Source organism: Pagrus major, chromosome 11 (genome assembly GCF_040436345.1).
Source record: "Pagrus major chromosome 11, Pma_NU_1.0".
Lineage (NCBI taxonomy): Eukaryota > Metazoa > Chordata > Actinopteri > Spariformes > Sparidae > Pagrus > Pagrus major.
In genome coordinates, this window is record NC_133225.1 from 16,054,325 (window position 1) to 16,303,368 (window position 249,044).

Below are 249,044 nucleotides of genomic sequence, written 5' to 3' on the forward strand. Positions count from 1 at the left end.
AAAGAGAGAACTCCTTTCCATTTCGTTCACCTTTCAAAGGAAAAATAAAAATGTGGCAGCAGATACGACCACGTCCGCCGTACTACCCCCCTGCCAGTACAGAAAGAGGGAGGGAGAGAGGGAGAGGGGGGAGGGAGGGAGAGAGGGAGAGGGGGGGGATAGAGAGGGGGAGGCAGAGAGAGAGGGAGGGAGAGAGAGAGAGAAAAAGAGAGAGAGGGAGAGAGAGAGAGAGAGAGAGAGAGAGAGAGAGAGAGAGAGGAAGGGAGAGGGGAAAGAGGGAGGGAGAGGGAGAGAGAGGGAGGGAGAGGGGAAGGTGAGAGAGAGAGTGAGAGAGAGAGGGAGAGAGAGGGGAAGGGAGAGTGAGTGAGAGAGAGGGGAGAGAGAGAAGTAGGGGAGAGAGAGGGAAGGAGAGAGAGAGGAGAGAGAGAGAGAGAGGGAGGGGGAGTGAGAGAGAGAGAGAGAGAGAGAGAGAATCAGGTGGATTGGAGCAGTTTCCAGATGCAACGCCTTTTATTGACCGGAGCCAAAAAACAATTAACACTCCTTAATTTACGAAATCTTAATGAAATGTTCGTGTGGCCCTGAGTTCTGTTCCACGTGAGCATGAAGCTAGAGAGAGCTCGCATACAGCTCAGTGCAGCTAACCTACTTGTTGCCTGCTGCGTGGTCAAACAAGCAGCCATAACCTGGAAACCTGGATCTCCGGCTCCAGGCTGCCGCAGTTTATGAATTTATGGCTCACCTGTTAACAGAGAGCACACTCACATCCTCTCATCAAACTATTCCCCCCCGTTTTTACAATGTGCACACTCCATTTGTTGCTATAGGGACCGATAAATGGGAAGTCGACCCACAATAAAAAGAAAATGAAGCAATAGCTTGAGATGAAGAGTGACTCGCATGACCTGGACTCGGGGTTAGTGGGCAAAATTTTATTTAATTTGTTTATTTATTTATTTTCATGATTGACTGAAGCGTTCAAAGTGGCCCGCTGCAGCAGTTTGTTTGTTTATGAGTCTGAATGTGTCTCTGTGTGTGATACACAATCAAACCGCTGGATGGCAGTAAACGCATATAAATTATATTGATAAAGTAATATCTGCTGTATGTCTGGCCAGACTCTTCTAACTAATCAATGATTTTTAGTCAAATAATCTCTGCTTGAATGTAGGCCCATTAAAAAAGAAATTCAATAATATATGCAAACAGCTCTGACCTCAATGCAAGAACAGTTCAACTTTCAAATGTGTGTAGTACAATCAAATTTTATTTTATGTAGCCAAATGAAATTATCTTAATTCTATCATTTATTATAGTTTGTTTGTTTTTTTACTGTTTTTCCTAAGTATTATCTAATCACATTTTACTATCTGTAACAGTTTACTCTTTTTATTACACATACATGTTTTTACATGTCTATTCTTTGATATACGTCTGGGTTGCCAAGAAGAACAATATTTTGCTCACATGTATAAATAGAGTGAAAACTTCATTAAAAGTTTTAAAAGACAACTTGAAGAGTTCATTCATTGTGTATTTTCCCTGTTTGTAACCCCCTGGTGTCTTCATTCCTGAATAAATACAGTTACTGAGAAAAATCATTACCTTCCACCCCCCTTAACATCCACCTTATGGAAAAATGATTTAGACCTAAAAAAGCAGATGCCAATAAGTAATGTGTATAATAATAATGTATGACAGTAGCCCACTTTTCACAGCAAAAGAAAATCTAGTAACTTTGAAATAAAAAAAAGTCCCACAACAACTAGGTTAATTTAATTTCAAAGACGATTCTTGTATTTAAATTATTTAAAAAAAAAATTTTAATTATAGATTACCACAATCAGATGTTTAATACAGGAGCCTTTAATTCATCTAGGTCTAATAACAAAACTAATGGAAGTGCTTTTTTATAAGGATAGAATATAATCAGTATTATTATTATTGTTATTATTATTATTATTATTATTATTATTATTATTATTATTGTTATTATATGTTCATTTATGGTGATTTTTGTGTGTGTCATAGATTGTGTCCGGTGGGGTGGGGCTTCCCGGTTTCTGACGTGATCCAACTCTCGCGATATTTCAGTCTATCAGTTTCCTACCCGTCTTGGATACCCCAGTTTCACCGTAGAGAAACATCAACATAGTAACCCGGGAAAGGCAGCCTCAGAGGCGGGTAGCGACATTTGTTTCAAGGTATCTCACCGCCGGACTGGATATTTGGTTGCCCGGACAAACGCTGAGACAACAAACATGGGTGCATGCTGTTAGAAAAAGTTGCTAGCTTAGTTGGCACAACTGTTAGCTAACATTGGTTCGCTAACGTTAGCCGGCTAACGTTAGCAAACAGACAGCTGAACGAAACTGAAGAAGTCCGGAGAAGTTTGGATTTTCTTATTACAAGGACGTCGGTATGAATGTGGACATATAGACACATCGGATCGTTTCCCTAAAGGTACGTGTTCTGTCTCTCCAAAGAGGAGTTTAGCTAAGTTTATTCATGACTTTCCTGTCAGCTAGCGGTAACATCAACTCTCTTGAGTTGGCGGCTCCGACTATTCTCTGGACCGAAGACATTTCGAAATAAGTCGCCTCGAAGTTAGATATTTTTATGAGTTGCAGACATATTTTTTTTTACGTGCAACAATTGTACGAGAAAACGGAACATGGCTGTTTAAAAGTTGAGGTTGTTTTAACAATAAGCAGGTCATTATAAGTCACTTATACTGTGGTTGATAGTTCACACCCCAAAGTAGATTAACGATGGCTTGTGATGTCCGATTGCGGGGAGAGTAATTCCTGGACAGGGTGTTTCAGTCATAGCCTTGTCACAGGTCATTTCTCGACTGTAACGTGGGAAGTCATAGGGCCATTATATACTGTTTAATTTAATGTTATAGTTCATTATACTAAATACAACAGCACTGTCCTTAACATCAACGCCAGCCAGCTGTTGAGTAGCCCTCGGTCAGGTCCCGATGTACTGTATCGGTGTGAAGCCACTTATTTCAGACTCTCGATGTTATACACACTGATGTTAAAAACATAAAGTCACTGAACTGAAGGTACACTTCCCAGCGACCCATCCGGCGACAGAAAGGCGATGCCCGGTGGATGTAAAATGATGAAAACACGACTTACAACGGTGGAGTGAGGGTGATTAAAGTTAAAATCAATACAACCCCATGTAAAGTCAAAGATGGCACATTATTTCTTCCTCAACTAACGGCTGGGGTGGTAAAGCAGCCCTTCACGCAGTGGTGACATTAGTGGTCGGAAGCTATATTACAACAGTCTCATGTCCTTCAATGAGTGTATTTGTACTGTGACGTCCAGCCATAAGCGGCAGCAACGAGCGACTCCTGTCGAGCATCGCTGCAGTCAGTGAGCGAAGAAGAAATTATGCGCCATCTTGGATTTTATATGGCTGGATTTACTTTCATGGGGAAATTACCCGAACCATCGGAGAAAGTTTATTTTTGTCACTTAACGCTACCCAGACATCTTCTTTACCTGACCTGATATGTCGCTAACGAGTACATCTTTCATCCGACGAGTATACAATTTCAATATACTATCATTAACGAACTTTATTAGCTCTTAATGCATAGATTGGATGTATTGGCTATGGCAGCAATACAGGACTAAAGTACTATACTACAGTACTAAAATCTTGGATCAAGCTCGCCGTTTGTTGACTCCTTTGTTGTCGACTTGTCTAAATCACCTGACATATTTGGTAGTAAGACTGTCTTCCAATCAAACGTTAATGACTAACGCTAAGTTAGCTTCAAACAGAGAAGTGTTTCATGTAATGCTGGCGTGTGCACTTTTCAGTTCAAGTCATGACTTTGCCTCCAGTAGCCGACGTCAGCTTATCTTGAAAGTCAAGATGACAACCTGAACACGTTAGTTTCTTGTATGAATTTACTAACATCACATACAGTTTACCGGTATACGTATTTAGCCACTTTCAGCTCTCTTACCATACGTTTTAGATTCAGTCCCATTTGGAGTCAGATGTCAGGTAAGAGACAGGCTACTGTCTGGTTTAATAAACGTCATTAAATACACACACTCTGAACGATTTTGTAATCATGGTCACCAGTGTATGACTATTTGTTAATGGGCAGGATTGTTCCTAAGAAATTCTGTTGATGTGGAAGCAGAGATGAATGTAGTTTTCTCTCTGTTTGCTCTCTCAGACCCGCCGCAGGGCTGTGTCACGTGATTGTTATGAGTAAAAGGCATGACTCCTTATGACTGGAGGAGTGTTAAATATGAGTGAAAAACACCCACAATGACTGTACCAACTAGGCCAGACTTGCTTTTAGATCCATGGTACAATTAACTTATCAAAGTGGTTGGGTTTGTCTCAGGAAGATGGTTCCCTATCCAGAACATAACTGTAAAACATAATTTAGTTCTTGATAAGAGTCGCACTTGGGTGGGACCAGACACCTGTGCTCTAGTATTATAGGTGTTTTAAGTAAACATCACATGGCTAACATATGACTAACATCAGGTCTGCTTCCCTTCCCTCATGGAAACCTTTTGAGGAATGTGTTGTTGTAGAACCTGTTTTAAATGGCATTCTGACATTAGTCTAGCTGTCATACTAGTACCATATGCTATACTAGGAACCAATTATGCCTATACACATAGTATTTAATTGTTTACATGTTGGGCGTGGATTGCAGCTCACAGTCTAGACTCTAGACTCTTTAAGGTGTGTTTCTGTTTGAGGACATTTCTTGTTTGAGGATGCTTGATGCATTTTGTTTCTGTATATTATGTCTTGTTTTGGTTTCAGTTAACATCCTTGGTTTTAGCTGCCAGTTTGCTTCCTTTGTGTCAGATTGTGTATATCTTGTACAGCATTAGAGTACAAGAGTATATACTTTCATGACATTTTGTGGTGATCTCATTTATGTCACTTTCACCCTTGCTCAGGCTATTGGTTTTTATTATTTACCTGCTGCAGGTGACTGGGAGAGATGAGGAGCAGCAGGAGGACTGACGTGTCTGTTAAAAGCACCACTCAGCAGCTCACAGATCACAATATTGGCACAGGTTTGTTTAAATTTTAAAATGTTTTGCTATTATATTAAATTATTTGAATCCTGAAATTTGTAATGCACAGTAAATGTTTCACAGGAATTGTTAGCACCTGCTCAGTATCACCCGTGGTAATGAAATGTATTCTTTTTCTCCTTCTCAGAGCTGACAACTGCATGGAAAAGTTTGGCTCAGTCCAAAGCTGCTGTAAGTAAACCTCTAACAGTTTTCTGCTGAATGACTTGTTTGTTTGTAGAGCCTCTCAGATACTATTACCATTTCTTAACAGTTATGAAATACAGTCCGTATGTGAGAATGATGAAGTCTGACATGTGTATTCTCCCTCTGTAGTTGCGGCATATAGAAAACCGTCTAGAGGCAGCTCCAGGGACAGGGGTTCTCCTGGACTCTGTCATGGACCCCCCCAGGAAAAAGTCCTCCAGGACAGTCCGCTGCAGGGGTGAGTTATGACGTGTAAAGCTACTTTTAATATGATTATCAATGTGATCAGTTAATTTCTACATTTTAACTATAACTGTGTTTACTTTACTCTATCACAGATGGACAACAAGCTGATGACAATGGAGGGTCTTCAAAGCGAAGGGGGCGTAGTCAGCAGAGTCCAGAAAAGAGCAGCTCGCGCAGCCCACTGCGAAATACAACCCAGGACAGCAATGTCCGCAGGAACAACAGTGTGGAGTTCAGGGAACCACTTGCCTCCTACAGGTATAAATACTGCACTCAATGCATTAATGAAAAAACATCCATCTCCGCCTTTTTCTGGGTACATTGCTATATTTAGATGGGAGGATATGCTGTCACACTCAGGACTGGAAATCTGTTGTTGGCGGTTTTGAATACTGACCATATGACTTTGACAATTTTTTCTCTTTACAAATCTTCTGCAAAAGACAAAATTAAAACTTGCCTAAAACTATCCAGCTTTGATTAAACATGCATACCAAAACAATGTAATTATTATTACTATTTTGACTGACATGACAATGATACCAATCTAATCATACTATAGTGTGTGTGTTCTATAGCGTGACAACAGAATAAGACAGTGTTTATCCCCCACATGGGCTGTGATATTTTCATTGTAATTATTGCATCACTTCATTGTTTTAACCTGATACATCAGGAGAGATCTTTACCTCAATAACAGTCAGCCCCAAACGCTCTTTACTCTCCCAAGACTTCCATTCAGAGACCATATGTTCCTGACATCTCCTCTGAATAGCTTGTGGCTGAATAGCTCTCTATACTTCAGCAGCTCAAGGCTCCAGTGTTTGCAGTCACACTGAGCAAAATTTGAATATGCTGCACATTTACAGTAAATGATAAAAGTTGCAAATGTTTTATTGATAGCAATATCAGTATTTGAATTTTATCCGTTACAACAGCTGTGTATATTTCTTTTTCAATATTTTTATGGCAATGTATGAAATGACAATGTGAAAACATTTTTGAAAGGAGTCGCTTTTATGAACTTTAAGAGAATTATCACCCGAAATTGGCTGCCCTACGTAGTTTTACGGTGCTTAATAGCAAGTTCCAGCTCATTGTTTAGTTGTGTGGCCAGCAACTTTACTATTTTGATTCACTCCGGCTGTTCTCAAACTGTAATTTTCAGAGCTAAAAGAGAATTAACATACGACTTGGATTCATCAGGTGGCCAGAACACGACTTCAAATTAATGATCATTTTTACTCCATCACTCTATCATGCTGAATGTGTAAATAAGCAAATGTTTACTTACAAGTTTGCCATGTCAGTGTAAAACATGATATGTCAACATTCACAACTTTTTCTGCCAGTGGCCAATATATATCAGTTATTGCAAATTTAAAAGTCGTTATGTATGTGTTTTGCTATTACCTGCAAATGTATACAATATTACATGATATTAAGATCACTTTCACCAGTAATCTTATTCTGTACCCATGTCAGTCAGTTAGGGCAGTGCAAGTTTTGAGTTACCAATTATTATTTATTTTATTTTTTTACAAAATTAAATTTTTTATTTCCAGTATTGTAATATTTTTTTAAACAGTTTTCATTATTGAATAAAAGTCTGTACCCTTTGGTCACCCATAAATGTGCATTGCTGAACACTCAGTTAGTGATAAATTAAGAGTAAATCATCTTAAATCTCCTTCCTGATCCCATGTAATCGGGTTTGTCTCCAGAGAGGCCACCCCCCCACCACATCCCTCCACTCAGCTGGAGGCCTACGGTCTGCAGTCAGTGCCAGGGTCTTCGTACGCATCCACTCCACCTCCCTCAGATCCTCTGCTCAGCCAGCTGGTTTACCAGAGAGACACCAGGGACAAACAGACGGACAGGGACCTGGATAGCACACGATCCTCGGCTCAGGAGAGCACAGAGGTCCGCTACCTCAATGACCAGCCAGCCCTGGTCACCCTGGGGGCTATTGGACACCAGTCACATCTCACAGGTGTAAGACTCCCTGAGGAGGAAAGCACTCCCAAAGCACAGCCTGGCATGGATAGCCAAGAGTCAAGCCCGTGTCTAGCTCCAGCCCCAGGCTCCATATGCCGAGGGGAAAGCACTCCCTCCACCAGCCCTGGCTCAGCCTCCCAGCGGTTGGAGAACCTGAGGCGACATCAGCCTGATGATAAACTAGAGAAGCTCAAAGACCGCATTCGCAGGCAGAGAAAACATCTGGAGGAGGCTGCAGAGAGAGAGAAGCTGCTGGGTTTTCTGGAACAGCCCATCGTGGCAGCTGTGGGGAGTAACAATGCCAGTACTAGCAACATGCCCACAGCCAAAATACGGAAAGTAGCAGCTGCACCGCCTGCTCCCATATACAAAGGTACCATTAGTGAAGGCTGTATCCCAAACTGTATCATTGTTGTTTCTTTGACCTTTTGTTAGATAAAGAGATAAACATTTGTGAAGTGATAGCTTGCTGTTTTGGGAATATATTTTTAGCTATTTATCAGGAAACGTGATGCTCTAGCTCACATCTTCAATCCTTTTACTCTCAGGTTTCAACAGTACTGAGACAAAGATCCGGACTCCTGATGGGAAAGTTTGGAAGGAGGAGGAGTTTCATAACCTCAGCAGAGAAATATACAGCGACCTGTCACGACAGTTTGCTGGTAAGACCAGGACACAAACATGCTCTTCTCATTGATAGCATTTCTTATTTATAACATTCCTTCTACAATCAGGATGTCGCAGAATTTTGTCATTTATGTTTTGTCTTGGGCTTATACTTGAACTTTGTTTTGTTTGGTAAATGGCAGTGACTCATGTGCTCAGTTCACAGTTAGATGAGGGAAAATCTATTTGGATGGGCTGCTCAAAAAAAAACTTATATATGGGGCACACTGAGTTGTATTGATCCGTCAGACTCATAAACCAATATTGCATTGGCTGTTTTACATAGAGGAGTTTAGTATACCAAGTGTTACATAAACAAAAATAATTTTTGCTCATAGTCTTTGGTTTCTAACATCAGAGAGGTCTTGTTTGTATTCAGCCAACTCACTTCTTTTACTTTAATTAATAAATGCTTGTCATTTATGTTGCTTTGGGGCTTATTTTCTGAATGTGTTGTCTGTATACAGAGACCACCAGATCCAGGCATCAGCAGCAGAGAGAACAGAGAGCAGACAGGTCCAAAGAGAGGAGACCTCCCAAACCAGTCAGGAAGGTCCACAGAGCTGCCCCTTCCTCTGACTTAAATGCAAAACCAGGTATAATAATCCTCTTTTTATGTGAGAGGGCCAACCCACCCTCTCATCTATTTTTAATTAGTGACAGTTGGCGAGCTAAGCATGTGGAACAGTCTGGCAGGATTTTATCAAGGGTCAGTGCACATGGTCCAAGAGCCTCAAATATTGAGCTATCGGTGTGCTTAGAAGGTTTTTCCCGACTGCCTTTTTTACTCGGCTGCAGTTTTTATTTACCTTTACCATTTGTTTATTTCTGCACACATTTTGTTATTGTTATTTTACCCTGCACACATGCTCTCACTTATGTCCGTTCAGTAGTGATTTGGCTGATGTCATTACACAATCAGTGTAATACAATCTTTTTAACTTTGTTTACATGCATCATAACAAAACAGAATAATCCAAATATGAATTATTTACTTTGAATCCAAATGAGTTAAAGTCATAAATGCCTCAAACAGACTGCAGCAACTAGTGTTCAGACTACTGTGTTGGTGTGTTCTTTCCATCTACTCAGTTACACATACAGACCTGTGTGTGTTCCAGTACATGAACCAGATACATTGCTGGCCTTTGAGGCTGTGTTAAGACTTTAATGCCTGAAGAAATGTCCAGTATGTGTGACATGCAGTTTGTATCCAGCAAGCAGCATTCAGACACCTACATGAAAAACTCATAACCACATACTACTGTAACCTGGCTATAGCAGACCCCTGACAGCTGAGAAATGTCCCCCCTCCCCACAAAGATGCTTCCAAAGACACACATGCAAACATGATCTCTAGCCATCTTCCCCCCATGTGTCTGTGTAGACTTGGACACAAGGGAAGGCATTTGTTCAATATATTCTGATGTCACTGTGACATTTCATCTAAAAGAATAATGTCGCTGTGACATATCATCCCAATGAATGACTGAGTGTCATTGCAGAAACAGCTGAAAATGTGTCTCTCCTGTGCTCTAGCTTTCATTCACTCTGTGCGTGTATGTCTGCTTGTGCTTCTTCCAACTTTCGTGTTGTCTCTCAAGTCTGGCTGGTCTCTGTTTCCCACTGGCACAGCACTATAAATAGCCCTCTGAAATCTGTGTCCAGGTTCAGTTGGCTCATCCACTCAGTACAAACAGCTGCTCGGATAGTAGATGTACAGCTTCATTACCAGGAACTGTTCTTCGGTAGAAACCATTCATAGGGAAAAGTGATGTAGAGATTATTCCAAATAAAGAGGCAGTGCTGTTTTTGAAATGTTAGTTCCCCATTTTCTGAACACCACAAATACTCACACTCATTGTATTGGGCTTGTTGCAGCAAATTGAGCAACAGAGTTTGGCAATACTCTGCCACATGTATATAATATCTTATATATTATATACAGTGTGGGGAATTAAGGCAAGTTCTTTTGTTGCATTGCATCTTAAGTAACTTAATAAAAGTACAAACAATTAGGCTCTACTTTACTTTTTTGTATATTACTAGCTTTGAGTAAAAAGACCAGTTAAAATTGGTCGCACTAAAGCAATGCTTATCATGCATCTGTTCCATTTTCTAAGCTGTGTGTGTATTTATGTTCAAGTAAGTCTTCTCTGGTGGTTGCACGTCTGCATACGTGCTAACACATTTGGTTACGTTTCATGATACAATATGAGCTATATTGAATGGCAATGCTCTCAACTGGCAGGTGTTAATTTTCTGTTTTTCTGCAGTGATAAGTCCTGCGTCATGGCGAGAGGGCCAGAAACTGGTAAAGATGGTCCTGGGTCCAGTTCCCAAGCTTCCCAGGGAGGACAGGCCCCAGCCAGCCGATGGACTGAGCCAAACAGGTGGGAATGAGAGACCTACTCTGAACTCTTCAATACATGCCACTGCAGCCCTTTCTTATATTATTATGTATGTATTATGTTTAGCAATTTTCATGATACCAAGAGCCATCATAGCTACCTATAATGCTGTAGTAACCATTTCTCCAATAGTCTCCCTGCACCACCTGACACACAGTCATTAACCAGTGTGTCAGGAGGTAGAAAGACAGAAAAGATGATTAGCAGCCTACTAGACTTAATAGAGCTCCTCAAAATGTGTCACCTTGACGCCAAATGTTTTCTCTGCATTATTTACATAAAGTGGCATGTACGACAATACTTAATCACCAATGTGTAAATTAGGTTTTGCACCTCCTCCCCCTTCTTTCACACATCTTTTGTCCTGATTGTACTTTTATCTGTTTTCTCACATTGCCATTCAACCTTTGCCACTAAAATTAAATATACATTTCTGCACTAGCTGCCGTTACTTGTGACAGAGTTTATCCATGTGAATGAAAGATGTTAGATAGACAGTTCTGATAGCAGTGGGATTCACAGTTAGACAGCAAGACTGACTGCAAAACCCACCAAAGAATATCAATAAATAAAGAGTCTTTGGCTGCTGCCGTGCCAACAGAGATGTAGACATACTTACACACGATTTACATCCACCTCTGTCTTTGCTAGCTGCACTCAGTACCACTGACCGTAAGAAATAGAGATTGACTGGCTGTTCTGGTTGGGTGCACAATTAAACATGGCCTGATTTCCAGAGGTTGCCTCCAGTACATTTACACTGGGGAAAGGCAGAGTAGGGTAGTGAAAATGCAGCGAGACTCACTGCAGCCATGTTTTGAAAAAACACTGTCTGGATTAGATTCTGTAAAATCTAGATGGGAATTTTCAATTTGGCCCAGATTAGAGTTGCCATGGTAAGCCTGCCCTCCAAACCTCATTTAGTATTCTGTCTGGATCTTGCACTTAAGCCTGAGAGTTTTTTTTTTTAATCTGCTGCAGTCACTTGTTGGAGCAGCCAGTGTTTTTCAAGCTGTGATAAACCTGTTTATTAGATAAACAGAAAAACGGTGTATAGGATTTTATTGCCTCCGACTAATTAAGAATTTAAAGACCAGTCACAGACTCATACCTAGATTAAGTATGAACCGTGAAAGCCAATTTTCAATGTTTCATCAATATAGCTTCAACTTAAAAGTCTTAGTCTAGCATTGCAGCTATGTAGTATCATGCCCTATGTTAGTGTGTGTATGTGTGTTTCTATGAATAATGTATTAACCGTTGCTAACTGTAATATTTTTCCTTTCTGTGAATTTCCATCAGCTTCCCATTATCGTTCCAGTTTGGACCCTCGCTCAGAATCAAAACCACGGTCTCGTCCTAACAGCACAGAAAGGTCTCGTAGTGGATCTCAAGGGCAGTCCAAAATGCACTCCACAAGCACATCTACCCCTTCATCTGCAGATCGGGACAAGGCCCATGTGGGTGTAAGCGCAGACCTGTTGTCAGCAGACATCCAGGGGATACTTGATGACCTTCAGCTGGAGTGCAAAGCAGCTGAGAGGGAGGAGAGGGCACGTCAAAGGTCCCACGGTGGGAGCAGCAGTAGGAGAGGGAGAGGTGGATCAGGGTCACGAACAAGGACTCCAGTCTCTGCTTGGGGAACTACTGTGGCAACGGCTAGCTCCTCAAGAGGCTGCCGCAGCGCCAGCCCCACTACACGCAGACCAGAGACTGCCAATTCGGCTGACGCAGGGCACAAAAGGCGACACTACGACGCTGATACTGTTCGCCAGTACATTTCCAGGCAACAAGAGGAGAGAAAAAGGCGTCAAGCAGAAGAGAAGAGGGCACTGAGGGAGGATGCAGAGAGGAGAAACCAGAGATTGAAGGAGCTCTACAGAAAGCAAAGAGAAGTGGCTAAAACAGCAGCCCTTCCCAGCGAGGCACCTGTGTCCCCTGTACAACGGCGACTACAGGAGACCTACAACAAACTGCTGCTGGAGGAGGCTGAGCTGAGCGTGGAGGCCACACAGACACAACCTGCTGCTCCTTCTAGTTACATGGTATTGTACATACGTATGATACATCGTCCCCTTATTTACATGTGAAACCTGTATTGTGAAGACTGGAGTGGTGCACTGATTCATTGACAGAAAATTAATCGGCAATTATTTTGATAATCAGTTAATCATTTTAGTCATTTTTCAAGCAAAAATGTCAAACATTTGCTGGTTCCAGCCTTTGTGCTTTTTTTGTTGTATAAAGAGTGATTATGATTTTTCTCAAAACAATGTGTTTTTCATGTCTTCTGCCACAGAGGCCCATGTACCAGCCATCAGGAGAATCGGACAAGGAAAACAAAAGACTAGAGGCACCACAGAGCCCCTCGAGCAGTGATAGGTCGTTGAATGATCAGCCACCTCCTCCGTTATCCAGGTACACACATGGACACATAAACTCCGAGAATAACAATCCTCCTACACTGAGATTTACTGACACAGATAAACAACTAACAACTCTCGGCACAGTACACATAATCTGGAATCTCCTTGATTTAATGTTTAAGCGATAAATTCTAGGGAATCACCTGACTGTACCAAACAGTGAACTGTTTGTTCCCAGATGGTTGGTTTTTATGAACACCCCTTGTAAGTGCCCCAGAAGCCTTGCTGCTCTGCATTTTAGTGAAGATTAAAAAAAATACTTTTACAGTCACTGATCCTCTTTTAGCTAATATAATTATAATAATCTTTCTCTGTGTGTACTGAGTGATTATAGTTATTCTAATTTATTCATTATGTTGTATACTATTAACAGTTCTGTTTCAGGCTGGTGAATACATTTATCCAAAATTTATAGCTGTAAAAAAACATGCTGTAATACATAAAGGTGTTTTTGCTGAGAAGTATAGACAGAAAATGTCAAAGAATTTTTTTTTACTGTACTCTAAATGCCCAGAATGGCTGTGAATATCTCATCACTACACATTCTGGGTATTCACAATGAAAGTTCTCTTTTTTGTTTTTTCCAATAGCATGTACGATGAAAACACTTACATATGGTTAGTTTGATCATTGCTTAAAAGCAAGCTGCTCTGTTTTTCTAGCTCCTTATAATTCTCTGTTGATTCTCCCTTTTGCAGGAATGATTTGGATGTTAGAGTTGCTCCTTTTCTTCAGCCTGACCGTCTGAGCCCAGCTGTTCGACCTATGACTGGTCCCAGCAGCAGTACGCTAGCCCCTTATGGCGACCACCTCCTCTCTCACCTTCTCAGGATGGAGACTGCAGTGGCAGCTGGTGATGTCCAGCACACCCAACGGCCAGCCACAGCACCATCCAGCAGGTCGCAGACCAAGATGTCTCGCATTGAGGCCCTTAAGGCCACAGCCGCATCCCTCTCCAACCGTATAGAGAGTGAGGCGAGAAAGCTTGCCGGGGAGGGGATCAACTACGGTACAACAACTTCAGTGGACATGGATACTATTTTGGCTCAGAGGCCGTCTCAAGCTAATCTTGATGATGGAGGCTGGGCAGAAATGGCTGCCACAGAAAATAATGATGTGGCGTTGAGGATCCAGAGGATTTTGACAAGCACAGGTCATAGTCCTTACAATGGCACAGCTCTTCCAGGAGAAAGCAATCTGCACACTTTCAGGGGACAGAAAGAAACTAAAGGTACACACACCAATTTCACCAATCCCCAAACTGATGTAACAAGTTCCATTCTCAACAGTTACATACGTGAAAGAGGGAAGCTAGTCAATGACTTGGAAAAGGTAGAGAGATTGGATCAAACCGCACAAATGAGAGGATATGGATTGATGGAGGACAAGAATCGGACAGATCTTCATGACTCAAGCGCGGGTTCCATCAGTGAGGGTCCTCTTCTGAGTGAAGGGAGTTTTTCTGAAGATGAGGTAAGCCCTCCTTACCGGGCCAGCAATCATGTACCCAGAGCAGCAGACCGCTTGGAGGCAGTGGACTACTGTGCTGGTCAAAGAAGAGATTACCAGCGGCTGTCAGAGTTCCAGAGGGAGGCAGCAAGGTGCCCGGCCCTCAGCTCACCCTTTGCGCAGCATGATGGCAGCAAAGCAGCCTGGGAGGAGCTGAACAAAGGAAGCCCTCACAGCGTTATCAACATCTTCACTAAGAACCTTCAAGGCCATGTTAGAGGTTAGTTCACATGAGTACTTTCCCACACAATAAGGAAAAAAGATCATGTTTTTTCATGTTATATGTGGGTCAGACAGCAATATGTGTCTTGTTTGACAAATTTATCAGTGTCAGTGGATTTATCATCAGTCACAGGTTCATTTTCCATTAAATGTTAGTTTTAGTGTTAGTAGCCAACACAGCAAAAAATATTTCTGTTACTTCTTATAAAAATTTAACTATAAGAGCTACACAGAATGTTTGTCATGTTAAACCTGTAGTTGTCTTACTGCCAACACATACAACATACTGACAGTCAGTCTAAGTAAGATAATAAATATTTCTCCTGTCTGTTTTATCTTCACCTTTTCCTTTAGTGAGTGAGAGGAACTCTCCCTCTGCCCATTCTATGCACTCTGGAAATGGCCCAGTAGACGCAGCTATCTATGAGGACGACTTTGTGTCATCACATAGCAGTGGAGCCAGTGGACAGTCAAAGGGAGGCTCCAATTCCCGCAGGTAAGAGAAATAAAGTGGACGTTAGTTTTCAAAGTGTCCACTGGATGGCACCCATGTCACACAAATAGGAAGCTCATGCACTCCTTTCAGACAGCTGTCCCCCTCTGTAATCTTTAGTTCTTTCAGACATATTAACCCTGCTGTTGATCCCATGTTTCATAGACATAATGTTTTCTTTTTTATTGTGTTGTATTGCTGATTCTGAATTTTATTTAAAAGTGATTTGATGTTACATCTTTCTCCTTTCTCTGTTAGCGTGAACAATCATTTTGAGGAGCTGATGCGAAGGTCTCCTTATGAGAAAAGTATAGGCGGCATCAGTTCACACCACTCGTCCTTTCACTCGTCTGTTCACTCGCCACATCTTTCCTCCGGTTCACCATCTGGCTCCTCACCCTTCTCCAGCAAGCACTCCACTAGAAAGAGAGGTGAGAATTAACATTTTTGCATAATTTCCATTTTTTATTATATTTCCACAACATTTTTCATTTAAAAGGATTCAAGGAAATGATCTGTATATTACAAATTAGTTACAAATCCATCTGCTACACAATAGAACTCCTCCGTTCCTCTGCAGGTACAGCATCAGACCAGAGCGATGCCACTCTGGTGGAAGAGAAGAGAAGCTCCTGCTCACCTCCCTCAGAGGCTTTATCCTCTGACTCCAGGAAAAGGGGCTCAGACAACAGCCAGGCCAAGAGTGTCCACTCTAATGACACTTTAGGGGAAACCTCTCACCAAAGGTAATGATCTAAAAAAAACTTTCCACCTGATAGGTTCCATTGAGTGTTTCTCAGTTAAGAACTTCTCTGAGATATCAAATCAAAGAGAACGTCCAGTGGTATCAGAGAGGTGGATGCATGGTGAATTGTGTTCCCAACAGTTTAAAGTTCCCGTACATCCAGTTGTCTGTGGTATTTCCTTCCTTCCTGGTTTTCAGTAATCTCAGTGCAGCACTGTTTTGTGGGGGGAGGTAGGGCTATTGGGTTACACGCAGATATTTTCTATGCTGTCCTGGATATGGTAGGTTATAGATGTCTCATTTACAGTCACAGCATGATTGTATGTCTTTATTTCCTGGTGCTTATTTGGTTCAAAAAATGAAACTTGTTTTCACTGAATACAGATTAAGCAATTGACAATAAAGTAGTATTGAATTAGCCTGTGAAGCCACACTGTTTCCCTCACTATGTATATCCATACTAAGCTGAAATGGAATTTTGATATCTATGTGCCGTCAGGGATGAATGGGATCTATTCAGTGCTGCGTCATCTCAACTGTTCCTACCACTCAAAAACCTCCAATTGGTATATACTCTAATTACCCAAGGGTTAATTTATCTGGGCATGTCTAATTACTAAACTATGCTGAGAGAGCCCTAGTTGAGGCTGCCAGTCCAAACAGTCTTGTGGCTTGCTGTTCTTTTGAAGGCCTGAGGGTTTAAGCAGCTGTGTAGTGCCCAGAAAAAGGAGGAGGCTGCAGTTCGACCCAGTACGGAAAACACTGGTTGTTTTGTTTTAGGGGCCTGCAGGGTGGTTGGTGGGGTCAGCCAGCTTCACCACAGCTTGGGCCTGCAGCCAAAGGAGAGGAGAGAGTTCTTTTTCTTTTTAATCTCAGAGCCCAGTAGTGACATTTGAGACCTCTACTGGTACTCTAAAGCCCAGGTAGCAGGTTCCTGCCACTCTGGAGCCTGTGTGTCCTACACAAGATAGGCAAAACATTCAGACAGAGTGTGTCCGTCTTAGCACTGTTAACAAGGCAGGTTATTTCACTTTAGTGGTGACTTCCGTACTGTGATTCAAACGATCTCTACAGACAGCACATGTAGGTCTTAGTTACTTTTGTAGGCTGTGGCCGGCTGCATTCAAATCTGTTTCTGTTCATATGACAGTTAACTGTTTAAGCATCGAGATCATGACAATGTTGTTGTACTCTAGATATTTTAATTAGGTCTGATTGTGGAGAAAAAGGGTGCCACTGTCTACTATCCGAAATGGGAAAGTAGAGTGTATCCTGATCTCTTTAGACATCACCCTTGGCCTCTGATCATCTGTGAGCAGCACAATATATCCATTCATAGTGCAGGCCTCTCTCAGCAGGCTGCCTCAGTCAGTTCCAGGGTTTGCAGGACCAGGGCCCCTTATTTCTTTTACATTTAATCAACCTGCTTCTCTGTTCAAAATAGTCAACCCACTCTGCAAAGCTTGTAATATCCCACTTTTTCTGTGTATGATTTAAAAATCTATTTTAGAATTGGTTTTACTAGAATGTGTTGTACTAAATGTCTCAATATATTGTTTTAAAACCTCTTGAATAGTAATACCTGTGCACCAAAGCCCGTCAGCATGAATGCCATAAACACATTACAGTGTTTCCCCGAGGATGAAGTTGTAGCAGCGGGGGTGTCACATGCTCAATTTTATTTTTGTACGTTTGCAAAGCACAACATCTGGGAGGTTTCTATGTGTCTGCTGGCAGCAGAAGGACTCTAAGTACAAAAAGTACATATGAGGTGTGATGAGCTAGTCCAAATGTAGTGGTGTAACTCAAACCTTCCAACATCCTGCCAGACAAGAAAAGCTACATTAGTACTGCAAACACTGGTAGTTTTGTTTACAGTGATATAATGGGGAGGCGAATCATATTCCATTTCATTGATAAAATAACTTAAATTCATGGTGATCTTTACCAATCCTGTTAAATAATCGTTAATATCTGGGAGAGAATCTGTAGACTGTCTTTGATTGACAACGGTTGCGTCACGGTGACCCTCGTGCACAGTAAGGCCTGGAGCCAGGATGAAGAAAACAGTCGGATCATGTGGAATACATACTGTCTTTATATCAACATGGATCAACCAAATGTTGTTTATTTTACAGATTAGTGTTTACTTGCATTTTCCTGACAAATGACTGCACTTGCTCTAACGTTATTGTGCGATGCTCGCGTGAGGCAACATTATTCTGTGAGAATGATCCTGACTCCGTGTTCCGCATTGCTTGCTTCAAGTGTTGACATTTACCCGATGTTGTTGAGTTGACATGATCAGGTACACGTTAAGTTCATCGTTTATTCACTGAATGCTTTACTCGTGTGTGTTAATTGGTCTGGATATGAAGCGTCAGTAGCAAGAAAGAAATTAAACTTTAGTCCTGAGTCCTCTTGAGTCCTCTCCTCTCCGTTCCTTTGTTTTACTCGCTATTACTCGCAGGTGTGTTAATTGAGCAAGATATAAAGCATCCATAGCTCAAAATGATATAACGTCAGAGATGAAACGCAGCCCTCTACACCGTCCTCTCTCCCCCTCCTCTACTGCTCCTCAGGAGTGGTGGTCAGATTTTAACAGGGGCGCACCGCCACTGCTATTTGTATGTAGGGCAAACACTGCATTCACTTCAGAGGAGATGGTTATCAACTATTTACCTGGAGTTTTTTTTCTTTCTTTTTCTAACTTTTTTCTTTGGACAGTAATAAGTCTTCAGCAGCAAGGCCCAAACAGACTTCTCCTTCAGGCTGGTCAAACCCTGGTTCTCCTCCAGCAGCAGACTCTCCTAGTGAGCCTGTGCGAAGTGGCTCCCTTAGGGTGAATAACCCAAACACAGGCACCACAGCGCACAGTGGTAGAGCAGAGACCAAGACCACAGGTAAATGCAACTCATATTAATATATCAAACACCAGATGTTATGTGAAGCAGGACTTAATTGGAAAAGTTTGGATAGTATACACATTCAGCTGTTTGGTTTTGGACTCCTTAGACTTAATTGTGAATCACATTAATCTCAGTGCCACACTCCTTTATTAATCTCTCTCTCACCCTCTCCACCCTTCCTTTCTCCCAGGTGAACTACAATATTCACCTGCTGCCTTGCAGCAGCGTATGGCAGCAGAGCTCCAGTACCTGGAGTCCATTGAGGAGTCAGTTCGGCAGCTGGGGGACGTGGAGAGGCTGATGGGTGTATCCATGGCTCAGCAGGAGAGCGTGTCATTGGCACAGATGCTTAAGGTGACGAAGAAGTTTGTAGTCTTTATCTACGTATCTTTGTTACTCTGAGTAACAAGCAGGCTCGGCTATGTATTTATCTGTGTTTAAAATGTAGATAGCTTCATGTTTGATTGTTATGACAGCACAAAAACTCATAAATATGGTATAAGTTACAACATCTGCACTTGTTCCATACACATGTGAATTCTACATGGTTAAGTATTCCCCAATAATTGCATTTATCTGGAATTTAAATTAATTATTGATGCTGCATAACATCTACATGATAAATACTTTAAGAGCTTTTTTGACTTCCATAAATTGCAGTGACTTACTACCTCACTAACGTCTGTATTGATACACTGTATTGACCTGATCTCTGAACTTTGACCCTGCAGGCCAAGCAGCAGCGCCATGAGCGTGACCTCTATGAACTGAAGATCAAGGCTGAAAGAGAAGCCCTGGAGACACAGCTACAGCTGGAGGAAAACAGGCAGAGAGTGGCCAGGGTACAACTACACACATAAACAGTTCATCGATTAGTTTACTCTCACTAACAATATACAGTAAATGTGTATTTGGAGATGATAGATTTAGTGTTTACTTCCCTGCCTTTCAAATTGTAAGTATTGGTGCTTTTATTTTTCTGTCTTTCTGATGTCAATGCTCGATTCTGTCCAGGCTCATATAGAACTGCAGGAGAGCTTGGCAGGAACTCAAAAAGAGACTTTGGAGGGCCTCCAGGAGGCAACTATGAAGATGATGAGTCAACAGACTGAGGCAGCACGGTACACAGCCGACGCTGCCCGACACATCAAGGAGGTTAGTAATCACTGCTTTCCTCTGTGCCTGGAAAACAGCCTGTGTCTTCATTTCGTAACAAAAGCTGATTGACTGTTGAGTTTCAGTAAAGACGTTACAATAAATACAGAGGAGGAAAGCTTAATATCCAGTCTCAGACTCACTAAATCAGACATTTGAAATGTATGTTGTGTTCTTGTCTGTCAGATGACAGAATCGGCACGATCGCAGATAGCAGGGGCTTTAGTCGTCCCCACTGTTGCAACTGCGTCCTCCATGTTGGACAAGCGAGAAGAAGAGCAGAGTTCCTATTCAAAGCAGCGACGGGACAAAATTGACTCTGACAGGTAAACTTAATACACCTGCATACTTTCATCATTAATTGATGTTAACATCTCTATAACCCATTTGTGTTGTTATTTCAATTTATTTATTTTTTCATTCAGAAGTTTGTAAATCACATTACTAGTTGTAGATGATAAAAGAGGCCTTCTGTTATCATTCTGAGCATTATAAGCATTTACCACTTCCGGATACATGTAGTATCAGTACTAAATGTTTGTTAAATCTCCTGCATGTTCTCTTACAGCTTCCAGAGTGATGTGTCAAGCAAAGGGAATAGACCAGATGAACCCCTGTCATCACTGAATAGCCTCAGTCACTCTGACTCTCTATCCTTCAGAAGACCCAAACTCAGGTACCATTTAGCAGTAGTACTGTACAGTACATTAGATTTGGAGAAGGGAAATCTAATAGACATTATACATGTCCTTTTCCCCTCTCCCCAGTGGAGCAGACTCAAGTAGCCACAACAGCCCATCGCAGGTATCCTTGGACCACAGAGATCGGATGAAAAAAGATGCTGTAGACGGGAAATGGAGGAAGGGGGGAACCGAAGTGGGGCTGGAGAGGGAAGCAGGCACTAGCTCCATAGAGGAGGAACATCTTACAGCAGCAAATGACTCCCTCTGCAGTGACAACATCACCTCTATAGTGGATGATAAAGGTATCCAATGGCATGCACAGCTCTTTGTTTAATGCTTAACGTGCTGTTATGCATGCAAATGTCACCACCACACTATTGCCTTAATTTTGTCTGTACTAGGTTCAAAACTGTGTGTATGTACAGTGCCACATATATGGCACCTGAAAATTGCCAAGAAAGTAGACACAGTTAGACTTAAAGTGTACATTGAGCGTATTTCTTTTTCGTCCCTTTAGCAGACAGTACATCAGTGGCAACAGAGTACTCTCTCAAGTTTGATGAGTCCATGACAGAGGATGAGATAGAAGAGCGCTCCTTCCGCTCTCTGCTGCCGTCTGAAGCACACCGCCGTGGAACGAAGGAGAAGAAGTCCCATCACCATGAGGAATCAGAGGATGATGGAGCCAATCACACCATGACATCGGTTTCAGCAGCACACAGTATCTTAAAGGTGAGAGGGCTGTGTAGTCATGCAAAAATTTGCCAACGCATATCCTTATGAGTCTGTGGCTGACGATGGAAGGCGGGTGTAACCACTGACAGTTCTAAAAAGTGATTATTTGATTGCGCGGGAGGTCTGTGCTCTCTCTGAGTTGTTTTTACTCCTCTTATACATATTTACTTCTCAATACCTCACTTTACTTCTCCTGTTTTTTTTGCCCCCTGTAAATCTCCTGTCCTTTTAACTCATCTCTTAATGTTTATTGTTACTGTCATCCCAATCTAACCTCAACCTTTTCACCTTTGTCCTCCTGTAGTCTCAGGATGCAAACATGGCCTTTTCTGGTGGGCAGGACAGCTTTTCACAGTTCACCATGGACATGGTGCGCCAGTACATGAAGGACGAGGAGGTGAGACTTCAGCACCAGAGCTCTCTGCTTCGTCTTCGCCAGAAAGCTCTCAAAGAGAAGACCAAAACTGAGCTGGCCTGGCTTGAGCACCAGAAAAAGAGGCTGAGGGACAAGGGAGAGGATGACAAAATGCCACCCATCAGGAAGAAGCAGAGGGGCCTTCTGATGAAACTACAGCAGGAGCAGGTACATGTGACATAGTGACATTAAGTGACAGTTGAGCTTTGCAGTACACTGTGATCTTAACCATAAAATTCTCCCCCACTATACTCGTTTCCAGGCTGAGATCAAGCGACTTCAGGAGGCCAACAAAGCAGCCAGGAAGGAGAGGCAGCTGTTGCTGAAGCAGCAGGAGGAGATTGAGCGCATGAGAAACTCTACACTCAGACTGAAGGAGCGTCTCAAGTGTGCTGGGGGTGAAGAACCACCTGTAAGTAGTGCAACGGTCACTTATCAACTTCACAGGAGAAACAGATTTAAGGGCTTTCATTTCAGTATACAGTATATTCTACAGAAGTAGAATCGTAATGGAATCAAGAAAGAAGACATAACAGTAAAACATGCTGCCCTCATTTTATTATTATTATTTATTTTATTTTTTTGCTTTTGCTAATACTTGCCCTCTTTGTGTGTCCATTTATCCATCCATCCAGGAGACTCCTGTGTCAGAAACCCCTGTGTCTGAGGCAGCCTCCCCCAACATGAGACATGCTGAGGATGTCCGCAGCCCTTCTCCCTCACTGTCAATCTCTGGAAGTGAGACAAGCAGCATCATGCAGAAGCTCAAGAAGATGCGCTCCCACATGGATGAGAAGTAAAGACTTTGATTTCATTTTTTATATATTAATTAGGTTCTCTCTGCATGCTGACTGTTTGATGAGTGAATTATAAGAGATCATGCTCCCCCATCAGTGTTTTAAACAGTGCTTACAGTAGGTGTGTCCAGGTGCCTTTTCTTTTAAGGTTTGCTTTTTGTGCTTTTAAAGATATATTCTCAATACAGAAGAAATGATGATTTGTTTTTCTTTTACTTTTTGTCAGCTGTTTGTTTTGTGTGTGAGTCCTGTAACACTGCACAGTTTACACTTAGTGGGGATTTTATTAAAATTGGTAAAGCAGTTTAGATATGGTTTCTGCAGCCAAGAATCTCTTCACTAGGTAGCACGCTGTGCTGGGTTTTGTTGTTGTTGTTTTTCTGTCATTCCAACTTGACAAGCCATATAAGTCAGAAGTTATTTTTCTGTACATAAGGCCTTTACCGTATCTAGAAACTAAGCTAATGAAAACTAAGCAGTGCTTGCCATCTTTCTTTTGCTGTGAATGTGTGAATGTGTGGATGTGAAGATAAGCATGCTCCATGTTGTTCTGAATCTAAACTAGGCAAAAACCCACACCCTCTGCTACAACAGCCCCCCTAACGTTAGATTTGTAGAACCTATGATAGTACTTTGTAGGAGGATCTGTACTAATAATATTTTTAAATGACCGCAACACTGATTTTAAAACTTTCAATTTCAGAGGTATAAAACAAACGTAGGTTGTAGATTCCATCAATTATATTACAACCACTTGGTCTTGTTTCGACAAGTAACTACATGTGCTTGGAGTTCCTGTAGGTCCTCCAAGGTTTTAGACTTGGCGTGCAGCTTTGGTCAGGTGATCGTAGAGCCTCTCATGACCGGGTGGCTCCAACAAGTGGGTTAATTGTTCTGGGGTTTAGGATTTATGAATTATAAATATAAATCACAGGCCAGTCTTCCCTGGTAGGACTTCAAGCTCCTAATTTGTTTCACTTTATACTAGCAACACCTCTTTTTTTTTCATCTTTGTGTTCCCATTAGTTTTAATACATTATGGAGTCAGAATCACTATAGTTAGGTTTCGATCGATGCAAAATAAAATGCTTTAGAGGATCTAACAAAAGCAGACACATTTGTGTCTGATCATACATTTATTGGCTTGCCTGCTTGCTATGATCCATTTTAGTAAACTATCAATTGTCTCTTCCTTTCCCTCTATCACTCTCTGTTACTGTTGTCCTCCTGTTGAGCATAGCCAAAGCAAATTTATACAATATGTTCAGCTTTACATAACACACTAACAAAGTGGTTTTTCACTTCATTTAAGACTGTTACCTCGCAGTGTAGGTTGTTAAGAATCAGAATTCCTGACGAGTCTATCATTCAACCCCCAATCATCCAACTCCCAAAACATTTTTTAAAAGGAAATGTCAGAAACCTAACAGACCAACACTTTGGGTGCAATGAAACCACATTTGCTCATATCACTCTTCTCTCTCCCTTTCTCTCTACTTGTCTTTTCCCTCTATGTGTTTTTAACCCCCCCCCCCCCCCCCAACATTGTGTGTGTGTTGTTTGTTTCCATACCCATGTTTGTGTGACTCTTGACGTTGTCTGTCACGTGTTTGTGTGTTGTAGACACTGTTCTCCTGTCCACTACTTCTTCTCTGTGTTCACGGCCCACCACTGGGCCTCCCTCAGTGTCTGTCTTCCCTACCTCCACCCTAAATTCCAGCTCTTTATCTACAACCAGTTGGTCAGGTACTGTACCTCTTTCCCAGCACCTCCACCTAAACCTGCCCTGCCTCAACCCCACCCCCACCCCATGGAACATGCTTGTGTTCATCCACTGGCACTGGGACCTTGTAGGGGTGGGACTGTGAATGATGAGTGGTTGGATGTTGGGGTTTTTTTTTCCAGGATGGGAATTGTGGGAGGAGGAGGTTTGAGTGAAAGCTTAGAGGGTGCCCAAGGAAAGCTGCCTCGCTGAAATAATCTAACCTTTTGAGAATTTCACTTTTAATATATATAAATTTTCATGCCAGTTTTCAATATTTGTGTTTTCTGTCAGTCAGGCACTGACGTTATTACCACTAGTGTGTCCATTAAAAATAACACTGGTTGTATAGCAATTTCAACATAAAATGTGATAAATTCTGCTACGTGAAGGTTAAAGGTTATGTTTATTTTAAGGAGGCTTCCTTGTTGAATGGGAAATCTCTGACTTTGTGCTGAGATTTATGTGGTGTTTAATTTGTGACTCTCCCCTTCTTTCTTCCTTGCCTCTTGGAATGAATGATACAGTGCATCTCTTTCCATTGTTGTTTATATTGTGGCTGCTGGCTGGTCAGCTCCAGCCCAGTCATTGATACAAAATGTTTTGAGATTAAACCACGCTATGACAAAAGGACTTTTGCAGAGAACAGATCAGAGACAGAGTGGTCTATCTCTTTAATGAGCCCTGTAAATCTTTACTAGCTCTCTTTATTCGGTAACTGTTGCATAGGATGGGATAATAAGTACAGATGGCCATTGGCTATAATAGAGTTTGGGACGGCACTAAAAGAACCCCCCAGTCTGGTTCTTCAGTATAAGGCCTGTCATCAGTATACATTAGGCCAAGGGAAAGGCCTCTAAATTAGATCAAGGCTAAATAATACTGCACTGTAATGGCACCCATAGCTGTGGGAGACCACATTACACAACAGTTATACCTGACATCTGCAGATATATGTATGTATAAGAAACCCAGTGGAAGCTGGACTTTCAAATTACACATTCTGCTGGTTTTGCAAGACAACAGAACCCTTGTGTTGAACTCTTGTTATCCTCATTGGTCAGGCGAGTTCAGGTATTTGAGGTGTGTGTGACTGCACCCAAGCAGCATTCAGTCCCTGGGTTTCAGTCTGATGCATGAATCTGTCATCCTCACTGTTATTTCCCTGCTCCTCTTTTATCCTGACTAACATGTCATCACTTTATGCTCGTTTATTTGTTGGGTGCTTGTACACTTCCTTATTTGGATGATTATTGCAGGGAAAGCAATAAGTAAAGCATGTACTGGGTGTGTATGTATGTATATTTGCTTTTCTGAGTGTTGGACAGAGGTTTGAGGTGAATTTGCAGTGATGGCTGATGTCCAGATGATTTGGGTGTGCTTGCCTTTGTGATGCCATGATTAATAGTTCTTATGCTAAATGTCTTTGTCCTACTTCTCTTCTCTTCCTCATACTTAACTGTATCCTTCACCACCCATCTATCTCTTCTTTCTCCTTGACATCATCCACAATCTCCCTTTTCACTCCTTTCCTCCACTCCTTCCTTATCTCTCCATTCTCTTCTCCCTTCATACTTACCACCACCCTTCTTCAGGTTCTTGACAAAGCGAGAGCAGCAGCTGATGCAGAGGCGTCACCATGCTGAGGAGCTGCTGCAGTGGAAACAGCGACTGGACCAGGAGGAGGCAGAGGTCCGTAGGATGGAAAAGGAGGCCCTGGCTGTGTGGGACAGACAAACCCCTCGAGACAAGGACATGGCAGAGAGTGAGAAGAAGGAGATCTCCAACATCAGCCTCAGCCCCAGTCACCATCAAAGCTCAGAGCCCAGAACTGACAGTGAGAAAGGTGAAGCAACAGGATCGTAGCTAGGTTTATGCCAGATTTAAACCTAAAGGCAATATGGACGCATAGTTAAATATAGGACATTTGTTAAGATCAAAATCAATCAGGACAAATAGAAATGACTTAATGTTAATCTGTTTTACATATTTGCAGACTATGTGAGTGACTGTTCCTCAGCGACACCTGAGTCCAGTATACACACAGAGGCACTGGGGTCCCAGCAGCCAGGAAGCCCATCTTCAGTACAACCTGAAACACCTTTGGCCTCCGTCCAGAGCAGCCCTGCAAATTACACCCAGGACTTCACTTCAGCTTCCCAGTCACCTAGCAGACAAGTATGCATGAATTTGGCTTTCTTTCCTTGTTGTATTTTAGTGTTTAGTCCCAGCTCATTCTGTTTCTGTTGGGGCTGTTTGTAGTCTTTCATTGTGTGAGAGACATGCAACAGGGTAAACATACATTTGTGAGTTTACTGTACATGTAAAATATTAATCCATGCATACCCTTATCAGTCCATCTGACTCCAAAGTAATTTTCCTTTATCTTCCCCTCCTCCTCCTGTTTAGTCTCTCCGGTCTCCACTTAAAGGCAGCCACAGCCCTGCTGCCTCTCCTTCAGATAGTAGCAGCAAAACCAAGATGCAGCTTCGCTCCTCCTCCCGGACTGCCAACCAGGCCCGGATTCAGCCAACTGAGTCTCCAATGGCCACACAGACTGGTGAGTTACCCAATGACTCAACACACACACACACCGCCGAACATTTTTGAGGTGTATAATAGTTCGTGAGAGTTCACAGAGAAGATAGAAGGAGGGAACAGAGAGAGTGGACATAATGCAGCTATATGCTGGCACTGTAGTCAGGCATAATGTGATGCTGCCAAGAATACATTATGCAAGCACTTCCCTGATACCTAACCTGCTTAGCTGTGTGATAGGAGGAGAGAACCCTTTGCATTGCACTTAGTTATCGCACAAGAAAAGACAGTTTGCTGGACTAGTATTGTAGCTGAATGTGTTTAATTCATTCTCATGCCACTGTTTAGACCTTTAATCTTTGTAATACTGTTTGTTCATCGCGTACAAGCGAAACAACATGCACAAAAATGAACTTAACACATTCTTGGTAAATAAAATGTACACTAATCTCCAAAGAATTGGGTATGAGTTCGAATGGGCACAAAGGTGGATTACCTCTTGGCTAATCAGAGATCTGGCACTGGTTTCACATTCTAACTGTGATTTATCATCTAAATTTGCCTTCAGAACCCATTTCAGACCAGAGTGACATAGAGAGCCGTATCAAGGCCCTGAAGGAAGAGCTCAGAAAGCGAAAGTTTATGGCCTACCAGCTGAAGAAAGAGCAGAAGAAGAGGGACAAGGAGCGCCTGAAGGCACAGGAGGCCAGCCTACTGAAGCAGCTGGAGGTAAATGTGTGCTTGTACATTCATCTGCATACTATATAAGCAGATTTGTTCATATCTTAACTGTTATTCTCCTGTTTTCCTTTCAGAGTTATGACAACTTCATCGAGAAAACGAAGGCAGAACTGAACAAGAAGCCAGACTTGACACCTGACACAAAGTCCCAGATCAAAGACTCAACCTCAATCGCAGAGCAGTCCAATATTAAAACACCTGCTCACAGGTACCACAAACAGCTGTAAACATGTCACTCTGGTGACAACATATCTTGGACCGTGATATGAGTTAGAAAAGACTGGTGTTCAATTAAAAGCAAATCCCTCTTTTTCAGGTCTGAAACCAGCAAAATCTCTCAAAGGACAATTGATGCTTCATTCGATCACAGTGAGTGATGTTCTTATTTTAACTAATTTATACATTATGTACGGTATTTAGTTTGATGCTCTTATAATAATGACCCTTTCCTATCATGACAGAAGCCCTTCCTCAGCTTGATCATAGTAGATCCACCTCAATGCCTGAAGAATTGTCTGATGAAGACCCACCAACAGTCACTCCAACTCCAGTGTATGGCAGCCCAGAGTGTCTGACCTCAGGACTGAGGAGCCGCTTTTCCACAGAGGATCTTTTGAAACCTTCTTCAAAGGAAGCCCAGACACAAATGATTGAGTCAGGGGATGAGAACATTGAGTCCCATCAAAGATCTGATGTTCAGGAAGAGCTGGAGGTGGAAGTAAGCTCCAGGTTTGAGGATCAACATTCTGAATGTCTTCTCAAACTAGAAAAGGAAAACAGGCTTGACTCTCAGGAAAAGCTGTCTACATCTAAACATGTTTCCTCATCCACGAGTGAAAATAATCGATATTCTCCATCTGCTGGCCTTGAACAAGATAAACAAATTGAGACAAGAGAAACATCTGAAGCTGAGGAAGCTGTAAAATCTAATATCTCCTCTAGTAAGTCGCATTCAGCTGCAATGGACCTCAATATCTCACCACATCCAAGCTACAGCTCCTCATCCAGTGACCATTCCTGCTCCCCTGATGCCTTCTCTTCAAAGAAGGAGGCACCCATAAAGGATGTTGAGGCATCTTCTCCCGTAGCAGATGGGTACCATGATGACTTTGACTCTTCAGTGAATTCTTCACCCAGGGAGGAGCATCATAGTTCCAGGCCTGCCTCTTCTGAGATCAAGGGCTCGAGAAAGGACTCCCCAAGCGGAGCCACACCGTATGACAGCCAGGATGAGGAGGTGGAGGAGGAAATAGCTGAAGAACTGAGTCACCATTCAGGCACTAGTGGGACTAGCTATCAGTCTGGACGACTGTTAGATCTTCAAAACCAAACAGAGGACTCCAAACATGAAAGCAACATTGTTAATTCCACCCACTCACCTCCCATCTCTCCATTGCAGACCCCTCTCTCTCCTGTCAAAGATGAAATGTCAGGTTTTAATATTGGTGATCGGGTTCTCGTCGGTGGTGTTCAGCCCGGCACTCTGAGATTCAAAGGTCCGACCAGCTTTGCTAATGGTTTCTGGGCTGGCGTGGAGTTAGATAAGTCTGAGGGGAGCAACAACGGCACTTATGACGGGGTGGTATACTTCGAGTGTGATGAGAGCCATGGTATCTTCGCTCCTCCAGACAAGATCACACACCTACCAGACAAGTATGAGATGTACACAGATACCACAGAGGACGAGGACTCATTCTTTGATGATCTGTCGGATAAAGCTGGGAATAAGCGTATAATGGACAATGACAAATCCAAAAATGAAGGAAATCTGAAGAGTAAAAATGAACAAACATCTCATAAGGTTTATGGATCTGGAGATAAAAAGATCACAGATGAGTCTGCTAACGAGGACGGATCCCACCTCAATTCACAGCATCCCATTTCTAATGGCAACACTAGGGACATCATTTTGGAATTTGAGGATGCACCAACCACCCTCCTCATCTCTGACATGGACAGGATTGGCGTGGGGAAGCAGAGTCAGAAAGAGATTACTACCCTTGATGAGAGAGAAGACGTAGACTCCAAACACAAGTTCACTCCTGCAGATCTTTCCACAGATATCAGGAATGATAAAGGAGAACAGAAGGATAGAGACTCATTGGACACATTTGCAGACAAGTTCCTCAACAACTTTATGAAAGACACTGTGAAGCAGTTTGCTGAGATTAAAAAGGTTAAAGAACAGAAGATTGAAGCTGCCAATCAGATGAATGGAGACCTATTTGGTGAAAATGTTGAAGAGGAAGTCTGGTTCTCTTCAGTGGAACAAAAAGATGGTCTACCCTTCTTCCTACCTACAGAAAAAGAGGAGCTGTCTTCACCGGAGCTGTGTAACCGACCGGTGAGTGAATAGTTCTGATTCTTTAGTAAGCTGTTAGTAAAACTGAAAGATAAAAATGTATGTTATTTTTATCTTTTGTCTGCATTCATTTTGTAATGTCAGAGATGTGAATTAAAATGTCATTATCAATGAGCAAACAGCTTTAAAACGTGATAGTGCTGTATGTGATTGAACTGTGGAATTTCCATTGTGGGGAAACACCAGCAATGACAATATGTTACTGACCCACAGTGCTTGTTGATTTGACCGGCAGAACCCTTGTTTTTGGTATGTGTCCAGCCAAAGTCCAGCTTTATGTTGACATACTTTATTGAATTTGGTGCTCTGTGCTGAAAACCTTTTCTGTCTGAAACATCAGACAGAAAGAATATTCTTCTAGACTAGTTCAAACCTGTGAAACCATAATCTATCGTGCAGTTATATATGCATATTTACAGTAGACTCTAATCTGAAACTGGAAGTAAGCATGGAATTCACTTTATCCTGCATTTGTTTCCCAACAGGAGAGTCCAGTGTTGGGGGCCAGTGGTCAAGAGGAGCTCGCCAAGCGACTAGCGGAGCTGGAACTGAGTCGTGAACTGCTAGATGAGCTTGGTGACGATCAGGACTGGTTTGATGAGGACTTTGGCCTCAGCTCCCGTAGAGAACAGCAAAGACTCAAACAAAAACAGAGGGAGGAAGAGGAAGAAGCGAGGCTGGGGAAGTCTGGCTTATCATCTGGAGTAGGCCTGGGGGGGCTTGTGTCATCACCAGGTGGGGAACAGCAGGTCAAGACTCCACCTAGACCGGAGCTGCCTCTCCCCCTGCCCCCCAAACTCCCTGAGCAGCCTGCCATGGTGGTGCCCCACTCTGCCACAGAGGTGGAGAAGATGGTCCATGCTGCCACTCAGGAGATCTGGGAGAGCTGTGGCCTGGGGAAGGAGGGAGCACTGAGCCTTGCACAACTGCCAATCCCCAAACCTACACAAGAGTATCTGGGTAAAGAGGGCAGCAGCCAGGACCAGGAGGCCCTCAGCATCTGCAGCTACAGGAAGGTGAAAAGAAGAACTTTCATGACATGACATCAAAAAATAAAGAATACCACACAGATAGTCTAGTGAAAAATGTAATGCATGTGCCTATTAAAAGCACAATCTGTACAACTGAAGAGGAAGAAGACATCTTTGACTTCCTTCTCATCCCTGCTGCAAGCTGCACAACAGTAGAACTAATTCAACAGCAGCGTTACTTGCAGTTTAGTCTGACGACAGCACTTACTCTGAGTGAGTTCACTGAGGTTAAATGGCGGCCTAGTTCCCATTATTCAGTGGATTTCTCTCTGATTAGCATCTCAACATTTCAAGACTACATAGCTATTTTAGATGCCTTTGATTTCAGACTGTTGCTACAGATATTTCCTCTGCTTTTCTTTGAATGCAAAAGCTTGAGCTGTTGAGCAGTAAATAATGCTGACATTTTGACACGTTCTCTCACTTATTTATGGTCATCTAACGCAGGATTATTCAGCCTGATAGACCTATCCACTGAAGCATTAAGCTCATCCTTAGTATCTCACTACTCTTCCCATTCCCTAGGCTGTGTACGACCTGACATGGGAGATGCTTCAGGAGATCTACACTGAGGAACCCAACACTGATCAGCCTCAGTGGGTCAAACCACATCGGGTCAAGTCCTCCTTCTTCCATAGAGTAAAGACACCAGGAGACATCACCAAAATCCAGGTACAGTGCTGCAGGACAGTCCCCATCAACATGAAAAGACACTGCATTTATGTTTTTGAAATTCCCAAACTTAGTTACCCTCACTGCATTCCTACTATTTTCTAATATTTTTAATTACCAAATAGGTAGGAAGGAATAGGAAGGTTGGACCTTCAGCAGTTTGTCTTTTATCTTCCAAAGTGACAATAAGAATAAACAAACTTCACAATGTAGCTTTTTTTAATTTACCATGGTTATCAGCAAAATGGAGTCAAGCTTTTAAGTTGTTTAAAGATACACAAATTCACACTTTTTACACAAATGATGACACGGTGTGTTTTGATTTTTTTTTTTTTTAACTTTGTGTACCAGGAATTTATTGCAGCCGAAGTACTGAAACTGTACGGTCTGACAAAAGATCAGAGCCAGAAGACTGACTGGCAGAAGATGCTCAAATTTGGCAGAAAGAAGCGGGACAGAGTTGATCACATACTGGTAGGTCACTAAATTAAATGTTTTGTTTGTTTGTTTGTTTTTCTTTTCTGGATAGAATCGGAACCAAGTTGTTTATTTTGAAGTTTAAAGGTTTGACACATTTGTAATCAGGATTACAATACTCAATGCTTTATCAGTTAACTTGAAGTAGAATTGACTGGCTAAAACTTATTCTCCCTGCAATATGAACAATCGATGTCACTGTGCTACAGTAGTTGACCCTGTTTGTCTCTCAGGTTCAAGAACTCCATGAGGAGGAGGCCCAGTGGGTAAACTATGATGTGGACGAGCTCTTTGTCAAGATGCAGCTGGCAGACAGCATTTTTGAAGCTTTGCTGAAGGACACTGCAAACGTGCTGACGCTAATTTATGACAAGAGGGCCAAAAGAGATACCCTCTCCTGACGGCTTTCCTGCTTTGATTTTAAACTACAACCTCTAGCTCAACCCCAGTCTTTCCTCACCCCAGTGAACTCCAACCAACCTACCGCCGCTCGGTCTTCCACCAGCTGATGTGCCAACAGCAAACCCTCAGATGCCTTCGGTCCCAGCATTACCTCTCACTAAACAACTCCTACTTATTTCTGTGACATTAATTTGCTGAATTTGCGTCAGCTAACTATAGCGGTTTCAAAATTTGTTCTACACACAAAATGCCTCTCAAGCAATCCAGCCTTGTTAAACCTTAACACCATCTAGTCTCACTTCCTGAACTGGTCCTTTTTGTAAACACCAGTTAGAGAATGAGTAGATGTTTTGATAGGATGGACTGTGCCATTTGTTAGCGTTTAAAGTCCATTGATGCTGCTAAGATGATTGTTCCAGATGGGACTGTGATATAAGATCCACCTGGAACACAAGTAGGTTGTTATATTTTGTATTGAAGCTTAAAGTAAATGTATATATGGATTCCAAAATTGTAATAGTATAGCAGATAAAGAAAATACAGTGCAGTTTACAGGTGATTTGACAGTGACATGATCGTGTGTTGACTCTGTAATCCAGCGCATTGAAATTAAACAATGGTTAAACTTTTACTTGAGGGTGGACAGCAATGGACAGCTCCTCATGTGTAGGTCTGTAAGCCTGCCTTAAATTTGAAAAACTAGTTGACATCATCATACATGGCAGCCTTCTTGCTTGTTTCAGTGAATATTTGTCTAAAAATCTGGTCTTCAGCAAGTATAACATATACTCAGTTGGACTAAGGTCAGGTGACTGACCAAAATATCTGTGTTAGCTGTGGCTGTATGTTTAGCATCATTGTCCTGCTGCATTGTCTTAAAATAAAAAAAGACAAAATCCAGCACTCTTCACCCAATATGGATATGACACCCTGAAACACCCTTAAAGCTGAGATTGAGCACTTTCACTTTAGAGTGATAGTTAAATTTTAAATCCATTGTGCTGGACGAGAGTGACAACACATGAAATTTGTCACCAATCAAACACTGTGACATTGAGCTGTATTGAAACGTCACTGAGATCGGATATTGTATGAAACATTTTGTCTCCATAATTATATTATTTATTGTGCGAAGATGTTTGATTAGAGGAGTAAGGAACATTTTGAATTGTAAATGACCTTGTCAACATATAGAGAGAAGATTTTAACATCTAATGAAATTGTAAAAAAGCACAAACAAATGTGAATGTGAACATGGCAATATATTATGTAGGAGGTTTGAAGAACTGAAACAAGAAAAAGAAAAAGGGGGAAAACTTTTAGTATTTAAACGTTGTAGTGTTAATTAAAACTGTTCTGTATGACTTTTATTACAACTGTCCAGTTGGTCAACGTGATCGCTGTGTCCCACTTTCATATGATATGTTAACATTTTGAAGCAGTTGAAAAACAGTATGAAAACATAGAATGAGTGTTGCTGTGCTGTAACTGTAATTTATCGTATGTCAGTGGGACACACAGGACTGGCAGTAGTGACTTGATATTTTTAGAACCACATCACAGGATAGTACTGAAATGCTGGATTTGAGCCTTACTTATCCTACAGTCAGTTTACGTTCTCTGACCTGAGAAAACACCTTTGGTTGTCTCGTCTCTATCAGTTTTCCTGGTAAAGGTCACAAGCTGAAGATTTGCCCAAAACACATCTAGTCGTGTAGCATAACATGGTTATATGCTCCACTTGCTGCTGTGAAACATTTCAGCAAGCAGCAAGTCCAAACCAGCCATCAGAATGTAGCCTGGCAATGCAGTCAGACAACAGAGGTCTTTCTCAACATTCAGTTTCAAGTGCCTCTTTGAGTTGAGTTGTAGATTTATAACAAACTTTGTTGATGTTTCAACATCCTTGGACCTATTTTCTTTGAATGTCTCTTTCAACTGCTGTATGCTACAATTTTGTAAATGATCTTTAAATAACTGCTAACCCTTCTAACCGGTTTGCCAATACTTCAGTTTCTGCCTTATCCACCTTTCTGTATCGATGCATAGTTGAGAAAGTTTTTTAAACCTTCTAATTTTCCTTTGCTTAAGCCCGAGGAAATGTATTTATGCTAACAGAATCAATGAGTCAGTCTAAAATGTCACCTGATTTTTGTCACATCTCCCCTGCGTCTGCATATAGACACAGTTGAGTCATTTTATTGATAAACTCTATCAGGAACTACTGTGTGTACACAGGCTGCATAGTGTGAGTCATAGAGCTGATGAAGCTGAGCACGTAGGACTGTTTCCAAGGGCTTACTTTAGTCCTTACAGTCAGCACTGCTTAGATCAAACAAACTGTGTACAAACTCATTGTGGCACGTGTGACAGCTCCTTAATCTTCACTGACTGTTCGGAGCTAAAGTGACCTTAAACTGAGTACTTCATCTTTTTCTACTGTCGATGTTTTAAGAGTTGCTAAGGGGTTTAAACTGTAAATTATATAATGTAGAAAAAGACCAAAAACATTTGACACCGACCTCTCCGTGCTGTATGGCTTGTATGTCTGGTCTTTAGGCGTATGTAACTGTAACCTTAGAAACAATTTCTGTAAGGCTTTATTGCAAACCCTCTAGGATTGTCCTCTTTAATTGATTGTATGTGGGAGGAGGTTATGTTCTCCTCTGAAACTATGCAGTACTTGGTCTTATGCATTGCTTTACATGTGTGGACCAAACAGCTCTGTAGATTTAATAAACCTTCAAGAAGCTTGAAGCTGTTTGGTGTAGGGTGGAGTAGATCTGAATTGGCACAGAAAGATTTGATTATCAAATTAATCCAGTCAGACTAGAGTTCCCTGTTCGTCTTTTGAAATGTTTATGAATATTTATAATAATGTGCTGTGAGTGTGCGCTGAGTGCACTTGAAGACTTGTACAATTCTTTTATGTGTGTAAATATACTGTCTATCCTATCTGACCCACTGTTACTGTAACCTGAGCGATTGTTGTAAAATAAACACTGTTTACTTTGCAAATATGTGCATAGTATATATTTGTTAACTAAATGACCTTTGAAATTGTAAATAAAGCTTTCATTGTTTCTAAAGGACTGCTGACTTGAACTGTATTTAGTGCAGCAGTTACATCAGTGTTGTTGCAGCACTGACAGCCGGCCAAAGATCTCCCGACCAAAAGCAGATGTTAAGATTTGTTGTTGCTGCAAATCTGGGATGATGTGTTTGGATGTGGTTGGGTGAGAGTTTATCATTGTGTCAGGTCACATTAAAAGCACTATACTTTATGTATCCAAGCGGAAAAAGCTAAATCTCATTACTCCCAGACTGATGACGAGTGTAGCAACTTTTAGGACACCACTTTCATTCCAGTTCACATGTATTATTTCATGCATTTGGATATTTATGGGTGGTATTTGTCAGTCAACATGAACATTTGCCTGTTTTAGGGAAAAAAAAACTACTGGAACATAATGTGTGGAGACGAAAGTTACAGAAAATATCAAAAAGTTTTGTTTTTTGGTGGTTAGTCAAAAAATGTCTTGATGGGTGGGCTTGCGCTGGGGACTTATCACCTCTCAGTATTTCAAAAGTCCTGGCTAAGGCCCCTGTTGTCACATTTTTTATTACAAGACACTAAGGATATTAACTATGACTAAGATAATGGTTTGTTTATATCAAAACTATGCTATAAGACAGCCGTTTATTTTGCCAGAAATTGCTTCTTCATCTGCAAGTCACAGTATTCAATGATATACTACAATGAGAATATACCTGTAGTCTATAAGGCCAGAATAAGTGTTTGGGATTTTAGGGTATTTTTAAGGTCCACGTACCAGCTTTTTCCTGACATTTCAACATCATCTACAGACCTTCCTCATGGAGTTTGCCGATATTGTATAAAGTACATAAAAGTCATAATTGAGTAAAAGTAAAAATATTGTCCACCATGTCCACCACACATATTCTAGAATAGACTACTTAGTCTAACCTTCCTTCTGGGCAGTGGCCCTCCCCAACAGTGCAGACATTACTGGTATCTCCATTGGAGGCATGGTACACAAAGTATCTCTGTACGCGGACGACCTTTTACTATACATCACTGACCCAATAACCTCTCTCCCTGCAGCACTATCCCTGCTGGAACAGTTCGGAGCCATATCTGGCTACAAATTAAATCTGTTCAAAAGTGAACTATTCCCAGTCAATAACAAAGCATTTGATCTAGACATCCCACCTAAAATTGAGGAAAGACAGTTCACTTACCTAGGAGTAACAGTCACACAGAGATTTAAAAATCTGTTTAAAGAAAACTCTCTGACTCTCCTACACCAGGTAAAAATCTCACTATAGCAGTGGTCCCCTCTCACAATGCCCCTTGCTGTACGTAGAAACTCCATTAAAATGAATATCCTTCCAAAATGTACTTATTTATTCCAGTGTGTGCCAGTTTTCATCCCAAAATAATTTTTTGCTTCCTTAGATTCAATTACCTCCTCGTACATATGGCAGAATAAGAAACCACGAGTAAGTAAGATACTACTCCAGCAATTAAAAAAAGATGGGGGCATGGGCCTCCCTAAAACCCGTCATTATTACTGGGCTGCTAACATTCGCTGTCTCGCCTTCTGGAACCGCTTCTACCTCCAGCCCGACTGTCCAACATGGACATCCCTGGAGCTAAATTCCTGCCAAGGTGTTTCACTTCCAGCTGTCCTTGGTTCATCACTCAGCCAATCTCCGATTAAATCAATAACCAACCCGGTTGTGAGTCACACCCTAAAAATGTGGACCCAGTTCAGTAGGTCGTTTGGCTACAGTGACTTCTCCCTCCTGAGCCCTATGGCCTCTATCCACCTTTTTACCCCACCTAGACTTGACTCAACTTTTCAGGACTGGCACAAGAAAGGCATCAGATGGTTTAAGGACATGTACCAGGACAAGAGCTTTGTCTCTTTCAGCCGATTATCAGAGAAATACGACCTACCCGTTACACATTCCTGTCGCTACTTGCAGATCAGACACTATGTTTGTTCTATCTTACCTGGTTTCCCTAAAGAACCCGACATAACCCTTTGGACGTGTTCCTCTCTTTTGATCCACTGTCTGAAGGTGCACTATCAAAATTATACAGAAACATATCCATGCTGAAACACGCACCTATAGACAACATCAGAGCAGCTTGGGAACATGACCTGGGGCATACACTTGATGATGACCGATGGGACTCCATCCTCACATCAATTCATAAATGCTCACTCTGTACAAGACACTGCTTAATACAGTTTAAGATAGTTCATAGAGCCCATAAATCAAAGGTCATGTTGTCGAAGTTCTACCAAGATTTAACCCCTACCTGTGATAAATGCAAAAATAATGACGCAACACTGATGCATATGGACTGGCTGTGCCCCCACTTGCAAAAATTCTGGAGAGATGTTTTTCTTACTCTGTCCAACATCCTAAATTGGAAATTAGACCTAGACCCTATGATAGCTATGTTTGGAATTACACATGGAGTTAATCCCCAATTTACGGAAGCCCTAAAGGGCCATGCATTCATACATTTTATTTCCTTTTTTTGAGATCTCGAGTTATTATCTCGAAATAACAGCTGCCGTTTTCCCGAGATAACAGGATAATTTTCTCGAGATCTCGAGATAACGATATAATTAATTTGAGATCTTGAGAAAACAAAACGATAGTGTAGTACATTAAATCATTGCAGGAAACATCATTCAGTGTAGCAATGTCAGAGGAGCAGGAGCATATCGATCACCGCGTCACATATCTTTTCAATCAAGGCCTGACACAGGCTAAAATAGCATTATGCCTTGCTATTACAGATAATGTACACATTAGTGTGTATAATCTAAAAAGACGGTTAATAAGGCTTCAGCTATATCGGCGGCGCAATCTAAGTGAGCCTGATGTTGTACTTAACTACATGTAATAAAATGTATGAATGCATGGCCCTTTAGGGCTTCCGTACCAATTCACATCTGCAGAAGGCCGCATGATTTCCTTTACCTAGCTCTTGGCCAGACATGCGATCTTGCTAAAATGGAGAGGCACTGCCACACTCAGTCAGTGGCTCCAATGTCCTGTCTTGACCTTGAGAAATTGCGTTCTTCAGTCAGAGGCTCTGAGGCGAAATTTTATAAAACTTGGGGTCCCTTTAAGGAACACTTCAGTGTGGTGTGCCCGCAACCTTGACATGAAAAATATCTGACTGCATGGAAATGACCACACATGATATTCCTATATAATAGAGTATAGATATACAATATAATGATAATATAGATTATACCTTTTTAAGATAATCAGAGTGGGGTGGGATGGGTGGTTGCTGTTATATGTTGACTATGTATAATATGCCATCGCTTTCTCTGTCTTTATTTCCTACAGCACTGTAATTGTACGCATATGTTGCCCAACCCTCGGTTTGTGTTGTAAAAAGAAAATCAATGAAAATATTTTGGAATCGAAAGTACAAGTACCTCAAAATTGTACAGTACTTGAGTAGATGTACTTAGTTACATTCCATCATTGACTATTGGTCAGCCGATTGTCGGTCTGGTCGATTATCAGAACAGATTATTTGAATCGTTTTTTGTTTGTTTGTTTGTTTTCAATCCTTGATTTGAAAATCTGCTGTTTTGGCTCTGATGCAGCATGTCATCTGCAAAATCAGCTAGTAACTAAAGTTAGCAGAACATGGAATTACTCAAGTAACTCAAAATTGTACTAAAGTAGACTCCAGTACTTGAGTAAACTGACTTTATTTATTTATTTATTTATTTGTCAAACTCATGGTCCATTGTTTTTGTGTTGAATTATTAAATAATAATAAATATTAATATGCATTAACGGTTATTTCCTGTATGAGAGCCGTGTAGGGGCAAAATTGTGTCCGTGTCACTCAAAGCGCTTACATCATTTCATCACATATTGTGAGCGAGTCAGGGAGAAACAAGAGTGTTTGTGCGGAGGGTGTGTAACTTTGATACGAGCGGTGTTTTCGCGAGGCACCGGGAGCTCGACGGGGGGAGGACCCATGCAGCCTGCTGGCCGGAAAAAAAAGAGGGAGAGAAAGTTGTGAGAAGTTTGGTGACTCGGAGGTTCAGACAGACCGTTAGCGGCAGCAGCAGCAGCTCAGACGGGGAAGATGGCGCGGCGCTGCGGCCGTGCCACGTCTCGGCTTACTGGACAAATACAGATACATCCCAGGAAGATAGCAACGTGTGCGGTTTGGTTGTGTTTTTGTCTTGTTTTTCCTCCTGCCGCGGAGGCTGGACTGTACTCCAGCTCAGACCAAGTCATCTTGTTAACTCCGGAGAACGTGCAGTCGGTTTTGATCAACTCCACAGCTGCTATAGTTGCGGAGTTTTACGCTTCGTGGTGCGGACACTGTGTCGCCTTCTCCCCCGTTTACAAAAGTCTGGCGAGAGACATTAAAGGTGGGTACGGACCTGCTGCAGGTCACGTAGCTAGCTCCAGCTGTTCACAGTGGCACTTTGTTTGAATATTAGTCTTGTATAAACATTCATACTTAACTATGCTTTATTAACTTGACAAGCCAGCTAAATGGGACTAAATAGTGTATAATTAATTTCTCTGTTGCCAGGGTAACATCTCCCTGTGTTTTTTATCATTTACATGGAGACAGTGAGAGCACCATGCTGTCCTTTCTGTTAATTAGAGCATGTGATCTAATGAAAATCTGCTGTCTCTCCATCACATCCTCCAACTGTTTCTGTAGCTCATGAGCCAAAAGAAAATATCCCACAGCCATGAGATTAAATATAATTAGAGTGATAGTGAAGGGCAAAGTTTGTGATGATGGCAGGAGGCCTGACACAGTCATGGGGTATTTCAATCCTGTGTTTCAGTCAACAGAGGCAACAGATGTCTTGGTGTGCTGTCAAGTGCCTTTAGGGGTGAAAATGGTCATCTGCTTGATATTTAAAGGATAAGTTCACCTCAGAATGACACCATTAGCCATTATCTACTCACCTCCATGTTGATGAAAAGTCCAATGAAGTGTCTTGGTTAATTAAATAGGGGTCGACCGATATGGCTTTAACAGGGCCGATACCGATTATTAGAAATCAAGGAGATTGAACAATTTAACACTTTAATTTTGGTAAAGTACAATTTACTCAAGTACTGTTCTTAAGTACAATTTTAAGGTACTTTACTTGAGTATTTCCATTTTCTGCTACTTTAGACTTCCTCTCCGCTACATCTATTTGATAAATTTAGTTACTAGTTACTTTGCAGATTCAGATTATTCTGTGTTTATTGGCTATTAATTGTGACGTGTTACCAATCAGATGTTTGAGGCGGGACATTGTGTGAGATGATCCTGCATCAGAGCCAAAGTAGCACATTTTTAGATTACTAATTTAATTTGTATTTGTTATGGGGAATCTGACAGAAAAATCGCAAATATTGATTATCAGAAAATGTCGAGTATCGGCCCTGAGCTTCACAGCAAATCAGAGATGCAGCATTCTCCTAAACAACTGAAGTTGATGGGGACTTGTTTTAAAGCATTAAAAACAAAACATGACTCCATACAGCTTTTCCAATGTAATCCAAACTCTGGAAGCTCTGAGATCCCAAATTGATTTAAAAAGTCGTGCTCATGCACCAACTTCAGACAAAGTGTGTGTTAATACTTTTAGCTTAGCAGCTGCAGTGAAGATTTAGGCTCTTAAAAGGGTGGTTTTTCACATTTAACACAAGTTCCCACCTACTTCAGTTGTTTAGGAAAATGCTGCAACTCCGTTTGGTTGTCAAGCTCTAGAAATGTTTTGCGGACTACGGAAACTTCCCCTGAGTTTCCATCAGCATGGGGGTATTGAAATTCAATTCAAGGGCAGTTTGGAGTAAGTAAAGTTAATGACAGTATTATCTACATATGAAGCTGAACAAAAGAATTAGAAAAAATTTAAAGGAAGATCATTAACAAAAAAAGTGAGGATGTCTATTCGATATGCAGATTTTATTTCTTGACAATACTGGTGCACATACTTCCTTCTGTGTACATATACTGAAGTACACATTGGCACACATGGCACAAGTACAACACAGGAGACTGTGTGGGGTGCAGTAGACAGTACTCTATATTTACTGTGGTTCCTCTCTCCCTCTGTTTGATGTCTGTTCTTCAGAGTGGAAGCCAGCTGTGGACCTGGCAGCTATAGACTGTGCTGCAGAGGTGAACAGGAAGGTCTGCACTGACTTCGGCATCACAGGGTATCCCACCATAAAGGTATTATACAGTAAAAAGTGTTTACACAGGGCCACATACTGTGTTCTCCCAACTTTCATGATGGCTGCAGATGACCATGGACAGATGTCATTAGGAAATGATAATGATGTGTTTTCCACTGTGTCTACTGCTACTAGACTTTAGAGACTTTAAAAGCAAGAAAGTCTTGGAGTTTTAAGCTAATTTTAGCTTACTGTTAATTATTTAAATAATGCTCTAATTATAGTCTTTACTCTGTGAAAGACACATCTGAATTAAATATGTAATTAAGAAATAAAGAACAGACAGAGCACCCTTTGTTCTGTTTCTGGTGAATAGTGGTATTTGCTAGAATTAATAGTTGATTAGCAGATACACAGAAAGGTTAATTAGTTCAAACTTCTCAAATGTGAATGTTTGCTGGTTTTCGAAGTCTGATATGATATCAGGTTGATTTGAAATTGAGTAAGAAATCATCTTAAATCACCAGCAAGCTAATTGATAAGGGAAATAATCACTTCTTGCTGCCCTAGTGGGATGTGATATTGTTTGGATTTTCCTTAATTAAAAAACTAAAGAGAAAAGCAACCCTGTTGAAGCAAAATATCACGATATCGGCCTGAGACAGATATATTGGTATCGGTGAATGTGCTGTCCAATATGGCCCAATATGAAAACTTTTTTTAAAATCATAATACAGGAAAAGATGCATGGGGTGGTTTATAATCATTAAATTCCCAGTGAAGTTTATTGTTGTAGTGCACTGATGTTGTTTTAGACAATAAAGTTTATTGGTATTCTGCCTCCATTACCTATATTTGTCAAGTGGTTTATGACCACATTTTAGGGATTATTGCAACAAATTTGTGGATTTTTGGCTGATATATCTGTCCAAAGTTCTTTAATCCCTAATATTGGTGTCAAAATTGGCCACAAAAATCGAGTAACGGTCAGACTGTACCCATTTATGATTCCTTCACTTCCATGCTGCATTTTCTGAACTGACCGTAAAATCAGGAATGTTCACAGTTTTGCTTGAACATGCTCGTTAGCTCCCTTACTGTATGTTTAATTTTGAGCAGCATGTTGTGTAGAATGTGCTTAAGCGTGTGTAGAAACAAAAAACCTATTTGATGGTACAAAGGTATTTAATAAACCAGGGTCAATTCAAGAATTTAACTTTTTATCCTTTAGTGACCAGGCTCTATCTTTCCTCTCTTCTAGTGTTTTTCAGTTGTTTTATAGTCATCATTTCTTCAGTGGATTTAGATATTTTTTTATATTTCTGGAGCCATTTTAAATAAACACTGAAATGATATCAGCAGATGAATAGGTTATGTTTTTTTCACTTTAATAAATACCTTTTTTGGGGATAATTTGTCATAACATACACTTTGGATAGTTATTATTCAGTCAACAAGGGACTTTTCTCCTCGTCTCAGTTGTTGTATTAAAATTCAGTGTAATTTGCATGTAAGAAAATGCTATCATACATCATTTTCTGGATGAGAAAGTGACAGATTGTGTTAGATACTTAGATGCAGAAATCTTTTCACAATCGAGTTAACTTTTGCCTGATCAGCAGCCACACTGCAGAACCGCTTCAGCTCCAAACATCTGCATTTGTGTTTGTAGCATATCTGATTAGTCAGCAGTAGTGTGTGTTTGAGACTCTGCTCTCAGTCCTCGCCTCTCCTCTATGTCATTCAGCGAAAGCCAATGAAACAAAGAGCTCCTTCTGTTTGAACACACAGCGGAGCTTCAACATCTGCGACTCATTTTAACCAGGAAGGATTTAAGGGTCAAGATGGGCCGGGGGGAAAAGCTGCCCCCCCACCAAACATTACACAACATCGCTTCGCTCCTCTCATGGTCGTGTGAGGGCTGTCTTATCTGATCTCACTTCTCTCTTTTGCTCAACTTCCTTAGTAACCCAAACCTTCTCTCTTTCACTTTGCAGTTCTTTCATGCTTATTCCAAGGCTGGTTCTACAGGACAGGCTATGAAAGGTACTACTGCACACAGAAGATACTCAGGCCAATAAAAAGAAATGGTCTTTCATACCAATCGAATGGTGTCAAATTAACAATGTGCATACTGATCATAGTTTTATCAGCCCTTTGTTTCATATTTTATTTTTGGCTTGTGTAATATTGCAGTTATGAATTGTTTGTATACATGCTCAGGTAGTCATTAGTTTATTCTGGTGAATGAACATTTTGCATGAGAATGAACAGCAGTGCGTAATGTTCTCTTGATACTCTTTGACCTTCCAGGTTTCCCTCGAGAAGTTCGGGGCCTCCGTCACAGGATCATAGACAAACTTGAAACCCATGCAGAGCCCTGGCCCCCTGCCTGCCCTCCACTGGAGCCCACCAGGTAAACATACACACACATAAGCCCATTTTCATTGTAGGCATTTAGGGATTAAAGAACTGCGGACACTATCTATAAAAAGAGATTTGAATTGATAAAAATGGAGCAGCTCGTCTAATTTTAAGAGGTTTTCCAAGTTGTCCATTTGTACAACGTATAGTATTTTAGTGCCATTTACACAATTTCAGAATTGATATGGTGATCCTCAAGGACCTAATAGTCTTGAGATCCAGAAAGGGCTGTATGTACAGTGAGGACTAAAATGTAAACAAGTCCATATTCTATCCCACACCTACATATCTCATAGTTTCATTGAAAATGTGCTGAACTTAAGCTCACTTATAACCAAAGAATACCACAGTGTTGTGAATTATAGTTCCTTGTTTAGCTTCAGTATTTCTTCTATCATTTGTTGCAGGCTTGTGCTTTTGCTGCTGCAGCAACGTATCTTTCCAGCACGTTGCGTCATTTCCTCTGATTTCATTTGCACTAGTGCATTAGTGACAGAAACCACTAGACTAACTACCAGGCAACATTGACTCGGTCAACACTTCTAGCCCTTCCTGCTCTGCCCACACACTGCCTTGCATGTATTCGGGCACTGCATAGCCAGTTTTTCACAATAGTTGTGCAGGAACAGGAAGCATGGGTTCATGTTTATTTCTAATCTAAGCTTGAAAGGACTCCTGTCAGAATGATCAGGTGTTTTTCTTCTTTTTCCTCTTCTTTCATACTGAAAATAATAAGTAGATTTGAACTATCATGCTCTCTTGCTTCATGACAAAAAGTCACGATTACACAAGAACATTTTCAAGTGGAAGTAATGTACTTTAAAGCAGATGTCAAACTTGAGTACAAGGATCCAAGACAAAGCCCGAATGAAATAAAGCCTTCTCAATTTAATTTTAGGATGTCCAGAAAATTCAGCCCTTGTTTAATTTTTCTTTTTGATCTCTACGAAATCAATAACTGATCCCTGTAAGAATTATTGGTGATGTTTGGAGTTTCTTCGAGGCCTAGTGCAACACGTACATGGGGATTCCAGTCTTACATGTTTTCATCTGCTGCTCTCTCTTCAGCCAAGCAGAGATTGACAGCTTCTTTGAGACAAACAACGTGGAACACCTGGCACTGATCTTTGAGGAGACTAAATCCTACATTGGCCAAGAGGTAACAAGTTTCCATTGACCTGAGCTGTGTGTTTCTCTGTTCCCTAGAGTATATATTTTTTTTTTTAAGAGAAGCGCCTTCAAATGAACTTGTTGTTTATACATGTTGCATGTTTCTAACTATGTACAACCACATAACTAAAACACTCTTGCTATGGCTGACTTTACAACTTGAACCAGAAAGGAGAAAATACGATGGTGTAATGTTTAGCTGTAGAGAGATCCTTTATCCACATGGTCTTTGGTTGGAAATGATTAGACATCACAGACATACATGGCATATACTTTGTTGAAAATATACCATTTATCTGTATGTGCATTGTGTGTATTCCCCAGGTAACCCTGGACCTGTTACAGTTTGAGAACATTGCAGTACGGAGAGTCCTGAGCACTGAGGAAGACCTGGTAACCAAACTCCGAGTGACAGAGTTTCCATCCTGCTACCTTTACTATCCTGGAGGCAACTTCACCAGACTCAAAGTGTGAGTATCTGTCCAGTCTTTAACTTCCACCCGTTCTACCAGTTCATGAAAGCTTTGACATTTGCATATACCAACAGTACGTCTCTTTTCTTGTTAAGGGATGTACTGTGTTTACATTTGCATCAGCTGTAACAGTTGATACAACTAACAGTTGTTTTTTTAGACAACTTACAAGGAGTGGATAGTTGGCATTCAGGTTGTTGTTAAACAGATCCCTATTTAGTAGCAGTCTGTTATAGGGTGTAAAGTCGCACAGGTGCTTTCTTTCTTAAAGGAGAGGGTATAGAAATAGCAGGTAAACTGTGGGACACATTCGCTTCACTCCCCCGTAACCTAAACTTCTAAACATCTTTCACCATAGATATGCCTTACTTGTTAACCTCTTAAGTTATGTTGGATACTTAAAACAGTTACGTTTTATTTAATTAAAATGAGTCTGGGACGAAGTGATGATTCCTTTTGTTTTAAAGGCCCTACACACTCCACCTACTCCGGCGTTTTCCCTCATTTGACCTCATCTTAGGACGGTGAGAGCTTTGTACAGACTGTGCTCGCTTAACATCTGTTTGACCCTAGTGTTACATTTTGTTGTTGAGCACAGTCGGACTAATATTTGCTCTTCACTCATTTCTATGTGGAGCTTAGTCCAACTTCCAACCTGAGCAGAGGTGTAAATAGCCAGAATAAGTAGTAACATCTGTGTGGGTGTGCAGGACTTGATTGCATTCTGTGAGGCAGTTTAAGGACAATGTAGCAAAGTGTTAGTCTAAGGACATGTCCAAAATAATGCAGTGTTTCTACTGTTATTTAGCATTGAACTACTAACAAGGGGCACAGAAAGAATGACATCAGCACTGGTGCAGACTCCTTTCCACACTAGCCGGATTCGGACGGCCCTTAAAATGACAAACCTACTTTGTAAACCTTTAAATGGTTCCCGCAAGATTGTTGTTGAGCCAAAATGTAACCATGACTAAACAGTAGCAAGCGCCACCTCCCACAGGATGTAACAATGAATTGAACTTTGCTTGAGATCATCCAGAATTGCTGACTGTTATCTGTGATGTACAGGACAGTACACTGGTACAAAGTGGTGAAACAGTATTGTTACTGTTCCGCTTGTGTTTTTCCATCCAGCTTGTTCTGCAAGCACCAGTCGACAAACAATTGTTAATTGTATGATTAGCTGAAGTCATCAGAAGTGCAACAGGCTGCGTTTAGAAATTACACACAGGCTTTAACTACTAGATTTTCAACATTATCATTAACCTAAAGAAAGGAGAACATTTGTAAGTTAAGAAATTATATTTTCTCCTCTTTATTAGGAACATTTAGAATCGAGACAGAGAGGCAGGTTGCACCAATGAGCCACAGAGATGTTAACAGTTTTAATTTATAATAAGTGAGTGTATGTGGTTGGAAGGTGTGAAGCTCTCAATGAGATCTCAAACTTTCTACAGTAATTTCCATTAAGCTTGATTTAAAAAACACAAGTTTACTTTCCTTTGACTCCTATTGTTCCACACGCGACAACTTTGCTTTCTGCCGAAAACCTTCATCGTGTGCTCATTATCTCAACCCTATTCATGAGAATACTTTTAAACATCTGGCCCCTTAATGGGATCAGAGCATCAAAATCGCTCCCATTATTCACTATCATAAAGCGGCGCTGATCATTCCTCACCCTGCAAATTCATCTGCTGTTTCTGCCTCTTTGTTTGGCTGTTTCAATAACTTGGCATGCAAAGAGGACTCTTTTTAGTTGACAAATGCAAAAAGGAAATGATTTATTGCTGATTTATTTATTCACCCTCCATCTCTCCCCTTCCAACCCCCCTCATCTCCATCACTGTACAGAGGGGAGGTTTTTTAATTTCTTGCATGAAAACAATGTCATTGCTTTTCTGGCTTCACCTGCCAAACAAGCCCCAGCCGCACACGGCGACAGATGGCCTCCCATCATCACTGAATGTCTGATTGATCCTGGGAGAGCAGAGTGTGTGTGTGTGTGTGTGAGCTTGTGTGTGTGTGAGAGAGAGAGCGTGTGTGGGCGTCTCACATCCGTCATGCATGTAATGTGTGCCGGTCCCAGGTGAATGCATTCCCCCCCAGCCCACCCTGATGCCTGCCTGCCCGTCGGCCCTGGGGATCGCTGGATGAATGGCTCTCCCTTCACATCTGTACACTCCCACCAGACACGCAGGTGTAATTGAGTCCCGGGCTGGTGTGAGTGAGCGCAGGCCCAGAGTATCCATCCTCCTTATTACCATCCTGTTCCACTTTTACGATGCTCTCTCTCTCTCTCTCTCTCTCTCTCTCTCTCTCTCTCTCTCCCTGCTCTCTCTTACAAGGGGAGAAAGCAAATGAGAGGAGGATGTGAGGGGTGGAGGAGAGAGAGAAAGGGAGAGAGAGAGAGCATTAACGGTTGTGGTTCCAGTCGCAGCGTTATCACATGGCTTAATGATCAGCGATCTCTCTCAGTTCCACGCTACTCTGGCACCATCTGCTCAGTATTTGAAATGCATTCCCGTAAGTGTGTAAAATATATGGCCGCGAAAAATACAGGTCATAAAACATTTTTTATAGCAGCGGACTGCTGAAACAAAAGGCCAGAATTGCATTTGTTTGAGAGCCATACACTTTAGTCAATACTGCACAACCTGGGTTACATGTACAGTCAGTTGTAACAGCCTACACTCTTCTATGAATGTTTGGAGCAAGATTTTGGAAACAAACTGCAGAGATCTGCTCCTCATTTAGCTACGAGAGCGTTAATGTGGGGTGAGAATGTCTAACGTGCAGGCAGTGTTTCAGTTCATCCCAAAGGTGTTGGAGTGGTGAGGTCAAACTCTTTCACCCCAAACTCGGAAAAACGTTCTTTGTAAACCTCTCTTTATGTGTGTGAGGTCATGTTGAAACAGGAGAGGGCCTTCCCTAACTGTTGCCGTAAGGTTTGAAGCACACTGTTCCATAATGGCACATCAAAAGGGGCCTAGATTAGGCTAGTACAGAGCCAACAATGTGAAAATATTTTGCAAAAAATGCACAAAAACAGCCATCAATATGCATCACATTCACTATTCAACACCTTCCCAATCGAACAATGTCAATATTACATCTACAGTAGAAAGCACCAGTGCATCCCAGTTTCATTTGTTAGTGAACATTTCCTGGAGAAAACTACAGTATTTTTAAGAACATATTTAACAAATCATGCTTTCAAAAAGTGATGTGGACAAAGTCGGCCATTCAATAAAGAGGTGGGGACATGTCCCCAGCGTCCCCAGTGTAAATTACACCTATGGCACTAAGGATCCTTTAATCAGAACTAAGGGTCAGGCCCAATTCATGTAAAATTGCCACAAACGATAAGGGAGAGGGTGTGCACACATCATACTTTGTGCATATAGTTATGTTGAGCGACCTGAGAGTCTGTCTCACCAGTTCTGTCTCTCTTTCAGCAACATTGAGGCCCGTGCTTTCTACTCGTACGCCCTCCAGAGGCTGCCGGGGGTTGTGCGATCAGGGAAGCCTCCACCAGTCACCGTAGACGTCCAAACCAACAACACAGAGGAGACCTGGAGACCTTTCAACAGGTATGATCGACTCACGCTACACAAGCTTTCTCTGCTCATTCTTATTATTTGTTGACGTCACGTTTGATTGCGTGCCCAGGTCCAGGGTGTACATGGCAGACCTGGAGTCAACGCTGCACTACTCTCTGCGTGTGGAGCTGGCTGCTCACACTGTCATCAAAGGAGAGGCTCTGGTTTCTCTCAAGAAGTACGCATCTGTACTTACAAAGGTAAAGTTACCAGAGAGAGCACTGCACACACACAAACAGTCGTTGATATACATTGATTAACGTTCATTTTTATTATTTTAGAGATATTAGATATATTTAAAACAGATGGAAAGTAGATACTAATCCAGGTAATCCAGGTTTGATTCACTTGTCATGCAAACATGCTTTATTCGATAAATTCATTGTTTTCTCATTTAAAAGGACTTTGTTGTATCTATAGAATTTTTTTCCTCATTTCACTTTTCACTTTCTGTTATCAGAAACATTTTCCTAGCTGCCCCTTTCATCAGGGGACAGAGGACTGTTTACTGTCAACTATAGTGAACAGGAAAGGCAACACCATTTTGATGAGACAAAATCTGAGATAAAAACTGTTGAAACGGATTTGTTTCTATTAAAAGAAATCTGTATTGGTCAGAAAACAAAAGTGATGAGTTATTTCAAGCTCCAAGAAAACAGCCAACAGAAATGTGTAGTTACAGCAGGTCACCACTAGATGGAGAATGAGACAGCAGAATGTTTGTTCACACTTTGTGTCACAATTTGAGCTGCTGTTTTTCGCCATTCAGCCTTCATAACATGTTATTTTTATGACTTTAGAATCCATCAGCTTATTTAGCAAATTCTTCTCATTAACTGTTTTGTCAAATGCACTTTTGTTTTTTTACCACCCACACACTTGCACACATTATTTAAAGAAGTGGATGTCATTGACCAGAACAGAAGCACAAGTACTCTCTAGGGTATTGTTGACCCTCTTGATGTTGACTCTCAGGGGGATTGAAGCGTGGCTGCCAACCACTGGTCGCCCACAGGGTTTACACAGACACAGCCTGATTACTATCAAACTCTCCCTGGGATACCCCAACCACTACTCCTCCTCCTACTCCTCTTCCTCCACCTCCTCTTCCTCCTCATGCAGTATTCCTACTTTTGGTTTCACACTGGCGTCTCTTTAAATACTTGTGCATGTGCCAGTCGTCTGTGGTTCACCAAAACAAAACAAAAACAACAGCCTCTCCCCCCCTTTTGTATTTTCCACATATATATATATATATATATATATATATATATATATATATATATATATATCTTGCCTCTCTCCATCCTCTTTTACTTTTTTTCTGCTCTTGTGAATACAATTTATTTTTATATTTTCCATGTTTGTTTGATTAATCCACTTTTTTTTACATCCAATACATAATTTCCTGTTGTTTTTTTTCCAGCTTTTTCCGTCACTCACTCATTACATGCTCCCTCGTTCCCTTTTTCCCTCCTTCCTCGCTGAAGTGTGCCAGCCAGGCAAACATGTTGTGATGATGAGGCCTGACCTGCTATTCCTGTCCCTATTGGCTGTGCACCAGGCTGTCTCACTGCCCTAGTCGGCTACCAATCTCTCTGATTATATCTCACTCTCTAGGGAGGCGTTGTAGCAAGCTACTGTGTATCAGCGTATGTGTGTGTGTGTGTGTTTTGGGGGGGTGGCAGAGCACTGTGGCCTCCCATTAGCTCCAGTTTGTTTAGTCAATAGCAGCAGGTCCCAGTGGTATTTTTAGCCTGTCCCCCTACCAGAACGGACCAGCCGCTCAGCGGGGCTTTGTGTAGCTGAGGAGGCCTTCATTGTTGCCACTGACTTGTGACAGTCCTTATTGTCATTTGACTGAGCGATCTCACTACAAAGAGACCGATTCCTTTCAGTCATTCAGCTTGTTAGTAACAGTTAATGTATGACAAGCAAGTAGATTGTGAAACTAGAATTGAAAGACTTTTGAAATGAGAGTGGATGATACTTAAAGCGGAAGGAAATGCTTATGAGCCAATTGGTGCACTTTAGAAAATAAACGCTAAATAAAGTTTCATATTTTAGAGTTCATATGCTTAATATCAGACAAATAGTTGATTTTTTAGGTCAGAAGACTTCTTATCCTCTTTTCCACTATTGTTTTTTTGTGTGTCTATATTCAAATGACCTGTCCTCACTGTTAAACCATTCTTTCTTCCTGATAACAGACACAATATGTAAAGATCTGACACCTGAACTCCCTGCATGCATGAGTCATGTGATTAGATTAGAGTGAAAGTGACTCACGTTGATCTGACCACAGTGTCACCGCTTCACACTGGTGACACATTTCCTCAATCATGACGCACTTTTTAATTTTACCTCACGAAATGATAAGTGGGAAGACATTTGCATACATGAGGGTGTGTATTTGCATGGGTGACATTGTATGCAATTAATGTATTACTTTTTTTCTGTGTCGATTTTCTTCATTGATTGATTAATCATGTTGCCTATAAAATGTCAGAAAACTGTGAAAAATGCCCATCACAATTTCCTGCAGTCCAATAGGACTTCTTCAGATTTCTTATTTGGGAGATTAACAGTCTGAAACCAAAATATATTCCATTTACTGTGATAAAGGCAAGAAAAAACACCCCTTTTAGAAGCTGGAACTATCAAATGTTTGGCATTTTTGCTTGAATATTACCTAAATATCACAATAGTTATTGCTGTTCTGTACATCCTGAGGACACTGGGAATTAATACATGCATTCATCTGCTCTATGTATTAATGTCTTATAAAACTCTGTTCTGTCCAAGAATTATAATTCCACAAATTGTTTATTTCTTGTCCATCCACAATCATCCCCTCATTGTATCTCCTCATCCAAACATGTAAACGTGGCGGCTGTTTTATCGTTTTTGTTTTTTTTTATCATGCACCCGGTCATAATATTACTAGATTTACTGTCTTGTCAGGCTGAAGCCGGATTTATGAATCCTCTACATGTATATGAGGATTAAAAAAGTGGATCTTGGGAAGCATGAGAGCATTACAGCGAGGTTTTTAAGGATTACACCTCTATCCTGCTTTTCTTGAAAGAAGCCCTTCAGCCCAGAGGGGCAGGGGAATAAAACAAAGAATTAAGAGGGGGGCTTTGGCCTAAAGGGACACAGGCTTCACCCTTCTCACGCCAGGGCTCAGAACATAATGTTGACATACACTTATATTTCCAAAGAGGCTCTCTGTTTTTACTTAAGATCATCCGTCCATGTCATAAGGATCATATTACTGTTATGTACGCAATTCTTGAAAAGATTGTCAATTAATTTGGCTGATTTCAGTTGTAGTTTCACCTCAGTAAATGTGTGACTTTAAAGATGAAGCTGCTGGTTTCCACTCCGTGGCATGTGTCTGTAGTTTACGCCCCAATTCTTCCTCGTGTGGATTGAAGTTAGATCATTACCAAGCAGCTTCACCCCTGTTTTTACCCCAGGCCTGGCCATGTCTGCCCTGTTGCAGCCAACAGATGCCTCCCTCTCGAGACCCTCAACACAAGGAGCTTGCGGTTTCTCAAGTGCTGCTGATACTAATCGGATCAGGGATGACATATTGCCGGGGTGAAGGGGATTGTCATGGTCCAACTGGGATGGGGGCAGGAGGGATACAGGGTCAGAGGAGGGGAAGTGTGTGTGTGTATGTGTGCGTGTGTGTGTATTTGCATGTGATTGTGTGTGTGTGTGTGTGTGTGTGTGTGTGTGTGTGTGTGTGTGTGTGTGTGTGTGTGTGTGTGTGTGTGTTTTCTCAAAACAGAGAGCACAAATGTGGAATGAGATATCTAGTAGAGATGATAAAATATAGACAGTTTGAACACAATATGAACCCATTCCAGTTGATGATCCCAACTGTAAAAATGGCTAGTACTTATTTTCATCTTATAATCGATTAAATGGCTTTGACAGCTGATACTTTTAATGTTTTTGGATATTATCCGGTAGGGGTTCATTTATTTTGCTTTGTTGTAGCTGCATCCTGTAAGATGCTACTTAACAGTCACTGATGTAGAAAACAGGTGATATTGTTTTTGGTATAACAAACAATAAACCTCTCTGGTGTTGCATTTTTTGCAAAATTAGATTCAAACTGTCTGAGAACAAAAGAACTCAATGTAGGCTGCGTCTTCACCTGTCTTTCCTTCAATGCCTTTCACTGTTTTTTAACAAAATTCATCATCATGTCTGTGAAATGCATTTGGCATATTGATTGACATTGTGCACCATCAGTGATCAAGGCCAGGGAGTCTGACAGGGAGTAAAAAGAGTATGTTATGTTATGTCTCTTATTTGTTATGTAAAATAAGAGAATTAGTGATAAAAGCATAGCAGGATGACACTGACTATTACACATTTTTTGTACAAAAGTTTAACATGGTGAACATTTGTGTTTTAAGGCGATCAACAGGCCCAGAGAGCTCATGAATAGTGTTGCTTTGGTGATGCTGACTTAAGCCCATTAGTCTGGAAACACCTGCGTTTTCTCCTATGGTTAAATTCATATGGCTGTTTAATGAGCTTTTCTGACTGGTTGGCATGCAGACCCCAGATCCAGACCTAAACCTATTATAACACTTCCCCAGCAGTGAGCAGCACACATTAGAGGCCTTTGTCCGCGCTTTACATCCCACCTTTAGTATTGTGTGTGTGTGTGTGTGTGTGTGTATGTATAGATATAGAGCTACATACACCTGTGATAGGGTTAGATCTAGTGCAGTGAAAACGGAAAATGTTACTAACCAATATGTTGAAATTCTGTGATTTATGCACAGAGTTCTCTGTAGGCCAAGTTGCTGAGAGGGGAAAGGTGCTCTGTTGCAAAGGGAAGGACACAGGACAGAGCAGGACTCTGTTAGCCTTGGACAAGGAGGTTTAAGCAAATCACTTGAGGTCTGGTGAAGTGGTCAGGGTGAACACACAGATCCTGTTAGAGTGTGATGAATAGACGGCTGAGCCATGGACTGAAAGGCGTGCGAGTGTTCAAGATTGGCAGTGTGTGCAGGTGTATTTAGCTGAACAAATGGTGTAGTTACTGAATTAAAAAGACGCAGCGATGCAGATGAAAAAAGGTCCATATGTTGGATGACGTCAGCTCTTTTTGTTGTTTTTGTTCCCTCTCAAATTGCCACATGCACTTTGACAATAACGATAATTTAAAAGATAGTTGATTTATGCATTTACCTTGTTCTGTCCTCACAAAAAGACCCAAAAATGTGTTCAAGAAAATGAGTAAAGATGGAACAATTAGATAATCAATCATAAAGTTGATCAAGAAAAATAAATAGGCACTTATTAATGTAGCAGAAATGCCAAACCTTTGCAGGATCCAGCTTCTCAGATGTGAAGATATTGCTGTGTTTTGTTGTTGTGCATAATAGTAAACTGAACATCTCTGTGTTTTGGAATGTATGTCCAAAAAAGAGGACACTTTAAGATGTCACCTTGATCTTAATGAAATTATATATTTTTATTATTTTTATATATTTTCTCAATTTTATGACATTTTATACACAAAATGATCAGTAATCAATTATTCAAAGAAAAAAAACCTGCAGATCAATTGATAACTATACTGTAGTTGCAAGCCCACACACAAGTTACCATGGAAATAGTCTATTTGTCTGTTGTTTGAGTCTTGGAAAAAGCTTGATCCTTTTGTTGTGTCCATTTCTGGTAAAAAGGACCATTACCATAAATTGTTCCACAGAGAGGCTTACAGTAAGAATAGGAGGCACATTTAGCTGAAATTAATTAAAGGGCTGTCCTCTCTTTTACAGTCTAAACACTCCAGGCATCAGCTGTTTCTATTGTCAGTATCGAATGTGTGAAGACATAATTGTCTGTGCCTGTCTGCATTCTGTCATCACTGGTCTCAGATACCCATCAGCTGGATTTCCTCTTTCTCTTCACAGACTAACTTCTGCTAGTTACAGAGTCATGTTTCCTGCCAGTTGTGGTTGTTACCATGGTTGTTTGAAAAGATGTAAATACACAGCAAGAGAAAGCGCTGAGTAGCCAGTGGATAAGTGGTTGTTAGTGGCTTAGGAAATGGATCTTAATGAAGGGAGAGGCTTAAGCTCAGCTGCTGTGACATTTTGTGGTTTTTCTTTAAAGGTGCTGAGAAGGAAAAACACTTAAACCACAACTTTTGTGCAGCATGTAAACCATGTTGAGGATGAGATGGCAACTAATAATCTTGGAATTGCACGTCAGCTCGGTACATTGTGCGTATTTGTAGAACGAAAATAATGTTCATCTGAGGTGAGGATGTTGATTTGAAAGATTTATTTTAGGCAAAGGAGTGTGCATGTTAAGCAACACGTTCAGCCTGTACAAATAGAAGATACATAATTAAAAACATTTGCAGTCTGTATTTTAAAGCTGTTATGTGGTGGAAACTGTTCATATACATTTCCATGTGCTGACTAAAATATACAACTAATACTAGAGCATGAAAGACTTAGACTAACTTTTTGCTAGATTATAAATGTAATATAAACTGTACATTATAAGGGCACAGGAGTTTTGTTTGCTTTTCAGTAAACTACACTTTGAGTTGCACTAACGCTAAAAAAATTAGTTGATGAATCGATCATTCAGTTGACACATTCTTCTCTAATGTAAATATATGCTGTCTTTTCTTGTTTTCTATAATAGTAAATTCAATGGTCAGACAAAATAAGCAGTCTCAGATGTCACTTTGGTTCTCGGGAAGATGTGATGGGCAATTCTCATTATTTCTCAGGCATTTCATTGACTAAATCACAAATGGTTTAATAAAATGAAAAATGAAAATAACGGTTGATTGCATTGCATTGATTGATTGAAAGTTGACATTGATTTCCTTTGTGCTCTATTGTTTTGTGTCTGCAGTATTTCCCAGGCCGTCCAGTGGTGATGAACCTTCTGAGGTCTATGAACGGTTGGCTACAGAACCAGACTGGTGATGAGATTTCATATGACTCACTCAAAAAAATACTGGATAATTCGGCACTGGTGAGTCGAGACAGAGCTGTACAGACAAATATCCAATTAATCATTGCAATGAAGTTGGGGCTTCGTGTTCGTTCTTGTTGGTCAAGCCAACATTCAAATTATTCTTTGTTAACTTTTTTGTCTGTCTTTCATCTTTGGTATTCATTGTATTCAGAATTGGTCTGCCCATTACATACTGCCTTGAGGAAGTACACAAATGCAAAGAAGAGGCTTTTGTGAGCCTGAGCACGCAGGCTTCCACGGAGAAAAGAAGGGAGAGGAGGGGAGACCAGACAGATAAGCAGCTGCAGGGAGAACAGAGAGCAGGGCATCAAAAAATGCACCCAGACTGATGTGAGGACGTCTGTCTGGGAGTAGCCTTGTTGTTCCACTGAGGTACCAAGGTCACTTGTCAGTCTGGCCACTTAATCAGTTCAAAACCACCTCAGAGGCACCAAAGTGATGCCTAATTTGTCAAAGAAAATGTCAAAATGTGATCTTGAACATTTCAATAAAAACACACAGTATGACCAGATGAAAAGATATTTTATAAATATCCAGATATTTCAATATGTACTTTGTCCTTGTCTCAGTGCCAGCACATACAGCTGAGGATCTATGTGCTGTTGTCTTTGGAATGAAGCCTGCATGCCTCCAGTATGCCGCCCCTCGCAAATTGAAAGAGTCACTTACTTACATCATTAGCTTTTAGCAGGCAAATCAATGGATCAATGAATCAATTGGAATGTATGAATAGACTTCGCCTCAGAGGAAATGGACTCTGTACACACATGCATACACACACCAAATCTTTACTATTGACATGTGAGTAACCCTGTCAATCACGCCAGCGATGGCAATGCAGTGCTGCAAGAGAAACGACTTTATGTCAGAGAAAATATGTTATTGGATTCAACTGTGGCTTGTGGCTGGAGATCTGGATAGCTTCTGTTCATTAGTGGAGGGCTGAGCCATTAACCTGAGATTGACTTCTTATTGATCCAGAAAACTACCAGGAACAGCTTTCATTAAGTTGAACAGGTTGGGAGGTGCTGGAGAGGCTCTACTTTTGAGAGAATCTTTAAAATGTAGTCTCATTAAAGGATGAGGTTGAGTTGTACTATTTTCCTTATCAACAAATGCCAAAAAGGCAAAAAAACATCAATGTGTCTGTGGCACTTAGACCCAATCACATTCAGTCTTACTGAACAGTAACAGTAAGCTACCAAACAGGATTAAATAATCTTTCTTTATCTATTAATTGTTTGCAGCCCCAGGGGGCAGGCTACCTCTGTAATTGCTAAGGGATAGTCTACAAGGAAAGATTGTGGATAGCTCAACTAATTTTAATAAAATGGAAATTGTTATTTGATATGTAACTATATCCACACATTGAGTCAGTCATAACAGCTGAACACCATTGTGCTGCAATTTGAGAGCATGTGGAAATTAGTTAGGTAGCAGAAAAGTTTAAACAGTAAGCTTTAAGTGATAAATGGTTGCAAAAGATTGCAACTATTTTAAATAGTTTGCTAAAAGTAGTGGATAGATAGTGAAAATAGTTATCTAGCTAAAAGCAATTGATAAACAGTTGAAAGAGGATATGTATAAATGCTTGAAACATCCAGGTTTTTGTATGAATTTTATGAAAAACTGATCAAACCAGCATAAAAGTTTACAACTCAACTGGATGAAAAAAGTGGTGATGATGAAGGGGAACTTTAATTCATGGAGAAAAAAAACAGCTTGGGAATGACTATACTAAGTTATTTATGGCAGGGAGATGGTGCAGAATTCAATAAAAAATGTTACTATTGTTTTCATGTTTGTCACAATTAAATAACATGTCAGTACATAGTTGTTTGCCATGGAGACCTGTAGCACAGGAATGAGCTATGTCAGGCTGTGGTCATGTAGACACTACTTGTTAGTAGGATCAGTTCATTGTTGGTTTTGGTCTTTTCTTGGGATTTGTTGACAATGAGAAAATGTAGAATATCACCTGGTTTATCCTTTAAGCTTATGTCTTTGTTTTCCTCTTCCCATTTGTCTGTAACTGGTGTTTGTCTGTTTGTTTTTCTTCCTCTCTCTCAGTCTCCAAACACCGCTTTGCCCGAAGGACAGAGGTGGGTGGGCTGTCAGGGTTCACAACCTCACCTGAGACGTTACCCTTGTGGGGTGTGGACTCTCTTCCATGTTCTCACTGTCCAGGCCAAGAACGTGGGAGGCACCGGTACGCACACCCACACACACACAGAGTTTGTATTGCTGTGAATGAAAAGGGGCATTGAAAGTTCACAATGACGGTTGGACTGAGGATGAGGGCTTTGTGGGGCTTTGTAAACAAATTAGCCCAGGAATGTTTAGTGGACTGCTTTTTTTCACTCTGACATGATTTAACATCTCACAGAGAACAGACTGAAGACACGCACACACACACACACATACACTGTATATGCAGAATTTCATGATGAAGTTCTGACCAGAATTCTTTGAGGTTTTGTAATTTTATCACAGCTAAGATTGAGCCTAATTGTGGCTGTGTGAAGAGGGATTATGTTAGATTAGTGGAATGTGAGTGGTTAATAAAACAGGCAGATGACCAGAGGCTCCACTCCTGGCAGGGACGTTAATCTCCCTTCAACACATACACGCACACGCACACACACACACACACACACACAGAGGTTAATCCCGAGGTTTACGGACCATCATGTGACCTGCAGATGGACTGGCCAAAAGGGGTGTCCATCTGGCCCCCCACAGACCACCATCTTAATGGGTGGATACACACACACACACACACACACACACACACACACACACACACACACACACACACACATACTGTATAGTGTTGGCCATCACATAAATGTCCACTCATTCATGTACACATGCTGCATGGATTATTAAAGGTGTGAACACGTTAGTAAAGGATTAAATGCCGGCCTATAGTTATTTTCATAAAGAGCACATAGACACATACTGCCGGACACACTCCCACTGTCAGTACGTTTCCTCTGTAGGTCCTGCTAAGCCAAGAACAAAAGCAAACAGCTCCAGGAAAATATGTTTGTGGACTGTTGAATTCCTGAGACAACAGCCTGGCCACCATTCACACAGAGGGTTAGCTGTATTTAATCTCCAGATTGGGTTATCCCATTCGCATAGATTATTCATCTCAATATGGGGTTAACCCAGCTCTCTGTGACTCCTGGCCCACATAACCGTGGGAATCCCGGAAGCTGTGGACACACACTGCCATTAGCAAGCTTTCAGGCTACAGCACAGGTTAACAGTACATTTAATGTATAGAAACAATAAGCTTTTCAAGGGGATGAGATTTGGCTTTACATTATGACTGATTTCTACTTATTGAGAGGAGGTAATTGCATTTACACTTCACTGACCTCATGTCATTCCCCTCCAGATCCCCAGGAGGTGCTGAGAGCGATGAGAAGCTATGTCCGCAACTTCTTCGGCTGCAGGCCGTGTGCCGGGCACTTTGAGACAATGGCAAGGGAGAGTATGAACGAGGTGAACACGTTGTCTTCGGCTGTTCTGTGGCTTTGGTCCAGACACAATCGAGTTAACAACAGACTGGCAGGTAGGAGTCTGCACACTCATCTGTAGCTGATTTGCATATCTGTAATATGCAAACCTGTAATCTGTCATTTCAGTTACAGATTGTATGATCTTTTTTTGTCATGGTTTTCTTAAAATTACAGTAAAACAGCTGTTATTAGCATCTTTACTTCCATCATGTGACATTTTCCTGAATTAACTCTGGATGGGATGAATCAAATCCTTTAGGTCTGGTTGGATCATTACAAGTCGGTGTGGCTTAGCAAATATGGAGCGATATGACTCCGTATTGAGATATGAAGATGTTTTTTTTTGTTTTACACCTCTGACGCATAATATCACTCTGGTAGCTACTATGACCCACAGAGTGTCTAGCACATTTATATGATGGGCAGGTTTATCTAGACGCCTGAAATCACATTAGCTTGGATATATTTCAACCCAATTGCCAGAGTAAATGGTAGCCAAGTACATTTCTGCAAAACCACAGATATGTTCGAGCTGTACGTTTCTTTATGTTGCAAATTGTCGTGGAGAATAGTCTTGTTTGGGTTAAATTTTCTATTTCTCTCTCGTTCACACTGCTGTGCTTATGGTCTAGTTAGGATTAGGCACAAAACTACTTGGTTTGGAAAACATCATGGTCTCTTTTGGTTGCCACAAACACGGCTGAAAATGTCCTGAGGTCTCCTTCAAAACACTAGCTTCTGTCACCAAAAGCATGGCTGGAGATCAAAAATATTTGGTTTTGAAAGATCCCCAGTTCTCCTTAAAAATACCTGTGGTGTCACAGATGCTGCAACGCAGACTTGAACTGCAGTCACCCATTTGGCAGCCTTGTCATTTGTTACTCTTCTTCCCACTGTGTGTAACACTCAAAAATGACTTTTGGTGGCATGTACCAGAGATAACTAAATCTGCTTTTTCTTTTATTTCACTGTGTCTGCGAAGGGAAGTGACTAGTTGTGCTTTTGTTTTGAAGACCAAAATGAAGATAAAAACCTTTACAACAACAAGCATGCTATCAAATGAGGTTAACTTGTATATTTTTTTGTGAAACCCTTATACACCATAAAGCAATTCAGCCATGTGGTAGAATTTTCAGTATATTTTGAAGTAAGTGTGATAATGTCTTGATTATTTTTGTACACTGCAAATGAAAAGTACAGCTGAAACAATAAGTCAATGAATTGATAAGGTGATCACCAGAAAATTAAGCTGCAGCTTTTTTGATAGTCACTTAAGCATTTCAATTTTTTAAGCAAAATAATAGTTTCACTGGTTTCAGCTTCAATTCTTCTTTTGTATATTATATCATTGACAAACTTGATATCTGTTGGCCAGATAAAACAGTCGCATTTGAACTATACTCTGACCTTTTTATAGACAAAATTACAAAATCAATTAACTGACTTCTACATTAGACACGATACAAGAGATACAGTATATGATGAAGATCAAGGTTATGAAGCTGATTGAAGTCCATGTCCTTGTGATTCCATGTTAAGCCATCCCTGTCCCTCCTGCTTTTCCCCTCACATCCTTTCCACATTTCTCTTTTCCTTGCCCACCATAGCAAGCCTTGTGATCTTAAGCACAACCTTCCTCAATTTGGGGGTAGATTTTCAATTCCAGTTTCCTTTAATGGTCAGTTAGTCTTTGTAATACAACTAAGAGGGTGAGGGGAGGAGGAAGGATGGATCCTCAGATCAGACACCAGCTGTCACCCCGTCTTAGTCCTCCAAGTATCATCTGCTTCGGCCTCACCCATTTTCTCCTCCTGACCCCCCTCTGCCATCTTCCATCCTTCTCACACCCTTACTTTGAGTCTCACCCACACCCCACTGACCATCAACTATCACCTCACCAGTCATCAACCCTTTTCTATTTATCCCTCTAGACTAATTACCCCAAATCCTGCTCTTGGACCTCTTACTTATAGGTCTGTACCCCAAACTACATGAAATTTCTATCTTTGTAAACTTTGCATATTTACCCAATTATTAACTATTAGTAAGCCATACACAGAAATGAGAATCTTCAGAAAGTACCTTTACTGCATTTTTAGTTTCTCCTCTAATCTTCAGTCCATCCTTCTGTTTTCTTGCTCTGTAAATTAATTTTTCTGTCTTTTTTGACCATGCTGTATCAGCATATTACACTGCATATCAGTCTCAAGAGTATTAAACAGCTCCCAAGCATCCCTCCTCCCTTGTCTGTATTCATATGATTTTATTAGGCGCAGGGCTGTCATTAACAGCCCACTTTGTTAAATCACTATCTTTTGTTTGTGTTGACTGCCCCCTCTTATATCTCAGGGACAGCTTGCGTCCTGAACAGCAGGGGCCAGAAGGACACCCGTCCCTGCGTGTGTCTGCTCCCCAGACACTTAAACACTATTCAACCCGCCACCATCATCCATCCGTCTTCCCTCTCTTCCTCTATTCCTGTGGCAGTCTTTCTCTCTTTCCACTCACCGTCCCCTGGGACTCATATCCTCCGCTTGACAAGTAATAGCACAGCATCCTCGCTGGATGGGTCCCCCAGGAACCAGCCCTCTTTGCCCACACACACACACACACACACACACACACACACACACACACACAATTCCCAAGGTATTGTGTGACAGCAGGTGGCAAACACCACGACACAAGCCACACACGCTTCCTCCATCCTCTCCTCCCCCTCCCTAACACACACACACACACACATACACACACAGCCCCTCCAAGCATGGGTCAAGTTATGGCGTGTGGCAGGGGGAGTTAGTCATGGTGGAGGGTGAGTCGGGGTCCACAGAGGATAAGTTGGGTGAATCAGAAGGAGAGAGAGGGAGGAGTGGAGGGTTTGGCTGTGTTTGTAGCAATGAGTGGCAGCGTCTCCCTGAGGAGAGAACACACCGTCCCTCCATCCACTCAACCCCTCCTCTCCTCTTTGCCTAAAGTGGAGCTCTTTAGCAGGCCTGCCCGCCCCTCCTTTCAGGAGCAGCCATGCATGAAAGAGCAGCTATTTGTAAAGCGGCCGAACAATTAATTTAGCTGGCAACAAAGAGGCCCCAGGGCCCTCGGCCTCCTCGCAGCAGCAGAATTAAGACCGGTGGCAGCTCATTCCTGTTGCTGCTTGTCAACAGGCTGAGACTGATTCACATTTCTACAGACAAAAACAGCTGCTGCAGCAGCCCGGCTGCCTTCAGGACTTCAGGACAGCACTGCTCACAGGGTGTTTGTGTTTTTTATTAACAGTACTAGAGTTTTTAGTATTGATACAGGGGTGGATGACAGTTCCTTCAACTATGACCATGATATCGCATTTTTGTGATAATGATGCTCTTGAAGAAAAAACAAAATGAGAAATGCCTCTTTTGTAATTTTTGAAAATACGTTTGTTTTTTTTGTTTTTTTTATTTTTTATGTAAACGGTTGACTTCCACCGTGCTACACTGGGTATGTCTACCTGAGATGATAAAATTGGTTGGGTGTGACGTCTCCTTCTTGATGTTAGTGTATTCTTGCAATACTGCAATACTACCAGTTTCACTGTAAATCTTTGCTTTCGTAAATGCACTACTTCAATACAAAATTCACTGCCATATAAGGAACTAACCAGCAGCAGTGTTACTTTTGCTGTCAGCCATGCATGTTGCTTCCTGTAAATAGTTATGAAATACTTAGGCCAACATGTCACAATACATTGATATAATGATGTAACATGTTGGTATTACATAAAAATAAACCAGTATCTTTATGAACAATAGGATATGGCACAAAGCATCTTGTGAAATATATTTTTTACAATACAAACCAAAGTTCTCAAATAATACATGTTGTCCAAAAGACATTTGATTTAGTAAATGTGCATTCAAACGGAAATTCCGAGCTTGTGGTTAAAACATGAGTAAGTCATGTACACAATATGCATGGTGTTCAAGTGGTTAAGTTGTGAGAACACTGCTTTTAGGCTAACAATTTAGCAAGCTAGCTAGCTGGCAACATAATGCAGGAAATGCAATGCCATAAGAAAAACTCTACACAACTATAATTACATTATATCAACTGACCATCTACTGAAAAATGAACTTCCATGGCCTCCCCATTTCTGAAAATGTCAACAAACACATAACAACAACAAGGTCATTAATACCACAAGACAGGGCCGTGCTCGTGAACACGGTAAAACAGGTACACATGAATCCAGCAAAAGTAGACCAAAATAAGCAAACCTTTGACTTAAGCCAGAGTATCACAGTATCGTGATTAGAATCAAATGGCTCTTTTTTTAAGTTCGTGGCACATGTTATTTTTGATGTTTGACTTCTGTGATTTTACGGATGACTATTTAGGTGTTTATTGTATTGTGTCGGAAATCTGCCTCGGACTTTTCAGAATTGGAATCTCGTCAACCTTGAAATTTCTGTAATCTTGTATGATGTAATGTGCTCTAATTAACTAATGAGGTAAACTTAACATTCACTACCAGTGTTGGGTACGTGGCAGTTCTAGATTATTTGGAAATGTGTGCACCAGACACATTTGAGTCAGCATCAATAAAAAAAACTAAGGTGCTAGATCTGTCATGCAATAAACAGAATTCCTGGTTTAGGTTTTGTCACGATTATTTAAATGAGCATAAAATGTCTGACATCATCTGCACTCCCCAGCAGCCATGATGTCTCAGTATGCCGTGCAGTGTAGGTGATCCTCACTTACAGAATTAGTGCTGAGGAAGCTAGTTTGACGTGCTGAACAATACATATTTATACCTGATGAATATGTATGCGCGACGGTGATGACATCTCCGTGACAGGCCATTGTGGCAATCTCAATATGGCTGGTATGGCTAAAGTCACCCTGGCCGCAAACGTGGCAAGCTGATTAGAATAAGGGAAGAGATCTGAGGCATCTGGGGTGTGTGTGTGTGCACATGTGTGTGTGTGCACTCACCTGCTGAAATGTATAAAAGCCCCCCCACACACCCGCAGGCTGCAGCCCATCAGGACACAGTAAAATTGATGTATCCTTTATGTAAAGTACTGTATGCAGAGTACATACACACATGCATATGACTGAGATTAATCTTGAGCAGGGGAGAGAAGGAGGAGGGACTGGGGACGGAGGTGGTGGAGGATGTAAATTGACAGTGCTGTAAAGTGACAGACCTGCTGCTGCTCCGCTTTTTCATTTTTTTCTTCACACAGACACACGTACACACACGTACACACACACACACACACACAATGGCCTGTTGGTGACAACAAGCAATCTATTATAGGATGCTGACCTGTGTGTATATGCAGTGTGCAGAGTAAGCCAAGGCAATATATTGATATTATATCATTATATTTTGTATATTGTTATAGCGTGATATGGCTCAAGTGTTGTCTTGTCCTGGTTTTAAGGGCTGGATTACAGTAAAGTGACCTAATTTTCTGAACTCAGCAGAATGTTTTACTTGTTTTAATACTTGCCTTTACCCATTTAGTCTTTGTACCCACATTACTGATGATTATTTATTAAAAATATGAATGTGTTAATATTTTGTTAAAACGTCCTTAAAGTATTGAAGCAATATCGATATTGAGGTATTTGGTCAAAAATACTTTGATATTTGATTTTGTTCATATCACCCAGACCTGTAATAGCCCGCTGGTAATCATGCAATGTAAAAGGGTACCTCATGCTCACCTTGATTAATAAATGGTACATTTATAGTTAAAAAATCACTTTTAACAAACAGTTAACATTATAAACTATTTAATAAGCAGTTATGAAGGTTTATTAACATCAGTTGCATAATGTCATAAGTCATCAGTTGGAACTTTAAACATCTGCTTACAGGGCTCCAGGGTACGACTGTTTTGATCAAACATGCACCCAAAAATCTGTCAAGTGCGACTAAACATTTTCACACCAGTGCGCCTGAGACTTAGAGGTTTACTTTTTAAACAGTTGACATTATCACAATTTCTTGTTGCATTTGATTTGAGTGAAGAAACAAAATGTATTTCCATCGTTTATAATCATTTACATAACGTGTTAAGAAATTAAGTTTAAATGTATTATTGGGTGCACCTAAATGGAAAACTTAGGTGCACTAGTGCAACCACTGTAAAAAAAAAAAAAAAAAAATTAGTCTGGAGCCCTGACTTAATAAATGGTTCATAAAGCATTTCTTTTTTTGTAACAAATTAAATAAATATTAACTTAAGTCTAATAAACTATAAATGTACCATGTATTAATGATGTTTATTATAAAGAGTTACCTTTAGACTCGTGCATGTGTATTATGAATTTTAAAAAATATAAACATACTTGTGGAATGGATTTCAAATCTGACTGACATCTGTAGGACATATTCAGAAAATAATTAAATTGTGTTGGTTTGATCAAGCATTGATGAAGTGCTTGAGAGTAGAGAGAGAGAAGATATTTCTCAATTTCCCCTTGGGGATCAATAAAGTATTTCTGATATATTATCATGTATTGCAATATAGAGTAGTACAAAATATATTGTTTAAAGGCCATATCGCCCAGCCGGAGTGCAGAGTGTGTTGTGTACGAGCCTGTGTTATTGTGGGTTTCCCCATTCCTCAGCCAGTCTGTTTGCGTGGGTGCAGTGTGTGAGTGACGAGGGGCGTTAGTGAGCAGACATGTTAAAGGAGAAAGTTTCTAATTCATTAGCAGGGCAGCTCCCCTCGGAGGGTTCTGCTGCTCTCATGTTCAATTTGGAAATTGGACTCTGCTTTCAAAGGGGTGTGAAGGGACAAGACAGGTGCCCCACAGCACCGAGGTCTGCTGCCTGAAAACAGAAGGTGTGTGTGTGTGTGTCTGTGTGTGTCTGTGTGTCTATGTGTGTGTGGGTAAGCTGTCCACTTTGGCCACATCTATTATCTCACCACCCCTCCCACTGGGACATCCCAGAAGCCCATTGATCATTGTTAGACCCTGTCATACACTCTCTCTCACACACACATATATAAATACACATACACTAACACACAGACACACACACAAATATCAATCCCTAGATTACATGCACACAAACACAGACAGATGATTTACATATACACACTTAAACACATACATACACATATGCATATAGGCACTTAGTTTTTACGAGCACTGTGACAAGATCAAATGGGTTCAACACAGATTGCATCCAGTCCTCAAAGCACTTTACATCCTCGAGTCAGTGCACCAACAAGGAGAATAAAAGAAACAACAATGGGTGAAATAGCTGACTGGGCGCTTTGTGTTGTGTGTGATTCCTGTATGTGGCAATGACTCTGGATCCAGGCAGCATTTTCTGACCTTGTATATCATCTCCTATAAGTTAGGTTACATACTTTACAAAGACTTTGACAAAGCTGTAGTAGTTACGAGGTCTGTTTAGTGAAAAAATGAACTTAAAAAGTAATAATGTACATAAGTATCACAAGTAAAAGTACTTAATGTGCAGAACAACCTCCGATATATAAGACTATTATAAATTGCTCACAGCTAAACTTGTATTATTACCTGTAAGAAGCATTTTAATGCTGTTGTGAGTCCACGTGGTGCTTTGTGGACTTGTAATACTATACAGTGCATTTAGGCAGTTTAATGTGTAGCAGTGCATCATATTATCTGATATAATAATATGTTTTATATACTGCAAAGTAATTATATCTGCCAAATAAATATAGTTGAGTAAAAAGTGCAATATTTCCCTCAGTGTAGTGGAATAGAGGTATAAAATGTCATAAATGGAAATAATCAAGTAATGACACTGTTTGTCAGGGCTCAACACTAACTTTCAAAAGTAGTTGCCAGGAAACCAGATGTCAGTTTTTGGTAGCCAAAACTGAAAATATGGTTGTCATTTTCAGTCATCATATACTGTATTTTGATTAATCAAGACACTATGCAGTTAGTAGCTTGGCTACAACCATTGCCTGTTGGCCTCATGGATCTAATTAAGGAAAAGGTTGGCCCAGAAGACGAAACTAAGTGGGTTTCGTTGGCAAATCAATGCTGCAGAACATGATTGCGTAGTCACATTCACTATGGAGTCACTGAATGCCCAAACAAGACCAGAGTCCACTTTACACAGGTTTTTAAAGCATATGGATGCTAGGATTATGAGTTTAAAAGTTATTGTAATTTTAGAACAATTGCTATTTTTAGCTGCCTGCAGCTGTCTTGGTCTTTGAGGGTTAAATATCACAAATGCAACAACTATTAAACATTTTTTTCTTTTGGGGTGCTTCTCGTTTGCTGTCCCAATTTTTCATTTAATGCTCAAATGGCCAAGAATTGGTTACTATTTTCACGAAATGGTTGCCAAAGCCAACTTGGCAACCGGACCAGGTTGTGTAATTATACTTAGCACTACACCTTTATAAACAAAAAGCAGATTTGTAGAAACAATGCCTAAAGCAATATCACATATCAGTCTGATTGTTTTTAATTCTGCAGCTCTGACAATATGTCATTTTTACAATACAGTGACCCTTCTTCTGTGTTTCTATCTCCGCAGGTGCTTTGAGTGAGGACCCCAACTTCCCGAAGATACAGTGGCCTTCACCAGAGATGTGTCCAGCCTGCCACACAGTGAAGGAAAACGGGGATCACAGGTGGCACAATGAGCAGGTCCTCCCCTTCCTCCTGTCCTATTTCTCATCTGCCAGTATCCTCACAGGTACACACTTTATTTTATGAAGAGATTTCAGAGTTTCTGAGTTGAATTAAGGTTCACCATCGATTCAGATGTACAGATGGGTGACAAATCAAAGGAAAAATCTAAATACATGAGTAGAGAAACAATGAACACTGATGCTTCTATATACTATGAAAATGATGTGAATGACCATAGAAATCATGTACATGTGTCTTTCTTCTCCTCGGCCTGTCAGAGTATCTCGAAGATGAAAGCCAGGTTCTGGCAAAGCAGAGGGAGAAACATGAGAGTGAGCAGCAAGCTATAGAAGCTCAGAAACATGGAGAGAGGAAAGCCAGGGAGGCTTTGGACTCCATGAGACTCCTTCCACCATCGCAAACCACCGAGCAAGAAGAGGAGGAGGAGGAGGAGGAGGAGGAAGAGGAAGCAATGGCAGATGAAGAGGAGGAAGGGGGGGAAGGAGTAGCAGCAGCAGAAGAAGAGATCGGGGGTAAGACGTCCGAGCCGACCCCCTGGGCCAAACCTGAAATGGAGGTGGGTCGAGGCCGGCGGCGGGCCCATGGGAGGCCGAGCATCGTGGGGATGAGGATGCGAGAGCTGCAGGAGGACATCGTGGATCTCGACTCGTTCGTCAACCAGCACTACAAGGCCAAGGCGCTGCAGCTGGCCGCCTCCAGCCGGGTCAAACAACGAACCCTGCAGAGGAAGGAGGAGCAAGAGCCCGCGCCCGTGTTTGGCCTTGGCATGGAGCTGGACGCAGGGCTCGGGATGGTGGGCCTGCAGCCTATAGAAGCAGACTTTGAGCTGGATGCGGGGCAGCAGAGGAAGTGGCTGCAGAGGCGAGAGCTGGCAGGCCGGTACTTTAATGAGGAGGCCGAGTTGAGCCACAGAGGACGCTGGATGTCTGTGCTGAGCATCGGATTCTCCAAGGTGGACATCAGCCTGTGTGTCATTCTTTACCTCATGTCCTCCATGTGTCTTCTCGCCATGTTCCTTTTCTTCAAAAACCGCCACAAGCTACGGCGACCTAAATTAGCCCTGCCCTGAACCAAACTGCATCCAAATTATACCTGAGTCAGCTATGATTAACTTTCATTAGGTTCACATAGGCTAAGGTTGGGGTTAGTGTAAGGGGATGGGTGAAGATTAGAGCCATCTTAGGTGGTCCACTTAACTGCTACCTACAGCCAGAGCAGGCAGCAGCACTCGTGGATGTGTTGTGTCTAACTGGAGAGGAGGAGAAGGGAAAATTACCCTCAAAATCTTTGAAAATTAATCTGGCCTCCAGAGTTTATCAGGCAGCAACTGTGGAAAATCTGTTCATATAGATATATTTATGTATATTTCCGTTTCTGTTTAGGGTTTGTGCCTGAGTTAAAGACATTCAATTGAGCTTTTGATTCCGTATGACCACTTATGAAGGATGAAATTAAACCCAATATTTTTTTTAAAAGCGACTAATTTTGCGAGTGATTTTGTCACTTTCTTACATTTGTAACAGCCAATTGTGATTTCTTTTATTTTTTTAATATCTCACAGTCAGACGAAGACCTCCCACTGTACGTCCCTGTGTACTATGACCAAAAACATTTAATTTTGTCCCAATTTTTATATATTTATACGTTTGAATATTTTAATCATTTGAACAAAATACTCAAATAGATGATTCTTAAGTGATTTTCTTTTTTTTTTCTTTGTTTAATATCTTACATTTCCCTCCAGTCAGGTAGGAGAGTTTTGTGTTTATTTTGAACTCTGAATTTCATTTAATGATCAGAAGGTTAAAAAAGTTCCCGGAATACTTTTTGGTTTTCTACAGTTTGTTGACTGTTGCATCATTTTGTTTAATACTGTGACTAACTTTCACCAGATTAGCCCTTTGTTGATCAGCTCCTTAGAGGTGACGTACTGTACGTTACACCGAGCGTTATGTCACGTCTTTGAAAATTACACCACACTGCTGAGTCCACAGAAAAACCATTCAGGTTGTTTATGAAGTGTTGTGGAGCGACGCATATGTTCACACTGGACGAGGTTTTAGAATAAGCAGGATTTGTTTTTGGCTTGTGTCCACGATGTAAAGCTGCGGCTGGTCATCTCAAAAACACTGTGTTTTTTCTGTTTTCTTCTTTGCTTCGGAATCAATAAAATTATTTTTGATAAGGACTCTTTGCCTTTTCATTACTTGATCTGTCACTTGTTGAGGTAAAGACCTACCAATCACACTTTCTTTTTACCGTATAACATGAATTTACAGAGAAGGGGTGACGCTCAATGCCATCTCTTATTGTCTCAGATGTCAAAATATGTTTACAGGAGAGTCTGTAGTCAGATGTTTTGAAAAACACTTCCTGTGTTTTTTCTGTTTTGTTTTGACCAAGACTACCAGAACACAAGGCAAGGAGGAGCAGGGGTGTTACATGTAGAAACGGGGGGTTACAACATCCAAGGTTGAAGGAAAAAGCCTGTTGCCATCTGCTGTGCAGCGCAAGCTAAATCCTAACAATTTCATTGGGATTATAGCAAGTGAGTAATCCAGCTTTCCTTTAGGACTAGAGGGGAGAGATTACCCTTGAGGATTAGCTCCCCGCAGATAATAAACTTTATTAAAACGCAATCGGCTTTCATGGGGCTTCTTCCCTCACACACTTGGAGGTGTGCTCTGCGGGGGGGGGGGGGGGGGGGGGGGCGGGCAGCAGCCAACCCTTGGGGAGGGTAACACGGGTGAGGTGGTCCAGTAAGGTGGATGAAAGACAGAGCAGTGTGTGTGAGGGATAAACAGACTGACGGAGGACGAGGGTTTGATGTCGTCCGGATTACAACAAGCCCATCTGAAGGACAGCCGACGCTTGATCTTGAGCTTTGTGTTTCCTGAAACGCTGAATTCCCCTGACTCCTGCCCCTTACCTTCACCCCAAACTTGACACACAAACACACACACACACACACACACTGATCTCAGTGGAAACCCCTCTCCTCTTTATCCAAACCACGTTTCCAGCATCAGCAGTATGACAGGTTTTGATGGTGAATTAGTTGAGTTAAGGCAGTCGATTCCTCTCTCACAACACACACACACACGCACACACACACACACACACACACACACACAATAGGCTGATTAATAGCCCTACATTAAAGCGGAGGAGCATCAAGGCTGAGCAGCTGTGGTTCTGTGACTTAATCAAACTCTCACATACTTTGAATTAGACCCTGAATGACACATTATGATTGCCAGAATGGATTGAGAAAAGCACAGTTTGTCACCGGGAAGCTTCTGCATGTTATTTATTCCTTTTTCAAACATTATCCAATATATCATCTGACATACTCTAATATCAGGGTGGGCTGTGTTTTTTTAAAACTTGGGGAAACTGTCAAACTAAAGGAGAAATTATGTCCCCAAACTTTTTTGTTTATTAACAGTAACATTTGTTTTGTTGTATCTGGCAAGACTTGAAGTATATTGTATCTGACATCTTGAAGATAATGTGAAATATGTATAAAGACATGTATTTATGTCTTTCGTTTAAATACTTTTCTCCCACACACCTGATCTGTTAATCTGTTTAAATGGTTACCTGTGTTTGTTATAGGATTGGAGTCAGCGATGCTTCGTGCTGCTCATCCTACAGAAACCTTTATCTGCTTCCTCGAGCCTCAGCGAGCTGCGAGTGTGATGCCGGATCCGACTAATGATGGTTAATGAGGAAGTTGGCAGCAATGTAATATCTGTCTGCAGCTCTGCCAAGGCTGAGGTGAGCAGTTCATACTGAGGACAGAGCCTTCACATTTAAAACAAGACACATTCAGAGATGCTTGTGCTCTCTATCTAAATTCAGAAGCAAAATCTGGCCATCCCTACGCATGAATTGTAATTTTTGATCAAATTCAAAATGTATTGAATTCAATAATGATTGATGATGAATCCATGCATCCTGCTACATCTATTTTAGACAATGGAGTGTTGAGGATAAGGTCAGGAGTCTCACAGCCTGAGGAGAGAAGCTGCTCCGTAGTCTGGTGGTACGGCAGTGGATACTGTGGCTGGGTGTGTGTCGTCTTTTAGTATCCTTTTGAAATTAGCCCCACTTCTACAAGCGTCAGTATTAAAGTGATACATACATGAATGTATCATTATTTATAATCAGCAAATAGATTATAATATATTATTATAGATTAAACTGCATTACACAGTAGAAATGATTACTTATAATTTTAAAGTGATTTGTCCATTAATGTATCAATAATTATAATCCAACTGTATAATACTATTGTGAAATATATGTTGCATAATGAGGAATTTTACTTTTAGTGCTTTAAATATAATTTGATGCTGATACTTTTGTACTTTCACTCAAGTAAAATTTTGAATTCAATACTTTTACTTGTAACAGAGTATTTGTACACTGAAGTAAAGGTGAGTATTTCTTCCGACACTGCTGCCAAGAAAGTTAAACGACCTTATCGTCCGAATGGAAGCATCTTCATTTGTTCAGTTTCTACACTCATTTATGGAGATTTTCTCTTTAATGCCTCACTGTCTGTGTATAAAAAAAGAGTTTAAAGGTTTCTGTCTTTGTCATATTTCTCTACAAAGTAATGATTTTATCACAACTTTTCTCATCTGCTGTTTCAGAGATCAAGAAAAGACTTTGAAGCTCAACACAGGAACTTTAAAAGTGTTGAATAAATAAAAAAGACACGTAAACATCTACATCTAGCCAGTTTGCAGGAATTGTCGAGTGTGTCATCTCAACTACAGGTGCATGATGAGCCACAGGCCAGATTACTTTCTTCCAAACTTTTTTTTGGTGTTTAAGCAAACGTTGAGTACTGTTGTGTTATGAAAGCACAGACTGAAGGGTAAAAACCTCACCTTGCTGCCCTGTTGTTGTCTTCCATAAATTAGACAATGTGGGGTTTTATAGTCGCTCCTCTCCTGTACGCTCTCTGCCTCGATGTTTATTACCCCTCCGGTATTGATATTAAAATGCAGGAGGGGCTTGATGCATTTTTCTGTCATCTCTCTTTCTGACTTTAATAATACTATAAAGCTTCCTGCTGTGGAGCGAGGGAGAAGGAGGGAGGCTGAGGAGGGGGGGTGAATAAATTATGAAAAAGAGGTTAATATATGGTATCGGTATATATCACATCCAAACTAAGCCAGATCCCCTTTAGGTTTTAAACATTCAGCCTTTTAAAGGACGGAGTCAAGCAGGGTCAGATCCATCTCATTTTACTGCCGAGGTCCCTCCCCCATCATGTGGACGGACACTCATCTGCTGATCTCCCAAACATCACATCTCATCATCACTGAGTTGGGATGATGTTTGCAACAAAAGGAACTGGGAGTGTGTGTTTATTTTAGTTTCTGTCTAAAGAAACTAACTGCCTCTTGCCCTTGTGTGGTTCCTGAAGTCCTTCCTGTAGTTCCTGTGAGAACTTTTGCGTATCCAAATCTTTGTTTGAGAGGGATGAGGAAGATGAGATGCTCTTTACACAAGACTCTCCAGGAAATCTGGTGATCAAACACTGAAAGCAGCAGTAGGAGTCTTGTTACTATAGTCTGGATTTGGATAATTATGCTGGTGCCATCTCTACTTTTTAAACAACTCTCATGCTGCCAGAGTTTGAAATCAGTTGTTGTCAGTGAAATCTTGTTTTGTTTGTTTACATATTGACCCAACTGATGTACTTTCAGCTTCTTTCAAACTGAAAATATTGATATTTTTCTGTGAGTGTCTTCCCAGCCTTTTCAGGAACAGAAATAAGGAAGTCCTCGCAGTTCATCTGTGTTCAGCAGAGAGTGCAGAAGAAGCGTGGACAGGAGGGAGGGGAAGCCCCGAGAATCAATAACCTCCAACTATCAGCTGCATTTAGGCCTTGATAATATGCTCGACTGCACTATTTTAATTTCAACACAAAGCTGACCTTTACTTCCTCTGTTCTGCCTCTGATATTTTTTATGTTCTGGTCACAGAATTAGCACGTATAGCTTACAGGAAGTGTAGATAATGAAGCTGGAGAAGATCCAACACTTGTCAGTCACATTGTTTTAATACACTCAGCTGACACTGCTGCTGTCTCCGCCGTGTGAACGTTCACTCCTCGCCTTCACTGGAAAAATTTCATTCAGTGATGGAATGTAACTGAGTACATTTACTCAAGTACTGTACTTAAGCACAACTTTATGTTACTTTCACTCCACTACAATCTGGAGGCAGATATTGAAGTTTTTACTTCACTACATTTATTTGATAACTTACTAGTACTAGTTACTTTACAGATTGCATGCTGCATCAGAGCCAAAGTACAGCATTTTTACATTTATTTTACTGACAATCAGATAAAAAAAATAAAAACAGAGATTCCAATATTTACAAAATATCAGATCCAATAATCAGCCTCCCATATACAGTACATACATACATGTAAACATATGTATACTATGTATTACTTTTACTTGTACTTTTGATACTTAAGTAAATTCAATATCAGATACTAAATATTTTAAGAAAATATCTTTACTTTTACTCAAGTATGACTTTTAGGTACCTTTTATAACACTGATTTAATTTCATTTCATAAATGTATTAATTATCGGGCATTTAAAATTAGATGATAAGCAACTTTTTTCATTTTAACTCTATCAATGCACTGAGATGTACAGTATGTTGTATTGTGGTTTATCCTCTGAGAACAGTAATGCAAACTGAATTAGTAACGTGCTAAATAAATGTAGGTTTCATTTGGGAGACAGTCAGACTTTTAACCTGAGGCCCCTGAAGGAGATCTTGATCAGCTCAAACTGAGAGAGAAACGCACAAACAATTGTTGATTTGAGAGTTGCTTGGAAAAACACACTACTCACGTCTGGACTGTAATATTGTAATGTCTATTTTTTTAAATGCTTGTTTTTATACAGTGCGTATGTGTTTTCTTTTTTAAAGGGTGACCCCTGGAAGAGTAGCTGTGCTTTAGGGCAAATCTAATGTGAATTATAACAAATAAACTAGCTTTTTGTGCTTATTTAGAGACTGATTCCATCATCTTCTTTTTTAAGTTGCATCATTTTGTTCTGTGGTTTATGGAAATTGTTGTTTACTGGGTTTCAGATCAAAAGGCAAAATAACGGAATAATTTGAACTGATGGTTTCTCACAAAGGAACCACTCATTGTCAAAACTTTCCATGCAAAGCTTTGAATCATTAATTCATTCATTTATTCATTCATTCGTTTGTTTCCAAGGCTCATCTGATGAAGGTCATGAGGGCCTGGAGTATATCCCAGCATGCATTGGGGTAGCATGCATCCAAGCAGGACCAGAGAATCACCACAGGAATTATGTTCCTGCTGAGAATCCACCTTCTCAGAGCAACATAAAGAGCCCTCTGGGTTCTGCAGGTTGATGTATTGATGTAAAATCAGCAGATTTCTTGCAGCTGTAAATGATTGTTTTGTTTTCTCTTATCTAACTTAATGATAAGGATTTAATAAAACATTTCTACACCTTAATCTTTGTGTGCAGCCCTGTGTTTTGAGAAGAATAAAACACCTCTCTCTGGTAATTTTTAAAATCTCAGTCATTGTTTCCTCTGACAGGCTCGTCTGGACTGCAGCACTTGTTATTTGAGTCAAATGAGCCTATTACCGCCTCGTCTTAGCGCGACAGGGTCAGGTTCAATCAGGGAATTGGAAAATATCATTTCTGACGGGAATAGATTTGGTTTGTTCAACCAATCTCTTCTACTAATTACCCAAATGGACAGGAGCTGTCAGGAGACAATAACTATTCCCTAATAGAATTTGCCCCCCAAGTGCAATTTAATTTTCTCCTCGGTGCTCTCTCCGAAGGTTTCCCCCTCGCTGTCTGCCTCCTCTCTCCTCTCTCTCTGACTCTTCCCCTGCTGCTTTCGGACCGAATGGTGAGGGGACGCGGTGCAGGTGCTTTACCTCGTGTTGATGCTGTCGGAGAAAGTGTGGACCGACCGCTGCTGCTGCTTCTCTGCGAGCTGAAATACAAGACAGCCCTCAGCTGCATGGAGGAGAAGAGGAGGAGGAGGAGGAGGAAGAGTCTGAGCTAGGTAGGTCTGCACTCTGGCGTTTCATGTTCATCTTGTGAGCAGAAAAGGACATTTGCAGCAGTTTTAAAACGTGCATTTGATCTCAAATACGCACTGCGATATAATGCATAAAGCATTTGTTTTGTTTTTTTATTTATTTTTGCACACATTTATTGTTTTGTTTTGTGCTCGTCTCATATTTAATCATGACTTTTCGGACGTGATTAGCCTCTGCAAAATTGTAAATAATGTGTCGAAACATAAACGCATAAATCCTGTATTTACACACATCAAATGATGAATTAAATCCATGAAAGATGTGATGTTTCGGCTCATGGTGAAGCAGGCCCGCTGCAGTGAGTTATATATGACAGCACAGGCTGCTGCTGCTGCTGCTGCTGCTGCTGGTGACACACACCTGTATTATTATTCTCCGTGTATAGGCTCTATACACACACGCCTGCTCCCTCCTGCAGAGATGGATGTGTTTCTGTATTTTCTGCTCGCTAAGATGGATCTGTGAATCGCAGATGTCAATGAACTCGTCCACTGAAATATTAGATCTAATTAGAGGTGGCTGGGTCAACGGCGGTGGCAAAGGAGTCGCCCTCTGCTTGAATTATTGCCCGAGAGAGAGAGAGAGAGAGAGCTGCTTCCTCCACAGCTTTTTTTTTTTCTTCTTTTCTTACAGCAACACCTTCATGTAGACAAAGATCAGCTATAATTGTCATTATTTGATAATTGTTTTTGAGCGCCTTGTTTCAGATTTTAACATTTGTATTTATCAGCTGGGGACATGTGGACGTCTTTTGTCCCACTTAGAAAAATACTGTATTTTTATTTTCTGTCAAGTGCAGAAGGAACATTTCTTGAAGGACTGCGGCTTGTTTCGCAATTCATGTGTTCATTTTCTTATTTTCTTTTTTGCACCGCATCATAAACCAGATGTGCCGCTCGCATCTGTTCTCTTTCTGCGTTTTGCATCCGTCAATTATTCTAATTGTGTTGCCCTTTGCTGACAGGTTAAGAGCATTTTTTTTTTTATCTGCTTTATTGTTTTCCAGGGGGCAGCTAAAGAGGGTCTCGATACCAACAATCAGAGTAATTGAATAGTTGGATACAATTGAATGATCTTGAGGGGAAAAGTGTATAATGAAAATAAAGTAAGACCAGATGACTCCCTTGCCACACATGTATGTATGGGTGGATGGATGGATGGATGGATGGATGGGTGGAGGGGACACCTGGCCCGCAAACTGCAGCTTTGAATCGGCTTGGATACAATTCCTGTAATATCCCAGCCTCCTCTTTTTTTTTAATCAGCTTGATGTGCGTTTTCATTTTACTAAATTACTTTTGAAACATTACCCAGCACATGCAGGCGAGCGGCTTATGGGATTGTGGCTCCCTACAGTATATAAACGGGGCGACAATAGAAGAAACAGTCGGAAAATAGGCGCACATAAACGTGGAAAGAAACGAGGAGATCAGAAGAGAAAACGTCGACGGCGTTGGGTTGCTTATTAGAAATGGGACTCACGGAAAATCTCATTTATTTTAACAGAAAAAAGCTTTAATTTTTGTAATTCGTACACACACTTTCTGCACGCTGTATTTTGTTCAGTGCTCATTAAATCACCAATTTTTTCAATGTAATTTGGTGGAAAGATTTTTGACACACGAGATCTACTGCTATTATCATTATTATTATTATTATTATTATTATTATTATTATTATTAGTAGTAGTAGTAGTAGTAGTAGTAGTAGTAGTATATAATTGTGTTAGATTGCTAAAATCATAATTATAATTTAAGGTGCTGAAAAAACACAATAATTAAATTATATTGGGATTCATTTGAATAAAATCAAACAACATGAAACCTAATTTATTGTTCAAATGTCATCCAGATGTGTGCGTGCAGATGTGTTGTGAGCCCGCAGGCGGACTCGCTGTTGACGGAAACAACCTGCGCTGGGCTGAAGCCACTGTGAGCTTTTTTCTTTTTGCGCGCTTGAAGTAAATTGGAAGCGAAGATTGAGTTCATCTAGCTTGAACTAGCAGCCCTCCGGGGGGAATATCTTATCCGGGAGAGCAGTCTCAGACGATGGGGTTTGAAATGAGCAGTGTCAGGAGGACTGCGCCCAGACTCCTAATCCCACCTGTCACTGAGAGAGATCCGGCTGCCACGGGGAGAGAAGCAGAGCTCGCACAGGTGAAGGTGCTGTGGATGTGACCCAGACATGAGTCCAATGATATCACCGCTGGGTGCAGTGACAACTCAGTGTGGCATCTTGTCACCCTGAAAAACACATTTAAACTGTTATGAGAAGGTTGGTTTTAAAGAAAACGTTGAATTTACATTTTTTGGGGACTGTTTCTGGATTGAGTTCATGTTGGAAGCTCGTCACAGCAACATGCTTAACTCAGCCACAGGCAACACGTTTTTAAAAAATCATGTGATTCTGTGAAATAGCTCAGTGTATAACCAACAGACTTAGATTTTGTGTTGCTTTTTGTCCAAATAATCAGATATGTTGTTTAAAAACTGAGCACAAACACTCTGAAATCCGCTCAGACACCTCGCATCCTTTCTTTTTAAATCACTAAAGCCTAAAAATACTTCAACTTCATCTCCCTGGGACCCTCCTCCTCCTCTCCAGGAGCAGCCCTGCTGGCCCGGGGCCCCTCCGGGAGCCACTGCAGTGAGCTATTTATGGTCTCGACAGGAACAAGGTCCCGCCTCTCCGGAGACAGTTTCATATACCATGTCCGACGCCTCTCCTCCTCTCTCCTCTCTCCTCCTCGCTCGTACACCTATGGAGAATGCTTTCCGCTCTCGAGGGGCCTCCTCTTCCTGCGCTCCCATTGGCCCCCGGTGAGCCTCTGCCGCGGTGACGTCAGGCCCCGCCGCCCCTGCAGCGCTGAATGGACCGAGCAGCCTGTCTGATTCACTCCAAAACAGCTCGGCACGGCACGGCACGGACATCATCCCCGGGAATAGAGACCTAACAGGGATAGAGGCTTGACGGGACGGCGAGGGAGCTGCAGCAGAGAGCAGACAGGCCTCAGCATCAGCACCAGCGTACTTTGTTTTCTCCACCAGACAGGACGGGGGAGTGCGGTGCGCCCACCGTGTTGCGGGTGTATGTGCGTGCGTTTGTCTCCGGGTTTGGATCACGATGATGCAAAGTGCGGCGGTCCTGCCGACAGAGAGTCCTGTAAAGAGTTTACCGGAGATCCTCGGAGTGCCACTGCAACGTAAGACATTTTTTTTTTGTTTTACCTCGTTTTTCTGAGTGCAGCGCGTGCTGCAGGGTTTAGGTACAGTAAGAGAGGAGGATGAGGAGAGGAGGCTGAAGCTCTCAGTCTTCCGCTGTCACGTACAGGCCAGTGATGTGTCATACTGCTTATATTTCAACGCCTTAAATAATACTGATTATTGGCCTCGTGTCCAGTTCATCTCTGCAGACTCACGGGGCTGCAGGCTCGTGCAGAGGACGGCACTTTGGTTATTCATCCCATAATTAGAAGAAAGAAAAATGATTATTTCTGTTGTTTTTTTAAAAAAGCAACAGGATTTCATTTTACAGTCTGGCCTCAACTTTGCTCCGTCAGGTTGTTGTTGTTGGAGTCTTCAGGCAGCTGTTCATTTGTAAACGAGTCTGCATGGTCAAGAGATCAGACGCAGTTGTCATCACCCATCAGACAAACACACTCTGACTGTGATTGACACTCATTGCTGAGTCAAATAAACGCCTCACACACTTTATTTAGTCCTTATCGTCTCTGAATCAAGGCCTGGGCATCAGTTTGTGTTTTGTTTTACATTTTAGTCTCATTATTCATTAAGGATGAGATACAATATCTATTTTTTTAGCTATTTTGTAGCATCTTCTTGCATTTTTTTTATCCACCTTGCAGCATCAAAGGCGAGAATTGCCTTGCATCTGCTCGTGTTAATCTGTGCCAGGCCCCCTTCATAATCTGATCGTGCGATCAAGACAGAAATGCAACGGGATACATCTCTGCTCTGACCTAATTATTTATAGGCGAGTTGGTAAAATGTACAGATGGACCTGAAGTCTAATAGGCAACAAAGTAATCCACAACAAAATGAGATAATTCAGTTCGATAATTACCAGACTGCGCTTTGGTTTCAAAACACTGATAATAAAACGTTTTGCTCCAATTTAGGGTACAAATCCAACATAAAATTGCAAAAATAATATTAGGATTTATTTTCTTTGCACCTCATTACTGTCGCCTGTTTAGTGTAACTGCAAACACAACTACAGGACAAACATATGAGCGCCTGCCTTCAGCAGAGTATTTAAAGGAGAAAAAAGAGACTATATGTGGTCGGCTTATGCTCTTTAATTTTATAAATCGAGGCAGATTAAAAGATTGGATAAAGATCCTGCCACTCAACCCCCTGCAGCCCCAGCAGCATTCATCCTGGATTTAAATCTGGATTATTCCAGGAATAAAAGCAGCAGAGAATTTATTTGAACAATGTTTTATATCAGGGACACACACACACACACACACACACAGAGAGAGAGAGAGAGAGAGAGAGAGAGAGAGAGAGAGAGAGAGAGAGAGAGAGAGCTCTGATGACTCAGGGCAATTACACCCCAACACCTCAACCTGCAGGCTATTAGTCTGAGGTATAAAGTGTTTACTTCACGTTTAATTACCACAAATCATTAGACAACTGAGAGTTGGAAAGGCTGCCAGACTGCACTTCTTCTTCTTCTTCTTCTTCTTCTTTTTCTTCTTCTTCTTCTTATATTAAAAAACTGTTAAAGGAGGTGATGGGACTGAAACCAAGATATGGGCCCTCCTGAAAACACGAGGTTAACTCTCTCTCTCTCTCTCTCTCTCTCTCTCTCTCTCACACACACACACACACACACACACACACACACACACACACACACACACACTGAAGCTGGATGCTGGACGCTCTGTCGTTGCCAAGATCGTGCTGCTTTCCTTTCAGCACCACTTCTCCTCCTCGCCCAGCTTCATCCACCCACCACTTATCTCCACATATTTAAAACGCTTCTGATTTCTCCACGTTTACACGAGATGCCGATGTGCACATTCAGGGAGCATATCCTCCTTAAAGTAATTCCCCCTGTGGTCTCTGCACGAAGTCACTCACACGTCGAGGTGAAGCAAATTCAGTCCAGCCGACGATCCTGTCTTCTGTCTGTGCAGGAATGCTGCTCTGTTTTTCCTTTGGTGTCTTATCATAACAAATCTGCTATTTTGGTCCATTTAAACGCATTCATTAACAAAATAAATATAATATACAATGCAAAAATATAGCACAAAATGATCACACATCGCCTCCATTTTTAAGATTTGAACGTGCATTTAAAAAAAGAGGTAAAGCGTGTGTGTGCACGCTGCGTGCACGCTGCCTTGACCTCCATGCTGCACAGCCCGGGAGCTTTGTTTTGTGCAGACAGTATGCTGAGATTAAACACGAGGCTCCTCGAGCTTTAGACGATTATTTGTAAGATGTTTTTATCTGGACTGTGAGCAGCCGCAGCTCCTCTGTGTGCGTGTGTGTGTGTGTGTGTGTGTGGGTGTGGGTGCGTGTGTTTAAACAGCCTACTAGTGTTTTTTCTCTGCCCATTTCTCCTCGATATTGATTTTTCATTATCGGATGTCATGTGGATGTTGACTAAGAGAAGCCGCGAAAGAAAAAAAATATGAAACTGCATTATTATTTACAGAATCATTTAGATTAAACACGATTTAAGGCAAGAGTGATCGTCAGTGTTGTTTTTTAAGGATTAATGTTTTTTTTAAAATAACATTAAACACGCATTAGTTCTCACGCATATGCTGGAAATTACACATTTAATAATGATAAAAGACTACAATAAACCATTTTCTGTACTGTCACGTGCCAGCGTATAAATAAACAGAATTATGGAATATTGTTGTTTGTTAATTAAAGGTCCAGTTTTAAGAGGAAATATGCTTTATGTGATGGTGAACATTTTGTTTTCTTGAATGTATTCATTTAATTTCGCTTTTTGAAATCAGCTTGTAGTAGTAGATTATCAATGTCGCTGCAGAATTTGGTGATATTAATGCTAATGTAGCCTATAATAATAATAACAATAATAATAATAATAATAACAACAATAATAATAATAATAATGTTAATATATAAATGGGAGGGTTAGATACCGTGTGATACCTGCTTTCTGTTTGTGCACACGTGGTCTGCTTCCCACAAAAACGAAATGTAATCTCCGTCTTGACATCTTGACTGCTAACGCTGACGCCCCCGTGTAAAGAGATTCAGAGGAACACATCTGGTTAATAAAATTAAGAAAAATCAATGTTGTTGTCAAAAAGGGTTGAGTGCAGCACCTTGGACAGAGACGGACAGATTCACGAAGCAGAAGTAGACTAAAAATGATGGTTTTCCACATGGTATCATCTGTTATTTATTGTTTACAAAGCTACATTAAACAATTGTTATGTGTTTTTAAAGGTTAAAAACAAGAAGCACCGAGACAATGTGGGTCAAAAATACAAAACAAACAAATGCGAAATAAAAAACGAATAAATCGGGGTTAGCCTCTTCAATTGAAAGACAACAAAGCATTTCCCTTCCATCTTTAAATACCATAATAAAAATATAATGTAATAATATTCGGAATTAAATCCACTTACCAGTAAAGATTTAATGACAGAAAAGATATGCAGCCATTTTGTCTGATATGAGAAATTGTGCTTTTCAGGGCTAAACATGGCGACGGTAAAACAAAACAAAAACCCACCTGTTTTTAAGTACAAAGTTGAGTTAAATGAATCCTCTTGATATGGGCGCGTATAAAATTGCTCTTGTTTTACCGTTTAACAAACACGAAGGCTTGCCTGAGTTTTCCGTGTGTGACCCTGTGCTCCTGTGTCCCCGCAGAGATCCCTCAGTGTGCCGGCTGCAGTCAGCACATCCTGGACAAGTTCATCCTGAAGGTGCTGGACAGACACTGGCACTCCAAGTGCCTCAAGTGCGCCGACTGCCAGACTCCGCTGGCGGACAAATGTTTCTCCCGGGCAGGAAGCGTCTACTGCAAGGAGGATTTCTTCAAGTCAGTGGGCTTTTTTTCTGCTTCGCCTCCTTACCGCTTTATTTTCGCAGGTGCTCGGGATTTCTTTTAAAAGACCCGAGTAGGTTTCTTTGATTGAACTGGTGTTGATAAAATCCAGACAAGCGGATTGCACCCAGAAAAAGTAATATTTTGCTCAGTTTCACCTCTAATTAGGTTGGCGTGAGACGAAAAGTGACTGATTCTGACGGAAATATGTTTTGGAATAATTCGGCTATATTTGATAATTACAAAGCAGCTTATAGGTTTATATTAGACTATGTCTGGTTAAACATTTGCTAGCAACATTAGCCAAACTGGCTACATAGTTAGCTTACTCGTGTCGAAGTTGCTGTTAATATATTAGCATAAATCCAGTGTTTCTCGTTTAGCCATATCTTAATGTTTAGGATTTTTTTTACAGTCGCCTTTTTTTATTTATTGGAAAGTTAAGCTGTATTATAATAAAATAAAATAATAAATTCAATTGACATCTTTTATTTGTACAGAAAGGTTTTTATCAACTTCCTTTTATTTTTTAAACCAAACATCCGTTAAATGTTTCATCTTTGGGTGAACTATTATTAATTGTCCGGTTTAAATGTATTATTCTTTTTATCTGATTGTTAATCTGATTTGGATTAATCAAAGATTAATCAAGATTTATTTATAAATTGATGTCATTATTCACATTTAACTGGCAGTTTTGTTCAGGTGCCATCATTAGAGAAAACTTACAAAATAAGAGCTCACTTTTCTGTTCTTTCTTTCTTTCTTTCTTTCTTTCTTTCTTTCTTTCATTAAAACGATTTGATTTCTGAGGCATTACAGAAGAAAATTGAGTTTGACTTTTATCCAAAACAGGATCAGCAGATCCAGGCTTTTTACTAAATCATGTTTGAAAGGTCTTAATGCTCAAAGCTTGAATGAGACCTAAAGAGCTCCAGAGTCTCACTGAGAGCTAACTGTGTTAGCCGACCCAGGGGACAGCAGGGGGGCGTTTGCATGTTCAAACTGTGGTCGAGGGACGCATGTGACTGGAAAACACACACATGCAGAAACACAGAAATACATACACGTTCGTAGACACACAGATTCAGTGGTGTATGCGTCCCAGTAGTGATTTGGAGGCTTCACCTTGCTCTTTTTATTTCTGTGGGTTGGTTGTGTGATTTAAAGCCTCTCCTGAGTCAGTGTTTTATTGGTTCTCCTTAGGGTGTGTTTACTGTGAGCACCCCTCCTCCTCCTCCTCTTCCTCTTTTCCCTTTTCTTCCTCTTCCTTTACCTCCTCTTCCTCCTTAGCTCTCAGTACTTCATCTGCAAACACATAAACATGCAAACACGTACACACATACACTCACACAGACGTACTCACACACACACATCACACACACAGTGCATTGATCCTCTCCATCCATCAGCCTGTGGACAGGTCTATCGTTAACAGAAATGCATTCCAGTGCTGATTTTTCCTTCTACAACAGCTGGAGCGTCTATTAATACAGACACTGTGCCATAATTCTTGGCTGCAGTTGAAGAAATAGCTGTCTAGCATGTGAAATTTTAATCAGGATTGGTCTCACAGTCTCCTGTATAGTGGGTATAAATAGGAGAAGGTTGCCAGCTGGTGTTTTGTGTAAAATTTTCTAACCGCAGCTCTCTTCTTCATGCTTTCCTGCAGACGTTTTGGAACAAAATGTGCATCATGCCAACAGGGGATCCCTCCGACGCAGGTTGTGCGAAAGGCGCAGGACTTTGTGTATCACCTGCACTGCTTTGCCTGCATTATGTGCAGCCGACAACTGGCCACAGGGGACGAGTTTTACCTCATGGAGGACGGGAGGCTGGTGTGCAAGGTGGATTATGAGACAGCAAAACAAAACGGTAGGTCTGCATAACTCCAAAATATTAAGCATTTGCTGATACTCGATAAAATCAAGTCAATTTAGAAGAAAATATCCATTGAAAAGATTTGTTTCAACAATAATGACTCATTCTTGTCAAACACTGCTCGTGTGATTCAGTGTTGAACAGCTCCTGCTTCACTTAACTCCATCAGGATCACAGTGCAATGCAGTGAAATGACTTCTGACTGTGGATCTATGTTGTTTGTTGTCTGGGTGTGGATGCTGTCTCTCTCCCTCCATCCCTTCTGAGATTTCCATGCATCTCTGATTGATTATGTAAAGTGAAGCAATGCTCTTATACGGTGCGGCCCCAATAACTCCGTTCCTGTGGCACTCCGGCTGGGTAGATTTATGTCCTCTGCTGTGGGAGTGGGACAGATGCACAAGGACAATAATACACTTCCATACATGACCATTCACTTCATTTAACACACGTGTACTCCACACAGAGGCCGAAGGGGCACAGCCTGTTAAGGCAACATGACAAATGTAAGAAGGAGTCGCTCACACTTGTAATGATGTTTTCAGATGATTCAGAGGCGGGGACCAAGCGACCGAGGACCACCATCACGGCCAAGCAGCTAGAGACCCTCAAAAGTGCCTATAAAAACTCGCCGAAGCCGGCACGCCACGTCAGAGAGCAGCTGTCCTCGGAGACGGGGCTGGACATGAGAGTAGTGCAGGTAGAGGGTTTGGTCTTTTCTTATATTCCTGCAAAAGGCTCCCTGTTGTCTCCAACTTGTGCAAAATGCTGGTTTTCCATTACAGCAAAAAGATCATCATCATGATTTGAGCATCTATAAACTAGCTACTGTTTTTAATAATCAAGCTCATAAATGTAAAGTAAGCACTTAGGCCTTTATTATCAGGGTTTCGAAGAGCTATTAAGATCGTGTTTAATCAACAAGACGATACAAAGTCATGATACAAACAACTCGCAACTTAAGACTTAACAATATACTGATTTTGATGTAAGGAAATTTTATGTTTGTTTTTGAGCCTCTTTTTAGTATTTCTTACAGCAGTTTTCTTGGTTTTTCTGTGGATTTATTATTGACTTATGAATCTTTCTGCAACACCATTTTGAACATTGTTTTTTTCTTGTTTATTATGATGGGCTAATTTAGACCAAATTAGTTATGATCTACATCTACCATGTTTTCCAATGTGAAAGACATTTTAAACTGCACATACATCTGTTTTTGTAAAAATGCATAATGTTTTGATTAAAACAAGATGGTTTGAAGCGTTTAAGATTTGAAATGTCATGAAAACATTGAATAAGTCAAATTACATTTTTTTAAATTATTATTATTGTTATTATTTGCTGGAGTATTTAAGGTACAATAAATTATTCTGGAGAAGGATTGTTGACATTAAATCTAATCCCAAGGTCATCTTTGGATTGGTGTATACTTTGCACCTTTAATTATTTTGAATAATTACGATCTAAAATTTTATTTTCACTTAATAATAATTACGATTTTCTCTGTCAGGTGTGGTTCCAGAACCGGCGAGCAAAGGAAAAGCGTCTGAAGAAAGATGCAGGTCGACATCGCTGGACTCAGTTTTATAAAAGTGTCAAACGCAGCCGAGGGGGAACTAAAGTGGAGAAGGAAAGCTCTGCCGATGACGCCGGACTCAGTGACAGTGAACTGAGCTTCAGAGGTACGTATTGTATGGAGGACTTCAACCGAGCACATATCTATTATTGCTTAAGAGAGATTTTCCTGAAAGGGAATTGTCAGACATGCTGTCGTGCTAATGGGATTAAGGGACCCTACAAGCTGCTAAATGACACGGTTCTGAGTGCAGCGGCGATTGAATGCGTCTTTGTGGCATTTCATTTGTTTTCCTGCGTTGCTGTTGTTGGCAAATCCAAAACGGCCTTCTCATTTAACATTCCCCTCACACCCCCCCGCCGCCGCTGACGCATCCTCCTGCCTCCGTTTGTCGCCATGATGGAACTTATTGGAAAAGAGAGAGGGTCCTTAGTGGGATGCAAACGACATTTTAGACATCCCTATGTTATTTAATGTTCGCAAACCCCATTTTGGGTAGTCATAAAAGTCCTCAAGCCACTTTTAAAAAGAAGGCCATTTTTATGAGAAATGAAAACATGGTGACAGAAACTCTATAAAGCATGTGAGGCTTTTAGTCAATTAGAGAGAAAGCGCTTTGGGGCTTTGTTGTTATTGAAGCCACCCGAGGGAGGGATTGAGATGGAAACAAATATTTTGTGCCGCAGTAATTGCACACATACAGACTTCCTTTGTTACAGATGAACATAATGCGCATCATTTCTCACCAACAAAACTCAAATGCTTATTAAATACTTCAGCATCCACTTACTGTACCTTCGTGAAATCCACATAATGTTGCCACAATAAATCTCACTCATAAAAGCACTTAACTGTATTGAAATATAACAACTATATAATGCTCTTGCAGCTGACAGCGTTGTTGATGTGTCAAAGTTTTTACACCCCTCGTGCTAAGTGCTGTTATCTCCTCCACAGATGACCAGGTCCTTTCAGATCTCGGCCACGGCAATGGGCTTTATGGGAGTGTCGGTGACGTGTCCAACAGTGCAGTGCTGAACGGCGGCTTCTCTGTCGATGCAGCGGGACAACCCTACCACGATATCCGAGCAGGCAGCCCCTATGGTCTCCCTCAGTCGCCCTCCTCCATCACTTCTCTGCCCGGCCACACCCCTCTCCTCAACAACCTGGGCTTCAGCATGGACAGTCTCGTGGTGCAGGGCGGGCCGGGCGGCGTGGGACAGGCCCTGAGGGCCATGGCAGGCGGCCCGACTTCAGACCTCTCCACAGGCAGCAGTACAGGATACCCTGACTTCCCCACCAGCCCCGCCTCATGGCTGGACGAGATGGACCATTCCCAGTTTTGAGTCTCGTAGAAGATTGCTGTGGGGATACAACAAAACAGACTCAAAAGGCTTTTTACATTTCTTTCTATCGCCCTCCAAGACTGGTATGTTTTGTGACTTTGGGTGAAGAGGAGAAGGAAGAGAAAAAGTGTGACTCTTAGTCCCTCAGCAGTCGTATCGATGAGATAACTCAAGATGTGCAGTCCGGATAAAAGCAGTGAAGAACAACCTCCACACCGCTGAATGTTCAATCTCAACATTGTATCATACAATTTTTTGTCATCACCTGACTTTATTTTGTTCTTTCACTCTGAAAATGAGACTGGATTTCCAGCAAGTCAGTGGATTTTGCTCACAGGGGAGGTGATATTGTCTCACCCCCTCCAAAATAAACCATCCCTGTCTCATAACAGCTACAACAATAGGGCTACAATCTAGATCAAAGTCCCTATGAGACCCAGGAGGCACCTGCATGCTTCTTGACTGATATCGAGTAGGACTGCTGTCTGGCCATATCAAAGCCTTTTACATTGGCGATGCACTTTACTCTCCTCTTCTTTTTCTACACATGTGGACAGGAATGCAGACAGAGGAAGAGAGAAAAAGAGGAGGGACATATGCACAAGGCAAAAACACAGTGTTTCATTGGGGAGAGAAATTTACAAGAACAGTGGCACAAGTGCGAATTTTGAACCATGCTGACGTTTTTTAATGTATTGCTGAAGCTTACAAGTTATTAGGAAGTAGATGGCCGTTGGTCTGTCTGTCCGTCTGTCCGTCCCTCTGTCCGTAGAAACCGATGTCTCCTCTGTTTGAGTGAGGGCGAACACTGTTTGCTACACAGCAGGTCTCTCTTCTATATTTATAGGTGCTTGACTTGTTCTTGTCTGTGTAAAAGCTGTCTGAGAGCGGACGTCCGTCAGTATTAAATTATCTGTTTCCAGACAACGAAGCTTATGTGTTGGAGGACAGTCAAGAAGTTTGGAGAAATTCAACTCGAACCATTCAAGTAATTTATCACACATCTAAATTATTAATTTATTTTTTTGAATGCACAGATGTAAGACAAGGATAAAACAAATTTATAAAAACATGCAGATTCCTTTGCAGATGTTATTGAGCAAATTAAAAAGTAAACATTTATTTGGCATTTAAACCATCAAGTATTATCAGGGGCGCTGATAAAAAATTTGCTTTGTGTTGGCTCTTGTGTTTCCTCAGTCTGATCCATGCTTCTCCTGGTAATCTACTCAGACCAGCAGAGCTCTGGCTTTGCCTGCTATCAACCTACTTACTGACCCCCAGATGTGTTGTCAGTCTGTTCTCCCCCTGCCTGGCCTCCGTGTCGGAGGGATTACCGCAGAGCCCCCCACAATCAGGGCTGATACTCTGCTGCAGCTTCAGTGCTAGCATGACTGCTGGGCTGATACATTTCTTACACTTCAGGCTACATCTTAACGCCCCCACCACAATGCAGATAGAAGACTGATTGACTTAAAGTTCAACCCCTGGGTCTGATTCTCTTTAAATGCAGACTTTCTTTAAGCTGTTATAGTTTGATTTGACCTGTTGAACATGTCAAAAGCAATGTTTTTGAACTGAGAGACAGTTTGCTTGAGAACACATCCTTACTCCTCTTCTTGTTTTGCCAATCGAAGAAAATAGCTTTTAATTTTTTGGGTCACCTTTAATGTGAAAAATTGCCAAGTCCTTTTAAACCAGAGCATCCTATTCAAGAGCCAGAAAGCAAATCAACAAACAGAAAGCGACACTATTAAGAAAAATCTGGTAACACTTTAGATTTCAGCCCGCAAATTACAGCATACTTATCTAGTAAATAGTTGGTTTTAATGAAATACATACTGTCTAACTACACTGGGATTAATATGTAAGTACAGTAGAAGAAGACAAGACTTTAGGGAATGAGTGGGTTTGTGTTTAAGAGGAACTTACATCACTTAAATTTGACTTTTTTTAATTTTAAAGTTCAAATATACTTTGGGAAAAAATGTAAAAGATTTTAAAATATGAAGTGTAGTTTACATCGTTGTTGTTGCCGGGTAAAAAACATTTGTTTACGTGACCAGGCTGTAGTAAAAGATCCCTGGAGGGTATCCTGTAATTATTTAATATGTGACAGGTTAATTTAAAAAGTACTTACGGTAACTGCAAATCTTTTCCCCACTTATTCTTTCTTCTCTTGTACACATACAAAGTGTTTCATTGGTACCACTTATGTACAAAATATTAGAGTAATTTGCGGGCTATGATTTAAAGTGTTTAGTGAGAATCATACAGAAACATGTTACCACAACAGTTTTGTTAAGTCTGTGTTGCCTCAGAAGTTTGCATCTAAATTGTTGTAAATTTTGTACAGTTTGAAAACGTGTTGATCGTCTTGTTTCATGAGCGCTATTTATTATTATTGCCATGTGTCTTTGAAAAAGATGTAAAAGAGAGCACTGAATTTATTCATTTATGCCTTCTGTGTAATGGTATGAACCGTGTACAGTCAAATCTATATGAGGAAAATAAAGCTGAATTGTCTTTGGGTTACCCCTCGACTGCTTTTCTCTTTAACAGAGCGGGCCTGCAGTGATGAATGTGAGAGTTAAGATTTTCAGCTGAACTTTGTTTTCAATATATCAAAAGAAAAATATCTGCTGTAGGTGTTTTTATTATTTTTGCCTTATCGAAACCCTCTTAGAGCGAGTTAACCCGCAAATTCATTTACCCATTGAGAGCATTTACCACACACTTAGGCCTCTATTCAATTGTGGAGATCCATTTAGTACCACCAACAGACAGTGGTCAGTCAGTTAACAGTGATTGATGCTGCTTTCCTCTCTCGCTCTCGGGGTGGGGGTGACAAGAAAGATACATGAAGAGAGAGAAGAAAGAGAGAAAAAAATAAAACAAGTGGGGAAACAGATGCCCGGCTGTACTCACTGATCCTCTCAGTGCTAAAGAGACGCAGCGGCAGATTGCAGCGCTGCGCTGTCAAATCTATCCTTAATCCCTGTGCTGTTAACTAATTGTAGAGTGCTTTGTGAAATATAGGCAAATATGCTTTGTGGTCAGGCAAAGAGGGAATATGGCCCATATGCAGGCAGTTAGCTTGTATGACAATAAGTCAAGCTGGTAAAAAGGCTATATGCAGGGCTGTAGCCGGGATTTTTAACCACCGGGGTCATGAGTCCTATTTCCCACACGCAACCACACAATAACAACCAAATGTCTTCTATAAATTTTATCTCCATTATCGACGGTCTAAATCCTCCTCTGACACTAAGTTTCTGGTGGAGAAATACTAAATACTTTTATGCTAATATTTCTTTTTAATTTAAAAGCATGCTAGCAGCTCTGGTGAGGCTGTACTAGCACTATATGCTGACACCAGCCTGCTAACATGCTCATGATCACAATGCTAGCGTGTTAATGTAAGCATGACTAGTTACCATGTTCATCAACCTAGTTTACAGTGTTAGCATGCTAACATTAGCTGTTAGCATTCAACACAAAGCACAAATGAGGCTGATGGGATTTTGAATAGTTTTTGATTAAAAAAAAGTATTGAACAAAAAAACATGACTCGATGACAGCTGACGGAGATGAAAAGTTGAGGGGTCACCAATGTTAGTAACCAGTTAGTCTCACTCAGCGGATGTAGACTACCATCAGGCAGTTATATTAGGCCACGTTCTCCTCTCTCCTACAATCTGTGTGTTACTGTAGAAACACACGGAAGCCCTAAAGGGCCATGCATTCATACATTTTATTTCCTCCGTTTTCCCGTGATAACGAGTTAATTTCATTTGTTTTCTCGAGATCTCGAGTTATTATCTCGAAATAACAACTGCCGTTTTCCCGAGATAACGGGATAATTTTCTCGAGATCTCGAGATAACTAAACTTTGTTTTCCCGAGATAACAATATAATTAATTCGAGATCTCGAGATAATGACTGTGATATGATAGGCCTGAGATTATGGAGACGCCCGGGACCTCGTAGCTGGTCAACTATGTAGTTAACAACGACATCAGGCTCACTTAGATTGCGCCGCTGATATAGCTGAAGCCTTGCTAACCGTCTTTTTAGATTACGCACACTAATGTGTATATTATCTGTAATAGCAAGGCATAATGCTATTTCAGCCTGTGTCAGGCCTTGATTGAAAAGATATGTGACGTGGTGATCGATATGCTCCTGCTCCTCTGACATTGCTACACTGAATGATGTTTCCTGCAATGATTTAATATACTACACTATCATATTGTTTTCTCGAGATCTCAAATTAAATATTTTGTATATCGGGAAAACAAAGTTTCGTTATCTCGAGAAAATTATCCTGTTATCTCAGGAAAACGGCAGTTGTTATCTCGAGATAATAACTCGAGATCTCGGGAAAACAAATGAAATTAATTCGTTATCACGGGAAAACGGAGAAAATAAAATGTATGAATGCATGGCCCTTTAGGGCTTCCGTAGAACCTACACACTGATAATGAAAAGTTATTTTAACACTAACCCGTTGCTAATGATGTGAACCTAAACAAGCTAGCAGCTCTTACCTTTTCTTTTACAGGTATTTAGTCATTTTAATGCCAGGGCTCGCCTCCCCACATGCAAAACAAGTTCCCTAACACTGTCTTGCAGGGGCACCCTAGCTGAATCCTGGGTGAAGACCTGCCCAAGGTGACTGGGTTTGGTTTAAAGAAATACAAACAAGCCAGAGCGATTTTTCCCCTATACCAGAAAAAATAACTGGTGCAGACAGAGGTCTGGTTTGTCATTATAGAAACACAGGGTTACATCACTAAGTGAAAGTTTGTTTACACAAACAATTCCTCCTGAGGGGGGCATGAATATGTGTAACTCATGAAACAGCTATTGAGATGTTTCATTCTGAACCAAAGTGGTGGACTGACCCACCAGTCACACACCAAAAACCACCACTGGTAAACCTGCAGTAGGAGTTAAGATGCTAACTATTAACCACAATATCACAGGTTCACATCCAGCTGAGGGATTTTTTTCATTAAGTTCCTTAAATCTTCCTACTATGGGCTGTCTAAATTTAAAATACCCCCAAAAGAATTTTAAAAACCAACCATGTATATTTTGTAGTATGAGAAATCCTATGCTCACGTCACCAAAACCTCCATATTTCTATAAAGAATATGGAGGACATGACCTCCGCTATGGTCCTGACCCTGTGTGTGTGGCTGCTCAGTCTGCCACTGTTCTTAGCTGCAGTTGCTGCACTGCTAAAACCTCTCAGGTCACAGTGGATTTATTCCCCGTAACTATGGTGTTGGCTAACTATGCATAGAATTATAATGAAATTACACCACAGTGTACATCTGTATGAAACTCATTTGTATGCAGCATCGTGCAGCACTTGTCTGAGAGCAGGCCAACCTAACCCAAACTTAAGTGTTATCGATTCCTTTGTGTTTTAGCTATTCCTGTTACATTATAAAAACAAAAAGCAAAGAGTCAGCCTGGTGGGAGTTTGCACGTTTGCATAAAACGCTACAAATTGAGCTGATTTTTATTTAAGCATTGATTGGCTGGGCTATGGGCAATAATGGATAGGCTCTAATAGTACTGCCTTACAAAGATAAAAAGCCACACAGACAGTTAGGATAATTTACACGCCACTTACAGCACTAGTATACAAATAAATCTGCGGAAACTCCACCACTGTTGCTTTTGCGAAGATGACAAACACAAGCACAAATGCCATTATCATTGATCGCAAGGCTTTTATTACAAACTTCCTGCAGGAAACAGTTTTTTTTCTGTCAGAAGCAAAAGGGAATAAATTAACATGCAAATTAGACAGGATTTGTTGTGGACCCAAAGTCAATCTCGCAGCATCAAGACAGGGCATTTTTCTCCCCAAATGACTCCACCCGGCCTGCAGTGAACAATGATCCGCAGGATGACTGAGTGATCCTTAAAGAGGGGCTGGAGTCAAACAGAGGCCTCTCAATGACACCCTCAAGGTTGTGAGCTCAATGCTGTTTTAATATGAAACTGGGCCTTTTCCACTCAATAATTACCCTGCTGCACATATCGCATAGATGACAGGTAAGCAAAGGAGGAGGGTTCATGACCCCGAGGAAACCAAGACAAATACTGTAGTGATGATGATACGTTTGTTGTATTGGGAGCCTGGGTCTCTGGTGGATTTCATGTATGTATGTGAGCTCAAACCAGACTCTTCGGGTCCTCTGCGTTGGTGGAGAAAGGAGAAGAAATGCTTGTTCATCACCATAAACTACATATAAAGCTTTGGAGCTGAGCCTTGAGTCACACACAGACACACACACACACACACACACACACACACACACACACACACACACACACACACACACACGGTCCTGGACACCAGTGAATGAGCCTCTGATATTAGAGTTTCAGCAGCAGAGGGATTTCTGCTTACTGTTCGGTTCCCAGCCACGCTGCTCAGGGTGGGTGTGGGGGTGCTGCAGCGTAAAGACAGGATGGGGGGAAAGGGTGGAGGTGTGTGTGTGTGTGTGTGTTGGGGGGGCGTTGCATTAAGAGCTGGCCAAAGCAACGACATGGTATTGCTTTTACAGGAGAGAGAAAGGAGCAGAGAGGTAAACGAAGAGAGAGGCAGTGTGCAGGAGGACAGTGAGAGAAAGATAAAAAGGGGGAGTGATGAGAGCGAGAAGGAGGAGAGATGGGGGAGTCCTCTGGAGGAATGTTGAAGTGGCGCGCACACACACACACACACATTGATGTTGGCCTGCTGTTGAAGCTACCAAATGCAGTTAAGACTTTTAATGCCAAAAATCCTAAATGGCATCCTGACTAATTTTGTTGTGATGTTAAACTATTTAGTTGTGTTCATTTGTTGTGTAAAATGTGGTGTACTGACGCTTATTTGCATCTTAAAATGTTCACTATAAAGAATAATAAGGAATAAAAAGCTCCACATGAATGTCCTCCTAAATATTGCGCAATAACAGTATAAAGTTGCACAAAATGGAAGCACTCAAACAAAGTACTAGTACCTCAAAACTCTACTTAACTTGACTACTTGAGTACATGTAGTTTATTACTTTTCACCTCTGAAAAATGCATAAATATTCAGACCGGCTTAACAATATTGGGTCTGTGGGGGGGAGGTGAGTGTGTGAGTCTGCGGTTTGGAGAGGGAAGGAGCTGCAGTGTCAAAAGTGAAAAGCTCAGAGGAAAATTGAAGCCCCATAATGGAAGCATAATGGGCTTAGTGTCAGAGTCTCGCAGACGAGCCGGGGGGGAAGCTCTACTGCCGTCACCCTCTCTTACCTCAAGCCAGCGTAACGGGGTTTCGGAAGCAACGAGGAGACAACAGCGGGCCCCAAACAGGCTTTAGAGATACACCAACAGCCTAATGGCCGGATGTGGATGGAATTCATAACAATAAGATGGTCACTGGTTGTCTCTTTGTGGGATTGTAGCGCACCATGTCTCAGACTCAGGTTGAATACTCAAAAGGTTTCCTCTCAACTCGTGTAGGGGTTCCTCCTCAAAATTCATGAGGGCAGACTCAGAAAATGTCATTGAGGAAGGCTGTATGGCTGGAGTCTACGAAAGTGAATGATGATACTTTTTGGACAAAAAAAAAAAAAGCTCTTCTCTCATGCGATTTGTGCAGGAGGGAAGGACAGGACATGGATGCAGATATAGCCATTATGTGGGGAGTTTTTAATTCACCTCATGTGTAGCACAGCTCACTTGCATCTCAATTCACCACAGCAACTGTACAACAGCTGTCAGGACAAGAATTGAATTTGAAGTGGTGTCCCTGGTGATGACTACCAATGCCGCATAGACCATCTTCTGCTGTCATTGATCTGTGAGTGACTGACAGGCTGCAACCGGACATGTTCAGACGGTTATCTAACGCCTTGTGTCAAGGCAGATTTAAGTAAAACACTGAGGAATGAGGGCAGGCGTGGAGCAAGGGAGTGTGTTAGAGAGTAAAGGATTAAGCTTTGTCCACACTGCTGTGTACAAAATGTGCATTTGCATCTTCATAAAGCTGTAGTTAAGATCCAGGATCCAGATTTAGTGTATTCTCATCTGGTGCAGTGTGTGTGTGAGCTGAGGCAGAGAGAATGTGCTGATCAGGGGAGCTTGAGGAGGAGTAAAGCAGATTTGGACTCAGACCATGTGTTGGCTATTTTTGGAGAACATCCAGATCTCTCCTATATGACATAATACTACACAGGCAGGTTGTAGTGTCCAGTGTTGTGTGTACAGTGAAGATGGGCCAGTTAATAAGTGGAGTGTGGAGAGAGCAGTGTGTCAGGACTCCAAAACAAGTTGTTTCATTTATAAACACCAATATATCAAAGTTTTGCAACAAATACATGTAAATATTTTTAATGGACAGTATGTGTGTGTGTGTGTATATATATATATATATATATATATATATATATATATATATATATATATATATATGCACATACTGTACATACAAACATACACGTGTTTTTACTAGGGATGTGTGTGACTAGTTGATTAATGTTGCTACCCTCGCTAAACAGTTAAATCTATTATTATATTTTATTAATGTAGACATTTAAATTACATATTGACAAAACTTGCACTTAACGTCACATCTTCCTAGTCAAATGTTTCTTTATGAAAAATGAGCAACTGTTACTAATGTTGTCAATGCTAGTTAACTGTTTCGTCAGGTATTTTTTCGGACAATGTTTGACCTTACATGGATGGAAATGGATACCTTTTTTTAAAAAAATGATTATTTCCTGGAACACAATGACATACAAAACAATGTACTGAATGATGAACTGACCTGGCTGCTAATAGGGCTGTGTTTGTTTGTTTTTCTTTTTGTCTTATTTACTTTTTCTTTTCTTTCTATATCTCTTTTTTCTATTCCTCCCTCTTTTCCTTTTTTATTATGTACATATGAATATATTTTGTTGGTGCTGTTGCTTCTGTATATTGCAATGCTGGGCATTGCTCTTGTTCAGATTATGTACTTTTATTGTTCTCTTTCTTGAAAAAGGCAAAGAGTTGAAAGATGTTTGACCTTACAGATTAAATTGGGCTCAATTTTGACTGTTTTCTGAGTGTTTTCTCACTTTAAGACTATAGGAATAGTCAAACATCAGGGAAATCTTCTTATCGTGTTTTAATATGTTGCATAGTTACTATTTCCATGCATGCGTTATTTTGACTGCACTCTTTTACATACAGGCCAAAGAAAAAGAGTCTCAGTGGATTTGTATTAGTTCTCATTTGTATTGTAGCATACCACTTTGTTGGACTTTCAGCAAGATCGTGTTGTTTGCTACCTTCTAGGCAGGCAGGTACCAGACCTGGTCGGGGGTACCGTTTGTGTGTTCCTCCCAGATTTTCTTCAGTTTTCTTGCTTTCATTTTTTTCCATCTTCTCAGCTGCTTTGTGGGTAATGCTTTGCCTTATTTGGTTGTGTTTTTGTAAAGCAAACACAGAAGTTTAGTCTGATTTTGTCATAAAATGTCCGTGTTCAATACCACATTGATCACTAAGGTGGGGTGTGAGTTTAGAATGGTTTTGCTAGTACAAGTACTACCACTGCAAACATTAGTTGTGTGTGTTTGTGCAATGGATGATAAAGTAGTCTGTAATCTGATGTTGACTGTAAATTATCTTTTTGTTTTGGATTATTTTTTTGGGCTTTAATCCTTTATTTTTTATTTTATTTTTTATAGGACAGCTAGGAGAAGGCAGGAAGGCGGGGAGAGAGAGAGGAGATGACACCAAGGATGTTAAATTCAAATCTGGACAGTGTTGGAGACGGAGCCCCATTCATTCCTATAAAAGTGTCACACCGCGGTGAGGGGTGTCTCGTCTGGGGATTTTTGTCTTGTGAATTTCATGTTTTATTTTGAAAAGTAACTCTCCTCTCGTTTCAGGTCACTTGCCCTTCCTCTTGTGTCACCGGTCTGACGTCTCCCCTGATCCCTGATTGTTTTCACCTGGTCCCCAATTACCCTCTTGTGCTTAAAGTCTGCGTCTGCATGTTGTCCTGTGCCAGAGTATCATGTTCGTTCGTGTGTCTCCAGCTCCCATGGTCCATGTCTACGTCAAGTGTTCTTCTACAGAGTCTAAGTTGGTATTCTTGTTTTTCTTTCCTCCTCTTAAGAAGAGTGATTTTGAGTTGTAGTTTTTTTTCAAGCAGTATTAAGATAGCCTTGATTTATAGCCTTTTTCTTTTCCCTCTGTTGGAGTGGTTTTTTGTTCATAGTATTTATTTTTTGTTTCCTAGATATAGAGTAGAATAAAGTTTTGTAAATCCCTGAACCTCCCTTGTGTGGAGCGCTTTATGTTGTTTGAGATTTCATAGCTAAGAATCCTCGATAGAGTAGATTAGTTTATTCAGTTTTTTGTTTCCTCTTCGGAGTGATTTTCTGTTTTTTATTGTTTTGTTCTCCCTGTAAATTACCTAGATAAGTTGAAGTTGATAGCCGGTTTGTTTCTCACTCGTTTCTTAAGAGCCGTGAAGCAATTCAAAGAAATAAAACCTGCTTGATCTGCATAACCCTCTGCATCTGAGTCCTTCTTTAAGTCCAGGCCTGACAAAAAGCTGCTCAGTGGCGCATAAAGCTAAAATGGCTCGACTTCCTGGCTATAAAATAACCTGGATCTTCCGTGTTGCGGGGCCCACAGAGCATAGGGCATAGAGGCTCACTCAGCCTCCGTACATGTTCCAACATGAGCTATCAGAGCCCGCACTGTAAGTCATCTAACAAACAGAAAACAAGTCAAAGGGAACAGATTTGTTGAAGCCTTTAATGAGATAAATGACAAATGATCAAAGCATTCCTTGAAAGTAACACAATTGAGTCATGATCAAATGGTCAGAGAGGGCTGACCCAGACTAAAAGTCCTGGCTGGTTGTCAGACTTGGGCAGTAGAGGGGGTGATATGTATAAAATCATCTATTACAGAATGTAATTTTATATCATGATAACAATATATCATATACTGTGATTTGACTTTTCAGAAATGTTATACCGTTTCTAGATAAAATATGTGGACTGGAATGTCTGTTATTGGTTCCTCGAGTGATTTAAATACCTGACAAATCCACATATTTCATCTCACAAATCCTGTCATTCCAATAATACCAATAAGCAGTCCTGCTCAGATGAGATATTTAAGGTACAGCTACCTCAGTAAATTCTCAACCAGTTACAGTAACTGTCATATCACCCAACCCTACTGGGCATATAAAGTCAATATACAGTATTTAGAATAAATGAAAATACATGTGGTGTGCTTCATTTCATGAGTCTTATCAAATGGAAGGGCTCATGTTAACACCCTGTAGCTCCAAATAGCCAATGAAATCAAACTCACCTCAAGTATTTGGAAATAAAGTCAAATAAAACTTATGCAATCCAGCTGGGGATGAACAAGGGGAGACAACGACAGGGGCAGGGATCTGGTGGTGGCAGGTGGGTGACCTAGCCCTTCGGAGCAGTGTACTGACGCAGGAGAGAGGAGATGGCGCTTGATTCAGTGACCTCCTCAGGGAGAGAGCCCTCCATGTCTTTGATGGACGGGTCGGCTCCAGCGTTCAGCAGGAGCTCCACGATGTCGGCAAACTCACACGCCGATGCTACGAAAGGAAGAAAGAGGGAAATAACGGCAGAGTTAGGATGAGAAGAAGACTGAAGGAGTAAGAGGACATAGGGCAGCTTTCCAGTGAAATATGTCAACATCAACTGGATGGGTTGGCACCAAATTTGGTGCAAACGTTCATGGTTCCCAGATGATGTATCCCAACGACTTTGATTCCAATGACTTTTACTCTAGGGTCATTAGGTTCACATTTGTGGGTTATCTCAACAACTTTTGGATGGATTGCCACAAAACGTGATGCAGACATTCTTGTAATAACTTTGGTGATTCCATAAGTTTGTATCTGGAAGCATCAACAGATCAATGTGCCCAGTCGAGTATGGATACCCGACCCACATCAAACAGGTACCAACATGCCGGGCTCCAACAAAGATTTAGAAATTATGTTCAGTTTGGGTTTGTTCAGTTGGCATTATTTGATAGGACAGGCAAAGGGTGGCAGGGAACGAGGAGAGAGAGGGAGGGCCACAGGTTGAAATCAAACCCTTGGCCACTGCGGCAAGGACACAGCCTCTGTAAATGGGCCTCATGCTCAAACTGAGCTCCTGGGTGCCCCAGATGCTCTTTTGCGTAAAACACAGTCACAGTCTACACTGTACATGTCTGTAATCAGGGTAACAGGTGACTTGTAACTGCATGACAGGGAAAGACAAACTCTGTGCATCAGCTTACATCAACTGCACCAGAAAAACAGAACACGTGTCACATTCGGGTCGGACTTCATTACTACTCTCATGGACTCTCTTGGACAGAAAGATGCGGCCTGAACTGCACTCCAGTGTCCAATACTTTGGTATATGACAAATCCCTGCAAATTAAATTACCTGTATTTTATGCTTAGTGCTAATTAGCGATTGTTAGTGTGCTAACACGCTAAATTAAGATTATAAACATGGTAAACGTTATACCTGTTAAACATCAACATGTTAAAGCAGCATTATGTAACTTTTTTAACTTAAATAACAGCTTCAAAATCATTTTGATGGTACAGTGTCTTTTAATAGGGTGAATGGTGTCTCTGTCTTAGTCACTCCGCCCCCCTAGCACTTGTTTATGCACTATGTAACTTCAGTGAGAGGGTAGGATCACAGCGTTACAGACATGTTTACTTCAACTTCAGTTTTCAACACATAACACTGTTATAACGTAATGAGTTTGGTTTGTAGTTAGCACCAACATTACGTCTGACAAATTATTACAGACCTGGGATTTGTATTTACGACAGTGGTGTTGCACTCAGAAACTGTGGGGGGCGCCCATGATGCTAACATGACTGTACACTCCTGTTGAAACTATGGACTGTTGTTATACTGTGTAACATTTTTTCTTATCTGGATAAATACCATAATTGTGAATTCGATGGATTACTACTGCTGTTATAATGGTGTGAACCAGGTTTGAGTAAATTTGACTCTTCTGCGTACTATAGTTTAATAAAGTCTGTACAGTGCTGCAGTTAATGAAAAGCCCATCTGCAGGCCCAGCACTGACACTGGCCTGGACCTGTGCTTCTCTCAAACACTTCATTTCTGCCCCATTGGCAATTTGTGCCCCACTAAAAGGGTCTTCTCTCTCTCTGTGTAAGGGGGGGAAGAAGAAGGGGAGGCTTGCACTTTCTTAACCCAGTTAGCAGGTCCCTGCTTTCCTGATGCACCTCTCGGCCCTCTGGCACCTTGCCCCCCCTCATCTCCTCTCTCTTGTTCTGAGTGCTCTTCTCTGTCGGTGTCAATCGCTCACTCCTTTTAAAGAGCCGGCTGTGTGCTGCGCCATGATCGCTGATGTCAGCAGCCGCGGTGATTGACAGTCAGGCCTTTTAACCTCCAGCCCAGGGGTGGCTGGCGAGCTGGCTGGCAGGAGTGTGTGTGCATGAGATATGATGATACATCGGAATGCATGCGTGTGTGTGTGTGTAAGCAAGTGTGTGTGTCTATGAAAAGCGTGAGGCGTGTGAGTGTCAAACACTATAAGAAAGCACTTATCTTACAGCCAAATCAGACTAACAGAGCTTGGCTTATTTTTCCAGCCACGCTTGCAGTCCTCCTCTTGTTGCTCTAAACAGTATTTTATTTAGCCAGTGGCGCGCGTGTGTGTACGCGTGGAGGGTGTCTCGCCTGGGCCTTGAGCTGTAAAAAGTGGCTGGCCCTCAGGGGAGCCGTAGAGGAGGAGAACAATTTATGGTGAGCAGTAAACCCTCAATTAATCACTTGCCAGCCACTGTGGCCCTGTGCAAAGAGAGGTGGGAATGAATTTTCATTCTCTGCTATTTGTCTCTTGGAGTTCATCGCTTATGTTTATTAGTCATCTTTTTATGCCCCATCCTCGGGGCTTCCTCTGCTGCTGAGAGCGTGTGTTTGTGTGTGTGCAGTTTGCCGGTGGGTGATGCAACATGCCCACTCCAAAGCCACCAACAGATGGTCCAGCCTCACACACACACACACACACATACACACAGAGGCTCAGAGGACAGGGGAACCGCCCCTCAGGGACGTGTGTGCTGGGGCACGAGAGGGTCAGGGGAGTCTAAGGACCAGTGCTGATTTCCTCTGGGAGGCCTGGCGATTATTACACACACACACGCAGAACAAAACCAGACAGGCATCCACACATACATACCAAAGGACGCACACTCACAGGCAGCCACAGGATACAACAGAGAGGAATAAAAAGAAACTGGGTGAAAGAAACTGTAGAACATAAATATGAGGAATGGAAGAGAGAGAGTGCGAGGAAGAGGAGGCAAGGATGACAAATTTGAGACAAATGTGGGCAAAGAGAGGGTGTGCACAGGAAACAAGGTGCTATATATAAATAGAGTGCACACACAGACGACATAATGATGTCAGTGTACGGTAAATGTGGATGGTTCCGTCCCAAAATGAAATATTCACCATTTGAAAAATAGACTCATACACTTACAAAAAGCTTTATAGCAGGAAAAAGAAAATACATTGTGCATTTTTTCAAACATTTTTGGAGAATAATAAAAGAGGCCTTCTTACCATAATGTAGTGCTGTTTGTCCTTCATTATCCTGCAAGACAAAAACAAGTTTTCACATCAACAGACCTGTGCCCAGTGGGAGAATAAAATACACCAGGGAGTGCAAATTCAAAGAAATATCAGAAATAAAAAATGAATCACATTTTTGCATGTAAGAGAAATTTCATTACTTTGCCCAAAGTTCCCAGGAAAACTTTCAGCTACTAGAACACCAATTACCTCCTACTTGTTGGTTGTGGACACAGGGTGCTGTGTTTTCATTGTACCAAAAGGTGGATTATGAGAAGATGAGATATTGATTTGAGAAACATGTGACCTGCAAAATCAAATCTTTCAACTTGACTTTCAGCTTTGATCAACCTGAACCAACGAGCTGCTGAAACTCAGCGTATTACAGCGGAGGTGCCTCCAGCATCATGTATCTAAACTCCAACATCAGACGAGTGACAGCCCCAGGTTCTATATCGGGTGCAAAATTAACTTTTTGCCCACTGGTGAATGGCTAGTGAATGTTCAAAATTTACCAGCCACCCAATAGAATACAATTGTTTATTTGGCTGGTGAATGAAGCAAAATCGACTAGACACTTGCATGTTTACCAGCATTTGGCTGATCTCAACCCAACACGACTTTTGTGCACATTCAACAATAGTATAGCATGATTAAAAAAAAAAAAAAACTCAACTGAATCTGTCAGTGTTTATAGTGAACTTTAATGTGGACTCCTTTTGCCAGCAATTTTTCCAGCTGTTTGTTCACACGTCCAGTGTAGTTCTTTGCACCAAGTGTTAGAAGTGTCAGAAATCCCTGAGATACCAGACTTGGAATTGGAGCTTGAAGGCTGAAGTGAGTGTCTCTCTCCCACTCCCCATATTTCATTATATTTTTGCATAATTTATCAAAACAAAAGTTGATATTAAAACCAAAATTTGGCTTCAACATAATTGTTAATTTAGTTTGTTTTCATGAGATTTGTTGACAATAAGAAAAATATAGAATTTTTACAGTTTTATCTTTGTGATGAATTAGCCGTGGAGGCTATACAACCCTGACAACCCTGAGCAGTTTAGGAATAATGGAGAGATGACCAAGTGTCGGAGGGTGACCAGAAAATCCTAGGTGGTCTTTCGTCTGCACATGTGTTAGTGGGTGCGTGTGTGCCGGTTGATATGTGGGTGTCTGTCTTCTGAACACTAAAAATGATACTTGGGTTCAAGGGGTCAATGGTAAAGATATATTTCTTCTTAGAAATGTGGATTGGGGACACACAATGTATGTGTGTGTGTGTGTGTGTGTGTGTGTGTGTGTGTGCAGGTGAAATAAGACACAATATATGACAGGCATCATCAACAGGAGATTCAGCTCTTAATCACTGTTCCAGCCTGCCTTTGCACCTCATAATGATGATAAATGGTCAAACTGTTGCCTCCACTCTCCGTTGTTGAGCCAAGAACAAAAGGTTTCAAACTCTCAGAGGCAGATTAAAAGCCAGCAGGCGCAGTGACATTTCTTTCAGTGCCGAAAAATGTCACTGCGGTGGAAATACTTCCAAATTACTCAAACTGTTATGGTGAAATTATTCATTAGGCTCTCCACCTTTGCCCTTCTAACAGAACATCCTCTCAGGCACCTTCTTCTTTTGGTTACCTCCATGTCCTTTCTCTTCTCTCTTCCAATCCTTCCTCCTCCTCTTCTTCTGACCTCTCTCTCCACCTAACCACACCTCCCTCATCTCTTTTCTTCCATCATCTCACCCACCGTCACCCTTCCTTTTCCTCTACACCCACCTCTCTCTCTCTTTCCATTCAGTCTTCTCTTCAGTCTTATTCCTTTTCAGTCCCTCCTTCCCCTTTTCCTTCTTCGTCCCTTTCCTGTCTTCCTTCTCTAGCTGGGCCCAGTGCAGAGTGAGCCTATTGTTGTGTTTCTCTCTCCCTCTCTTTCTCTCAAGGGCAGCACTTCAGGGACCTGCTGATTGGATTAGAGCTTTCTATTCCCTCTGGGTGGATCACAGATCACAGATGCAAATCGCCACCAGCGTGGAAAGCGTGCCGTAGTTAACCCAAGACAACAATGCCGTCTGTCTGCGAGTCAAATCGCAACCTGTGATGTGTTGCGTACATTGTGTCTGTCTCTCACAATGATTCAAAAGAGAGAGAGAAAGAGACGGCAGGTAGAACTGTGCGATACAATTGTGTGGAGGGGGGAATTTTACCTTTCAGGATATTTATGAAAATATAAAAAGAGGGATGTTCTGCCATATTTAGAAAACCACAAGGAAAAAAACATTTTCAACACAGATTTTTCTCTTAACGTTTCAGCATAGTACCTCTACACACACACACACACACACACACACACACACACACACACACACACACATTCACTTCAGTCACTTTAAACTCAGATCACTTTACCTGAGACGTTACATAGACTTACTTGCCTAACCCTAACCTGACCACTGACCCAAAATCAGCCTTTTCCCAAATAGGAACACAGCTGTGTCCCTAGTTGGAAAACCGGTCCCCAACTAACCGGTCTTTAGTCTAATGTCCTCTAATATAGCCTAAGTCAGAAACACGCACACACACACACAGGTTAACATAGGTCACTTTTGGGGACATTATTAACCTTAACTACTGACCCAAAATCAACTTTTGTCAGCTTTTGTCCCCAGTTGGAAAACCGGTCCCCAGCTAACCGGTCTTTAGTCTAGTCTCCCCTGAAGTAGCCTAAGTCGGACACACACGCACATAACGCATGCACACATACATGCACACAAAGCCTCAGCACAATGAGACAGTGACAGATGTTTACAGCCGGGGCCAAGTGAAAGACCTTAATGCACACAAATACATACAGTCATAATTAAAGTGTAAGGGGTTTAAGCCCTAATCTAAAGCGGTCGCTAATCTGCGGGCCGTTGTTCAACAAGCACACACACACACACACACGTACACACACACACACACACACACGCAAAGTAAGAATGAGTATGTGTAAAAAAATGCGCCTTACCTAACATTCAGTACAAAACTGACAGATGAAGGAAAAGAGAAACTACAGATACACCTGCATGTTTGTGGGGAAATATGGTGAGTGTACGTGCACAGCGTACATGCTTCGTGCATGTTCATGTGAGGGGTCAGCGGCCTGTCCTCTCAGCGTTCCCTAATGCCCCTGCGTCCTGGACGGAGGCTTGATGGAATCACAGGAAATTGGATTGTCTTCCATTTGCTTTGGAGGCAGCCTGGAAGAGACACTCCCTCCCCTCCCATCCCACCCCCATCCCACCACTCACCCCCAATACCTGCAATACCCCCTGTTCCCATCCCATTACTGAGACATGTCGCACCGAACCCCCTGCTTTTACATGTCATCCAAAGTTTCCCCTTGCGGTGCAGAAATGCTGGGCTGGATGTCAGCAGAGTGCTCAATAAAGCAGCTGCTTGCACAATACCACCAGCAGCAGCAGCAGCAGCAGCAGAGATCCAGCACTGTGTAGCGTATCACCCTAATGGGGTGGAGCAATATGCTTAGGAGCAGCATGGATAGGGATTGATCTATTAGTACAATTGCAGTTTTGCTGAATTTAAGTCGCACCGATCTATCATTTCTACCACACGAATGATGTGAAGCAAGATGGATGGACGAAAAAGACAGCAGATCAAGGATGTGGAGACATATGAGCACATAGTTTCTCTTTCTTTGGACTAGTTAGAGTATTATTTCAGATCTATAAAGGAATAAAACTAAAAAAAATAAGACAGACACTAAATGACTATGTCTACATATTTGTGTCTTGTTCAGTCAAATTATCCGTGAAGAGTTCAGGAACGACCATGCAACCCAGAGTCAGACTGACAATAAAACATTAACTGTGCAGTAACTCTGTTTATCTGCAGGGAACACACAATGGGACTGTCACAGATGCTCGCTTCTGGAAAGTGCTTTAACTTGTTTTTCTACAGTCTGCCTTTGCAGACCTCAAATGACAGGGCAAGACAACTCCAAAGCTCGACCCGAACTGTTTGACACCAGCACTGAGTGGAGGGATCAAGAGCATATCAGAAGTGGAAAGTTAACTCTGTCTGGGGACACAAATAGGGCAGAGGTCCCTTGAGTCAATCTTTGTTCGAAACTAGGTCTGCATTTCACTCTGTTTGTCTGTGTCCAAGCCAGAAAGTAGACTGTGGCCTGAGTTTAAAGGTATCTTCAAATCCAACACCAGCTGCAGTATAAGAGACTGACACAGTGTGTGCGTGTGTGTGTCCTTTTCTTTTTCCTCCTCTTTCTTAAAAGAAAAAGCAAGAAAAATGCTATCTGTGTCGCCCTGTTTGTTCTGTGTGGCATCTTTCTACCATCTATTAATTAGTAAGAATTGTGTTATTTTCAATAGTAACTATAATTAAAGCGGTACAGAACATTATTGGCACACAATGCCTTCATCAGTGTCTTTCACTAACAAATGTTTTGTCTGGAATAGAAAAAATACTACTTAAAAGGTGCTGGAATTTAGCATCAATAAATCATGACTAGTCATTTTGAGACATTAGTGTAATTACTGTAAACAATCAAGTCCTTAATCAAGATGATTGGCATTCATCTTGGCGACATCACAAAACAAGAGGAGCGTTTTAGTCTTTTAGAAGGAGCAGCAGAGTTTTTTGTTACGGGGGAGATGAGTGGATTATCTGCAAACCTGAAAGAAAAACTTCCAACATGTTTCTTAAAAAGGTGCAACCATTACAGCTGAATATAAAAAGGCTAATGTAGTTTCTCTAATGACCACTCGCTGACTGTATTAAAACACACATAAAGGCTTCTCTTTCTTTGTTCTGCAAATCCAACACTCGCTTTGCATGGAACTTAAACTCTGCTAGATCTATTTCTTTCTCACTATCATATACTCTCTTCAGCAAACTTTCTCTGGCCTTTTCTTCCTCTCTTTCTTTCCCCGCCTCCCCCCTTTTCTCCCCTTACTGTCCCTGACAGCAACATTAAACAAGTGGGGAAAAATGGACAAGCAATTATGATTTATGATCAATGCATGCAGCAGCTGCTGACTTTTATAATGACAGTGGTCGGGGGAGGGAGAGAGAGGGGATGAGTGTGTGTGTGTGTGTGTGTGTGTGTGTGTGTGTATCAGTCTCCGGGGTGCGTGTGGGGAAGATGAGGGGTGAATCGATAGGCGACTGGGATCATTGGTATGCAGATTCCAGCAGATAGCATTATGATGAGCAGGTGCCATTAATCAGAGAGCAGAACACAGATCTGAGTAAGATGGAGGAGACGAAGACCTCCTTCATCAGGTCCCATCTATAACTGGCGCAGCTACAGTGGCACCAACATCATGGACCAGACAGAACCAACTTACAGCACCATATTGGTGATTATGCACTTTTTAAGTTTTGGTTGATTATAAATAGCATTTTACAAGTACATACAATAGGATTGCATGAAGTCATGCAGGTTTCAGAATAGCAAGAAAATGAACTTGCAGCCACTTGATGTATGTTATCTATTAGGGATGAGCTAATACACCATTATCTGCATCTGTTCAACCAACTGAATTATCTGTATCCATACTCATAATAGGTGAGGTTTAAACCAGGAGTGGGTGGGACTAACTGGAATTTGTTAATTATCTCCACCAAGGAGGTTATGTGTTTGTTTGTTTGTTTGTTTGTTGGTTTGTCAGCAGGATTACAAAAAACTACTGAACAGATTTCCATGAAACATGAAGGGAGTATGGGTCTTGGCCCAGAATAGACCCCATTAACTTTTGGTGCAGATCCAGATAAAAGGGACAGATCCAGGAATTTTTCTCACACTTTTTTTCACATTACGAGATAGGGCGTTTTACAATATTTTCATTAATTTTACAGGAAACATGGATCATGATGAAAAAACTGGTGAATTTAGGTGGCTGCTATCTATTAGTGAGTGCAGAAGGGGACTGCTGGGCCTTGGCGGAGGTATGCGCTCTAATGAGTGTCATTCAAGCATTATTTATTAGAAGACTATTGACAGAAGAGCCTCAGAATTAATGATATTTACACATTCTACTCGGATGGCACATGTACTCATTAAGAGAAATTATCTGTACCGAGTACTTGCTCAACCCTATAGTCTGTAACAGAGAACATTGAGTCTGTTTCAGTTCATTGTTAGAGTTATATTATTGCCACATAAATGCCCAGGTGTGGGTGATGCATTTGAGGAAACACTCTTTGGAGAAAAGTCCACCAAATTCATGATGTCCATGTCATTGTAAAACATGTTACACAGCAGCCAACTCATGTGTAATGTGAACTAAAGATGATTTATAATGAATGCACATGCAGAATCATCACTGAAATCCCTTGAGGCAGCTACAAAGCTATCACACAAACACATGTACATGCACGAGTCTGCCCTATGTTTGCTGTGTATAGCTCTGTGTGTTTGTGTGTGTGAGAGCTGGGAAGGCCCCCTGTGTTAAAAGGATCTGCAGACCGGGGCCAGCCCTAATTGAATCTGGGTCTCCTCTCTGAGCAGGGAGAGGTAACCTTGCCACTCAGCGTGTGAGCACTGCCACCCACGGTCAAATTAGCCTGACGCCAAAACTCACTGTCCTTCACACAGCCTGGGAGTGTCCTTCAGTGCCCCGGTGGTCCCCGATCCCTTCCACCCCGCTTACACCCATCGCTGCCATCACAACCTCATAGTTTGGTGAGGAAATCCTGAATGAGTCACAGGTCCAGAGCTGTCAGAGGTCCTGGAGGATGCCAGGGATTATAGAGATGTATTGTGTCAGAGTTGAACAGGCCGAAAAGTGTGATACACCTGATTTCAGCACAGGTCGCCCACCCCAAAACAACTCCTGAACAAATGCTAACATGAGTATCTAAAGCCATGCTAAATATTGGCCTCCTTTAAAAGCCTACACGTTTACCCACAATACTCACACTAGACAAAAGAAGCCTCTCTTTTCCTTTACATCTCTCTCTTCTCTCCAACCCTGTTCTCATCATGCACATCTTTCCTCCCCTCCCCGTGTCGCCAAGCTCGTTTGTTCCCGTGGGACACCTTAGCCTCCATTAAAGCCATCAGAGAGGAGGATAGGGTTGAGACTAAGAATTAACATCGCCCGAGGCCCCCGTCTGTCCTCCTGCGGCTCATCGATGATGTTTAAAAAGAAATATATGAAATAAATAAATACATAAAAGAGTGTAATCTGAAAATCAATGGCCAGGCGGCGGGGGCTGCGGCTGAGGCATTTGGAGTGAGGGACTCATAAAGCTGAGTACTGCGGGAGACTGATGGAAGGCAAAACACTTACTTTGTTTATTCTCTCTCCTCACCCCCGTCCCCTCCCCTCGCTGTCTGTATCCAGCTCTCACTCTCTCACTCCTCACTCCCCCCTCTTTCTGTCTGAAATGGTCGAGGACAGCTTTAATGCTCCTGACAATTTATGTGGATGGTTAAGAACGATGGAAATCAAATAGTTGAGTGTAGGCAAGGCCCAGTGAGTGGCCAATAAGAAAGAAACAACAGCTGATGATGGCAAAGAGGACTGTTACCTGCTAGAATGGCTCTTTAGGCTGCACTATTACTGTCAAGTCGCTGGCTCTTTTCTGAGTGCTCATATTATAGATTCATAACTGTATCTATGTCCAATAGGCCCTTTTAACACAGCGCGGCAACAGCTCTCATTTCATCGAGTCGAGCTAATGTGCAGCAAGTACTAAACATGAATCCTGTAAGAGCACCTTACAGTGTGACTTGTAAAATGTCAAGTGGTGTGTGTGTGTGTGTGTGTGTGTGTGTGCCTATGGTGCCTTTTATGTGTGTGTATTATACTTTTCTGAGGTGTGTCCTGATTCCTTTTTGCCTGAAAATGGTAACCTTTTAAAGAACTGCCTGACAGATTTAATCATCCAAAAGAAAAACAAATAAACATCAGAAATGCTAAAAGAAACTTGACTAAATGCAGGAGCAATAAATTCTCCTTGTGCGGCTGCTGGATTCAGGAGATCATGTGATCATGTGAGCTCGCAAATCCATCTCGCCAGGCTTTAAGCGATGTGCTTGTGGCTGAGCACAGAGGCGTTGAACCAATCAGTGTTCTTTGAGGAACTACTACCAGCTACGGGGGTGATTATGGTGTGACGACCAGCGAGAGAAAGGACTGTTCATTCGAAAACGACAATGGCGGCTCCTCAAGAGGTCAGCGTAGGTGCTGCTAGCATCTATCAAAACTGGAGAGTTAATTTGTTAAAAGAAGAGCAAATAATGGTCCCGAGGCTTTTTTTGATGGAGAAGATATTTTCTCTCTCCTACCGACTGACTTCCTTTAAAGTTTGATTTACCAACTGGCTCCTCTGGTGGTAACGCTCTCCTGCTGTTACTCTGATTTAGTCTGTTTTGAAGCAGTCATCTTGGCTTTTAGGAGCCAGATGTGACTATATTTGTAGGGTGGAGCTGGGGAGGATACTGACTGGATCTGACTAAGAATCCAAGACACGTCTGGGTCTGAAAGGTAGCCATACTCTAAAGCATACCCTACTTTAACGTCTATTTTACTCTAAATGGAACAAGAGAGACCAACACCAGGCAAGCACGCCAAGAATGCGTCTGAACACCGCCAACTTTGCATTATTAGCGTTGGCTAATAATGAATTTCCACTGGGGATGACTGGACTGATTTGAGCTAGCCGCGAGCTATAGTTCACTAAATCAATGTTACCATTACGCCGCTGGTAGATGATGTTGTCTGCCAAAGAAATTAAATGTTTTTGTAAACATAAATGACAAAATCTCAGAAAAATTGATTGTATTGGGAACTGATTTTGAATAAAATCTTGAAATTGGCTATGCTTTGTCCGACTCGCTCATCTTATCTGACCGGTACAACAAGTGAACACAGCTAGTGGAAGCTTGCTTACTTGCTTTGTTACATTCCCCACTAGACCCAGAGAGGTGGTAGGGACACGTGCCAGGGAGAAATAAAATATTAAACAAATCAACATTGTGTGAAAATATATATTGTCATATCGCCCAAATCTAACAAGTATCCATCTTATATCTTTGTTTACCCGCACTATTTCTCTCTCCATCCTATTTTACTCTCCGATTCCTTGATAATTTCCGTCTTCTTACTTTCCCACCTTGCTGGCTTCTTTTTCTTAAAGACCCTATACATTCTGGGGAGGTTGCACAATTACACACACACACACACACACAAACACACAGACATACACACACGCAAACACACATGCGCACACACAATTATGACGAATCTGGCTGGATATTTGTTATGACTGGCCTGACTGAGCCATTAGTTATAGGAGGCAGTGCTGGGAAAGGGGAGGGATACAAACGTGTAATAATGCCTCCACCATAGAATTTCAATCAACCACCATGGTGTGTGTGTGTGTGTGTGTGTGTGTGTGTGTGTGTGTGTGTGTGTGTGTGTTTAGCACTTTGATCACACAAGTAGTTGACACCACAGTAGAGGACACAGATGAGAGGGTTCAGTGTTGGCAACAACAGCAGACCGAGCTTGAATTTAAAAAGCTCTAAAATGCCACAGTAGAGCTGTGCATTTAATTTTTTGATGAATGTTGCAACTTCAGTATGATATATAATGAATATCGATAAGGTTTATTATGCTCTTTCATGAGCAATGTGCATGAACAGATGCTAATGCTTCAGATTTGTTCATTTTGATTAAAATGAAATATTTTCCCTGACATGCTTTTTGATTTGTGAGCTGAGGATTTGGCACAAACTGAGAAAACTTTATGGCAGCCGTCTTAAACACTTTGAGAAAAAAAGGCAGTCTTATGCTATTTGGTAATTGCAGTGGTCCATATTTATAAAGTCTGACGTTTTATATTTTTTCCATTTATTCAACATGCAGTACATCTGCACTATTTCAGAGCAACACTGGATTATTAAACTCATTAGCGAGGTACAACAGTTTTCTTCAAGAGTGGCAGAAATGCTCAAACGTTTGAGAGTTTGCAGCTTAACTCTTTTATCAGATTTAATTAACAAGATCAAGATTGATTTAAGATTGCACTATCTTTGGCTCTCATTGGGCACTGGAAAACTGTGATAGGCATTTTTCACTATTTTTGGATGTTTTACAGGCTCACAGATTAATTGATTACATTTAATAGATTGACTTATGATGAAAATAGCTATTGGTTGTAGCCTGAACTGGTGAAGCAGCCTTGGCTTTAACCGTGAATTTACCTCAAGATGATATTAACACTTTATTATTCACATCAGCTAAACAAACATTTTGATTGGATCCTAAAAATCTGGATATTAAAGAATTGTCACCAAGATCTGTGTTGTGTGTGACGCTTTACACTTCAAAAATGTACACGTCAGAACTCTGTGTTAAATGAACTACAGTATGTATCGAACACTGTTGCTATCTGCCTTTTGAACTTTAATGTCTCGTCACTTATCAGCCAATATTTACGCTGATATCTACATTATCTCATATCTGACGGTATACCAGCCTGGCTGACTTATTGAGCAAGATCTAGAAGTTAACAATGGACATTGAAAATGCGACTGTTTGCTTCATAAGTGTTATGAAATATAATGATTTATTTTATCATAAAATATTGCAAATTATGTTCAGAGCAAAATCAAACTCACTCCCTGACAACAAGAGAGTAAATATGATCTGAGAGATGTTTGTAAGTTTGAGGTACAAAAAGCAATGATTTTTTTGTTGTTGTTTTCCTTCATATTTCTGGTTGCTTAAACTGATGCGAGAATGTAGAGTAAGCATAAATATAAGCATTATAAGAAGTAGTTGGGGTGTCACACGCAGTCATTATTCAGCGTTTGACTCCATTATATAGGCGAGTCCACCCACACAGCTCACATCGATATCAAATCAGTGGATCCATACCTTAAAAGAGAGTTTGCCATTACAAATCAGCCATGCTGTCGGCTATATACAGAGCGCCCTGTGTGTTTTACACACAGGCCAACAAACACAAACTGTAGACTTGTGAAATTTTGTACACATCGGTCTTAGATAATAAAACTGTACATTTTAGGAATGTCAGAGGATACTCCAGTGTGACACACACTGCTCAGATATCCCTGCAGGTTCTACATGCAGACTACGTGTACGAGACTTGTTGTGCTCTCTAGCCACCAATTGTAGGCTGCCCAGTCAGATATTTATTACTATTGATCTAGCTGGTCCTGGCTGGAGACTTTTGTTCTGCCGGCTCGAGGCTCTGACCTCAATTAAGTTATGAATTTCTATCTGATAGACTGGGAGCGCTTGGGGCCTGCCGTGGCCGTGCTACCACGCTGGATTAATTAGAATTAGCGGTGCTGCGAGTCGCCCTCCCCGCCTCATGGATCATGTTGTTTTAATACAAAGTAGAGGCGGAGAGGCAAGGGAGGGATGGAGTGAAGGGGATGGGAGCTCGGGGGGGGGAGTGATGAGGAGAGGGGAAAGAGAGAGAGGCAGACAGAAAGGCAAAAAAAAAAAAAAGCAGGCATGAGTCGAGTAAAAGCATGTGAGACATGTCCATGTTACTTTAAACCTTAACGATGTTTCCTTCCTGACATTGTGTCTGTGTTGTGTTAACCTGCATCTCACCTGTCCTTCCTCTTTGTCACACTAATCCCACCTTTGTCACTCACCCTCTCAGTGCTCAGTCGCACATTGTGTAAATCCACTCTGGCCCTGCCTTTTCGACTCCAGTTTCCCTGAACGGGCACGTCCTTTCTATTAATGCATATCTCCATGGCAACCCTACAGCTTGTTGGTAGGGTTAGAGGAAGGTTTGGGATTTCCTCCTGGAAACCAAAAGTTGTGTGTGTGTGGGATGAGGCTTAACTGTGGGTGTGGGATTACACCGTCTGGACAGAGAATGACCACAGGGAGAACAGACACACACAAAAACACGTCTAGACCAATGAAAGGACAAAACTCCTCAACTGTAGGTCACACAAAAGGAAACATTATTAATTAAAATCAACAAATATACAAGATTCCCAGATTATGACTGAGCCATCTTTTTTTTTTAAAGAAACAGTTTGAGAAACTGGCTTATTTGCTTTCGCTAAGAAGAATTAGATGAGAAGACTGAGACTGAGACAATATGAAACTACAGCCAGACCACAGCAGGGAGAAACACCCAGTCTGGCTCTATAAAAGCTTAATTAAATCTGCCTACTGGCATGTTCAGCAATTAGCAGGTTGTATCATATATGTTTGTTTAATCTGTACAAAAAGAACTTATAATGTGTGAAAAAACAAAAACAAAAAAAAAACTGTTTCTGGCCAAGAAAAAGTCTGGCTGATGCAGTTTTGCATCTTTTTGTCATTTCTCTTCTGGAGCATCTTCTGTGTCTCCTGTAGACAGACAAACTTTGTCGTAAAACATTTTTAACTAAATCAGGTCAGTTACCTGGAATCACAACTGGATATTGTTGGAAATATGTTGATTTCTGTAAAATGTAAAGATGGAGAAATTGAGGTTCTCTCTTAGAAACTTTGATAAAATATGGATACCGCTTTTTATCTCTGATAGACACTGTAGATATTATGCCCGATAGGTCAGATGACTGAGTCTGTTTAAATTGTATAATTTGGTCATTTCTTATTTTGCTTATTTAAAAAAAACAAACAAACATTTTTTTCTTTATTTAATTAATTGTTCACTTTTTTTCTGTTTTGCTCGATGCCTGGGGCTGCGGTCGGCCAGGGGACCAGACCAAAAAAAAAGTGTTCTGTTTCTGTCTTTTTCTATTCTTTTTGAATGTACAACTACGCTGTCAATGCTCAATAACAATATATTTAATTTTTTTTATTTTAATAAACATAGATTCAGTACCTATATGAAAATAGCACTTTTCTTCATGACTCACATCCAGGAATATACATTTTTTTTTAATTACATATCTTTAATCTGCTTAACAAACCTACTGAACGCCTCTGTTCGATCGTGTGTTAATACAAAGCAGCTGCAGAAGTATTTTGATTAACAAAATAAAATCTAAAATGAGCAAATTTAGACATCCAAATTTCCATGTGACAAAAATCCCTACGATCTGATTGAAAGCTGTAAAACAGATACTCAACGGAGCCTGTGGTGAGATTATTTTGTCCACAGAAAAATTATGATTAATATTATATCTGATCAGAATAAATTAAACAGGAATATGAGCTAATATTCGATGCCAGCTATCGGCATATATGTTGGTCATTACCCATAAAAGTTTGATTCAGCACTTTATTCGTAGCGTCTTTAAAACAAAAGATGACCAAACTCTAATTAGTGATGACTTTGTGCTGTGAGATCTGTTTTTTTCACTGATATGATGGAATGTCCTAAACTTAAGCCTCATTAATGCTCGCACACAAAATATAAGTCCAGTGTTTAAGCCTTAATTTCCATTATTACGTTAAGTGAGCTTTTACTGCCATCTTTCCCACAGTTTGTGCCGACTGCCCCACTTTCTCTGTGTGTGTGAGCTGAGGGAGCAGTGGTGAGGATGGGTGGAGGTGGGGGTGGGGTTTAATGTACAGTAGCAACACCAGGGCCTGAGCTACAATTGGCAGGTGGCAGAGCTGCGATCTGTGTTTTCAAACACACACACACAGCTACCTATTGTCGTCCCTCGCTGCCTTGATCCAGGATTAACTATCAAACGAGCCCTTAATGCAGGTTACCAGGGTTTGGGAACACTTCTCTAAAACAATCAGTTGATTAAATCAAACGATTTTCCTCCTCTGCCAAGCAAATAATAATACTTTTTGTTTAAACTCTCAAGTCCCCCCTCCCTCTTTTTTAATCAACAAATTAAGCATAAATCATGTTTGATCTTTATTTACTGGTTGCTCGGCAGTTGGTAGAGGTCAAGAGAGATTACTGGTCGCTGTAATAGCTTGCAAACAACCCAAACATTCCTCTATGCCTCTCATGAACACACAAACAACCTCCCATACTCTTTGTTTTATGTGACAGACGAATAAAGCAGCTGGTCAAAATTTTAGCTTTCTCTAATATTACAGAACGCTACTTATTTCCTTTCCTACACTTCTTCCTCATCGTCTTTCCTCGTTGACTTAACCCCAAGAAAAACAAAACAAAAGGATGTTCGAGCAGGTTCTAATGAGAAGCATATCGCTCTGTAAGCTTTACACAGTGAGATAATTTGGCATTGCGACAGAGTGGTGTGATTTAGCTGACTATATTTTTCTCTCAGCCACCTCTTTGCCACCTCATAAATCTGCTCCCAGTAACTCCGCTGCAGAGGTCCAGTGTCTTTAATATTCAGTCATCTTTACAGCCAGCTTCCTCTAACACCTGAGAGACGTGCAGGTGGAAAGGTCCAGATGACATGAATGCACAAGCACTCCCTTTGAAACATTATCTTAGGTTTTAATTGCTTCACGCACACATATTTGCTCATTTTCAAAAGCAGAACAGGATTGAAAATAATTGAAATACACCTGAAATCTCGAGATTATTGTCATCTTCTGTCTGTTTGCTGCAATACAAAAGTTTTAAGATAAAAGATTGACTCATTTCCCTCCATGTTTTAATATGAAAAGCGGTAAAATCAGACAAAACTCTAAAAGTCTACTCAAGTTCAGCCATCCATCATCACTACCTGGCCAAAGATTTATGTTTGCATCTTTGACTGCTGAAAAATCTTGGCACATGGGGAATATTAATTTATACTGTAATGACAGATACACGACTGTAAATACATCTTACAAAAGGACAAAAGCCTCTGTCTATACATCAATCCTCCCTCCTCTGCTGTCATTATCTTGATATGGCTCTAAATCATTAGTGAAGTGTTTTGTAGTTATCCCACTGTTAAGTCTTTTATGAACCATTCGCCGCAAATCCACCCCGTCCCTGTGGGCATTCAAAACAAAAAGGGGCCACGCATGACCACAAAAGAGAAAGTCATTTGTGAAATGTCCTGATTATGTGGGTTGTGCAACGTAAAACAATTTGCCTGATTACTTCCAATTGATTCGGCCTTTACAGTTAAAGCCTCAGCATGCAGCCCGGTGAACTGCACTGTGTCGTGCCTGCTGGGCAGGGAAGAGGAGTAATTTCTCCGATGTGCAGCTGAGCCAGCTTACCGCCAGAGCTAAAGCCTCCTGGATGCTGCTAAACCTCTGGGAGGCTAAAGACTAGGCTAGCTACCAGCTAACTCTGTCTGCTAAAGCTCTGGGGGATTTGTCTGTGGGACAAAGTGAATTAAAGGTGACCTTCTGGAAGGGATGGAGAGAGAAGAGAGAATGGCAATAGGGATGCTGGAGATGTCACTTTTGGCCTTTTTACATGTGCACTTCTAAAACAAAAACCAGCTTCAAGACTTCCTGGTGGAAGAAAAAGGTTCAGCTCATCTTTGTTCTTTGGCAGAGTGACATATTCAAGATGTCAGAATGAACTGGTCTCTGATGGACAGAAACGAGAGCACAAACCAACCCTTGTTTCTGAGTTAAGTGTTATTGAAAAAACTGTGCACTGCATGAATGTTTATGTTCTTCCACCACCTAAAAAAACTCCAGCTCTCCAGTTTAGTAATTAATGCGATTATAGGGGTGTAATCTAATAACGTAATAGATATCTGAAGTCCCGCTCCAGTTCTGGGCAAGTCGCTGTTCCACAATGTATTTTCCCACAGAGGATTTCTTTCATCGATCTTTTTGAAGAGCTGAAAGCTAATACTGGTGTTTTCAGTCTATATAACATAGGTCAAAAACTCATGGGAGCTGTTGTTGAATGCAAACAAAACAAATGCTGCTATGTCTTTGATAAGAATGAAACTAGAACGTGTGACAGCCTGAAGTTGGTGTGTGACTTTGGTTCTCCAAAGCCAATAACTCCAAGTAAGACATTCCAGGTAAACAAAGAAGTTGTCGTACACTTTCAAAAAAGAGAGGCTCATTTTGCTTCCGCTCATTAATTTACCAATAAATTATCACATCAATCACCAACTCAAATTAATTTTAGTTCGGGGTTTATCAGAGGATCCTCTCTTCTGACAGAGATGCTTCAAATCTCCTTTCACACATTCAAACCGCTCTAATGATGGGGATGGTATCAGCAAACAAACGCATTCTTTAAGACTGGAAGACACCAACTCCGCCATGCTTTAGAAAATGGTTGCCTGAACTTCTTTCCATTATGCACATGGAGAAACTGGGATCATAAATATCATCAGAATCCACAGGTCCCTTTGTTTGCAACATTTGGACTCAATCTGACAGCATTTGTATTGATATACATGTACTCACCCAACTCATGACGGTTGCATTTAACAGTCACTTGTGGATGACATGTACTGCCATAAGCTTTTGTGTCCTTGAAATGTGAAGATGAACTCCTTTGTCAGATTGCTGATAAAATGAACTAATTAAAAAAATTTCTCTCATCTTCTCTCTGTCCGTACTCACACACACATCACAATTAAAAATCCTATAAACAATAAAATAATATTTATTTTAAATGTTTCTATGAGCGCAGTAATGTCACTGCAGCAAATATCGCGGCACATTTGAGCAGCAAAACTAACAGGTGTAGTTATAAACTTGACAGGACAGAGGAAACTCTCCAGAGGAAACAGAATTAAACGTTTAGCTTCTGAAATAAATATTTTCAGGTTTAGGCACAAACTGAAAGCACTATCTGGCTGCCTAAACCAGATTTTCCGCAGCAATCATCGAGCGAAAATCTGACTTTCGATGGACAAATTACGTCGGAGAAATGGTGCTCACCTGACCGTTGATGTCGGCTTTGTGCTGCAGTAATACAGAGACCAGCTCCTTGTGTCCTCTGTCGCAGGCCCAGTGCAGGAGAGCCCGACCCTGAGAACACAAACACACCAGATGATTACCAGGAAGCGGCATACTTAACATGGCATGTGCAAAAGTTGTGGAGTAGAACTGAAACATGCAACAGCACTAATATGTTTAATTTAGCTTTATTGCAGAACACATTCAGAACTCAGAGCCTGACCAGTGGACAGAGTGACAGGATAGGTAGCCTGCTCTGTGTATGTGTATGTGTGTGTGTCGGAGTTGTGTGTTTCGAGAAGAGCAGTAAGGTGCAAGCAGAGATCGAGGACTCGCGCACAAATTACAGTAACCTGCACACAGTCTGCAAAGCTTGATTGATGGGACACTGTGCACAAAACAAGAGCAGCCCCCTGATCAGCAACCCCCTACGCTATCTTACACACACACACACACACACACACACACACGATCCTTTCCTAGGGTCCAAGATCCTTGTTCTAATAAAACCACGCAAGCTCATTTTTCAGTGAGGCCAATTAGGTAAAGCAAACTCTCCAAGTCCAGTTCGGTTGCTTAAATCATATTGATCACCATGGCTGCATGTTAAAATGGATACTTATGAGCCAGTCCAGAATACCAATAAGTTGGACTCTCTCTCTGCGCCTCTCTCTCTGCCTCTCTCTCTTTCCTGCTCTCTTCCAGGTGTGCTCAGTAGGTTTGTGCTGAAGACTCACAGTTTACCGTTTCCATCTGGATGCTATGCACACAAGTGTTTAGTGGAAATTTGGTTTACAGTGATTTAAGGGTAATTCTAGTGTTTTTAAACCTGGGTCTGAATGACTAATAGTTACAAAAAGTTTAGGAATTGGTCCTGTCGGTGTGAAATGTTTTGGGTCTACCCGCTGTTTCCCCCTGTTCTGATGCCCGACCTCGCTCTTGAGTCTCTCCTGATATTTTCACATATAACTTGGTGAATCAGGCGTTCATTTCAACTTAACCAGAGTTGGCGATTCTTGAAACAGTGGAAAGACTAACCAAGATGGTTTTTGTGAAGTTTATTTTGTTTCTGTTGAGTTTGAATGATGTTTTTTCCGATAATCTGCAAGCTAAAATTACAGATCATTCTGGTTAAACAAAGTGAAGCATTTAATGTTAAGATCGTTTATAGAAACATTCAAAGTTTGGGCGAGCCTCATTACTTAGAAGCAAGTACATTAAGAAGGGTCTTCTCTTATCAGGGCTGAATTATCCAGAAAGATAAACTACAGGTAATAAATGTTAAGCACTTCCTTCTCAAGGAGGACAAATTCACGCTCACTCCCATATCGAAAAGATTAGCAGTTACTAACAATAGTAAAGGAAAGGATATCTCTAACCACACATACAAATGGACCCCACATGCACACCTTGTCAGTAAACATGTACGCAAAATGTGAAAATGTCTTCTCTCCTTGGCTGCCCCAATGCACACTTGCAGTGTTACATGCAGGGAGTGTTGGTCTGTGTCTGAGTTGGTATAAAACAGTAAGTATGCAGCGTAGGCAAGTATGAAAAATTAATGCAAGTGTGTGAAAGATGCCACCACAATGTAATATAATGATAAATTACTTTGGAAATAAAGGTAAAGCAAAATTTCACAATCTAATACACATTTGTATCCAAATCTTCAGTACCAGACAGACTACAAAGGCAAGATTAAGGTGAGTCTTTAGCAGTTTTGGCATGGATGTTGCCTGTTGGATATTATTGGAAATTATTATATATTTGTCTTAACAACACATGATGAACATTTCTCCAAGTCCTACTTTATGGTGCTACTCAGAGCAGCACTGTATCCCCAGTTCAGGATCTTCTACTCTGTCACACCAGTTCATGTGGCTGTAATGCACCTAAACATTACAAAGTTAGAAGACCTCTAATTAATGCCTTAGATTTAGATCCAACAACTTAGCTATTTGTAAAATTTCACAGAACATTTTTCAACTAATTCAAAGTCAAATACATTATATTAAAGGGGCTCCGTGGAACTTCTGTGTTGTGCTGGAAGCCGGTCCTTAGTTTATGTTAGCAGACTTCATTTCTCAACTAACGTTAACTACTAATGCTCTCTGTTAACTGAGTGGAGAGAGGCATTGAGACGAGGCACTTGAGAACGCGCATAAAGTCACATCCTTTGGACTGTCGCAGAAAATCCGACCCAAGTCCTTCGCACAGACATCCACAGTTCAGCAGCATTAAACAACTTTAACAAATCGTCCACAGGCTTGTATAGGCAACTGAGAGAGATGGGGAGGGTCCCATTTTTCACCTCATGTTACAATATAATATATAATTAAAAATATAACAGATATATACATAAAAAAGTGTAATCACAATAAGATTGGAAATTCAAGCATTTGGATTATTTTAAGAGAGCCACACTGATTAAAGAAATCAAAAATAACATTTGTGAACGGGCTAGAATCTTCCAAAATGAAGGGATGTGATACAAAACTATAAATTATATTTATGTTGCTTTAGAACTGATAAGTAAAATGTTTTATTTGTGGTCAAAACCTTCATTCATTCTTTTGTGAAGCACTAAACAGTACAATTATTTCATTTATATCAAAACTTTAAAACAATGTTTGATTGATTTTTAATTGAATTAGAAACTGTATCCTTGTTTTGACTCGTCCCAAATTTAAATTATATGAATTACATTCAAAATGGGGTAATCTGACATCGTCACCTCCCTTCTGTTTTTTCTCAATAATGATTCTGCGAAGTATATGCCTTTACAAAATGTTTTATCGTACAGAAGAACATATAACTGCTTGCGTTTTCTCTTTTATTTGACTAAAACATTGTATTCACCTTTTGGTTTCGCTAGATTTTTGTTTCCGTTTTTCTTTTATTGTTACTTGAATACAATCATGATGCTAAATGGCTGCTGTTTATTAATTATCTTCAAAAAAGTCACAAATTCAAACAAGAGCAATGTGGAAATTGCATGAAGCATGTCCTAATGTGTTCTGAAAATCCTCCACACACTAGCAGTCTAAACTGGTATTTGCTCTGTTGGTTACGACTAGAAATATATAACACAGGTGAATATTTGGTCACACATCCAAAGAGTCTGAATAGAGCCGCTCTGCCTCTCTCTGCCTTCTCTCTCTGGGCTGCAGAGGCAGATCAGAGGTCTTGCTGATGTGAAACTTCACCACTGCCCTCTGCTGTTGAGCAAGCTGCGCTGCAGGTGAGCGAACGACAACAATGGAAGTCCACAGACAAAGCTTTCTCTGCCGAGGTCCCTCAACCATCTGGCCTTTGGCTGGGAACTCACCAGCCGACCCGTCTGCTTATCGGCTGTGATGAAAGAGAGGCAGGGATCGAGCCATTTGGCCTGGACGATAATGAATCCAGGGCAGATGAATGGATTCCGGGGTCAATCCAGAAAACACCTTGCGATGGTAATAGCAGTTCACACAATTTACACATCTCGGCCTGAGGAGCAGTTCCCATGTGTTTGTGGCTTCAGATTCATTGAAACCATTACGTAACGATGCCAAAAAAGGGCTGCGTGAAGCATCCCCGAGTGACCTGTACTTTCCATGATGTTCCACTGATTATTTTCACCTGCCCTTCTGCACAAGAGGTCAGAGCACATGAGACCAACCCTGCAGCTGGCACAGACTCAGTGACTTACTAAAGGACACTTTAGCAAGGTACATCCCTCCACACATGGATAAATAAACCGTTCTCTACCCCTCAAACTGCTGTTACTCACTTTCCCAAATTATGACATTACAGTGTTGTCATGGTAATAACTCTCACATGCTATCAGTACGGTTTCACTTAACATATCAAGGCGCCTTGTTTTGTAGTTACCTCTTCATCTTTAGTATTGACATCCACTGTCTGGGAGCTGATGGCCTTGCTGATGTGGTCGATGTTATTTTCTCTGCAGTAGTCAAAGATGTTCTTGTCCTCTTCCCTGAGAGTGGTACAGAAGACAGAGAGACAGAGAGACAGAGAGACAGAGAGAGAGAGAGGAGGACAGTAAGTCAGTCAACTATTTTTTTGAACATTTGTGCTTAAAGAATCAGATGACTTTCTTTGGTTTCACTTGCCCTGATTTTGAGATATATGTCAGAGACTTCAGGAGCCTCTACATCAAAACAATGGAGGTGAATGGATTTCATTTCTTAAAAATTAACAGCAGCATTTCTCTATACATTCTGTTTCCTGGTTTCTCTGAACAAGCCACAGACTTCCCTGTGAACAGTTTTTATAACATCCACCAAGGAGGTTATGTTTTTGCTGGTGTCCATTTGTTGGCTGGTTTGTACTAAATACTAAACAAATTTCCACGAAACTTGAATGAGGGATGGATCTCAGCCCAACATAGACCCCATTAACTTTTTCTACTGATTTGGATAAAGGGACGGATGCAGGTTTTTTTTCTCACTTTCTTTAACTGTGCGTTTTTTTGACATTTTTGTCAATTTTTCAGGGAATAATGCATGGATCTTGATCGATGAAATCATGTGTATTTAGGTGGTTGGTATCTCGGCGTACAATTTGATGCTAAGCCAAATAAAAATCTGGATTTAGGGGATTTAAAGACGTATCATTTGATATTGGATTAGGCTTGATTGAATTTAATGGGGACTCTTTAGCCTGTATACGCTCTACTGAGTGCCATTCTAGTTGGAACTACTTTCTACTGAGGTCACAAACACAAATGGTTTCAGTGTGTTTAGGCTGTGATTCAGAGTAACATGGGCACTTGGACATTGTGAGCATTACAAACAAAATCCCACTCACCCCTGTTGTACTGTTGTTACAGAAATCTCAAAACATGGACGAATAAATCGAAACAACTATCAGCATGGCTAGATACCAGAGACTAGTGAGAAAATATGTTTTTCTGTAATTTAGGTGAACTGACCCTTTAACTGTCTTGCAGGTCCATTCAAGTGTGCGCATGCCTAACACAGCTAATGCCATGTTTGTGAAGTATTTAGTCATCAAACACAGATATCACAGATAACACAAAAACAAAACTGCTCCGTCTGTCTCATACTGAAGCAGCAGCCACACGTGCCACATCCCTCGGGAACGCTGGCACACGACACACACACACAGCAGCACCGTCCCACCTCTGATTATATCTCTGTGTCTCTAATCACCTCCTGGCATTGGGGACAGGAGTGAGTGCTGGGGGGAGGCAGGGTGCAGGGATGCTGCTGCTGCTGGTGCTGGTGGTGGTGGTGAAGGAGGGCCGTTGGGTGAAGGGGAGAGAAGGGGCGAAATCTCATTTAGAGCTTTACGCCTTCCCCTCCCCTCTTACCCATGCCGGCCATTCAGATTAATTGAATTTAGTGCGCTATTGTCTGACTGAAACCCTGCATGCCCGCCGCTTTACCACTCCCACGCAGTAAGTCAGTCATCCCCAAGGCCAAATCCCCCACTTCCTGTCTCTGACGCCTGCCTGCTCTGCTGCACAGCACACACCTCACTCCAGTCACACAGGAGACACCGAGGCCTGTCGTCCCCATAAAGACTGAGGATGTTGTTTAGCTTTGTAGGGCTGCAACTGAAAGTTATTTTCGTGACTGATTAATCTGCCAATTATTTTCATGGTTAATCAATTAATCGTCTATAAAGTGGCAATAACTTCCCAGAGCCCAAAATGATGCCTTTACATTTTTTCTTTTGTCCAACAAACAGTCCAAAACCCAGAGACTCTTCATCTACCATAATACATTATGAAGAAAAGCAGCAAATGGAACAAGCACTTCTGCTTGAAAATGACTGAAATCGATGGATTGATTATCAAAATGATTGGCAACTAATTCTTTATCGATCTACAAATCGTTACAGCTCTGTAATTTGAGCACAAGCCACTGACACCATCATAGTTAGGTTGAAGGTTCAGTTACCTTAAACTGCCTTTCTGGCTATTAAATTCAAGCACAAAATGCATGTCACAAAGTGTGACCAACTTCAAGGATTTCAACAATGTTTTGCCTGCAATAAAGACCACCTCCACTCACGAACGTCAGAAAATATCATGTACTTTCATGAAATAAAGGAATCAACCTTCAGGGAAAAGGAGCAGTGGGCTGTATCACACAATGATCAAAGCGATTGTTTAGGTCGTCACGTTACTGATTAAATTAATGACAAACAAGGATGTGTCAGGATCTGGACACAGAGATGCAACGATTGGTTAATTAATCAATTAGTCATCAGCAACAACTTGGTTTATTGATTAATTGTTTAGAGTCCTTTATTAAACTGTCAGAAAGTTCTTCTTCTTCTTCTTCTTCTTCTTCTTCTTCAGTAAACTGAATATCTTTGGGGTTCTGGACTGTGATTGGGATAAACAAGGCATCTGAAGACATCACCCTGAGTTTTGGAACATTCTGATGAGCATTTTTCATCATTTTGTAAAGTAATTTTAGTTTTTTGGCATTACAGTATTTCTTCTTATTGGATAGTTGTAGTAGAGAGAGACAGGAAATGGGGACAGAGAGAGGATGACATGCAGGAAAGGGCCACAGCTTGGAACTCGTGTTGTCACGATAATGGACTTTACAACTTTGATACTATATCAATAAAAATATTGATATTTGATACCATGTTCAATACCATGGGGAAAATTGAAACAACATTGAAGGCATTCAATTTTAGATTTTTATTAAAAATAAACATGCCAAGATTTGTGTACTGGAGGTGGGGCAATGTGAGCACTACAGAGGTGCATGTGTCAACTTGCTGTAAAGAGGGGAAAGTGAAAAAACGCAGCTAGTACTGGAGTATGGAAACTGGGAAAAATGAGTATTGAACCATTTTTTATGTTTTCTTTTCTGATTCAGCAACAATATGTATCAATATTTCAATATTTTTGACAACATGAGTTGGAAGCAAACCTGGGCTGCCACTGAAGACTCAGCCTTAATGACTGGTACTTGCTTTACTACCTGAAATACCATAACACCACCATTCTCTGACATTTCATTGACCAAATGATTAACCGAAAATCTGTGACAGACAAATACAAAAATGTTGCATCACAATCTGAGCTCCTCACCACCTCTGCTAAATAGTCGCCTGGGTGAAACCCTTGCTTGCACTCACCCCAAAAAACAACTATGGTCGTTTTTCATCTTTCTCAGGATTTCCAAGAGCATTTTTATCCTGACTTCTTTGAGGTTAAAGAGAAGGTGACCGTTTATAAAGCATTTGAATATCTATCGCAGTGGTTCGCAAATGCTGTGTCATGAGGCAGATCCAGGTGTGCCATGTGATTTTGTTACAACTATATATTATTACTGCAGTATAAAACTATACAACAAGTAATTAATATGTTTTTAATTTACTACATCAGTACTTTGTACACATTCATTTTCTAATACAGAGGGAAATTCTACACCCTCATAAAGTATTTTAAAACCCTGTGTACAGAGTATTAGATAACACATGTTAGGTTACAGGTGTGCTTTGACAATTTGGCTTGCCTTGGGCAAAAGGTTTGAAAACCACTGATCTATCCTTCTTGCATGTTTTAAAATAGCAACAAACAAAAACAGTTGGCAGCATTACTAGCAACCATCTGTTATGTGTATATGCTCATTTGGCTGTGTGTAACTGTCTGAACAAATACAGACATTTGATGTAAAGAACAATTAAATCAAAGAAACTTCACATAGTTCCTCGGTGTCGCTGCCCTCTAACATCAGCCCTCCATCCGCACACAGCTGGATTTAACTTCAAGCCACCCACAGTGGAGATTAACCAGTCTGACTCACATCAACACATTTAGTCGTTTGCTGATGTAGTTTGAAAATCGACACAAAGAGCAGACACAAACAAAGTTTTTTGTCTGCTGTTTGTTCTTTAATGAACCTCTGTGCTTCCCTTTCTTCAGCTCTTCATCTACACGCCTCTCTCCCAATTCTCTCGTTCCTCCCCTCCCTCTTCCCATCACCTCCTCATCAGCCCGTGATGAATTATGAATAACTCATTACACTTTTATCACTGCTGGGTTATGTATGAGCACATTCATTTACATACTCCTGATTACCAGCGCTATGTTTATTCATGAGTCTCCACAATGGACCACACCCACTTCCTCGTCTGATGGCCATGGTGACCCCAAGTGTCCCTGATGTGTGGCCACCATCCGTCTCCCCCGGCAACTAATCAATAGGCCAGCTCATCAGTCTTTGGTCGATGGTCGGACAGAGGCGGCCTGACGGGCGCATGACACATGCTCACATCTATAAAAAGCATGAGCACACATCGAAGTATGTAGTGTACGCTTATATAATGTGAACAAGTTCTAAAATAAGCTCCCATATGAATGCACACACACATGACCAACACCTGTATGTGGTCCATACCACAGTGAGAGTACACATGTATCCACCCACACACACACACACACAGGCCATAAACAAACAAATGATTAATGTGTGTCCTATAAACGACGTGACATCAACAGCCCCGCAATGCATGCTGGGAAGGTCATAGGCTACTCTGTCATCACAGCAACTGGGGTACCAAGGGTTTTGTGTGTGTGTGTGTGTGCGTGTTTGTGTGAGAGTGCTACAAGCTCACGTGTGTGTCCAGTCTGGTGTACTGGCAGATATGTCCTTCATCCATCAGGCTAAACTGGCCACAGTGGTGGAGAACACTCATCTACCTGGCCTGAGATTCACACTGATCAACAGCACGACCACACAATCCATCACGCACACACACACACCTACACAATCTGTCATCACATCCCCTATAGGACCCTGGTCGACCGCTCTCAACATGGCCGAGCTCCACGGAAGTAAGAGAAACAATGAGAACTCAGATAACTCGGCAGAGGTTTCCAGCAAAGTGTCCGGACAACAAAGCCTCCAGTGTTTATCAGAATCCTTTTGCAAGGCGAATTACAAATGTAGCATTCAAAGCCTCTTCAATCACACACTGATCAGCTCAGTAGCCCAGGGATATTGCTAATCAATCCAGCTTTTGTCGATACACACACACACACACACACACACACACACACACACACACACACACACACACACACACACACACACACACACACACACACAAACACAAACACAGATCGAGATGAGCAGTGAGCAATGCAATTAACTCTGTCTGGTTAACAGGTGCTTAGCTGTTTAATATGGAGTGCGTCTGTGTGTGTGTGTGTGTGTGTGTGTGTGTGTGTGTGTGTGTGTGTCAGGGAGAGGAAATTGAAAAGCAGCAGAGCAGTGAGTGTGACAGTTCCAGGAGGTTATGCATGGATTTGGATGCCAATCGCAGCGACGTATAGCAGCGAGTGTATGTTTATGTGTGCACACATGTGCATAAGTGTGTGTGCGTGCCATGTTAATGACTTCCTCCTCGCCGGTTTCCCTCGGGGCATCGTTGCTACTGGATATCAGCAAGAGGAGCATCGTTCTGGGAAACCTGCTGTACCTGCCTCCCTCCGCTGTTCCCGGCGTGTCTTCATCACCCACCACCTCCTCAAAGTACCCCCCGAATCGTAACGTAATTAAAAAGGGGAGACTCTGGCCGCCTCTTCCCGAGACCGTGCATACTAATCATATACAGCCATTTAGGAGGAAAACCTGCAGGATTCACACATCTCATTTTCATCTCCAAAAGAGCTCTTTTTTTCATTGAAATGAAGATGAGGTTTTTAAGCTTGAGTAAGTCTGCCAGGCAGAAGTAAATGGAGAATATATTTCATTAACATAAATCAGAACTGTATGACGTCTCCGGGACCTAACTGCAGTTACGGTCTGTTGAATATAATCAAATACAGCATCAAGATCAGTGGTTAACAATGCCAGACTCAGATAGAGTTGACCTCAGCATTGAGAAGTGGTGATTCACAGCTGGAGGGAAAAAGCTGAGTCTGTTCCAGCAAACTCAAGAACTCGGAAATGCATTTAGATGCTTAGTCTTTTAAAAATGAAGAGAGCGTGTGAGACGTGTACGGAGTCAACAACGAACAATGTGTGTCTGGAAAACTCCACAGTTTCTGATGTGTGGTGGTCTGTGTGTGCATGTGTGCCTTTGTGTTAGGGCTACAACTAACGATTATTTTCATTCTTGATTCATCCGTTTATTATTTTCTTGATTAAACGATTAGCTGTTTGGCCTATAAAATGATACAAATGGTGAAAAATGTTGATCAGTGTTTCCCAAAGCCCAAGATGATGTTCCCAAGTGTCTTGTTTTGTCCACAACCCAAAAATCATTATATTATAAAGAAGCTAGAAAATATTCACATTTTAATGGACCTCCACCAATTTTACACAATAAAATCTATTTCGGTCTTGAGGAGTACTACTGCATATGTAAAAAAGTAGTATAAAGCCTTTTGTGGCTTCAGCGGAAGCTGCATGTAATCTGACTTCAGTGATGTCACTCAGTGGCAAAGATACATTGTGGGTAATGTAGGCACCAGGTTTTGAAAAGCAGTCCACTGGTCTAGCATTGCACACTCCTATAACACTGTCGGACTTGTGGACAGTCTAAAAACAAATGATCAAAATCTAAAATTTATTCCACACATTCTTCTTCTTTTCAAAACCTGGGGCCTACATTACCCACAATGCAGCTTTACCACTGAGTGACATCACTCAGGGCAATTGATCAGGTTGCACGAAGCTTCCTCTGGAGCCACAAAAGTCTTCATACTACTTTTTTCACATATGCAGTTGTACTCGCCAAGACCTGTAAACACACTTAATGTGTAAAATTGATGGAGTTACCCTTTAAGAAGCATAAATCAGATAATTAATTATCAAAATAGATGGTGATTAAGTTGACAACTAATCTATTAATCGTTGCAGCTCTAGTTTGTGTTAGTTCTGATGTAAATACCTGATCATCTCCTCCTGGTACAGAGAGCTGACTGCTGCTCCTCCAAAGCCTGTTCTTCTTTCTGCTCCTCGTCTTTCCTGACAAGTAAAAGACAATCACATTTAAGAACAACATCCACCTTATACACAGTTAAAACATATACAGATGTTTGTCACTGTTGCCAAACTTGTCCAATGATAGCTGCTGTCAAACACCAACCTAGTCCAGCTGGGCGTAGTTCTGCAGCCTGTGTTGCTATCCTATATGGACAAGAGGTACTGACCTGATTGTCTTGTATGCTCAATGCAATACAAAGGGGTTAGGTTCCTCTATTCACCATGGATGGCTGTACCTATAGCTTTTCACCTACAGCCTCTGCAAAGCGAATGCACGATACAAATGTATTGAGTTCAAATTGTGTCATTTTGAAACAAGTCTCTGGGGCTTCAGACATGACCTCATAGGTTATTAATGTCCAACAAGACCAATATAAAATATATAGTGCCTTAATTTGTGGCCCTTGTTAATCTTCTGTGTTTTTCATGGAATTCCATGTTACATTCAGTTCAGCCGAGACTTTATTACCCAGCCTATTCTTTTCTGACCAACCTCAACTCACAAAAGAACCCACACAAATCTGATTTCAGAAAACAGCGAGAGTGGGAGAGAACATGACAAGCGAGGCAAAACAACTGTGCGAGCACTTTTGGGGACAACCTAATTCACTTCAGAAACTCAGAATATTCGCTGATGCACCGGGCTCTGCTCCTCTGCAGCATAATGTAATATAAAGCCAGTGTCTGCTCAACAATTGAGGAAGGAACAGAGGTCAAATTCTGCCTATTATTTTCTCCCATGCTTCTCTGTCCATGCACTCCTACTTACACCATTTGACTGTGCTTCAAAAAGAATAGCCACTGCCATGCTATGGTGCTTTGTTAACACTAATACAATCATCTTCTTTTCAGGGGGACATTTTTCTGCGTTTGCTGGCCGAGCTCTCTCCTGGCATTGTGCAGCCGTGGGGCAGAGTCAGCGAGTATTGCCCCGCAGCATGGCCCAAGAGAAAAGAAGGTGTCAGGATTGGACATGTGGTTGACAGTGACGCTATTAAAGAGACATAACTATAGAAGGAGAGAAAAGAAAGGGGAGGGATGGGGGTAATAGAAGAGTAAAAGGGTTAAAGAAGAAAAAAGGGTCGGGGAGAGATGAATTAAAGGGGAAGCAGGTAGCACAAAGAGGAAAGCGGGAAAAGGTGCAGTAACAAAGAGGTGAGGGAAACTGGAGAAAGGGCAGAAAATGGAGAGCAAAAATGTGAGAGGCTACAGTAGGTCACACAGGACATGCAAAAGGCCTTTGAGACACACATACGTTTATATTTTGGCTTTTCAATTCGAGATAGAACAACCTTCTTACATCTGGGGGGCTGTGTTTGTAGAGCATTATGTGATTGTGAATCCACCCACTGTTTGGGAAAAGTACTACACTTGTAGAGCCGGGTCTTCAACAGGGGGTCCTCAAAGTTACTGCAGGGGGGCTGCAAATTATTGTTTGATAATATATTTAGAGTTTTTTTTATTTTTTTTTTATTTAAATGTGTCTAGAAATACATATTAACATAAATACAGCATTCTATGAGCAAAGATACATTTAAAAAAAACAACAACTTTAATTTACACATCGATGAAAGTCTACCCATGATACACCGTGTAATCATGTGAGCAAGCAATCTCAACTGTACGCTAGATCACTGCGCATCACCTATCCGTAAAGGCAAATTAGTCGGCTAACTACACATTACTGAAGCATTTTAGACAGTTATTTGTATTACTTTCTCAAGTTTGCTGTCCTTGTTGTGAGCCACAGTGGACTGTTTTGTAAATTATTGTTCAAGAGACTAGTCTGACATACCCTCCAACTCAGAAACCACCAGAGAAATTGCAGAGGGTGAGGCTATCACACCTAACCTTGCTACAACTGCTGCCAATTTGATTATACATGGCACTTTAGGCCAACAACATAATTCTGTATAATGTACAGTATGCGTTATGGTCTCTGATCCCTCTGTCTATCAGGTAACGGATATTTGGCCTGAAAAACATTAAAGACCCATGTTGTAGAGGGAATCCACACACTGGGTTCAGGTGTTGCCTGTGTGTGGACGTGGTAGGCCCTTTTGGATGTAAAGCTTTCCCTTCTTTCAGTTATGCCATTCTTACTTAATTACAAGCTATGGCAACGAGTAGCTGTAGCACCAGGGACCTGCTGGATAAGGTTTTGTTCAAGTTATTTTAAATCTGTCAATACCTTAAACATCAAATTCTCAATACTTTAAAGCAACATTTTTTGGTAGTTACTACAATTACTAGTACAGTAGGTACACAAAAAATGCACATAAAAGAATCATATTATCGCAGACTTTTGCAGCATCAAATCTTTGACATATCAGGCAACGGATATTTGGCCTGAAAAACATCAAATTAACATTAAATTAACTGTCTCAGACTTAACTCTGACAGAGTCGCTTAACGCACTCACAACTACATTATGAGACTGGAGCCAGCTACTGTGCTGCTGCTTGCTGCTATAATCTCCACTGTTATTAGTTTTGGATAATCTTTTTTTTTAAATGCTGCCTTTAAAATGATACTTTTTCTCAGTATTAACAGTATCACTTTTACATCTGCGCACAGTAAAAATATGTTAATCTGCCTTGTTCTATATTTACTATTACTTCACACACATTTTGATGTAAACATCATGCATGACAAGTTTAGTGCTCCATCAATAACAGTCAGCAGACAGTAAGCAGTTGTTGGTGTAACTGAATGCTTCTGCTGCCGCCCCAAAGGACAGCCCGTCCATGGCAACACAGCTCTCCTGACACAGTCAAAGGAGGACATGACACAGGAGGGTGTCGAGATGTAAACAGTTTCTTATGTCACCATACACACCAGCTCATCTCGACAGCAATTCTATGACAGTTTTTTTCCATTATTCATATCCTAAAATGTCAGCTATTGAGAACAGACAACATAATCTTCTCATGTATTTTTCATGCTACATGTACAAAATAAAGAGCTACAAAAAGGCCTGGGACAAAATGACACTGTGACACTGACCTCTACTGGCAAAAACACTGCACTGCATCTGCAAAGGGCAGCAATGACATTGTATGTTTCTATTTTTGTCATCCTTTTCATCTTACCGTGGAGCAGAGCTGAGTCGAATACTTATGTTTATCTGAAATACTTCTCATGGCTAATTTTAGTTGGAACATGAAGTGCCAGGTGGGTGAGATTTGCAGTTTAGCTAAATGTTGTAATCTGGCAGGAAAGGTATGATTTACGGAACAGTGTTAGGAGCTTCAAATGATATTCTCTGATTGGATTTGGCCTTCAGTTCAGTATTATCGTGAGTGAAAAACTCCAGGAGAAAATGTGCACTGCAGACAAAATAAGTCTTTTTTATTTTTTATTCTATCCCGCTGCAAGTCATTTCATTTCATCTTTCATCATTCACCTTCAGAGGGTTTTATGACACCTCTCTGATCTTACTCTTATAATAGTCCTGTATTTGGTTATAACTTTGATTTATTCAGTGCTTATTTTTGGAAACCATTTTATTGCGATCCACAATGACACAAATGTGTGTAGCATAGTTAACTATGTACAGTAATTTACAATCAAGATTAGTGTTAAGCTTCTCAAAAATGTCCTTACCTTCGTACAGCCTTCAGGGTCTAAAACATTGACACAGGAAATGTACTCCTGCATTGCCTGCTCCGCCTCCATGTCTCCAAGCTGCTTCCAGGCTTGCCTGTAATGATATCATACATGTCACCACAATCATAAGCTACAGTTGTAAGATGAAGGTTTACATTGTTATTTATATCATGTGTTGTCATGTTTTACAAAGTCTTTCAGAGTGTAAAAAGACTAAAAATAACAGGCTTAAACAGACAGGACATTTTAACATGAGCTCTCATTCACACAGAAAACAGATTTTGAGAACCTGTTACTACTTGTTTTATAATGACTGTTTTTTATGAATGGATTTGTTTCAGATTTTTTGTTTCAAAAGTGCAAGGGGTACTTTAAAATAATTGAATATACTCCTCATTTGTAAGCATGCAGGTGCACATGAACACATGTTCAATGGCTCTCACTCACACACATATTATACACCGGTCAGGCATAACACTATGACCACCTGCCTAATATTGTGAAGGTTCCCCTTGTGCAGCCAAAACAGCTCTGACCTGTCAAAACATGGACTTTTAAGACCTCTGAGGGTGTCCTGTGGTGTCTGGCACCAGGGCGTTTTATAGTGGATCCTCTGGGTCCTGTATGTTGTGGGGTGGGACCTCCATGGATCAGACCTGCTCCAGCACGTCTTACAGATGCTCGATCAGATTGGGATCTGGGGAATTTGGAGGCCTGGTCAACACCTTGGGCCCTTTATTGTGTTCCTCGAGCTGTTCCTGAGCAGTGTTTGCAGTGCGTCGGGCACATTGTCCTGCTGGGGGGCCACTGTCATCGGGTAGTGTTGTTGTGATGAGGGGGTGTACTTGGTCCACAACAGTGTTTGGATGGGTGGTGCATGTCAAGTGGCATTCACATGAATGCCAGAACCCAAGGTTTCCCAGCAGAACATCGCATTGTGATGAGATGATCAATGTTATTCACGTCACCTGTCAGTGGTTTTAATGTTGTGGCTGATCAGTGTATGTGATAGTCACTCACTCAGACTCAGACAGTCCCATTTGAGCTACAATTGAAAATGACAAAATCATTCATACATGCCTGTTTAAACACATAAACACATTTTTTTATTGGAACCTGAATCCAGTCTTAGGCTACATACCATTTTCTCTGTCCTTCAAAGTCAAAGAAGCCAGGCTTTTGTATATTGCACTTTCCCACTTTGGCCTGAAAAGAAAAGTCAGGATTATTCAGCTGATCCACCGTTATCCATACCTTATTACATAGAGGACAACATATAGGCATCTGGGCCTACCTCAACTGTCAAATATCAGTGATGACACATGATGTTGGGGATTCAGTACGTGGTTATGATCTAGAGCCACATGGTGACAGTATTTGGAGGTTAATTTTGACCTACGCAATCACAGAGCCATTTAATCCGATTCTCACCTGTTTATAGCGGGCATACAGGTACAGAAGCTGGTCCCTGCTGGCCGTCTGGACCAGATCTCGTACCCGCTCGGCTGCGGACTCGAACTCGCGCTCCAGCTCGTCTCCCTCCAGCCGGTCCCCCATTTCCATGGCGCTGCAGTCAAATTTCCCCAAACCTAGGTCAGAGTCCGAGTCCGAGCCTGCTCCACCGAGGGGCTCCCCTGTGTCGGGCCGGGCTGGGTCTGTACCTGAGCCCGTCGCAGTGTCCGGAGAGGACGACGGCGACCCAGAAGCCATTGTTATTATTGTTTATAACGTAACGTACGTCAGAGACGACGTGCACCGTAGATCCGTATGAAAAACGTTCAAGACGAACGGAGAGTACCTGCCAGATTTATTTATTTGTTGAGTATTTCAGCGGCGATTTTGCTTTTTTAATCCGTTATCGTTAAGAATCCGTTACAGTCGGATTTGTTTCTACCAATGGTCCGTCTCTGGTACTGTCAACTAAAATCTCCGGCGAAGCCTCCTGCTCCTGACAAAGGTTCCGGTTGCATTTTCTGTCCGGACTTCGCGGTGAGAAAAAACACGACAGAAACCACAAGAATTTACCTGTTTCTTTTGGCACGACCATGTTTTTAAAGCTGATTAATAATTTAATAGGGGGAAAAAACATGTTGTTTTTGTTGTTGTATGATAATAATTCGGTTAATGTGGAAACAACGGAAATTAAGTTAAATGTTAACTGACTAAAGTTAACGGGGAAGTAAGCTAACGTTAGGGTTAGCTAATAGCTAATAGCGTCCGTAGCTAATAGCTTAGGACAACTGATTCTTTGAATTAAAAAAATTGGGTTATTAAAATCTCTTCAAATATAAAGTATTCGCATTTTATCACAGGCAACATGGTCATTTTTGGTCTGTAAAGCTTATATTTAGCTTGTTAGCTTGACGTTAGCTGCTCTATTCATCTCATTCTACAACCTCCTAACGCAGGTGAATTTAATTTGGGCTTTAATTAATTAATTCATTGCCGCAGCTTCACTGCCAGCTATTCATTTAATAACTTTTCTGTCCAATTTGTCCAGTTTCACTTTCAATATATTCAGGTCGAGTGCATATCTTCCACTGCAGTTAGCATCACATTAACTGAATGTATAACACTACATGTGACAGATGGTGTCGACACCTGACATGAGGCAGCTGAACTGTAGAAAGTTTAACGCACTGGGCAACAAGATGCATTAGCGCAGTTTGTCCAGCAGATGCTGCTCTTGGCAAAATGATGAAGTGTCACCTGTTCCCTCACTGAGCAGTTGTCCCAAACAGTCTTGAAATGATCTAAAAGTATAATAGCCCAGAATAGCCTATCCAGCTTGTTAAGTATGTCTTGTAGGTGCATTTGTCATATCCCATATTTGTCATAAATGTAGGGATCTTTGGAGTATGGACACAGTATAATGAGATCCTTTTGCAGAACCTATAAGTAATGGTAGCTTATTATCCTGTTCTCTCTAAACTATCTGCGTCCCCAGAGCACAAATAAAGGCTTCTGTATTCAGCATCCAGGTAGCGTATCTATAATTCGCTGTCCCACATCCAAATAAATTGTAGAAATGTTCAAGCAGGAACACTCACTCTGTGGAAAAGTCTGTAGGCTATATTCATGAGTCGAATAGGACTGTTTCAGAGATTATGACAGGCGATCATGGTGTTTAAAAGTAGCCTGCATTCCTTATACACTGACTTTGCACTATTAGCTGCAAGTGTCAACTTCAAATGAGCTTTTCATATCATATGTCTCTCTGATGAAGTTTTCCTCTATCCCCTATCTTATTGCAGACACTCAACAGTGGAGACAACAAGCGTCTCAGACGGAAGCACGAGACAAAAACCTAATGAAACAGGAGCCTGTGGTCTGAGTGATCTGTGTAGGAGGTGAGGGGTTCCCTGAGCGCACCGCCAACACTTTTCATAGGAGGTCCCAACAACGACCGGTGCCACTGCGCGCTCTGCTGACGCAACCACGTCGCTGTGGCTCAATGCGATGGCGGACCGCAATGTCCCCAGACCTGCCCAGGGAGGGACGGAGCAAAGTCACTGAGGCACTCTCACCGGCTCCGTTAAACTGCCGTCCGTCCAGCTATTAAAAGAGAGACTGTTGCCATTGCCGTCCCTCCCGTGAAATAGTATGTGGGACGGGATCTGCTCGGAGTGCACTGACCGGGACGAGCCAGAAGTGGAGTGAAGAGGAGTGGAGTGCGCCGGGCTGACGCACCGCATGTTGAGACAGCAAGTTGACTGAAATAACAAAAGTCGCGTCGACGGGGAAGGGGACAGCCGCTCTCGGATTTAACGGAGGATTGAGGGGACACTTGTTCCGACAAAATGAAATTCGCGGAGCATCTTTCGTCCCACATCACTCCAGAGTGGAGGAAACAGTATCTTCAGTATGAGGTAAAGTGACATTTATAATGTCTCTGAAATTAACGCCTTGTGAATATGGGCATGGGGCGAAAGTACCACAAATACGTCCCTTTTTCACAGAGAAAAGAGGGAGATAAGAGTCATTATTAACTATGACACATTTAAAGAAGCTGTTAATATTTTCTCAGTTTCAGTATAGCTGCCTCCTGAGAGCAATAAACGACGGGAAAGATAAGGGATGTCCTTTTGTTTATGAAGGGGAAATTGACTGCGGGTGTTAAGAGCCATAGGGAGCATTCAGTGTTTATTACTGCTGTTTGCTGAGTTTACACCCCGAGAAATGAACAGAATGAATAGTTTTCTGATCAATTACATACTTTCCGCACTGGAATAATGCACAAAATCATCCTGTTTTTCATTTGAACAAATCATACTATAAATATTTCGTAATATCCTTTAAATAATTAATTTATTTCGCTTCTTTGTATGTTTATTTTTTAGCATTTTCTTTGCAAAACAAATATGGATACAGTTGATTTTTAGTTAAGTTTTTTTGTTCCCCCCCTTTTTTTTCAATTTGCTCGTTTTTCCTACCTTTTTCATACATATCCCCTCAGGTTTTATGATGGTGTTTTTTTGTCAATTGCATTCATAATTCCATTTAAGAAATTCATCTTCTTTGGATTATCCTTTCATTTTTTATTATTTGAAACAATCTAACCATACACAAGAGACATCTCTAAGTCATCAATTATGCATAGTTGTAAAATTGCAAATATTCTTATTTAATTATTCCTGGTTTTTGAGCAGTTTTGTAAAAATATGTATACACAGTATTTCTACTATTATGTAGATGTTTTTGATATTTTGCACAATTAAACAGGAACGGTTTGTCTCGAGGAATCTACCTGCAGGTCTTCATCTAACACAATATTCAGTCTGGTTTCTGATCTCTGTGGATTTAAAGAGACCTTTGTGTACACACATGTTCTTTGTTTGTTTGGTGGTGTACCGTACTTTAGTGTTTTATTTTCACACCCCACTTCTCTGCTTTGCTGGTCTACATTAAGAGCTTTATTGCAGACATGTAGTGACAAGGCAGGCTGCTCCTTTCCATTTAGCTCTATGAATTATAGACAAAGACCCCGTTCCCCTGAACCTCAGCAGCCTACATCCCAGACTCAACAGAAGCTCACTGCACTGTTTTTATTTTGGAAACATGCCCTGAATATGGTTATTAAGTTGTGTAAGTCATACAGTAGACAGTTGGATCTGTCCAGGCTGTCATCATTATGCAATGAAAACATCTTCAGGCAGCATAATTAAAGCAGAAAAGATTAAAGAGATGTCAGATATGAGGTGCACATATTGAAACGAGGACAACTCTCCTACAGAATTTTACTTGCATTGATTACCAACATACATGGACAGCCTGTGTGGGGTCTTTGTATGCACAGACTGACGCAGAGTGAGCCCAGGGACAGATGCATGGCCATACCAGCCATTTTACACTTCCAGTCTTCAGCAACACACTCGCTGACCTGAGATGGATGATGACAGATTTTCTCTGTCATCTGCGTTTAGTGCAGTTATATCAGATATGAAAATCTTGAAGTGATATTAAAGTTTCACTAATATATTTTTTTAGCAATATATTTACACCTCTATCAGTCATTAGAGGCGACTGAATTTAAAAGATGCTCTAGATAACAAATAATTGCATTACTTTTTCAGAAATGGTGCATAATCTTTTTAGATATATCAAAGGATAATTTATTACTTTATTAATGGAATAATTGCGTTATGTGAACTTGAAAGATTGATTGTCTTTATCAGCCTATATTTCATTTTCTTATTTCCATAAGATTTAAATGAAAGAAAAACAATACATCTGGTGTAACCACAACTATAATCAGCCATTGAGTCATTGAGAGTAGAGGCCTTTTTTCCCTTTTTAACATCTCTAAAACTCTATATATGTATATGCTATACAAACATATTAGTGTCACATATGAAGCTATGTTGAATTATGTAGAAGGGTGGCCTGCTTCCTATCCATACAGTTTGTATTCTTGCTCAAATCTAAATTATATATAGGGTTTGGAGGAAGGGATATCTGTGTATTTGTGCTGTCAGTCTTTGTTTGACCTCTGTAAACACCATTACCTCCTGAGTGGGCGGGATAGGCAGAGATCAGGGAGAGAGCTCACACCTACAGATGATGGACGTCTTATTCAAGGCTTTTATGCCCTCTGAAACAAGTCAAGAGACAAGAACGCAAATAAAGTTGTCTGCAGTGAGTTAACTCAGTTGCCTTTAGTAAAGTGGGTCAAATCAATTTTAATGTCATTCTGAAAAATGCAAAGCGGTAATATGCTGCTGTGATGCAACAGACACATCATCATAAGTCCATGGATTCTTCACGCAGTGAAGGGAACGTTACAGATAGCTTGCGAAATGCATAAAAGTATTCAGTTATTACACCCAGTCGTAGCCATCAAAAACAGCCACTCGTGTTTATTCTGCAGTTGCCACTGCAGTCAACAAGGTTGCTGTATTGTAATACAGTTGTCTGTCCATTAAATGACACACTGACACATTATTCCAGCAACACGTCATTTTTATCCATAGTCCATGCAGTAAAATGTGATGCTTCCATGCTGTGGTGTATGCAATATTACAGCTGCCCACGTCCAAAGTGTCTGTGGTTTTCAGGGATATTCTTGCCTTTGTGTGCTAGTTAATTAACCTGCTGCCCAGTTTTCACTCTCCTCCTTTTTTTAGAGCAGACTATTGTGTAGAAAACGGTGCTCTGTCTGTTCAGATTGGTCAGCTAGTTTCTATGCAGATGAGAAGGATGCGGCAAAGTGGCTGTTCCAGCAAATACAGACTTTAGTTACTAAGGCACTTCATTTGAACACGGAGGCATTGACAAGGTGATTGAGCGATCGAGCAATTAGGTGTGTGCTATATCCTGTGGGATTGTAGGTATAAACCTATATGCTAAACAGCTGTTTGGTATGGATGTGTGCATGTCCGACCGACTCCAGATGCTTCTCCTAAAAGGCAGGGCAAGTAGGTTTATAGATAGGGAGAGGATGTGTCTTTTAAATATAACAGTTATTAAAGGTGCTATTTGTAAGAAAAGTTGATTTTTTAGTCTCATTCCCAACTCATCAAAAACTGACGCTTTGGGATTGTAGAACGGTCGGCTGCCATCCCAAAGCGAGTTGGGAATGAGACTCAAAAATCAACTTGTCTTACAAAAAGGTCTTTTTAAGTGCAAAGACATAAAAGGAGCTGTTTTTCTAAACTCCGACAAATGAAAATTTCTCAACATGCCTGAGGGTTTATCGTACAAAAGCAAACTTTCTTGTATTACAGCATAGAAATGTGTACGGATAATTGATTATCTTGATGAATTGATAATCTTTATTCAATCAAGAAGTCTCATTAAGATTAAGATTGCTTTTTCAAGAGTTTTTCAACTGAGAACAAGAAACATTCAAAATGTGTATGCCAACTGCCAACATTTGTGCGTACGTAAGGGGTATTAAAAAAATTATGTTATAAATAACAGAAGAGATGTGAGATAATTTGGAATCTTCTACATTTGAGCTTCATTAATTAATAACATAGGATGGCTATTTCTTCTTGAGTATAAGTGTGTCCATCTAATCGTGATATAGAGAACAGTGATGAATACAAAATATGTAATTTGTGATAAAGCGTGATGCACTGTGATACAAGGGGTTTAACGATTCAATAACATAACATATGTTGAATAACTAATGTGTACAGAATGTTAGAGGTATATAGAAGGAGTGAGAGATGGAGATGCAGGTGTGGATGTGTCTGTGGGTGGGAGAACAAGGCCACTTATGCATTTACCTCTGCAGTCTAATCACTTGTGTAAGCTTAGATGAGGAGGAGGAGGAGGAAAGTGCCTGTAGAGACTCGCATTTACAATTCAAACTAGCAAAGTGATATTATGTTGAGGTAAAAACAGGTGCCTGACTGTGATTTCATTGAGTGATTGCTGTGTGTTCAAAGGTGAAGCCTTGTCTTTCTCTAATTAATCTGAGTGATGTCATTTAAATGTCTAAACCAGCACAGTGAGCTTTGTATTGTGACAGACGTAATGGTACATAAAATATACAACATGGCTCACATCATCTCTGTTTTGTGCAGTGATTTATTAGCATGTTCAACAATATGAACATTATGTATACAACAGGCATGGCATGGCAACTGCTGAGAAATCCCCCTTCCTATACCTCCCTCCTTCCTTCCATCCTCACCTCATCGTTCCTCCCCCACTGGGAGGACATCTGGTCCCCGACCAGACCTGCCCTCTGCACCCCTCCTCCCCCTCCCTCCATCCTCTCCTCCCATCCTCTCTACTCCTCTGTCTACATGCAGGGATCCACTTAGACACAGAGCTAGGGATTCAAGTGATCCACCACTGAACTCCTCAGTCTAATGATGCACACTGTGTGATCTACTCAAGCACAGGGATAACAATCTCAAGCATCTTAGAGGGAGAATTTCACCATCCTAGCACCTAAATGTTTTGGTTAGTGTCCACTCAACGTGTCACAAGTATTCATTGATAACATCCAATTGATTGCACAATCTGCGGTGTAGGCCTCAGTCGGACTTAGTGACTTAGATCTGGTACTTGTGTTACACTCATGTTTGTTTTAGTGAGTATGCAGTATCATCACGTTAATGCATGGTCACTCATACTGATGGCCCCATTAGGCTTGGTTTAGTTATTGTCTACAGGTTTCACCACTGATTACTGCCAAGCCTGCAGGTTTATCCCAGCTCCCCAAAGAGCCACCCCGCCCCCTCTCCCATCACTGCCATCACCATGGCGATGCCTCCCTGCCTGAACCTATTTCCCACCTATTAGTTTGGGTGGGGGCCCCTTTTTGCTTGGGCCCTGCTCCAATGCTGTGTGTGTACATAGTTGGTCTCCTGTGATCTCTATCTGACAGAGAAGAGATGATAGGACATACAGATGAAATGTTAACATCTTGGATTAGACTCCAGCGTCAGAGTCTCATTGTGTATGTAATTCACAGAGGAACTTAAGTAGCAACAATCCAGGCAGCTACTAATGCATAGCAGTTTCTGAGTGGTTCCCACCCACATACAGGATTACTCACACTGCTCTCTCACTGCCATGTTACAAAAGCAGCGGGTTATATAGAAGGCTGGACAGTCAGAGAGGAATTTGATATAATCAGTGGATAAGACAGGACAACATACAGGTTGTTAGATTTGGATGACATATTTTATTTACTGACAGTATGAGTTGAATGCTGAATAGAAAATGACGGATTTTAGTATTGAGCACTCTGAGACCTGAAAATGTAAACATTGTCTTATTGATTTAGTATTTCATTAAACTTCATAAAGTGTTTTTTTTCTATTTTTGCAGTTATAAAGACATCTTTATTGAGAAACAGGCTTCAGTTCCAGTCTTTTCTCTGATTACCACTGATATGTTCAAATGAGCCAGCGTGTAATTATCTGTCAGTTCACATTATCTTCAAGATCAATCTTCCTGCAGAGAAACCACTGCAGTTATCTCTCTCTCTATCTGCCTTGTATCTGTGAGTTGGTCTGTCAGTCCGTCTCTATCTTTCCTCCCAATATGCGCTTTTAATTACACAGATGCACACTTTGATAAAATATTATCGTCTAACACTAGTTTGTAATTTAAACTGTCATTCATTAAGTCCTTCATCTGTCATTTTAATTATTTTAGAAGTTGCTTGCAGCTGTATTGTGTCATCTTTCTTTGTGTATAATCTTCTGCCTGGGTGAATGACTATTAGCTATTGTGTTGTTGCTATCATTTACTTAAATTAACACAGTGAAACAAATAAGGAAAGGAAGTATGTCTGGCTCCACATGACTTTGCAAAAGACAGTCGAGTGCTTAAGAGTGAAAAATATGCAGCATAGACTATATTCCATATTACATGTATAGAAGGAATCTATAATTAATTCTGTAAGTATTTACTTTATGCACTTGAATACTTCTGTTTCTTCTGAAGTTGCAGTACTTTGTCCATTCTTTGTTGTTTAGTGAAAAATTTGTGGGGTCTGGCCATCTCCGTTAGAGCTGCAACAATTAATTGATCAATTGATCAATAATAATTGATGAATTGGTTTGAGTACATTTTTCAGGAAAAAAAAAAAGTTTTCTGATTCCAGCTTCTAAAATGTAAATATTTTCTGGTGTCTTTACTCCTCTAGAGGAGTAAACTGAATATCTTTGGGTTGTGGACAAAACAAGATATTTCAGGATGTCATCTTGGGAAACACTGATCAACATTTGTCATCTTCTTCTGAGGATTTATAGACCAAACATCAAATCGATTAATCAAGAAAACCATCGACCAGTAAATCAACAATGAAAATAATTGTTAGGTACAGCTCTAATCTCCTATCCCTACATGCTTACCTTTCACTCAAGCAAAAGGTTATTATACGCTAAGAGAGACAACACAAACTCGTTACAAGTGGGCATTCTTTGTTGTTTCAGAATGGCTCTGTCAAATTGGCTACCAAAAACACCACTGTTGGGCCTATCTGTTCTCAGTTTTTCCATCACAAGCTTTAGGAATATCTGTGTAACTAGTAAACTGTAACTGGAGTAAATGAGATCATTATGATGTGGAGTAGACTTGGGATGACTCCCCAGACCTTACACTCATATTAACATCCTGACAGAAGTACAACAGTAAACCGTCTTTTGTGTTGCTTTGCTCAGTGTTTGCAGGCAGTGATTTTTTTTCCTCATTTCCTCACCAGGCGTTCAAGGATATGCTGTATGCTGCCCAGGACCAAGCCCCATCCATAGAAGGTAAGGAGACTCCCTGTTCGGATAAACAAACCCAGACACAGAGGCAGACAGACAGACAGACAGACAGACAGACAGACAGACAGACAGACAGACACACACACACACACACACACACACACACACACGCACACGCACACGCACACGCACGCACACCCACAGACACACCTCTGTACCCAGTGCACCCTGCTTGGGGCCTGTTTGGGCATCTCCAGAATAACAGCCCTTCATCGGCTAAAAATAGGTGGAAATCATTGCCAACATGCCCACTTGGTAGGCTATAACTCAACCAGATCATTACCGTCCACCTTCCCGGATTAGCTTTTTAACCTGCATGAAGTACAGTAATGGACTGCACATATGAGGCAAAACATGCTGTGAAGTAAAGCTGAAAGTTTGGTGAAGTGAATAGGTTTGGTTGTTGTACACTTGCTGTGGTGGAAAAGATGCTTTACACTCTTTAAACGTTCTTCATGAAGTAAGCTCGTAGTTGTTTAAAACAAGTAGCAAAACAGACCAGAGTTCAGTGGCCAGCAGTGCTGAGTGTTGCTACTCAGCAGAGCAAAGATAAGGATGGCCTCTGGCTATAATTAATCTTTGGCCCTAGACGTCAAGTGATGCGTGATGATGGAAGAATGTAAACCAATAGTTTTTATTTTAGAAACCTGTTTGTGGAGATAAACAACTTTCTTTAGCTGCAGGCTTGAGACTTTATGATGTGCAGCTCTGTCTGTGTGACTGTGGAAGCATATCTGGAGAGTCTGGGATGGAGCAGAGAATAATTCTTGCATGTCTGTGTTGTGATGAGTGTGTGTGCGCTCATGCCCAAATGTGTGTGTCTGTACAGTAATAGATTTTTCGGTGTTGTGCAACATGCCCCTCGCAGAGCTGCGACTCCCAGAGCTCTGTTCCAGCTGAGCGGTCTTGATGTGGATGGGAGTATGTTGTGATTCTATCCTTGAGCGACAAAGACATAACACACAGTCACTGAGTGTGTGCATGACCGAGCCACATCTGTGTGTGTGTGTGTCTGTGTGTGTAACACTGTGTGTAAGAGTCGGCTTCAGGCACAGAGATCTGTTTCAGACATTTGTTGACTTTGTTTTTGACTGCAGTAGGTGTGAAAGGAGATTTATTATTGAAAATGTTCTATGAAATGTGATTTTTGGGAATGCTCACTGGCTTTGTGTGCATGCTGGGTTTCTATTGGTGTTGCTCGTTCCTAAATTGTACATTTAATAATATTATAGACAGACTAGGTGATTGGGGGGGAATGAGGGGAGACACCATTACACTTGTTAGCAAAATGACCAAAATGCATCCTTCTTGTTAACATGCCATCCCCCTCCCCATCCCCTAGTAGCAGAGAGAGTGCAGGGGGAGAGGGGTTGTTTGCCTGACTCATTGATCCTTTATCTGACTGAGGTTTGTGCACGTTAGAAGATCACGACCATGGCTCTGAAATATCAGTAGCCTCACTGTGCACCCATCCACAAATCCATTGCGCTGTCTTGGGACTGAAGTAGCAGACAGATTAGTAATTGTGCCTTTTTCTCTCAGAAGTCTCTCTGTCTGTCGGTTTCATCTTGGGTCTGTCATATTCTCTGAACTATATTCTATAAATATTCAAGTCTATAGTAGTGTTACCTTCACAATCAAAGTGACAAGTACAACATGTGGTTGTGGAGGAGACACACTGCTGCCTGTAATAATCCTACATAGTCCTATCATTTTTCTGTGATCATTCCATAGCGTCTGTTCTTCTGAAAGTACATCCCCAGACCAAGCCACCTCTGAAACACATTTTTTGGGGGGAGACATGACTACAGATATAGTTTTTACTATAGGGTAGGGCCATCCCTCTGTTGAAAATTAATAAATCACCTACTGACACGTCTTTTTCTGTGATAACATATGAGCTGTGTCTCTCCATTGAGTGCTGTCTCCAGAGGCTGTTAGCCATGCTAGGCGAGCTCAACGTGTATGATAAATCATTTCCTGTCTCAGGTCTGAGCTGTACTCATGGGTCACTGCTCTGCCTCTGTCAGCCTGTCGCATGATAGGTGAGGTTGTCTTATGAATAGAGAAGGGATCAATCAGTCAATAGGAAATCACACTGTGTCATCCATCTGGTATGGTTGTGACGTTTCAACATTCGCCACTCAATCAAATTGATTTGTGAGCTTTTCACACTTTTTTTTTTTACTCAGCCAAGCAGCCAACTGCAAAGAAAGAAGTATGAGCAATGGACTTTGGAAGAAATCTCTGAATATATCAGACAGTGTCCCTTTTACTGTTTTTATGGGGAAGAGAGAGAGGCTGTAATGAAAACAGAAGTAGACACAGTCAAACAGCGTTATTAAACCCTGTGTGCTCTCTCCTGTGGCTGACATTTTGTTGACTTTTCATAAGAGAAACAAGATTAGCAGGTGTTATAAAAATCCAAGCTTACTGCAGCACTTTCTTCTCACATCGACTAGACTCAATCTGTCAAATCTGATTGAATTGAAACTGGGGCAGAATGATAGTGAAAAAATTGACTTTTTTTTTGCTGTAGTGGACATAACACTTTTTTTCACTAATTCTCACAAACACTTGCAGACAAAATGCAGCAGAGCTGCTGCATTTTGGAGTAATTTTGACTTTGCTGTCTTAACCAAGGACACTTTGACATGTGAACATGAGGGATCAAACCTCCAACGATGCAGTTCATGACTAACCCGCTCAGCTCGTGAGCCATGGCTTCCCATTTTTTCCACATCACCTCTTTAGAAATAAAATAAACAGCAGATTTTTGGCTTTTTAACTAATTTTAAAGTGCCAAAATATTCAACACTTGGCAGCTTGTTTTTTTTTTACTTATTTTTTGTTTTGTATGTGTCATATGCAACGTGGACCATGCAGGCCAATTGTGCACGGTAGCACCTACAATTAATGTCATTGTCGATGAATGTGACAATTATTTTCTCAGTTACTTGAATCAAATCTCAATTCCCTAAAGTCCCAGGTGGTGGCTTCACAATGGCTGCTTTTTCCAACAGTACAAAACAGAGAGATACTCTGTTTACTTTCACATGGGACAACTAGAAATTTAGACTAATTTTTAAAGAATACAAAAATGCATACATTGTGATATTAAATATATTTTAAGCCCAATTTGAAACAATGATCATTTAATTAAATCTGTTGGTTGAAGCCTGATTATGTTTTGATTCAAGAGTGTATCCCACCTTTCTCTCTCCCTCTGTCTGCAGCCTCATTCATTACAAAAAGCAGCATTTTTGGTATTCAGAGGATGTCTCCTTTGCCTGAGGGAGACAGTTAACTGTGTAACTACTTGCTCACCCACTCTGCTCTCTCTTTGGACACCCTGCTGTACCTGATAGAGCCGTTTAGTAGATAGACACAACACTGAACAGGCAGCACTTCAAAGCCTCTTTCAGGGCCTCTGCATATACATCTTTGTCAGGGTGTGGGACTGTAGCTACACGTGGCCTACAACATTAAACAAATATGTTCATGTTCATGGTTTGATCTTTACGTAAGCGCATAATTGTCTCTCATGCTGTGTTATGTTACAGTGTTAGCGTGGCTTTTCTTTAAATGGTCATTCACCCCAGAAAGCCTCTGAGGGAACATTCCACAAAAGATGCACTTCTTTCAGCACCATTTTAGGCAAATTAATCATTCAGTTTCTATAAGATGGATTAACAGTAATTAAGAGAGCTTGTTGCAAACCGACACATGCACATTATGGTGGCTCCACTGCTGCGTATGACCCTTTACTCCTCGTTAAGATCCTTTGTTCTCATTCCTCGGTCCCTCCATTGGTCCTCGTGTAATTGTAATTAAAACACGCCTGCCCCTGTGCTGTGAGGAGCCAATGAAACACAACAGAGAGAACAGCTGGTCGGATCTCTGGTTCCTCCTGGTCCAACCATTAGAATGAGTTATGCCACAATCTAATTCAATTAGTCTGTTGATTATTACAGAGATCTGAGAACAATGGCCGGAGATAATACACACACAGCTTTAACAGGAGTCTTTGTGTATGTCATACGATCTCCAGCAATGTTGATGAGCTCTACATGCCATACATGCCTAAATTGATATTATGGAGCCTGGAGGCGGAGGATGTTTCACACTGTAAGTCATTCATTTGTTGTCTCATTCATCCATTCATTCATTCTGTCCTCCATTCTGCTTTTCTGTAAATGGCCAGTCAGTTACTGCGATGGTATCTGTACTGTGCTCAATAAGGTGGAGCTGTGGGAAGATGGCAGTGATGGCACTGCTGGATGCACACAGGGAGTAAGGGTGGGGCTCCTGTTTAGTACTATGAACACACACACACACACACACAAAGGAGAATGGGGTGCTATGTTATTGACTTACAGCATAGGGGACCAGAGAATGGATTTCCTCTGAATCACGAGGTCAGGATGTCAGAGATGAATGAATCAGACCCCAAATAAACTATAATGAATGGATGGTTTCTCATGTTACTTTTCTACATTGTATAGTAAAGCCCCTCCTTCATTAAATGTCCACCGTATTTACACTTCTGTCTTGTGGCTTGGCTGTCAGTTTCCTCATCCCTTTAGGGATTTTTATGTTTTTATGCAGTCAAATCAATAACAGTATAAAAGCAGCAGTGTGAGATAAGATGCTTGCAGTGCTTTTTCTCGTGGTGAGTAGCTCTACCATTTCCATAAAAAAGAAATGTGATTGCCAAAATGTTTATGCACCCTTCCATATTTTTGTCAAATCTCATCAGTACTGTGTTGTACTGAATTGTGTTGAAATAAGGCATCCACTTTTATTGAAGGAGTCCTAACCTGTTCCTTAAAGATTGAAATAAGGATGTGTCTTAGTACCAAAACTTTTGACCTTGTAAGATGTTTAAACATGTTTTCCAAATGTGTTTTGTCACTAGTCATCATTGCAGCCATGTCTCATTCAACCCACAGCCCAGGGACTGATAATCTTATTATACAGCACACTGAAATGAAAATATGTTGGAGGTTATCTGTGTTATACTGGGCATGAAACTGCTGAAATAATGATGTTTGGGTATCAGTGTGATTCATATATGTACACATCATTAATCTGCTGAAACACATACCAGTGTGTCTGGTTTGGGGCCTAACCAGTCAAGGCCAGACCAGACCAGACCATGTTTGTGTTTGAGTGATCTTGTGTAACTGGGCTGTGATCGGAGTGGGAAGAGAGAACAGTGCCAGTCTTTTCCTCAAAAAGCAGTAAAAAACCACCACTCAAACTTTACTGTTATATGAAGGAGAGGAAAGACTACAAACAGGAGGAATTCTTCTCCATAGAGCCAGATGGATGTATGGATGGATGGCATTGATGTTTCACTCTGTTTCTCATTGAGCCAGAACAAAGCAACTACAGAGCCAGATGTTCATTTTCCCATCAGACACCTGTACCCTCACAGTTGCCTCGTCTCTGCTATGCGGCCTGTGAGGCTTTTGTTCCCACGCTTCCTCTGGACAATATTGTCTCCCTCTCACCTGCCTCTTCATGGCTTTGATTACAAGACAATGAACAGAACAGTAAACCTGCTCAGTACTGGACCTTTTTTCAACTCTGCCAGCAACCCTCTTAACACTTCCTAATGAATATTTTTGTGTTTGTGTGTGAGCCATTGTACCTAATCTGTTTAATAAAAGTGGCAACATGAATCATTACCTCAACTACACCTTTTAACCAGCACTTATTCCACTATTTTCGATTGTTGTCCATAATGCTTGCTCGCCCGCCATTTTAGGTTAGTTGAAGGCTGCTAGCCTGTGTGATACAGTGCTGATTGATATTCTGCTGGCGTATATGATGGAACAGCAGCTGTTATTACTGTTGTTTGTTCCCCTCGGAGTCTGTCCTCACCCCCCTGTGTGGAATAGCTTTCTGATTTCTGTAATTTTCTTGCTTTGGCATGTTGATAATTGAGGTTTTTTGTTCAGCCAGTCTTGCAAAAATATAGATGCATCTGTTTTTCTTTTAAATAATGCTGTTTACATGGCCTTTTCTAAGCCATTGGATCAGTTTGCTGTCTTCATATGAATCTTTTCTTTGTGATTTATTTGTGTTGTTGCTCATCAAGTATGCAAGTGATAAACAATAGTAGTGTCCACACTAGAATAAAGTATTTATTATGAAGAACCTTGGATGCATCTCCTCAGTAGATAAATAAATTAGTACATACATGTATACAGTCTTCTCATCCACAACAGCTCAAGGGTACATGCAGAGCAAACACCGAGGCAGCCAGGCTGAGAAACGACTCTGTGTATGGTTAGAACGACAGGCAGATGCTGGAAGCATGGCAGGAGGTCAGGCACGCACTCAGAAGGTGAGAAAGGCAATGGTTGGAAGGAGACAGATGGACAGGCAGACAGACAGGTAGACAGGCATGAGGGTTCAGCAGGACAGTTCTGCGGCAGCCAGGGTCTCCCACCAGCGTGCATTATTGATGGGATCCTTGACAAGCTGCTGCTCACTTCCAAGCGCTAATTGTTGGGTTTTTGTTGGGGGTTGGTTCTTCTTTTTTTTTTTTTAGTATAATCTCGGTGCCACCTAGTAGATATCAAGAAGATTCAAGTCAAATGAAATCAAATGGAGCAACAGTGAAGTACAACAGCTGTAAGTGAGTAGGAAAGAAATAACAGACAGACTGACGGAGATCTTTTAGTGCTTTGAGGCGGACAGATTCTATTGTTGCTGCTTTTGCTCCTTACCATCAATATTTCTGGGAGAGGAAAAGACACCTGAGGCTCCTTATCCAGTGGAGATTGTAAGTCCACAATAGACTGCCATGGCATCAAGATCTTTTGCAAATTTGACACCTAATTGCCATTTAAACAGGACATTTCTTGAGCTTGAGCAGTCATATCCATAATCAAGCTTACAGAATGGGTTTTCCTTCGCTCTAGCAGGTTTAGCTTCCAGAGTGGATTTAAACCAGCATTCGTCTTACAAAGCAGTGAACGAGAGAGGTGGCAGTGGATTGTGAGATTGGTCCTTTGATGAGGCTTCTAAGGGTATTAGAGGGGAGGGAAGCAGGGGGGTCAGGGTCAATACAAACCTAGGATCACTATCTCAAGGTCAGGGACTAATCGAACTGAGGTAATGAACAGTGAAAAGGTGATAGGTAATTGGATGAAGATGGGGATGAAGGAGAATGGCCAGCGCTCTTTCGTTTAATGTTTGAAGTGATGATTATGAAAGATTAAAAAAGAAGGAAAAGGTTGGAAAACAATGATAAATGGTTTGAATGGGATTGTCAATGGCCAGTCTGGAACAGAAAGAGATAGAAACAGAGAGAGAGAGAGATCCTTCAGGCAGCAGACAGACAAACAGACTGAGTGGGAGGTCCCTGGGCTCATCTCCAATGCATGTTGCCCTGCATTAACACTACAGCCATCCCGCAAGAGGAAGACAGAGAGAGAAAGAGAACCTTGATAGATGAAAGTCTTCCATCCATCCATCCATTATTCATTGTTGAATTAGATCTCGCCTGAATGAAGGAGAGGAAAGAGGAGGAGGGGGAGAGAAGGAAAGGTATGGGCTTTTTTAGGGGAGGGGGGGTCTGGATAGCCACTGTTGTGGTGATGGGAAAGGGTGAGGAGTTCAGATGAGGATGTGGATCCAGCAGGGGTGGTATTTTTAGATATTGGGCATTTTACAGGAGACTGGGTGGATAAGATTTCCACTGGTGCAAATGCAGTGTTGGGTAAAAGGATTTGAGGTGCAGAGAAAAGAGGGCAAAGAAAGGGCAGAGATGGTAGGGGCTGGGGGGCAAGTGTAGGAGAAATGATGATGATGTGTTTCTGGAACAGGGAGAAGGGTGAAGGAGAGGTTAGTGATACTTAGAGTTGAGATGACTTAGTCAATGTCGGGCCTTCGGTAAGCTTTGTGGCCCGAGTTTTTGCGTTGTCAACCCTTCTTCACGGCCTTCAGCCATTTGAGCTTGCTGATTTGGCGGCAGAGCCTAGCAGTGGCAGAAATCACCCTGATTGGCTGTTCATCTTATTCATCTTGGCAATTCAGTGCATGAGAAGAGAAATGGAAGCAAACGACTTAAGTCAAGAGGGCACACAGAGACTGATTTTATACCGATCATTCCAATACACAAATATTTTCCCAACCACATGACCGTCTGGAATAAAGCAACTGAAGATCAACTGATCAGCATGATTCGGAAGGTCTTGTAAGACATTACAGAGAAACATTATGGCAACGACTGGTGAAGACACTGCAGTCCTAGGTCTTCCAGTTTCCTTTGTTGAATAAGAAATTCAGACTAACGCCAGCTGCATGAATGGGGAGTTATTTCCATGTTAGCCGTCGATTGTAGTCTTTGTGGTGTGTTCAAGTGCACTTTTTTGGAAAGACGCAGGCGATGTAAGGCGACTCAAAGGTTGACCTGCCCCTTCTAGCTCTTTCATGTCAGTTTGCTGAGTGTGGACCTTTAAATGTAGTTACGAGGGCTTCCAATGGTTATGAATCCTGTTGTCAACAACTTGTCATTCCTGCGCCTCTGACTGACTGCTTACATATGTGTGTGTGCACATCTGTTTAGGCCTTGGCAAACATCTTCTGATCTCCATACCTTTTGAACATGCTGGCGCTCAAATGTGGATGACAGGAACAGCCTGTGATCTCCAAATCTTCAAAGATGGACAGAAGCTTAACACTAATTCTTCAGATAAACACTAAATAGTATTCTCAGACAGCGAGTGTTTACTCCAATGAGAATACAAGCTCAATAAAGGTTAAATAAACAGAAAGCATAGATCATATGTTCTGGCTGTTTGCCAGGCACACAACTGGAGATCATATACATAGAGCACCAGCAGTGATCTCAACAATTTAAAGCATGGGAGGCATGTGAATGTAATGAGATCCATCTCTGTCCGTTAGAAATCAGCTGCCAAGGTCTCAGGGGTTTGGTGTATTTGTTTAGTATTAACAGGACTTCCCAACCATAATCTAACCTCTGTTATGACGCAAGTTATTGTTTTTAATCGGTGATGAGAAGCCTAATCACTCGCTTTGGCTGTCTGCCAGCAAATCAGCCTGTCTACTGAGTGGAACCAATCAGTCACAGCTGACCGCGTGGCATTTATCTAGCAAAGCTTCACACAAGGCTGTTCTGATGGATTAATTGCAATAGTTTTATTAATCGACTGCAATGCACGGCTGAAATTAGAAAAAAAAAACTTAGCACTGATTTGCAATTTGTAGATTTGGATGTCAGGCATATGGCATCTGTCCTGTATGCAAAGATTGAAGATCAGCAGTGTGAGTAATAGAAAAGGGCAATGCAAAACAGGGAGGTGATGATGGATGGACCGAAAGAAGAATAGAGACATGCGACCTTGTCTCTGCTGTTTTGATGTTTTTATCTTCTCACACTGCAGCTCTCCGCTCCACTCGCATACAACTGACTGTAGACACCCACATACACACACACCAACACAAACACAAACTTGCATGCAGAGACTCTCACACACAGGCACATAAGGAGCTGTGTGCTACAGGGGGTGTGGGTGTGATTGTGAGCTATAGGTGATGACAGCAGGGCCATATGCCGATTTATTTCTGGGGGTTTTGGCACTGCAATTAGAGTACAACCAATGAAATCACTTACTACACAGTGTCCATCCACTGCTGTAAGCACTCAGTTTTTCTATTAAATTTTGCAGGGAAATGATAAAACCTTCATTGCTCTACAACAGCTTTAATTCTGTTATTTAGATAAATTCTCTGTGCTAGGATTGGGCAGCTGGTACATGTGTTACAATTCAAATGGTATATTTTTCATCGATGTGTGTGCAGTTTTTAATGGTCGAGTGATACATGGTGATGGTATGTGCGTGGGTTTGTACATGTTAGTGGGAGAGTAGGGCGTTGGAGAAGACACAGTGTCCTTCACTGTACCAGTTTGCTGCACCGTTGGTCTCTATGGAGAAACGGCCAGAACCTGGCTCAGACTGGCTCAGAAGAACGAAAACGCGGTGAAAATGTACCAATCACATGAAGCTCATATGAGGCTGTCTCCTCATCTCTGTCTTGTTGTATTGACTCTCAGCTGATTGTCGACACAATCACAGACCTCAGCACTACACCTGGCAGCAGAAGGATCTATTTCAGTCATGATATTTGATGGAAACATTTCTCTAGCAGCACAGAGTTTGACTTTAAATTGAGTCTGTCCCCAGGGGGGTCAGTGCCTGGTGTGCATGGGTGTGTGTTTGTGTGTATGGAGGGTGGGTTTCAGAGGTGGCATATTTGTGTTTGCAGTGGTCTCCATATGTTTTATCCTCCACCTTTCTGCCCATGGGCAAAACCAGAGACAAACACTCAGAGAAAGATGGTGGGCAGACAGACAGAGGAGCATTGAGGGCTGAGAATGACAGATAAAATGAGAGAGGAGCATGAAAGAGAAAAGAGAGGTGACATTGGTGGTAATTGGAGGAAAGGAAGAGAAAGCCTCAGGGAGCTTCCTTCTCCAAACGTTATATCTCTCACATAAAATGTGTGTCGAAAAAAAGAACTGGAGGCAGAAAAGACCATGAGAGCCTGGCTGAAGCTTTTTTCATTTGCTTATTCAATCAATTCAGTTCAAAGTACATTTTAACTGCTTTCCAAAGATGGCAGCAGAAAGTCGTCGTAATTTAAGTTTAATACATTTGAGGTCAGGGGATGGCTCCTTCAGGGGGCAGAAGAATATTGGTCCAGATATAATTTCTCCTTTTATTTACAGTATATAACCTTCCTCTAATCCAGAGACAAGAGCAGACAGAGATATCAATAATTCACTGCTATTGTTCCCGCCCGGACAGCCCGTCTGTTTTTATATTAAACGTTGAATTATTAACAGTGTGTGAGATTGGAAATATGGTGACTCTTCCTCCTGATGCACATGAGTCTTCAAAAACTGTCCTGTCACTCACTGGCAGCCACAAGAATGCTAAAAAACAGGAAATTTGCAAAGTACATTGCAAGTGTTGTCTTTTCTTGGTTTTGTAATGTGTAAGTGATGTAATTTTCTGAACCTACCAGGCTGTTTTACCTGTTCTAATACTAACTCAGCCATTCCATCCACATTACTTGCTATTATTTATCAAAAAAGTTTGCTGTGTTAATGTTTTGTGAAAGTACCAATAGTCATCCCTACAATATTGTCACAATATTGATGTAGAGGTGTTTGGCCAGAAATACTGTGATTGGGGATGTCAGTTTTGTTTAATGTTGCTTTGATAAGCCAGCACCCATTAATCAGGTGTTAAGTCTCTGTAACGCTCAATGTCATAACGTTACCGGACTTACTGTACAGATTGTAAAGCCCATTGAGGCAATGTGATTGTGATTTTGGGCTATATAAATAAAATTGATTTGATTTGATTTGACTAACTCCCTCAATGATCTTTGGCTGCGAGCCATCCTTGGGCATGGCAGCAGGGTGTTTGTTCTTAATGTGGTTCAGCATAGTTCTTGTAGTACTACCAAACTAAAGAGTAGCATCATACATTTTAACTTAGATTTCATTTGTTGCCTTTCTAGAGGAAATGTTCCCATACTGAGCTTTGTTTAGCATGTCTCACTTTTTATTACAGCCTCTTCTAGCGAAACCGTTAGCAGACAGTGTTTCTTCAATTAATGGCATCCCTAATTTTGATATTTGATTTTGTTGCCCATTCCTAGCATTTATGAAGTGCTTTAGAGGATCTATATAGGCTAAAAATATTGCGATGTTATTTAAAGGCCATATTGCCCAGCCCTAGGTGTATGGTATAATAGAAACAAGTGTGGGGATTAGATACAGCAAGACAACTTCACTCTTACCACCCACACACACTCATTCAATATCTGAAACTTCTGGCACTGACTTTAAAGTCACCATGTCAGGACCGTTAGTGTTCATCATGCTTAACAGTTCTTCTTAACTGTCCCTGCTGCCATATGCTGCCTCAGGGAATATGCATATTTCATATCCTCCTCAACATGTGACTAATGTATTCATGATGTACGTTAATAATAACCAATGACTTCAGTGCTGGCAGGGTTGAGTCACTCTTAGGACCGTGTCCTTTGTATACATTACATGTATACTGCATATTTGTGCCTGATGGTATTTTCTCAGACTTCCCGTCATGGCTGTCATATAAATATGTGTCCGCCTGACCTACAACCAGCTGTGTTATAAAAAAGACACTCCTCAGTAGCTTTCCTGCAGAAACAACAGTTTGTCTCTGTTTTGCATTTTGTCCTTGGGGCAAACCGCACGGCTTCTTCTTGACAAGTGCCATCTGATAATTAGGCCTCATAATCACCCTATTAGTATGCAGCTCAATTGAGCAGAGAACAGCTTATTGTTCCCCCGGCATGTGCCGCAGCCATTTGTAAGAGGATTATTGTAAATTTCTTGTTGGGGTTTTTATGACAATGAATCATATGTGTAATGACTTAAACTGCTCTATTGTTAATCTCTGAAAGCATTTAGTTTTAACGTAGCCAGGAAGCCGAGTTGCAAAACCCCTTGTTAGGAGGCTTTGTTATATTTTTGAAAACATAAAATAACTGGGAGTGGCACCATGCTCCAAAGTTGGTCTCACTGTAGGATTGCAACCTTATTTTCTGTACCTCTCTGTGGACACACAAAGCCGAGCTGAACTCTCTCCATCACAGTTACCATGGCACCAAAGAAAGAGACCAGAATCACTTGAGCCTTGTTTTGTTCCTGTGACATTCAGGATCCAAACACAATAACTGTAGGACATGTAGAACTAAGGGCTGGGGTGTTAGGTTGAATTTTAATACTGTCTCTGTCAAAGCATGTTGAGAACACGAACCAACAAGATGAAGAAACTACAGTTATTCTTGATAAACACATAAACACAATGGTAATGTGTTTTCCAGTGCTCCTGCCTGAGGACCTATGTAGAGTTGGATGATGCCATATACTATATACAGTGTGTGAAGTATTTTTGTTGGTAGGTATAATGATCATGACTCATGATCCTTTCCATTGTGAACATTTTTGCAGACGTACAAGGAACCGAAAGTTATTTACAACCCTGGTTCCCAAAAAAGTTGTGACACTTTTCCGGAGCCCATGTAGTAATATCCTTTTATGCAATTATGTGTTTCACAAAGTGGTGAAACATGATTATCTAGCAATATACTGTACCACATATCACAAAATAGCCTCTGTTGTCATAGTTTTACCTCGAATAACATCCTCTACTTGTCAGACTTAAAATGTGTGTTTTTCTACCATGCTTTCTGTTCTCAGTATGTAGTTGGTTTGCCTTGGCTGCACTTCCTTAGTGACTTGAGGTGTGTGTAATGTGTGTGCATTTGTGTATGTATGTGTGTACAACCCAGGTTAACAAGGAGCAGGTCAGATCTTCAAGGGTCGATTTGTCTGCTCTGAAAAAATACCAGCCAGATAGTGTTCGCTGCAGGGCTTAATGAGGCTCAGTCAGTATGGTTCATCCACCCACCCACCCACACACACACACACACACACACACACACACACACACACACACGTTCACCACTCTGAAACCACAGAAATCTCCGACTCTGATTTGGTGGTCCGTTTGTACAGAGGGCAGATGAAGGGGATGAATGGGAATTCAGAGCCCCAGTGCTCACTGGTGGTTGACAGACAGTGGCTGCCTCTCCTCTACATGCTGCTCTTTAAACTCAGCTAGTATCTACCCCATGCTGCTGAGTGACACACACAGACTCTCACACATACCCCTGCACACACACACACAACACAAATGCCACTCAAAACGGAAGCTCTTCACTTTGTATGTCACATACGCATATTCTACGCAGCATGTGCACAAACAAACCACATGCACCATATGTTACCCAAACATCCCCCACAAAACCAACATGCATATGTATGTCTATACTTGCGAGGACCCTCACTAACATAATGCATTCCATAGATTTACCTGTCAAAAGGTCAGTATCTTAGCTCAACAAATAAAACACACTTGCATCAAATTGTCAATGGGAGGTCCAGTTAATATTCAGATGATGCTTTTTAAATCTTAAACCCCCCATCAGTAAGATTTATATAAAATATATAGCCAAAATATACTAGGCTGAAAGATACTACATTGCTCATGAGTGCTTTTTAATATCCATACTTGTTTTTGAACTGTTGTCATAAAATAATTCTTAAAACAAAAAAATAGATAAATAAAAAGGGCACTTCCTGCTCATGTAAGTCATGTTAATGATACAACTCTCAAACACCACAAGGTCAGTATGCTCCTAATCTGATTGAGTCAGGAAATTGCTCCTAATTTAATAATATCATGTATTGGATTCCTTCCTCCCTGCCTGGGCGGCAAAGGTAGAATGGGCAGTATGATGGCTCATTCATAAGTGAGAGTTACAGTATTACAATCAGGAATGGAGACAAGTTTCAATGGGGAATAAATCACATTCAGCTTTAGCCTGAATTAACTTTACTAACAGCAATATGCAGTTTGGCCTAAGTTTACAGTATGTTGGCTCATTTGTGGTGTTGAATTTCGTGCTCTTTGAAAATAAGGAGTCTGCTTTAATTTCAGATAATCCTCACAATAGTGAGAAAACAAGCCACTTCTCATTTCACACTACTTTGGATAGGATTAGGTTAATAATAGGATAGGTTTAAGGTTGCAATGTTGTGCTAACAAAATGCAATCTTGCCATGCCAGTGTAACATTAGCAAACAGCTAACATGTTAAGTACATGTGTGACACTAATGTGCTTGTTCATAGGAATGTATGTGGAGTCTTACATTGCTTCAGTGAGAAACATCTAAGATTACACAATTACTCTGCAGTCTTTCATTTAATCCTCACCTTTTTCTCTTTTTCTCTTCCCTTTTCCTCGTATTTTGATTCCATCTTTCATCCTTTCTCTTTTATTCTACTTCTCATATCTCCTTATTACATTCTTTAAAGCCTCAAATGCCTTTGAGTCCTCTTTTATTGGCTTTCCTTTTCCATCTCGTGCTACCTTTTCAACTTTTATTCTCTCTGCCACCCTGGTAAATGTCTCTGCGTCTGTTCTTCCTTCGCTTCTTTAGTTGTCCTTCTCTTTCTCTTCCCTTTTGTACTCCCTCCTTTTCATCCATCCAAATAGATTAAACATGTCATAGAAAGTTATTACACTCAGAGATATACTGAGTAAATCTGGAATATCAGTGTGACTAATATTGAGTTATGCTGTTTATGGGATGTTCCTGGCTAATATCAGCTCTGCCTGACTGCAGAGTTTCCAGACACTGTGCCAAATTTCTTCTCCCTCTCTGTGGAAAATGCCTTGTTTCATGTCTGCTAATCTACGAGCTTCCTAATATCTGCCCTGTTACAGAAATGTGTGTGTGTCAGTGGGTTTTTCTAAATGTTTTCCTCCTCACATTTCAGTTCATTTTGTCCTCAAAGTGAAGCTGTTTAGTGCGACTCTTATCGAGAGGCTGCAGCTGCTGTTGTGAGAATACCACGGCAGCCTGGAGGGACACCTTCACACAAATACACACACGCACACACTCACACACACCTTGGTTTATCCACACCAAGCTGACTAAGGCATCCACTCCTAAACAAGCATGAATAATAACATGTTGTTATATTTACCTCTAATCGCTGAGGGGTTCTCTTGAGCATTTCAAAGAGCGTCTCATTAATTGTACGCAAATTAAGTAACTCACTGCTAAAACATGTTTTGTGAGCATGTCCTATTCATACAGTTCTATTGACAATGCAAGCTTCCCATCATCATTTCCATGAGAATCAACATTATAATAGTTATCAATATTGTTGTTAATACAGGATTTGTGCTGCTAACATTACATTACATTACACCTGATGTTTTAAATATGGTCTGGTCTTGCTTCTGAATTTGAGAGGAGGAGCCGTAGTGTACTCTATATAAATAGCATGCAAAATAGCAATATTGCACAAGTCTTTCCAGGATATATCATGATGTATCTCAGGCGACATACTCCATCTGATGGGTGATGATGTATTTCAAGCAACATCCAAGCTGGTGGTGTCCTGGCTATAACATTACTTCGCTGACCCCCTCTGTTAATGGCATGGCCACCCTGTAGGTTAATGGATACTGAATTTTCTCCACCTCTACAGTGCGGCCTCGCTGCGTCTGCTATGGTTACTGTAGTGGAGCCTGGGCTCTTATTCTGCTTAGATTAATGGCCACAGCTTGGACTATTGACACAACACTTATCTTGTTTTTATGACTCGAGCGGCTGCTATCTATAAACCTTAGAGGCTCATGTGTGCACAGACACACACACAGGAACGCACACACGGACACTAACCTCTCTGTGGCTCCTGTGTACAGTTCAGTTACAGTTATACATGCCGTTTACTCTTTGTAACGCAATTGGTGTTTCCAGCTCAGCCCTAATGGCTGGAGATAATGTGAGAAGGTGAGCAGGCCTTTTACACAGTGCAGACTGCAGAGAGACAGACAATGATATTCGATGCTCTGGAGATTTTTTGAACTGCTTATTGGTGTGATAATGCTGGTCTGTAGGTCGGATGCTACTTTCCTTTTCACTACTTGTGTTCTTTTTAAAAACTTCTTTAAAACTTCTCTAATGCTCCTTTTACATTTAACCATCACAAGCTCTAAACTGACATTATCCTGCTCTTTACAACTATTGTCAACTATTATATCTGTTTTTCTCGTCAAACCTGTTTTCAAGTGACCAATTCCAATTATCTAAGTATTACCAATTTCCTTTCAAGTACCACTTAGCAACTAATTTATACCACTACTCCAAAATACAGAGCCGTTATTAAATGTTATATGTTTTTATTGACTCTTTTTACTTGTTGGAGTCATGAAGTGGTGGGTTCTTTTCCAGAGAGAAAGTGTCGTCTTTTTCTCTAGCCTTCTGCTCAGGAACATGGGCCTCATCCAGGAGTTGAGGGGCCTGTAGGGTAGAGTTTTGGTGTCTTTGTGTGGAGGGCCTGACTGATCTCTTCCTCAACATTTGCTGATGTTTGTTCATGCAGTGTGATTTTCTGGTCCACCATCTCCCTGTGGAAACACTTCTCCCTCTCAGAGGCATCTTGTGGCAGGAGCTTGCTCCCCAGCTTCATTTGTTGTTGCAGGGCATCCTGTTCAGCCTTTAGCATCTGGATCTGCTCCTTGTTCTCTGACACCCTTTCAGCATGAGACTTACTTTCTGTCTCAAGTTGCTTCTGTTTCATACCTCTGGCATAAAGCTTGCAGTCTCTCAAGTTCACTCCTTGTTTCCTTTACCTCATGCACCAACAACAAACTGAGCAAACAGTATTCATGTTTCTTCCTGTTGATGGTCTAGTTGGATCCTCAGTGTTTGCTCCTCGGATCACTCAGCTCTCTCTTTTCTCAGCAGTCTCAGCAACTATTAGATGGATTGTTATGTTCCCCTGATGATGCATTTTACCAGCTTTGGTAATCCCGTAATGTTTCATTTGGCACAGACATGAAGTTAAAAGTTTAATTTATTCAAAACTTTGTTTTTTTACCAAATCTCTGCAGAGTTCAAAGCCCAGATGAGAAGGACTTTCAAACGCCAGGAAGAAACAAACATAGAGAAAGACACCAGCTTGTTACATGCAGTTACAGAGAAGGTGCACCATGCTCTGCGTATTGGTAATACTTGTATTGTTATGCAGCTTTGCAGCAGATCAGAGGGAGAGAGAATGAGAACGAGCGGATGAGATGTCCCTGTAGGCTTCGCTTCCTCTGTACCTGGAGGATCAAACACAAAGAGTGAACCGAACATCACAGCAACCGTCAGCCACAGTTAGGCTAACAGATTGCCTTGCCTAAACTTATGTCTGTCAAAGTGAGGGCGATAATGTGTGTGTGTGTGTGCGTGTGAGAGAGAGAAGCAGCAAGAGAAGAGAGGAGTTGGTGCAATAGAAACTATTACACCTACACCACACAAGTGAACCTACCTTAATCTCTGCTGAGGTGCCTCTGTTGGCAGGCATATATTGATACGCACACAGGCACGCACACACACGCGCGTGTGCGCACACACACACACACACACACACACACAGGGTAATAATATGCTCTAATAGACCTGTATTTTCATCTGTTGGATCCAAATAGCTTATGATGCAAGCTGCTGAGTCTCACCAGACTAAAGTGGAAATAGTCCAATATCTCGTTATGTTTTTAAAAATTGAATATGTTCAGTGTTGTGCTGTTTTACACTTCACAGCTCAGAGAACATCTTTTTCTACAGGGATGGGTTAGTTTAAATGGTATTTGGACCGTTTTAGGAAGAAATGGTAAAATGTAGATTGAGGCAGATCAGAAGAGCACAAATAGTCCTCTGGATACTGCAACACTTCAGAAAATAAAATTTGATTTCAATAATAACCTCTCTGTGCAACAGACATAATTGGATTGAGGAGAAGCAGTGATTGCTTTATGGAGTCACTAATGGAGATCCATATAAACAAAACAGAAATCAGTTCACTAATTGAATTTCTGTGACTTGTAGATAAGTTGTCTAAATAACAAACCTAGAGCTGGTATTTATAGCAGCAATATGAAGACACAAGTGTCCGCATACAGTATATGCTGTTTATTTGTCTTTAGCTCAGGTAGAAATGATGTGCTGAAGGCCATTAGGTGGGTTTCAACCTCTTGGATCCACAGATGGCACCCAGACAATTGGCCATTCACCGAGTTGGTTGGCCGTGATAATAGCTCCCCGCTGAACAGCAGCTGCTTGACATCAGTCACGATTGGCTAAGGTGGGAGTTGATGCTTGTGATTGGTTGATGGTGGTTAGATACAGGCTGCTGATGCTAGCCGCCTGGTTGCCTGGATACAGCCATCCCTCACTGTGTTAGTGGCCTTGGCAAAGTGACCGACAGCATAAGTGCTCTGCAGAGGAATTTGTCAATCTGTTGATTCTGCTGAGAATCTCTTCATCTGCCTTTGTAATGTATCTGTATCGTTCTCTGAATCTCTGCATCTCACTTGTTCTCATCCCCTTTTTCTCTTTATGACTGTCTGCGTTTGTCATCATATTGACCCATTAATTTGAAGAACATTAATAGTGCAGTATAGGCAAATAAATGGTAAACAAACTGCATTTATAAAGCGCTTTTCTAGTCTTACTGACCAACACAAACCCGCTTTCGCCCATTCAGACACACATTCAATTGCTCAGAGCAGAGGCCCACAAGCAAGTCAACAAAACAAGTTGTGATATTAACTCAACACTAGTTTCATTTAATATCTTTTTTTTACATCCAGTGCAAGCTACAGTATCTTGTCTAATTGCCATGAAATCTGGTATTGATATTCATGGCCTTCAAAACATGATTGCTCAAATTTTGTCACCCCATGACCTTAAGTGTAGTGCCACCAGCTAGTCAAAATTTCCTTCAAAAGGTCACTTTCGTCCATAGCAGATTATCAAAAATAATAATTTCTTAAATTTGCTTTGGACGTTCTTGGTTCTCAGAGGATGAACCCAAAGTTTCAGAACATTTTGGGGTTCAATTTACAGCATTGCTGAACTCACTGTATACAATCTGATTTGTGCAATAATTCATATTGTCGCTTCTATTTGTCCAAAAAGATCAAAAACAGTAAAGCAGAAACAGTACTCTTGTTGGGCCTGTGGCCACCAACTGCACTATGTGGTTCCTTCTTCAGTGCTGCATGTTCTGGCCACGCTCCAGACTCTGAGCCCAACAGACCGCCTGCTAATTTGTTTCTCTTGGTGGACAGACAGAGGAATCCAGGACTGCACATTCTCCTGGACACTCCTGGTGTGTGTGTGTGTGTGTGTGTGTGTGTGTGTGTGTGTGTGTGTGGTGTGTGAGATAGAGGCTTAGATGGTCAGTCAGAGGTGGCTCGTTTTCATCTCTCTTGGAGCTTGGCCACAGATTGCAGCCGTCCTGTGAGCGTTTTCTGCCGTTGATTTGTATTTCAGTCACGGTGTAAATATCACACACACACGTATAAAAATACACACCATATTTTACTTTAGAAAATTAAAGATAGCCTTCTAACCTTTGCTGCCATGTGTATTACGCAGAGAAAAGTGTAGAGGCAGTGAGGCAATGTCAAGGTGGGATAAAGACAAAAAGAGAGACCACAGAGAGGTAAACAAGAGCAGGACACAGAGAGAGAAATTTATGCCTGAGTTCTGCAGTCATTTATCTGTGGACACACAAAGTAGATTAACTCATTAAACTTAATGTGCTCAGTGGTCAGTTGAGTGGCCAGTGGAGCATAAACAGACCTACAGATGGTTCTCCACAACTGGACTGTAGTTAAAGAGGACCATTACAATGTCCCATAACATGCTTTATCACCTGCTGTGAGTTGGACGTGCAGTTGACAGCAGCAGAAGCATTGAAGTTCTATGTGTACGTCCCTCTGGGAAGTAATTTGAATGACCTCACCTACCTGCACACATAACTATATGACTTCCCGTCAGCTCCCGGTGTGAACGCCACCTCAGCTACCTCAGCCCCTCCCTCCACGATTATCTCTCAAGGCCGGTGACATGCTCCCGTTGAACCCTCGCCTCAGTTGCCTTGACAACTGTTCTCTCACTGGGCGGGGTACCTCTCACTTTCTCAGTGATGGTGCGATAAGTGCTACAATTATGTAAATTCCGTCCAACCAAAGTGTTTTTGCAAATTAAACATAGCTAGCTGAAAAGCTCTCGGGCGAATGCTTTCAGCTCTTAAGTTATGTAGCTAACAATCCATCCTGCACTGTTGCATTACTGCACACCTCTGATTCTGTCCTTTGTTCACCTTTTCTCTCTGAATTTTGAAGAGAGGAGAGAGGAAAACTATCCATCTAATTAGACAAATGGATAGATGTAGCATTAGATAAAGCGAGATAAGTACTTTCATTTACTTAATATATTGGAGATATATATTTAATATCTAAAGGAATAAGAGATGGGGACTCTGTTCAGAATTCATGATTCATACATTTAGAATTATCAGCATTTTCTGACAGGTGTGAACTTAGATTAAATCTTAAAATCTATAACATGCAGCACATTGATTTGTCAGATTCTTGATTTTTCGTTGTAGGGATTTTTTTGAGGACACTAATTTTTCATGTCAACTACCCCCTCAATAGATGCACATTAGACCAGAGACCCCCACTTTTTGTCTAAAGGACTCCCATCTAGGTACATTCTAATTCTTACGCTTGAAGATTAAAAACAGTCTTAATAGTAATAATCATACAAGTATCACTGCAAATTACAATAAATCTAAACAAGCATCTAAACCATTTTTTTCCTTGTTACAACTTTTAAAAAATGTAAAAAAAAATATTTAGTATATATAAAAATAGATGTAAATATAAGTTTTTGCTTGCACAAATCCCATTGGCTACAAGCCAACAGCAGTACTATTTGACTGTTAAAATGCAACAAAATTACGTGAAGGCCCATTTTTATGACACTGATAAAGCTATAAGCTTCTACTTCTGGAAATGAATGAAATTTGGCTTTGTATGTTTTGATTTTTTTTGTTGTCTCTGTCCATAAAACTTATCTGGTACTGCTGAGCTATTTGTATTTTGTTTTGCAGATTTATCTTAAAGATGCGTGACCTTTCAATTTTCGTGAATTTATGTATGTATGTTTTGTTCTCAGTCACCCTCTGCTCTTTCAAATCATCTGTTTACAACTGAGCTTTCCACAATCCTGTTAGCGACACTTTAGTTGTGGATATCTGTGGTTATGCATGTACAAGCCTGTCACTAGGAGACAGACTCTCAAGGGCTGCCAGAGTTACACCAGGAGTGTTGCAACAGAGTTTGGCTTTAGCAACAAGCTTGACTACTGTTAGGGGGCTTAAAGTGTATCCCTCAACAGTGGTGTTTTTAAAGAGAGTCAATGCTCTTATGTTGGGAGTGTAGACATTTCTTTCTTTTGACTCTACATCTTTCTGACAAATTGGTCTGAAGGTCATTTTTTATTGTCATGTGTGCTTGCCTTGTTGAGAAAATATCTATACCTTACCTAAGAGCGCTTGAAAAGGAAAATCATCATTGATTGTGTGGTCATCGAGTCTGACTCTGGAGTGGTTTTTGATTATTCAATACAGAGGGATAACAGGGATCAGTTGAATGTAGCCATAGAGCTCTTTTTAATGCACAAGTAAACCCACAAAAATGTGTGAAAATCCAACTCTACCTGTGGATAAAGGATGATTCAGTGGCACCATGTTTGTTGGCATATGCATGTGTGTTTGTATGCACACTGATAGATGCTTGGTTGAAAGGGCTCTTTTGAACTTTGGGGCAGTGCTGGTCTTTTGTTGTCTGTCTGTCAGTCGCCCACGCTCTCTACACCCCCTCTCATTCGCCCAGCATCCTCCCATCCTCCCATCCTCCAACCACAGCTACAGGCTCTTTCATCTACCCCCTGTTGGAGGAGGAATGAAGGATGTGTGGTGTGTATATCTCTATTTGTGTCTCTTCTTCTGTGTGTTTGTGTGCGTGCACGCGCACCCCCACAGTAGTTGTACTACAGCACAAATACAAGCATTTCATCAGTAGCAATTTGAACTTTCACCTTGTCTGTTGTTGTCATTCATTGTGTGACGGGCCCATCATGTTCACATTAGCAGTCTGAACACTGGAGATGGCTGCTGCTGTTGTTGGTGCTGCTTGTAAATAGGAGATCCATGTGCACACACACTATACTCTGTAGCAGAATAAGATCAATTTTGCCCCTGGTGTCCTTCTAACTGGCATTAGAATGACATTAGAATACTAATAACCACAAAATCAGACACAGAGGTGCCAGTTGACAAAGGTCACATTAGACAAGACACTGCAGGAGCTCGAGGTGTGTCACACAAAACACATTGTCCTTACAACTCAAGCAAAAAAGACAAAGATTGACTGGTTCTAGCCTCGCAAATGTGAGGATTTGCTGCATATCATTGTAAGTTGAATATCTGCAGGGTTTGTAATTGTTGGTTGGACGTAATGAGTAATGTCAAGAAGTTTCCTTGGGCTCTGGATGCTTATGATAGGCATTTTTCACTATTATCTGATTGGTTTAACATTAATTCTTGACTAAAATGAAGAAAGGACTGTGGACTTTTTCATCCCCCTGTCATGTGTGTTTAGACGTGAAATTGGCGTAAGGATTTCCTTATTAAGGATTTTCCAGAGGGGACAAACAGCACATAATAGGATTCTTTACATTGACATCCATCCAGCTGTATCCATGGTAATACAATGAGGCAGCCATTACCAGGCCAGTGCATCCAGTACACACACACATACACACACACACCACACACAAAAACACCCACACAACACACACACAGCCTCATTAGGAACTGCAAAGCATGGGCTAAACCATCCTCCTTCATGAGCTGGACAGGAAAAATGAGATGAGAGGTGGGTGGAGACAGATGGAGCATGTCACTTCAAAAACAAAGCACTGTGGTGAATGCTGTGATTGCACATGAGAGGGATACTCTTATTGGTGAATACATGTGAAATGACTTGGTGTAGATGCTTCCCTTCATATTTAATCATGTATTCTTGATTGTAGAATGTCAGAGGTCATTTAAAGGAGAAATTACCTTCATCTACCCTTTTAGTTGGTTGATACCTGTGTTTTTCTCATTCTCAGCATTGTTATTGTCCCTCCCTCAGCAGACACCTTGTTTGTCACTTGCTCTTTTTTTGGCCTCTATCCATCTCCTGCTTGCCCCAAGGTCAAAGTCCACTCATCTGTAATCACTCCTCTTTAGCCTGCCAGCCCACACAGGACCTTTGCACTGCCACTGCTACTGTTGATACTGAGGAAAGACTACAGCAGTTTGGGCTCCTTGGCTGGGTAGTTCACAGGCAGACTAGACACTCAGCTGGGAGAAGTGTTATGTAGGAAGTGTCTGGTAAGGAGACTAATATAATTCAGACTGAACTTGCCCTCAGATAAAGTTACAAGTGCTTATTGCCTGAAGTCTGTGTTTGCCTGAAGCACCATACAGGCAAAGTCTGTTGGATTGGATGACTGTTTCTTTAAAGTTTCCTGGCTGTGGCACAAGAGTGAAGTGTTGCAAGTGTGTACATATGTGAGGACTCTGTGTGCTTTTGATAAAATTCTGTCGCTTTGGGGATTTTTTTTTTTTTTTTTTACAAAATCCTATTTATCATGTTGGGTCACTTGAAGTTCCTTCACAGAATTGCTGTTTAAAATGCATGCAGGAGCTCAGAGTTGCAGGTACACACACACTTGAAGCTTTAGACAAGCTCACATATGCACAGCATATTGCACAATCAAGCGCACCTGATGAGTGGCTAAAAGCAGTGACCCTTTCAGACCACTGCAGATTTTCTCTGTAAAATATTAAAAGAGACTGAAGCAGACTATTAACCTTCCTGTTAGTGTACAAAGAGAAAGAAGAATTTGAAACCCAAGAACATGATGTCTGCTGCAGTGCATCACTCAGGCTGAAATTCAACAGCAGACATCAACAGCTGTATTTTGTATATTCAGTATTTGCTTCGACGGCAGTGGTTATTTAATTTTTATTTTTTTGGAGTGATTTAGTAAAATGGAGTGATTTAGTAAAATTTTCCTAGTAACATTAGACAGCTACAATAACTTCAGTGTGGTGGGTAAAGCAATGGCCCTCATACTGCTGTTACACTTTGAGGCTATGTGCTAACTGTGTAATTAATTAAGGATAATTAATTGCTTCCACTCACCAGACATAAGGCTACATTTACAAAGGTCAAATTCTGCCGAGCCAGCAGCAGGGTTGGTACCTGTAGATCCAGCGGGGCCTCTGCTGCCACATCCATCACAATAAAGGTGTTTGTGTTGAGCACAGCACTGCTCTGTGGCATTTTACGGTCCTTAAAGGACAACTGAAGCCCGTTGTAATGAATAAGCCATCAGCTAGGCTGGGGCTCCCCGCCACCACCAGGGCCTTCCCTGTCACATCCATCATCTGCTGGGAGGCCGCTCGGCTCAAAGGGAGGGGCGCTTAACAAAAGGAGTGGGGTACAGGTGTGTGTCCACAAAGGGGGATGGTTTGTTTGAAGGTCTTAGGTCCTGCTAGTAGGGTCAGTGGCACCAAGGTGCACTGGCGATTGGAACAAGGTTCAACCTGTTTTATGTCATTTCTTAAGTGGGAGTTTAGGAGCAGCTGAAGAAGAAAAAAGAGGGGAGTGATGAAGGAAATATGCGAATAGGATTGTCAGTAGGGGGCGGGAAGATGGCGGTGTGGGGGTGAGAGGGAGAGGTTGTCCTGGTCCAGAGGGGTTTGAGAGACACAAAGAGCTGCAACTCCCAGAGGACTCTCCTCCATCAGCACACCCTGCTTTTATTACTGGCCTGATTAAACTCACCCGCCAGCCAGTAATGTAGCTATAATATATGATCCCTCTCTCTCTCTCTCTCTCTCTCTCTCTCTCTCTCTCTCTCTCTCATACACACAGGCCTCTCACAGGTATTCTTAGATGCATATCGACACACTCCTGTGGTTTGTCACATGACTAGCTCCCATAGTAACGGAGACAAAGACTTATTTGCATACTATTAGTGTATATGAGTGTATATTTGTCGCTATTATCATATCTGCTCTGAACATATATGCGCACTAATGAGAGAACCTGTCCCACCGTTTGAGGGTTCAGTCAACAACTATAAATAGAATCCCTTGGGTCTGATTTGGTAAATCTTCAGAAGACATTTTGTGGAGTTTTCTTAATGGATGAAGTGTTTGTTCCACCTTTAACATCATACAGTAATTAAGTTTATTGTATAGTAACAATCATCTGATACAAACATAATCTAAAGTTGTTTTTCTCCCACATCTGTGATATTTCATAAAACACAGCCAGAGATTCCAGACCAAACAGAAAAGAGAGGAGTTTTTTCACACACACACACAGACTCCCAGCAGGGCCTTCAGTATAAAAGGGTTTTCTTGTTACTGTGCCAATAAGTGCCTGGAGTGTTGACTCCGCTATGTAAAGGGTCAGCGTCAGCCTAAAGGTTAGACTATTGCCAAATCCATGTTCTTACTGTGGGAGTCTAGACAGGGGAAGAGAGTCCTTTTTCAGCTGTTTATGAGGTACTTCTGAGCAAGGCATTTCATTCCCCTAACTGTGTTATTTCAGAGCTATGAATATATATCACATTATATATGCTCAGCGCTGCTTGTCTTTGAAAATGACATTTGTGCTGCACAAAGAGCAGCTCTGTGTTTGCTGGTTTTTCACATTAGATGCTGTTTTTTGATCTGGAAGTCAACATATGTCTCTATCTACAGCTAAAAGACTTTCCTCTGATGCCTTTAAGGAACGTACATGCAGCTTAATTTGTGTTCTGGGAAGCTACGCCTGCAATATTGTTTTATTCGGTCATCTATCATGGACTGGTGCTTTTTCAGTCTCATTTCACAGTCAGTTGGCGTGTACTGCTCTTTTCCTCTGTTCAGTGAGATGTGCAGCCCGGCCTAATCAGAGATCAGAGTATTGATTTCCAGGCACACAGAAAAAAGGGCTGTTGCTTGCCATGCAATACAAAGGTACTGAGTAGGCCTAATCAACACATATTGATTATTTTATGCTGACCGCTTCCTCCTGGTGTGCAGTTTTCTGTTCAGCATGTCTGCTATGAAATGTGTGTGTGTGTTTTTCTATGTCACTGTGGAGATAAAACGCTGCCCTGGAACATTTGTCTTAACACGAAAATAAATTGGGAATAAATGAGTAACAGTGTGGCTGCATTTTATCAAATAATCAACACAGACGCCCTCAATCATGTCGCTATCATAGAGCCATATCAAGGCTTGAGTGCATGCACACACACACACACACACACACACAAACTTACGAAACAGAACACCTGCTCATTCGCATGCATGCACACACAGTCACACAGTGATGTGAAAGCAATCGGCTGCAGCAGAGGAGAGGCCAACTCCCGGAGTTGGTTGCTAATGGCTACAGGATCCAGGGGAGCGGGGAGAGATGTCGATAATGACAATGTCACTCCCAGCCAACCAGCTCTCAAAAATGGGACAGGACACACACACTTACTCAACACATGCAAGTCTATTGGAGCATTTATAGTACACGCTGGCACACACACACACACACACACACACATGCACACACCTAGACACTGAAATGGAAGAGCAATTTCCCTCCACCCAGGTAGTTTTGTGTTATTATAGCTGTCAAAAAGCAACTCTGCTGCAGAGGGCCATTTTGGTTCCAGGTCCTATGTTTGAGTAAAGGAGAGATTTTTTTTTCTATTTCACAATACAGGTACTTTAATCAACATATGATATCCTTAAATATTAATTTAAATGTCAAGGTCAACTAGCAATTTCTTTTCTTGTTTTCTGTTAAAACTGAGGTAGACAATTGTAGAGAAAGATAGTTGATTGAGTCTTATTCCCAGGTTGTCAAATACTGACGCTTTGGGTTTGCCATCAGTATTTGACTTTAGCTTTGACTGACCACATTTTTTCTGCTTTTGTCCTTAGCTTTTATTCATATTGCTGCCACCTTTTATCAGTTTTATTGTATAAATGGAGAGAGTCTGCCTTTTTTATTAATCCTGCCCGGTCCTCCAGTGTATTATGGGTGCTTTAGTTGTGAGACATTTAATTTCGTTACTCAATCCATCAGCAGTGTCAAGTATTTCCAAGATGCACAACAAATTAGTTGGCAGTAAGTTTCAGCTCGTTTTCTACAAGAGTTTCTTTTTTTCTCTTTTGACAAATTAAGCACAATTTTAGTATTACTACTGGTCTTATTCTATAACATTTTATCATCCAGATTGACCAGAGAACTGCTCTGTCTTACGACACGCTGTGTGTTTCCAGTGTAACAGCAGGCCAGGATTACAATGGGCCTGATGGAGATGATGTAAGGTCATGTAAAACCTACAGGACAGTTTCTCTTTGCCGCTGTTCAATTGGGGTACTTGTTCGCACAGGCTTTAATATTGAATGCCAGTTGTCACCGAGTGAACTGCGCATAAATAGAAAAATAGAAGCCTCTACATCTGTATATCTACTTTAAAATGGCTACAGCGTTGCTCCATCTCCTTTGTCCACTACTGAAAAGTAAAGCAGAAGAGAAAGTGGAAAAAGTGATTACCCACAATATTCTTCTCCTTTTGAAAGTCAGACACAATTTTATTTCTACAACTCCTTCTGACAGGACATTAGTGCTGCATGTAGCGGCAGACAGGACCCTGATGAGTTCCTCACAGTACAGACGTGGCCTTGATATTTTCCATATGAATGCAGTGAGTCTAGGATGCCGCCCTTATTCCTTCCACTTGGTTGCATATGTATCAAATGAACCAGCTCACTGAAGAGGAAAGATGGGGAGGTGGGAGTGGTGGGAGAGGCCATAAAACATATATTCTGTCTCAAAAAGAGCTGAGGAAGAAGAGATCAAGAGGCAATCAAGGTGGCAAAATGGAAAAGTGTCGCTAAAGCAAGAGATTAGAGGGTTTAGTCCTGCCTTCTCTCCAGCAGAGCGGTAAACTGAGACATCAACAGCACAGTCAAGCATTTCCGATGCTTTCTTTTCTCCACAGACTAGATGATGATTAATATCAATCATGTGTGCATAATGCTAAGAGCAGAACATAAACCTTATTGTTATCTTAATGAGCCATGACCATGTAGACCAGCCCTGACTAATGGGGTTAAGCTGCTAGTTGGTGATCCTGAGAAGAGATCGGAGACTCTGTACTGTATCTATTCACAGGGTTCACACTGCAATCTTTTCTAGTTTTCTCTGCTTTGATTGTCTTCAGGAGATACAGTGGAGAATAAAAGCTGTGGAGCGAGACTAAATTAAGGAGTTGATTGCTGTACAGTGTGGAGAAAGCTGTAGTTCTTCAAGTAACCTCAGCAAACCTCTTCATCTTTCTCTTTCACCTCTTTGTGCCTCAGTGTATCTGAAACGATCATAAACTGTAATCATCCCTATTTAGTGGTTGTTAATGGTAATTAAATCGTAGATAAGGACTTGTCCCCTGTCTTTACACAGCATTAAGTTAATTAGAATAAAGTTGTTTACAAAACCATACAGTACGGTAGCAAATACACGCAACTCATGCAAATACATGAAACTCATGCAAATACATGAAACTTGCACAAACACACACTGTCACACAAATAGACAAATTCCCCTCAGGCACTGGGCATGTGCTGTGAATTCACACAATACAGATGAGGCCCAGTGCCCTCCACCGCTTGCTCAACCACCAGCCTCCCTCCTTCTACCTCCTCCTCTTTTTCTGGCACTCCTTACGCTCTCCTTCCTCTCGTACACCTCCCCTAGTCTCTTAATGAGGTTTTGCTTCATATAACCTTCGTTTTTCCAGCTCAGCGAGTCAGTGAATAATTTTCCAAGAGCAGCCGGGTATGTTGCCACCCTGAGTTCTGTGCTGCCATATTGTCCAGTTATATGGTCATTGCTGACTCATACATATGCAAATATGTGTGTACTATGAAGTTGAAGTTCTTGCAGTGCTGTTCTACCATCTGCTGGAATATATCTGACCTCTGATATTATGCCAAAAACCTACATACAACAACCTACAATTCTGTTGCTTCACTAGGCTTTCCAATAGTTTAAGAAAAGTTTCAGATGTTGGGAAGGTTTTCCCTGTGCATGCAACCTTTTGAGTCATCAAAAGTCATGCTTTCTGAGCAGACAGATGGGCATTAGCTGGATATTAACACAGATGTTTCATCCACTGGAAGGTACAATGGTAGCTGTAGGAAAGTCAAAACATAATTGTATAGCATCAGTTCCTTCTGATTCTTGACAGAGGTGTGTTTACAATTAGGGGGAAAAAATCAGTCAACCACTGGTTCGTTATGGTGAAACATAAACATGTCAGTTTAAGTTATGTTGGTTTGGTTATGTCTGAACTAGGCTACTTCTTGCTCTTTGGTTAGGATAGCTGAATATGAGCAAATATAATGGAAGTCAATTCATTTGTTTGTTTTAATTATGGATCATCAAGCATCATGATGTATTGATATTCGTTTTATAATCGCATCATTGCCCTCTAAATTGGAATCAAATTGTGTCATGGGGTGCCTTGAGATCTCCCCGCCTGGCTGACACAATGGCTTTACTCACCATTCATTAATTTTTCTAAATCATATTGACTGGCATCAGATGTTTCAGAGGAGATCACTATCAAGTGGCAACTTCCTCTAATCCATGAGCAAATAGATGTAAGGCACTGGAGGCTTAGTCTAACCAGTAGGATACTGGCTCCCTAATGATAATGGAGGAAATCTAAACACATGCATACACACACACACAGACACATACATTTTGAGGTTATATTGTGGTGGAAACTACTAGAATGGCCTGCTGAGCTTGATGTGATAGTGTTAGTGATCCTCTATCAAGCTGTTATCTCTGTATGACATTTATACTAGAACTGTTTTTTAATGTGTTTCACAGTGTAGACCTGGTGTTGCAGTGAGTGTCTGTCACTTTTGCAAAACTAAACTCTGCCATGGTTGGATATCCTTTATTGTTATCAATTAATTCAGATCATTTGTTGCATTTAACCTTTTACATCAGGATGTGCAATTACTTGTAATATTATCGAAATTGCAATATGGCCAAGTGCAGTATCTAAATTGTAAATAAGGCATTTTTTTTTATTAAGTTAAAATGTGTGACTAAATAGAATAGTGCTGCAGAGATGCCTTGTTCTGCAAATCTCATTCTCCAGATGTAAGAAAGCATGTTTCTTTTGGTACAGCCCCCGACAAATCACATCACACAGTCACATCATGATGATCATCCCCAATAAACGTGCATCTTATCACAATCGTAATACCTGTCAAAATAATTGCAGTGTTTGTTTGTTTTTTGTTGTACCATATCATGCAGCCCTATGTTGCATGACAGCAAACACTACAGTCTTGCAGATAAATATAAATTTGACTTCAGAAATCAGAAATGATCAGCTATTGATGTATTGAATGTAATGTGCTCTTTTTAAACAACGGAGGAAATAATAGTTCCCACAAATCAGCGTTCATCTCACACTCGCCTTACAGGCTCCACAAGAACCTCCATGAAATCAGAGCTGATCTCATAAGATTAGATTTGCTACAATTAATGTTTTGTAAGGGATCTGCGCTGTGCGTGAGTTTGCATACTGAGACATTGATACTCATCCACGTCCTTTATTGGACTGCTGCCTCAGGAATAACGTCTGCATTATCTGAGCCATGGCCGCCTGTGTATAGAAACGTGATATTGGCAATAAATATCACATTAAGATGCTACTGTTGAGTAACGCGAAATATAACACATGCTAATCAAAACAAATTTTGTTCAGTCGAGACAGTGTGCTTCATTTTAGTTCATAGTATCCCCATAGCGGATTTCACTGACAGACAAATATGATTTTACATATTCTGGATCTCAAAGGGCTTAAGATGTCTGACAGAGTTTGAGAGATGTGATTGAAGCTGAGAAGTCCAGGCAAACATTTCACCCGATGAGATGAATCAGACAGCTTTTAATTCACACTGTTATCAGTTTGCCTTTTCCCTCGGTCTCTATCTACCTATAGAGAGTTGCGGGGAGTCGGTTAGACTCTCAGAGAAACTATCCTGATCTTCAAGGCCCTGCGTGGGGCTGGGAGGAGAGAGATATCTGACTGGGCCAAACTTTCCCTCGCTCTGACTGTCAGAGATAACACTTCACAGCAGCAGCTTAGTGAAATAAAAGAAAGAGGCTGGAAAGAAGGGAGGGAGAAGTACTGCCCTCTGAAGAATAAAGAGCAGGAGTAATTAACTTTCCCATCAGCTCCCCTGGTCAATAATACCGCTTTCTGTTGACTTCCTGTTTGTCCAATTGGAAGAATTTGTGGCCTACTTCTCCTTTCTGTCCAATTCCACCTCATCTAACTTCTTCCCTCATCTCCCTTATTCCCATTTAAACTCCTCTGTGCTTTCGACCATGCCCATTTAACCCTCCACTGAACTCCAAATCGAGTCACCACAATGCTTTTTCTGCTTTTTCTGTGGTGTGCTGCACCAGATGTGTCTGTCTGTGTTCTGCTGTCAACTGGGTTGTGTGCATGTGGGCTTATAAGGAACACGGAAACTGTCAGGGCTTACAAACATGCTGAGAAAAAGCAAAGGTAACTGGCAGGGCAGATTTTACACATACAGAGTCCTTTCATACATATTTATAAGCAGTTGAGTAGGCATGCTCACATCCACAAACACATTCTCTGTTTTTGACTTCTGCTTCAATAGGAAAAACCACAATGGACAAAACAATGGTCCTGTGTAACGACAAACGTGACCCACTTCATGTAGTTCTCAGAAACTTTGCCTATTAGTGTACCTTCAGCCTGCTGTCTGAACATCTATTTCTTATTCAATGATTCACTTAGATAATTGCTACACAGGGAAAAGTTTTCTGTATCTTTTATACCCACTTAGTTACTTTACTTTACTTTAAGTAAGTAAAGTCCTGGATAAGTCCTGGATAAAGTCTGGATAAGTCCTGGATAAACAAGCTGAAACCATTTTCCTACTCGGTTGAAATCCCCACTTTCTTTCTTGTTCCCCATAGTACACTAACTGCCCTACTTTCTCCATGTTAACAACACCAGAGGTTTGTCACAGAATTGTAGGAAAAACACAGGTGTTGATGACAGTAATGATGGCTCCCAGTGTTTTCCCCAGATTTGTGGAAGACTCATTTCATATTATTATGGACCATTATTATTACCATATTGGTTTTCGAATAATTGGGAAAACTAGAGCACATAACCCATAAACCTTGCTAAAGAAGTCCACTGGGGACTAACTAACTAAATCCATTAGATGTGGAAAAGGTCATTTAGTTAGTTTTGATGCTCTTAACATTGATTTTACATTTTTTTTGGCTTAGGATTTGCCCAGAGTGGCTTGGATGCTGCATCTGGCAAGGAAAACCCTGTCACTGTTCTCTTAAAAGTGTCCCAGTAAGTCAACATGCACAATACTGGGACCCTTAAACTGAAGCAACTAAATGGAATCCAGCCATTGTCAGTTTTGTTAGTTATACCTGTGTTTTCCTACTGGGAAATGTCAAAATGTCTTTTTTGAAAAAGATCTATTGCAACTCATTTATTTTGTGATTTCAGTACCTTGGACAGATCCACAGTATTGAAATCAACACACCAGTATTTTGCATGACTGTATTTTCAATGCATGCCATATACCATTAAAAAATCACTTAACACATAACATGACATATAACAAAACAGTACACAGTAACAATGAGCTCTCTCAGTAGTATACTTGTTCCAGCTTACCCAAATCTATGAAGTATCTTTGGATTTCTACATTCTTTATATCATGTCATTGATTTATCAAGCTAGTCCATTACCTCTTGCTGTGTAGTGTTGGCCCTGTATTTACTGTATTTTGTGGTCAAATTATGTTGGCATCTTTTCTTGCCAGGGAATTTAATTTTATTGTTATGTGGCCATTAATGCACATTTGTTAACATTCATAAATTGTCATTACATTGCAGTAATGCAGTCTATCAGTGGAAAGTACTGTACATTAGTCCCATCTAATAGCATTAGGGCTGGATTCTCCACACAGAAGATTTTACAGATGTTTAACAATTAAACCTACATAGGGAGAATATATTTTCCTTTCTTTAAACAATGTTTCTAGAGTTTTTCTCCCCTCTCTCTGTCTTTCTTTTTTCTTTCTCCTCTAATGTGACTCTTCCATACCATTCTCCAGTGTTTTGGGGTGTTTTCTGTCTGGTCCCCAGGATCATCTCACACCCCATCTGGCCTTTTGCTTTTACTGTCTTCCCCTCATGAAGCACTTGGCTGCTGGTAATATACCCATCATATGTGCCTCACACTCCCTCTCTCTTTCTTCTTATCTCTTATACACACACACATACAGTTCACACAAGACAGATATATTAACACTTCTCAGAATGTGTGGAATATGTGATTCTCTCCATCATATCATTTTCACTACTCTTTGCCGGTGTAGTATATTTTTTGGAGCTGCTTAGCTTGCAGTCTGGCAGTATAAATAGTACACAATGGATTGGGAGCTACAGTAGTTCCTCATCCTGCCTCCGGTCCTCCCTGGCTGGCAGTCTAGCCAAGTGAGTGTGCATTCTTAATGTTCCCCTGGCCTCGATGAGAGAGATGATTGGTAGAATTAATTGTGGCTGGAGGGCCGAATGGGAATAAGAAGAAGAAGAAAAAAAAGGCGAGATGGTGGAATGGAGGGGAGGGGGGTATCTGGCTGATTTTAGTGTTGTGTTTCCTTCCTTAAAGCCTGGCATACAAGGATGTTGAAGTTGTTTTTATGCACTCACTGTTTTTGTCTCTCTAGATTAATATTAGCCCACAGTGAACTAAATCCTATTTTCTTTTATAGCTCAGTTTGTCCTTCTCTTCATTTGTGATTTACACCTGTGTGCTTGGTGGGACGAGATAAGCGCAGCTAATAGAACGACAATCATAATTTAATGGCCTCCTCAGCTCCCCCGACAGTAATGCTACCAGAACATGTTTATATCCCGCACTGAGGTGTCATTAAATGAGATAAATGGACCTTAACAATAGGGACATACACTTTGTGTGTGTCTCTGAATGTGTGAGCTTGTTGTTGAGGATTGTGAAGAGATAGATGCAGTGTCCTCTCCCCTCTCTCCAGGCTCTGGTCTAATGACAGATGATATCTGAGCTCCTAACACAGAGGAAACCATTGCTTTTCTCCCAACTTAACGGCAGTAGATTTTCAGCAGGATACCGGTGATAAAGCAGAGGAATAACAGAATAAAAGTGAATAACAACCAATAGAAACTCTTTCCCCTCTTTTACTCCACCTGCATTAAACCAAAAGGAGTCCTTAGCTGTGAAGGATGTGATACAGAGTTACATGTGTGTGTTTATGTCGGCTCTCTCTCACTGTCAGCATATCCGACGGTCTCCATGAAGGATTTATGTGCTGGTTTTATGGGGTCTTGTCATAGAATGCCTGTATGGGAATATAAGAAGTTGGGGGTGGGGTGTGTATGAAGGGTTTTGGGGGGGGTTAGAGTGGTAGAGTTCTGGGGAAGCTGTCTCATCATTTATTTATACAATCTACAGAAGAAGGGGTTAGCGAAGAGAGGGGGGCTGCCTTCTACAAGCTGCCCTGGGAATACTGTAGGTCAAGAGTTGTTTTTCTAGCTACCAGCACAATTCTTTGTCTGAAAAAGTGGAGCCAATGAATGAACACAATATACCGCAGTGGATCTACTCTCCTCATAGCATGTTGTACCCAAGTATGTCTCATTATCTTGAATACAAAACCCCTTGGTGCCCTTCATACATGACTTTTGAGGCACATGCATCTCCTGCCTGGTGACAGTCCAGAGATTTAGTTGTTGGTGCTGAAACAAAGAAATAATGCTCAGGTTGTATGTCTGAGCTCATTAATGGTTAAGTTGACACAAGATAAATCATCAAGAGTTATGTATTGTTTGAAAATACAAAGAAACAATTGCTTGTTTAAAAAATGTTTTAATTTATTTCTATTTTTAACAAATTGTCAGACAAAACATATCAATATCAAGACAGGACTTTGGCCTCTGGAAATTTACAATAGATTATTATATTATGCTGATAACTGGATCACTACTGATTAATCTACTGATTATTCACTACATGTGTAATTTATTTTATTAATTGTCCAAATTAAGGACAGGCCCCACATAATCAGCTCAAAGTCTTGATATATTTTATGTGACAAACAGTCAAGAAACCCGAAGTTGTGAATTTATAATGATAATGACAAAATAGATAAAATCAGCAAATGTTTGCTTGATGAATGATTGATCAAATAATTGATTTATCCATTAGTTTGGGGGTGAGAAAACAAAATGTAGGCCTTACCGCTCCTGGCACTTATTTTATGGTTTAGGCTTGTAATTTACAGTTGTTAAAGGTTCCTAAATCTAATCAAACCACATATTGATTTTTCTGTAGCTTTAGATAAATTAGACTCTACATCTACATAGTAGTTATGTCGCCTTGAGCAAAACACAGCCTGTCAGCTGCTGTTAATTCTCTGCCCTCGCTGGTCACTTTTATAAACATCATAGTTACTGAATGTCCTCACAAATACTGTGAATAACTGTTCATTAAGTCCTCTGAAGAAAAAGGGAATAGTGTTTATTGTTTACACTCAAAGTACTGTCCATAACACAGAAACACACACACACACATACACACACACCCACATACACACACATCGGAGAGGCATAAATCACCATGCAGCCCTACAGGGACAGAACCATTATTCCCTACTGAGGAGCTCCATCATCATCTCTTTAACTTGACCTCACTCACTCACTCACTCACACACACACAAACACACACACACAAACACACACACACACACTTACCCCAAATGCCAGGACATCCGGCTCTACAGGAGACAGAAAGGCCCTCTGTGTGTCCTGGTGCCTGTATGTTAGTGTAGACGTATGTCTTGCCTCTGAAGACATGAGTCCTTGGACGGTGTATTGTTCTTGTGTAGAGAGTCAGTAGTTTGATTATTTTATTTTTCACATTTACATTCAAACTTATTTGCCAAATTCAGAATATTAAAGGTTTTCTATCCTGTCACTCTGAAGCTCTCATCCCCATGAAGTCCAAACTTTTATATACCTTGAAATCCCTTTGGTGAACGCTGTTGGACTCCAGAAAGCCATCTTTATTATCATCCACCCAGACTTGTGATAATGAGAGCTCATACTGTGTAGCCGAAAGAGGAGGTGTCAGATTAACATGAACATAGACACCGCAGATGAAATTAAAGATACAGTAAATGCCTTAGTGGTTGCATGAATTCAAAATGTTTTTGTAATTAGGTTATATTGCATTTTCACAGCAGTACAGTTCATCCGAGGAGGCAGGTAAAGAGTTGAGACAATGTAATTATGAGATATTAATTATGTTCATTTATGCTAATGCTGGTTGAAGTTAAAATGTGTGGCAGGTGGAGGAGATGGATGACAGAATTGTTTCAGCAGCTAGGGAGTGTGCTGTTTAGATTTCAGTAAAACACAGCTGTGAGGATATACACTCCTCCACTGATGTGTTGAGTAGTGCATACGGTCAGCAGAAAACAAAGAAGCGGGGGTGCAAGGTAATTTCATAACCCCTTCTATACCTGCAGTGCCCTCACATCTACACTTTCATCCACCAACACACTGACTTAGTTAGTGTCCATGTGAGAAAAATATGAACACATTTATTCGTCCAAAACATCTCTGCAAATGTAATTTACTGCTTGGGCCTAGCATCAAATTCCACCCGGCAATACCTTATTAATCCTTCCGCCCTGTTTAAGTGACATCAGTTGGTTCATATAGTTTCAACAGTTTAAATGGTACATTACAGTTTAAGATGCTGGTTTAGATCCGAATCTAAAAAACATTTATTAAGATAAACGTTATGAATGTTTTGCCTAATTGGACATATTTATTTTAAAGCTAATGTTATGGATGTATAGGAAACGTCCCATAGATGTTAAATGACCCACAGTTCAGTTTTCCTTCTGTTACTCTGTCTTTATCCTTCAGTGCTCTTTTATACAAAGTGTTCATTAGCTGTGTAACCTTTTACTTTGAATTACAGTACAGCTCTGTTTCCTGCTTGCCTGCAGGTCTAACCAAAGGAGCACCATTAGTCATTCTGTAGTGGCACACTGACTTGCTAGGTTTTCAGTCATTCAGCTAACATCAGCCAGCCGATCCGTCAGCAATTCAAGCATGCATCCCTCTATCCAGACAGTAATCCATCCATCTATCTGTAGCAGCCAGCCAGTCAACCTTTTTGCTGCATGGTTGCAGGGCTGAAAGAGTTGTGGGTGCAGCTGAACTGTGCAATTGTGCGGAAGTGTGAGGCAGATTGGAGACCATCTGCTTCCTTTTCTGTCTCTCATTCCTTCTTTCTGTATTGTCAGTCCACATTTCTTGAACTTCATCTTCTTCTCCTTTGTTCTCATCCTATTCTTTTCTTATTTCATTTAGTTGGTTTGTCAGGAGCCCTGACAAACAAGTGACCTATTCAACCAGTTACAGCAATATCTACATAGTACTATAATCATCTCTTTGGCATTTTCCTCTCCATCTTGTTCCTGTCATTTTTTACTGAATCTGTTTCACCATTAATGTGATACAAGAGCTCCTTATTCTCTGTCTCTTGATCTCTATAAAAGTCACTGTTGATGCTAAGTGGAGGTTTGTTCTTGTTTTCAAACTATCACTGTAATGTAGCCCCATTTTTCAACTTTTGTCATGACTGTAATGATCTTGTTTTGGATGTTTAATGAGCACTACTTCTATACTAACATAGAGTGAAGGTCTCATATATCTTTTATCAGAAGTTTTCCTCTTTTATGCTTCTCAGGATTTGTCCTTCTACAGTATACTTCAGGCTATACACTCTATTCATCTGAAAAGCGTGGGTTAATTAACTTATAATTGATTATCTTAACAGCTATGGAGGCAGTTTCTCATTTATTTTCCTTGTAAAGCTGTTGGACTTTAAAGCTGCTGTTGAACATTTTTCCACCTTTTTCATCACAAGCTTATACAACCCTGCTGCAGATGTGGGGATATATGTGAGCAGTGATATTGACAGGCTGCTGCCTGGGGCATCGCTTTGTTATTACTGTGTTGAATAGAAAGCCTCTCCATCTACCAGCAGCAGCAGAGGCTCACTTTATATAATAGCAAATGTTTACGATGTGTGATCACTATTGGATCTGACATTATATGTACTTTATCCAGCAAAACCCACATCTCTCTTTATTTTGCTCGGAATGAACACAGCAGGTCTGAGTTATGAGAAGGTTAACTGTTCCTGGAAATAATATATGAGTCACACTGTAAATAAATTATTGTTTGCTATTTTAGAAATATATTTGCTCTTGTATTAAACTGTCAGACCTGGTTGTCACATTGTTTTATTGTTGCTTTGATGCAGTGTCAGTTTAAGTCCTGTAAGGGCCACTGACATGAATCGGACTGTTGAGTGTATGTGTTAGCATGACAGAGACATTCACCATGTGTGTAGTGTGTGGGCTCGGCCTGTAACTGGCCAATGGCCACATTTTAAACTCTGTCAGGTGTCAGGTAGCCTGCTGTGAATGAGGCAGAGGATTATTGGAGACAGAGCATCGATGCTGATTGAATTGGCTGCTCCTGAAAAAGACATGCAGGGTTTAGTCAGCCTGGAGAGAGAAGGAAGGAAGCTGCTGATCTAATTCTAACACTGAATGGATGAGTGTTTGACTCTGTGCAGACGAACCTACAGGAACACACCTTTAAGAAGAAGTTCTTGGAAGATTGGCTGAGCTGGTTAGGACACTCTGGGACATGAAAACTTTGATGTGATCAAAATAAGCAACTGTGCACCATCCTTGTTCACTCTAGTAATCATTTATACTGTGTTAACTTAGAGTAGTGGAGTAGTAGCATTTTTAAAACACCCACACAAAACTGTAACAAAGAGCTGCAGCTGTTTTATGTAGCTGAAAGTATTAATCGTTCATCTATTTAGCTTTATGGCTACTACAAATTCTCACCCCCCTTAGCTGTTGTCTCACCTATTATTACTTAACATGGTGTTAATAAAATGTAAGAGTGGGAAATTTTTTTATTTTTTTTATTATTTATGAGTTTATAAGTTTAATCAATAACTGATGCATTTTAATTATTATTTTTTATTAAGTTAGAGCTGACTTAACAAACTGAGAAACAATGGTCACAAGCACTGAGTATTGCCAGGATTGTGTTCAGCGAAGTGTTCCCAGTGTTTGAGGTCAACGTGCCCAGTAGCTGAAGGGCAATAACTGACAAATGTAGATGTCATTAATTTAAATAGTACCTGAAAGCACACAGGGGAAGAGGAATAGAAACAATGGTGTTGAGAGGAGACAGGACGAGCTAAAAGAATTAAAGTGGGAATGTAAGTTTAAGCGTCACAATAGGAGCGATTATTGTTAGTGCATAAATTCATGTGCTTTTGGTTTCACATTCAGTTGCTCTCCAGAGATCACCTCAGTTTTATGTGCCTGCTTATGGATTAAAGGCAAACCGATATTGTACTCTCAAGACAAGAAGTATTTGTTTTTAAGTGTAATGTGGTGAGAGGTCTGAACTTATCTGGCCCTTGTGAAGATTACTTTTCCACATAAGCATGGAGAGATTTAGTGGGTGATTTTGGTGTTGATAACCAAATTACTTTTTCTTTATGTGTACTGCTGTATTTCCCTCTTCTTGTTTCATTTAATTATTTATCAGCTCTGAGGCATACATAATCAAAAATCCTCCTTGGGTCAGGATTATAAAAGTGCAACGGTGCTTGATATATTTACATACTTGAGTCCTTCGGCAAACAACTAGTAACCTTTTTTTCCTTCTTCTTCATGTTCTCCCTCTAGTCACAGATGAAGACACCGTGAAGAGATACTACGCTAAGTTTGAGGAGAGGTTTTTCCAGACCTGCGAGAAGGAGCTCCTGAAAATCAACACATTCTACTCAGGTATTTATTTAACTCCAGTTACACTTCAGGTAACAATTGCTGATGCTGAGTATATGAAGTCAAAGTCAAGTGAGGAAAGCAGTCTCAGATCAATTATGTGATTACTGTGCTGCGAGTCAGAGGAACTATTGAATTGACTTTGTTGATACGAAGCAATATCACTATAATTTAATTTGAACATTTCTTTATGATTGATTCAGCTGTGCAATAATGCTTCCTTCCTGATCTCAGATTAACTTAACTTATTATTGCCAGAACAATTGTACATATGGTATACAATAATACCTTGTATAAACCATGATATAATGCCTGTTATGGGTATCAGCTATCATCGTCTATCATCATTTTAGATATTACAGTTTGTTTACTCTGTGCTAAGCTGCCTATTCCAGTGCCAAATGACGTGGCATCTAATCGTGGTCATTTGATTGAAGTATCCAGTGGTCATCATGTTTAGGCGAGCAGGCCTCTCTGTGTGTATTTCAGGGAGCGAGAGTATGTGTGTGTCACGTAACATGAGAAGGAAGCCATAATATATTCTGGTATTCTGGTACCACAAGGTTGCCTTCTGGTTTTGAACTTGAGCTCAGGGGTAAGTGTGAGGTATCTGAAGACAGACAGTGCTTCCTCTAGAGGCTGTTTGTGTAACTACAGGTCAGCTGAGGGCCAAGGTTGACTGGCAAGATTGTTGCAGCTCATGATGATGGGACATAAAAGGCAGACAGATTGCTCGAGAAGCAAACAAACGAGATATAAATCATGGCAGAGCTTGTTAGCAGGAAGTGAATTCATGAGGTACTAAAGAAACTTAAATGCTCTTGAGTTTGTTCTTACTCTAACAACATTGTATGTATTGAGCACTGACATATGTAAGACGCTTACTGTTAGCTGATGCAGAGGCCATGTCTTGTTAACTCATCTTTCATTGTCCTGATCCATTTTTCTGCTGCAGATAATATGAACACAGTTCATTTGCTAAGGACAGAACAGTATGGAGGTAACACAGTACCCCTATTTAGCATTATTTAGCAGAATATAAACATTTCATGAATATGTTTATTAATGTGCAGTATTTCTTAGCCATTCTAACTTCTCCTATGAAGACATAGTGTATATTATTACAACAGTATTCAGTTATTATTCATTATCTCTTTATACCCCAGCTTAGTAATAGTTGTTGACAAATACAACATTTAGAGTATACTAGATCTACTTACACCTTTATTATGCTAGTGCAGTGCCAGTTCAAAAAATACTGTTCGGCACAGATTTTCTGATAATGTGATGGGTTTACACATCCAGTCTTAAGCCTCCTGAACTGCTCACAGACTCATTGGGGCCACCACGATAATATCAAATATGTTTGAGCCATAGTGCTTAAGCCAGGCCCCCGCTGTTGCACAGAGCAGCGATCAAACTAAACAATGCACTGCCTTGGTTCCTCAGCAACAACCCTGCCAAGGGTGAAGGAGAATGTTCAGAATTGGATTTTATATTTCCGATTATTGACTTTTCTGCATTGAGTCATAATCTTTCAAGAGAGTTGTGAAACTTTTAATTACTTTTTGTCCTCTCATATATATGTTATTGTCCTTCTATAATATGAAAAAAAAAACAAAAAAAAAACACTTAATTGTCATTTCTGATGTTCTTCGCGCTACATGTGACATGTTAAAGATTGTTGACAGCAGAGTTGCATCACATCGGTATTGCAGTCAGTGAGTCACTGCCTCCTCAGCAGACCTGAGGTCTGAGGTTAGTTAAATGTTGTGTATGAAAACATCAGCGTGTTCCTCCTGCTCTCAGGCATCTTGTTTATCCTCCACACAGGAGGGTGAAGGAAGAAATTGCAGAGTTGTGTCCGACAGGCAGCTTTATCTGATGCCAGTCACTGTGTTTTAGTGTGTAGTAGTTTGAAAAGGTGGCCAGGTTGCGAGAGAGAGAGCGATGGATAGATGGAGATAAATTGTGTGCTGACTTTATATAATACACCTGCCTCCACAGAGCTCTTTCCCTCTGTATCTCCCTCTGAAAGGGGTCCTTGACCTCTCAAAGCCATTCTGCTGCACTGCGCTGAAACCCAGTCTGTTGGACACACTTTCATCCTGATGGGTTAAAGATTTTTTTTGCAAGCTGCCGCTTTAGTTGAAAATTCTTTCACCCTGTTTGTTCCTGAAAGCTGAGGGAGAATAACGGGCGCTTTATACTTCTCTTTCAAACCCACACAAGTGGAAACCTAAACCTCCAACACCTGTCTGTTTAAGGTTCATTAGCTCCACACAGATGAACGGTTCAGACATGTCCTCTGTTGTGAAGTGCCACTGCAGTCCCCGACCTCAGATTTAATCTAAACCTACTTGAAGCGGTCGGGGTCTTGACTTTCTCACGTCTCCTGTTGTCATGTGTTCACCCAAGCATTGTTTTGACAGACTGTACGAGTCAAGGGGAAGGATTTAGATGTCGAAGAAGAGCTGTGGCATTGTTGTGATTGAGGTAGTGTGATATCTGGAGAATGTGTGTGTGTGTCTTTAGGCAGCAAAGCGTGAAAGTCACCAGTGAGCCCTCCACATCATCACTGCTGCTTTTCTTAGTTTAGGACAGAGGAGCAGCTGCTGGAGCTTTGTGTGCTTAAACACAAATCAAATTTGTTTTGTTATCAGATGCTGTCCAATACAACACTGTTCTTATTGTGACTCCAGGTCTGTTAATTTAATGGTTTCTGCACCAGCTGGAAGAACTTGAAAGTCACAGCAGGAGTAGAAATGACTTGCAAATTTCTCAGATTCTCCTCATGAATTAAACACACTGGTGTTATGTTAAAGCTTGTTCCAAACACATCCACCAACACATCATTGTAGAAGGTCCCATATTATGCTAAGTTCTTAGATTCTTGCTTTTATTTTGGTGTGTACTAGAAAATGTTTACATGCTTTAATGTTCAAAAAACACATAATTTTTCTCATACTGTCTATTTTTGCAGCCCCTCTATTCACGCTCTGTCTGAATGCTCAGTTTTAGTGCCTGTCTTTTTGAGAATCCCCTCCTGAAAAGCCCAGTCTGCTCTGATTGGTCAGCTCTCACAGGTCTGAGTAGGAGTGCGGGACTTTATAGTTTTGATGTGGTAATCTTACGGATGTCCTTACGGCTCAGTTGAAGACAAAACCGACTGGGTGCATTTCTTCATAGATTGAGCGTTTTGATACTTTCACATCATTTGTATAGCATCTACACCGGCTATAAGACAATTTATTATGAAAATGAAAATTTTATTTCATTAGAAGCTACTACTCGTCTTAGTCTGTGTGACTGTGAGTTTCATTGCTGTCCATAAACTGATGGCCCAATGAAATCAGCAACTCGAACTGCCTCTACTTCTGTCTCCAGACTTTTTATAAGAATAGAAGGAAAAGGAGATAAGGGCAAGAAGAGACCTGGGCTTCATTGTTCAGTGGCTGAACCTGGTACGGCTTCTGATTGGTTAAATAAAAAAAGCAATAGGTGCTTATCTTTTCTTTTTTTTTTTTTTGAAAAGTAGATAGAAGTGCAAAAGGAGTTAATGAAATGCAGGTTACTGCCCTGTGCGATTTCTTCCCCTCCTCTCCCTCTCTGGGTATATTAACCTATCTCTGACCCAGATAATGGTTCCTCCCTCTGCTGCATTTACATGTCAGCTCAGCCTAATAGTCTCCATGCTTCTGTTTTCTGCATCAGACAGGAGGAGAGCAAAAGAGACAGGATGTAAAGAAGGTTTTTCTGTAGTTGTCACCTTCTCCTTGTCCTCTACCACTTCCATGACCTCTGGTGTTGAGCTGAGGCAGCAATTGACGTCTCTTACCAGTAGTGTCAGGCGAAATGGAATTTAATTAATCAAATCCAACAGTTCATCCTAGAACAGGACTCAACATGAAGTCATTGAGTCAGACTAAATAAAATATAACTACAGAGTAACAATAGTCAGTCCAGTGGTTAACAAGCATGGATGCGGTGCAGTACAAGCACCACAATAGTAAGCAATAAAAAGCTATACGAAAACCAAAAACCTCTTTTTTATTATTTTCTTGTCTTTCCCGCCTGTAGAAAAGCTTGCAGAAGCCCAGAGACGTTTTGCCACGCTGCAGAATGAGCTGCAGTCTTCACTGGATGCTCAGCGCGAGAGCAATGCTCCGCCTGGCCTGCGGAGACGCAAGACCATGTTCCACCTGTCGCAGGAGGAGCGCTGCAAACACCACAACATCAAGGACCTGAAGCTAGCCTTCAGCGAGTTCTACCTCAGCCTCATCCTGCTCCAGAACTACCAGGTATCAGACACACTTACACATTCTCAGACACACATGCAGTCATGGTTGAAAAGCTGCTTCATGTTTCCAAACTCTGTGTCTGGTATATGTTATAACAGTTGTTTCCTTGCCATTGTCCACAGAATCTGAACTTCACTGGTTTCCGTAAAATCCTGAAGAAACATGACAAGATCCTGGATACTTCTCGCGGGGCCGACTGGCGTGTGGCTCACGTGGAGGTGGCACCTTTCTACACCTGCAAGAAGATCACACAGCTCATCTCTGAGACAGAGGTGCCCACTCGCATGTACACAAATACACACATGCTCACTATGCCACAAAGATGAAGGTGGACAACAACACACACATGCCTATAATCACTTTTGTTTATGCGTGTGTGTGCTTATAGACCCTTGTCACCAATGAGCTGGAGGGAGGAGATCGTCAGAGGGCCATGAAGAGGTTGAGAGTTCCTCCACTGGGAGCAGCTCAGGTCAGAAGTACAGCTGGCTTCTCTGGACATTGCTTTGTGACATGAAACTAATTTGTGCCCCTCAAACCTTTGGACTTATTTTCTCTTCAGTAAATAAAGCCTTCTTGCAAGCCGCAATTACTGGCCTACAAATGTAGAAGAAAGATGGTTTTATGATATCAACCAGTTTACTCTTCAGTTTTTGTCATTTCTTAAATTTTTTTAAGTAGGCTGGGAGGCTACAAAATAAAATAACTCAAAAATAAAAAAAAAAGCAAAAATGATAATGAATAAATGATAAGAAATGTGTACAATTATCACATTTAATCTCCCCCAAAGATAACTGACACATTATTTGTTTACCTGGATACAAATTTGGTGTCCGTTCCTGACAATATCCCAGAAAGCGTTTATCTTACTGTAATGTTGGCCTAATGTTTTGTTGGTGGTGAACAAAGGTTAAAAACAAAAGGTGAGAGGTTTGTTGTGAGAGGAGTAGAGAGAGGGAGGAAGATGGGACAAGACAAAGAGAGAGAAACCATGAGAGGCTCCAGTATTGATTTTATAAGTGCCTTTCCACTGTTGAACAGACAGGATATCTTTCAGAAACAAACTGGGATAGTGGCACTTTACCCCCCCTCCCTTTTTTATATCTACTATTATTAATGCATTAATTACTGTCATGCCTGACTTGAATTGTGCTGCGTGACTATTGATCTCTTTATTTCCCCTGCAGGCATGTGTATAATAAATATATTCAAGCGGATAAAAGGAGTCAGAGAAAATGTTCAGGAAGTTGTAGCTACATTAAGTTTTGCCTCACTTGAATTAACATTGCATATACAGTATATCTGAACTTGTTTATATACAGTAGTTACAGGTGTCTTAGTAATATATACTATAAAGATGATTAATTTTTTGTTTGTATTCCTCCTCTCTGGTTCAGCCTGCTTTGGCCTGGACTACCTTTCGCGTCGGCCTTTACTGCGGCTTCTTTATCATTCTGGCCATCTCCTTCGTTCTCACCGGTAAGTCAAATAAGCATCCAGATTCATACATTTTTCATATCCTGTTGAGCCCGTTGCACAATTTGTAATGTGTCACTGTAAGATAACCAGCAGTTCTAATAGGGAGCATGATTGCCAGATTTTTATTGTTGTTTTCCCTCAGTCTGATTCCTTATCATTACAAAGCAGAATATCCACTGTGGTTTTATCAGGTGCTGTGTTCATTCGCTTCGAGAACGTGTGGCCCCTGGTGCGGATCTATCGAGGCGGTTTCCTGTTGATCCAGTTCATCTTCCTGTTGGGCATTAACACATACGGATGGAGACAGGCCGGAGTCAACCACGTCCTTATCTTCGAGATCAATCCCCGAAACAACCTCTCACACCAACACCTGTTTGAGGTCAGAGTGGAAACAATTATTTCTGTCAGTGAATGAGAGCCTTGAGTCTTCAGAAAACAAACTTTTCCTCTGCAATTAAGAAACCAACTTGGTTTTCAGATTGATTTGAGTAATCATGCATTTTTAAAATATGCATTAGGGTTGAATGGGGTTGTTTAGTGATCAGTGTGATCCAGATTCAAGAAATACATTACCATGTAAAATAAGGGCATTACATTCAGCAGAACACACACCTAATATCCACAGGGTTTTATTTATACAAAACACAACATAATTTTCACTGAATTATTCATATTTCCTTGTTAATTGTGGTTGTGTGTCAAAAGTGCTCTCTTGTAATGTCAGTCTCTTCTGTTTCTCCTCTGCAGATTGCTGGTTTCCTGGGTGTGTTGTGGTGTCTCAGTATCCTCTCCTGTCTCTACTCAGAGTACACCCACCTCCCCATGCAAATCAACCCGCTCATCCTCTATGGCTTCATGGTGCTCTTCCTCATCAACCCCTTCAAGACCTGCTACTACAAATCACGTTTCTGGCTCCTGAAGCTGCTGGTCAGTCCACTTGATTATTTATCTGAGTGTTTCCCTTACACCTCTTACTTTTGGAAGAATTACAGTGATGCCATTTGAGCTTTGGCGCAACTAATCATACTCACTGAGAGCTGCTGAAAATATGTCCAACAATGGAACTGGATAAATGAGCTCAACAGTCAAGGTTCATTCATACACAAAGACAAATGTGACAGCTGTGAGCCAGCAGTAAGTAATGCTTTAGACTGCCATAATGAAATGAATCCAATGCAAACAAAGTGAGATGATGTGAGATACCTGCTCTGTAAGGGTGGGCGATCTAAAGATTCATGATTGATCTCAAAGGCAACCACAATTTATTTTTCAGGAAAATTTTAGTGATTGCAGTATTGAATGTCGTCTTACTGTACTTCTGTTTCCAAACTTGACACATTCTTATTGACGAGCTCCAACTGTGTGTTTTTTTTTACCATATTGTGCTGCTGACACAATTTAAATGTGACCCAGATGCGTGTGTGTGTGTGTGTGTGTGTGTGTGTGTGTGTGTGTGTGTGTGTGTGTGTGTGTGTGCGCGCTCATGCACCCCTATCTCGCATCGTGAATGCATGTACAATTCAGATATCTATCTCAAGTCTCATGTTTACAAAACCCTCCGATGTTACTCTGTTCTTTGTCTAAGCTGAGCTACAGGCCTGCGGGAGAGAGGGTGGGGTGTGTGTGTGTGTGTGTGTGTGTAGAGGGGGGTGTAGCGAGACAGAGGGCAGAGGGTTGAGGGATAATAGAATGCAGCCTCTTCCCAGGGGAGGTGGAGGTTGTGACTGCGCAATCATTACAGGCGTAGATCTATCAGTATGCTGATCCCCGAGCTCCTCTGTCCCTCCTCCTCTTCCTCGTCTTCCTCCTCCTTCCTTGCCTGCCTCTCCCCCAGCAGCAGCAGCAGCAGAAGACCCCCTCCTCATATCCTTGTCCTTTCCTTCACAGCTCCCCACAGTCCTCAGCAACACTCCCTCAGCCCTCCTCCGCTGCCTCAGTCTTTGATTGGTCCTGAGCGCTCATAAACTACACAGAATTAGAGCTGAAATGAGCTGTTTTACATGATTGTCATACATGTATCCTGAAGGAATAAGCAATAAGTGATTATGGATGTATGAAGAGAAATTGAAATTTACAAACAATCTCTTGTGCTATAAAATGTACCCAAACCTGTTGTGTTGATTTCTTCTGACAGTTAACACAAGATAGAGGACAAATATTTCATTATAGGACAAACTACAGAGGTGGCACCTGGATTACCGGTGTTTGTTCAAGAAATGAAAAACTCAGCTCATCTCTGCAACAGGCTTAGCCTTGAGACATCCACACAGCGGATATGAATGAGATGGCCACTAGATCAATACAAAGTTTGATTGGCAGGTTAAGAGAAATATATAATGAGCTGATACGTGTAAAAAAGAAAAGATCAATATTGTTTGACATTTGCAGTAGAGGGGAGAGTGTATGTGGCGTTTGCGTCTGATAGCGTTCATAGAGGGAGGCATGCAGTCGCTCCTGAATGTCAGATGTGGCCTGAGGGGGGTAAATGGAAAGAGTCGAGTGAGAGAGTCGGTTGTGTCATTTTACAAAGCGTGGTCAATAATCGAGCTCCTGCCAAAAGTCATACCCCAAATAACATGCCCATAGAAGCCAAAGCTCACCACAAAACACTGCCAGGTTGTTTCATGCGTTTGTGCTGTGCACCAGTAGCACACATCAACAAATACATGCCTACAGACACAAAGCGTGACTCATTAGGATTTCCTGTGGCGTGCTGATAAGGTAGTCTGGAGCCTCGATCCCCTTTGTGTGTTACAGATCATTAATAGAGGTTGTTCCCTGCTTTGTACATCTCTACTGAAGTGCTGCGACAATTGCACGCTAATTAATTGACGACTAATTTACTCGCGGTGTTGAAAGCACATACACACAATCAGAATTCACTGCAACATCCGAGGTCAATTTTGTAGCAGTGAGGTCAATCAAGGTGTTTTCAGAAAAGCAAAACATTTTTATATAAATGGGGAATGTGTGTGTTTTCTTCAGTTCTTTTATACTCTGTTTGACCTTGTTTCCACTCTTGTCTGTTTCTAGTTTCGCGTATTCACTGCACCATTTCACCGGGTGGAGTTTGCAGATTTCTGGCTCGCTGATCAGCTCAACTCTCTGGTGTTTGTTCTGATGGACCTGGAGTATCTCATCTGCTTCTACATCTTTGAGCTGCAGTGGAACAACAGCAAGGGTCTGCTGCCCAAGTTTAAAGGTGATAGTTAAGTCATGTTGACAGTGGCTTAATCTTAAGCTTTGTGTCCTCTGCGCTTCTGTCTGTGTGCAGATGAAGAACGACACTTTGAACCCAGGGAGGGCAAGGTTAATGCTCTTTATCATTAATGCAACTTAATGTAATGTGTGTTTGTTTTTTGGCTGGGAATTTCTCATTTCTATATTTCTATCTATTTCTATTTCATCAACTGTTCGCAGAGTTTCATATCTGTTCTTAAGGGGTGGTTATTGAAAAGAAATGTAGGACATTTTAAGCAAAAGTACACTAACTGGAATAGATCTACATAGATGAGGCATATTGAAAGTCTGTCCACCAAAAACATACAGCAACACTTAAACACAACAAATCCATTTGAATATATACACTACTTTATTTTAATATTTGTTGGTAATCTAAATGTTTATTCTTCCCTTGCTGCCTTGCATCATATTATGAAGATAAAAACCGAAATCTTTTGGTTGTAAATGTGAAGGACTAAGTTGACTTTGTGCCAGACAGTTGAGCTGCTCTTTCAGGACACGTGATGTGAATGAGCTTTTAATTGCTGTCCGTCCACTCCACCAACAGTGACACTTCGGCCTCCACGCAGCCAATTAACACGAAGCTAATGGAATGGAAATGTTTGGCCACACAGAGGTCACCGTGTGACTCTCATAATGATGAGCTTCTCTGTGCGAACGGGATGAGGAGGAGAAAAAGAGGACAAGAGATTTCAACCTAATCATGACTTTTTTTTATTTATATTTTTTATTTTAGATCCTGACGACTTCGTGTGCCACAGCTACTCGTACGGTCTGCGCGCCATCATCCAGTGTCTGCCCGCCTGGTTCCGCTTCATCCAGTGCCTGAGGCGTTACCGTGACACCAAGAGGGCCTTCCCTCACCTGGTGAATGCTGGGAAATATTCCACCACCTTCTTTGTCGTCACCTTTGCTGCGCTCTATGCCACACACAGAGGTAAGACAAATATATGTACACTCAAATATCTGTTTTATGTGTCATCTACCTCATGTTTTAGGTTTGAACTGAGCTGGGGAAACATGTGAAAGTGCATCTTCTGTCTGTTGCGATGCTGTAAAATCCAGCTCAGAGGAGACAGAAGTCAGTCTGTGTAAAGCTAGCTTTGGTCTACAAACCAAAGCCACCATGTTTGTGAGTTGCTGTTACAGGAGCATGACAACAACACACATGCTTTTGAGCCTTTGTGTTGAGTTGTGTTTGCTCAGAAAGCAGAGGTGACCTTGAGTGCAAACGGTAGACGTTGGCCTTGGTTTTCTTGTTGGTGCCTAGAGCTTTATAATGGAAATGGGAAAGGGTTGTCAAACACAGACATGGATAAACAAGGTTCTGCTCTCACAATATGGCCTTCAATCTGAGAGAAGAGACGGAGCAGAGAAAACAGAAAAATACAGAGAAAGAAAGAAAATTCAGATCTGCCAGATTTGAAGGAGAAAAACGGAGAAAAAGAGAGAGCGCTTTACATCAAAAGTAAAGTCAGTCTCACTCCAACAGCTTACAATTAGCCTGCAATTATTCTGATTCAAAAGCCCTATCACAAAGGAGTTCATGTTCAAAGACACAGCACCCAGGCAATAAAGCATGCCTCCTTTGTGTTCCAGTTGTCCGTCACACATATTTCTGTCCACAGGGCTCATTTTAAAGCAGCTCACATATTTAAACTCTTCTCTGATGCCAGTTTATTTATTTATTTTAGCAAAATGCCAGCTGTGAAACCTCATCTTCAACCTTTTAAAGCGCTAAATGTTATTTCCCAGCTTGACTTTTTTCTTTTCCGATATGAATTTTAATCAATATGCTTGCTTCCTAAGCTGACCGCCACTGATCTGATATTGAATGAGGCAGGGAAAGACAGACAGACAGACAGACGGATGGACCTTTTTTCTTCCACAGCTTGGTAGGAAAGGCGTCCATTAAACCATATCCTCCTTCCTCCTCTGGTCTGAAGCCTGTAGACTAATGGCCTCTCTTCATGTGTTATTCTGTATGAAGCTGTCTTTCATCCAGCATGATAATGGAGGCTGAGACCAGTTGCTGGTTAAGGGAAGGAGCAGGCTGGGAGGACCGACAATTGCACACATACACACATGGATAGTGAATGGATGGTTGAGAAAATTGGCTGTTTTAGAGATATTTGATGTATCCTCTGCAGATATTATGGTTCTGGTAAATTTTAAAGGCTTTACTGAACAAATAGGGTCTCCAATGTCAGAACATCCTGAATCCGAATATAGAAATGATCGTGAAACAGCCTCTGAAGCAATCAAAGTAGAAAGTCCAGGTGTGAAAAAAGCTGTCTTAGTGTTGGCAGGACAGATTACCCAGCAGCCGCCTGAAAAGACAGCAGGTCGGTGGCGTGTTTACACCGCTGGGTCCAGCTGTAAAAGGTGGCTGGAGTGTCAGTCACTATCTGGCAGAGCTCCCAGCGTCTGTGTGTGGATGTGTCACCTTCATTGCTAACCTGCTCACAGCCATGATGATTTCTGTGTGACCTCACTCATTCCTGGAACTGCACCCATTTAGCTCCGGGAAAGAGAAATACTTAAACCATAAATGCACCAAATAAATCACAGCCTTCTCTGCAGAAGACTGAGTGGTATTCCGTGTCTATTTCCTCCATTTGTACAAAACAATGACAGTCTATTATCTCATTTATATAAATACTATGTTTTCACCCGTATCTGTTCGTTTGTTTGTTGGTTGGTTGGTTTGTCAGCAGGATTACTCAAATACTACTGAACAGATTTTCCATGAAACTTGGATGGAGGATGAGTCTCGGCCCAGATAGATCCCATTAACTTTTGGTGCAGATACAGATAAAGGGACGGACCCAGGATTTTTTTTTCTCACTTTCTTAACATTGCGAGATTGGGCATTTTTCAACATTTTCGTTAATTTCTTAGGAAATAATGCATGGATCTTGATGAAAAAAGTAGGCTTATTAAGGTGGCAAATATTGTACTTTTGCTCCACAACAATCTTTAAGTGTATTTATTTAATTGGCAGTCAGAAGACAAACACAGATGTTTGGAAAAATGCTAAATATGGGATCTGATAATCAGTCGGGCCGATAATTGATTGACCCACCGTATACAGTATATACAAACAGTACATGTATAAATATTTATATTAATATATTTATTTACTTGTACTCTTGATACTTAAGTACACTTATCGCCAGAAAATTACTTAAGTACATGGAATTGCATATACTTAAAGACTTTTACTCAAGTACTATATGTATGGGTGACTCAACCTCCATAACCTCCTTGGCGGAGGTAAAAAAGCTTCAATTTGCAAATCTACATACATTGGTAATATTATTATTATTATATGTACAGACTCGTCTCTGATGTACATGTTGCAAACAAAAGTCGAAAACTTTTTTAAGAGGGCAGTGTTGTGGGAGTTCAGGGTTGAATCCTGTTTGATGTGGAGCAGCAAATGGAGCAGCCTTCTACCCTGAGAGAATCGTTCAGCTCAGCAGTGTGAAGAACTGATTCGACACTGTCATGAAACTGTAATCTCAGCAGATGCTCACAGGCCTGTAACCAGAGAGGTGATGGAGGATTTCCTGGTTTAGGGCAGAATTCCCAAAAACCCTGTAAGATACAGCGTGATGCCCGACAATCAAGCAGATTACTTTACTCAGGATCAATACAGGCTCAGCTTTATGAGACTTATTGCTGTTTTAGATGCAGGCCTAATGCTAATTTAAACCCAGGGGATTTATCTGAGGCAGGAGAACAGGATGCTGCATGGTGGACAGAAATAGTGCAAGCCCCCAATAGACAGAGAAAGTTGCTTGGAGGGGGAATAAACCAAAATGCACCGAGTAATATACAAAGTGAGAGATCATAAATGAGAAAATATTTGGTGTTTTTCTAGTCAATGCACACCTCCTCCGCATGTGACTTCAACATCAAAAACTCTTAAAACCAGCTAAAATAACCATGACCAAAGAGCAACTTTAGTCCTGCTGCTCTCTGTGAGAGGTGGAAATATATCAAGCGGCAGCAAAGGATCAGAAAATTTAGAGCTGATAGAGGACAGAGGGGAGGTAAAAATGAAAGCTGAGATGGAGAGAGGAAAGAAGAAAGCAAGAGAGCACCAGAGGGTGAGAAAGATGATGACTCACAGATTTAATAGATATCAAATACAATGGTATGGAAATGGTCGAGTCGAGGAGAGGAGAGGAGAGGAGAGGAGAGGAGAGGTAATCACCAGCCTGCGACTGAACACATGTCTGCTGGACTCTGCTAGAATAGAGATGAGCCCAGTCAAAGCTGACAGCTTTTATGACTTCATTTCATGTACTGACCTCTCCTTCATTATAAAGAGAGGAATTGCTGCACACACAGACACACCCTCAATCAAACACACGTTAACCAATAAAGATAAAAAACAAATCTCTCTCTCTCTGCTTGCTTGAACTCTAATTCACCCCTGCTCCTCCTCCTGCGACAATGATCCTGATGCGAGAAAATGTTTTGTATTCTGTACAAACTTGTCGTAAATCACCTGTTTCAGTGTTGGAATTAAAGTATGTAGCTGCATGAGGTCTGTTGATGAGTGATCTCCAAGTGCAGGATTCTTAATTACCTTGTTGAGGGATTGGGGTTGCCTTGGCAACTGATGAGAAATCACTGTTAATAGTAGGGACTGATTGTTCTTGTAGTGAACTTGTTTCCATCAGTGGGACGTGAGCCTGTTGCACAAATTGAGCCTACTGAAGTGCTTTTAAACCTTGTGGCTGCCTGTGGACAACAATAGCAACCGTTTGTGTGGGTGGGTGTGTGTGTGTGTGTGTGTGCGTGTGCATGTGTGTGTGTCAGACTACGAGCAATTGAGCATGTGTGACAGCAGCCAGTGACCACTGTTAGTCCCAACTGAGTCTCTGATCAATGTCCATCTCGCCGTGCTTTAACCTTTTAATGCTCCAGTGGCTAACCAGCCTGGTGTAAAAAAAAAGACTCTGCCCTAACAGAAACTGAAGGGTTAAATACTTCCACACTTTACAAGCTGAGGAAATCACATCAGTGGATATTCTCTGGTGAAAAGAGTCTATTGTCCAGGACTACGTTTAATCTACGGCTGGGAAATCTCAGTGTGGCCGTAGGGACTACTTCCATCCCATCGCTCAGCCGGAGAAGCAAACAGCACAATGGACGCAGCCGTTAACGGAGCAGCACAGCAGTAATTCTCTGGTAGAAATGTCCCCGGCTCTGCTCCCCGGCGTCTTGTTGGCTGGTAGCAGGGAGGAGGAGTGACTATGACAAATGGGAGCGAGGCCGGTCCCTGTCTGGTGGCTGCTGTCTGTGTCTGTGTGAGTCACTGTGTTAGGCCACAGGGTGCTGGTTTATATATCGACGCCCATTGAGGAACACGCAAATCACATCCAGAGTGATCCTGCAGAGACACACAGACGCTGCTGAGCACGGCGAGGACGTTATTCAGGACATCAAACTTATGTAAACAAATGTACAGCTCATTAATGCTCATCAGCTATGGGCAGTTCGACTAATTATAATTATTATCATCATTAGAGCCAATGGCCCTAATCATCGTGTGCTGATGCTGACTCATTGGTACACAGGGTTTCCTCTGTAATTGTTTTGCATCAGTGGTGGCAGGAGGTCATTTTTCGTATTTATTCAATGTCCATCCCTGTTGGTCTTTTGTGTTTTAGTGCCATAAGTGGTTGCAGCACTAACATTGTTCATATTTTGTTTTGTCATCGAGATTACAATGTTCAATCCCCCATTTCATCTAGCTGTGGTGTTAATGTTCTTACTGTGGTGGTCCACCACTCCTGATGAATGTAGAGGAAACACTGGGCACATATACTGTAGGTACTTGCCCTTTTGAGAAGCATTAACATTTACTCAGCCAGTAAAGTCTTTAGATAGTATAAGGAAGGACACAGTGTTTGAAACAGAAGAATTTAACTGACATTTCTTCTTCTCCACATCACCGATTCAGGAAAAATTTGGACGCTGTGTAAATTGTAATAAAAATGGAATGAAATCAAGGGGCGCCCATTAGCTCAGTTGGTAGAGGGGGTCCCATGTACAGAGGCGTTGTCCTCGCTGCAGCGGCCCTGGGTTCAAGTCTGACCTGAGGCGTGTCCCAATGGTTTGGATGCACACACACACAATATTAAGGTTAAGGACACACACATATGTGCACATACAGTACAATAGATGGACATTTTAATGCAAAATGGCCCATTGATGTTAGCATTACCCCAGAAGAACACACATATACTGTAAATGTGTTTTTATTGAACCCTGAGGATTTAAGAGGTCGACATGAAAGAAAGTCCGTTACACTGAACACAGTATTTCAGTTTCTGTATGCAGCTGTAGTAATCACCTGTCCTCCATAAAGACGTATTAATTGTAATATTCTTACAGTACCTGCTCATAAAGCCCAAACAGACACCCAGTACAGGTGTTATTTTCAGGTAGTTACTTTGAACAGGCTGCAACACGGTGTATAATTTAGTTATTATACAAACTAAATTTTTATACAAATTAATTTTGGTAATTTGTATTATTTGGTTTGGTCATCTGTCATTTAAGTGTAAAATACTATGATGTAAGTTTAAATTCTACTCTTGACTCTGATAGTTGTTCACAGGACAGCAGTTTATCATTCATGACAGGAGGGCTCCCTCTAGTGGTCACAGTGTTGTTGCAAAAGTTGCACTGACTCCCTTCAGTAACGTGGTAAAGCTTCATTTAAAAGGCAGGGATCCAATCCCTTTCATTCCAGATCGTTTTAATTGTATTCTGTTATCTGTAATCAATTGTGTTTGTGTGTTTACTCCAGAGCAAGGACATACGGACGCCGACATGTTCTTCTACCTGCTGATCGTGTTCTCCACCATCAGCTCCCTCTACACACTGATCTGGGATCTGCGCATGGACTGGGGCCTGTTTGACCGTGGAGCCGGAGAAAACACCTTCCTCAGAGAAGAAATTGTTTATCCACACAAGGTAGAGTCTGACAGGACTCCCATGCACAAACACACACACATGCACGTACTGTGACCCTAATCCTGCCTCCTTTCTGTCCAGGCCTACTACTACTGTGCCATATTAGAAGATGTGATCCTGCGTTTTGCCTGGACGATCCAGATCTCTCTGACCACAATGACCAAGATCCACTCTGTGGGCGACATCATAGCCACAGTGCTGGCTCCTCTTGAGGTCTTCAGGTGGGTCTTTATTACATGATAACGTCTACACTTTTACAACATAGTTGTACAACTATTTGGAAAAAGCTGCATCAGAATGATTTAAGATGAGGAGAAGACAGTACATCTCTTTAGACAATGCTGTCTGGTCAGGTTCACCCCTCTTACCTTTTTCCCTGCAGGCGTTTTGTGTGGAACTTCTTCCGTCTGGAGAACGAGCACCTGAATAACTGTGGTGAGTTTCGTGCTGTGAGGGATATCTCAGTGGCGCCACTCAATGCCGACGACCAGACGCTGCTGGAGCAGATGATGGACCAGGACGACGGCGTCCGGAACCGCTCGGGCAAAAAGATATGGAAGAGGTCCTACAGCCTGTCACTCCGACGCCCCCTACTGTCCTCCTCACAGTAAGACATAACATGGACACTGACACCCAGGCCTACACACCTGCAGTTTGATTTATAACATGAAGGAGGAAAAAAAACAGCATATTATTGTAGACTGTCTCAAAATGTTCTGATTCTGATTTTCAGAGGCCTTGAAGAGATTTTACTTTTCTCATCTTTGTTATTATCGTCTCATTGAGAAAAACAACACGACAATAACAGACTTTCTTTTGGAACACTGGATACAAAGTGCTAAAAAAATGAAATTATATCATACAATTATAATTGATTTATTAAATTTGTTGCAATATGCCGATATTGATATTGATATTGATATTGTAAATAATCCAGCACCTCTTAAATCATTTCAGTTTTTTTCCACTCTTGCTACGCATATTAGGTGGTGGTTATGCACCTTAACGCTGGTTGACACCCACCATAAAATGGAAAAAATCATAAACTGTGATCGTTTCGGGGTTTTTATGTACACTTCTGTACAATAATGGTTACACTCTCTCTCCACACTTGTATTTTGAGTGTAATTCGCCAAAAAAGAGACAAAACACAATAAATCAAGTTAAAGATTAATTTGACTGAGTTTTGTTTTTTTCAATAGAAGTTTTATAACTGTAGCTATCATCAATATCGTTATTGCGAATTCCTTAGGCCACGCTAACAATGTAGTGAAAATCTGATATTGTGGAATAATATGAATAATGAATTATACATTACACCAAAATAAAATACAACATATCACACTTTTTGTGGGACAGAATGATAAAGTCTTGGACTTATTTCTGTTGTTATCTCAGATTTTATTCGCAGTCCACCATCCATTTATCAAGATCGAGACACAACATGTGAATTAGAAATATTAGAAAACTGGAACTAAAAAAACTAGAGAATTTAATCATATGAATAAACAACAAACAATGTATGCGCTTAATTTATGTACACGTGGCTCCAGGGATAAGGTAAAAGTTATAGACACCAAAATAAAAACACAAAAAAGACAATGGTTGGCTCAAAGTGCCACCACCAATAAATTAAATTAATTAAAATGTAAACCAATTTTTCAACATATCTGTTGAAATGAACATATGAAATGAAATGTCCGATAATCTTTTTCATTGTTTCCTCTTTTCTAGATCGAAAAAGGACACAAAGGTGCTAATTGAAGACACGGATGATGAGGCTTTCAGCTGAGTCCACAACGTCAGCACGTACACACACACAAACACACACTCAGACATACTATACTTACAAGGACCTCATTCACTAACACACAACCTCAACCCTTCTCCTTTATAGTAACACGCGTAGTGACCTTTACCCTCAGTCGATACCTTTAAAGCAATGAGGACCTCAGGCTGCCCTCACTTTGGACAATTTACCTCATGTTTGCATCCATGTGAGTATATCTGGTCTTTATAAGTATAGAAAACACACACAATAGTATACACACTGTAATGAAGAAACACAAACCTGCTGAAGCACAAGCATAGTGTAATATTATAACAGTAGAGGAGAGAGCTGATGCCACACAGACACACAGACAGATGGACAGACGCCAAGGGAAATCTTGTGCACATCACTGGAAACACCGACCACACTGCCCGGGAGTATCCTCTTCTTTTTTTAAAAGGACTTTGTCAGTATGTGTTGTTTACTTTGGGATGTTTGTGTTTATTTAGGTTTATTTTCTGGATTTGTTTTGGAGAAGCTGCATAGATCGAGGCTACAGACGACTGTTTACACTCTTTTTAAACTACACTAGGATCAGCAGGGAGAAGACAAGCCAATCAAAAAAGACTAAATATGAATCCATAGTAACCTGAGGAAGGACTCAACCCACAGCACAGCATATCAAAACAAATCAACTGGTTTCAACTTGTTGATTCTTTTTATACGCCATCTTTTTTTCTTCTTTTTCTTGGTTGAGTTGTAATAACGTCACAGCCCTGGAGGCACTTGCAGGAAAAGTGCATTTAATACACAAAACATGGAGGAAAAAAACCTACTTGTACACAAAAAGGGATGTTTTGATTCAAACATTTCTAGTCTGTGAAGTTGCTTTGTAATATATTTCATACATATTTTGATGTGCATTATTACTGGATTGTAGTTGTTAAGTACTTCTACATGTGTTGTTTATATACTAGTGAGACTAGTTTTTGCATCCACACAATGATTGTTAATGTATTTTATAATGTTTGGAATGTTTTTCTTCGTTGTGCCACGTTTTTAATAAGCTCATAGTTAGACCTCGATTTACCCCCTAGTTCAAAAGTAACTTGTGAATCCTCGTGTCATGTAATCTGAAAGTGCCCGATTAGCTGCAGTATATATGTGTGCATTGCTATTCTTTGCATTAACTACCAAAGCTTTATTTATATGAATGTGTCTGTGGCTACAGCGGCTCCAACCTGCACAAAGCTCAGCTATAAACTATTTTATTGGGCTGTTTTAGCTGGTAGGTTCTGTCTTGTTGGAAATCCCAGAAATATGAGTAGATTATGTCACGAACAGAGAAATGTGATGCACCACGTCGGATGTTCAGTTGAATTGTTAGTGAGTTAAAAGAGAGTATATGCCAGTGGTTCTCAAACTGTGAGCGGGACCAGAGGAGAAAAATGTGGAGCTTTTAAACTTGCATGAATCTGATGTATGAAAGTTGCAACAAAACATGAGTACACTGATACTCACAAGACTCCTAGAAACTCCATGCCGCCTGACAAAAGCTCAGTGTTGCCAGGTTGTGCGGTTTTGTACTTCTAACAAAAAGTGAAGCTGTAACCAAATGAATCGACCTCATTTGATTTGGTTTCATCCAATTAAGGCTACTACAAGGAACCTTCATTTGTTTTGTTGATTCTAGTGACACCTGTGGACTAAAGATGATGACAGGGAAACAAAATAAAAACAAAATCTTTCTTCAGGCCGTGAGACTCAATTAATTTAATTCTCAGCACTCTACCATAAAAACTATACAGTTTTATGACTTATCCGACCCGGATGAGTTGGAATCCGACCCAGTGACATGCATTGAGAGTAACTAAAATAACTATATAGAAGTAGGCAATCTTCTTGCTGATGGTCTTGTTTGATAATGTAGGTCATATAATAGAGGCATCAGTATTAAATTAAGACTGTTTCATAACCAGTTAAAAGTTCCTTGTAGTTACATTTAAATTAAATTAATTAAACCAAAATAAAAAACTGGGCTACTTTAATGATAATTGAGGAGGGTTGAGACTCTAACTGAGCTACTTGGTGGCAGTTAAATATCTGGCAACGCTGTAAAAGCTCATTCAGGCTCTCTAACACTAAATACCTTTAACCTGTGACATGTTTCACAGCTTCAACCTTCCTGCGATCAGATACGTTGTCTGTCTGATGTTTAATGTTGCCTCAATCATTTTAGCACTTTTTGAAAAAACTGTTTCAAGTGTTGTGATTTGTTAGATGAAATGTAATCTACTAATCTTAGATAAGGAAAGTCGATAATGAATTTGTGTCCTTGGCTTATTTTCAGACCAACGGCTCACACATTAAACAGCTGTGAGAGTGTGTAGCTGCTGCTGTTAAAGGGCCTCTGGCTTTCAGAGACAGGATGCTAACTTTAATGCTGGTGTGTGTTTCACTTTCTCTTCCTGTTTGACCCCCCCTCCCTCCCCTGCCCTCCCTCATGTTGCTCTCTGCTCTGCTGTTCCTCCCTGTGGCTACACCGCCTCACCACCAGCCAGTCATGAGATAAAGCCCAGAGAGCTACAAGACAAACATGTTACACAAAGTCCTGTTTCTTCTTCTGCTTGTTTTTTTCCCGTAGCGGCTAAAAGACTGAAACGCTTCTGTGTGCAAATGAGGTTAACGGGAACTGGAAGGCAAGAAAGTAGAAAAAGTAGAAGATGGGTAGCTTCCTGATCCATTTAAATACACTGGACGCACACACAGACACACACATAAACACTCATACACACAGCCTACATTGCCTCTCTCTCTCTCTCGTGTCAGAAAGCGCAACTCTACAGCAGATAGTTTTGTAAAAAGGCTCTGTTGTCTTGCCTGCATGCTGCTTTTGTTCTACATTGTACATAGATCTTAATTTATTTGACATGATGTGTATATTAGCGATCATTGTAGCCACTGTGACAATGATTGATTTCATATTTTTGCCATTTCTGCTCCAAGACAGGCAGTATTTTTTAGGTGATGAGCTTTTTTTTTTGATCGGTCACAATCCTGCACTCGTTTCATGTGTAAATCTGTTGACAGTGTGTTTGTATAAAAACAGAAAAAAAATCCATAGAACTGGAGAATGTGATTGGTCGTATCTTGTCGGTGATTCATGTTTCGAGGCTCCGTCATCTCCGGGGGGGAGGGGGTTTGCGTCCAAGGCTCATCGCGAAGGAGATTTCTGTGTCCTGAAGCTGTAAAACTGTTTGTACATTTGTGAACGTGCATGAAAATATTGTGGACGTTAACAGCTGTTGTTGCTGACCGAAGCACTTTGACATACAGAGAGGACACGCTCCATAACAAGATACTGTTAAAACTGATCCCAGATCTGCATCACAAACAGATCTAGGATATTTTTATTTGCTCGCTGGAAGCATTTTTAAGATGCTTCTCTGTGAGAAAATCATGTTTTAGTGACCAGCGTCTGTTCAGTATGTGACCCACTGACAAAAACAAAAACAGGGTTCTTTTGTACAGTTCGTGTTTGATGAGATGACGGTGAGAAGCCCTGACATCCCATTTTTTCTCATGGGTGAAAATTTTGTTTCCACTGCTTGCTGAAACCCCCATGATGTTAAAGTGCTTGATACGTGTGCATCCCTTCCTCCCCTCCCTCCCTCGATGTTGTTCGTGCCCTCTCTGATCTAGCTGAACGTGATAGTACCTGTAGTTTGGTAGATGGATGTTCTACTTTGATAAGATACAAAAAAATAATAATAATAATAGAATAAATTCATTGTGGCTAAATGTGATTTTAAGAGACATAAAGAAAGGAAAATGTCTTACAGTCTGAACCATCCTCCCCTCGAGTCCCTTTTACAGAGTAGTTTGTACATGTCGAGTGTATAACACTGTTCTATGATGCTTTTCCTGATGGTATTTGTATTTCTGTATACACTTTGGTGATCCTGTCATATCTGGGTTTTATAAACCACGATTATTTTTAAAACTCGCTCTGACTCTCGACTCATTTTTTCCTCTTAAACTATTAAAGTTTTAGCTGCTCCGAATTATTCTAATCTGTTTGTCTCTGAGCGCTGCAAATAATAATTGTTTTGACAATTAATCTGATTTTTTTCAAAATGTATGAGTCTTTAAAACGTCACAATCACAATTTCCCAGAGCCCAGAATGACGTACTCAGATTGATTGTTTATCCCGACCAACAGTCCAAAACCCAAACCCTCTTCATTTATTATCATGAATGACAAAGAAAAGCAGCAAATACTCACAGTTAAAGGGTTACTCCAGGTGTTGGAGAAAACTAGTACATATGTGGAAAAAAGTAAAATGAAGCCTTTCGTGGCTCCAGAGGAAGCTGCATGTAATCTGATAAATTGCCACCAGTGATGTCACTTAGTGGCTGAGTTGCATTGTGGGTAATGTAGGCGCCAGGTTTGAAAAGGAATAAGAATGTGTGGAGAAAAAAAGGTGATACCTCTGGTTCTGCTGTATCGACTTTGCTCATTTGTTTTTAAACTGTCCATTATGAGTCCAACAGCATTACAGGAGTCTAATGCTAGATGATTGCTTTTCAAAACCTGGCACCTACAATTACCCACAATGCAACTGTGTCCACTGAGTGACATCACTGGCAAGCACTCCCCAAGAACTGTAAATGCAATTTAATGTATAAAATTGGTGGCGTTACCCTTTAAGAAGCTGCAATCAGCAAATATTGAACATTTTTGCTTGAAAAATTACTCAAACAATTGATTGTCAAAATAGTTGGTGATTAACTTCCTTTTGATCGATTAATCAGCTAATCATCGCAGCTCTATTTGTCACAGATTTTAGTTTTAGGTGTCGTGGATGTCTCGGACCTTCATGGTGGATAAGAACCTTTGCTGAGTGAGTATCTTTGCTGCAGGTCTGTGAAGTTTGTGCACATCAACACATGCAAAGAGTTAAAAGGATATTTCTGTTTCCTCCTCTTCATTGTGCTTTCATTAGTTAATTTTAGTTTGTTCTATGATTATTTCTGTTTTGTTTGCAGTGCAATCTGAAGCAGATCAAAACCGTGTTAAACTTCAGAGATCAGTTCTGTTGGTTGTTCACTCAGTCTGGTGGTGAAGAGTGGCGTCGCAGGTCCTGACAAGATTTAAGATTTGACAACTCTGTCCAAAGGAAGGAGGAACTCGTCCAAAAACACTGGCAGCGATTAGGGATTTGATGCAGTTTTTTTTCTTCGTTCCCAGAGGGTAAACTGAGTCTGACACCGACATGTTCAGTGTGCCAGTGAAGATGAATGAATCATCTTGAAAAGCCTGAAAATCTTGTTTCTTGGCAGACTAGTAGCACCCACAAACTCAGAGGAGAACACAGCTAACTTTGTGACAAATCACCATCAAACCAGCCTCTTAATCCAACATAATCACAAGATTTTTCCCCTTTTAAAAGGAAAACAAGCGCGTCAGTTGAGAATGAAAGACCACTCTCCTTAGAAACAGCAGTTTGCAAAAACAAGGTCAATTAATGGCCGTTTGAGCTTGTAAATCATCTCCTTCTATACATCTTACATAATCTAAATCTCCACTTGTAACCAAAGAGTCCTTGTAGTACTCAGAAAAAGTGGAAATCTAGAAAATCTACAATATAATGACGTGTGCTGATCATGTGATGTGATCGAGTGCTCCTGAACAGATAGTAATGGACTTTGTAGTGAGTCATTGTTTTTACTAAAATGTTCACAACATACAAGAAAAATATGAACTTTTTATCAGCAACCTAAAATAAATCTTACTTTTACAGAGCTCCACATGTTCAATACAGGGCAGTAAATAATGCTAATTTGTTTTATCTATTTGACAATTATTGTGGATTTATCAAGTATTTGTTTTGTCTATAAAATGTTTAAATCAGTCTCTCGGTTTCCCAGAGCGCAGGATGATGTCTTCATATGGTCTTGTTTTGTTTGATCAACGGTCCAAAATCCAAAGAAATTTGGAATACAGTGATTTAAAAACAGAAATCCAAATCCTCACATCCTCCTGAAAAGGAGCTGGAACCAGCTAATTTCTCACATTTGTGCTTGAAAAGTAAATATAACGATTTATAGATTTGTTTTATTCAGATCAACTAGTTGTTTCAAATCTTAATTATTGATGATAATGCAACCACTTCATTAAAGCAACATTATGTAGAAACTGGTATTTTTTGTGACTTGGCGCCCCCCACGGTTTCTGAGTGCAACACCACTGTCGTAAATAGAAATCCCAGGTCTGAAATAATTTCTCAGATGTAATGTAGGTGCTAACTACAAACAAAACTCATTACAACGTAACAATGTAATGTCTTGAAAACTTGTGTCTTATTACCCTATTACAAGACACTGTGCCATCAACATGATTTTGAAGCTGTTATTTTAGGTAAAACAATGTTTCAATTCAGCAAGTTGTGTCCAGCGAGTCTTCTGTATGTCTCTGAACAAACAACCTGCCAGTCAACATCTAAGAAGGTCACAACTAGGTTGTTTATTTTGTGATAACTGATACAGGATAAATGTTATACATTCTATTTTAACACTGATATTTTGCTTTTATTTTCAATGTCAGTATGCAAAAAAAAGACAATACAAAGTAAACATTTAGTATCATGAATATGATACATAATTTGACTGCTTCATCCATATTAAACCAATTAATTTTAAGGACTCCATGTTGCCCTGGTGATATCTTGTTTAGCTACAACACAAAAAAGGGAAAAAATACAAAAAAACGAAATGCAAACATCAACATCGTTGGCTGACAGCAAACACTGTAAAGAACCACGTGATCTTAAGATGCATCGATCAACTCGAGTAGATGCATATATAAAAATACAGGACCCCTGTTGTATATATGCACATACAGTAATAATGCAATTACTAGAGTTGTAGAGCCTGTATACAAACAGACAAAATGAAGAGCAGGATACACATACATACACACGTTTTACCATTATCTCTCCATATAAACACGCATAAACCAACCAACCAACAAACAAACAGAAGGCTCTCTGGCTTTAGAAGCTAAAAACTACACTTGACTTAAAAAATAAAGAAAAAGAAACAGACATTCACATTTCTGAAACAAATTCCATGATCTCATAACGTCTCACCTGATCAACCGTCTCTGTCCATCAATCAACTCTTAGTGCCACCGGAGAAGCTAGAATAATGATGATGATGCTCCGTTTGTGCCGTTGTGTCCGACTCGTCCCATCGGTCGGGGCCGAGTTCTCTATCATTGATTACATCAGTGTCTGTGTTGGTCCTCGTTTCTCCACGTCGTCACTCGCTGTGCACTCATTCACTGACTCACTGTTCACTGGTGTCAACAGTCTGCACTGTGTTCCTGCCAGTTTCCTCATCTATGAGTGGAAGTGAATGAGTGAACACGTCGTGGAGGAATGTGGAGAAGAGGGACTGCAGCTGTTTATGTTTAGTGTATGAATGTCCTGTACGTCCATGCATTAACCTCTGTGTGTGTGTATGTGAGTGTGTGTGTGTGTGCTGTACGTCCATCTCTCTGCAGGCCTCTACGGTGAGGCCGGGGCTTTGCTACCGCTGTAATAAACCTGGTATCTGTTCACCGATTGCCCTTTCACCTCAGTCGACAGGCAGGTCGTCTTGCAGGGGATCATGTCCTCTTCCTCCTCGCCCATTAGCCACTTCTGCACCGAGCGTTCAGCCGAGGTCGCCACGTGATTGGCCAGCCAGCCCTGGTGCCACTTGTCAAAGCGATCGTGCTGGCTCGCTGCCACTCTGTGCTGCGACTGCGGAGAGAGAAGAGAAAAAGTCAGAGCGTCGTCCAAACAGGATTTAACAAGCAGAAAAGGCGAGGGGTGATTATCCCCCCCACACATCGTCACACAGATTCTCCACATCACATCTCAGAGAAAACTAATGACCTACCTTCCTGGCCTTGACCAGCGCTCCTCTGCGGTACATGTAATCCTCAGAGTTCATGACAAACACCATCTTGTGAGTGTTCAGTTTGAATCGACAGTCCAGACTGCCGGCATTCTCCACTCCCAGCTGGCGGTGCCACTCTCTCCTGCAGCGCATCGCCTCCACCTGCCGCACCTGCCAGCGACGGAAACGACGCAGGTTCCTAGAAGAGACACATTTATTAGACCTTAACATGTTGATTGGATTATTTTGAGAACAACTGAATGACTTGTTTGAACTGAAACTTTTCCAGGCTCTTAGTCAAATCCTGCAATGTAACAGGATTTTTCCTGGCTCAAAAGAAGGTAAAGGTGAGAACTACGCCAAGACAGAAAAAAAAAAAACAATAAGATAAAAAAAACTTAACTAGAAAATGAACTTTAAATATTTCCATGTTCTTAGTCACATCTGCTGTTTCTATCTGTGGGTGGTACTCTGCCTAAATTGATTTGGTATTTTGCTCCATATTTCCTCCGTTGTACATATTACATCTAGGGCAGATGTTTGTTTTTTCGTAAATGGAAAACCTAATGCACTCGCACATCCACTGGGACTGCACAATATGGTCAAAAAGTAATATTGCGATTATTTTGACAGATATTGTGATATAATTCATGATTATTATGGATGATAACATTTTACATCACAATTTTCATTGTCATGGAAAAACTAGTAAAATCATGATGATGTGGCATTTCTCCTGGTCTCTGCCAAACAAACATGTTTCATTACATCTGGAGAACAAGCTGTGTAGGCAAGAGCATCTCTGCAGCACTACAAAATTTCATATAATGCGTGCGATTGGATATTGCACTTAGACATATTGATTTGGATTATTTTGCGATTAATAAGAGGTGCATAGTAAAGTAAGTATACATAGCAAGTCATAAACTTCTGCACACTGTCGGCACAAAGTTCACTGATAATTCCACATTTTAGTCATAAGAAACGTTGCATTTTCTTCTAACTTTGTGCAGACAGTTTGCAGGAATCCAATCTCTCTTTCAGTGATGATGGATTGGATGTTTTGAATATTTTGTCCACTGTCAAAAGTATCAACATACTGATAAATAAATCAATAATGAAAAAGCAGTTTCAATACTCATGTTTCTGCAGTATTGATACTCCAGTACCAGATGCGTATTTTTCGCTTTCCTCTCTTGACACATGCACCTCTGTAGTGCCTTCATAATCCCACCTCCTCCAGAAGTAAATAAACTTCGAGGCTGTTTTTGCTTCACTCAAGATAAACAAGCCTTGTTATATTTATCTTTTAATAAAAACCTGAACTGTTGTGGCATTTTCCCCCCAATGGTATTGAATATCGTTATTTTTCAAGGTATTGTATCACAGTTAGAAATTTCAGTATCATTACAACACTAGTCACACTCACAAGCTGAACTGGCTTTATTATTCATATGAGATGGGTGGCTAGAAGATGTGTATATACACAGCTTCAAGTTTAAGCCTTTAATAAAAAAAAGTCAACATTTTTTAAGAAATAATCATGATAAATTGTAATACCTGGGCAGAAAAACAGGTTTGAAGAAGTAGCCCTCTGCTTGAGAACACAGACTGGACTCTGTTCCCACAAACTGCTCCATGTAGCTCGACAGGCACTGAGGGAGAAGACAGCGAGGGCATTAATAACTGATCCAATGAGATGAATAAATGTTTAAATTTATTATATAGTTTACTTGAAAACAAACATTTTGGTTGTTTATGAATTTATGTTTACCTGTACATCTAACGGGTCATCAGCCTGAGCCTCCTCAGTGTCCAGCAGCTCGATGGTCATCGTCACATGACCCTTGTTTTGGATAAACATCACCTGATGACACAGAATGCAAACAAATGTTTAATGTTAGTCATAACGTTGAAGGTCAAACTTTAACTCACTACAGCTGTAGCACCTGTAGCAACATTCTCATAAAGAAAACTTGTTCTGAAAGGAAATGATTAACTTTCAGTGCAACAGGAAGCAGCTATCTGATCATTATCTTAAAATATACTCCATCGTAAATAAATGTGAGTGATGAGCTTTGTTTTAATGTCGAGAGAATTGTTCATCATCCTCTGAAGTTACTGAACAAGTGTTAAAAGTGCACTGTGTAGTTTTAGGATTCAAACTCAGAATTTTAATATTTACAATATTAATGAGGTAATAATACAAACCAAGAAATATTTATTTTTTCCATAACTGAATAACCAAGCTGCTCTAAGTGGAAAATAAGGTCCCCAGAACACTGTTTGAAGTTAGAAAGGTGGCAGGGTCCGCCAAATATAAACAAAGTAAAACAGCATGAAACTGTGTTGTCCTTTGAAGTCAGTTTGTTTATTTAGTCAGAAAAACAAAAGGGTGTGTTAATTTAGTTTGTTTAGGCATAAAAAAAACAGTCAATGAAGATCTTTCTCTTCTGATTAAAATTTCTTCCCCAAAACTACGTAGTGCACCTTTAACAGCATATTTCCACTTCAGCAAAGGTAGAGGTTAACAATAGGAAATAGTTTCACAAATATGTAGTGCAGTCCTACATCCAGCAGGACTTTGCTCACCTTGAAGCAGTTCTCCTCAGCCATGACTCTCTCCGCCTTCCACTGGTAGCTGGTCTCCCATGCTGCTCTGACGCACTGAGAGGACAGGTTTCCCCCTGCGGCCCCCCTCTTCCTCTCAGCAAGGTAAACATCAACCACCTGCAGACACACCTCGTCGCTCACAAGGTGCTGCAGCTGAAGTCAGAGACGGTGTGGGTCAGAATGTGACGACGTTCATGTTGTACATGTCTCTATTGTCTGATATGAGGTGACGGTTGACTTTTCTTACCTGCCGGATGATGTTGTGGATGACTTTGTCGATGGTGAAGCCGATGTAGGCATGGATGGTGAACATCTCTCTCAGTGTGTCTTCATACTGCGTGGAGTCCAGGTTGCCATCGAGCAGGCTGCGCACCATATCCAGGAAGGCAGGGTAGTACTCCTCTAACTCCACCTCACCTGTGGAAACAAAAGGATGTCACACCTTCTACAACAGCCGCTCGTTGTGATGTCAATAAACACAAAGTATTTATTTCTGCCACAAGTTTGATGATCTTCTGAAGTAGCTTGGGATCATGGGAGACACTGTTAAACAACCACCGTTGCAGATGAAAATTTATGCGGTGACTCAGGCAAAAAACAGGTTCATGGATGAGGTAATGTATCAAAGTTTTATGTTATGTTCAGTCACATCACCATCTTCCTTCCTCACTCTTTGAGGCATCATATGACATTTACCCTGAAGTTACAGCCACAGGCGACCAAATGAAACACACTGTCACCTTGAATAAAATTAGAATTTCACACAATTTAATAACATATAGAACAAAGGTCTGGTCACTTTTAGACATTTTTCTTTGCACATGTTGCATATTATATCTTTTAAAATCATCTGTGTGGAGCGAGTGTCAGAGTAGATGTGTTGTATCAGGAGGGACAGAGCAGGATTTGGACACCCCGTCTTTTCCTCCAGGAAGAAGAAAATACTAAAGTTCGAATGCAGTTTTGAACTAAAATCAGCTCTTTAACAAAGAGTGATAGAGTTGATATCATTAGTTCAAACTGTTGCCTGATATGCATTCGTGCTCCTCTGCGATCAAGCTGCAACAATTAGTCGATCCATTTTATAATTGATTTATCTCATTTAAGCAGAAACGCCAAACATTCGTGGGTTCTAAGGTTCTCAAAAGTGAGAGTTTGCTGCTTTCCTTGGTCTTAAAATATCTGCTGATATATCGATACCTGAAATCTTTTACACCCCAATGTGGGTTACGACACCAGCCCCAGAAATCCAGAATTGGTCGGGCTCTAGTTGGTAGGACTGAACAAGACATTTAATGACGTTACCTTGTGCTCAACAATATTGTGATTGCATTTTTCACCATTTTATGACCACATGATTAATTGAAAGACGAAGGGCAGATTAATCAATATTGAGAAGAATTATTAGTTCCAGCCCTACAGTAAGATTCCGTGTCTAATAGGCTAGTCTAAAGCAATAATCCAAAATACAACAAGCTTTTTACACCATAAAAATACATTTTTAAAAATGCTCTGAATGGCCTTGATGCTGATCTTCAGTTGTACTAAACATCATAAGATTCCTGCTCAAATAAAACAAAATCATACAACACTACACTGTGCTTCCCACCAGATTAAGTCCAATAAAAACCCACTGAACGGTATGTCTCTTATTTAGATTCTTGACTTTTTAAAATCTTCAACATCATGCTGTTTTAAATGCAGGCAAGGAAAACAAAAGAACAGCATCAGTCTCTCAACACATCTGGAATACTTTTCAAACATGCGTTTCCTTTCATTATGTAGCCTGACTGACTAAACACTGAATCCTGGCCTCATGTGGGTGAACTGGCATCAGAAACAGTGTGACTTAAATTCACTTTGTGATTCAGTGCTTATTAATTAAGACTAATTAACTCATCAACACCTCTTGATTATAGTTGAAGGATCTAAAAACAAAACCTCGTACACTGAGATTATTTGTCCATGTTGAGTCAGATGTGACAGCTGGCTGAACCTACTTGAATTATAAACAATTATAAACACTCCCAGAACTGACCAGTAGCTGAACTTACTTGGCTGTTTGAGGCGGAGCTCCATGGCGAGGTCACATGCTTTTTCTCTCCGTCCCTCTGCCATGAGCAGCCTCTCCCTGCTCTGCTCTGCTCGGTGCTCCAGCAACTGACGTTCTGCCTGTCGGTAAACCCGCAGCAGCCGCGAACACAGGGTCTGGTGCAGCCGCAGGAAGAAATACCAGTTGTTGTTGACGAAGAAAAGGTTGTAGACGCCGTCCAGGTCCTTCTGGTGCTCTGCTTCAGGGTCACGCAGGTCCACCTTCTCCCCAGTTGCACCTGAGCCCGTCTCCATAGGTGTAGATCCAGGGGTGGATGAGGCGGTCCCTCCAGGCTGGCTCATGCTACTGGAGGTGGTGGAGGCCTCTGTGTCTGCAGGTTGGGAGGGGCTGCAGCGCCTCCTCCTGGACTCCCCGTTGAGCTGCTGCTGCTGGGGTTGGGACTGGGCCTGAGACTGTGACTGGGAAGGCTGGGGTTGAGACTGACTACCTGTAGCTGCTGCTGCTCCTGATGCATTATTAGAATTACCATTTCCTCCTCCTCCTGCTGCTACTGCTGCTGCTGCTGCTCCTCCACCTCCTCCTGCTGCTGCTCCTCTCTCTCCACCCTCCTCAGGCTCAGCCTCCTCATCTGTCCAATCTTCAGTATCACTAAGCTCCCCGCGGCGGGAGAAGAACAGGTCGGGGACAAAGTGCTGGATGATGCGTTTGATGTGGTCCTTGTCGTCTTTGTGGATGGTTGGCTGGCGTTTGACGTGGTAGATGATGAGCGAGGCGGCATCCTCCAGGATCTGTTTGTCCTCATATGTGAACAACATGTGAGGCTCGCTGGATGAGGCCGCACCAGAGCCGTTACGACTTTGCTGGCCAACTCCACCCTCTTCTGTGCTCTGCTCCTGACGCTGAGATACACAGAAAAACACGGATTAATGCAGGCAACAGAAAGACACGCTGTGACAAATCACTCAAGAAGTACATCAACGCTGGAACGATGCCCCTTGCAAAAACTTGGCTGCCTAAGCAGTAGAAAGACAAAAACATTTTTAAACTGGTGCTACGTGACCAGAGAAAACAGAAAAAGGGCTGTGGTCTTGCTTTCTCTCAAAGGGTCAAAAGCCTTCAACAACCAGAATGCACTGCTTCATACTAGACCAATAAACACTCCCACTAATGGGTGATGTAATGAGAGTTGGACAAGACTTTGGTTTGCCTCAAAGTACAATAAACAATATGTTTCTGGAGAGCATTTTAGGCCAGAAATAGGCGGTTTCTGGCCTTTAGAGAGTTTGATCAGAGTTTGGTAGGAATGTCTCTAACTCGATCATATATATAGAGTATTATAAGCATATTTTATTTCTAAGCGAACTTCGCAAAAAAAAAAAAAGTGAATCTGGTACGTTTCCATAAACTGTTTTGAGCAAATTAACTAGGCTGCATAAGGCGTAATTTCGTCAGAGGATGACGCAGTGTAGGCTACACAATGCGTGGATCTGGAAGTAAACCGAGGCTAGAGGCAAACAAACCAGGAGATGTATTTTAAATGCAATTTTATTTATTTTAATGTCATTTTTATGCCCCTGTAAAGCACTTTGAGTTCCCTTGTGTCTGAATTGTCGATAGGGCAAGTTGTAATTGTTCTTGCATGTCAGCTAGCATAGGCATGTCCAACACATTGCATGCTGTCCAGAGACAACGTAGAAATGCAATGATTATAATGCACACAGCAAACAGCAGAAACAGCTGATCAGTCATGTGAGCCTCGAAACTTTTTTCGAATTTTGCATTTTCCATAATATTTCTAATGCGATATTCTTCAAAATGCACATAAAATGCTTTATGGAAACGCGGCTATACTCGGTCTATGGAAGCAGGCATACAAAAATGCAGATTAGCCCTTAAATCTGACAGATGACACGTTTTGTATAATCTGGCAGACTTTTGCAAACAAGAGTGGGGGGGCTCTGGGTTCAGGGAAAATGGAAAAAAATTCCCCATTGTTCATTTGCATATACTACTACACTACACTGTAGTGATACAAAGCTGGTTGAAAATCTACAAAGTTCCCATTAAATAGGTTTCATTAACCTCAAACAATTAAATAATGCTACATAAAATTTAAGGGGGGAAATTATCAATTCCCTCACAACTACAAAGTTTTCCTGTAACAAAAAGCAATACCCAAGGTATACAGAAAAACAACATACAAGGAAAATACAAAACAATATCAACTCAAGGTCCAATTGCTTGCATGTTCTGGAGTTTTTATGATCCTCATTAGCAGATTGAGTATAATTATGAACTGTACATAATATTCAAACCTCCTATGATTCCAGCTGATTATTGTCGTTGAGTGCTGAGTTGAGATTGTATTGTCAACTTGTGCCCAATAATGTTTACAAGGTCAAGAATGAACTTGGCCCAACGTTGAAGTGAACACTAATGAGAAGCTCTGGAGATTCTCAGGATCAAAGAAAGTTTAAACTTCTATCATTTCAGGGAAAATGAGCAACTCAATCTGTTGATACAGGCCAGGCGATAAAGGCCACGGAGTTCAGATTATTTCATCAATGTCACGACTGAACTGTTAAGCTCAAATAAGAAAAGCAGAAAACAAGAAAAAAAAGGACAAACTTTCTTAAATAAATGTAAATATGACATAAATGATAAATGCTGGGTGTAAAGTCACACAATCAACACACAAAGACCACCAGGATTAAGTGATTTCTTTTAAACTTTTTCCATTTTGTTTTGTTCAGTTGGCTCTGGGTTTGAAGGGGGTCATATTCCAAGTTAAAAAGAGGGGTTTAGTAGATCAGTAGCACTTTAAAATATAATAAACAGTGTTTTATTATGTCCAACCTACAATATGGCTCTGATACTCAACACCTAATTATGAAAGCTCTGGTGTTGGAAGACAGGAAGAATGTTTGTACCTCATCATAGACACTCTCGATCTCATTGAGAAGACTCTTCGACCTCAGGGCCTTCATGTCATTCTGTTTGAAGTTGACTCCTTGGTGGTCGAGGGACTTCAAGTAAGCCTTCTCGTACTGCTCCCTCCATATCTTATTAAAACCCTGCTGGGCCTCTCTCCACTCCTCCTCCTTGGCTTTCAACCTGCAAATGAACACACACCTTAAATGTAGACACTTCGCAAAACAAACCACTTCTTTACATCCATTATGTTAACATGGCTGTCAGGGACTATGATTGTGAGGATCTGTGCAAGAGAACACGTCCATTTTTCAGAATTCATTCTGAATGTGGAAGCCTGCCAAGTGTAAAACACACATTTCCAAGTGCCTAAGGACAGTACACTGAAATCACAAACACTTTAAAAACACTGTTTTTTTCTGTTGCTGGAATGGTTCGACTTTGTTGGCAGGACGTACAAAGATCACTGCCTGTTGATACAAGGACCTTACTGGTACTGTCAGCAAATCAACATTTCTATCATACTGTCACTTATGTTAAACCTCCCTGCTGGTAATGTAAACTAAAAATGCAGTCCAACAGTTTTCTTTTCACACTTACAATGCAGAGTTTTCACTAGTATTATAAGGCTGAGGTGGAATACCCCAGCTGTTTTGGGCACAACCTAAACCATTAAAACTAAACTAAATTACTTTTCCCAGATCTGATGGTGCTGGTCAGTCCCCAGTGGCTGTCTTAAGCAAGATTTATCATTAAGCTGTCAGTGTGTTGGTTTTCATTCTGCTCTAGCTTTTCCAACTTTTAATACAAAAATATAAAAATGGTCCAAAGTGATTAATCTTTTTATTGAAAAACTTAAATTTTTCTTGGAGAAGGAACCCCAAACTCTCTGCCAAATAAGTGTACCCAAGTCTTCCACAAACCAAGAGAACAACAACAATTTTGAAAAGAAAATTTGTGAATTATATCAATATATCTAATTAACAGTAATAGTAATGATAGAACATCTACATCATAAACATAAGAATCCAGCCACTGTATTTCTTCCATTAAACATTTTTCCTGTGAATAACATTTGAAATGAAAAGACAGTCCAGACCTCTTGAGCACCACAGGCACAGCGGTAGCCGGACTCCTCTTCAGTCCCTCAATGATCTCAGGGGCTTTGTCACCATAGATACGGTACACAGCACGCCGTTGGATGACCTCGGAGGTGCCGCCCAGGCAGTCGTCTAATCGGAATCGGTCCTGGTCCTCGGGTGAAAGTCGGGAGAGCTTCTTCTGGACGCTCTCTAGCACCCTGATGGTTGCCAGGTTTGTCTCCAGAACCACATCCAACTAGTTACAGACATAAAGCTCTCATCAGCTACAGTTTAGTGGCAGTTGCTGTACGTGTTAAAGCTTATTATCACCTCTTAATGACAGCAGGGACAGAAAGAGCTGAAAAACATATTGAATAAGTTGTAATGTTTACAAACCTCCAGGCTCTGCAAGAGGTGTAAACAAACTCGTTAGGATGTACGTACCTCAAATCTTTCATCCTCGCAACGATGCAGCTGTTCCTCATAAGGAGTCTTCTTCGAGCTGACAAATGTGGAGTCTTCTGACCAAGAGGGGAATGACACCCAGGTGTCGTTCAACACCTACACACATACAGATACAAAAGTAAAAGTTAATGAGCATCAATTGGAATATATTTCATTATGAGACACTTTTCTATCTTTTACTACTATTTAGGCTAGAAAAGAACAAGAAGAAGACTGCAAGCACGTAAACAAAGGAAAAATCTGCTTTGCAAATATTTAATGAGGAAGCTGATCCATTCAACACACTCGTCAAGGATACACACACAATGGTGAGTAACACTGAGTGTAAACATAAACTTTTGTTTACAAGACAACTCCACAGGGCACCTTTAAGTGGTGCAGTGATCTAGTGACAATACTTTTAGAAAATGGAAGTGGGTGTACCTCCTTGCATAGGGCAGTGCGTCCGCTGCATTTAGGCTGCTGGTAGGTCTTGGGCAGTGCTCTGTAGCTGGACCCCAGGCGCTTGCAGGAGGCATAATCCACCTCCCGGCCCCCTCCCCCCTCCATGTAGCGATCCGACAGCCCTGACACAGCATGAGAGAGCTCTTTGTCCCCCAGAAATGACTTGAACTGTGTGTACAGTTCAGGAAACTTCCTGGAAGGAGATGGATGGAATCAGGAATGACAGATAAATCAGGAAGAGAACAGCTGAGAAAAAAAACAAATGTCACCCATCTGAATAATCCTACCAATAAGAATGTAATGTAGATAAAAGTCTGCATTATAACCCTTACATAATAGTCGTCAATGGTCCTGAAAGCCTTTTATAAATGTCAACATTTTAAAACAATTGTTGCCCTTTCCTGCAGTAATAGCAAACTGTCTCCTCTACAAGTCCAGACGTTACGTCTACAACCTCCTGTCAGCTCCCTGCAGCTACTGGATCCATGTCTCTGATTTCACACATTTATTTAGTTCAATTATTTTTCCATCCACTCACCCCAGGAAAGGAGTGACAAGCTGTAGCAGCTCCGCTCCCGAAACTACTTCCTGGTTAAACAAGGCGATGCAGCGCAGGAAGTTCTCGTACACTTCCTGACTTTTAAACAGGCGACGAACCTGAATGATGAGGGTTGACAGGGAAATCCGATCAATGATGTTATCAAATAGAGATTAAAAATACATAGTAAAAGACAGCAATAGAGATAAGAGGGGAAGAAGAAAGCAAGTGGGTCAAATAAATAGTATGAAGAAAGGAAGAAGGAAATCCAACATGGAAAATGATGCCTCACCTTATCAAAGAAGGAGAATTCTCTTAAGACTCCATGTTTGCCAACTGAAGCAAAGGACTGATCTTTGGTACAGGAATACTTCATTTTTTTCTATTAAAAAAAAGAAAAGAAATCGATACTTGATGATCTGTGCGTTTAAAAAAATAGACATTAAAGTAATGGCAGTTGGAGCTTTTGAACTGTTGCTTTAAGAACGATGCAAAGAGTTGTTTTAGAGATCAAGGACATGCATACATGCAATGGCGCATTGCCTGAGGCAGTTAATCTAAATAGAGAAACTACCTTGAGCAGTGGGGACATGTGCTGCAGTAGGATGGGCCTGGGCCTCTTTTTGTTCTGTTTGGTTATCGTGTCCTCTTCCTCCGGCCTTTTCAGCGTCTCTTTCCCCCCTGTCAGTGAGCTCCCTGTGAACTACACGAGAGAAAGCACATGGGAAAGGTGTCAGAGCAACAGAAAGGAGTGAAAAATGTCAATTACAATTTCCAAAAGTCACAGTTGACTTAACCAAATAGCTTGTTTTGTGCTTCAAACTGTCAAAAGACTGACTGGAAATAAAAAATGTCAATAGCAATTCAGTCGGGATTAGTTTTTTTAAAAATCTTGACACACTGAAAAGAAGAAGAAATCACAACAAAGTATTTGTATTGTGTGTGTGCAGAGACAGGCTGTAACAAACTTCATGATTTTTAATGTTTTTTGAAATTCCAACATTATTTGTCTCCGTCTGCTGCATCTTTACTGACCAATGATCTCTTGGCATCAGGTAAGAATTGTCCAAACTCAGCCAGCAGGTCTTCTTGCCCCTTGAAAAGACTGGCAACTTTAGAGAACACCTCATCTTCTGTCATCCCACTGCTGCCTCGGCTGCCTCGACTCTCCTTCACCTCCAGCTGCTCCTTCTGAGGGTTAGTAGGTGGGAAATGGTGATCAGAGGTGAGGGATCAAACTTAATTTTCAAAAAGCAGAGCCAAGTTAAAATCATTTGGCCTTGCTTGACATCATCTTGATGCAGGAGACACAAGTTCCACCACTTTCCTCCAAGGAACAAACTGCTGTGGAAATATGACACTAGACAATAACCTTCATTTATTTGTTTAATTTAAAATAAAATAAAGCAGTTTACTAAGGACTCAAATTCGCAGTAGAATATTAATGCTGTGAAACCTCGGTTTTGCTAAACTCTACGAAGAACTCTAGAAGTCAAAATCAGAACAACAGAAGAGAAGAAACGCAAGAAAAACTCAGTAACTGAAAATTCCTATATTTCCTATATTGTATTACGCAACTAAAAAGCTACTTAAATCACCATATTTTATCTCTTCAGTACCTGATACGTGTGGAGAATCTCTAGGAAGGCTCTGTAGATCTCTGGGTGGTCCAGGAAACGGTTTTTGATCTTGTTTACGTAGCTGATGGCACTGTCAAACTCTACGGGGCTCGTCTCCGAGGCAGGTGGGGATACAGAGGATGTGGTCGCCTGATTCTGGCTCTCTCTGCTGGTAAGGGGAAGAGACAGCCTGCTGGGAGGCTCTGGAGGTCCTGCTGGGGTTGAGGAAGATGGGGGCTCTGATGAGGCCGCCTTGACTTCAGTGGTCTGGGCAGGTCCAGCTTCAATATGGGCGGCAGAGGCACTACCTGAGGTGGTTGTCACTGCAGAGGTGGTGAGACTCTTCCCCTGCGTCCCTGGGGACACCTGGACAGATTAGAAGACAGAAGGAAGAAGTTTAGCTGAATGGTTAGCAGTGAATTAATTCAAGTAATTGAATTATTTACATTAAGATTTTGTTTACAAAAAATGCCAGTAAATATCAGCCCAGGTGGTAAGCAATGTTAATGCTAAAAAAAAAAATTAACCCTACCCGTCTCCAAGCATATGTTCAAAATCACTCCCTTGTTCACTCATTCTCGACTCCATAATGAGCACTGAATTGTGATTTCTTATACTTAAAATTCATCATGATTTATCCACATCATTGAAAAGAGTCCCACATTGTTATTTTTGCATCTGTTCAAAGTCTTAGAAGTGGAACATGGTGGAAATGAAGCAAAACTACAACAAAGATATCTTATCAATGGTATGTTTTCATTGTATTGTGGGATTGTGAGCACAAAATACTGTACTTTAATCGACCCCACTATTTTCTTTCTATTGTTGGATTTTTTCAGGGTACCACAGGCATACTCTTCACACCATTTCAGATAAGAGTGCTGCATTTCTCTGTCCTTACCCTCCTGAGTCTGAGAGTGTAGTAACTGAGTCTGACCCGAACTCAACAGGCGTTATGTTTTTTTTATGTCCCGACTCAATCGGATGCAGTTAAAGCAAGCTAAAAGCTGACGCATGAGTCTGTGTTACCCGTTCAAGTAGAGTTCCACATTAATGTTTGCCGCCTGCAAAGAAGCAAGTAGCCTCTGTGCTGCGTTCAAAGTGTTGTCACATCAATAACAAACCCCAGCACTTAATAATTCATTAATAAAATCAATAAGGACATATTGTCCAAACACAGTAGGTCCATCACTTATTTTAAAACTATACCTATTCATTTTCACACTTTATTTTCATTACAAGAACCTGAAAGCACCATGTCGATTGACTTGACCGAACCCCATCTCTAAATTTTAGTATCCATACTCTACTTCACACTCAAGTAAAATGGCTGACAGTAATATAGTGCATTATACAGATGCCGTTTTTTGACACAGCAGGTTTTCTCTTCAAGTCGCAAAAAAAACATGTTTTCACTCTTTTTGAAAATATCATGCATATATTGCATCTAATTTACTTGAGTAATATCACACAATGTTTACGTCCAAGATGACTTTTATGTCAAATCAATACAGCAGGTACGGCTTCTTCACTACTTAAATATACATCTGAAACATATTCAGCGATATATTATAAAATCAAAAAGGATGTCAAACACTTTTAATGCAAATCTCAAACAGCACTCAAACAGCAACTCCCCTGGTCCTCACATTCCTTAGCCAAGCCCTCCACTTCCAAAACAAGAAAATCACACACACAGAAGAAAACAACATTGGCATTTGGTCCTTTCACATAAAAACCAATACATTTATTTTCAGAGAGGAATGTCTTTATGCAGCAAAAGTATATTAAAATCCTTTATTTAGTCTGGCATGTTGGTCTGCCAAAGAAAGACCGATGAACGTTGTTTTGTGCGACTTTTTTACATCTTAAAGAGCACCTTAAAGTTCCCTTGACTTACTGCATGTGGAAACTGGCAAACCTCAACCTGATCTCTGCATATTTTTACTTTTTTTTCCTGCAAGACAATCTCTTTTTTTGTCTTAAGGGATACCTACCCATTGCAATTTCATTTTTATACACATAACATACACTCAGTTGCCAGTTTAATATGTACAACTAGCTAAAACTAATGCAGTTTAATACAACATTCCTGCAATAATTCCTATCTTCGTGTAGTTGCAATGTTGGTTTTTGCTGGAAATATTTTAAATAGATGTGCATGAAACTTTATAGTCATTAGTTTTAGCTTGTTGTGCCTAATAAACTGGCAACTAAGTTAATGTGTACACTTCAGCATGGCATGTGTGGGATCCTAAAACAGTATTTAAAAGTTGAAATGTTTCTCCAAAGACAGGAAAGTACAACTATTCAGTGGTTTACAAAAATCCCCTCATGTCTTGATTAATTTTGTGATTTACATCTGTGAAAACTAACCTATTTTTGAAGCAGAGCACCCAACTGGACCCTGTTTTCTCTGACAACTTTAAACATTCTTTGGGCCTAAACATACAGTATCTGCTCCACATGCTGAACCTGTCAAATGCTTCAAGTTTTGAGATTTCATCAACTTCAACTGTGTGGAGAGCGGTCTCACCTGTGCGGAGAACGGAGATTGGAGGAAAGCCACCCCATTCTTGGGGACTTCTATCCGATACCCCGGTGGTAGGAAGGCATTGAAGCCCAAGACTAGGTCTGGGTGTCCATGGAAGAGTTGTGACACACGGTTTATCACCCCTGGTGTGTCGATGCTGATCATGACAACAGGCACACACAGACATTAGTGGTGTGGATGACATATGCAATAAATGTGAATAGAAGGAGAATATAAACTGGGTAATGAAGGAAGGATCTGCAATTTCCTACTTATTGATAAATGCCTTAAAATGTGTGGTTGGGTTTTGCAACGTAATCAAAGTTGACACACAAGCGCCACTGTTCAGTATGCATTAAAAATCATCAAATTAAAACTGCATTACTAAAACTTCTTGCATAAGTACCTCTGTGACTTGAACTCTTTCATGATGTCGAGAAACTTGTTGTATATGCCAGGATCATTGGCAAAACGGATTTTGACTTGGTCCAGATATGACAAGGCATCTTCAACCTAAGCACAGAGAGAAAAAACACAAAAATGATCAATGCTGCACAAACCTGAAGGTATAGAGGAGCTTTTTGACAAAAATCCTGTTGTGCTGTTGATGTTAACCTAGCTCTCAAAAAACTTGTCTAACAGGACAATGGCTTCTCTATACGTACATACTATATTGCATTTGATTCATGATGGTATATAATAGCAAGTACTACCACTAACGAACCAAAATATTTGTTTTGATGAATTTCCTCACATCCTACATGTGGACATTTTTGGACCTCAGGTTATACAAATAGGTGACGTTTGTCTCTCTTCATTGTGAACTGAAGTGCTATATCAACAAATGCACTAGTTAGCTGTACGGGCTGTACAAGTAACCGCTAAATAAATAAATAAATGGGCGAATACAAGAAGCACCGAGCAGCTTTTTTGTTCACTGGACCTCGGCTTTCTTTATCCACGACATCCGAGCTGGGTTAGGTTAACGATTAAAAAATATGTGTTCACACAAAGCATTGTCACAAACACACTAACGATAGAGGGGTTGTTCAAGCTAGCGTTAGCCAGTCAACTGACGATAATAACTCCACGAACACTTACAACACCTACCCACATACAAATTTATACAATACGTTTAGTCACAGCTGGTCCCTCGCCAACAGTGTCGTGTTGGCAAAAACAGCATGATAATATTCAAACAAAGAAACGTGTAATGAAGCTGCTAATCAACTGAAATAGCCGTTCTTGGCTAGCCTGGCTGACGTCCTCCACTTTGTTCAGGGAGGCTGAAAAAACGAACAAGGAGGAACTTCCCACAACCGAGGTTTGAGTTAACGTTTGCTCACAGTAGCTCTTCATGACACCGTAAATAAGAAACTACCACTAACTGTGTCTCTCCACTGTCACTGGTAACATTCATCAATGAAATGCAGCTTCCACATCTAACCTTAAATGTCAATGTTCGGCTGTTTAGCGACGAATTACTTTTAATAGGCCAGCGAGCTAACTGACGTTAGCCAGCCGATCCTTTCACTACTCTCGACGTTCGGGGAGAAAGAGAAAAGCCTCAGATCCAATGCAATGATCCGACGAACAAAATGGTTCTGACTCTGAGGGACTTTTCCCTTGTCGTGTCCGTTGTCTTCTTACCTTCAGCTTCTGGAAGTGCTGCTGCTGCACTTGCTTTTGTGTTATAACGAAAGGCTTGTCTTGAATTTGGTTTATTTGCTTCGCCGTGCTGTGTGCCTGAATCTTCGCCATTATCCCCGGCGACAGGAGGCTCGGAGAGCCACTACCACAACTTGAGAGGGAAGCTTCGGTGTTACCTCCAGTTGTTGGCTAGCCGACAAACCTTCCTCTCGGTCGGGAAGCCAGCCTGCCAGCGAGCAACCCTACTTTGCCTAGCTGGACAGTCTCGGCACAGCGCAAAGGGACGGAAAAGCCAGCAGAGTGGTGGGTGATGACAGACGAGCTGCTACTCGCCGCGACTTTGATTAAACATCGCCATCGAAATACACAAGCTCGGGCAAGAAGCGTCGGAAAATAAGCTAAGGGACAATGGTTGCCGTTTATCGTATTTAAAATAACTATCGCCTGTCTCTTTAAATTCGGCGGCAGCGGTCTGTCTTGGCGTCCGGAAGCCAGAGTAGGAGTGAAAAATTGAAAAAAAGAGGAGTGAAAAATTGTACTGCGCAGCCGCAGCGATGGGAGGAGCTGAGTTCACAAGAATCAGATTGCTACACTCCCCCTTCTCTGCTACAAAGGAACAATGTTACTCCATGCAAAACGATAGCTTCATAGTTCACACTGTACCCTCAAGTACAGGATCGACGACAGACTGGGCACTGATTGTGACACAGATCGACACCGGGCTTAACGATAGATATGTGCTCATTCAGTGCAAAATGCAGCACCGATTCAGCCTGGTCAATAAGAGAGCTGGAGGCTGCTTTTTTTAGCAACTTTACTCTATTTTTCAACGCATTTCAAGGAAGACAAGGGCAAATGAGTGGATTTAAAATGATTTATTAGACACACAGAGGGGTAACAAGCATGAACAATGTGAGAAAAACAATATTGTGATTTAGTTATAGCTGTCGTTTCATTTACTAACTACTGTAGTATGGTTAATCTGCCATTGAAAGGTGTTGTAAGGCGTCCTCTAAGAGGCTTTGGCAGCAAGTTTCCACCTTTGTAGCCACTGTTGATAAGTCAGTCCTCCTTTACTGACCTCAGGTAGGACATGCTGGGCAGGCTTCTCCCACCTGAATGTACAAACACACACATAACAGAACAGGTTAACCAGATAACCAGACCTTTAAAACGGTAAGTTTGTCCAAAAATGGAAATCAGTCCTTATCTACTCATGCCCCCAAGCTGATGGAAAGTCAGGTGAAGTTCTGTAGCCCACAAAACATTTTTGGAACTTCTTGTTCTGTTGTTTAGTTCTCCTAAACTGTAGTAGACGGGAACTTGTTTCAAGTACAATGACTCTATAAAGTTTGTACGACATGATTGAAGTCTTTGGAAGCCCCTCGATCCCAAATTGATTTGAAAAGACATTATTTAAGACCTCAAGGCGCAGTGGTTCTAAATTACATCTTTTCAAAGGAATCTGGAATCGTGGGGTTTACAGAGACTTGCATTACAGCAGACTACATTTTTTTTTATGGTTTAAAACAAGTCCCCATCTGCTTCAGCTGTTTAGAAGAATGCTACAGCGCAGTTTTGCTGTGAAGCTCCACAAATGTTTTGTTGACTATGAAACTTCACCCAACTTTCAATCAGCATGTAGATGATTTTCATTTTTGGGTGAACTTTTCCTTTAAATCCTGTAAGTATAAATCCAAAATGAGACAAATGTTTAGAAAACACTGATATGCAATCAAAGGTTAAAACTTGAGTTTACTAGGAACAATAGGTAAAGAGAAAAAACAGGGCCTTCTTGTTATAGTTTGTGACATTTTACTCTGCACAGTGCTGTGCGAAATGCTTAAAGGGGCCCTGTGGAACTTCTGTATTGTGCAGGAAGTCGGTCGTTGGTTTACGTTAGTGGATGTTAGCTACTGTTGCTCTCTGTGAGCTGAGCAGAGCGAGGCCCTGAGACGAGGCACTTGAGAACATGCATAAAGTTACATCCTTTGGGTTGTCTTGGAAAATCCCACCTGAGTCCTTCACAAAGAAATTCACAGTCCAGCAGCATTAAACAACTTCGACTAATCATCCACAAGCTTGGATAGGCAACTGACAGAGACGGGGAAGGTCTCATTTTTCAAGTCACGTAACAATCCACTCGCATATGGCCAATAAAAATGTGATTAAAACATGTGAATTGCTACAAATTGTAATGCAGAGCTCCTTAAATTTGAGTATTTTGATGTTTAAACATTTCATTATGAAAATGTAGTAAAACGAGAACACCATATGTTTATAACTTGTAAGTCACATTCAAGTACATAATGGCTCCATTAAGGTTGAACACAGATGTTCTCTAAACCATTAACCTAGTGGAAGTTAACCTAGTGCATTGTTTAACAACAGGTTATCTGCTTCAGAAATGTGCCTCACCAGTAGGAGATGGCAGTTTTGACTTGGGCCCCATAAGAAAGTCCTTGGGCACAGCGTTGGGTGAGGCCTCTGACTCTTGGTATGAGAGCCTTCAGAAGCTTCTGATCCTCCTCCGCAACTCTGGACAGCAGAGCTAAGAGACAGAGTGTATCGTATAGAGCATGTGTACAGACAAATGTTGCACTTCTTAATTTTAAGCGTGATAAAAGCTTCACTCTTGATAAGTTCCCCTGATTACCATTCTGATCAGATGCATGCAGCAGTTCTGCTTCCTTCTGTATTTTCTGCAGAGTAGCAGAGTGAAGTTGCAGTAACTGACGGAGAAAACGCAACTCAAGCTGCTGGGAGCGCGTCTGGGAACACAACTCCTCTGGAGCCTGGAGTGTAAAAAGGAGGAGAAAAAATAGTTTTCTGTCAAAGTCAGAGAACATAGTGTGATTACGTAACTGTTTGTAAGACTGAGAGATATCCCTTCAAAGCAAATTCACAACAGCCTAGAAAATACAAGGCTGTGGGTGTTGTGACCATGTGCAATAAAACTGATTTTCATGGATATCATTTTTCATTAGTTCAACTTTATATGAAGGCAACGAGTTTCCACAGGAAAATTTCACATCATTATGAATGGAAGTTAAATACAAACTTTTAACGTGTCGTAACAATGCTGGATTGTGAGAAATTATATGAAAAATTATAGTCAGTGACTGAGCCACCAGTTCTTTAATGACAAGCAGATTCCAAAGATGTGTCAAAAACAACAGTACAACATTCATACTGTGAAAACAACTTGTGTCATCTCAACTAACTATGGTTAGTTAAATAGTTAATTATTTTCTCCTATATTATTTCTACATTAAGCATATGTAGTGTTTCTTTGAGCAGAACAGATTAATGCATTATATGCCCAGACTCACCCTGTACAGTGGAAATGCCAGGCTCTGACACAAGCTGCTGAAGGTCGGGGACATCAAGCGATGGATGGACAACCACGATGCAGGGACTCGTTGCATTCTGTAACAACAGAAAAAAAAGTCACTTCCCTATTTTTGTTCAGCACTTGATCAAAAGTGTGATTGAAATGTTTTTCCTTGTGATGCATTCTCTTAATGAGAGCCTGCTGCTGCTAGAGCCACAGGTGCACTACTGATGAAGTCTGATAATTTCTTGTCAGATTATACTGCTCTGCTTTTCTCATCTACATCCCTCTGAGAATTTATAATTGATCATGAAACGTAACAAAACAGAGAGGGAAAATGTGTCAGAGTAGGTAATGTAACCCATTTTGATTTATTGTCCTATGTATGTTTTACTGGTGATAAAATATGTACTCAAGTGCTCAGTTTGGGTGTTAATGTAAGACCGTTTTGATAAACTAGTTGTTACAAAAAAAGTAATATTTCATTGGTTACATACACACCTGACTGAGGTTTAACCCCTCAGTTGTCAGGCAACTTGCTCTTACCCTTCAACAGTCCTCCGATCCAACGCAAGAAGAGAAACCGTTCCCAACTGTCTGGCATCCTTGGAAATGGAGTTCCTCAGAATGTTGGCTGCAGCGGTGACTTCTCCAAACTGCGGCTCCAGTTTGCCCTGGACAAATTCCTGTAACTGAAACAAGACAGAGGCATAGAAATCTTCAAGAGACGTTTATTTTGCTTTTTTTGTGGAAAAGTCTTTCAGTTTAAAGAGGAAAAAAACACTTCTTTCCCCACACAACCAAAATCTTATAAATAATCTTCATTGTTATAGATGGAGAACATCCACACCTCTGTGTGCAGTCGGATCAGCTCCGTCTTGGCCATGGAGTTCCCCTTAATCAGACCTCTGATATGCTCCTGTCTGAGAACCTGAAGAGTCACAACAGAAAACCGTTTTTTTTTTTGGAAGCATGTAGAAAATGCCTGATCAAAGAGAGACACTGGCAGAGGTTGTGTGAATTTGCTCTTACCACTAGTTGTCTGAAGTCAAGGATGCTCTGCCACTGGCTGCGGAGGCTCCTAAGGGCCTCCTGTCGACTTCTGGCATGTTGGTCAAGTTGGATACACCAGTCTCTGATATGATCCCTGGCCGCCACCTGCATCACACACTGGAGTTCCATCTCTAGAGCTGAACTGGCAGCAACAAAGGAAAAACAAAGTTCTTAACTTACTTAAATCTTTAAAATAACTACAAAATAAATCTGTTCCATTATTCCTGGAACAATACGCTTGTGGGAACCTCATCAATTAACTTTACAGTGAGTCGGCTTACAGTGCTAAGGTATCATTGTGGAGCTCATCCGCAGTAACAGACACCTCAAGCTCAGCCTCCTTCTTGCGGGCCTGCATCTGGTTCTGGAGCTTCTGGACTCTGGAGCGAGTCTGGGCCAGTTCCACCAAACTCTGCTCCACCTCCTTCCAAGCAGCCTTGAACAACAATTGTGCAGTTCCACAAATAAAAAGGAAAGACATTAATATGTTTTCTTCCACTGTGGACTATTATATAATAGTGTTATGTTAGTTGATGTTTAGCACCTCTAAGAGTGTTTTAACTGAGGGCAACTCATTATCCTCTTCTGCTGACATGTCCAGTAGATGATCGTTTTCATAGCGGAACCTGTAATTAAAATGCTAGATGAATACTTACTTTATTGTCTTAAACGAAGAGAGAACACTATAATAATGTCAAGTTTACCGTAGAGCTGTCACGTCCCGTGTCACATCTAGAGAGGAGAGTTTCTGCTCTAGTTCCTTCTGCTCTTTGGATGCTAAATACTCCAACGCCGAGAGGACGTGGTTTGGTGGATAACAACCCAGCATGTTCTGATGACATGACAAGTAACAACATGTTCATTCAACAGCACATAAAAAAAGTACTAAAACGTCAAGTGAGATTTGGCCAAAATACACCAACCTCCACAGCACTCAGCCAGTACTGAAACACGGCAGTCCTCTGTTCACGAGTCATACTGAGAGGAAATAAAAAGAGAAGAGATTAATTCAAGAAAGAAGAAGTTGATAATATCTCAAAGACAGTATTTTGTTGATTACTGAAATACTGGATTCACTAGTCCTTACTGTTTGGCTGCAGAACGAGAAGTCTTCAGTTCACTCTCTTGTAAAGACTGATAGAAGTGGACCCTGTCGTCACACAGCTCTCTCACTTCGCGCTAACAGGAAAAAAATAACAAAAATGGATGACTTCCTTCAGTCAGCAGCTGAGGTATTACAGGCATCTTGGTCTACATTACTCAGATATGTGCCAATAATTGCTGATCAACTGTCTTATTTTCGTTTTTTTAACACGTCGCCAAAGGACATCAAATAAATGTGCGTCTCCAACAGCTGTAGTACTATGAAATTACTTTCAAGATGGCATTGCATAACAGAATCAATTGCTGTTTCCAACATGAGATGGAATTGTAAATTCCAGTTTAAGTTGTGTCTCTGAAATCACTCCCTATATAATACTTTATATAGTCAGTAGTTTACTCTATAGACGTTTAATCTTCACCGTTCACAGATGTAGATTCACATAACTGCAGAGCATTGGATTGTAAATTTGTTAGCAGAAAGGGTGTGTATGCACACCATGGACACTTGGTTTTGTTCCACTTTGAGAATTTTAGATTTCTCCATTAATTGCATGAATGTCACAGTCAGAAACCGGACACTAAAATAAAATGATGGAGGGTAAACATAGGGAAATAGGGAGTGATTTCGGACACAAACTGTGTATAGAGCTGAAACTTTAAATAGATTAGTTGTCTACTATTAAATGAATCGCAAACTATTTTGATAATAGGTTTAGATAATTTTTGCAAGAAATATAAAAGACAAAACTCTCTGATTCTAGCTCCCTAAATGTGAATATTTTCCGGTTTCTTCACTCTTCTAAGACAGTAAACTTGCTATCTTTGGGCTGTGGACAAAACAAGACATTTGAGGACGTTATCTTGGGATAACAGCAATACACCGACAGTGCATATGCCAGACAATCTCATCTCAGTAAAATACAGAGCAGATTTAGGCAGTGCTTACCAGGACCTGTGCCTCTGCTGCAGCTTTGCAGTTGAGGCCATCACCATCACTGCCACCGGAAGGCTTATGATCAAATAGCACTTCGATCTCTGCTTTCCTGCAATACACAACACAGTCCTTACTTGCTTAATAAATGATTAGTACGCATGTATAAATTACCCCACTTTGTTCAGTTTTATTTTTAACTTTCAATGTTCTGCCTTACCTGGCGATTTGTTCCAGTGTCTTGCAGTGCCCACTGATCTTTTGCGTGTCATCAGAGAGCACCTTACGGTCCAAGATGCAGCGCTGCCTGAAGGCCTGAAGGAGCAGCTCTCTGCGCTGGCTGTCCTCCACCTGTGCCCAGCTATGGCTGATGGACTGCTCTGTTAGTAAAAAATGCGGGTGCAAGAGATCACTTTAAATAACCAAAAATGGAAGCAAATCAAACACCAGCATATGAGCCAGCTGTCTGCCTTCTGACCACAGCAACTGCTGAAAGACTAACGTGGTCTGATCAGATACCCAGCCCTTACTGTATGTGACAGACTTACCTTGTGTAGCCAACTGTTCCTCTGTACCACTGATCTGAGAGTCCAGGTGACTGATCTCAGCTCTCAGCTGCTCTATCTTCCTCTGTAGCTCTCTCTGTTTAGCGGCCTCGCTCTGGCCCTCAGCCTGCTTCAACTGAGCATGACAAAACACCAGCAGATTAAAAACACCAAAACTCCATATTGTGTATCATCAAGATTATTCAAGTATCCCACCCAGGTAATTAGGAAACAGAATTGAACAGCAAGGAAAGGAAAGAAAACAAGTTGTAGCCTACCTCTTTGTCTTGTAGCACTTTGTACCTTGAAGATCATAATGTCAAGGAAATTGTTTACATTTATTTTGGGGGGTTTTATGAAACAGCACAGTAGGCAATTAACAGGAGGGTAGGGGACGACTGATGTTTTTTTCAGAGGCGATACCGATACAAATTATAAGTAAACAAGGAGACCGATAACTGATAATTAGAACCAATATTCATTTACAGTAAAAAATAAAAATCATATAGTCAAAGCTGAGAATAACCAGTGATGGAATGAGACCAACTACAATTTACTCAAGCACTGTACTTAAGGACAATTTTGACGTACTTTAATTCAGTATTTCCACTTTCTGCTACTTAATACTTCCACTCCACAACATGTATTTGGTAACTTTAGTTACTAGTTACTTTGCAGATACACATTATTCAGTGCTAATAAGCTATTACCTATGACAGGTCACCAATCAGATATTGTTGTGGGTGGGACATTGCATGAGACAACCCAAAGTAGTGCATTATAAATACACTTATTTTATCAGCAACTGGACAAAAGAAACACAGATAATAGGGAAAATGTTGAATATCGGCCTCTGATAATCAGCCAGCCCGATAAAGTCTACCCCTACAGGAGAGAGAGACAAGGAATAAGATGAAGCATATAGGACAGTAGCCAGTTTTGGAGCAGGGACCACCAGCGCTCCTCCAGAAGACAATCTATGTATTCTCCAGCAATATGTTTTGCACAAGATACTGACTCTCTACTGCCCATGTGATCTCTCAATGAAATTTACAAGAGCAACTAAATGACTAAAATGCACACATGACGTTGACATTATTATAGTGTAAAGACACTGGTGGGTTTGAAATCCTTTGAAATCAGGGCATGAAAGGATACCACTGGAGATTCCCACGCATGACCCTCACGTTCCTGAGAAAACAGAGAAACCGTCAAAAAGCTGTAATCCATTATTATCACATCTGCACAGTCAGAGTGCGAAGTGAAGCCATTCATCAGATGCCATGACGCTCTTTATTTGGAGCTCTGGGATGACATACAAGAAATCAGCAGTACACTGACCATTGATAAATGACAGACCAGGAAGGCAGAGTTAAGACTAACCTTTGTTGAAAAACGTGTTGGATGACATATTTCCATATCGACTTCCCTGACCCAACACAGAGCCTAGAAAACAAATGATCACGCCTGGTCAACGCTGTAAAGTAGGAATCAAGTGACTTCTAATGAGGGAAAGGTACTCACGTTTTAAAATAGCCGTCATTTGGCAGGCTGTCCGGAGGCAGACTGAACTCCTCTGTCGCCCAACGTTTTAACTCCTGGACAAGATTTCTGTCCGCCATCCTGACAGACAGCAGAAAGTAAACAACTTGCTTGTAACGAGCGAGCTAGCTAGCAACAACAACAGGCTGGTTTTGTCCGTTAGCTAGCACAGTTTGCTAACGCTAAATTCGCTTATTGTACTCCTTGAACTTACTCTAGTCTTGTGGAAGATGCGTCTTTACTTTAATTCACATTAGTTAACTTGGTAATAGATTTTTTTTATTTTTTTCATCTGCAATTCTCAAACTTTCAACCTCCCGCCCGTTCACTGTATTTCCGGTCAGGATATCCGTTGAGGCAGCGCCGCCGCTGGTTGGAGCCGTTTGTTGTCATGGATACACAGTATAAACCATCATGATCAAAACAAACGGTTAACTCTGGACAACACCTGAACGAGTCACAAATATGCGCGGATTAAATATACATTATATAAAAGTTGATTTAACTTTAGTTAGCATTTTTTTTCTCATTTTTCAAATACTCCTATATCACTATCAAAGTCAAACTATTGACCACAGAATCTGTAAAGTCAATTAAACGACATGATATTGAATTTAATGGGAGGATAAACAAAATTCAAAGTGTGATAAATCAACACTGCAAAGGAAAATCTTGCTGACAACATACATATTCACATGAATGAGCAGCATACACTTCATACAAATCTCAAAACTGTAATTTTAAGATGCAGTACATACAAAATCTAATCTAAAACAATAACAACAAAAGTGCAACTAAATTGTAGTGGTATTTGCAATGCTAATAATAATAATAATATTTATTGTCCACAAATGTGGAAATTTGCCTTCAGCTTCACAGGATTGTAATAAATCACAATAATAAATAACACATCATGCACAGTACAGACAATAATGAACATGGTTTCAGTATGAATGATGTAGCATCTTCTCGAGGGTGGTCTTATTACTCCTTTTAAAAGGGGATGAACAGGATGACAGACTCTCTTTCGTTTTACCTGTGTTTCATATATATACATCCCAGTTAACTCTTTCCCTATAATTCTACTGGCCATGTAATTCTGGACAGTCTGTTTTTGTTCTTCACAGCCGTGTGCCCATACCATTTACATACACTACTCAAAATTGGTTAGGGATATTGTGATATTTTATTGTTTGACTTGATTGTTTATTCTGTGATACTAAAAGTTAAAACACTATTATTATTAATAAACTACTATCCACTATTTTATCAAATTTCTGGATTAGATACAGGCACAGCATTTAAAAAACACACAAGTCCTTCAGTTCCATAATCTTTTATTTCTTCCTTTACTACAAAGAATCAACCATGTAGTATATGTCTAGATGCACAGCATTAGACTCTGTCCACAGGAGCAAAACTGCATTATTTCAGCCAACCACTCTCAACCTTAGCACTCTAGGATGACAGTAAGCATGGTGCTCATACAGTAAAGGCCTTAGTAGGTGATTATGTCTCATGTTTTAGTCAAAATATGTAATGGCATTTTTTTTTTCCATCAAAGCCACTGTGGCATTAAATAAACAAGACCTGAGTTAAACAAAAACTAAAAATGCTCTCTCCACATTATTCCACAACAATGAAAAAAGTATCGCAATATTTTTAAGTAAGGCCTATGATTTCTTCAACCCATTTATACATTTTTTGAAGAGTAAAATAAATGACTACATTCATAATGAGAGCACAATTCAAAAAGAATTTCCCAAACAATTGTTAGCATGAAAAAAAAAATAGCTCCGTTGCTCTCACTGCGAGTTCCTCTGTGATAACATGTCACAAGATGTCTCAGCTTGTACTGTTTGTCCCATAGCACCATGTTGATGAGCGATCCAGTGGTGATGCCAGAATCCACTCAAAATAGAGTTTTAGAGTTTTAATATTTGCTTAAAAGTTACCGTATCCTGGTGAAGAGATTTAAAACTGATACAGATTCCTGAAAGAAAGAAACTTAGTTAATGGTGATGCAGATTACGAAGGGGTCTGTAATTACTGAATGCTGTTCCCAAAAAGTGCTTTCTCACCTTTGTTGACCTAGTTTTACTGAATACGTTCCAAAAGCGTAGGGTCTCATCTCCAGCTCCTGTCACTATCGCCTCACCATCGGGGGACATGGCCTAAAATAGTGATAAAATCATGAATCTGCCAGATGTTCTGGCAAAAAAGTAGGAGCTGAACATGAAGAACAGCAAGATCACATTCTCATGAGAAAGAAACTGACCAGGTAGAGCACTCTGTAGGAGTGTCCTGTGAGTTTGGCAACCTGAGTGAGAGCTGGATATTTCCACACCAAGATCTGGTTCTGAGAATAGCCATGAGTGCTCACCTGCAAAAAGAGGCAATATTGTGATTAAAGGGGAAGCTTTATGCAGTTCATTATGATGACATTTTACAAAGTTCTTTTAGACACATTTATGTTATCACTGCAAACAGACAGTTGTTGGTCTCCCAATGCATATTTTACATTGTGTGCCTAACATCTAAAAAGGGACCAGGCAACACTTCTCCAAGTGCTAACAGGTGCATTTCTCACAATTAAATATAGAAACAGCGCAAAGGCCTTGCTCTGCCTCATTAGAGGATTATTTACAAAAAAACACAGCGGGCCATATGGTGTCTTAATCCTGAGAAACACTGGGACTACCTAGAGGCTTTCAAACACTCTTGAGTTATGGATGTGCCAATTTATCACAATTAATGTGAATTTACAATGTTGTTAAGGGTATAAACCTCCTTGGAGTTGTTTGCGTGTTGTCGTTTTTATCACTGAATTGTAGTGGATATAGGTTTAGGAATAGGTAGTGTCACCAAATTGGACTAAGAGACTAATTTCAAATTGAGAAAGCTCTACCAACTGATATAAATTAAGTACAAATGTAAAACATTAAGTAAATCAAATGTTTTCACCCTATTTACTGTAGCTCTTCTACATCATCACATCATCAAGCAGTGTGTTGACGCTCAGAAATAAGCAATGTAGCACCTTATTCTCAATCCAAGTTATACAACTGTGCATCGTCTTTATCTGGAGTCACTTACCAGCTCATTAGCATGTTTGGACCAGGCCAGGTTGCACACCTGAGAGCCGGTGTCCATACACTGCAGTGGCTGGGAGGTCAGAGTGTTCCAAAACCGGATACAGCGGTCAGCAGTGCCGCCCCCCGAGGCCAGCAGGCCGTGCTGGTGGGGGGACCAGGCGATGGCTTTCACCGCAGCCAGGTGATCCATGTATGTTTGCACTGGGCTCAGTGAGGAGTGGTTCCAAACCAGCAGCTGAGGTGACAAATAACAACATCAATAAATACAATAAGTAAACACAGAAAGATAGAGGCAGGTTTATAAACAAAAACAACAACCGTACCTTGTTGTCGTTGCCACCAGAAGCGAGCAGCTGATGGTCAGTGCTCCACTTTAAGCCACACACTTCCTGTCTGTGTCCCTGCAGCCGTCTCTCTGACTGGAGTGGAGGGGTCCTCACATCCCTCTGAAGAATCATACGATCACGGCTTCCCGACGACAACTGGTCTGCGTTCCATGCTAATGCTCCTGCAGACACAAAAAAAGTTTGATTGTTTGACATTCGACATTTGACTAAAATCCATAATTTCTGTCAGGAGACAACTATCAAAAACTCCAAGCATTATTAACCTTCATCTTAATGCTGACCATTTCTAGTTATCTTCTTTTCTTCAGTTGTTTTCATTGTGACTTCATCATTCTTGTTAAGCAAATGTTCTCACCAACTCTAGCTGTGTGTCCTTCTAGGGCAAAGAGTTTCTTCCCAGCACCAGCGTCCCAGATCTGAACATAGCCTTTGTGAGTCCCCACTGCCACCAGGTTACCCTAAAAACACAAAGAATCCTCTCAGTACAAAAGACTAACTGCACCAAACGTCCACCGTGACAGTTTCCGGAAGGCAGTAAGCTATGTGTACTTACCCTTTCGGACCACCCAACTGATGTGACTGAGTCTCCCTCTACTGATAAATCACACAACCTTGTCACCTGAGGAAAAGACAATTCAATCACATCAAACAATTCAAATTCAAATTTTCTATTTTCAAAAATGAGTTGTGTAGAATCTCTGCAGTACCTGGCTGGTACAGGCACTCCACAGGTAAACACATGTTCCCAGCCCGACACTGAGGACATTGAGAGACGACCAGTCCACCAAGTTGAGGTAGAAGTCATCCTGCAGCTCCGGAGCATCCAGGACTTTAAAAGGGATCTTTGAGATCTTGCGAGTTGGCTTTCTTGGTGAACGCAGCAATTTCTGACTGCGAAAAAAAGTTGGACATTATGAAACCCTGATGCCAAAATGTTCAGTTTGGTTTGTTTGCAGTGGAGATCTAAAAACAAAATGCTGCTTCTACCTTTTGTTGCTGACAGGTGAGAGAGAGTAGGGAGAGATGTTGGTGCCATTGTCCGGTGATGAACTTTTGGTATTGAGTGAATACTGCAAAGATCACACAGGGACAGATACCGTCATATTCTCTACCAGCTTCATTAAAATAACATAAACCACTGAAGAAAAACTGTACACTGACTGAATAGTGATGTTCTACTCTCTCATTTTGTTTTCTTCCCCCACTCAGAGAGCATATTGTATGTGTGTCTGTTCTGACACTGTATGATCAATTTGCTTTCAATATATTTAAGGAATATAAGATGAAATGCTCATACACTGAATAGACTTCTCTTCTCTGGGGTTGATGGCTGTAGTCGCCTGTCCTCTGTCTGGGGGTCCTGGATCTTTTCTATTCCTGCTCCCAGGAGCTCATTCTTCAGCAAAGCAGAGTAGGCCAGCCCATCTGCTACATGTGCAAGAATATCATTTTATACCACAACACAAAACCACAATGCTAGGTGCATACTTGAAAGAAATGTATTTGTGTATGTATGCATTTAAGAAATGTATTTACCTTTGATATTATCAGAAGAAGCATCCTTTGTTTTTCTGTTCTGACTAGGTGACTTTTCATTTTCCTAAATATAAAAGGATATTGTTATTGATTAAAAGACACAAACTTTCTTCAAACAGTAATCAATTTCAACCAAACAATACCTAAGTAACACAAACTCCTCCATAAATTTACCACAAAATGTTCATACATTGATCCTGTGGAAGTTGATATTCCAGTTTGCTCCTGCTCTGGTCGGAATGAATCTGTCTCCAAGTTTACTGGGTGAAGACAACGGGGAGGCGGTTGGTGTCCGACCATGCAGTTTCTGCAAAAATGACGAAGTATATGTATACTTATTTATGAATGAAAGGAAGTTTGGGCACTTTTTTGATCAGTATAATCTAACTTGACATACCACAAGTTCAGTGTTGATGTACAAATACAACATATACCTTATAAGGGCACTTAGTAAAGTAAGAAGTGACTCACAACAGGGCTCAAGTTGTCATTTTGAATGTTGATTTGGCGGAGTAGGCGATGTTCATATTCTGGATCCATCCTAAATTGAGATCCTGATCCCAAAGCCAGAGGCTGGGAGGCTGGAGACCTATCAAACACACAAAATAATGATTTCATCAGCTCAAAGGTGCAGTATGCAGTTGTGGGAAAGAAGTTTTAATCAGAAGAGACTGATTTCTAAAACAATCTAAATGAACAAACTCTTTGTTTTCATGACTGAATAAACAAACTTGCACAATTTCATACTGTTTGACTTTGTTTATATGTGGCGGACCCTGCCACATTTCTAGCCTAATAGTGTTCTGGGGACCTATTTTTCCTCTGAGAACAGCTTGTTTATTAAGTTATGGGGAAAAAATAATTATTGCTGAGTTTGTATTATTACCCAGATTCTGAGGCTGAATTTCTTCCTCAAAACTACATAGTGCCCCTTTCAATTGAAATGCTGTTTTTGTAAATGCAGTTGCTTTTTGATTGTTTGTGCTTGTAGGGTTAGAAAAGATTAAGTAGTATCATGAAAATACAAATGTAAACCCTGTAAAAATCTTGCATGTTGTTTATACAAAGTAACATTGCACATTATATCTCAAAGCACTTTTAAAAGATATGTCTAACAGTTCATCCTGCCTTGTAAAATCCCCCTTTAATTATTTGTTATAAATTAAACAACCCTTCCAGAGTCTAATTTATTCAAACCCAATGCTACATCTGGAGGAAAAGCAGGTTAACTAGCCGTTAATTTTGTTACGGCACAACTAACTTTCAACCAGTTAAAGAGCAATGAAAGATATTTTTAAAGCCCCTTGTTCGAAATTAACTAAATGTCATCAAATACCTTGTTTATTTATTTACAGTCATGTTTGTACTTAGCTAGCTCATGACAGCGTTAGCTAATTTAGCTAGTGGCTAATCCCATCATATTCACAACAGACAGCATACATACAAGAGCGAGCCAGTCCCAGAATATCAGCACACAAACGCCAAACAGGAACAACACTTCTCGGATATATCAGAGGAAATGAAGCGATATGTTTAAAGTTATTCACTCTCAGATGTAATGTAGTTCACTTCAGCTGAGGTGAAAAGGACGGGTGCATTGTGGGATTTTTGTCACTCCTGTGACGTCGACCTCTCAAATCCAAACACGGAAATGCTTCAGCTGTTGTCGCCAGAAGGAGATGAGCTGACTGACCAGTTTGGGTTAGTAGTGGGTAAGTAAGGGATCATGGGGTCCTTACAAGTATTTCACAACCAAGACAACAGTACAATCTATCATAAACTGTAGGGACACATTTCTAAATATCAGTAAAAGACTTCAGATAGATATTATGAAAAGGTGGGTATTGTGGTTATCAGTAAGCTGCATTTACTCCAACTGTACATGAAACATGTTGGGAGCTTATGATGTAAATCAAACTGAAACTGCTTTAGTCATATATATCTTTATATATATATACTGTACTGCATTGTGTATTAATACGGGTGAGCCCTTGTCATGACCAAGTACCAAACATAGGGGGCGTCCTAGTTCTACGTTCAAACTTTAAAGACAGCAGTGCACTGCGTTGTGGCTTACTGTACATACAGTGGTGGAAGAAGTAATAACTAATTTCCAAGTATGCAAGTAAAACACTGATCACATACAATCTTGAACCTTCCTTGACAACAAAACGCTTCCAACATTTTCACTTAGCCCACTTAATCAGTTCTTAAGAAGGAAAAGAAAGATAACTTAATAAAATAAATAATAAATACCACAAAAAACTTTTTTCAATTGTAATTGTGCAGTCATTTCCTCCATAATGTACACCTGTCTCAGTCTCTTAGTCCATTGTCGCACTGTGGGGGGTAGATTCTGCAACCAAGAAATGATTATCATTTTCCGTGCAATTAACAGCAACACCTTCAATATATATAAGTTCATCCCCATAGAGTAAGCCTTCCGGTATACATCCCAACATATGATAAAGTGGATTCAAAGGTAAGACAACACCTAAAATGATTGGTATTTCATTTTTAATATCTTCCCAAAATTACTGCAGTTTTGGACAGTGCTAAAAAGTATGGGTATGATCCCCAATCATTTCACAGCCTCTCCAGCATAATGGTGAGGACACCTACAACAAACCAGGACAACACTTGAGGGGTCCTAAAGTACCTCACCTTAACTTTCCAGTTGAACTCCTTTAAGTTGTCTCCTGAATCTTCTAGTTGTTGATGTCTTCTTCTAGTTTTATAAATGTGGGATATATACTTTTTATCAAACAAATTATTTTCTATCAAATTAGAGATCCTGCATTCAGAATCTTATTTAAGTTTAATTTCTAGCATCAAAATGTAATAAAAGTACCAAAGGTCATTATTTATTAGTTGATTTGTATTTTATATTGATCATCTAAACCTGCAGGTAACACTTTATGTAACCATCATTAATAAATGGTAAATATATAGTTATACGTAAGTTAATAGTAATCAAAAACTAAATGCTTTATGAACGATTTATAAAACATTTGTAAATGTTTACAAACACCAGTTGCCACTTTATAACAGCCATCTAAAATGTTTATCGATGAACGACACAGTATTTATTTACCATTTAGCTACAAGTATTATAAACGTCAGCTGCTTAAAAGACAGTTTATAAAGGTTTCATTGTTTGTTAATGGTGAAATAATAATAATGATATTAAAGATTAACCTCTAAGTTTACTATTTTTTCATGGTGCAATTTTAAGTACAATACTTGAGTAAAAGTATTTACGTTAGTACCTGAAGCTACAAGGAACTTGTACTACATTTTTTTATTGATTCTGGTGGCCAATTTGGATAAAAGATGACGGTAAAGCGAAGTAAAGTTAGTTTTAGTGCTGTACTGTACCACCACAACAGAGCAGCTCTTTTCTTCAGGCTGTCAGACCCCTCAATTTATCTTCAGCACTCCACCATAATGAGAAAAGTTTTAATTTCATGACTTATTCAACCCAGTGAAGTGTGGTCTGGTGACAGGCATGAAGAATTACTATCATAATTACAAATAAAACATACTTCTTGCGAATGGTCTTGTTTGCTTAGGTCATATAGAGGCATGTTGAATGTTTAAGTAGTCACATTCCACTGCTGTGTATTTGGCCCAAGTCTTAAACCAGCCTCTGACAAACATACATTCTTCTGATGTAACAATAAAAACACAAGTCTTGAGAGATATGGATCTCTGTGGGAATTCATCAAGGACATCAATAACAACAACACATGCAAATATAAAGATTTAATAGAAGACCAAGTAGGATTAACTTTTTTAAATTTTAGTAATAAAAGTAGTAACTAATATGATCTGATGCCCAAAGGAAAGATTCTCCTTCCACTTTCAGATCATATTGTTCAATACAGAACATTTTTCCTGTAGCTTGTAGTGTGATGCCTTGCTCAAGGGACTCCTCAATAAGGTGGATGCGTCCTGTCTGTGGGATTAAAGATTCCCCTCACTGAACAGTTTTGGTCTCAGAGAACAGTGAAATCACAACTGTTCTGCAGGCGTGTGATGAAATATTTGATAATCTAATCAGTTTTCAGTTCATGACAGTTCAGATGTATTTTTAGATCTGATGGCCCGGCCTCCTATTTTAGATTATACTGCAACAGGATTATAAATTCACAGTGTGCGTGTTTGAGTGTGTAGTTAATGTTTGGAGTTTGTTTTGTTCCCATCTAAAAACACAGCTGAATGTACTGCTCTGTCCCTGTCCCCTCGCCCTGTTCTATACAATAATGTATTCTCCGGAGTGCACTGCTAATGAGCATGTGGCTGTAACAAAAGAGCGAGCACTGTGCCTTTAATGTCGGCAAGTGTAGTGATAATAATCACACACTGAGCGCACAGTGGGCCCCATGTGAACTTCACTGTGTGCTTACCGGTGAGGGAGCCAATAGAAATGTACCACATCAGACACACAACATAGCTCTACAAGTGTGAAGGAAGCACCCCCCTCTCTGTCTGTCTGTCTGTCTCTCTCACAGACACACCCACACAACACTGGCGCCAACAAGCAAATCCCCCCCATCCACCACCCCCCCCCCTTAACTGACCTCTAATTATGTCATGCGAAAAAGCTGTGTCCCATTGAAAAGCTCTCTTAATCAAACCCAATTAATTCCGCTATTTTCCCTTATTGTCCTTTGCAAGGAACGCGTCCTTCCAATAAGACTGTTAACTCCAGCCGTGGCCCTTTCAGATCTACTGGTGTGCAGGAGCGAAATAATAGACTGCACAATTAATCAATTAGTCATTAGGGACTCAGTTGTTCTTAATGACCACAGTAACGTGTAGCAGAGGTGAGTCAGGGCTTGTCTTTCTATTTTCAACAAGGCTGACATCGTCATTTCTGTGACCTTTAGTACAAAGGAAAACATGGAAGGAAAACATGAAAATGTGCAAATGTTAGTTATGATTTTCCTGCTTTATAATGCTGTTGCTCTGATCCTATAATTACTAGACCACCTATGATTTCCTCATTTATTTGTATTGTTGTTTTTAGGTTTTTGGGGCTGGTCCAAGTAAAATCGTTGTAAACTAATTTAATCAGATTACTAACTTCCAAATATGATAACTAAAAATAACTTGAGATTTAGCGTAGTAGAGAAGAACTTTCAAAGAGTTTCTTTGATCATTTCCAATGCATATACCTAATAATTGAATACTGTGCATGTGTGATGCTGTGATATTTATTACATTTACCTAGGAGGACAAATCTGATCATACAAATTACAAACTGATGGCAGGGATGTCCCGAGCCAGTAGCTCATGAATGTGCCAGCAGCAGCAATGTCATCTTATTTGCTGATAGGCCAATTTTGAATATCGTCCGATACAGATGATTGGCCAATAAATCAGTGCACGTCTATTCTATGTATTTGTTTGCTCCGACACCTTATGAAAGGCACAAGACATTTATTGGTTGTATGTAGGTATGTTTCAACAGTAATCACCTCATCATTGTGTGAAGAGACAAAGTGATGAGCAGATTTTATTGTCCCAAGTGTCAGGGCAACATGTCTGGAGGATTAAAGATTTTTCTATTTTATTTTTTTTTTATTTTTTACCATCTTGTGATTTATTTTTCAACATCAAACAATATGTAGACAGATTGATTTTCTGTGTAATCCAGATGTCCGGATTAGATTAGGTTTTGTATGAGCGCATATGTACAGTAACGCTGTTACAAAATAAATACATCAGCCATGCAGGAACACTGAGCTGAAGCAGTGTTCATCATTTATTAGAAGTCATGGACTTATCATACTTATCATAGTTGTCTTTTCCTCAAAATATTTCATAATTTAAAGGTTTTATTTGGCTCATATTTGAAAACATTTGTGATTTTACATAGCAGAGAAAAACTCTCCACCAGAACTTTTTTTTTTTTTCCTGTGTTGATCTGCTGCTGCTCTTTTTCCCATGCTTTTCTTTGTGCCACTCACTCCCGCTCAACGCATGCCTACCCTGGCCCCCTGGCTGTGGCTATAGCCCCGACCCGGCCCCAGCTGAGCAGTGCCAAGCTGTCCAGAAGCTAGTAAGTGTCTGTTCAGGCCCGGCTCGGCTCGGCCCGGCCCGGGTACTAATCCTCGGGGCTGTCAGAGGACCCCGCTCTGAACTCATCCTGCAACACAGGAAAACGCTCTAATTGGGGGATTTTCTACATCATTAACTCTGATGAGCAGCCATCCCACCCTCCCTCCCTCTCTTCCTCTCTACTCTTACTCCCCCCGCCTCCCCCCCTCACTCCCACACTTTTCTCCTTCTTAATCTCTTTCTTAATGTTTTCTTTTTCTTTTCTCCCACTCCGACTTCCTCACATTCTGTCTCTACTTTCATCCCATTCTTGTCCAAACCTTTTTTTCTCCGTTTTCATCCATTCAACATAATGTTTGCTCACCTCTTTGAAAACATTATGACATGCAATCCATTTAACAAAAGCAACATGTGAAAGAAGTGAAAGTGTTTCTCTCTTTAGATTTTCACGTGCACTTGTTTATAAACTGTAAAATAAAATGTACGTCATCCGTGAGATTTGAGCTCAAATATTGGTTTTATTTTGTTTTTCTTGAGCCGAGTTCATAACTGCTTTTACTTTTGTTCAATATCAACAAAAAGCCTCTGTTTGTGCCTCCCATGCATTACCATTGCATTTGAGTCACAGAGCCAAGCATCCAAGTTTCTGCTGAAGAAACACATTTGCAATCTTTGGAAACCCAAGTGGGTCATCAACAAAATCAAAAACTGTTCTAAGGAACAGGTAAGACTCCTCAAAACATCTGGATGAAAACATATTCTGTCCACTGCTTGATCAAAAAAGGTTTATGACCAGTTTCCCAAGTCGCAACACTTAAAAATAAAATCCAGATAGTTGGAATTGACATAGGTCTTTGCCACTTTTGTTAAACACACAGAAAATAACATGCTCACCAGGTAGCCTCTGTCTGTCCTGTCTCGCAGTACCACTTTGTCACTCAAAAGAGCCGATAGTGAGTAACTGTAGTGTTGAGAGGATGGAGAAGTAGCGCTTCGAGGGCAAGAAACCACGTTTGTCAGCAAGGAAGGAATTGACAGAAATAGAAGAAAATCAATAGTAAGCGTAATATTAGCGTTTCTGCTAAAGGAGTACACTTACATATGGCATCTTTAATAGAACTAATAATACAATTTATAATTTTGGTTCTCGTACAAATTCAGCAAGGAGATATTGAGTCACAACTTGGGAAATTAGTTAAAAAGTCTTTTTCTATAGTGCAACAACCAGATTTTATTTCATCCAGATGGCTAAAAGAGTCGTTGATGATTCTGGTAAGGCCTCCACAACACATCTAAGGGTTGTTGCACAAGATCATTTTTATTTGAGCACGTTGACATACTGACACATGAGCACACATACATCTATATAGCTAAATAGATATACACGCGGTTAGGATGCAATATGCTCTATTTTGTTTTTGTTGTAAGTTAAATGACCATCTGGGTTTATAAAAGATCAACAAGTATTTATTTTTTTGAAAATCAGACGCTTAGCCGTGTGACTGGAATGTAATCTTAATTCACGAG

At 40.9% G+C, this 249,044-nt stretch overlaps 8 protein-coding genes and 1 long non-coding RNA gene across 10 annotated transcripts; 5 read left to right on the forward strand and 4 right to left on the reverse strand.

Annotated features, from left to right (window-relative positions):
* The first annotated feature begins 2,271 nt into the window (after window positions 1-2,271).
* On the forward strand, window positions 2,272-35,775 carry cep350 (centrosomal protein 350). Its single transcript, XM_073476004.1, has 37 exons — window positions 2,272-2,463; window positions 4,993-5,081; window positions 5,230-5,273; window positions 5,418-5,526; window positions 5,627-5,792; window positions 7,259-7,905; window positions 8,081-8,194; window positions 8,666-8,794; window positions 10,475-10,591; window positions 11,912-12,654; window positions 12,909-13,027; window positions 13,734-14,764; window positions 15,121-15,262; window positions 15,518-15,690; window positions 15,840-16,005; window positions 18,732-18,907; window positions 19,104-19,267; window positions 19,645-19,755; window positions 19,928-20,068; window positions 20,255-20,394; window positions 20,637-20,744; window positions 20,836-21,053; window positions 21,269-21,483; window positions 21,791-22,069; window positions 22,164-22,313; window positions 22,537-22,697; window positions 26,056-26,306; window positions 26,457-26,638; window positions 26,870-27,020; window positions 27,567-27,727; window positions 27,814-27,947; window positions 28,056-28,108; window positions 28,201-30,083; window positions 30,587-31,117; window positions 31,658-31,804; window positions 32,156-32,278; window positions 32,515-35,775. The coding sequence occupies exons 2-37, from the start codon at window positions 5,006-5,008 to the stop codon at window positions 32,680-32,682; spliced, it is 9,423 nt and encodes a 3,140-aa protein (XP_073332105.1). The 5' UTR covers window positions 2,272-2,463; window positions 4,993-5,005; the 3' UTR covers window positions 32,683-35,775.
* Window positions 35,776-39,600: 3,825 nt separating this feature from the next.
* Window positions 39,601-70,994, forward strand: qsox1 (quiescin Q6 sulfhydryl oxidase 1). The gene is made up of 13 exons (XM_073476906.1): window positions 39,601-40,140; window positions 41,860-41,960; window positions 43,900-43,948; window positions 44,216-44,318; window positions 45,395-45,485; window positions 45,821-45,966; window positions 49,428-49,562; window positions 49,642-49,771; window positions 56,484-56,606; window positions 58,680-58,818; window positions 60,016-60,192; window positions 68,688-68,849; window positions 69,064-70,994. The coding sequence occupies exons 1-13, from the start codon at window positions 39,849-39,851 to the stop codon at window positions 69,873-69,875; spliced, it is 2,460 nt and encodes an 819-aa protein (XP_073333007.1). The 5' UTR covers window positions 39,601-39,848; the 3' UTR covers window positions 69,876-70,994.
* Window positions 70,995-72,430: 1,436 nt separating this feature from the next.
* Window positions 72,431-76,344, forward strand: LOC141005027 (uncharacterized). Its single transcript, XR_012179841.1, has 2 exons — window positions 72,431-72,586; window positions 72,785-76,344. It is a non-coding gene; the product is annotated as an uncharacterized lncRNA (long non-coding RNA).
* A 3,731-nt stretch (window positions 76,345-80,075) lies between these two features.
* lhx4 (LIM homeobox 4) lies at window positions 80,076-88,829 on the forward strand. Its single transcript, XM_073477076.1, has 6 exons — window positions 80,076-80,154; window positions 83,846-84,017; window positions 85,696-85,898; window positions 86,450-86,604; window positions 87,418-87,589; window positions 88,441-88,829. Exons 1-6 carry the CDS (start codon window positions 80,076-80,078, stop codon window positions 88,827-88,829), a joined length of 1,170 nt encoding a protein of 389 aa, XP_073333177.1.
* Window positions 88,830-99,620: 10,791 nt separating this feature from the next.
* On the reverse strand, window positions 99,621-136,894 carry acbd6 (acyl-CoA binding domain containing 6). The gene is made up of 8 exons (XM_073476867.1): window positions 136,319-136,894; window positions 136,029-136,093; window positions 134,885-134,981; window positions 131,184-131,260; window positions 124,161-124,266; window positions 120,270-120,359; window positions 103,493-103,523; window positions 99,621-100,470 (listed from the first exon to the last, which is right to left on the reverse strand). The coding sequence occupies exons 1-8, from the start codon at window positions 136,595-136,597 to the stop codon at window positions 100,316-100,318; spliced, it is 900 nt and encodes a 299-aa protein (XP_073332968.1). The 5' UTR covers window positions 136,598-136,894; the 3' UTR covers window positions 99,621-100,315.
* Window positions 136,895-138,153: 1,259 nt separating this feature from the next.
* Window positions 138,154-208,095, forward strand: xpr1a (xenotropic and polytropic retrovirus receptor 1a). The gene is made up of 15 exons (XM_073476865.1): window positions 138,154-138,756; window positions 145,557-145,608; window positions 186,198-186,299; window positions 190,377-190,597; window positions 190,720-190,869; window positions 190,986-191,069; window positions 191,995-192,076; window positions 192,268-192,455; window positions 192,824-193,003; window positions 195,110-195,278; window positions 196,056-196,256; window positions 202,152-202,318; window positions 202,400-202,539; window positions 202,701-202,925; window positions 204,053-208,095. The coding sequence occupies exons 1-15, from the start codon at window positions 138,688-138,690 to the stop codon at window positions 204,108-204,110; spliced, it is 2,088 nt and encodes a 695-aa protein (XP_073332966.1). The 5' UTR covers window positions 138,154-138,687; the 3' UTR covers window positions 204,111-208,095.
* Window positions 208,096-210,592: 2,497 nt separating this feature from the next.
* Window positions 210,593-228,457, reverse strand: sin3b (SIN3 transcription regulator family member B). The gene is made up of 19 exons (XM_073476864.1): window positions 227,965-228,457; window positions 226,721-226,827; window positions 226,318-226,471; window positions 223,782-224,147; window positions 223,198-223,353; window positions 222,737-222,865; window positions 222,455-222,544; window positions 222,163-222,281; window positions 221,604-221,817; window positions 221,160-221,276; window positions 220,733-220,971; window positions 219,633-219,816; window positions 216,704-217,601; window positions 214,897-215,066; window positions 214,629-214,802; window positions 213,811-213,903; window positions 213,597-213,691; window positions 212,037-212,235; window positions 210,593-211,897 (listed from the first exon to the last, which is right to left on the reverse strand). Exons 1-19 carry the CDS (start codon window positions 228,073-228,075, stop codon window positions 211,661-211,663), a joined length of 3,852 nt encoding a protein of 1,283 aa, XP_073332965.1. The 5' UTR covers window positions 228,076-228,457; the 3' UTR covers window positions 210,593-211,660.
* A 363-nt stretch (window positions 228,458-228,820) lies between these two features.
* haus5 (HAUS augmin-like complex, subunit 5) lies at window positions 228,821-236,777 on the reverse strand. The gene is made up of 20 exons (XM_073476738.1): window positions 236,688-236,777; window positions 236,456-236,554; window positions 236,315-236,377; window positions 236,090-236,122; window positions 235,210-235,234; window positions 234,935-235,067; window positions 234,607-234,766; window positions 234,402-234,498; window positions 233,439-233,530; window positions 233,275-233,329; window positions 233,056-233,183; window positions 232,896-232,977; window positions 232,633-232,787; window positions 232,331-232,493; window positions 232,149-232,229; window positions 231,845-231,990; window positions 231,297-231,393; window positions 230,621-230,759; window positions 230,383-230,515; window positions 228,821-229,079 (listed from the first exon to the last, which is right to left on the reverse strand). Exons 2-20 carry the CDS (start codon window positions 236,551-236,553, stop codon window positions 228,977-228,979), a joined length of 1,983 nt encoding a protein of 660 aa, XP_073332839.1. The 5' UTR covers window position 236,554; window positions 236,688-236,777; the 3' UTR covers window positions 228,821-228,976.
* A 1,016-nt stretch (window positions 236,778-237,793) lies between these two features.
* On the reverse strand, window positions 237,794-243,046 carry fzr1a (fizzy/cell division cycle 20 related 1a). 2 transcript variants are annotated; one of them, XM_073476297.1, is made up of 14 exons: window positions 242,896-243,046; window positions 241,923-242,040; window positions 241,642-241,758; window positions 241,452-241,515; window positions 241,213-241,343; window positions 240,903-240,985; window positions 240,623-240,806; window positions 240,469-240,534; window positions 240,271-240,373; window positions 239,892-240,076; window positions 239,570-239,803; window positions 238,752-238,856; window positions 238,555-238,647; window positions 237,794-238,466 (listed from the first exon to the last, which is right to left on the reverse strand). In XM_073476297.1, the coding sequence occupies exons 2-14, from the start codon at window positions 241,989-241,991 to the stop codon at window positions 238,425-238,427; spliced, it is 1,476 nt and encodes a 491-aa protein (XP_073332398.1). In that variant the 5' UTR covers window positions 241,992-242,040; window positions 242,896-243,046; the 3' UTR covers window positions 237,794-238,424. The 2 variants fall into 2 exon arrangements, with proteins under 2 accessions (XP_073332398.1, XP_073332399.1); XM_073476298.1 differs by having other exon boundaries at window positions 238,335-238,466; window positions 241,213-241,340; window positions 242,896-242,981.
* Window positions 243,047-249,044: the final 5,998 nt, after the last annotated feature.

What these genes read in the sequence shown, in the direction of transcription:
- cep350 (XM_073476004.1), top strand. Translation starts at nt 5,006, where the DNA reads ATGAGGAGCAGCAGGAGGACTGACGTGTCTGTTAAAAGCACCACTCAG. An exon ending in CTGGGGGTGAAGAACCACCT is followed by an intron (nt 22,314 to 22,536) that starts GTAAGTAGTGCA and finishes CCATCCATCCAG; the next exon opens with GAGACTCCTGTGTCAGAAAC. An exon ending in GCATCTGCAGCTACAGGAAG is followed by an intron (nt 31,118 to 31,657) that starts GTGAAAAGAAGA and finishes CCCATTCCCTAG; the next exon opens with GCTGTGTACGACCTGACATG.
- qsox1 (XM_073476906.1), top strand. Translation starts at nt 39,849, where the DNA reads ATGGCGCGGCGCTGCGGCCGTGCCACGTCTCGGCTTACTGGACAAATA. An exon ending in TACAGGACAGGCTATGAAAG is followed by an intron (nt 43,949 to 44,215) that starts GTACTACTGCAC and finishes TTGACCTTCCAG; the next exon opens with GTTTCCCTCGAGAAGTTCGG. An exon ending in ATCTGCCAGTATCCTCACAG is followed by an intron (nt 68,850 to 69,063) that starts GTACACACTTTA and finishes TCGGCCTGTCAG; the next exon opens with AGTATCTCGAAGATGAAAGC.
- lhx4 (XM_073477076.1), top strand. Translation starts at nt 80,076, where the DNA reads ATGATGCAAAGTGCGGCGGTCCTGCCGACAGAGAGTCCTGTAAAGAGT. An exon ending in TGGACATGAGAGTAGTGCAG is followed by an intron (nt 86,605 to 87,417) that starts GTAGAGGGTTTG and finishes TTTCTCTGTCAG; the next exon opens with GTGTGGTTCCAGAACCGGCG. An exon ending in CAGTGAACTGAGCTTCAGAG is followed by an intron (nt 87,590 to 88,440) that starts GTACGTATTGTA and finishes TCTCCTCCACAG; the next exon opens with ATGACCAGGTCCTTTCAGAT.
- acbd6 (XM_073476867.1), bottom strand. Translation starts at nt 136,597, where the DNA reads ATGGCTTCTGGGTCGCCGTCGTCCTCTCCGGACACTGCGACGGGCTCA. An exon ending in ACCCTGAAGGCTGTACGAAG is followed by an intron (nt 131,261 to 134,884) that starts GTAAGGACATTT and finishes TTTACTTGTCAG; the next exon opens with GAAAGACGAGGAGCAGAAAG. An exon ending in ACAAACAGCACTACATTATG is followed by an intron (nt 100,471 to 103,492) that starts GTAAGAAGGCCT and finishes TTCCTTTCGTAG; the next exon opens with CATCGGCGTGTGAGTTTGCC.
- xpr1a (XM_073476865.1), top strand. Translation starts at nt 138,688, where the DNA reads ATGAAATTCGCGGAGCATCTTTCGTCCCACATCACTCCAGAGTGGAGG. An exon ending in CCAAGCCCCATCCATAGAAG is followed by an intron (nt 145,609 to 186,197) that starts GTAAGGAGACTC and finishes TTCTCCCTCTAG; the next exon opens with TCACAGATGAAGACACCGTG. An exon ending in CTCCACTGGGAGCAGCTCAG is followed by an intron (nt 191,070 to 191,994) that starts GTCAGAAGTACA and finishes TCTCTGGTTCAG; the next exon opens with CCTGCTTTGGCCTGGACTAC.
- sin3b (XM_073476864.1), bottom strand. Translation starts at nt 228,075, where the DNA reads ATGGCGAAGATTCAGGCACACAGCACGGCGAAGCAAATAAACCAAATT. An exon ending in AGATTCTCCACACGTATCAG is followed by an intron (nt 223,354 to 223,781) that starts GTACTGAAGAGA and finishes ACTAACCCTCAG; the next exon opens with AAGGAGCAGCTGGAGGTGAA. An exon ending in ATGACCCGTTAGATGTACAG is followed by an intron (nt 213,692 to 213,810) that starts GTAAACATAAAT and finishes CTTCTCCCTCAG; the next exon opens with TGCCTGTCGAGCTACATGGA.
- haus5 (XM_073476738.1), bottom strand. Translation starts at nt 236,553, where the DNA reads ATGGCGGACAGAAATCTTGTCCAGGAGTTAAAACGTTGGGCGACAGAG. An exon ending in AATGACGGCTATTTTAAAAC is followed by an intron (nt 236,378 to 236,455) that starts GTGAGTACCTTT and finishes TTTGTTTTCTAG; the next exon opens with GCTCTGTGTTGGGTCAGGGA. An exon ending in CGGGACGTGACAGCTCTACG is followed by an intron (nt 232,978 to 233,055) that starts GTAAACTTGACA and finishes TTTTAATTACAG; the next exon opens with GTTCCGCTATGAAAACGATC.
- fzr1a (XM_073476297.1), bottom strand. Translation starts at nt 241,991, where the DNA reads ATGGATCCAGAATATGAACATCGCCTACTCCGCCAAATCAACATTCAA. An exon ending in CTGGTGGCAACGACAACAAG is followed by an intron (nt 239,804 to 239,891) that starts GTACGGTTGTTG and finishes TTGTCACCTCAG; the next exon opens with CTGCTGGTTTGGAACCACTC. An exon ending in GTAAAACTAGGTCAACAAAG is followed by an intron (nt 238,467 to 238,554) that starts GTGAGAAAGCAC and finishes TCTTTCTTTCAG; the next exon opens with GAATCTGTATCAGTTTTAAA.